This window comes from Eulemur rufifrons, chromosome 2 (genome assembly GCF_041146395.1).
Source record: "Eulemur rufifrons isolate Redbay chromosome 2, OSU_ERuf_1, whole genome shotgun sequence".
Classification (NCBI taxonomy): domain Eukaryota; kingdom Metazoa; phylum Chordata; class Mammalia; order Primates; family Lemuridae; genus Eulemur; species Eulemur rufifrons.
The window spans coordinates 38,354,368-38,628,580 of NC_090984.1; the positions used below are offsets into that span (position 1 = coordinate 38,354,368).

At 37.6% G+C, this 274,213-nt stretch overlaps 3 protein-coding genes across 4 annotated transcripts; all 3 read left to right on the top strand.

The window, feature by feature from the left end:
* The first annotated feature begins 42,411 nt into the window (after nt 1-42,411).
* On the top strand, nt 42,412-165,115 carry PRTG (protogenin). Its single transcript, XM_069492034.1, has 20 exons — nt 42,412-42,505; nt 44,661-44,963; nt 100,320-100,464; nt 101,429-101,562; nt 103,728-103,865; nt 104,120-104,278; nt 104,858-105,017; nt 106,377-106,624; nt 108,767-108,931; nt 112,667-112,972; nt 114,172-114,360; nt 144,882-144,977; nt 146,195-146,381; nt 147,522-147,649; nt 148,868-149,038; nt 155,664-155,846; nt 157,282-157,402; nt 161,829-161,994; nt 164,193-164,297; nt 164,720-165,115. Exons 1-20 carry the CDS (start codon nt 42,412-42,414, stop codon nt 165,113-165,115), a joined length of 3,594 nt encoding a protein of 1,197 aa, XP_069348135.1.
* A 24,165-nt stretch (nt 165,116-189,280) lies between these two features.
* Nucleotides 189,281-215,855, top strand: PYGO1 (pygopus family PHD finger 1). The gene is made up of 3 exons (XM_069459577.1): nt 189,281-189,548; nt 213,478-213,563; nt 214,652-215,855. Exons 1-3 carry the CDS (start codon nt 189,500-189,502, stop codon nt 215,774-215,776), a joined length of 1,260 nt encoding a protein of 419 aa, XP_069315678.1. The 5' UTR covers nt 189,281-189,499; the 3' UTR covers nt 215,777-215,855.
* A 19,034-nt stretch (nt 215,856-234,889) lies between these two features.
* On the top strand, nt 234,890-271,652 carry DNAAF4 (dynein axonemal assembly factor 4). 2 transcript variants are annotated; one of them, XM_069483570.1, is made up of 9 exons: nt 234,890-235,012; nt 235,364-235,511; nt 240,034-240,167; nt 255,189-255,417; nt 258,456-258,601; nt 259,968-260,077; nt 269,213-269,366; nt 270,348-270,453; nt 271,543-271,652. In XM_069483570.1, the coding sequence occupies exons 1-9, from the start codon at nt 234,890-234,892 to the stop codon at nt 271,650-271,652; spliced, it is 1,260 nt and encodes a 419-aa protein (XP_069339671.1). The 2 variants fall into 2 exon arrangements, with proteins under 2 accessions (XP_069339671.1, XP_069339672.1); XM_069483571.1 differs by lacking the exon at nt 270,348-270,453 and having other exon boundaries at nt 271,543-271,626.
* Nucleotides 271,653-274,213: the final 2,561 nt, after the last annotated feature.

A 274,213-nucleotide genomic window follows, 5' to 3' on the forward strand; every position in this document is an offset into this window, starting at 1 on the left:
TAGTGTAGGCACTGGAAGTAAAGTTCTACCTTTTGTGCATCTGTCTGTTTTTCCTGGAATTTCTCATTACCTTTCTTCTCTGTTTATTTCCCCAATTGCCTTTATCATATTTCCAAACTCTTCATAACGTAAATATTCTGTTAAGTCTCCATTTTCTGTCGATACCTTTTTCCTGGGTTTCCTTGACTACTTCCCTAGATCGGATCCAGTATTTCTTAGATCCTATTGTTGCCTCACTTGCTTTCTTACTTTTCTAGAGCATATCTTTCAGTAAGTTACAAAGAGAGAGTTTGCTCTCCTCCATGTTCTCTCCTCCATGTTCTCTCCATTTTTCTCTCCTCCATGTTCATGGTTCTTCCTTTCTGAAACTCAGGAAACTGAATCTGGACTTCCTTGCTGGGTCTTCTATATCTCTTCTTTCCCATGTCTTCGTCTTTTTGTTTTACTTTCCAGGAGATTTCCTTGTCTCTATCTACTAACATCTCTGTTGAATTTCTATTTCAATGATCATATTTAATTTTCCAATACTTCTTTCTTGTTTTTTTTTTTTTTTTTATAGCATCCTGTTCTTGTTTTATGGACATGATACCTTTTGAGGGTACTATTTACAGACTGGAGTTTCTATTCTCTGAATTATCTTTGTTTCCTCTGGAGTCAATTTTTCTATTTGATTTTTTGTTCATTTTAACCAACTGTCTGATGCTCCCTGGATTCCTGTTCATGTTTAAGAATGAGGGATTAAGCAGCATGAAGGGAGAGGGCTGTCAGCCAGCAGGCGATTGAGCAGAAAAGCAGCTCTACACCAGACAGTCCCTAAATGCTAGAATCTGGACAACTCTAGAGCTGCTCAACTTTGCTAGGCGAGAACTTCTAATTCAAAAACATTTTTAAGTATTTTATTTTTCCAAGGGAATAGATCTGCCTTCCAAGTTTGTGAATGAGAGAGGGTTAAAGACGGTGGGATCAAGTGGTCTGCTCACCTTCCTCCCTGCATAGCCCAACACAGTGGAAGGCTCTGGCCTGGACTCAAGCCCCGGTCCCCTTCCTGGGACACCTGGAGTAGGTGACTGCAGGTGACCACAGGGCCGAGGTTTTCCCCAGCTGCAGGGGCCTCCACCCCAATCAGAGCAGCCGAAGCTGTATGGAGCTCGTGGTAAAGGCACAGCCATGAGCCTGCGGAGCTGGGTGAGCTCTGTGAGCAGCAGCGGTGATTACAGAGTAGCACTCTCTTTAGATGCTTGCACTTTATAGCTTTCCATTCAAAACAGTCCCGGCCCAGTGTTTAGTCTCTCTGGGGGGCAGCTGTAAAGGCCACCTTGTTTCACAGCTAAGGAGAGGTTACAAGGCAATTAAAATATTTTTGTCTCTTCTTTCTTTTGATGATGATTCCCCTGCGGTGGCGGCCACTGGAGCAGTTGCTGCCTCCCATTACCCACAGGGGAACCCAAGAACACACAGTGGCAGCCTCAAGCCCTGAAGCGTGGCTAGAATGAGAGTTTCAGCCCTAATCTTCCTTTGTTTTTCAGAGATTTAGAAGTAAAAGTCTGAAATAATGGTGTCTTGAATAGCCACATCCAGGCAACTGTCATTTACTTAAAGGGGTACTTTTCCCCTTTAGGAAGATGGTAAATGCTTCTTGTTCCAGAATAATTATATGCTGTAAATTCTGTGTATTCTCCAACACGACAAATGCAGTGATTGCACAAATGTTATGTTCTAACCACATGGAAATATGTATTTTAAATAGGCAAAGACAATGTTCCACATCTTCTAGCTCTGAATTGTAATAAATAATTATAATCTTGGTCCTAAAAATTATCATTATATAGAAAGAGTAGCTATCCTAATCTTTTTTTTTTTTTTTTTTTTTTTGAGACAGAGTCTTGCTCTGTCGCCTGGGGTAGAGTGCAGTGATGTCATCATAGCTCACTGCAACCTCCAACTCCTGGGCTCAAGCAATCCTCCTGCCTCAGCCACCCAAGTAGTGGGACTACAGGCACATGCCATGACACCTGGCTAATTTTTCTATTTTTAGTAGAGATGGAGTCTCGCTCTTGCTCAGGCTGGTCTCAAACTCCTGAGCTCAAGCAATCCTCCCACCTTGGCCTCCTAGAGTGCTAGGACTATAGGTATGAGCCACTGTGCCCAGCCACTATCATAATCTTAAAATTGATTCTGATGTGTATGGCCCCTTCACAGTGTCCAACCTCAGAACAGTCTTGCAGGGCAGGCCAGGCAGGCATCTTCACCTCCACTGTAAGGGGAAGACACGGAGGCCGGGAGAAGTCCTGACCCTGGTTAGCAGCTTGGCTGCATCAGGTTCATGAGCACTCTCCCTTGCCCACCTCCCAGTTCTCTGGGCAGCCTGGTGATGGAAGCTGGTGTCTGGGGGCACTTGTTCCTTCACTAACTGGCCTGAGCAATGGCTGACAAGTGGGAGGAGGAGGAAAAGAGAGATGATCTAGAACATTGAGGATTCTCTAACTAAGCTGGAATAGATTCTACAAACTCCTCTCTCTCCTGCAAAAAAAAAAAAAAAAAAAAAAAAAATCTGTAGCGATTATGAAAACTATTTTCAGGATGGAAAATATTAAAATGCAAATTAAGTACAGTTGTGGCTGTAAGTCACTGAAGAAAAATCCCATCACAGAGTCCAGTGTAGGCGCTCAGGACAATTGCGGTGATGCCAGTAGGGCTTACATCAGAGACCTGAAAGGACCACAGAGGTAATTGGGCCCAGATCCCTCATCTTACAGATAGGAGCCCTTAGGTGGGGGCAGTTAGGTCATTGCCCCGTGGTTAGAGATGGTCTTAGTGAAGCCATCAGCACAGAGCCAGGTACAAAGGAAGTACTTGTACCAGTTAGGAAAGTGTTCAGCTGCAAGCAAAAGAAAGCTGGCAGATTGACTTCCGGGAACCACTTGCCTTCCTGGGATTCCATTCCATGGCACCCTGGGGAGCCCCCACTCCGCAGAGCCAGAGTGGGGCCTGTTTCCATTCATGTTCTCAGGACCGGTGAACGGAGCAACACGACAGCATTTTTTCAAACACACTGGAGCCTGGGTTTGATCTGTTACTTGTGGCATCCATGTGTCTGGAAGGCGGCTGGGCACTAGCAGAGAGGTAAGGGAGCTCTGTCGCTTATTAGCCATCACTCGAGCCCCCTCTGGCCCTCACTTTTCTTACCTGGAAAATGGGAAAAAACATATCTGCCCCACAGAGTGGTTGAGAGGACATAATTGCACTTTGCACAGAGCTCAGACTTTAGTAAAGACTAAAGTAAATAAATTAGTAAGGACTCACTAGATGTTGGTTCATTCAGTTCCTGGGTTGCAGCTCTGCCACTCATTTTGTCATGACACTTTTCCAGGCCTCAATTTCCTCTCCTGTAAAATGAAGAGGCTGGACTGGAAGAAGCCCTGTGATTTCTCCCAGCTCTGGACCTTCCTTGCCCCCAACAAAATGGCGGCCCCGATTCCGCAGCCTCCGCCTGCCGGGCGCTCCTGCCAGCAGGTGGCGCCACTCATGCGCGTTTCCAGCGGGGAGGTGGGCTAACCATTTGTTAATCTCCCCTCCGCTTTGAAACGGAGCCTGAAAACTCACCTGCTTAGCAGCCGCCTCTAAACTGACTTTTAAAATCTTGGTGTTGATGTTTCCCGAGTGTAGCTGGGTTTTCCACTCTTCTACTGGCTCAGCATATGAAAATCATCTTCCTGAGTATTTAGGGGAGGGGTAAGGAGGGAACATGGGGGAGGGGGGCAACTTCCCCGTGTGGTCTTTCCCTTTGCTCAGAAGCAAAACTGCAGCTACCAAAGAGCATGTGCTGCCAGACTGCGCCCACAATCGACCATTTGCATGCGACTCAGGAGGCACAAATGGCCACTGGGCTGGCAATTGCCTAATTGCCACATAGGGGATCACAGATACAATTTTGCAACCTCAGATCTCTGGCAGCAGTTAGGGTGAAGAGGCCCAGAAAGTGTGGTTTTCCAGTCTTCTCGGATTACTATGAGCAGGGCAGGAAAAGGACTTAAGGCCAAGAGGGCCAAATTCTTCATTTTACCCAAGGCCAGTCCTGGATATGGAAAGTGAATTTAAAATGAAAATTCCCTAACTCTACCCCACCCTTTGACTTTTCTCAAAGTTAAAGAAACAGATGAGGAGGAATGAAAGGGAGGAAAGAAGGGGAAGGGAGGAGGAGAGGGAGAGAAAAAGAGGGTCTTGTCAGAAATATTAACAGTTAAGATTCAAATAAATTATTCTGCCTTTCCTCTCAAAAGAAGTAAATAATTTTAAGATTTAGTAGAAAATATAAATGTGTTATTTGCTCTTTGCTTCTAGCTTTCTCTATCTCCTTTGCCCATGTAAGCACTAAACATTTATTAGTTGTCAGGCTGAAAAATTAAAAAGCTAAATCAAATTATCCTGTGGACTGATGATTTTGACCTTTTGAATGTTAGGTTGTCAAAACTTTCTTCTCTGGTACCAGTGTCAATAGAATGTTTAAGATGTCTCCATTTGAAAGGGGAAAATATACTCCAGACCCCACATGAGATGTTTTTATTGTTGAAAAAAGCCACGACGTGGCTTGCTTATGGTGCAGGAAGCAGAGCAGGCAGAATGGAGTTTCTTCTCTGGTCCCTTCTATTCAGACTAACCTGATCATTTCAGATTGCTGGAGAAATCACGCCACACACCGTCAAGTCTCATTGATGGCAGTGTAGATCTTGTTAAGTGAAATCATTTTTCTTCATTATTAACTAACCAAGTGCTTTGTGCATAGCTTTGAAATTGACATTAAAAACCCCATGTCTTTTCGCTCTTTCAAGGTTCAAGAGGTGGAGCAGGACCAGGGCTTTGTCAGCATGAAGGTTCTGCAGTGTCATTTGTGCAGACTCACTGGAGGCTGCTTGTCTTCTCTCTGGGGAGGGCGGGCAGGGGTCGCTACCTCCCAGAACATTCCCTCCTACGCTTGCCCCCACCTCATCTGCAGAATGGGAGCAGATGGTGTGTGGGCAAGAGCGTTATCATGGTTTCATCTGTTGTTGTTTGTGGAAAAGGGGACACCCCTGTGGAGGTTTTGGCTTTCTCCTGGTCCAATGACTAAGTCCTACTCTAAAGTCAGCCAGGCATCTACGGACACCACCAACAATGAACTCTATTAGGGGATTCTGCAGTAGCATTTTAAAAAATTGTTTCAGTACCATGCACAGTCCTTGCACAAGGCAGTTCCTTCCTCTTGCTTACTTTAAAATCACCCTTCTGGTGTGCAGATGCCTTTTGTGACAGCATATGAAAGGGAGAGGTTTTTCTGTTTTGAGAAACAAACCCAGTTGGATTTCTGAGAAACTGGAAGATGCTTTAGGTCTCATGTTCTTCTTTGATACTTTCCCCACGGAGTCCGATGAGGATTAGGAGACCAATCCTGCAGGCTCTTGTGGAGGGTAGTGCTTTATTAAAATGCATTTGAGGGGGAGAAGAAACCAACGTTTATTGGAAATGTACTGTGAAGGCGATATGTAACACATGACATCAATTATCTCATTTAATCCTCACTACAGTGTATGAAGTAGGTTTTCTTACCCCATCTCTTAGAAGAGGACACAGGTTCGGAGGGAACGAGTAACTTATCCTGAGTCACACTGCTTCAGGGTCATGGAAAAAGAATTGAAATTTGGATCTGCCTGATCCAAAGCCTGTGCTTTGTTGATACGCCTGTGGGTTGAGTGCTTTAGAAATGCAAAATGTCGCCCATCCTTTCTACAACACTAACACTTGCTATGTGCTAGGCACTGTTTTAAGTCAGGGGGCAGGGGGCGCGGGGGGGGGGGGGCACTGAACTGAGGAGGTGAGAGAGAGTGACTGCCCCCACCTAGAAGTGCTGGGGATTTGCCAAGGGAAGCAACAACGGCACCCAAGGATGATTTGATGGGGGGCCTGAGGTGGGGAAGGAGCAGGCAGCGTGGTACCGGGGTTGGATCTGCGCCAGAACTTTATTACAGATGGACTCAGAGCAGCCTGAAGTGGGGGAAGATAATTCCCTTCACACATGCTACGCTGCTCAAAACTTTGTGAAAAGTTCAGGTAAACATTGGCCCAGAAGACTGCAAAACATTGCGACGTAGCCCAGCTGGAGCGAGTTTTACACCCAATTGATTATTTTCTTGGCCTCGTTCCCCTGGTGCAGTGGAGTTCTCAAGAGTGTGTCGTTTGCAGTGGACCTGGCTTCACGTCTCTGTTTCCACCTACTTGCTATGTGACCTTGCACCCCGGCTTCCTCATCTCTAATAGTAACTGCCTTATACGGTTATGGTAAGGACAGAATGGGCTCATTTACAAGACGTGTCAAGTACAATGCTGGCATGATATAAGCCTTCTATACAAATCTGCTCCCCCTGGCGTTTCCAAACGCTCCATCTCTAACTCCCTCCCCTCAGCCAGAAAACATGCCCTGGTCTTTCTTATATATATATATATATATATATGAAAATAATAATAAAATTTAAAAAAACCAACAAAACCAAACAAACCCTCCCTCAACCTATTTGTGGAGCTACCTCCCTGTTCTCCTCATGGCACCTCCCATCTTCTTGAAACAAGTCTCAGGCTGCTAGTTCCAAAGAGTAAGGACCATGTCTGTTTTGTATATTTCTGCACCTCCAGTGTCTACCCTGGCACGTATGCAGTTGGCACTCATATGCTCATTTGCTGAATAAATGAGTGAATGTCTGCATTTCCTCATTGTATTGCCCCAACTTAAATCCTTGGAGTCCAGCTTCTGCTCTTACCACTCTTCTAAAACTTTTTGTTCCAAAATGACCTCTGACTTGATCACCAAAGCTGGAGCTTGTCTTCATCCTCTTCTCTCAGAACTCTATATAGTCAACACAATTCTTTAAAACAGGATTCCACTTGGCAGCATAAAGTAAGTGCAAACGTACTCCCGGGGACATAGACGAGGCTTGGTTCTCCAATTGCTTAGGTATCTACTTGGTTAGCAGTATCCTTTGAAGTCCTTCGGGGTCACCCCTCTTTGATGGGGGTGAGTGGCATAAGACAGTGAACATCCCAGGAGGCAGCTTCCCTGATCTCAACAGCTGGAAACAATCTCCCCTTCCTCGGACGTGCTTTGCCAAGCTTTGCCTGCGCCTCTCTAATGCAACTGTTTCTTCCTATTTTGAGTGATGGTTATTTATTAATATAGTCACGTCCATGTCACCTACCATGTGTACACCCTCTGAGGGCAGGAAGCAGGCTTTTCCCCAGCCTCTCCTCCTAGCTCAGCCTCTAGCACAGGGCCATACAAAGAGACCAACTGGAAGAAATAATAGTGGAAAGAAAAGAAGACTTTGGGTAGCAATGAAGTCACCGCCCATGGAGAATTGTAGAACAGGCTTTTTCACTCATGTCAGACTTAGTAAAGCTCTGCCATGTGCCAGCCCTGCCCTGAATACACCAGGAAGGATAAAATAGAGAGTAACCCTGAGAGCAGAGACCTAACTTACAGTCTGACTGGAACAACCAGATACACACACAAAGAAGTCAAATGGGAATTCAAAAATACAAGAAATAAAACAGCAATTCAAAAATTGAAGAAAAAATTTCAAGAAATACCATGAGCCAACACATAAGGAAAAAGCACTTATTCAAATAATATTTATTAGGTAGTAAATATGAGCCAGCTGTGTGTTACAGGACGGAAAGGGACTAAGAGGAACATTCCTGAGGTTGCAGGGATGAGGGTGGTTTTAAGAAAGGGCTAGGTATTATGCTGAACTCTTGATGATGCTATTTAATTTGCCAGAGTGCCAGGCAGGTATGTCCTAGCATTAATTCCAGCCTGTAAACTGCAGGCACTGGGCACTGCCCTCTTTAAAGCCCAGAGGGTTCCAATACAGTAGTGCTTAAGAGTGAGAGTTCCAGGCCAGCAAGACTTGAGTTTGAGTCCTGACTCTCACTCCCTGTGGCTTTGGCAGGTCACCTGAAATCTAAATTCTAGCACTGTGAAAGAGAAATCATAATGCCTACTTCTCAGGAATTATGCAACTATTTATTAAGCACCTATCATGTGCAAGAAACTGCGCCTGTATGTTAGGGACACATGACTGTGAACAAAACAGTCATGGTAATTGCCCTGGTGGAACACGAAGAATGAGATACACGCAAACTGCAAGGCATGGTGCTTGGCACATAGCGATCACTCCATGGTCATCATGGTTATCCCAAGCATCTGATGAGGCTGAGTTCTCGCTTAACCAGGCCCAGTTTAACTGCCATCTACTTTGGGAAGCCTTCTCTGCCCCTGTTGCAGTCACTGCATCGTGTGATTTTATTGCCTCTCGGCCTGATCAGCTGTGTGAGCCTGGGGAAGAGGAGCCCTTATGAAGGGGGAGGAGGAAGGTGGTCTAGCACAGCACTGCCTGGGACAGTGACCAGGAAGAGGGCCAGATCCCCTTTGGCTCCAGACCAGAGGGCACATCGGGACTGCTTTCTAAATAAACTGAAACTCCAGGCTCGACTTGGCCTGGACTTGCACCCAACAGCCACAGTAGCAGCTGGTCCCATGCCAGGCTTCGGGACGGGGGTGAGAGACCCCAGCAAGTGTCTGGCTGGCCGGCGGCCCGTGAACAAGTGGTCTCTGATCTGGCAGCTGCCGTCCCAGAGTAAGATGAGTTCAGTCCACTTTCCAGTAGTTTCTAAATGTCATGGTGCTACTTTACCACAGAGAATATTTCCAAAATGTAATCAGAACAAATGCTAATTGTAATGAAGTTAAAGCCTCTCCGAGCAACGTGATTCCACAGCTGGGCTCAGAAGGCGACAAGGATGCCCAGCACACCTGCCGCTTCCCGGGCTGCTCTTGGCTGACTTGAAGCACTCATCACCCATGGAGGGTGGGATTTATGCTGCTGGTGCTCTCCGGGAGGCTCATCCCACGGACTCCACTCCCTCGGCCTCCTGTACAGTGGGGCTGGACGATCAGGGAAACAAGCCAGGATTGCTGTACTCCTTTGTAATCCAATGTGGTGAGGTCTACTCCAGGCTTAGCTGAGGCAAAATTCTCATAGGTTCCAACAATAGGTGATCTGACCTCTTGTCCTGTCATTTTCAAGTTAACAGTGCTTCATTGTACGCTCCATCACTTGACCCATTCAGCCCAAATCTTAGTCTGTTTTTCACAATAGGCTAGCACAGTTGCAGCCAAATAGGTCTGCTTTGGTCTGAATGTGTCTCCCAAAATCCACGTGTTGGAACTTAATGGTCAAAGTGATAGTATTAAAAGGTAGAGGCTTTAGGAGGTGATTAAGTCATGAGGGAGGAGACTTCCTGAGTGAGAGTTTTTTGTTTTGCTTTGTTTTTTGACACAGACTCTTCCTCTCTTGCCCTGGGTAGAGTGCAGTGGCGTCATCATAGTTCCCTGCAACCTCAAACTCCTGTGCTCAATTGATCCTCCTGCCTCAGCCTCCCGAGTAGCTAGGACTACAGGTGCACACCACCACACCCAGTTAATTTTTTTATTTTTAGTAGAGACGGGGTCTTGCTCTTGCTCAGGTTGGTCACAAACTCCTGAGCTCAAGCAATCCTCCTGCCTTGGCCTCCCAGGGTGCTAGGATTGCAGGCGCGAGCCACCACGTCTGGCCCTGAATGGGATTATTGCCCTTATCAAAGGGCTTGAGGGAGTGGACTCATTCGCTTTCATCTCTTCTGCCATGTGAGGACACAGCAACACGGTGTTGCTTGGAAGCAGGATACAGGCCCTCACCAGACACTGAACCTGCAGGAACCTTGATCTTGGACTTCCCAGCCTCCAGAACTATGTAGCCCACCTACCCATCTAGCCTTCCTTCCCTCTGCTGCCCAGCATGCATCATCCCCTCCCACCAGTATCCCAAGGATGGTGCATGATTACATCTGGGGCCATCCATTTGTGAGCACAACTCTCTGAAAGGAAAGCATGCTCTTTTATATTTTTTTTCAATCACAGGGTCATTGGTGAGGATCTCACAGAATAATAAAGGTAAATACATTCCAGAAAGTATAAAATATCAGACCTTGTTAGGGAATCCCATTTGGAAGGGGGATTTAGGGACTGGGTCCTTTTTGTGACAGACTGCAAGATCCCCTGAGGATCCTGGGAGAGAAACCCTCCGCCACCCCGACACTCCGGTTCTCCCTATAACTGAGTCTCCAGATGTCATTCCTGCAGCCCCAGGCATCTGTCTGTGGTCCCAGCAAGAGATCCCACAACCTGCTGAAATTCTTCAGAGATAATTTGGCATCCACAAGCTTCTTTCCAAAAGTTGGAAGGGTAAATTCAGCTATTTGCCATTTACACCCTAATGTGAGTTATCATAAATGTTGTCTTTCAATATTAAAGTTTCAGCAAAGGAGATTTTTGAAGGGTGCTACTCAAGCTATTTGCCATTCGGACTTACAACAGCCTACCCAAAAGAGGCGGGAACCAGTCCTTCCAAGCAAATGGATACGTGTATTTTTACCTAAAATTTCCAGGATGGGCTTGCAGTGCATCCAGTGGAATCCTTCTGGAGCCTCTGAACACATCTTTTATAGAGGACACCACCATTTGCTGCTATAGAATGATTAGCCAGATACTTGGGCTGTGGTATGGGTGTGGGCTTTGCCACTTTTTACTAGCTGTGTGATCTCAGGCAAGCCGCATAAACCCAGTTTCCTTATCTATAAAATGGGGATTTAAAAAAATCATGCTACTTTACAGAGTCGTGAGGTCAAGAAGAGTAAATGTTCACGCAAAGTGCTTGGCATAGTGCCTGACACGTATGAGCATGATGTGTATCAGCCTTTGTCCTCGTTGTCCCCCACGAGAATGCCAGACACCCTTCAGGTTTCTACCGTCTAATGCAAACTGAAGAGGATAAAGACATTTTGGAACAGTGGAGAAGGACGCTTTGGAGAGACGACACAGGAGTGATCCATTTATTCAGGTCTCCATAACTCAGCATTCACCAAGAGAGACGCTGCTCTGTACCAACGGAGCCAGCCAGATAGACATCATCCTGACCTCAATAGCCCTATGGTCTGGAGGGAGACAAGTATACAAACAAACCACAAATCCCCAGCTCATGAAGTCAAGGGATCAGAAAAGAAAATGGGAGAGGGAGGGGAGTGACTTCATGTAGGTGCCTCAGAAAGGAGGGGAATTCAAGCCGAGACCAGAGGAATGAATATTAATTCAAGCAGGGGTGCCGGGTGCCAAAGGGCTGGTGGGAAGAAGAGGAGACACAACAAGGGGTGCCAGAGCTGAACTTTCACACCTCCAACTTTGCCCAGGGTTGTGGCCCTCTCTGCTCCTCTCTTGCCTGAGACAGAAAACAGCTGTCTTCTTAGGGGGCCCAAGGAAAAGGGCTCCCAACCCCCCAAAGCCCACTTTCCTGCCTGTCCCAGTGAGCTGAAGAGGGGGCACTAAAATATCTCTGTCTTCTTTGGGGCCGTCAGGTTTCCCACTGCTGAGGGACCCAGCTCTAACACCTTCCCCAGCTCCCCCTCCCTCCTCCCTGCAGAAGGGTCTTCCTGCTGCCCAGGAAGAAGGATGCCCTTCCTCTCTCTGACTCCCTCCCTCCCTCCCTCCCCTCACCTGCCTGGGGAGCTGGCGCCAGAAGGGAACCCACAGAGCCCGGAGAGGTTTTTCTCGGACAAAAGCATGAAGACACCAGGGAATGTACTTCTGGCCATTAGGGGCCTCTGGCAGGGAGCCCTGTCTGCAACTCATCAAGCAGCCTTTTGTTACCTGCTGCTGGGGGATTATTGACCCAATTGGCTCTTCTGAAAAGGTTATCGGTTTAAAATTCCTACCTGGCCTGGGGGCTGTGCTCTTCTGTGCCTCAGCTCTTCCACCAGATGCGAGATTTGCATTCGTGAATCCATTAGCGGATGGAGTTTATGCCTTCGATTTTTGTGGGGACTTCACTTTGAAAAGCTAAATCCAGGCTTGCAGATCATTCCAGTAGGAAACTGTCATTGCGCTAACAACAAAGCCGATTGCTTTTGCCATAAAAAGGAAGAATTTTAAGAGCAGGCCCAGGCTAATAACCAAACTGCTCCCACCCCGTTCTCACCTTCCACTGTCATTCAGGGATGGAAATACAAGTCGGATTTTCACTGAACTGTTATAGCAATACAGCTGCATGACAATTTGAGTCCTTTCCAGGTAATCACTCTCCACTTCAATTCCCACTCCTACCCGCCACTGAATCACAGACAGCAAATAAACGAAGACGATGCTCTCTGGTGCTTCAGAGATGCTCCTCTCCTGGTGGAGGAGGGGAGGAGGTAGCCACCATGAAGAACTGGGTGCCCCATGGAGTGCACCTGCAGTCCCAGCTACTCAGGAGGCTCAGGCAGGAGGATCGCTTGAGCCCAGGAGTCTGAGGCTGCAGTGAGCTATGATGACGCCACTGCACTCTATCCTGGACAACACAGCGAGACTATCTCAAAAACAAAAAAACCTAGGTGCCCAGTGCAGGATAACAGGACAACAGAGAGAGGAGTTCCCAGAGAGATTTGGACAAAATCCACATAGGTCCCCAGAAAGAAATTTGAACAACTGTGGCAATTATAACATCAAAGAAACACTGTGTTAATCTCCCTCTCTTCCCTGTTTTGCTACTTGTTTTGCTATTTGCTATTTTTGAACCAGTTTGTGTTAGCATTGCCTCCTCCTAAAAGCCTGAGCTGTGCTAAACCCTGCCCTGCCCAGGGATCCTGGGATGACAATTATGTGGTGCTGTAGGAAGAGTCTGAGGCAGAGCTGTCATATCTGGGGGTGTTTTTTAAAGCAGAGGATGGCCAGAAGGGTCTTTCCAGAGCAGGGGTGGGTAGGTGGTGCTGGGAACAAGCTTTGCAGACAGAGAAATCTGTTTATCTTCACACTCCAGAGAGGCAATCACTCTTGCTGTGACAGCGGAGAGTACTGTAGGGAGCACATTCCAGGAGCAGAGCTGTGTGGGCTTCTTGGCCAAGTGGCCTTCTCCTAATCAGCAGAGGGTTGCAATGAGATAAAATGGGGCAAGAGCAGCAGGAAGCCTGCTCCATCTTTCCCCCAGGTCTTCAGAAGAAACTTTGATCAAAGGGGAAGTGGTATTTGTGAAGAGCTGAGAAAACTTGAAAGAAAATCACAGTGGGCATGGATATTTGTTGATATTTGCCTGGGTTTCTGGGGCAGTCTGGCCTCCAGCTACTCAGCAGCTCTGCCCTTGCCCCACCCCCATCTCTTCCCTGCAACGGATAGCTTTTCTAACTGTGAAAATTGTTCTTATAATTCTGCAGCATTTCCAAGTACCTACCCTATGAATGAGTTTATAGGCTAAGAAGGAACGGTGATGGGTTCAGTCAGATTTTGCAATTTTTAATATCTATAAAAGTTGAAACTCTGCAATGTTCTTATCTTTGTCTCTGAGGCCTCAGAAAGGAAGGTTCATGGATACAGATTGGATAGAGAGAAACCAAATGTGTGTGTGTGTGTGTGTGTGTGTGTGTATGTGTTGAGGGGGGCATTTTTTTTTTTTTTAGATCAAAGAGTTTCATTTGGTGTACTTCCTCCCCTCCCCTCACCCCATCCCAGATCTGTTTGAAAAGAACTTAGATCTCTTTTCCCACACACAGACTGACCTGGTAGTGGAGGAATGAGTGGGGGAGGGGTCTGTTCTGGGGTGAGGTGTCGCCAGTTCGGCACCCTTAGTCTCTGATCTCAAGAAAATCCCGGTAAAAGGAGACAGCGATTGCTGTACAATATGGAGGTATGAAAAGCAAAAACAATGCCCCATCTTCATTTTAAAGACAAGACAGTAGTAGCATTGCTTTGACTGCTTGACCCGAGACCACAACTACTAATAGTTGCCGTGTATCTAGTGTTTAGTATATTCCAGGCATTGAGTTAAGCGCTCTATATTGTTTAGCTCATTTTAATCCCACCAACAAGACTCTGTGATAGATACGATCCCTGATTTTCAGATCAGGAAACTGAGGTTGAGGGATGCTAACTGGCCCAAGTCCGCGTTGGCCATTAGAGCCAGCGTTCACACCAGGTCTGTCTGACTGCAAAAACTGAGCTCTTAGTCACTACACAGTAAGTGTTGCTGCATGGTAATATAGATATGTATCTAGCACAGGGATTCTTTGACAAGTGTTGGGCAATATACTGTCTACAATAATGCAAACAAAATTAATAAAATATGCCAATAAACGTGGAAGTCTTTGTGAGAGAAGGACTATGGCTTGGCGGACAGATGCAGACGTTATTGTTTTCATCACTGATGACTGCACATCTGGAAACAGAGGCTAGCCTTGAAATCAGATGTATTCCAGACATGCACAGGTTCCCCTCCTCCCCCTTGGAAAAACCTTTGCTGGGTCCTGCTGTGCCCTCCAGCTACGATCTTGTTCTCTCTTCCTTTTCCCTGCCAAACTTGCTGAATGAAAAATGGAGCCACTCATCAACCCATTTCCTCAACCCCACCCCCTGCACTCCAGTTTCCTCCCACTGTTCTCTTGAAACCTTGGAGAGGTCACCAGTGAACTACACATTCCCAAACCCAGTGACATTTTCTCCCTCTTCATGCTCCTGGCCCTTCCCCGAGCATCTGATGCTGTTTAGCCCTGCCTCTTTCTCCCTCACTTCTGTGATTCTGCCCTGGGTGAGTCCACTTGTTCCTTTCATTGTCTCCACCACGACTTTCCAAACCACAACTTCTGAGGACCAGGCTTTGCCCTCTTCTCTCCTTCCTCTATGCTGTGCTCTTTCTCTTAGTGATGCCTCGCAGTCCTGGCTGCTTCAGCTGTCACCTCTGCGAAGAACACACCTAACTAGATTCAGCAGAAAGAGAATAGGATTAGAACCCTGGCCTCTCCACACCAGCTGGATGGGGCCTGGGTAAGTCACTTACTTTTCTAAGCTTTACTTTCCTGTCTGTAAATGAAGGATGACAATGGGTACTGCCCAGGGTTGATGGAACTCTCGAGTAATATAATGAGAGTGAACATCCTATAGAAACTATAAAGTACCATAGAAACATCAGTTATTGCTATTGCCGTTATCTTTATTTTTTGAACCTCTGTTCTAAAAATAGTACTCATCAGACTTCCCCTGAAGTTTGGAGGAGTCCCCAAATCCCAATACTGCCATTTCCATCCTAAGGTGCAGAAATATTGAGTTATTATTAAAATATATTAATTGGCATCCAATTGAGCAGACCTGGCATAAGCTCAGTGGAGCCCTGGCCACTTGCCAAGTAGTCTTCCTGCTACTTCTCAAGGTCAATGCCCACATTGACTGCTGCTAACCTTCTCTTTCTGTAACTTTCCATTTGTTCTTCACCAACCCTCAGTTCGCAGAGATGATAAGAGTCCTGGAGTTACAGAGACATAGGTTCAAATCCTAGCCCTGACCCTATACATTCCCTTTCTTGGTGTAATCTAGACAGTATTGGCTTATGTTGCTCTACCCTAATGATACAGCATATTCATTTATATACCCTTTCACATGTTCAACAATTATCAAGTGCCCATTAAATTAAAGGTTGCATACTGGTCTCTGTGAGAAATATGAAAACATAGGATTCTTATTTCCCTGGGGCTCACAACCTAATGGAAGCAGATTTACAAAAATAACTATAAATACAAGTTTGATTATGATCTTCTGCCATAACAGAGGCACCAGGAAGTGCTAGGATAAATTAAGTCTATAGTTAGTTGGGAAAGCTTTATAAAGCCATGACATTTGAGCAGCCAGGAGACAGAGTATGAGCCCAAGTGTGGAGCAAGAGAGCAAGGGCATGTTGGAAGAGAAGCTGGTCATTTGGTTTCCCTGTAGGAAATGAGAATACAAATAACTGGGGACCAGAACGTGAAAGATAAAGAATCCGAAGGGATTAAAGGCTGGTGGCCCTGGAGTTGTAGAATCAGAGCTGTGACTGAAATAAATCTGACAGCTTGATATAAGATGAACAGGAAAGATGAGAGACTGTTAGGGAGGTTACTGCAGCAAACCAAAGGAATACTTAAAACCCAAACTAGATAGAGGTGGTAGAAAGAAGGGGAGAGAGGCACAAGTTCTCAGAGGGTTACAGTGGATGGTATGCATTCACCGACTGGATGTGTGGGCACAAGGGGAACAAAAGGACACAGAGATGGAGTCAGCACCTCCAATTATCCACTCTTCATCCCACACCCTGCTTAGCTCTGATGATCTGCTGTCCTTTGCCATCTCAGAGGGTTCTCTCTCCATCCTAATACCTACTGCTTCTCTGAGCCTCTGTGACTAGTTGACCTGGGTTGTGCCCCAGAAGTTGCGGGCGTGAGACCATCTCAGGGGATGCACCCTGGGCAGACCTTATTGTGCCACATGCCTCCCCAGCATTGTTCCACAGGGAGCATCAAGTAGCACAGCCTTAAAAAAAAGAAACTACAGGCCGGGTGCAGTGACTCACACCTGTAATCCTAGCACTCTGGGAGGCTGAGGCGGGCGGATTGTTTGAGCTCAGGAGTTTGAGACCAGCCGGAGCAAGAGCGAGACCCCGCCTCTACTAAAAATGGAAAGAAATTAGCCAAACAACTAAAAATAGAAAAAATTAGCTGGGCATGGTGGTGCATGCCTGTAGTCCCAGCTACTTGGGAGGCTAAGGTAGGAGGATGGCTTGAGCCCAGGCGTTTGAGGTTGTTGTGAGCTGGGCTGACGCCACGGCACTCTAGCCTGGGCAACAGAGTGAGACTCTGTCTCAAAAAAAAAAAAAAAAAAAAAAGAGAGAGGAACTACATAGTACCATTTGAAGGAATCGTGCAGAAGCCATGTAGAAGGAGGGGAGAGAAGTCCCTTCCTCTGTAGAAGGGAGTGGCACAGGCTGATTCTCTGAAAGGATATGAGCCTTTCACTTCAGCTCCTGCTTTCAGAACATATCTTTCTCCACCCTTCAAGCTCTACTCTTGTCATTGCTGTCCACCCTTTGCATACATTAGATTTTAGTCACATCCCTGACTAGTGAGTCAGATATTTTCTGAACTGAAAATGATGTTATAAATCACAGTGTCCAATCCACTCACTTCAAGTACAGGGAAACTTGAAGAGTCTAGAGAAATTAACAAACCAGTCCAAAGCTAAGCAACTGTTCTTTGATTGTTACTAAATTAAAGTAACAGGGTCAATTACGAAATTAAGGTGGAAATCAAAAGATTCTTCCAACTAAATGACAAGGATGACATGAGCTTTCAAAATCTATGGGATACAGCAAAGGCAGTACTAAGGGGGAAATTCATGGCCTTAAATGCTTACATCAAAAAGACAGAAAGATCATAAATTATCAATCTGATGTCACATCTCAAGAAACTAGAAGGAAAAACCAAACCCAAAGCCAGCGGAAGGAAAGAAATAACAAAGCTCAGAGCAGAACTAAATGAAATGGAAACCAAAAAACAACACAAAGGATCAATGAAACAAAAAGTTGGTTCTTTGAAAAGATAAACAAAATGGATAGACCAAAAGCAGGATTAACAGAAATACACAAGAAAAGATTCAAATAACCTCGATCAATAATGAAAAAGGAGACATTACAACTGGTACCACAGAAATACAAAATATCATCCACGAGTACTATAAAAATCTCTGTGCATACAAACTAAAAAACCTAGAGGAAATGGATCAATTCCTGGAAATGCACAACCTCCCAAGCCTGACTCAGGAAGAAATAGAAATCCTCAACAAACGAATCACTAGGAGTGACATTGAGAAGTAATAAAAAGTCTCCCAACACCAACAAAAAATTCACATTCACAGCCAAATTTTACCAGACCTATGAAAAAAACTGGCACCTATCCTACAGAAATTATTCCTTAACATCGAGAAGGAGAGAATCCTCCCTAACTCATTCTACAAAGCCAGTATCGTTTTGATACCAAAGCCAGGAAAGGCCACCACAGAAAAAGGAAAACTACAGACAAATATCCCTTATGGACATTGATGTAAAAATCCTCAACAAGATACTAGCAAGCCACATTCAGCAGCACATCAAAAAGATAATTCACCATGCTCAAGTGGATTTCATCCCAGAGATGCAAGAATGATTCAACATAAGGCAAATCAATAAATGTGATTCACCACATAAACAGAAGCAAAAACAAAGACCACACGATCATCTCAATAGATGCAGAAAAGCATTTGATAAAATCCAGCACACTTCCATGATGAAAACTCTCAATAAACTAAGCATAGAAAGAACATACCTCAAAATTATAGAAGCCATATGCCACAAGCCCATAGCCCAATACTAGATGGGCAGAAGTTGAAAGCATTCCCCCTAAGAACTGGAACAAGACAAGGAGGCCCACTGTCACCACTTCTATTCACCATAGTGCTGGAAGTCTTAGCCAGGGCAATCAGGCAAGAGAAAGAAAGAAACGGCATCCAGATCAGGAAAGAAGAGGTCAAACTATCCCTGTTTGATGATGACATGATCCTGTATCTAGAAAACCCTAAAAACTCCACCAAAAGACTCGTAGAACTGATTAACAAGTTCAGCAAAGTCTCAGGTTACAGAATCAACGTCCATAAATTGGTAGCTTTTCTATATACTAATAACAGTCAAGTTGAGAGCCAAATCAAGGACTCACTACCATTCATGATAGCTATGAAGAAAATAAAATACTTAGGAATATATTTAACCAGGGAAGTGAAAGATATCTACAAGGAACACTACAAAACACTGATGAAAGAAATAATAGATGACACAAACAAATGGAAAAACATCCCATGCTCATGTGTTGATAGAATCAACATCATTAAAATGTCCATTATGCCCAAAGCAATTTACAGATTCAACACAATTCCCATCAAAATACTAACATCTTATTTCACAGATCTAGAAAAAATAATCCTAAGCTTCATTTGGAAGAAAAAAAGAGCCCAAACAGCCAAAGCAATCTTAAGCAAAAAGAAAAAATCTGGAGGCATCACATTACCTGACTTCAAATTATACTACAAGGCTATAGTAAAACAGCATGGCATTGGTATAAAAATAGAGACATAGGTTAATGGAACAGAATAGAGAACCCAGAAATAAAATCATAACCTACAACCAACTGATCTTCAACAAAGCAGACAAAAACTGGGGAAAGGATGCCCTATCCAATAAATGGTTTTGGGAAAATTGGATAGCCACATGCAGAAGAATGAAACAGGACCCATATCTCTTGCCATACACAAACGTTAACTCAAGATGGATTAAAGACTTAAATGTAAGGCATGAAATCATAAAAATTCCAGAAGAAAATGTAGGAATAACTCTTCAAGACATAGGCTTAGGCAAAGAATTTTTGACTAAGACTCCAAAGGCAAATAGAACAGCAACAAAAATAAATAAAAGGGACTTGATTAAATTAAAAAGCATCTGCACAGCAAAGGAAATAATTAACAGAGTTAACAGGCAACCTACAGAATGGGACAAAATATTTGCAAATTATACATCCAACAAAGGACTAATTTCCTGAATCTGCAAAGAACTCGAACAAAACACCAAGAAAGAAACCAAACAATCCCATTAAAAAGTGGGCTAAAGACATGAACAGAATTTTTTCAAAAGAAAACAAGTGGCCAACAGACATATGAAAAATGTTCAGTATCACTAATTATCAGGGAAATACAAATTAAAACCACAATGAGATACCATCTTACCCCTGTCAGAATGGCTATAATTAAAAAGTCAAAAAACAACAGGTGCTGGTGTGGATGCAGACAAAAGTTACGCTTTTATACTGTTGGTGGGACTGCATATTACTACAACCCCTATGGAAAACAGTATGGAGATTCCTCAAAGAGCTATAAGTAGACCTACCATTTGACCCAGAAATCCAAATACTGGGTATCTACTCAAAGGAAAAAAAAATCATTTTATCAAAAAGACACCTGTTCTTGAATATCTATTGCAGCATAATTCACAATTGCAAAGGTATGGAAGCAACCTAAGTGCCCATCAATACATGAGTAGGTAAAGAAAATGTGGTGTGTGTGTGTATGTATATACACTATATACACTGTGTGTGTGTGTATATATACACACACACACACACATTTATATATACACTATTGAGTACTACTCAGTCATAAAAAGGAATGAAATAATGTCATTCACAGCAATTTGGATGAAACTGGAGACCATTATCCTAAGGGAAGGAATGGAAAAACAAATACCATATGTTCTCACTAATAAGTGGGAACTAAGTAATGAGTGCAAATGGGCAAAAAAAGACGTAAAGGACATTGGAAACTAAGAACGGGAGAGGGTGGGGCAATAAAACCTTACCTGTTGGGTACAGTGAACATTGTCCTGGTGGCGTGCACACTGAAAGCCCTGACTTCAGCATTGTCAAGTGTATCCATGTAACAAAAACTTTTGTACGCCTTCATATTTTGAAATTTAAAAAAGAAAAAAATAAAGTAACACTGTAATTAAATTACTGTAATAAATGGTTACATAAGTCAGTAACTCTAAGCAGGTAACTTGACCTCTGTAGCCCTCAGCATCTTTATCTGTAAATTGAAATAAAAATTGTGGTTATTTCATAGAGTTGTGGCCAGGATTAAATAAGACAATGAAGGTAAAGTGCTAAAACAGTATCTAGAACATACTACAAATGTTTATTATTACTATTCCTAGCACTGACTGCTCAGATATCATTGTTGTTTTGTCACTTATAGCTTCGAATGTGTATATTATTCCCTCACTCAGTCAACAAATATTTACTGAGTATCCACCATGCACCAAGCACGACACTAGGTGCAGGGGATAGACTCAGTCCCTGCCCTCAGATTTTTCACAGGTCAGTGGTCACTGGTATAATGCCAGCGGAGAGACAACTACAATACCGCTGCAGGCATCAGGAAACCTTTCAGGAAAAGACATTTGATCTTCTTTAAGGATGAGTTTGCTGGCTGGGGGCGGAGGGGGGAGAAGGGAGAGAGCCTCATAGGCATTCCAGCCTGGGGGAGCAGCCTGGCTCAGGCAGAGCTGAGAAGAGTGTGGTCCAGGAAGGCAGTGATGAGAAAAGAGGCTACAGAGGGAGCCTGAGGCCAGATTGCACAAGGTTCTTCTAACTAAATTGCAAGCTTCCTGTCTGTCCCCCAGGGGTAATTAGCACAGTACTTAATTCAAAAAATTACTTGATTGATTTCTTTATCCCCTTTGATGTGCATGGAGAAAATGGATTCACTTTCAGCTTTTGTTATGGCCACTATATGTTTTTGATTCCCAAATCTATGTTTCCAGTTTTCTTTTCTCTACCACAAGCCCCCCATCACCAAATGCCTGTGTAGTTGAAATAGTAAAGATTCTGCCACCTCAGTCCTTCCCACTATCCCTCCACTCTTCCCTTAGTAGGGCAGCTAGAGGATGTTCAATGCCTTAATAAGTGGGAAAAGGGCTTTTGACATTTAAAAGTCCAGACCTTGGAGGGACCCAAGGACACAGGAAAAAACTTGTGTGCATCAGAGCAAGTTTTCCCATTCTTGGGCCAAGATGAAGCCTATCTGCTTTGGAAGGAGAAGGAAAGTCCAGACTGGGGAGGGAGTCGATGATAAAAATCATTAGCAGGTGGCTCCCTGGGAAGGGACAGCCTGCGCCCTGCCTGCCTCTTTTGACTTGGCTTGGGGGTGGCTTGGGGGGAAATGACAACAGAAATTGCTGATGGCTTTGGGGAAGCTGAGGGCAGAGGGCCCTCGTGCCCCAGTCCTCTTATAGACCCCAGAAGCAACACAGCCCAAAGTGGGTACGTCTGTGTGAGCTTCTGAGCAGCTGGGTCCGCACAGCACCGAGGCAGTAGAATGAGTTCCCTTGAGCCTTAGAGGCACAGGGAAGTTTCAAGGAACAAGGGACAACTCAGCCCTGAGCTGTGTAGACTGAAGACAGAACAAAATGGCTCTATGTAAGCCCTCTGGAACTTATATGCAGCCGTAAGGGAAAGTAGGAGATACCCTTAACTACTACTAATTTAATTTTCTGTCACCCTGAAAGAGATAAATAAGACTTACAGAAAGTAAACTTACTTTTTTTTACACATCTGGGGCTTGGGGCTACCCCTGATACTTACATAAAAAATTTAAGTGCAGGCCAGACGTGGTGGCTTACACCTGTAATCCTAGCATTCTGGGAGGCCGAGGCGGGAGGATCATTTGAGTTCAGGAGTTCGAGGCCAGCTTGAGCAAGATCGAGACCCCATCTCTACTAAAAATAGAAAGAAATTATATGGACAGCTAAAAATATGTATAGAAAAATTAGCCGGGCATGGTGGTGCATGCCTGTAGTGCCAGCTACTCGAGAGGCTGAGGCAGAAGGATTGCTTAAGCCCAGGAGTTTGAAGTTGCTGGGGGCTAGGCTGATGCCACGGCACTCTAGCCCAGGCAAAGAGAAGACTCTGTCTCAAAAAAAAAAAAAAAAAAAAAAAAAAATTTAAGTGCAGTAAACTTTAAACTTACTATTTACCACATTTATCTCATTAAATGCTTCCTGGGCATCCACTAAGTGCAAGGCACCCAAAAGAATCCAGTGGGAGAGAGAGACACACAAATATATGCACAGTCTAAGTAAAGGAACATGTTTTGAGTGCACACAGGAAACGCACGTGCATTCTGATGGATGGAAGGGAAAAGGCTTTTTAGCAACGGGGTGGCATTTGGTCTGGGCTTGGAGAAATGAGTAGGAAATTGCCAGGGAAACAGAAGTGGTTTCTGGTTGTCGAAGAAGTTGGCTGAGCTTAGAACACAAGGCTGGAGGGAAGAGTCCACAGGGGACTAAAGTGTCCCAGATCCCAGCCTCACTCGTTATGCAATGGCACCTCCATTCTCCAGAACTTAGGGTCATGTTTTGCCCCCTCCTCTCACATTCAAGCACTTTTCAATTCTTACATTTTTGGATTTAAGTTGCCTATAATGGTAGCAATAAAACATCATAAACAATTTAATAGTAATAACAATAGCAACTACCATTTAGGGAGCTGGTATTAAGTTTTTTCATAAATTGTCTTCCATATCCTTATAGTAATCCTAAATATAAGAATTGTATCCCATACGGGAGTATCATTATTCCATTTTTCAAATTCTACCCTAATCCTAACAGTGTATCCAAGATGTTCTATGTCATCTAAAGTGCTTTTCTTTGGCCATGTTTTCTTAACAAAAATCATTTAAAACTAAATCTCCAAAGTGATCTTGTCTTTCTGTTTTTTTTCCTGTGTTCTATGCAGCTATTATAATTTCACATTTCTCTTCCTCGATATGATTTTTAAACTAAAATTTAAGTAAGAGCTTACTCACTGACTCCTCCCTGTCTCTCACCATTTGCTGCCTCCTCTAGGATTTTTTTCAAACTGTTTTCTCTTCCCTTTCCTGGGAATATCCTATTTGACCTCCGCCCCCAGCCCCTGCATAATCTGTTGGTGAAATCATACCTGTTCTTCGAGACTGGGCTAAAATGCTGCCTCCTACATGAAGCCTTCTAAGAGTCTTCCCATCATAATAACTCATTTCCTCTTCTCCTTTCCCACAGAGCATTGTTTCTATGTCTTTTATATGGTTGTATTTAAGTTCTATCTGTATTTTTCTTCCTCTCCAACTAATTGTGGATCTGCATCTTACACCTTTCGTGTGTGTTATGCATCTCCATTGCTCACATTACAGAAATTTACTCATACAAACATTTGTTGAATTGAATCTGATGGAAAGAAATCCAGATTTCTCAATCAGGGGCCCAGAGTCATCCCTTCCCACACTCTGTTCCTCCAGCACATACGCTAGATTTTTGTGGGGCCATGATCATTAACACAATCATTTCCTCTTCTTCCCCCCGGTTATTTTCTCCTAAAATGGAGGCGGAAGGGACTAGATGAGCATCTGGCAGCCAGAACTGCCCTCATGCCTGCCCGAGTCCTCAACAGGCAAACGCCACAGAGTGGGCGGACGGGGGCGGGCAGGGAGGAGGCCCTGGACTTGCAGCCATCAGAGCGGCCGCCTGTGGGAGCCCTGAAGCTGTGGGCAACCGTGGTTTCGGGGAGCTGCTATCACTGTGTCTGGAAGCCGGGAAGATAGTCAACAGGCAGATCCAGGTTCCAGCAGAGTTCCCAAAGCGAGGAAAAGAGGAAATACAGATGTAAAAAGGATTCGTGGTGAGATATTGCTGATTTCCTTTTCAAATTGATGGAGAGAGGTTAATGAGGAGGAAATGTCCCTGAGTCAATTAAGATATATGTGAGCAAATCACTAAATTGTTTAAAAGATGCAAGTCCAAATGTGCTTTAAATGTTCAGAAGGGGGAAAGACTAAGTCTTTTTAATAAAAAATCATTGTTCAAAGTACTGTTGGAAAGTGGTGAAGCTTACATAAGTAATGGACAAGTTACATGGCAGGGAAACCAGACACAACCATATGCTGAGCATGTCCCGTGTGCTCGTGCTTAGAAGCATTAACTATAATAAATTTCATAAGTAGTTTGGGGCTCAAAGCACTTGGGCAAGTGCCTCAAATGTCTTATTCCACCTTCTACAATGCCAGTAACTATATATAGGGAATAGTTTGCAAGAACAAGAATAATCCAGCATCTTCATTCCTAGAGAGAGATAGATATTTAATTTTTACTAATCAGGAACAAAGAAAGAATAGACATTTTAGCTATCCAAACTAACAAGAAGCAAGAATAATACAGCACGACTTTCTCATTTTGATGTTGAGAAAAATATTGGTTCCAAAAAGGTTGAATGACTTGCTCAAGGTCATCAAAGACACTGATTCAAACATTCATAAACACAGGGAAGCCAAAGGGAAATCACATTAAGAACTAAAGGCAAAGCCAGGCACATCTGTAATCCCAGCTACTCAGGAGGCTGAGGTGGGAGGATCACTTGAGCCCAGGAGTCAGAGGCTGTAGTGCACTACGATCAGGTCACTGCACTCCAGCCAGGGCAACTGGCTGGATAGTGAGATCTTGTCCCTAAAAAAACAGAAAAACAAAAAAAGGAAGGCCATGTCTTCATTAAACAATTCTTACAGATTGCAAGAAGGATAAGAAGATTCTCCATCTCCAGTCTTACTGGCTCCTGCCACCCTGCTAAGTGGAAATAGGTTTAAACCACAGCATCTCGTTGTCCATGTGCCCTTACGCTGGGGAGGTCAGCCCATGAGTCAGTTTTCAAATCATGATGGCTTTTAGAAAACAGCCAGGCAGGGTGGAACCAGAGAGAAGAGAGGGAGGGACGGAAAGTCGAAGACTTTTTAAAGCTCTCCACAAAAGGCGAAGAGTTCTCCTCCACCAATCCTGACCCTTGCTGACCTCATGACCTTGTTACCTAAGGTCAACTTAACACTTTAGAAATGGTCCTGGCTGGGTCTGTAACCTCTGTCACTCACAACTAACAAATATGTCTTTTCAAGGGTCACCTTTTGGCCAGAAATTGGCAGATTCTTTCCTTTCAATTCACATATTACCCCAAAGTCTCTTTGGTTTCTATTAAGACATTCAAGCTAATTTGAAACCATTTTCACTAACACAAGATGCTACAATAATTTTCATGTACACAGACTTCTCTAGAGAGTCTAGGTTAATACTCAGTTGGGGAAACTGAGTACATTTCGTTTGGTCACTCCCAGAGCATACATATTGAATGACCCTGGAATCTTCATGCGGCTATCCAAGAAGGAGCGAACACAGGATAGCTGGAGACTTAGATTTTAGGGGTCCAAATAAATTCTGTCATTGGAGGAATTGTCAACAGTCTCTCTAGTGTATGGAAAGATACTTAGAGAGGAAGAGTAGGGGCCTAAATAAGGCAAATAGTCATCCTCACTTATTTAGTGGTCATCACCTGGTCAAATGTTGAAAGATCAAGAACGACTTGTTTAGAGTGAGGAATCTCCACATGAAAATAGACAATTGAAAAGAGTGCAGGCACTCAGCAGGGTTATCAAGTTTCAGTTTTATTCAAAGCAGGAATGTAATCAAAAGAAGTATCATACATAGTCCTCAGCCCTCAAGTTCCTTACATTTACTGTGAAGATATTTTATTTCTCAAGGGATTTACCAGATCAAGACTCTTTCTGGCCAGTCTTCAAATTCAAATAAAGCACCATCCACATTCAGCAACACATAAGAATGGGGTTTGCTTCCAAGTTCTGGTCGTCAGACTTCCTTCCTTAATTCAATTCAATTCAGGCACACTGTGCTGGATGTTAGGAATTCAGAACTAAATAAAGCATAACCCCTAACCCCAATGAGCTCAGAATGAGGGAAAGGGAAACTGACTTGTAAACAAATAAGTGAAATGAAGGGTAGTGTGAGTCAGTAGAGGGCAGAGAGGAAGCACCCAGGAGTGTGGTGGGGGCAGGGAAGTGGTTGGAAAAGATTTCACAGGAAGAGTGTGGCGGTGTGGTAGCCTGCCTCCAACATGGCCCCAAGTAGCCTCATCTTCAGGTACCCACACCCTGTACGGACCCCTCCTGCATTGTATCAGAGTTAGTCTTTGTGACCTATAGACTACAGCAGAAACATTGGTATGTGACTTCAGAGGTTAGATTAGGAAAGATATTGCTGCTTCTGCTTTGCTCTCTTGGATCACTTGTACTGGAGGAAGCCAATGGCCATGTCTTACGGACATGCAAGCAGCAAAAGAGAGCCCCAAGCGGGAAGGAACTGATGTTTGCCACCAACAACCAGCATTGGCTTGATGAGTCACCTGGGAAGTGCATCCTCCAGGCCTAGTCAGGCCTTCAGATGACTGCAGGCCCAGCTGACAGCTTGACAGCAACCTCATGAGAAACCCTGAGTCAACATGCTCTTGATTGTCTAACCCACTGTGACAGGTAGAACGGCATCCCCTCCCTGAGGGATGTATAATCCCCAAACCTGTGAACACGTTACACTACATGGCAAAGGGGAATCAAGGTAATAGGTGAAATTAACATTGCTAATCAGCTGACCTTCAAATAGGGAGAGTAGCCTGGTCACCCAGGTGGGCCCAATTTAATCACAAGTATCCCTGAATGTGGAGAAGGGAAGCAGAAGAGGAAGTCGGAGTAAAGTGATGTGAGAACTTGAGAGGCTGTTGCCGGCTTTGAAGATGGAGGAAGGGGCGGGACGCAAAGTATGTGGGTGGCCTCTCAAAGCTGGAACATGAAAAAAAGTAGATTGTCCCTAGAGCCTCCCGAAAGGAACGCAGCCCTGCTGACACCTTGATTTGAGCCCGGTGAGACCCTTGTCGGTCTGCTGAACTACGGAGCTGTAAGATGATAAATCTGTGCTGTTTAAGCCATTATATTTGTGTTAATTTGTTACAGCAGCAGTAGAAAACTAATACACCCACAGAAACTGTAAGGATAAAAAGTGTTTATTGTTATTTTAAGACATGGATGAGAGGGCAATTTGTTATGCATCAGTGGATAACCAATTCAGATTTTGATGCCCACAAGTGGGCTGCTGGCAAAATAAAAACTTAAAATTTAAGAGAAATTTGGAACCAGACAGTGAGAAGAGACCAGAAGGACTTTAAGGAGAGTATTAGTAAAAGCCTAAAGGAATATGAAGAGACTGAGAGTTGAAGCCTGGGGGCCTTTGAGAAAGCTGTCAGTGAGATCTTAAAGGAAAATTAGGAATATTTTATTAGAAACTGGAGGGAAAGTGATCTTGGTTATATGGTGGCTGAAATTTTAAGCAACACTGTTGCCTGTGGTAACAGGAAAGTAATAAATCTATGTAATGGAGAATGAACAATATTTGATAGTGCAGCAAAGTGACTATAGTCAACAATAGGTTATGGTATACTTTAAAATAAATAAAAGAGTGGAATTATAATGTTCCTAACACAAAGAAATGAAAAATGTTTGAGGTGATAGATACTCCAATTACCCTGATTTGATTAATACACATGAATGCCACGTACAATGCCAAAACATCACACGTACCTGATAAAGATATACAGCCAGTAGGTACCCATAATAATTAAAAATTAAAAAATAAATAAATGTATCTAATGAGCTAAACTAAATGATGAACTGGCTAAGGAGATTTCCAGGCAGAGTAGTGAAGGTGACAACTAGTTTCTCCTGGCTACTTATAGGGAAATGTGAGAGGACAGAGATAAGCAAAAGAAAAGACTATTAAACAAAAAATCTCAGGAATTACTGGGTTTGAAGATTCCCAGCCTCTCCAGATGACAGACAAGCTAAAATTAAGAAGTGGCTTCTGGGAAAAGATAAAGTCCAAGACATTCACAGGAGAACATGCTGCACATAAAGGTAAAGCTCACTGGAGAATCCTTTAAGATCTCATAAAGATTCAAGGTAGTGCATCAGAGAACATTTCAGTTAAAAAAGAAGGCTTCTTTGGAAGCCTTGGGATGGGGTAAATATATTTTGCTTGTGGGAGGGACATGCAACATTGGGGACTAGGAGGCAGACTATGGGTAGCCAGCTTCCAAGATGATCTCCCAATGATTCCTTCTTTGTGTTCACATCTTTGTGTAGCACCCACTCAGCATATCGAGGTTGGTCTATATGACAAATAGAAGACGGCAGTAGTAATGGTGCATGACTTCTTTAGCTAGGTCATTAAAGACATTGCCACTTTGCCTTGTTCTCTTGGATCATTCTGTTGTTAAATCAAAAAGTAAATAAAACCCATCAGCATGAGGCAATTGTTATTCAGCTAAGCAGGAGGGAAGAGGATGGATGGGCACTAGGAGAGTGGTTACAAAAGGAGCAAATGCTGTAAAAGAAAAGTGTGTTTTAACTATGAAGCAATTTTTTCCTTGGACTTAAAAATATCTTAATACAGTAGTCCTCCCTTATCTGTGGTTTCACTCTACACAGTTTCAGTAACGGGGGAGGGGGGGTGTTCTCACCCTTGGTCTGAAAATATCATTTGGAAAATTCCAGAAATAATTTATAACTTTTAAATCATGCACTGTGCTCAGTATGGTAATGAAATCTCGGGTCACGCTGCTCCATTCCACCTCCCCACCATGTGAATCATCCCTTTGTCCAGCTTATCCACTGCTATAGATGTTACCTGCCTGTTAGTCACTTAGCAGCCAACTCAGTTAGCAGATTGTGCTTGTGTTCAAGTAATCCTTATTTTACTTAATAATGGATGTAAAGTGCCAGATGGCAGGCAATTTGGATATGTCAAAGAGAAGCAGTCAAGTGCTTCCTTTATAAGTGAAAAGGTGAAAGTTCTTGACTTCATAAAGAAAAAAAAAATGTATGCTGAGGTTGCTAAGATCTATGGTAAGAACGCATCTTCAGTGAAATTGTGAAGAAGGAAAAAGAAATTCATGCTCATTTTGCTGTGACACCTCAAGTTGCAAAAGTTCCAGCCACAGTGCATGATAAGCGCTTAGTTAGGATGGAAAAGGCATTACATTAGTGAGTGGAAAACATGAACTGAAAATGTGTTCTGATTGATGGCAATATGTTGCTCCAGAAAGCATTGAGCCTACAGGAACACTTTGGTGAGGGATCCCTTGAAACGAGTGACACCAAGCCACTTACTGCCAGTAAGGGATAATTACACCAATTCAGGAATAGGTTTGTACTGAAAAATATTTTAAAACATAGCGTATATGGGGTTCAGTGCTATCCATAATTCCAAGCATCGACTAGGGGTCCTGGACCTATTCTAGGATAATGGAGGACTACTGTAATGAAAACAGTCATGATAGCTAACATCTAAGTGTTTATTGTGTTCCAGGGACTTTATATACATGTTAATCTTTATATCCCTAAGAGATAGATAGTATTACTGTCCCTATTTCACTGAGCAGGACAGCTCAGGTTCAGAAAGGGTAAGAAACTTAGCTATGTCACTCAGCTGGTAAGCATACTGCTCCTGAAAACCATTCTTTCTGTGTCACTTTGCCATTGATACTAAAGCGTTTTCTCTGACCAGACTGTGAAGGCTTGTTGACTTCACACTCTCTAACAGCTTCTAAGAGTATTTGTTGGCTTTCTTTCTGAACTGGGATATGGCAGAGACTACACATTCACTAAAACCCATTTCTTTTACTCCTAGAGCCCATTTACAATACATTTCCCAGCTCCTAGGCAGTAAGATTTGGTCATGTGTTCTGGTCATGATTGTGTTCTGGTCAATAGAAGATGGGCTAAAATAATGTACTGTATTTCCACAACTGGCCCATGAAAACCTCCTGTGTGGTCCTCTACTCTCTGGGTCCCTGAATGACCACATGGATCTTCATTCACTGATCACAAATATTTACATTGGACATAGCACAAGCATGAAATAAATTTCTATTGCATAAATCCATGGAATTTTACAGAAATTATTATTTATCATAAGTAATACATATGCCTAATGAAATAGCATGCAGAAACAAAACTTGATAAATTCATTTCATAAATTGCTTAACACCTTATATCAAACACAGTGGCTTCAAATACCTAAAGAATTATTTTAGAGTCAAATCAGTAAATTATTATGATCTAAGGTGACCATTATATGCAACATAGCTATCTGGAAAAGGTGTATATGAGTATACTCTATGAGTAGGTTTGTAATCCTATTTGGTAGTGCAGGTTGGTTTAAAGTTTCTTGGTCATTATAGACATGGAATTGGATAGCTGTGCATTGATTGTGATATTTCACAAAGAGGAAAGGATGCATCAGATATTTTTCTGACCTTTTGTAAGCCAAGAATCCCCATTATATTCACTGAAAACAGAATCTGAGCTCTTATGGAATATTAAATGCTTACTTGAACATGGAACTCAGCTGCACATTATATAAGCAGATGCAATGTGCTTCCCATTTGTTGAGTATTCACCATGTGACAGGTACCCTGCCAGGCTGTTTATATCTGTTATTTAATTTTTATAACAACTCTATGATATAGGTACTCTTATTGTCCATATATTTTAGGTGGGAAAAAGAAATTCAGGTGATTAAGTGACTTGCTCAAAATTATAAAACTAAGTACATGATGGAAATAAGGTTTGAACCCAAGTGGTCAGAATTGAGATTAGCTCATAATAGCTGCAGTGACTACAAAAATGGAAATTTGGAAAGAGGCCTTTATGTACTATATATACTCAGTTGCAAATCAAGTTTAGTACTTAAAATGAGCACTATTCTTTTACATTTTTTTTGCCAGGGTAGTTTAAGACTTGAACTTTTGTTGGACTGAAAAAAAAATGAAGCAAAAACAACTTAGTGAATGAGACATGGATTTAACACAAATTTGAATTTTTGTTTTACTCTTGGGAACATTCACATAACATAGAAACCATGGAAGCTAATCTTAAACCTAAAACCAAGGCAAGAGACATATTCCTGTTCTCAGATTGAATGGGAACCCAAAAGATTTATTTGGTGGTGAAACCAAAGACTGAAGAAAAAATTATGACAGAACCCCTCCCCATGTTCAGGCAGCAAAAGCAGAGCATTCATTGCTGAGTCCTCTCTCAGGCAAGTTGGACCCTTACAGATCCATGAAGTTAGACTTCATTTTTGCCTCAATGCATAAAGTACAACATTTTGTTTTAATTTCTATGTCTTCTAAGACATTGGCCTGCTCACAGATTATGAGTTATTTGTATTTGGGGTTTTTTGTTTTTTTTTCTGTCTTCAGAGTTTCCATTTCCACCTCCAAATTACCCATTTCACTTTTTACATTTTTCACGAGACCTCCCTTTTTTGTTTCCTTGTTCTTTTCATTTATTTAGAGCAAAGAAAATGCTAGGAAATGCAAGGAAAACTTTAAGAACTGAGCTTTTACATAAAAATCTCTAATTCTTAAAAAATACATAATCAAAGAGGACTAATTTTTGTCAGCACCTGTGATACCACCCCCAAAATATATAGTCATGCGTTTTCACCTTGGAGAATGAAAACATGTCAAACTACATAAGAAAGTTGTTTTATGTTATAAAAGGAGTATTTTTAAAAATGAGTACTTACTGGTACACAGTATGTTTAATAAATACAGGGCAATTGCTAACCATTTAAATCATCAGTCTTTATTTTAATGAAAAATGTAAATTTAAGAATCAGTTTTCTGAAAAATGCTAGCCAGAGCCATGGGATTATAATCTATTTGTACAGTTATATACATCCCTACATATGTACGTCTCTAACTTGTATAGCCAAGAGATCTGGAAAACATTTTGCAGTGATATAAAAAATTTTGGAAATCTTATACAAGCTTTAAAAAATTATGTTTCTAATTTAATGATTAAAACTATTCTCTCCAAATCTGCTTCACATGAAAGCCAATGAAAGCCATCTATTTACAAACTAGAGAAATATATGTACATGTTAGATTGGAAGCATATGTCCTTAGTGTCAGGAATCTACAGGTTTATGAGCTCCTAAATGGAGAAGAGTGTGGAGATAGCCACCCAGCAGGCAGTAAACAGCAACTACGAAATACCACTACTGCTATATTCATGGTAGATAGGAGCAGGAGTAATAGCAAACCAACATACAGTGACAAACTTGAAATTTTCCACTAGTGTAAGATGCATTTTCAATGAGACATTAAATACTTAACTCTTCAAGGAGTTGATCAGGAAAATAATTGGTTCACAAAACCTCAGTAAGTTATGGGCTGGAAGTTGCCAAGATATCTCTCTCTCTCTGTGTCATCAACATTTCCCACGGTTGGGAGTGGGGAGAGCGTGGTGTTCCTTGAAGCTTGGGGGCTTGAAAAGCTGGCCAGGTGAGTTGGGTTTAGAGAGGACACAGTCCAGAGGCTTCTGTTGTGAACTGCCTGCCACATCATCCCTACCACACACACACACCCGAAACATAGACTACAGACTATCAGCACCACTCCATTCATCAGAAAACAAAATGAACAGCATTTATTCCTTCCCTCAAAATTCTGGGGACCCCCCCACCCCCGTGTGCAAAGCACTTTGCTAGGTGCTACGTAAAGGTGTTGAGGCATGGCGCACAATTTGAGGACAGTCATAAAAGATTTATGAAAGTACTAAATAAAAGCTTAGCATGGGTGTGTCTAGAAATGGAGTGCTGAAGTCCCTTTAGACCCCCGGAGTGCCTCTAATGAAGCATGAAGGTGTTGGGACCAATATCTTAGCACACAGCATTCCCTCCTTTCTCCACCATTCCTTTCTTTCCCCATCCACTAAACGGAGCACAAGTAGGAACATGCACCTCTTCAGCAGTCAGGAGCTCCGCAGCAGGATGGGTGGCAGAAGGAGACTTTCTAAGACCCACAGTTACCTTGCTGTTGTTGTGAATTTTTTCCACAACTTTTACTTTTTTAGTCTAAACATTTTCCCCCCTTGTCCCATTAGTCTTGCTTTAAAGGTGGTAATTACACTTCTCTTTGGCCTCCTCAAGTTTTCCATTTCCTAATTTTTTTCGTTCTTCCACTTAAGTTATGTCAAACAGCTGGAAATAGAGCTCTTACAGGGAGCGAAGACCATTGCTGAAGAGGAAGGAATGATTAACTTTCAGACCTAGAAGTTGTACTTAGGCGTGCCATTGCCATATTTTCATGCATGTGTGTATTTTGCTTGCAATTTCTTAAATCCATCACAGTTGAACCCCTGAAATGAAAGTTCACGCTGATATTAAATCTTGTCTGCTATGGACCTATGAACACCATCAAAGACAAATAGGGGGCTGGATGCAGTGGCTCACACCTTTAATCCCAGAACTTTGAGAGGCTGAGGCAGGAGGATCACCTGAGGCCAGGAGTTAAGACCAGCCTGGGCAACATAGCAAGACCCCTGTCTCTACAAAAAAATGTTCAAAAAATTAGCTGGGTGTGTTGGTGCACACCTGTAGTCCCACCTACTTGGGAGGCTAAGGTGGAGGATCACTTGAGCCCAGTAGTTGGAGGCTATGGTGAGCTGTGATCATGTCACTGCACTCCAGCCTGGGAAGACACAGCAAGACCCTGTCTCCCGTTCTCCCTGTTGCTCTCCATCTACTTAATCAGCACTTTGGTATAGTAATTCCTTCAGTCAACAAATATCTACTCAGTTCCTCTTAACTGCAAGGCAGTATTTTACATTGTGAGGAACACAAAGGTGAACCAGATTGATTTGTACCCGCAAGGTGTTTACTGGCTAATGAAAAAATACATACAAGTTATGTGTCACAAAAGTACTGTAGGATTTCAGACAATATCACACCCGCACTGTCCTTGACTATATAGTTAAGATTTGGAAAAGTCTCAGTTACAGCGTGGGCGTGAAGGGGAAGGAGAATATGTAAGTTTAGGGAAAAAACCCTGAAAAGGCTCAGATCAGGACAATTCAAGTGCTGTTGGGCAAACATCAGATCGTTCACTCTGGCCTGAGAGTTGAATACATACACAAAAAAACTGACTGTAAATTTACAATGGTAGGTTGGGGCCAGATCAGAGGGCCATTAGAATTAAGGAGTTTGTAAGGAACACTTTGGTATTTTCTAGGCAGTGAGGACATTCTATAAGCAATGAGAAGGCAGTGAAAGTTTTATGATCAGAAAAAAAACTTGATCACAGGAAAATTCACCTGGTAGTAACTATAAACATGGGTTGGAATATGAAAAGATTGTAAGGTGTTTTGGAAATCTGTTGAGAGTCCATTTTAATGTAATGGCTCAGGTGAGATGCATTGAACATGGGCAGTGGCAGGAGAAACTGAGTGGAGAATAGATTTTAAAAAGGTTTCAGAGAGAAACAGGAAACCCTTGAGCGGGAGTGAATGGAAGCTTCAACCAAATGTTACCTTGCATAATCCCTTTAACATCCAATCAACATTTCTTCATCTAGTCCATAAGAATATCAAGATGTGGGTGGTCAAATGTCTTGTTGAAATCAAGATGTGTTTTGCATTTCTATCTTTTCTGACCCACACTGATGCACATGTTAGCAAACACGGGCTTCTGTCTCATCATCACCACTGCCTTTCCTATGCATTTACATGTAATTTTTTTATTGTGGTAAAAAACACATAACATAAACTTACTCTCAATAATGTTATTTTATTTATTTATTTTTAGAGACGAGGTCTTGCTATGTTGCCCACGCTGGCCTCCAAATACTAGATTCAAGCCATCCTCCCACCTCAGCCTCCTGAATAGCTGTGACTACAGGTGTCTACCACCGTGCCTGGTCTCTCTTAATAATTTTAAAGTGTACAATATTGTTAACCATATGCACACTGTTGTACAACAAATCTCTAGAACTTTCTTCATCTTGCATGACAAAACTCCATATCCATTGAATAACTTCCTGTTTCCCAATTCCCCTAACCCCTGGTAACCATCATTCTACTTTCTGTTTCTATGTGTTTGGTTACTTTAGATACTGCACATAAGCAGAATCATGCCGTACTTGTCTTTTGGTGATTGGCTTATTTCACTTAGCATAATGTCCCTCAGGTTCATCCATGTTGTAGCATATGACAAGATTTCCTTCTTTTTAAAGACTGAATAGCATTCCATAATAAAATATTTTCATATTTTAATATTCCATATGATTCTTTAAGGCTAAATAATATTCCATAATTTCCAATGATTCCTTGATGGACATTTAGGTTACCTTCACATCTTGGCTATTATGAATAATGTTGCAATGAAAATGGGTATGCAAATATCTCTTTAAGATTGTGTTTTCAATTCTTTTGAATATACAATCATGCACTGCATATTGACATTTTGGTCAAGGACAGACATACGACATACACGACAGTGGTCCCATAAGATTATAATGATATATTTTTACTGTAACTTTTCTATGTTTAGATATACAAATACTTACCACAGTGTTACAATTGCCTACAGTACTCAGTACAGTAACATGCTGTATAGGTTTGTAGCCTAGGAACAATAGGCTATACCACATAGTCCAGCTTTGTAGCACGATATGCCATCTAGGTTTGTGTAAGTAAACTCTATGATGTTTCCACAATGACACTGTTCAACATATGCAAATCAATCAATGTGATGCATCATATAAATAGAAAAATGGACAAAAACCATATGATCATTTTGATTAATGCTGAAAAAACATTCAGTAAAACTCAACATTCCTTCATGATAAAAACTCCCAAAAAACCAGATATAGAAAGAACTTACTTCAACACTATAAAAGTCACATATAACAAACCCACAGCAAGTAACATACTGAATGGGGAAAAACTGAAAGCCTGGAACAAGACAAGGATGGCCACTTTCACCACTATTATTCAATATAGTACTGGAAGTTCTAGCTAGAGCAATCAGACAGGAGAAAGAAATAAAGGGCATCCGAATTGGAAAGGAAGAAGTCAAATTATCCTTGTTTGCAGATGATATGGCTTGTAACTAGAGAAATCTACAGACTCTACCAAAAAACTATTAGAACTGATAAATTTAGTAAAATGGCAGGATACAAAATCAACATACAAAAATCAGTAGCATTTCTATTTGCCAATAGTAAAGAATCTGAAAAAGAAACCAAGAAAGTAATCCCATTTACAATAGCTACAAATAAAATAAAATACTTAGGAATAAACTTAACTGAAGAAGTAAAAGATCTCTGTGATGAAAACTATAAAGCACTGATGAAAGAAATTGAAGAAGACACACAAAAAATGGGAAGATAGTCCACGCTCATGGACTGGAAGAATCAATACTGTTAAAATGTCCATGCTACCCAAAGCAAACTACAGATTCAATGCAATCCCGTTAAAATACCAACGACATTCTTCACAGAAATAGAGAAAATAACCCTAAAGTTTATATGGAACCACAAAGACCCAGAATAGCCAAAGCCATTCTGAGCAAAAAGAACAAAACTGGAGGAATCACAATACTTGACTTCAAATTATACTACAGAGCTATAGTAACCAAAACAGCATGGTATTGTAATAAAAACAGGCACACAGACCAATAGAATGCAATAAAAAAGCCAGAAATAAATCCACATATCTATAGTGAACTTATCTTTGACAAAGGTGCCAAGAACATACATTGGGGAAAGGACAGTCACTTCAATAAATGGCGCTGGGAAAACCGCATACCCACATGCAGAAGAAGGAAACTAGACCCATATCCATCACCATATACAAAATTCAAATCCAAATGGATTAAATACTTAAAATCTAAGACCCGAAACCAAGAAACTACTAAAGAAAACACTGGAGGCTGGGTGCGGTGGCTCACGCCTGTAACCCTAGCACTTTGGGAGGCCGAGGCAGGCGGATTGTTTGAGCTCAGGAGTTTGAGACCAGCCTAAGCAAGAGCGAGACCCCATCTCTACTAAAAAAATACAAAGAAATTAGCTTGACAACTAAAAACATATAGAAAAAAAATTAGCCGGGCATGGTGGTGCATGCCTGTAGTCCCAGCTACTTGGGAGGCTGAGGCAGGAGGATTGCTTGAGCCCAGGAGTTTGAGGTTGCTGTGAGCTAGGCTGACGCCACAGCACTCTAGCCCGGGCAACAGAGCGAGACTCTGTCTCAAAAACAAACAAACAAAAACCCACATTGGTTTGGGCAATGATTTCTCAAATAACTCTCAAAGCACGGGCAACCCAAGCAAAATTGGACAAATGGGATCACATCAAGCTAAAAAGCTTCTGCACAGCAAAGGTAATAATAACAAAATGAAGAGATAACCCACAGAATGGAAGAAAATATTTGCAAACTGCCCATCTGGCAAGGAATTAATAATGACTAGACTATATAAGGAGCTCAACTACTCAATAGGAAAAAAAATCAAATAATCCAATTAAAAATGGTCAAAGTATCTGAATGGACATTTCTCAAAAGAAGATATACAAATTGCTAACAAGTATATACAAAATGTTCCACATCATTAGTCATCAAAGAAATGCAAATCAAAACTACATTGAAATATCATCTCACCCCAGATAAAATGGCTTTTATCAGACAGACCAGCAATAACAAATGCTGGTGAGGATGTGGAGAAAGCGGAACCCTTGCACAGTGTTAGTGGGAATGTAAATTATTGCAACCACTATGGAGAATAGTATGCAGATTCCTCAAAAAATTAAAAAGAGAACTACCATATGACCCAGCAATCCCACTGCTGGATATATATCCAAAGGAGGAGAAATCAGTATATCGAAAAGATATCTGCACTCCCATGTTTATTGCAGCACTATTCACAATAGCCAAGATTTGGAATCAATGGATGAATGGATAAAGAAATTATGGCAATATACACAATGGAATATTATATAGCCACAAAAAGAATGAAATCTTGCCATGTGCAACAACATGGACAGAACTACAGAACAGTATGTTGAATGAAATAAGCCAAGCACAGAAAGACAAATATTGCATGTTCTCATTCCTATGTGGGAGCTAAATATTAAAAACAATTGATCTCATGGAGACAGAGAGTAGAATGATGGTTACAAGAGGCTGGGAAGGGTAGCAGGAAGGGTGGGATAAAGTGGGGGTGGTTAATGGGTACAAAAATATAGTTAGTTAGAATGAACAATATTTGATAATGCAATGAAGTGGCCATAACCAACAATAAGTTAGGGTATATTTTAAAATAACTAAAACAATGAAACTGGAATGTTCCAGACATAAAGAAATGATATGGATACCCCAATTACCTTGATTTGATTAATACACATTGTATGCTGCATCAAAACATCACATGTATCTTATAAAAATATACAACTATTATGTACCCATAATTTAAAATATAAAAATATTTTATTATAAAAAGCAAAACAATCCATTTCAGAATGTTTCTGATGGAAAATATTAAGCTCATTAGGAGTGATTACTGACATGTGAAGATCATGGCATGTGATCCTCACCCAGGCCTGGTCTTCTAACCAACATAGTAGGAGCTCAGTAAGTATTTGTTAAGGGAAAAACTGAACAACTCTCCAGACTTTCACTGCCTTTTGGCATTCTCCATGATTCATAAACTTCTAAAATGGCCCTAAGATGCCATAGAACCAGGTAATGGTTTGAGGTCAGAGGCCTTAAAGACATTTGGTACAGCTCCTGAATTTGATGGGTGAAGTTATGTGACTTTTCCCCCCCAAAGTTGGAACAAGAGACTAGAATTTATTAAAAAAAAAAACCTGACTGTTTTTTTTTTTTAACCTATTTTCAGATTTCAGTTCTCTTTTAACTACATAGGCCCAACTCTTCTCAGTCTGAAAACAATTGTCCTCGTTTTAGAATATGAAAGCAAAATAGGGTTTGGGTAGTTGTTTAATCTCAATGAGATTTATCCTCCAAGGCGGTAGTTTTGGGAGGTTAGACACCCAGGACCCAAGTCCTTCTTATGTCTTTCAGGACCAGTTTTGGAACTATTGAAAGAAGTCATTAGAGTCACCATCAGCATAATCACCAAATGAATCAGATTTGACTTTTAAAAACTTGAACTTTTCAAAGTCAAGCCCACCTTGAAAGGACAAAGATTTGCCCCTATTGGGAATACTGACTTATTAATAACAATAATAATGGTATTTATTTATAGAACTATGCACCAGGTTAGCCAGGCATGGTGGCACATGCCTGTAGTCCCAGCTACTCTGGAGGCTGAGGCAGGAAGGAAGAGTGCTTGAGCCTGAGAATTCAAAGTTGCAGTGAGCTATGATTTCACCACTGCACTGTAGCCTGGGCAACAGAGTGAGACCCTGTCTTTAGCAAAAGGAAAAAAAAGAAAAAGAAAAAGAACTAAGCACCGGGTGTTTTCTATGCATTGTAGCACATCACAGCAGCCCATTGGTATTATACTTATTCCTAGTAAATAGATTAGATTTGAGAGCATGAGTAACTTGTCCGTATAACACCAAAATTTGAACTCTAGTCTGTTAGATATCCAAAAGCAGGCTATTAGACACTGCAGTGTTATCTGCTGTATGCAAGGTACTGTGTTGGATGGAAATTGTGGGGCATTCCAGAACTGGGTAACAAGCTCTTAAATAGCTTATGTAGCCTAGTACATGATATATGACACGTGTTACACATGAGAGAACATGTAAGTGTCTGAGAAGACATGTACTGTGTTCTCTAAAGATGTGCACTATAAGTTCTGAAGGCAACAAGAATAGATATTAAAAAAAAAAAGTTTAAATTAAACCCAGGAAGGGTTGTATAGTAGAAAGAGCAACAAATTTGAAATCAGCAGAGTGGGTGAGTGAAAAAAAAGAAAAGAATTTGAAATCAGAAGACATGGATTCTGCTTCCCAGTTACCACTTACTAACGAGCGACCTTGGGTAAGTCTCAGTTTCTTGAACTTAAAATGGAGATAATAATAATATCTCTCCCTCCCTCCCTCATTGGGTTATCATGAGAATCAAATGAGTGAGTATACATTAAAATATGAAAGCTTTGGGTAGACTGCAATTGTATACAATATAGTATTAATATAATTACATCATCAGAGTAGTCTCCTGCCCAACATGGAACAGTAAATATATATCAGACAATTTCTGTAGGGTTGTTTAATCTCACTATATTATCTTACTTCACATTAATGCAATGCTATATTCTTTCTCAACACAACTCAAGATTCAAAGCCATAAGAATTGAAATGTTAAAGGCAAGTGTCAGTTTAAAAAAAAGTTCTTCCCTTGCCTTTTAGCATCTCTCCCCTCCCCCAGCCTTTATTCTTCTGATTTATTCAAGAAAGCCGGCATAAAAGCATCTTATTAGCAGTTCTTACCCAGGAAATATGAGCACTTAGGGTCAATTGACAGGGAACTGAGAGAAGGGGAAGTCAAGAGGGAAAAGAATGTCATACAATCAAAAAAAAAAAAACCTAGTTTAACTGCAAATAAGAACATCATTTTGTGTAAAGTTGAATTATCAGATATTTAAAACTTCCTTACAAATGTTTCATTTTATTACCTCGAAATGTTTTCCTTTTCCATGCATCTTCATTTTGATGCTTAGAAATAGTTTAAATTCATCTAAGTTACAAGCAAGATTTTGGAAGCAATATAGTAAGGGTATTACTGTTTTACATGCAGTTAAGTTGAAATTCCTAAATAGACTGATCCTTATTGCAATGAGCTTTGGGGGGAGGTAGTGCAGTCCTAATGTTCTAAACTGTTGCTGCTTTTTCCCTTCTTCAACAGGAGGATTTCCAGAACATGCTAAAGGCAGTTAGTGTGTTGATGACTTACTGACAAAAGCTAGATTTCTGTCAGCAGCTTTCATAAGGCTAGCTTTTAGCCTGTGCCCTCATCATGTGCCACAGATTTAGTTTGGGATTAACAAATGTTAATCCACATGCAAACGCTCTCTATGAGCCACACTTGTTTAGCAAGCTCATTACAAGCTTTAAATGTATATTTCAACGCCTCTTATTAGCCTTAATTTTAGGAGATGTGAACAAACTCACAACATTTATGTCTTTTCCTAGTCTAACTTACAATCAGGTAGTAGCAAAGCCTGGATTCCCACAGCAAGCTCGGAGAATCTAGGAAACCCCTGATCTCGCCTCTCCTCTCAAGACAGGGCCTTTTGTGTGCAGGGTTCTCACAAATTAAAGAACTTGACTAACTTGAAGAAGAGATAATAAAACGTCTCTCCCAAAGGTAACTGTTTATTTCAGGGCACTCTTCTGAGATGTTTTTAACCAGTGCTGCATCTGAGGGGGGCAGGGAGGATAAGAACAGTGCCCAAATGTGGGGCTTATCACCCGGAGATGCCTCCAGTCGGGCTGACAAATCTCTGAAGTGGGAAATAGATTTCCCTCCACAGGGCCTCGGCGTGTGAGGGAGGGTGGGGGTGGGCAGGGGGCCATCCAGGGAGAAGTCTCCGGCTTTTCCCCGTCTCTCAACACCATCCCTCCCCCACCCCGCCACCTCCTCTCCCAGTCCTAAACTAGCCGGCGGGAGAGGGGCCCAGGGGGCTGGCTGGGCCGGGAAGCTTGGCCTTTGTGGCTCTGTCCTGGCCGGTGGCGCGGAGGCAGAGGGGGCGGAGACCCTCAGCCAGGGCTTGACCCCCAGGTGCATTGTCCGGCGGGGCCCGTCCCCTCCCCCCGGGGCCGCGACCCGGCGTCCACTGGGTCCCCCTCCCAGCGTCTCCCTCCGCCAGGCGCGCCGACCTCCCGGTCCCCAGACCAGGGGCCAGATGTAGAAAGTAGTCCCAGGCCGGCAGCCGCGGCGCTGTCCACTCCGCCACCCCCGCCCTCTCCAGCCGCCGCCTCACTCCGCCCCCAGCCGGACTCTCAGGCCCCCAGCCTCGCGCGAGCGGGTGTCCGAGCACCGGCCTCGCCGCCAGCAGAGACCAGCCGCCGGCCGTGCTGCGCCGCCCCACGCCGGTGCTGGAGCGGGAAGCCCAGGCTGCGCCCGTCCAGCCGCCGCAGAGGGAGCGCCCGGAGGCGGGGGCCGGCAGGCGGACAGCGGCTGCGGGGCGGCCGGGGAGCATGCCCGCGCAGCGCCGCTGAATGGCGCCTTCTCTGCGACCCCTCGCCCGGTGGCGGCCGCTAGGGATGCTGCTCGGCGCGCTCCTGCTCCTGCTGCTCCTCGGCCCGGTTCCAGGTGGGCGCGCTTTCTTCTGCGCGAGTGGGATGGGGAAAGATGAAACGGCGTGTGTGTGGGGGGGGGGTGGCGGCGGGGTTCTGCGTGGTGGCACTGACCACCGGTCCCTGCTCTCTCCCTGCGGCCCGTCCGGAGCCGCTCGCTGGCTGAAAGCACAAGTTGCCCGCAGGCTCTGCGGGCGCTCTAGCTCGGCTGGGGGGAGTCTCTCCCAGCGCACGCCCCTCTCCGCCGCGCGCCTCGGGCTGTAAGGTTCTGGTGGCCGGTGTCCACTCTCATCCTTCCCTTCTCGCGCCATTGTCCCGGCTCCGGCCGCGTCCCCTCCTCCGTGTCCAGCCGGGGTTCTGCGCAGCCCGCCCGCCGGGGCCGCTGCGGCCGCACGTGGCTTTATTTATATTGTTTCCTTAGTGGCTGCCTCGCCGCGCAGGGGGCGCCGCGGTTCCGCGCGGCTTCCTGTGTTTGGAGTGGGGGTTCCCCCACTTTTTAGGGCTGCGGGAGGGAATGGCGAACTCATCGCCCAGATCAGCACCGCTAATGCCCCCAGTTCCCCGGATCCAGATAGAGCGAGGGGGAGATGGGAGGGTGCAACTGGAAACAGAAATGGGTTGGAATTTGCGTGGCCAATTTGTGCCCCAGAGGAGGAGGAAGAAAAGTGCCCAAAGCTAGGAAGGAAGGTGTCTAAATAGGATTTATTTCCTGCAGCTAGGTATTTTGGGGCAGGGCTTGAGGTGTGTACGGATCTGAAGGTTCCTCCAAACTCCAGATTAGCCTTGCACAAACTTGGATGAACTCATTTTTTCTCCCTTGCATCCGTGTTGGTTTCCTCAGATAAAAGTGTAAAATGAACGGGGGTGGGGGAAGGCGGGTAGGAGAGGTGATTGGTAGGATAGGTTATTTTATTGGCTTACAGGTTACAAACGCCTGACTTTCGTTTTTCTTGGAGGGGTTAGTTCTGTTAGCATGAGAAAAGGATCAAAGTCAGATGTGGCTCAGAAACACAATGGGCGCCTTCCGGAGCGTTCGGCGCAGCGCGGGGCTGTTAGGGTGGCTCGCGTCGCCCTGGGCATATATTAGGGGACGTCGAGAGCCCGGAAGCGTGAGGATTCCTAGGACCTGCCTTGATGAGAAACTGAGAAATTATCTCTAGGTATTTGTAATCATGGATTCAAAATGATCAGAAGATGAAACCCTCCCCTCCCCCGTCCGCCATTCTCCATTCTGCCCCAATCAATATGCAAGACTTAGCCAGCCTTGGCGCTAAATGCAGGAGGTGACCGACTACTAGCTAGTCATCGGATGCTTTATACTTGCGAGGCCAGAGGCAATGTGTAAGCTTAGGATAAAGCCTTTCCTCTGCTCTGATAAAAATGTGTATTGGTTGATTAAGCAATCTCCTATCCCTATTAGACAGTAAGGACCAATTAGTTACGCATTTTTTTTTTCCCAACAGTTGGTAATTCTAAAAAAGCGAAACAAAAGTTTCCTAATCCGATCACCCACTGAGTACAAGCAGCAAGAGTTACCAACTTTTCAAAGTCTATTGTTTGTCCTTTAAATACCTAGCTTGCTCTGCAGAAATTAAGTAAATGGATTTCTTTCAAGAAGAGAAGACTGAGTTTCTGCTGTAAAAGGGCAGATAGAAAAATGCAAACTTGTTATTTGTCACAAAAGATAAATGCACTTCCCAAAGGAGTAGGTGCCAAGGGTTCCAAAAACACTTCAAGGGACAAGGAAATAAACTTGCTTGTTCACAGAGTTGGAGTTTGGCTAATGATTTCTTGTAAAATTAGACTTTTACGACTTACTCTGTTCAAGATCTTTTTGACAAGCTTGTAAAAGTAGCAGACAGCTTGTGCTCATGAGTTTTCCTGATGATTTTGAAACTTTGGCAAGGAACTTCAGAACAGATTTCTTACAAGGTATAGAAGTTATTGAAATCTTCCCCATTCTTTTAGTGTAGATGTCATAAAAGGTGATTTCTCTGACTTGTTGAAAAGGTTTGCTGAAATTTAGGTTGGTTTATTGAGGTATTTGTAAGTTAACTAATATGATTTGTTAAACTTTGCTTTATTATACCCTGAATATGTGTTTTAAATGGTTTTAAGAAATGATTTTGTACCTGTAATTCTGGATATGCCTTTCTCCTTTTTCCTTATAGGAGTGTGGTGCTTTAGCGAACTGTTTTTTATAAAAGAACCACAGGATGTAACTGTCACAAGAAAGGACCCAGTCGTTTTAGATTGCCAGGCTCACGGAGAAGTTCCTATTAAGGTCACATGGTTGAAAAATGGAGCAAAAGTATCTGAAAATAAACGGATCCAGGTTCTTTTTAATGGCTCTTTATACATCAGTGAGATGGAAGGCAGGCGAGGAGAGCAATCCGATGAAGGATTTTATCAGTGCTTGGCAATGAACAAATATGGAGCCATTCTTAGTCAAAAAGCTCATCTTACCTTATCAAGTAAGTGTTTAAGTTCTTGGTTGTTGACATTTTTCATTGCTACGTTTTGATGATTTCTTGATTCATTAATGTAATAACTCTAAAAATCATACATACGTTAAGAATTTTACTGGAGAAAATAGTTGATGCTAACTAAGGCATGCAGGGAAAACTGAGAAAAATACATATATAAATTCAAATGAGTGATCAAGAACAGAAGTCAAATTAGGTTTAGAATGCCAAGTAAAATAAAACCTGTAGAGGTGGCTTTATGTAAATTCCAAGTGTCTGACACTATAAGAATTGTATGTAGAGGTTTTACCAACACAACAAAAGTTATTCTAAAATCTTATCTTTTGGAAATTAGTAATTGAGTGAGAACAATCAGAAGCAAATCTTTCTGCTTTAGCCTGTGAGTGCTAAATCTTTCTTATAGTTCAACTTCCATTTCTCTGACTGCTTTTAGATCACCCATGTTGCCTTTTAATTGTAAGAGAGGGCATTGGTCAGTAACTTTCAAGCCTTTGAAGTATTCCTAGTCTTTTCCTGCTGGGAGGGAAAGAGATTAAGGTCATTTCCATATCATGCTTAATGGACTTAAATCAGATCTGCTTATTTTCCGCCCAGTTATCATAAAGTTTGCTATCTAATGATTTCTTTTGTATTAACAACCCCATCAGTTCAACTGTTTGTCCAAGTGATCCATTGCTTGGTGGTTGATAACTTTTGAGTGTAAAGATAGGCCTAGGACAGGCAGAGAACTCCTTGTTTCCACTGCGACTTTCCACTGCTTCAGGTGATCAAACAGGCAGCACTGAGGAGGACAATAGACTATTTAAATCTTGAAAAAAAAACTTTATCTTAAAAATAGTTTTACAGGCATTCTAGCCACATGCTTTTGTTAATCCAGGAAAGATAGATTTTGCGCTATATTTGCAAATTGATCATTTACAAAGTGAACAATAAGGAGGAGGAGTTCTTGAGATAAAGGCTTAATCTTGGGGAAATAGCTTCCTCAAGGTCTGCACAATTGAAATTTGGGAAGCTATTGGCAGGAATTTCCTAGAAAATTTAGATTTCCTAGATTTTAACTATTGTTAACAGTTCATTGCCATATTTATATCAGCCTTATATTAGTAATTTATTTCATTACTCTAAAATAAGATTAACTGTAGAAAACAAATTGCGAATAAAGATATTTTTGTATTGACATGTCAGAAAATTAGAAAAGTTTCCAGTTCTAGCCCTCCTCCCACCCCTGACAAAGACGAGAATAAACCTGAGAGGAGTTCTGATAAACTTTTTTTCTTGCTGCTATAATCATTGGATAATAATCATTTTTTTCATGGAGTAACAGTTTTCTCTACAATACTGTCTTCAAAATAACGTGCTTTTATGCTTAGGTTCTATTCATTTAACTTTTTTCTAACGTAAAATTGTTCTATGGAGTTGTAATTTTTCCACCTTTTCAGGTTTATAGACTCTTGTGTTTTGTTTTCATACTCAGAACTGTAACATATATTATTTCTCAGGGGTAGAGTAGGGAGTGGAACGGGCTGGATAGCCTATGAAAAGATGAAGCATTTGTTATGACCACACGTTGTTTCCAGGACCTCCTGAGAAGCCTGACAGAATTCTAGGGCTCCCAGAAACACTTTTGAAAACACCCAGAGCTTTCTAACTTCATAAATAAAATCTGAACGGTGTGATAGGTGTAACAAACAAATGTTAGTACTGGCTTTCTAAATATCTTTAGATTTTTGTATCTTTATAAATATTATCCTTCATAATAAATTATTTAATTGTGAATCATTTTGAAGGCTACTGTGGTGAAGTGGTTTTCATGTTTTTTTAAGTAGCAAAACTTTCCAGTGGAACTATGTAGAACATTGCTATTAAATACCAACTGTAATCAGTTTGGGGGACCACATCCTTCATATGTACACATTTTATTTAACCCTAAAGAGTTATTTTGCTAGGAAAATCTGTTCATATTACGGATTTAAAAAAAGAAATACATAGTGGGCTTAGATTTTGCTTGAGAAATATGGAATTTCTTAGAGATTTTTGAATTACATAATTAGTTATGATATGTAAGAAACAATGTCCCATGGTGGAGGCTCATACCACTTTATCCTGTGTTCAGGGTAAAGATGTTATACATATTAAAGAGGAAGAGAATAGGCATTAAGTGGACATTCTGTTTTTTTTTTTCTTTACAGCTAGTTCTCTTCTATTTATAACAGCAGGGTGCAAGTATGTTCTTTTTCTTAGTCAAAGATTTTGTCAGCAAGCATATCTTTTCGTTCAGAAGTGTAATAATACAGCACCTGGAAATCTAAAACTTTAACATGTGCAAGTTTTAGATTTTTAACACACAGGCAATCAAGTCTTGGTTTCTAAACATAGGAACTAGAAGCTGAAAGTTGCACTCTAGGCAAGAATTCCATTATTCATGTGTAAATTAGGAATTCACAGGGTTAAAAGGTTAGAAACTGGCCAGGATGAGGTTTACCCTTGTGATAAAGAGCAGATGACCCTCATTCATTGGCCAAAGCTTTCATGTAGCTCTTCTGCAAAGTTAGTTATTGCCATGAATTGTTCTTGAGGAATGCAGAAATTCAAATGTGAACAGGCCTTTCCTTAAGTGTCACTATGGAGCCTTATCTCCCAAGCACATCAGAGCAGGGCTGCAGGGACTAGGTTCCTCCCCAAAGGCCTGGAGGCTTTGCTTTCCTGTTGTTCATCCAAGCACAAAAGAATTCATCTAACTTGGTTTTGCTAAGGCATCCCATTTTTAAAAGTAAGTATAGGGTTAAAGTAATATTTAGCTTTAAGAAAAGGTAATCCTTTTTATTGATAGCCATTTTAGGTGTTTTATAATTTCATGTCATTAGAATAGAAAGGGGAGTGATGTGGGAGGCCCTCTTCCCAGTTGTATACAAGAGAAGATTAAACTGTTTCCTATACATTTCAATATTTTTAAATTTCGGCAAATCAAATTTTCACTTTCATGGGCACTAAATCTTTGTTATGTAAACAATTTAATAAAATTGTAGGGATAAGAAATAATCTATGGACGTCTTGATATCTCTTGCATTCTTAAATGTTGAAATAAGTAAATTTCATAGGAAAGCATTAGTGTGGTAAAACGGTCTCATATTTCAACAAGTTTAAATTAAGATAAGAGACATTTGAGAGAAGTGAAGGAGGAGGCGGGTTGTGTTCTGTGATGTGTAAAAGACTGGCTGTAAGCTAGTGATTGAACAGGAAGCTAGTTGTTTATTTCCTTTCCATAAAAGGTGGAAATTGAAGTCTTAGGAGAGAGGGAAAAAGAACATAAAGCTGGCTTACATTTCTTAGGTTTTTCGGGCCTGTTCACTGTGAAAAATAATTTCTTATATGAGCATTTGTAGCTGGAAGGGCATGGGAATTATTGTAACTTTAGGATTTTTTCCCTAAAAATTTGAGGTTAAGTTTTACATCAGTAAAGTTGTTTAGAGGGTGTATTTCTATAACTTTAATTAGCAATAGTCATGTCCTTTACAAGGTTGTAGGTTTTTCATGAATAAAATGTTTATTACGTCAGTTTAAATTAAGATGAAGTTTGAGGGTTTTTTGTGGGGTTAATGAAAACTGTTCTGTGGGTGTGGTTTGTATCTTAAAGAGTAATGCATAAATTGTAATCTGAAATTGATCTTGAAATGTGAAGTTAAAATATATTAAAAACATTTAAAGAGTGATTTTTTTTTTTTTTAAAGGGGAGAGTGGTATATTGAAAAGAGAACAATAAGAACTATGAGACTATAGCCTAGGTTTTGGATTTTATTAATGATCCTGGACCCAAAATAGGCAAGATTTTGCTACATTGTTTTATTGAGAGTTGTAGATGCTGGAAAGGACAGAGTTTCTTACCTGTGTGCGTGTTCACTTTGAGTTAGCAGTTACCTGTCCTAATTCAAGAGAGCCAACACATAAGTAAAAGTAATTTGATCTTGGAAAAAATAAGCCTGACAGAACTGAGGTATTTAGAGAGATCAATCTGCCAGCACTGTAGATAAGGCTCAATTGATGCTTTCTAGGATCCAAGAAAAATCACCTTTAAAAAGAGGAGGTGTGGTTCAAAAGTATATGTTTCACTTAAAATTGATCATCTTAAAGTTGCATAAGTAAAGTCAAGGAAGTAAAAGTTTCATATATAATTCTACATTACAATTCTACGTTACAAGGCTTATTTACAATGATACTTGGTTCTTAAAGTCTGTCTAAAGTCTGTTTATCAGGTGCCTGATAATCTCTGGGCAATGGAACCAGTTTTTCTCACTTTGCACTTGACTAGTGAGGATCATTTCTCATTTTCAGAAACCTGTAACACTATCTTACTCTTTTAAAAAGTTTTTGGATTTTTGTTTTTTTAGCAAAATACGGTCCAGGGAGGGGTAGAATTATAATTTCCTTTGAGATGTATATATTTAATAAATGTATGTATTTATTTCTGTCCAGCTTCTTAATGGAATTTTGAAAGGCTATTAGGTATGACTCCCTTTGGTCAACTATCTCTGATTATTCCAAAAAAAGAGTCTCACTCACAGCAATTGTTTGCCCAGGGATTTGTTGTCATTGCTCCCAAATTTAACAGCTGGGCCTATTGATGAAGTCCAGAGTAATTTAAAAGAATAGCAAAAACCAAATCTTTAAAGCAGGGTTTTAGATTAAAGGAATATTTTAGTTAAAAAGTAAAATGCATTAGAGGTTACTTTTTTGAAAACCATGAAATACTTGACAAAACTACAGTTTTGAGAGATGATTTTTATCTCTCGTGAACAGGGTTGCTCAATTGGGATTGATCACTTAAAGCTTTTAAACTGATCGTTACCGTTTATGTGAAAAATAATAATGTTTCAGGCATTTTGTTGAGGATCCTTCTTGAATTTTAAAAACAGCTATGATTATTGGGATGTTTTTTAAAAAATCATAAAAATTGCCCTCCAAATTCAGTTTTCATTGTCAGTCAAAACCATTTTAATATTTTTGAGAGTTTACAGTGTCCAGACTCTATGAACTCATTTTTTACTCATCATTTAAATCTTGGTAAATAAGAAAGGAAGAGGAAGATACAGTTGGAATCATTGAAGTAATATTTGCAGTTGCCCTAACTTGGTACTTTGCACAGAGTGAGCTCACAGTAAGCAGTTGACAATGGCAATGTACAAAAAAGGTAAAAATGTATCAAATGACCTTCAGCAGCAATAATTCTGAAGCCAAGTGAACTGCTGTAGGAATATGTATGCAGAGGATAAATGCATCATCCTCACAAAGGTCTCTGACACTAATCTGACAAATATTTTCCTGACTTTTACATTCCTTGTGTTTTTTTTTTTTACCCTCGGATTCTCAGAAACTGCTTTTGATGAGCATTTAAAAGCCAAATTCTTATGGACTGAGTAGAAGGCATGAATTAAAAATGTTTTCTCAGTTTCTTGAGGGTTTGCCCTTGCCTTGTGTGTGTTTTTTTTATAAATACACACACGCACATAAATATATATGTATTTTATAGCTTTAGCATTAGTGGTAGCTAGATTAATCAAGTGGCTGGTGACTGTTGGAGAACGCAGTAGTTGTTCAGGGCTCTGGTTTCAAACTTGTATCCACAGAGTTTAGTCCTTAAAACTTACGGAAAGAAATTTTTCTTTGTAAATTAACTTTATGAAACTGTAGTAAATCCTTGTTTATCCAGAACAGTGTGACAGTTTTTTTTCTTTAATGGTGCTGCTTTATACAGACTACTTCAGATAAATCATATTCTTTTGGAATAATCCTCCAAAATAGCCCTTTTATAGTTTTGTAGTCTTTTAGTACCTCTTAGAATGTGATTCACTCAGTGGATTATCTTCCACTCTACCAATATTAAAAAAAAAAAAAACACCTCACGATATTTCTAGCTATGGATTACATTTCTTAGGGTTTCTCAGCCTTGGTGCAATTGACATTTTGGGCCAGATAATTCCTTGTAGTGGGGCTGTCGTATGCATCGTATGAAATGTAGCAGCATCCCTGGCCTCTACCCACTGAATGTCAATAGCACCCTCTCCCAGTTGTGACAGCCAAAAAATGTCTACCAGGAGGTAACATCACCCCTGATTGAGAACCACTAATTTTTCCGAAAGTAGTAGAAAACTTCTTTCCAAGTGATAGTGGGTCATTACTTTAACTGTTTCTGTCTTATCCTTGACATTCTACTTTTTTTGGTGATAGCAATGCTAAATTTATTGATTCGAGAACTATTTACTATTTTTAAATATTGTGAAGGAAACTTCATGAAAAAAAAAATTATGTTCAGCCTGGGCTCAGTGGCTCATGCCTGTAATCCTAGCACCCTGGGAGGCCTAGGCAGGAAGATCGCTTGAGCTCAGGAGTTTGAGACCAGCCTGAACAAGAGTGAGACCCCATCTCTACAAAACATAGAAAAATTGGATGGGTGTAGTGGCTCATGCCTGTAGTCCCAGCTACTTGGGAGGCTGAGGTAGGAGGATCGCTTAAGGCCAGGAGTTTGAGGTTGTAGAGTGCTGATGCCACTGCACTCTAGCCTGGGGGACAGAGCGAGACCCTATCTCAAAAAAAAAAAAAAAAATGTGTTCAGGTCATTGTCTAAGTTGAAGTGATAGTGCTTCTCCATTCCTTTTTCGCACACACAGTACATTGGAAACTGCTATTAGGAGTTAACCCTTTGTAGGTCCATTCATCCTGATTTTGATACTTTAGATTTTAGGGATAACTAGTTAGAGAATAAATGTACATTTCATTAACCTTGTTTACTCAGCACCTTTTACTTTCTTAATGCGATGGATACCATAGTTGATAGGAGAACTCTCCATGTGTGGCAAATATTAAACAGAATCTTTCGTGGTATTTTGCATGGAGAGGAGGAAAACTACGTGGCTTTAATAGACCACAGAATAGCATTTACTGTGTAGTAGGTGGCTTGTTAGGTGAATAGATAAGAGGAATCTTTTCAGCTAATTCAGCAGTACCATCACTGCTTGTTTGGGGTAGAAGCACTTTAACTTCCTGCAGATTATGATGTAAGGATGGTAGAGTCTTGAGAGGGCATCAAGGGGTGAGTAAAGGAAAAAGATTTAGATGCTACAGTATGTTAACCAGCACATAAGAAGGTGCAGGCAAAATTTTGAGTGGTTATTTTATTTTATTTTATTTTTGAGGCAGAGTCTCACTCTTTTCCAGGCTAGAGTGCCGTGGCGTCAGCTTAGCTCACAGCAACCTCAAACTCCTGGGCTTAAGCCATCCTCCTACCTCAGCCTCCCGAGTAGCTGGGACTATAGGCATGCGCCACCATGCCTGGCTAATTTTTTCTATATATATTTTTAGCTGTCCATATAATTTCTTTCTATTTTTTAGTAGAGACGGGGTCTCGCATTTGCTCAGGCTGGTCTCAAACTCCTGAGCTCAAACAATCCACCTGCCTAGGCCTCCCAGAGTGCTAGGATTATAGGCGTGAGCCACCACGCCCAGTGTGAGTGGTTATTTTTGAAATACTTGTTTTACATTATTTATTAGTGGTGGGTAGGGATTTTACAGTATGCATTTTTCCCCAAGCTACCACTTTTTGTGCGTGCTTCAGTCTTGGTTAGCTATATATGCCAGTAAAAGTTATTGCTCTTGCTTCATGTAGTTGGTTACCTGTAGAGGCCAGTAGTCACTGGTGGCCCAAGTGGCAAGTTGGGATGGATGAAAGAAGAAATAGAGTCTTCTCATGAGGGGCTCTAGTCCTGAGCAAGGCTGCTTGAATATTTGGCACCATGTGTTCTACTCCAAAAGGTACTTGGAGTAGAACAAATGATCAGTTAGTTTAAAATCCACTTTTTTCTTGCAGCTAAGGAACATTCTGCTATATAAAAATAGTATTTATGTTAAGATAGAGTTTTAATGTTCTTGACATATTTTCTTTATGAAAGCTGACAAGCTTCAATATCTGGTAAATATTTTTAGTGCTGCCATATTGTCTATTAAGTTGCTGGAAACTCTACTGGAAAAGTGGAAAGAATGACAAAGAGGCAAGAGAACCAAGCATTGGTGCATTCTCCCTTCCTGATGACTTGTATGGCTTTAGAGAAATTGCTCAATAATTCTAACCCTTAGTTATCATATGTTATGTAAGTAGCTGGAGGAAAAAGGGTGGGTAGATGTTGAGCAGCATATTACCCTGATTTTTCGTAATTCTGTTATTGTAGTTCTAAGTAAGTGGTTAATAAATACTTTATAAGATTGAGTCCAATTACATTGCAAGAGAACCATTAAAGTTACTGAGAAAAAATTAAAATAGCATGGATATTATTTAACTTACCTTTTAGGACTTCATACAGAGGAGATCTGAAACCAATACTGATAATTAGGACTACTACTACTATTTTTTTTTTTTTTTTTTGAGACAGGGTCTCCCTCTGTCACCTGGGCTAGAGTGCACTGGCGTCCTCATAGCTCACTGCAGCCTCAAACTCCTGGGCTCAAGCTGTCCTCCTGCCTTGGCCTCCCAAGTAGCTGGGACGACAGGCACACGCCACCACGCTCGGCTAATTTTTCTATTTTTTGTAGAGACAAAGTCTTGCTCTTGCTCAGGCTGGTCTCCAACTCTAGGCCTCAAGCAATCCTCCCACCTCGGCCTCCCAGAGTGCTAGTATTAAAAACGAGAGTCACTGGGCCTGACCAGAACTAGTACTATTTTTAAGAGTATAGAAAAATAAATTTGTCTGGGATCGAATAGTTCAGAATGGTTATGCTGCTTTGGTGGTTGACACAGTGTCTGAGAAGTATAACTTTAAAAATATAATCATGCGTTGCATAACATTTCAGTCAATGACTGACCACATATATGACAGTGGTCACATAAGATTATACTGTATTTTTACTGTAACTTTTCTCTGTTTAGATAAACAAATACTTACTATTGTGCTACAGTTGCCTGCAGTATTCAGTACAGTAATGTGCTATACAGGTTTGTAGCCTAGAAGCAATAGGTTATATAGCCTCGGTGTGCAGTTCGCTCTATCATCTAGGTTTGTATGTATACTCTGTGATGTTCACATAAAGATGAAATCGCCTAATGATGCATTTCTCAGACCATATCCTCATGAAGTGATGCATGACTGTATGTGTCTGGTTCTGTTAATAATTAATAGTGTATTCTGATGTTTATTGACTCAGTATTTTAAAAAATATAGTTCTGACTTCATTGTGGGAGTTTTGCTATGTATTAGTGTTTTAAGAGAAGTAGATTATGCTGGCTCCCCACCCCCACCAGTTGCTATTAAGAATAAGGTTTAATTTCTCTCTCAGCTTTCAAACCGAATTAGCTTGAGTCCCTGTGATTGGATTTAAAGTACCTCAGATTAAAATATTGACCTCAAGTGGATATATAATGGGAAAAAAAATGCTTTGATGTTGGTATTACCACTTTTTGAAAGAACGGATCACAGCTTTTCTGAAGTAGTTTTACCAGTTAAATGTTTACTCTTTTCTCAATAAAAAGAATTAACTTTTTATGTGTTTAAGAAGCTACACTCATGCTCTAACTTAGTAATGCTTTTAACATAATTTAAATTGCAGAACCAATTTCATTAAACCAATAGGATTACCAGAAGTTACCAAAAGGATTATTAAGAGCTATGTCACTGAGGGAATATGATTTCTTCAAAGCCTGCAAATGTTCTTACCTCGATGATTTGCCAGATTTTAAAAAATCTGTGATAATACATGCAAGGAAATATACAGATAGAAGATGCTTTGTGAAATTTAAGTTTAATTTTCATTAATTTAAAGTCCATCAGATGTGGAGAAAATATTACTGCTTAGCAAACAGCAAAAATTATAAGTGTGTCCACAGTCAGTCAATAAAGATGTGACCAGTTTCTTAACATACTAGAATTGATTCTACCATTTTTTATCAGGACAGAAAGAAGCTGACAATCAGTTTTTCTCTGTTAAGCAACTTTCAGAAGGGGATGAAATTGGGGAAGAAAATGAAATAAGAGAGACAAAGAAAATATATTATTTTCCACTAATCTCCAAATATTTAGACTTGTTAAGATACTGGCAACTAGCATTTTGAAGAGAGAGACTTGAGATTCTCTAAAACTTATCCTGTAGTCAGAAGAGGATCCTTGTTGCCAACTTTAACTTGCGGTGTCGTCTTTACCTCCTGTACCATGAGTAAAGATCACAACATTTGTAGTCTTCAAAATTTCTATTTTGCAAATAAGGAATATGAAGATGAGAAGGAGATTAAGTACCTTTCTCAAGGACACAACTACTAGATCTAGAACCAGAACTTAGGTTTTCTGATTATAGTCATGAATTTGCAGTGCGTAAATAAGCTTTTCCTCTCTGTGTTGTGTGGAAATGTGTCTTTCTGTATTCAAATTATATCATCAAATCCAGAATATGGAAAAGAGAATGGTAACAGAACTGACATTGAAATTAAAGACATTTCTTAACTTCTTAATCTTTTAAAAAAATATGACTATTTCATTTTTATGCAACTCATCCTTTACTGCTGTACTTGTCTAAGGTTTTTTGTTGATGTAGTAAATAGGTGATTTTTGAATAAATTGCTAATGTGTTTCTATTTTTGTCCTTTAACACTTCATGGAATTTCTTGTGTATATCCTCCATGTGTGGAGATTGAGCACCAGTCCTTTTAGAGGTTCAGCATTTGTTGATATATCTGTCCAAATTGAAGTTTGATCTAAAGCAGTGATTTACAATGTGGTTTTGAAGAATCACCAATGGAGTGGGGCTTTTTTGTAGTTAAAGGTTGAATAATAAAATAAATTTCATTATTATTATTGCATGGGAAAAGAGCATAGTGACTGCCTATGTCCAGTGTGGAAATGTTTCTTGGAAAAATAACAGTTTTATTGAGAGATAATTCACTTACCACAAAGTTAACCTTTTTAAAGTTTACAATTCAGTGGGTTTTGTGCATCTAACATGGCTAATTCCAGAACATTTTCATCATTCCAAAAAGAAACCTTGTGTCTATTAACAGTCATTCCCCCTTTTCCTCTCCCTATAGCAACCACTGGTCTACTTTCTGTCTCAATAGATTTGCTTGTTTTGAATATTCAGTATAAACAAAATTATATAATATGTGGTCTTTGTGTGAAATTGGCACAGCATCTTTATGCTAAGCTAGTCTCACCGTTTATGTGATCACTTATGCACATATGCCTTTCATCTTAACTTGTTTGTTTGATTTTGTGAGTCTGTGTTTACCCTTATGACCATGCCTCCAAAGTGAAAGTCCACTGCAAGTCCAGGTGAGCCTGCAGCAAAGAGAAAGGTGATTACAATGGAAACAAAAGTAGAAATAATGAAGTGTTCGGAGACAGGCCAGATACCATCATTCCTTGGGAAAGCATTAGACTTCAGTCACTCAACTATTGAAACAATTATAAAGGATAAAGTGAGAATAATGGAACTTGTGAAAGGCAGTGCTCCAATGAAAGCGTTAGTTCTTACAAAGCAGTGTAGTGGGTTAATTATTTAAATGGAAAGGTTATTATTGATTTGGTTAGAAGAGTAGAATAAGCGTAACACTCCTATTAGCTTAGCATTGATATAACATTAGTTGAGTGTTAACCTTTAATATTCTTTTTTGGAATTTCTCCTGTCTCCTATCTAAACTTTCTGTATGAGTTTGTTTTTATGTTCTGTTTGTTTGAGGTAAAAGAAAGTACACAGTAGTCTCTGTAACTTATTACAGTACAGGGGCATTACTATTATTGCAGTATTACACTGTATTATTATTACCACATGAGCAATTATTATTATTAATATTATTACCCTATATGTGCTGTTCATCAGGGATCTGAGTTACATACGAATCTGACCTGAAGACATTCTCAGGAATGTATCTCGTAATCAGGACCATCTATACTTCTTTCCTTTTTGTGGCTAAATAAGATTCCGTTGTATGGATATATCATGTTTTGTTTATCCATTCAGCTGTTGGTGGACACTTGAATTGTTTCCATCTGCAGTGAACATTGACGTACAAATATCTGTTTGAGTCCCTTTTTTTATTTTTTTGGGTAATAAAGAAATTAAAAAAGGAGTAGAATTGCTGGGTCATAAGATAATTCTACATTTAACTTTTTGAAGAGCCACCAAACTATTTTCCATGGTGACTGTACTACTAGCAATGGGAGAGGGTTCTCGTATTTTGACTTCCCCAGCAATACTAGTTGTTTTCCTTTTATAAAAAATTATATCAACCTAGTAGGTGTAAAGTGGTATTTCACTGTAGTTTTGGTTTTCATTTCCATAAAAGCTGGTGACGTTGACACCTTTTCATGTGCTTTTTGGCCATTTGTATATCTTCTTTGGAGAAATGGCAATTCTGCTCCTTTGCCCATTTTTTAATTGGTTTTTTGGTCTTCTTGTTGAGTTGTAGGTGTTCTTTATATATTCTGGATATTAAACCCTTATCAGATCTATGATTTGCAAATATTTTTCCCATTCTGTATTTTGTCTTTTCTTTATAATGTTCTTCGATGCATAAACATTTTTAGTTTTGATGAAGTCCAATTTATTTTTTTGATGCTTGTGCTTTTGGTGTCATATCTAAAAATCCATTGCCAAATCCAGTGGTAGGGGTTCAACTTCATACTTTTGTATGTGGAAATCCAGTTATCCCTGCACCATTTTTCCCCCACCGAATAGTCTTGGCACCCTTGTTGAATTCAATTGTCCATAGATATATGGGGTTTATTTCTGGACTGTCAGTTCTATTCCATTGGTTTATATGCCTATCTTTATGCCAATACCTTACTATTTTGGCTATTACCACACTATTGTAGCTTCTTAGTAAGTTTTTAAATCAAAAAATGTGAGTCTTCTTTGTTCTTCTTTCGTAAGACTGTTTTGCCTACTCTCAGGGCCCCTTGCAATTCCGTATGACTTTGAGGATTTGGCTTTTCCATTTCTGCAGAAAAGAATATTGGAATTTAGACAGGGATTGCATTGAATCTGTAGATCTCTTTAGGTAGTATTGACATCTTAACAATATAAGTTTTCCAGTCTAGTAATGGCATGCCTTTCCATTTATTTAGATCTTTGTTTTCTTTCGGTAATGTTTTATCGTTTTCAGTGTGTAAGTCACAGGTCTTTCTTTCACCTTTCTGATGAAGTGTATTTCTAGGTGTTTTATTCTTTTAGGTGCTATTGTAAATGAAATTGTTTTCTTTTCTTTTTTTTTTTTTTTGAGACAGAGTCTCACTTTGTTGCCTGGGCTAGAGTGAGTGCCATGGCGTCAACCTAGCTCACAGCAACCTCAAACTCCTGGGCTCAAGCGATCCTTCTGCCTCAGCCTCCCCAGTAGCTGGGACTACAGGCATGCACCACCATGCCTGGCTCATTTTTCTATATATATTTTTAGCTGTCCATATGATTTCTTTCTATTTTTAGTAGAGACGGGGTCTCGCTCTTGCTCAGGCTGGTCTTGAACTCCTGAGCTCAAACAATCCACCCACCTCGGCCTCCAAGAGTGCTAGGATTACAGGCGTGAGCCACAGCGCCCGGCCGGAATACCTCTTTCTATCCTTTCACTTTTAGCCTATTTGTATCTTTAGATCTAAAGTTAGTCTTTTGTGCACAGCATTTAGTTAGATCCTGTGTTTTTTATAAATCCATTTTGCCAGCCTTTGCTTTTTTTTTTGGAGACGGTGTCGCCCTCTGTCACCCTGGCTGGAGTGCAATGGCATCATTATAGCTCCTGAGTTTGAGCAATCTTCCTGCCTAGGCCTCCCAGAGTGCTAGGATTACAGGTGTGAACCACCATGCCTGTCCTAACCTTTGCTTTTTGATGGAGAGTTTAACTCATTTATATTTATTGTTGTTATTGAAAATGAATGACTTCTGTCATTTTATTATTTGTTTTCTGTATGTCTCACACCTTTTTTGTCCCTCATTTCTACTATTACCATCTTATTTTGTGTTTAGTTGATTTTTGTAGTCAACCATTTGACTCCCTTCTCGTTTCCTTTTGTGTATATTTTTCAGATATTTTCTTTGTGGTTACCATAGGAATTAAACTTAACATCCTCAATTTATAACAATCTAGTCTGAATTGATAACAACTTAACTCCAATAGCTGCAAAATTTGCATCTATACAGCTCAATTTCCCTTTTATATTATTGTCACATATTATACCTTTATACATATATAAATCATGATAGATTTATGATATTTTTATGTATTTGTCTTTTATATTATATAGGACATAAAAAGTGGAGGTACAAACCAAAACTACAATATGAATGGCTTTTATATTTGCCTACTACTGACATTTACGAGTGATCTTTATTTCTTCATATGGTTTTGAATATCTGTCCAGTGTCCTTTCTTTTTTTAAAAATTTTTAATTATTATGGGTACATAATAGTTGTGTATCTTTATAGGGTACATGTGAAGTTTTCATACAGGCACAATGTGAATTAGTCAGATGTAATTGGGGTATCCATCACCTCGGGCATTTATCATTTCTTTGTGTTAGGAACATTCTAATTTCACTTTTAGTTATTTTAAAGTGTACCCTAACTTATTGTTGGTTCTAGTCACTTTGTTGTGCTATCAGATACTGTTCATTCTATCTAGCTATCTAACTACATTTTTGTACCCATTAACCACCCCCTATTTTATTCCCCTCTCCCCGCTATCCTTCCCACCCTCTGGTAACCATCATTCTATCTTCTGTCTCCATGAGATCAGTTGTTTTTAATATTTAGCTCACATGCAGGAGTGAGACCATACAAGATTTGTCTTTCTGTGCTTGGCTTATTTCACTTAATGTTCTCCAGTCCCATCCATGTTGTTGCAAATGGCAAGATTTCATTCCTTTTTGTGGCTATATAATATTCCATTGTGTATATATGCCACAGTTTCTTTCTCCACTCATCCATTGATGGACACTTAGGTTGATTCTAAATCTTGGCTATTGTGAATAGTACTACAGTAAATATGGGATTGCAGATATCTTTTTCATATACTGATATCCCCTCCTTTAGATATATACCCAGAAGTGGGATTGCTGGGTCATATGGTAGTTCTCTTTAGTTTTTTTGAGGAATCTCCATACTGTTGTCCATAGTGGTTGCAATAATTTACATTCCCACCAACAGTGTACGAGTGTTCCCCTTTCTTCACACCTCACCAGCATTCGTTATTGCCTGTCTGTTTGATTAAAGCCATTTTAACTGAGGTGAGATGATACCTCATTGTAGTTTTGATTTGTATTTCTCTGATAACTAATGATGTTGAACATTTTTTTATATACCCGTTGGCCATTTGTATGTCTTAATATATGTATGACATTTTGAGAAATGTCTATTCGGATCCTTTGACCATTTTTAATTAGATTATTTGATTTTTCACTATTGAAGAGCTGGAGCTCCTTATGTAGTCTAGTCATTAATTCCTTGTCAGATGGGTAGTTTGCAAATATTTTCTCCTATTCTGTGGTTTGTCTCTATACTTTATTATTTCCTTTGCTGTGTAGAAGCTTTTTAGCTTGATGTGATCCCATTTGTCCAATTTTGCTTTGGTTGCCTGGGCTTTGCGGGTATTACTCAAGAAAGCATTGTCCAGACCAATGTCCTGAAGCATTTCCCCAATGTTTTCTTTAGTAGTTTCCTGCTTTCAGGTCTTAGATTTTAAGTCTTTAATCTATTTTGATTTGATTTCTGTATATGGTGAGGGATAAGGGTCTAGTTTCATTGTTACCCACATGGTTATTCAGTTTTCCCAGCACCATTTATTGAAGAGACTGTCCTTTCTCCACTGTATGTTCTTGACAACTTTGTTGAAGATACATTCACTATAGATGTGTGGATTTATTTCTGGATTCTCTTTTGTGTTCCATTGATCTGTGAGGATGTTTTTTTTGCCAGTACCATGCTGTTTTGGTTACTGTAGCTCTGTAGTATAATTTGAAGTCAGGTAATGTGATTCCTCCAGTTTTGTTCTTTTTGCTCAGGATGTCTTTGGCTATTCTGGGTCTTTTGTGGTTCTATATAAATTTTAGGGTTTTTTTATTTTCTATTTATAGCTGTGAAGAATGTCATTAGTATTTTGATGGGATTGCATTGAATCTGTAGATTGCTTTGGGTAGCATGGACATTTTAACAATGTTGATTCTTCCAATCCATGAGCATGGACTATCTTCCCATTTTTTTGTGTCTTCTTCAGTTTCTTTCATCAATGCTTTAGAGTTTTCACATAGTGATTTTTCACTTCTGCAGTTAAGGTTATTCCTAAGTATTTTATTTTATTTGTAGCTATTGTAAATGGGATTACTTTTTTGGTTCTTTTTCAGATTGTTTATTGTTGGCATATAGAAATGCTATTGATTTTTGTATGTTGCTTTTTTATCCTGTAACTTTACTGAATTTGTTTATTAGTTCTAATAGTTTTTTTGTGGCGTCTTTAGATTTCTCTAGATACAAGACATGTCATCTGCAAACAAGGATAATTTGACTTCTTCCTTTCCAATTTGGATGCCCTTTCTTTCTTCTCTTATCTGATTGCTCTAGCTAGAACTTCTAGTACTATGTTGAATAACAGTGGTGAAAGTGGGCATCCTTGTCTTATTCCAGATCTTAGGGGAAAGGCTTTCAGCTTTTCCCCATTTAGTATGATGCTCACTGTGGGCCTGTCATATATGGCTTTTATTGTGTTGAGGTAAGTTCTTTCTATACCACATTTTTGGAGAGTTTTTATTATGAAGAGGTGTTGAATTTTATTGAATACTTTTTTAGCATCAATTGAAATGATCTTATGGTTTTTGTACTTCGTTCTGTTGATATAATGTATCACATTGATAGATTAGCACATGTTGCATCCCTGGGATGAATCCCACTTGATCGTGATGACTAATCTTTTTAATGTGTTGTTGGATTTGGTTTGCTAGTATTTTGTTGAGGATTTTTGCATCTGTGTTTATCAGAGATATTGGCCGATAGTTTTCTTTTTCTGTTGTATCTTTGGTTTCTGTATCAGGGTGATACAGGCCTCATATAATGAGTTTGGGAGTATTCCTTCCTCCTTGATTTTTTGGAATAGTTTAAGTAGACTTGGTATTAGTTCTTCTTTGAATGCTTGGTATAATTCAGAAGTGAAGCTATCAGGTCCTGGGTTTTTCTTTGATGGGAGACTTTTTATTATTGCTTCTATCTTGTTACTTGTTACTGGTATATTCAGGTTTTGGATCTCCTCCTCCTTCAATTGGTAGGTTTTTTGTGTCTAGAATTTATCCATTTCTTGTAGGTTTTCCAGTTTATTGGCATATGGTTGCTCATAGTAGTCTCTAATGATGCTTTGGATTTCTGCAGTATCAATTGTAATGTCTCCTTTCCCGTCTCTGATTTTATTGCTTTGGGTATTCTCTCTTTTTTTCTTAGTCTGGCTAGAGGTGTGTCAATTTTGTTTGTCTTTTCAAAAAACCAACTTTTTATTTTGTTGATCTTTTATAGTTTTGTTTTTAAATTTCATTTATTTCTGCTCTGATCTTTATTCTTTTTTTTTTTTTCTTGAGACATAGTCTTGCTCTGTCACCCCGGCCACAGCACAGTGGTGTCATCATAGCTCACTGCAACCTCAAAGTCCTGGGCTCAAGCAATCCTCCTGCCTCAGCCTCCTGAGTAGTTGGTATTAGAGGCACCAGCCACCACGCCTAGCCAATTTTTCTATAGATACAGGGTCTCACTCTTGCTCAGACTGGTCTTGAACTCCTCACCTCAAGCAGTCCTCCTGTCATGGCCTCCCTGAGTGCTAGGATTATAGGCAAGAGCCACCATGGCTGGCTGATTATTATTTCTTCTACTAAATTTGGGCTTGGTTTGCTCTTGTATTTCTACTTCTTTGTGATGCATTGTTAGTTGTTCATTTGAAGTTTTTCTTTTCTTTTTTTTTTTGATGTAGGCACCTATTGCTATAAATCTTCCTCTTATTACTGCTTTTTCTGTATGCCATAGGTTTTGATATGTTGTGTTTTCATTTTCACTTGTTTCAAGAAATTTTTTAATTTCCTTCTTAATCTCTTCATTGCCTCATTGGTCATTCAGGAGCATATTATTTAATTTCCATGTGTTTGTATAGTTTCCAGTGTTCCTCGTTTGTTAATGATTTCTAGTTTTATTCCATTGTGGTCAGGGAAAATACTTGGTATGATTTCTATTTTTGTAAATTTTTTAAGGCTTGTTTTGTGCTCTAACATATGGTCTATCCTTGAGAATGATCCATGAGCTGAGGATAAATGTGTATTCTACAACTGTTGGATGAAATGTTCTGTAAATATCTATTAGGTCCATTTGGTCCATGGTGCAGATTAAGTCCAACATTTCTTTGTTGATTTTCTGTCTGGATTATCCATCCAACACTGAAAGTATAGTGTTGAGGTTTCCAATGATTATTGTATTGACATCTATCTCTCTCTTTAGCTCTGATAATATTTGCTTTGTATATCTGTGTGCTCCAATGTTGATTGCATATATATGTAGAATTGTTATATCCTTTTGCTGAATTGACCACTTTATTATTATATAATGACTTTCTTTGTCTCTCTTTATAGTTTTTGTCTTGAAATCTATTTTATCTGATAAAACCATAGCTACTCTTCCTCTTTTTTGGTTTCCATTTGCATGGAATATCTTTCTCCATACCTTTATTTTCAGTCTGTGTATGCCTTTATAGGTGAACTGTGTTTCTTACAGACAATATATAGTTGGCTTTTTTTTTTTAAATCCATTCAGCCACTCTTTGTCTTTTGTTTAGAGAGTTTAGTCCATTCACATTCAGTGTTGTTATTGATAGGTAAGGACTTAGGACTGCCATGTTATTATTTGATTTCTGGTTGTTTTGTAGTCTTCTCTTTCTTCCTTCTTTCCTGTCTTCCTTTGTTAAAAAGTGATTTTCTCTGGTAGTGTAATTTCTTGCTTTTTATTTTTTTGTGTGTCTGTTGTAGGTTTTTTGATTTGAGGTTACCATGAGGCTTGTAAAAAAAAACACAGTGTCCTTTCATTTCAACCTGAAGGACTCCCTTTAGTATTTTGTAGAGCAGGTCAGTGGTAATGAGCTGCCTCACCTTCTCTTTATCTAGGAATGTCTTAATTTTCACCTCATTTCTGAACGACTATTTTGTAAGATATAGAATTACTGCTTTACAGTTTTTTTTCTTTTCATACTTTAAATACATCATCCCGCTGTCTTTTGGCTTCCATTTCTGATGAGAAACGGCTGTTAATCTTATTTAGGCATAATAAGCATTTGAATCTTTTGTGTGTTGCTGTTTTCAAGCTTCTCTTTTTTGTCTCTGTCTTTCAGCAGTTTCATTATAAATGTATTTTAGTGTGGGTCTCTCTTCGTTTATCCTACTTGGAATTCATTGAGTTCTTGAGTGTGTAGACTCATTTCTTTTATCAAATTTGCAAAATTTTCAGCCAGTATTTCTTGAAATATTCTTTCTGCGCTTTTCTGTTTGTTCTTTCCTTCTGGAGTTTCCATGATCCATATGTTGGTCTGCTTGATGGTGCCTCACCCGTCTCTTAGAATCTCTTCATTCATTTTTTTTTTTTTCTTTTGAGAGGTCATTATGTTCTTCCCTTATGGTTTATTCTTTTGTCTTTTTTTTTTCGTGTTTGAAAATATTTTAAATTCTTTTTTTTAACTTTTATATTTATTTATTTATTTTTGTTTTTTATTTATTTCAGGATATTATGGGGGTACAAACATTTTGGTTACATGTTGTGATTTTGCCACACCCAAACCATGATTTGGGGTGTGCCTTCCCCCCTACAACGCTCACCACATCCATTAGTTGTGAGTTATCTTACAATCTCCTTCAACTCTAGTATTATCTTAGGTTCTTGAGGTACCAATCTCCCCCTTTTCTATGTCTTGCGGCAGATTGTTTCCATATGTGATTTGTAATTTTTTTTTATTATGAACTCATCTGTGGCAAGATGTAATACAATCTTATATTGTGGATGTTTTGCTTTTGTGGTGTGCCCCAAGGTTTCAGTGGTCATAGACCAACTTTTGGGTTAATTCTTGGCTGCACTACATTGGTTATATAAATTTAGCATCCATACAAGTGTGTGGTACAGGACAGGGGTTTTTTGTTTGTCATGGGAAATATTTTTTCCCATCCAAAATAGTTTACTGATGTTAATCTTGCTGGTGGACTGAGTTTTTCTACTGACCCTTTCTCAAGTACTTCTAGGATCCCAGCTTCAGGTCTCAGTTAAGTATACTGTGATGGAATAATGGAACAAAACCACTTCCTCTTCCTAGAGGCCTCTAGTGCCTATAGCCACCTCTGAACCACTTCTAGACCACCATGGTCCAGGCCCAAATTTGCTGCCCAGACCTTGTCCTTAAAATTTTGTTGTTGTTGGTGGTGTTTTGAATATATTCTATGTGGCATTTCTATGTGGTGTTAGTGGGAAAGAACATCTGTGTTTACTCAGTCTACCAATTTGCAGGAATTGGAATAAGGATGGAGTCTTTAAAAAATCTCTTCTGGAAATGACATGCCTAATCTTTGAGAACTTGTTTCCCAACTTCACTTCTCTATTCCCGGCTGTCTTCATTTTAGTTTCCGGTATCCCTCCCTACTATATTTCTGTCTTTCCTCCTTATCTCAGCCCAGTTCCAGTCAGTGAGATTTTTCGGGGCCATTGGCTGATTCTCCCTTCTACTGCCAGAACACCCAAGAACATGCTTGGCACATTGTAGACACCAAAAGACTAAATGGCTGATTAAGAATTCTTGTTTTTTTAAGTTTGGGCTTATTTTTTTTCTTAGCACAATCATTCATTTCTCCAGCAAATACTTATTGAAAGCCTACTCTGCTAGGTCCTGAGAATGGTGTAGTTAATAGAGTTCTTGACCTCTATGATAGGTTAAGTGGGAGGGGAGTACATAAATAATAATTATTAAAACAGTATAGTTGTGCAACAGTAGAGCATACTCCTGGTAGAGTTGCATACTTTTTATTCTGAAAAATTTCAGGTCTACAGAAAAGTGGAAGGAGTAGTATAATGAGCACTTGAATACCTTTCACCTAGATTCACAGCTGTTAATTAACATTTTGCCACACTGACTTCATTCCTCTCTTTTTCTCTAAAGGAGGAGGTTGTAGACATCATGACACTTCACCTCTACATACTTCCCATGCATCTCCAAGTCTGGGGGTGGGAGACAGGTAGGGAGAGATCCTGGTGGAGATGATATCTAAGCTAAATTTTAAAGGAAAACTAGATTGTAGTAGGATGAGGGAGGTGGGTAGCCTAGTAAGGTATAGTAGTGAGAAACAACATGATATATGTGAAATAATAAACTGTTTGATGTTGCCAGAGGGTAAATTTCAAGGAAGTGGCAGCCAGAAATGGAGTTGGAAATGTAGGCAGGATCCACTCAAGGAAAGACTCATTACCCACCATGTGCCATGTTAAGGAACCTGGAATTTAACCTGTGAGTGATGAGGAGCTGCAAGGGATTGGCTTGGTAAGATTTGTATTTTAGGTTGATCCCACTGGAGTCTGTGAGAGAACAGAAGTCAGGTGAACAGGGCTGGAGGCAGGGTGGAGGCTGGGGCAGCAGCATGGCAAGAGCTTGTCAGGGCCTGGACTGGAGCACTGGTGAGGGCATGCATGGAAGGCAGATTTTAGGTTATAATTAGGATTTTAAATGGGCAATACTTGTTAAACTTGGGGAGTCAGGGAAGGGAAAAGTCCAGGATGATGCTAGTATTTCTTTTGGGTGACTTGGTGAATGGTGGTGCCACCAAATGAGACAGAAAATTCAGGAGGAGGAGCTAATACAGGGAACAAGGTTTGGCTTGGAAAACGTTAGTTTTAGGTGTTGGACAGGGATGTCTAGGTGGAGCCATTTAACAGGTAGTTCAAGAAAGCAGTTGGGAGTCAGGAGAGGCATGGCCTGGAGATACTGAGCTGAGCATGACCTTAGATGGAGTTGGATGGAGTAGGGTGAGCATGTGGGGCTAGGAGCTTGGGGGCTGAGAATCAACTCCCAGGGCAACCAGCAGAGGCACAAACAATTGTCAGGAAGGTGGATGGAAAGTCATGTGAGTACAAAATCACAAAAGCCAAGAGAGAAATTTCAAAGAGTATATAAAGCAAAGAGTTCCAGTAAGGTAAGATGTGAAAAATACCCTTTGAACCAGGTCATTGGAGTCTCAGAACAGTTTCCTTGCGAAGAAAACAAATACAGGTTTAAAGGACACTGAATTTTGCTTGAAACCTAACAGTGGGATAATATTTTAATATGTTTGGGATAATGTTTTAATATTATCCAATATTATTTTTAAATTAGAAATAATACTACTATGATTTAGTAAAATAGTACACTTCTACATTTTCCAGAAACTTTTATCAATGTCATGGTTATTATTAGAAAATTTAGTTATTTAAACTAATGTAAAGAGTTAAACTACTATTATATTTTTTCTGAAATAACTGTTACACATAAACAATTCTGCCTTGGGGAACGTGCTCTTTGAAAATATAACATTCATTGAGTTTATGAAGCCATTGACAGGCATTCCTTGTTTGTTCTTTAAAGTCTTCTGTGTCATGAATTAATTAAACTGATGTTTCTTCAAAATATACACTTCTAGAATTTTAACCTATCAGATTGTCAACTTGAGAAGGAAAGCATAATTTAAAACAAACACATTCCTCTGTTCTTTATTTTATCTTCTAATCAGCTTTGCATATATATTGATGTGATATACCAAATGTAAAAACTTCTCATTAACCTGTAAATATTAGAGATTATTACAATAAAGTCAAGACAGTGAAAACAATCAATTTCCCAACTCCTATTTTTGGTACCATGACTTTTCTAAACAATTCAATTATTCAATTTTGGTAAGAAGTTCAACTAAGATGATGGCCTAAAAGTATATATATTTGCAAAACCAGTTGCATATGTATGTGAAATTCTTTATGAAAAGCAATTTGAGTCTTAAGAGGCCTATCATTATAGGCATATCCATAATATTTGAGAAGGTCAAATAAAAATCTTGCATTAAAAACTTGCATGATTTTTTACAAAGTGTCTTTTAAGAAAGGAAAAAAATGTTCATGTTAACTTTAAAATGCTGGACACGTTTCATATATGATAACGAAATTATGATTTTAAAAAATATGAAACAGAGAAAACAAAACTTTTATCTTAACGAAACAGCAACATAGGTGTTATCAGTAATAGAAGGACATTTGGTTCTTCAAATGTATTGTGTCCCACTACATCATAGCTCACTAGATTAAGTGAAATTATTGATTTTTGCTTCATTACTGACATACATTTATGAGCAGTTTTTTCGGCACGATAGCACAATGTCAAAGGTCATAACTTTCTTTCTTTGGAAGAATAAAAGCTTTCAGATGGCAAATCCCAGAAACCTTCACTGTGGCCTTTTGCATTTTCTCTCTTGCATGGAAAGAGGCATGGTTGAAAGAAGCATCTCATAAATCAGCAAGAGAGAGCCTTTTCCTTCCAAGGCTGCTTGAAATCACTGATGACTAGCAGAATTCCACTATAGGATAATATTGGTTTACCCAGATTTTCAAAATTTTCAGAAGGAAATGGTTCATTGTAGCAGCCTCCTTGTGTCTACTATTTCATGTGAAATGTCATTTATATTTTTAGTTAAAGCATTGTTTGAAATAAGTGAGAATATTTAACCTGTGTTAAATATGTACATTTTTCTGTTCTCCGATGAAGGGTGGGTGGGTGTCTATGACATCAGGATGGAACGATAAAGAGTTAGGGATTTGGATGTTTCCGTCATTCAGCTGTGTCATTTAACTAAAGCCCTTGCATCAGTGGCTGGATTTTCCACTTTTCAAAATGTTTTGGTATTGAGCAGTTAAAGCCACAGCTTTTAACGTAGCTGCTACACTACTTTGCACCTGATAATGTTACTAGACACGAATTCCCTTTGAGAAAGGAAAACTCTTTTAATTTCATAATGGCATCTTGAGTTTGGGGCATTATCAAGGGTTTTTTTTTTGTTTGTTTGTTTTGAGACAGAGTCTCACGCTGTTGCCCAGGCTAGAGTGCCATGGCGTCAGCCTAGCTCACAGCAACCCTAAACTCCTGGGCTCAAGCAATCCTGCTGCCTCAGCCTCCTGAGTAGCTGGGACTACAGGCATGTGCCACCATGCCTAGCTAATTTTTTCTATATATTTTTAGTTGTCCAGCTAATTTCTTTTTATCTTTTTTTTTTTTTTTAGTAGAGATAGGGTCTCCCTCTTGTTCAGGCTGGTCTCGAACTCCTGAGCTCAAATGATCCGCCTGCCTCGGCCTCCCAGAGTGCTAGGATTACAGGTGTGAGCCACCGCGCCAGGCCCATTATCAAGTTTTTTGAAGATATGTGTGTATGTGTGTATTGGATACAATGTGTTCTTTTTTGGGGGGAGACAGGGATGGAGGAGTCTTGTTATTTTGCCCAGCCTGGGCTCAAATTTCTCCTATCTCAGCTTCCTGAGTAGCTGAGACTACAGTCCAGTGCCACTGTGCCCAGTATATACTCCATTCTTGAGGGTTGGGTCCTCTCAGCACTTGACTTTAAGATAGTTTCTATATTATAGAGATATTGCAGCATCCTGTTGAAATCCTCTGGATATTCCAAAACCTCTCCAGAGACTCCTGGACTCCCATATAACTAAGGGCACAAGTTCAGTTACATGGATTAGGGAGGTAGGGAAATGGTTCTGTAGTTGGCAGAGGAACTGCCTCATCGGTCTTCAGCCCATAGATTGTTTATTCTGAATGAAAGCTCGGTCTTGGTTAACAACAAACTGAGATACTGTGATTGATTTAAATTTTACTCAGAGAATCAGTTGTCAGTCCAAATTCATTTATAAATTGGTGGCAAATAATTTTTCTTTTCAAGGAGAATGCTGTATTCTGTCTATATGATAGCTTTTAGATGGTGTCTGAAAAAATGAGTTAATGTGAACAAGTATTGGGTGTTTTAATTAGCCATAAGTATATTGAATAATATACCTCTGCCGCCTTCTCCAAGTGGTCCCAATTCAGAAAGAAATGAATTGTTCATCTAAATGTTTTTATTACAGAAGTTCTCTCTTGGGTTTCTCTCACTTGGAGTTGGTGTTTATTGATAGATCAAGAGTAATTATATTCCTTTTGAGTTTCTTTCACTGCCTTTTTGGCCTAACAATTAGCTCTTTTGGATTGTAAAACTGATATTATTTTTCCTACAGACTTTTAGTTTGGACCTCTAATACTCAGGGTTTGTTTTTTTGTTTTGTTTTGTTTTTTGGATATATAATTCCAGAGAACCCTGGATGTTGTGATCCCAAATCAAAGACATTTATCTCTTCTTTTAAGGAAAAAGGGATTAGGAGCTTCCTGCTGCTTTTGCAAACACTGAAGTATCTGTTAGGGCTTGGAGCTGCCTTGAAGTCACTTTTAGAAATGCTTCAAATACTCCGCCCCACGTCAGCTCAGGACTCCATGCTCTTGCTTTTAGGAATAAGGGTTAGTGGTTCTCCATTAAGAGAATTCCTAATAGGCTAATACCTCTGTTTATAGAATCAATGGATCAATCAAGTTAAAAACATAGTTGGGATTACCTAAAGAAAGTATTTTATCCCTGAAGGCAAGTGGAAAATATGATTAGCTTGAAAATTCAGATTTACCTTTTTAGGGTTTTGTCATAGACATGGTGTAAACTAATTCATTAGGCAGGAAACAAATGTGAAAGCCTTGGCACTGAGGTCTTGGATGATAATATTTTGTTTCAGGGTATAGCCTGACATTGTAGCCTTAATTAAACAATAGATTACTGAACAGTTCCTTTTAAAATAGTATGAACGTATCAAGATGGCTGATATTTTATTAAATATTTTTGGTGTTAGAGAATATGAAAAATATTTTATTGTTTGAATAAAAAAAGAAATAAATTATTAGAATTTCTGGTTGTATTCAGTATGATTATTAGAGTAGCTTATCTGTATATAATAAAGCTCTGCTCCTGAGAAATGAAATAACTTTCGAAGTCCCTCTTGTGGGGAGACTTCATTAAACACAGAGATTTTTAAGGATTGTTCTCAAATTTGAACTTTAGCAACATCAAAAGATGTTTATATATTTCTTTAAGAAGCTGGTCAATTTTGATGCAAAAAAAATTTATGTAGAAAAAAATAATGTGTATCATCTCATAGGTATTTTGTATATGTTTATTTTTTTAAGTGAAAGTGGTAAAGAGATTTGAGTAGTCACAGTCTGGACTAGATCAAGACACCTGAACTAATTAACAGTCTTTTAGAGCTTATTTGATGCATAAGTAGGGGAAATAGTCTTTGTTTAGAAACTTAACCTGACCAAAAGCTTTTTCTCCACCAAAAAAGAAAAGCGGGGGTGGGGGCGTGGGGGAGTGGATGACATCTTCTCAAAATGGTATAGTGAGTTCATGCTGCTTTGGTATAGTCTCTCTGCTCCTAATACATAGCAATGATGGGTAAAATATAGAAAGCTAAAAAGACATACATAGCCTAGCTTGAAAACAACAGAAACACCTACGGGGACCATAGCAGGAGAGAATTGTAGAGGATTAAGTGCCTGAAGTTTTAGACCTGGCCCTACTTCTGTTTGGGGAAGGATTTTAAAATATTTTACAGAAAACTTAAACCATAAAGAAAAAAATTATTAAATTTTGTTAAAACAAAGATTTAAACTTCTGAATTTCAAAAAGACAGTATAAATCAGGAATGAAATAAGCCTCAGCTTCAGTAAGATACAGGGAATGAATCTAAATGACCAAAGATTAGTAACCAAAAGATAAAAGAACTACAAATCAACAAAAAAGAGGCAAACATACTAGTAGAAATGAATATAAATAGGAGGCACTTCAGAAAAGAAAACCTAAAGAGCTAATAAACTTATAAAACTATGCTTAGCTCACTTATAATCAGGGAAATGAAAACAATTTTACATTTATTATTTTACATTCACTAGATTGACAAAAACAAAGCACCTCATATTTCCAAATGATGGCAAAGAAAGCTGATGGGAATCTAAATTGGTAGAACTATTTTAGAGAATAATTTGGTAATATCTGGAAAAATCAGAAATATATATACACTTTGACCCATCCATTTCATTTCTAGGCATATATCATAGAAAAATTCTTGCCTGTGTACATAAGCAGACACATGTAAGAATACATCTTGAAGCATCTTTTGCAATAAAAGGAAGTTGGAAACAACTTATGTCCATCAATAAGCAATGGCTAATAAATTGTGGTATACTGTATATAGTTAAATGAACTAATTAAAATAACTAAAGTTATATATATTAATGTGGATAAATGGCAAAAAGTGTTGAGCATAAAAATAAATAGTAGAACAAATGGAATATGATACCATTTGCATACAGATTAAAAGTATGCAGAACAGTGCATATTTTGTTTATGAATACATAGATACTTAGTAAAAGTATAAAATATATATGTAATTATGGTATGATAATTTATGCATGGTATAAACACCAAATACAGCATAGTGATTGCTTCTGGGGAGAGAAAGAAGATGATCACATTAGAGAGAGGTATATAAGGGCCTTCAACCAAATCTGTAATGTCTTATATTTTTTAAAAAAAAATTCTGAAGCCAGAATCAGTGGCTCACGCCTGTAATCCCAGTGCTTTGGGAGGCTGAGGCAGGAGGATCACTTTAGGCCAGAAGTTTGAGACCAGCCTGGCAGCCTAGAGAGACCCTATCTCTACAAAAAATTAAAAAATTAGGTAGGCGTGGTGGTACATGCCTAGAGCCCCAGCTATTCAGGAGGTTGAGGTGGGAAGATCACTTTAGCCTAGGAGTTCCAGGCTGCAGTGAACTACGATCACGCCACTGAACTTCAGCCTGGACAACAGAGCGAGATCCTGTCTCTTAAAAACAAAACAAAACAAAACACACAAATATTGCAAAGTGCTAATATTTTATAAAGTTGCATGGAATATACAGAAATTTTTTTTATATTACTCTTCTGTGTGTTTTAAATAATTGGTTAAACAATTTTTAGATGAGTGGTTTAAAATACATTTCATTATTTTGTCTGACATAAAGTGTCCCATTAATGGCCTTCTGAAATTAAATTATCTCATATTGTTAAAGGTTTTTGTTTGCTTGAAATATTTGATAGCTTTTTTTTTTTTTTGAGACAGAGTCTCGCTTTGTTGCCCGGGCTAGAGTGAGTGCCGTGGCGTCAGTCTAGCTCACAGCAACCTCAAACTCCTGGGCTTAAGTGATCCTACTGCCTCAGCCTCCCGAGTAGCTGGGACTACAGGCATGCGCCACCATGCCCGGCTAATTTTTTGTATATATATATTTTAGTTGTCCATATAATTTCTTTCTATTTTTAGTAGAGACGGGGTCTCGCTCTTGCTCAGGCTGGTCTCGAACTCCTGACCTCGAGCGATCCACCCGCCTCGGCCTCCCAGAGTGCTAGGATTACAGGCGTGAGCCACCGCGCCCGGCCAATAGCTTATTTTTAACTGTCTTTTTTACTAGTTTTCTCTCAAGTCTTGAAAATAACTTGAATTTGCATAAAGTTTTTGATAAAAAAAATACTAATAATCTGAAAGAACACTTTCCCTGACATATGTTGAAAAATTAAAGCCATATTTGTGCTTGGCACCAAACTGTTTTAAGTTGATTCAGTATGGCCTTTGAGTTATCAATCAGATTGCCACATGGTTAATTCAATTTGGGAGGTAGCACAATTATAATAACCAGATCATGCACCATTCTGTTTGTCTTGATCAAATTGGATGAACAATTAGGGATTGAATTAGCTGTTTTTCAATTAGCTATTAGAGTACCCAAAGAAAGCAAATCCACCTGAGATTTGTGAGTTTGGTTGAAACATATATAGGCAAAGCAGCATTCTGAAAAATCTTTGCCGGTGCAGAAAACAAGCCCTTCTCTGCACAGACTAAAGCTATTATTTGAGACAGGGGTCTTTGTCTGTCTTTGACCAGTGGTCAGTGAACTCTGACCAGCATTTTATTTCACCATCTCGACCATAGTGTGAGTTGCTAGTGATTGATTCGTTAACCCTCTAGAGTTCACATTCTTATGTCAAAGACTTATCAGTATAGAAAAAAGATTCTATGTGAGCTTATTCATTTTATTTAAAAGGTTAGGATGCCGTTGTGTGATTGAAGAGGTTACTTTGAGGCCTGGGAATGCCTGCATTGCTCCATTTTAATTTGACCCAATTCAAGCACTATACCCAGAATCATCTGCCCTTTCCTTAACCATTTCAGTTCACTGTGATCTCTCCCTACTCTGAGCCTCACTCTGTGTAACATTGATCTGAGAGTTGTCATCTACTTGTTTAACTCACTTTCTTCTTATTTACACCCACATTCATTGAGCAAATGTTTTCTTGAATTGGGGCAGTAGCCATGAGAACAGAAAAGAAATTTTATCAGTGAGCTATTACTACGTAACAAATTACTCCTAAACATGGTGGCTTAAAACTGTCATCATATATTATTGCCTACAAGTCTATGGATCAGATGGATGGTTCTGCTCACAGGAGACGGAGACTTGATTGACTGATCTCAGCTCTCAGCCGTGTTCACTTGTATGTCTGCAATCAGCTGATAGGCCTGCTGGGGGGTGGCTGATGGCTAGTCTAGGATGATCTCACTTATACGATTGGCTGCTGGTTGGGGTGATAGGAGAGGTTGGACCACTTGTCTTTCATCATCCAGCAGACTATCCTGAGTTTGTTCACATGTCTGTGGCAAGTTCCAAGAGAGTGGGTGGAATCACACAAGGCTTCTCAGGGCCCTGGCATGAAATTAGCATGCGCTTTCATCCTATTCTGTTGACTTAAGCAAGTTTCAAGATCAGCTCGGATTCGAGAGGTGGGAGGAGCTGCAAAGTTACATTGGAAAAAGCATGGATATGGAAGAATGAAGAATTCCAGCCATGTTTGCAGTCAGTATACTACAGATGGAAAGGATGTGAGAGAAAGTGTGGGAGTGAAGATTTGAGGAGCTCTGCCCTTGAAGAGAACTTGAAGATTTATGGTTATGTTTTTGGATAGCAATGCCATTAAATCATATTGGAAAGAAAGATGGTGTAGGTAGGCAGAAAGAAAGAGGAGGGTGGGGAGAGGAAGATGGGGGAAATGTAGGAAAGGATATGAATGAATATCTAGCATAGCTCTGTGATGTGGCTAAAAAAAAAAAAAGAAGAAAAGAAAAAGAATATGAATGAATGAGGAGAATGAGTTTAGTCCTATTATGCCAAACCTGGGGTATCTTTAGGACATCTAGATCAAGACATTTAGAGATACTGTTGTAGAATTGGAGATTTTCCGAGAGAAAAGGTAAAATCTAAAAATATACAGATTTAGCAGTCATTAATGTAAGTATTGGAAGTTGATGGAGTGAGTGTAGTATACAAAGAGGAAAGAGAGTGTAGTGTACAAAGGAAAGAGGGCTGAAGGCACAGCCAGCCTTACATTAAAGGAGTGGGTAGAAGAAGGGGAGTCATCAACATGGGTCAAAGAAGTAGTGGGGAAAAAAGGACATGGGAATCAGAAGAGGAAGATGTCTCAAGGAGAAGGAATTCCACTGTAGATGCTGCAGAGTCCAAATTAGCAGAGAATTGGGGAGATGCCGTTGGATCCATCACTGACAGTTATGACTGGGTTGAGAAGTGAATAGGAAATGTATTGATGAAAGAGTGAGGTGGGGAACAGGGTAAAAGGACAGTGGCATGAGATGGAGGCAAGCTCAAGGAACCAGCTACGTAGGATGGAACACATGAGTATATAAGCTGTGGTACCTAGTGATGAGGAAGAGTTGGAAGACAGAGGTTATAATTAATGAATCAAGATCACAGAGGAATAGGAAAGGTTGGATAGAATTAAATCATTTATATGGTATAGTTCATTTAATCCTTCCTCACAACTTTATGAAGACGTTTTTCACTCTTTTATAGATTAGGAAACTAAGAGACATTAAATAACTTAAAAAGTCGTACAGCTAATAATTGGTGGACATGAATTCACTGTTTCTTCCTAAGTCTCACTATGAATTGGGGGGGGGGGGCGGGGTTTGTTTGTTTTTTGGAGGTTTTTTTTTTTGCTACTTTATTTTTAAACACATGTGCTACAAAGCCTTTTAGAGGGAAAGAGGCAAATCCTCTCAAAACAGGTACAAAGTCACTTTTTCTTTTATCTCTCACTGTTTCTTGGATAAAATTTGGGGGGTTAGTATACTTTTGATTGATAATTTTGATTAGATTAGATAATCTATATATTTGCATTGATCAGGATCAAGTGAATGCATTAAAAGAAGTATAACCGTTTAGCTTGTAGAGAAGACCTTTAGATCTGTTAAAAATAGAAGAATGATTTAAGGACAAATTAAAAGTATTTAAATATTCCTGTAGTAAATATCCTAGACAAACAAAGCATTAGATTTTGGGATATTATTAACATAATATAATCATAGTCTAAAATTTCAGAAAGTGAGACTTTTAAAAACAGTTCCACATCTTTCAGGCCTTTGAGTGTAAAAGAAAGCCACAAACTGAATGTGAGTAAATCAGTGGTTTGGGGTTAAGAGAACACTTTTCCTTGTGGGAAAAAAAGTGGTGCAAATAAGTTAGTTTGCAAATAGGCCTATTTTAACATTTGAAGATGAACTGATGTAAATATTTGTCATTTTGAATAGGGCTTTCTGGAATTTTTAAAGGCTTCAGGGATAACTGATTTTTGTTTTTGAAACTATGGAAGTAATACATGTTTACCATAAATATTGAAATGCTGGAGAAAATATTAAGTGCTTAGTTCCTCTGAAAGTAGTTGTTGTTAAAGGTTGTATATAGTCTTCCAGGGCTTTTTTCTATGCATTTATAAACATGTATATGCCCACATGTACAGGTTTGTTTTTTCAGTTTTTAAAAACTTTATTATAGTATGATTGAAGTGCAGTAAACTGCACATATTTAAAGTGCACAATTTGGTGAATTTGACATGTGTGTACCAATGAAACCATCACCACAATGAAGATAGTGGACATACTTATCACTCCCAAAAGTTCCTTCATGTTATTTGAAATCTATCCCACCTCCCCCATCCCCAGGCAACCACTGATCTGCATTCTGTCACTATGGATTAGTTTGCCTTTTCTAGAATGTTATATAAATAGAATCAAATCAAATAATATGTACTCTTTTGTTTGTGTGGATTCTCTCATTCAGCATAAATATTTTGAGGTTCATTCATGTTGTATGTATACCAGTTCATTTTTTGGTTGTTGAGTAGTATTCCATTGAATGGATATACCACAGTTTGTTTATACATTCACTTGTTAATGAACATTTGGGCTGTTTCCTGACAGTTTGGGGCTGCTACAAATAATGCTATTATGAATGTTCATATAGAAGTCTTTGTGTGAACTATGAGCTAATTTCTCTTGGGTAGATACCTATAAGTGAAATGTCTGGGTTGTATAGTAGTTAAACACTTGAAAAGTGTTTAACTTTTCAAGAAACTCCCAAGCTATCTTCCAAAGTAGTTGTAAAACCATTTGAATGGATCGCACTCTTTCTCTATATTGTTCTATAACTTGGTTTTTTTTTTCATTTACTATACCAGCACTTTCTTTATGTCGTTGGCCTCCTTAATACTATTGAATCATTATCATGTCCTTTCATCCATAATTACAGTCATAAAGAAATTTAACTAAACTATCTGGAAGGTCCCTTAGGGCTTAAAAAAAGTGTATAATTCTGCTAAATACTCATTTTTTCCAAGATAAATAAGGATTTTTTAAAAAAATCATATTATAGCCCCCACAGGAATCAATTTGGAATAACCCTGGCTAGGCATATTCATCGGTCTAGTCAGCTTCAAAAACTCTATCACCAAATTAAAATGTACTAAAAGCTAGTTGTCCTAATTAGTTAGCAGTGATTAGTAGAGCATGATTTGTTCCTTTATTTTTCAGGTTTCCCTTTATTTGTCCCATTCATTTCTGATCTGCTCCCTCTTTGTCTTTTCACTTCTCATTTCTTCTCATGTAATATTTTTCCCTTCATTTTTTCCATTCTGTTCTTTCTCCTTCCCCCCTTTATCACTAATTCTTTTGCCTCTATTTTCTTTACCAGCTTATTCCACCTTTCCGTGGGCACGCAGACTGTCTGTCTGCAAGTTCGTGGTTGTGGGAAATGAGGCTTTCCAGCCCTCTAAGGGAGGGCCCATCACAGAATAGAGGGGGTTGAAAAACACTGCCTTCATGGCCTCGGAGCATTGATGCATTTCCAAAACTCTTCCACATTACCCACTGATGATCATTTCCTTAAATGAAACTCAGGGTCTTATTAAGCTGTGTGGAAAATTTGCATAAGGCCATGAATAGTACTCTGCACAAACTTGGGGAACCCAACTTTACAATGGGTTCTGAATGCAGTTTTATTCATACAAAGTTAGGATCTTTTGGGGATATCGGTCTTAGGTCAGAGGGCTGTGAGAACTGAACTTTGGTAGCAGTATCATAATTTCTGGGTCACTGTAAAAGGTGCATCATGTGTCTAAACAGCATAACTACATTTTTGCTGTTATTAAGAAACACAGTTTTATTACCTTTTTCAGCAGGGCCATGTTTCTTTAAGTACAAAATCTTTTCTATGACATACATTATAAACCACCAAAGGAAAAGGTTGTTTGACTCTCTCCACTGCCAAGAGCAGGCATTTAAAAAGCAGATTCTATCAGTTAACCTTCCTGTGCTTGAATGAATGTGACACTCGACAGCAGATGAAATATGAGCTGCAAGTTTCTTTTACCCTGCTCCCATAAACTATGCATTGTTTTGATTTGGCTTATTGAACGCATTATGGGGGATTTCTGTGTGGCTGTGGTCCAGAATTCTGTGCTTTTATTCTTCTGAGCTAAAAGTTGCATATAATTTGACAAAAATTTCTAAAAGGATATATGTTTTCCTCATTTAAAAGATGGTTTGTGAGTAGCAAATATAGCCTATTTCTCCCCTACCCAAGTAATTCAAAGGCCATTAGCAGGCATAGAGTAAGTCATGGAGGCAAGCCGTTTATGCAGTAGCTTTGAGTTGATGAAACTCTTTAGGGAACATGATTGGATAAATTTTATTTGAATCACTAGTTGGATATGGTTTAGACATGCTTATGTCCTATAGAGGGTGCATTTTTGGTATTTGAGATAACCTTAAATGTTGCTGTTATCATTAGGAGCTTCTGTATAAGCAGGAAAGCATTTTTATAAAACACAACCATTTCTCAAACAGAAGAGTCCAATAGCAAGTAAACCCACATTTGCATTTGTACCTATTTATAATTAATGTTCCAGGTTGGTCTCAAATCTGGTTATGTATATTCTTTGCTTAAAATACTTCAGTGGCTTCCCAATGCCTTCAGAATATAGCCCAAATGCTTAGAATAGTGCTTCTCAGATTTTAAAGTGCATTCAAGTCACTTGGGCTTCATTTAAAAATGCCGACTGGCATTTGGTAGGTCTGGGGTGGGGCCCGATATTGTGCATTTCAAACAAGTTCTAATTATAAGACTGATCCCAGGACCGCACTTAGAGTGGCAAAGCATTAAACATAAACAGGCAAGACTTCATCATCTCTGCTCAGCAGTTGCATCCTTGACCACTTTGTCTCTCTCCATGTCTCCACCTACCTCACCCCAAATTCCCACCACATGGGGGTTCAGTTCTCTGAATGTGTTGTGTACTCGCCTTTACCCTTGCTCTATCATCTGCTTGGACCACTCTTGATCTTCCCTGCTGTCTTTCAACCTTCAACCACACATGCCACCTTCTCTGCCAGCCCTTCCCTGACTTTGTTTTGTTTTGATGTCTGGGGCCTATTACAGCATCCTGTGGGTTGTACTTTTATGGAGGGACTTAACAGTGTAATATGCTTTGATTTGGAGTGTTTTTTTAAAAGAATGACAGATAGATTTACTTGGGCCAGACAGGAAGTCCATATTGGAGAGTAACATGGAATGTTGGATAAATAATTGTACAATTAAATTGATGTTGGTCAAGAAGAGGTAGAAAGGGAAAGGAAAAAAATTGTTGCCAGATGATCTTAAAGCCTTCACTGTTGACTGAGAGTGATGTAATATTCAGTCAAGTGGGAAGGATGGGGAAATATATTTTTGCTGTTATTTCTAGGAAAGTTTAAAGGAGAGAAAATTGGAGAAAAGGAAACTATGTGCCCTTTGTGCATGACTTTGTTTCTTACCAGGAGAGTAGACTCAAAAGGCTAGATTAGTGTTACTGCTATAAAGTGCTTTGATGGCCTCCTTGTGTAGATATTCCATCACTGGGGCTATAGCTTGGGGGTAATATTTTTGAAAAAGCCCATTTTCACTTCTGGCTCCACTATTTACTAAATTCTGTACTCCTGAGCAAGTGGCTTAACCCCTTGAAACATAGTTCCCTAACTATAAGTGAAAGTAATAGTATTTACCTATTAAGACTTTTGTGAGCATTAAATGAGTTAATGTATATAAGATATGTCGTAGTTAATTCCCTCTTCTCCCCTTTAAGGCTATATGGCCAAGTGACCTACAGTATTATTAAAAAGACTTCATTATGTTGTAGACAGGTAGTTCAGAAGTCAATGTCTACTTTATGAATTCACTTAAATAGGTCATTCTATATATATATATATATATTTTTTTTCTGTTATCAATTAAATTGGCTCAGTCTTTAATTTAACAGCTGGTAGAAGATGAAAAAGATACTCAGACAGTTCATAGTGATTGATTCCCAATTTGAGAATTAAATGTCGTATGTAGACTAATTGATGTAATAAATTATGATTGTATAAACTTTAATGAATTGTATTGCATAACAGGTATTTTCCAAATATCCACTGAGTGTCTGATTATTATGTGGAAGAGAAAGGAAAACCAGGCATTTTATAACCTGAGAAAGCAATATTATATATATAGAACAAGGAGAACAGTGCTATAAAGTTTATCAAAACAAATAATTTAATATACTACAGCTTTTGAACTGGTTTTAAAGGTCCTTGAGATAAACTTTTGAAAAAGCGTAAGTAATCCTAGTAGAAATATTTCTGCTATGATTTTGATGGATTTTGTGATTTTTCTCATTATAAATTTCTACACGGATGAAGTTGCTAAGTGACATGAATTTTGTTACAAAACCTCACTCTTCTTAATGCTTTCTTGATCCTCTGTTTCTGTGACTGATGCAAAGTGTAAAATTGCATGGAATGTTCTTCCTGCACAGTTGAGCTATTAAGCAGAACTAATTCTTTATGGAATGACAACAAGGCAGAAGAAAGGCATCTCTTGGATTAGGCAATATAAGGCAATCACTTGGCAAATGGCTGAAGGGAAAGTGGGTCCTGGTAAAGACAAAGCAATGACACTTTTTCTTTTCCCCTTGAATTCATAGGAGCCACACAAGTTGAACAGCTTTGAAGCTGGTTAATGTGGCTTACTATGCATGTTTTTTCTGTACCGTTTCCTGCTTGTTTTTGCCAGCGGAGGGGCCAAGAATAATCACTTGATAAATGCATTAGCATGTCTCATACACTTCTGTGGCCACACACTGTTGCTGGGAAGACAGATAATTTGAGAAGAGGAAAATCCCAGTTGGGGATGTCTTTCAAAGTGAGATGAGATTTTACTCCCAAACTAACAGGATTCTGTCTAGATTATGAGAGGACCATATGGAGACTGATTATTTTTTAAAAATTTAAACTCAAGAAACAGGGGGGAAAGATGTAAGGCAAAGTAAATAGTGGTTTATTTTCATTTTAAAGAGAAAGAATGTTGGTGTTAATTGTATGACAGTTTAATGATTATCAAAAACTTATTTTCCTGGATTTTTCTCATTGACAACCTGCTCATATTTATTTTGCTTAGGTGTGTGATTTTCATCATTTCAAGCATCTTCCTTAAATTCCTACCAAGGCAGACTCTTCTTGTAGCATCTATTTCTAGTGTTCTTCATGATCTGGTCCTGAGAAGCTGCCCTAGTTGTCTGTCAATCTCTAGTTACTGCCCATCTCTTTAGGGTACGTAAGCCAAGGTGTAGCTGAAGAGAACTGTACTTCAACTACAGAGGAAGATGTTAGGAGAAGTGGTTGTGAGTTCAACATTATAAATCTTAATTCACTATAATTTCTGCTCTGCTTTAGGAGAGTGGAAATATCTGTGTGGCACAGATGCATGAGCAAAACAGTGCACTTTCATTTTAGCACTCAGGAGTGCAGTTTAATTCTGAAGGAGCTCTCAGAGGCTCGACAATCTTGGTCAAACAGCCACTCTGGAAAATCTTTTTCTCACTTGAGATTCCTTGGAACAACCAGTTGGTTCTAAGACTACATTCTAAATAATTTCAAGTCTGGCCTGGTGGAATCTGTGTCAGGTTGAACATTATGAGACTCCTCAAGATGGGCTTGGAAAGTAAGGGGGCCTAGGAACTGACATGTTTCTGCAGGATGTGCTGGGTCAGCAGCCTGCAAAAAGGTCTGTGCCCAAATTGCAATCCTACACGTGCTGGTGGCATCAAGAGGCAGAGGGTTACGCGGGGCCACTCAAGAAGGGCTGGTTTTTCAGGTATGTGTGTTTGCACATGTGCGTGTAATGCCTACTGACTCCCAGCTCTTCTAGCTTCTCAGCAGAGGTGTGACTACTCTTGCATCATTTCCATAGGTAGAAGAATAGGAGGCTCTAAGTTTCTGACTCTTCCTGTTTCTCTAATAACTAGAAATGAAACATAGATACATTTCTCATTATTAGGATAAATATTTTTATGTATGCTTCATGTATGGTATTATAAAGATAATTTAAATTTAGTTGACATATCTTGTAGCCCTGCAGATTATCATTATGTATACAATATACTATTAGTATATACTCTAGATAAGTGGAGACTGAACTGAATGTATATGTACCATAGGGCAAATTTTATTTGTGTGTTTATCAGATATCTGTTGAGTGTCTTTTGTATCTGTGATGCTATACCAGAAATGCAAAGATGGAGAGATATAGGCCCCATCTTGTGGGTGGGAGCAGAAAGTAGAGCTGATGAAACAAACAAGGAAGCAAACAGGGTATTCTAAGGTCCTGGGAGTACGAAAAAGTTCTCTAGTTCTACTTGGGAAAATCAGCGTAGACTTCACAGATGGGGTGAAGAGAGTCTCCAGGATTCAGCTTTCAAAATCCGTGTGTGCTGTCATACTGCTTAATTTATAATTTTTATTCCTTAAGAGTGGTTAGAAAATTAAACAAAAAACCTTTTCTGTTTTTTAAAGAACATAGTCTTTTGAAATTTATTTTTTAATTTACATACAGTAAAACTCATTTTTTGTGATCTACAGTTGTTCAAGCTTTGATATGTGTATAGTCATATAACCATCACCACAATTAGGGTCGAGTAGTTTCTCCACTCCCAAAACATTCTCTCATGTTGCATTGTGTATTCATACCCCCTCCCTCCCCTTACTACTGGCAGCCCCTATATTTTGCATTTTCCTGAATGGCATATAAATGGAATTATATATTATATAGCCTTGTGGATCTTGCTTCTTTTAGTCAGCATAATGCATTTGAGATTTATCTGTGTTGTCATATCAATAGTTTGTTCCTTTTTACTGTTGAGTATATTTCATTATATGGATTTAACAGTTTATTCATTTACCACTTGAAGGGCATTTAGATTATTTACAGTTTTTGGGCAATTATGAATAAAGCTTTTCTAAACATTCCTCTGCAGGCTTTTGTGTGAATGCAAGCTTTCATTTCTATTGAGTAAATATTTAGAGATGAGAATACAGGGTCATATGGTACGTATATGTTTCACTTTATGAGAAACTACCAAATTATTTTCCAAAGTGACTGTACCACTTTGCATTCCCACCAACAATGTATGAGAATTCCAGGTACTCCACATCCTCACTAGCACGTAGTATTGTCAGTGTTTTTAATTTGAGCCCTTCTAACAGGTGTATAGTGGATTTAATGTGCATTTCCCTATGACTGTGACTAATGAGGTGGAATATCTTTTTATGTGTTTGGTTGCCACCCATGTATCTTCTTTGGTAAAGTGTCTGTTTAAATCTTTTGCCCATTTTTTACTGAGTTATTTGTTTTCTAATTATTGAGTTTTGAGAGTTAATTACACATTTCGGATACAGATCTTTTGTCAGATATGTGATTTGCAGATTTTTTTCTCCCAGTCTATGGCTTGTCTTTTCATTCTCTTAATAGTATTTTTTGAAGAGCAGAAGCTTTTTTATTTTGGTGAAGTTCAATTTATCAATTTTTTCTTTTATGGATTATGTGTTTTTTGTGTCATATCTAAGACCTCTTTGCCTAACCCAAGGGCACAAATACTTTTCTGTTTTCTTTTGAATGTTTTATTGTTTTACATTTCATATTTAGGTCTTTGGCCTATTTTGAGTTACTTTTTGCATAAGATATAAAGTATAGTTCAAGATTCATTTTTTTAGAGATTAATTTTTTGTAGATGGATGTTCAGTTCTTCAAGCATGATTTGTTGAAAAGATTATCCTTTCTCTATTGAATTGTTTCTATAACTTTGTAAAAACCAGTTGACATACTTGTATTGATTAATTCCTGCACTCTCTTTACTGTTTAATGGCTCTATGTGTTTGTCCTTTTGCTAATACCATGGCTTTATCATAATAAATTACTGTAGCTTAATCATAATTTTTAAAATTATTGTAAGTCTCAAAATCAGACAGTGTGAGCCCTTCAGTTTTGTTCTCCTTTTTCAAAATTGTTTTGGCTATTCCAGTTCCTTTGCCTTTTCATATAAATTTTATAATAGGATGTAGCTTTTTATTCTACATATAAGGACAGGGCTGGCCTGGGCAAAACTTCCTGTCTTTATGGTCGTCTACCACTTCTCTTTTCTGTATATTTGGTGCCCATCCTTTTTACATTCACTGAATTCCTAATGTATTCATGCTAGTTCCTGGAGGAAGCATTCCCTGCTCTACTGATTTGTCTACAGCCCTTTAGACCAACGAAAATATAACTGTCCTCATCCTTTTTCACAGGCGTGTGTCTGCTGGCTAATCTAGTCTCTAAGTACATTTCTGTGATTTATGATACATGTATTTCCATACATATATAAACAGGTCATTGCCTCCTTATGGGCTCGAATTCAAACATACAAAGTAGTAATGATGTTGAAAAGATTTATAAGAAAGTTTGGGCTGATTTTAAGTCATTTGTAGTCTCATTCTAGATCTTGTTTCCCACTAAGCACTTAATAGTTTCCCACACTGCCATCATAACTAATTGTGAGTTAATTTCATTTTGGTAGACATTTAATGATAGGCAGTTATATTAATACATAAAGCACTATGACTTGTAGGCCTACGGAAATCACTGCTAATTCCTTGCTCTTGGGCTCCTTGAACATTTTAGGAGGCAGATGTCAAGTTAATGACACTTGTTCTTTTGTTGAGTGTGCATTGGAAGGAGTGTCAGAAGGTGAAAAGGTATAGGAAAACACCAAAAACAGCCCTCAGTTTAATGGTTAAGCCCAGGCCTCAGTAAGCTTGCCATTGAAAATTATCTTATGTATAGTTTGAAGCATACCATTGAGGATAAGTATCATTTGAGGAGGGTCTTTTTTTATTGCTGCAATGGCTTTAGCTACAGCAGTAATTTCTGTTAGCTCTATAAATCCTGTAATATCAAGTTATTAGGTAATTAAATATGAAATGTCTGATTTTGAATCGATAGTTCATTATATCTCAAACAAGAAGCAGTACAATTAATCAAAGTATGCATCTAAACTGTTAACACAGTTTTGCCATCTTAACAGTAGCTTGTTTATGCCAGCAGCCAAGAAGCCTGGAGAGCAAGTGGTGATGAAATCACCAAAGGCGTTTTCCACAGCTTGTTGAGAATTGAATATGTTTCCTTGCAAGAAGTGGTCCAAAGCCTAGAAGAAGTGGTAGTCAGCTGGTGCAAGGTCTGGTGAATACGGTGGATGACAGTTTCCAAGTCTAGCCTCTGTAGTTTGTGCAGCGTTGTTTGTGCAATATGTGGTCTTGGGTTTTCTTGCAAGAGAATTGGCCTGTCTCTATTGACCAGTCTCTGCTGCTTAATCATAAGCATCCTCATCATTTTGTCTAATTGGTTGCAGCAGACATCTGCTGTAATTTGTTGACCAGGTTTCATGAAGCTGTAGTGGATAATAACAGCGCTGGACCACCAGAGAGACACCGTTAGCTTTTTTGGTGTATATTCACTTTTGGACTGCTTTCAGCACTTCATCTTTATCCAGCCATTGTGTCAAACACTTGTGATTGTCAAAAAGAATACATTTTTCATCACACATAACAATACAGTGTAGAAATAGTTTGCCTTTATGTCGTGACAGCAAAGAAAGGCAAGCTTCGAGAATTCAGGCAGAACCCATCTATCCAGCTTCTTTATCTTGCTGATTTGTTTCAAATGGTCCAATATTGTTGGAATAGCAACTTCAAACCTTGCTGCTAATTCATGCATAAATTGACATGGATTCACTTCCACTACAGCTTTCAGCTCATCATTATCTACCTTGGTCTCAGGTCGCCCATGTGGCTCATTTTCAGGATTAAAATTACCAGAATGGAACTTCAGGAACCACTGATGTACTGTGCATTCATTAGCCATATCCTTCCAAAACATTTTGCTAATAATTTGAACTATCTGTGCAGCATTGGTTCCACAATGGAACTCATATTCAAGAGTAACACAAATTTTTTACTTATCCGTGGTTGCACAAAAATTGCTCTAAAAAAAATCTGAAAGATAATCACAAGCCAAAAACCATGCGTTTGAAAGAATGAGGATGTACCTTCACAATATAAATATAACAAGAAGTGTCAAAGTGAAAATGTCAGAGATGTCAACCGTCAAACTTAGTATTTAAGGAATTTGGACATTTCGTACTTAATTACCTAATAGAAGGTGGATGGGGCACACTGAACCGTGGCTCTGGGAAGACTCTTTAAAACTGGAAGACATGGCAGCAGTTGCTGAGAAGAGCACTACCATTTTGTTTTTATTCTGCTTTATTTTCTGTATAGTCAAGTGCAGCAGTGAGAAGAGAGGAAAGAGCAGAGCTATATTTTTTTGTGCTCTATTCCAGCTTTTACTACTGTATGCCCAAATGGTGGGCATAGCTGTGTTCTCTGCCCCTGTTTCTCCCACTGGAAGTGGTCTTGTTATAGCTTTCAGAAGTTTTAGCCAACACCCCAAATGAGTCTCTCTCCCCTACCACTCTCTCCCTCACTCCCTATCCCCCATCCCCTCTCTTCCTCCATATAGGCATGATTCATGAGTCCTGATGACTGGCCTAATGTGAGAGTCAGACAGCCACAAATTCTGACACAATACTCCATCTAAACTGGCACATTGTTTTTGAACCAAACTCATAAGCATTGTTTCTTCTCTTAAGGTAAAATCCTTTCCCGGGAAGCTGGTGAATCCTACATGTAAATACACCTGTGGCCCTTCCCTCTCCCTCCTCTCCATTCTGCCCTACCCCAGTGGAAGAAAAGAATAGGGTGGGTGGAGTCATTCAAGAAGAACTAAAGTGAAAGAAGAGAGGTTGACTGGATGTTAACTTGGCCTGAGATCTAGGTGCTATGTTTTAGTACATGGAAGATAGGTGTACATTTATAGGCACAGAGGAAGAAACTAGTAAAGAGAGAGTGATGCAAAAGAATGGGAATAATAAATGGAATAAGGGCCCAGAGCAGGTAGGCAGGGATGGGATTAAGAGCAGCAGGAGAAGGTTAACCTTGGTGCAAGTTGGAATTTGCTTCTTACTCAGAACCAGGAGAGAAGCTAGGTGGAGAGGCAGAGATTTAGAGGTGGTAAGGAAAAAAAATTGGTGGTGTTAATGTCTAATAAGATAATATAAATGGCTAAAATTTATTGAGTGCTTTTAGTCTTACAGGCAATATGTTAAGCACTTTACATGTATTTCCTTATGTAATCCATAATAACCCTTTTAAGAACTCTATAGAACAAAACATGTTTAGGATGAATAAGAAATTTGCTCAGAGTTACAGAGTGGAGGGAGAGTGATATAGCTAAAATTCTGTTACTTTTCTCAGGGAGATAAGAGGAAGAGTTTTCTATTGTGAGTAGAAGGAAGATGGTGATGTGGTTTGTTGAGGTCATTTAGTAAACCTTTATTGAATGCCTGTTGTATGCAGGGCACTGTTCTTGGCTCCTAGCAACACACAGACAAGTAAGAAATATTCTCTGAACTCAGTGAATTTACAATCTAGGGTAAAAGTGGCTGCGGACCTGCATAAATTGGAAAGTTAGGGAATTCTTGAAACTGGTTATTCATGAGATTAATAAGACAGTTACTGAACAGCAACAAGTGGCCCAGCTGCCAGGAGGGGACTTGAAGAGCCTTGTGTCACACTATTTTCAGCCAAGTAAACTGAGCATAGGCAGTCCGAAGTCTGGCATTTGGCAGAGAAAAGTTGAAATATTAAAGATGCAAAGAATTCTGAGGTGTTATTAAAGGTGTCTTTTCATATGACTACAGTAGAAATATAATGGAAAATAATCTAGTTTATGGAAACTTTGCATATAGGGCACATTTCTGAAAGTCCCTGGTTCCCAACTTTGTTATAAAGTTTCTAGGCCCTCATTTTATTTATGTTTATTTGGTCACATATTTTGATTTAAACATTTGCTTTGAAAGGCAAACATATTTCATAGCACGTGGTTGTCAGAGTTGCCACAGATTCCAGCAGGATAACGTGTTCACTAGAAGTCTGGTAATAAACCACTTATAGAATAGCTATTGTATTCTTAATGGAACCGTACAAAGCAGTTGGCATCCAAGACATAGTGATTGCATCTGTTTTGTTACATTATTTTTATTAAACAGATGAAACTTTTTCTGTTAAATGACTTAGGCAAAAGTGTGAGTAGCTTCTTGCCTAGTCTTAAGGATATAATAAGTTTTCAACTTCTGTTTGAAACTTGTTCATTGGTTGGTTTTCATCTACTGATACCTTGATGCTGTGACTAAACGATGGGGCCAGATCTCTCAGTTTCACTTCATGTTCAGTTGCACGTCAGTCTTCACGTTGGAAGACTCAAAGTGAATCAGACCTGATGAGGAAAGGAGTTGCAACTGTGTTTTCATTAGTAAAGCCTGAAGTATACCAAAATGTGTGGTTGGTTTGAAAAACCAGTGCCACAGAAACAAACTTTAGGTTAATACATATAAAACTCAACGATGAACTCTGAAATTGTGGACAGTTGAGAGTTGGTGTTAGGAATCTCTCTGTATTCTTGATGAGCTACTTACAGATTTTCCCAAAGCTACCGATTGGTGACTGAGAGACAGTGGGGACAGCACAGAGGCACTGGAACGTGATGCTGCCCACGTTCCCTGCCATTTAGGATTCCTCAAGGAGCGGGTGTGGCAGTAGCAGCTGGTGTGGTCCTTTAGCAGCTGAGGCCTTGGGATCCCCCGGTTGAACTGCAGTGTTAGGACCACTGGTTTAAACGCTGCATTAAGATTCTAACTTCAGTATTTTCTGTTTAGTTAAAGAATATTTTAGATGCAATTTAAAAAAGAAACTGATTTTTTTTTAACATTAGCTTATAGTCTGTGAACTTAATTTTAAATTGTTGGATGGCATGTAATTTCAGACTGTGTATTCATAATTTTTAATTAGTTTTAAAATCATATGTTAAGCATTCATTACAACTTTCTAGAAGCATGAATGGCATATTAGTTTAATAGTTATTAAATGAGTTTAGTATGCAAACTAATATTGGCATTTTAGTTTAATTAGCCATCCATTTCCAGCGTAGAATGATATGTATGTTGCTTTCTGATCAAATAAAACTTTGGGGAACATATTCATCTTGGCATCTTTAATCTGTTTTTTTTTCTAACTATAAATCATAGAGACAAACGATTAAGTAGACAGGTGAAGAGGAGGAAGTCGCAAATAAAATAGGCACTTACATTTATTGTGTTTGCAAGGTTGTTTTTGAGGACAGCGCATGTTTCTCAAGACCTTGTTTCTTGCCTGTTTTATAGAGCTCTGGCCTCTTAACAGCACTGCTTTAATGACTTCTTGTGGGGCTCTTAGTTTATGTTAGCACTGACTGTGGAGGAAAAAAAGAGGTCAGATTTCACAAGGAGGCTGTAGACTTGTAAAGTCATACCTCACTGGCAGAAACAAAGTCTATATTAGGCAGTAAGCTGAGATTTGCATAAGGACATGAGGTGTTTTGCCATTGAAATAAGTGAAAGATATTTTGATAATGCTGAAAATAGTTTTCAAACTAAAGTTTTAGAGGGCTCTAATGTTTATTATAAAGGACATACTCATTTACTCACTTTAATGCCCCATTTAGAAAGAATCAAACAGAAAAACAAGTACTTGCTGGGAAACAAAGTTTAGGGACTACCATGAGATGGGTATTTCATATTTGCATGCTTTTCTAAAATTTCTAAGTTTTGATAGAAAATTTCATGTAATTTATTCTTTTAATTGAAAAGTGGTTTTTTTTCAGATGCTCTTTTTCTTGTGATTTTCATTCAGGTTTAGGGCACTGGTTAGGGAGAGACTCAAGCATCCATTGATCATAGGTGTTGTCTACCCAAAGAAAGAGAAGGTAAGAGAACTAAAAAGGCAGATGTAAATTAAAGGTGAGGGATTTTATCAGGAAGTGGGGTAACAGTAGAAAATTCATGCATACAAACTCTGCCTTCAATCCATGCCCCATATAGGAATATATAATTTTTTAAAATATCACTCATTTTTCTTAATTAAATATTTTGTAGGTAGAAAAAAACATAAGTAAAAAATAAAAATAACCATAATGCATAATCCTGCCACTAGAGATCTGACCTTAATTACTTATCTCTTTGTAATCCATCTCCCATTATTTCATCATTGAAGTAGTAGATTTTATCTTCTTCAAATAATTTATCTATGCACATTCAAAATCGGAAAATTACTCATGTTTCTCTGCATTTTAATGTACCTTTATGTAAAAGTTATGTAAATCTGGCTTAGTAAAAAAGAACAAGAAAATTTTATGTGTTAGAATACTTCTGCCTTTTTTGCTCAGGCTTTAAAGTTTGTTTTTATTGTATAAGAGTCACTTTGTTTGACTTTGAGTCATTGTTCTGAAAGCAAAACCAGTGTTTTCACAGCAAGACGTTCTATTACTATTACCACCTTTTGCCGAGCTGCTAGGAGTGTACTAGGTGCCAAGCAGTGTCTGCTTACGTGCTCACCTTCTTGCACTCTGTGTGTACACATGTGCATATGTATATATGATTTAATGTGCTTACAGTATGCTTAGGAAGTAGTATTAGACTCATTTTACTGAGGGATACTAAGCCTTGAGGTTGAGTAACTTCTTGAGGACACACAGCTCATTAGTGCAAAGCTGTGATTCTAACCCAGATCTATGGGTTTTAATATTCAATATCTCTTACCCACGAGCTGTGCTGCTGTACCGCCTCCCCGTATACACCTAAATTATGCTGGATTGTACTGGATTTGATTCCTGATTTTCTTTACACAGCTAAGGCCAAGATGTCTTTTCAGAAACATCCTGTACCTCAGTTTTCTAGTGCCTTTATTTCTGTCATGAAGAAATGAGAATAAATTAAACTTGGAAAAACAGTAAATACTTTTTCCCAAGCTCAGTCTAGCACAGCCTTAAAAGTAAGAAACCCTTTTCTCTGCTAATCATACATGTTATACATTGCTATTATTTTAGCTTGCTATACTATAGAAAGTCAAGGATGTCTTTCTGTAAATCTTAAGGACAGCTTTAAGTCTGAGCCATTCGTTAATTTCTGTAAATCTTAAGGACAGCTTTAAGTCTGAGCCATTCGTTAAAAAATCAAGATGAATAGATATTTGAAGTTGTTTCTGTTATTAATCCCTGGCCTAATTTTACAGTTTCCCAGTCTTTCTTAACATGTCCAGTTTCTTCTCATTCTGATCAAATGAGAATTTGGAATGGTTATGCACCAGCCTGTCGGTCTCTCCTCCTGTGTTGTCAGGCACCATTGTATCCCCCCATGTTCCACGTATACAGGCCAGAAACCTCAGAACTGTATGACATTAGCTGGATGTGGTGGTGCGTGCCTGTAGTCCCAGCTGCTAGGGATACTGAGGTGGGAGGATCACTTGAGCCCAGCAGGTCAAAGCTGCAGTGAACTGTGATGATGCCACTGCACTTTAGCCCAGGCAACAGAGTGAGCCCCTGTCTCTCAAAAAAAACAAAGTATGTGGGGTTAGAACTAGGAGATTAACAATAAAGGAAAAGTTAATACTCTCATTAGGTAAACTGTTTTTAAAAATTAGATTTGTTTTTAAAAATAATTGACTCCCAAATAAATTTTAGACTGAGATAGTTTAACTCAGTTTACACACTTTCCTATCTTTAACAGGTTCCTAGAAGTAGATATACTCTTGTTTGAGATGAGAGCCATAGTTTCTAAATCCTTCTAAGCAGGAGTTTTAAAGGTGATGTTCTGTTTTGGAAATTTAGGAATTTAACATATATTCTTACCCAGCTAGAAAGTCAATGCACTTGAGCTTCTACTGAGCAGCAGAATTGCTTGGAAGTAGAACCCATAATTTTTATCTTTCACAAAAAGTTTGGGGATCTCAAAATTTTCTCATAATTCACATAGGGTGTTTGGAAATTGATTGCCTCGATTCAGATCTCAGCCTCACCACTTACTATTAATAGCTGTAAAACTTTGAGCAAGTTACATCATCTCCTTGTGTCTCAGCTTCCTTAACTGAAAACTGGGGCAATAATAGTTGTGAGGATTAAATAAACTGGAATATGTAGCATATTTAACAGAGTACCTGGCAATAAAATGTATATTAAGATATTGTTATTTCTGTCTTTATTTAATTGCTTGAAACCTCTGTTATACGTTTTTTTGTTTTTCTTTTTTTTTGTTTGTTTTTTTGAGACAGAGTCTCGCTCTGTTGCCTGTGCTAGAGTGCTGTGGCGTTAGCCTCACAGTAACTTCAAACTCCTGGGATCAAGCAATCCTCCTGCCTCAGCCTACCGAGTAGCTGGGACTACAGGCATGCACCACTATGCCAGGCTAATTTTTTTTTCTATATATATTTTTAGCTGTCCAAATCATTTCTTTCTATTTTTAGTAGAGATGGGGTCTCACTCTTGCTCAGGCTGATCTCGAACTCCTAACCTCAAGTGATCCTCCTACCTCAGCCTCCCAGAGTGCTAGGATTACAGGCGTGAGCCACCGCGCCCGGCCTATACGCTTTCATAATACAAATTGAGTATCCCTCATGTCAAATGCTTGGGACCAGAAGTGTTTCAGATGTTTAAATTTTTTTGGATTTTGGAATATTTGCATTACACTCATTAAGCATCTCAAATCCAAAAATTTGAAATCTGAAATTTCTTAATGAGCATTTCCTGTGAAGTTATGTCAGTACTCAAAAAGTTTCAGATTTTGGAGAATTTTGGATTTTGGATTTTTGGATTTGGGATTCTCAACCTGTACTTTTCCTTCATAGCATTTATCACAGTTTGAAATTATATACTTGCGTAGTGATTTAGTTAAATGCTTTTCTTCACCATTAGTCAAAGATCCCCGAGAATAGAACCTCTGTTAGTTTGTTCCTCATCGGATCCTTGCCACCTAGTATGACGAGGCACTAAATGAATTAATGAATTTAGAAAAGATTAGGTTAGTCTAAAATCTTCCTAAAAGTGATTAAAATACTTTTCTAGATTGGGGAGGCACTTAATCTGGCACATTATTTTATGAAGAATTGCATGATTCAGAGCCTATCAGCATGATTAACTACAAACTAAATGAATTGTGTAAATGTGAAGACAATGAGATTGATATTAATATGTGATTCATGGAAATTACTTCCTTTGTGTTATGGTTGTACTATCTTTAATAGCAGAGACATTAATTGTTTTTATATGATTAATTAAGATTGTTTAAATACTATTGTATGCTTGCTATATAAACAGTTTGGTTTTGAAGTAATTGGTGCCAAACTACTTTTTTCCTGCAAAAACTAGGCAACAAATTTGTTTGTCAGGACTATACCTGGTCAAAAAGAGTTAAAATATATATATATTTGGCATAAAGAAAGATATTTGTTCTTTTTGTTGTAGCAAAGATATATGCATTCAGTTTTTCTAGTAACTAGGCTAAGCAGTTTAAACCAAATATAAATTACTCTTTAAGGATTTAGAAGGAGGGTTTCTAAAACACAGTGCTTTTTGACAGTGTTTACAGTTGGAATCACATGTTTTTGTGAGATTATTCCTTTATTGGGTTTAGAAGTAATGGATTAACCTACAGAAGCCTTAGAATTAATTAGGTGAAAGCTGCTTGTGAGTCAAATGCACCCGTATCAAACACTGGAGTGTTCTGGAGCATGTTTCGGAAGGGGAAAGGGGAGAATGAAAGCAGAGAGCGCAGGTAAGGCGCCACTGATGGTTCTGGTAAGAGATGTGGGCACAGGAACACAAGAGAAGAGATTCGACATACATTGAGGAGTTAAAATCAGTGGGAACATGTGATTGAATGAAGAGAATACAGGAGGAGTCAGTAGTGTCTAGCTCAGGTGAGTAACTGGATAGTGGTGCGACAAAACTGGGCTAGAGATACACTCTGGGAGGAGAGATGACGATTTCATTTTGGACATGATGAGTGTGAAGTGCCTTTTATAAATTCCAGGTGAAGATTTCCAGTAGGCAGTTGGAGCCATGAGTATGAAGCTCTGAGGTTGGTGACCTAAGCTGGGGAGGTATTTGGCAGTTAGCGGCAACAGCTGGATGTGGTTGAAAACTGAAAGTGGATGTGATCACCAGAGGAGACTGTGGAGAGAGAAAAGAGCAGAGCATCTCTGGGAGGAAGGGCACAGAAGAGGAGGGAGAGACCCTGCAAGGGAGACAGGAAGGAGGAGTCAGAAATATGAGGAGAACAAGGAGTGTGTAATGTCATAGACACTGTTTCAACAAGATAATGGGAAAAGAAGGCAGAGTAGATGTTTGAGTCAGAACAGAAGGGGAAATAGACAGTATAAACTTTAGAGAAGTTTTGATCCAGTGGGGAGGAGAGAGAGTGGATAGCTGCTGGATAGATACATAATGAGACATAAGGGGTGGGAGGTGAGAGACAGAAGAGGCAGATATATCAAGTTCCCAGAGGTAAAGAGAGAGGATGGAGTTGCTATCCAAATGGAGGGATTGCAAACAGAAAGAAGGAAACTTACTTTCATTCTTGGCCTCTTTTTCTTCAGTCTCAGGGATACTGATGAGAGTCCTAAGCAGTATGTGGCTTGGTATTTTCTGGGCAAAATTATTTTGCCAGTGGGTTAAATTATCCAAAAGATACCCCAAAGTTAAACAATTTAAATAATATTTTTAAGGATTTTAAAAAATGTATCTTTATACTTGCTTTCATACCTTACTGAAAACCAGAGTGGGATTAAGAAATACCCATTTATCTTTCAGTCCTCAGAATTTTGTGACTCCAAAGTTCTAGCCCATTTGGCCTAAAGTACAAAGTTAGTTCAATTTTTACAATCAAAAATCTTAGGGATTTCCTAGATTTATCCATCTGAGAAAAAAGGGGGACTGCTTAAAGAAAAGGTAGTGGTTCAGAGGCATATTGTTTGATTGATTAAATGAGATTCAAAGCAAAAAACAAAACTCAATTGCCTCAATGGTTGGAAGAAAATTACAGCAACAGAACGATTATTTTTATTCTTAATAATCATAATATTTATAAAAAGTTTTATAATATATAAAGGGCCCTCAATATATTGGTTTGTTTAATCTTTATAAAAATCTTTTGATATAGAAGGGACAGATTTTTGTCTATAGAAATAATGCCAGTAAAATATTGGGCATCATTTGGAATTATAGCCAAACAAAAATAACAAAAAATAATAAAAAGCATTATTTTCTTTTCATCCCAAGTCTTGGTATTTGTACCTGGAGAACTTCCTTCAATTCTAGTTACTGTGTTAAAGACCTAATATTAATAGAATTGGAGAAAGAACAAAAACTTTCAGTTCAACAAGTATTTTTTTAGTGCTAAGTCTGTGCTATTTACTGTCTTAAGGGATCGTGCAAAGAACGTGACCCACTGTTGCCTCTTAATGAACTCATAGTGTAGAAGGGACAAAGACTTGTGAATACGTGGTTATAATACTATAAGATAAAAGCAGTGGTGAAGGTCTGCAGTGTACAGAGGTTACAGAGAAAAGGGTCAGGAACAACTTCCCAAAGGATAGGATAAATGAACTAGGCTTTAAAGAATGATAGGCTTTTATCAGGTGGACAGAGGGACCTAGGATATTTGAGAGAGAAGGAAATGCTCATATAAAGCTCAGAGGTGGGCTGGGTGCAATGGCTCACATCTATAATCCTGGCATTCTAGGAGGCCAAGACAGGAGGATCCCTTGAGGTCAGGAGTTTGAGAACAGCCTGAGCAAGAGTGAGACCCCGTCCCTCCTAACATAAATAGAAAAAAAAAAAAATTAGCTGGGCATGGTGGTGTGTGCCTGTGGTCCCAGCTACTCCAAAGGCTGAGGTGGGAAGATCGCTTGAGCCCAGGAGTTTGAGGTTGCTGTGAGCTAGGCTGACACCACGGCACTCTAGCCCAGGCAACAGAGCGAGACTCTGTCTCAATAAATAAATAAATAAATAAAATAAAATATATAAAGCTCAGACATGTGAAATAGCATGGTGTATTCAGAGAATTATAAGTAGTTCAGTGTTAGTGAAACGTAATTGTATGAGGCTAGAGAGTTTTACAGGGACTAATTAATTCATCAGCAACACAAATCAAATCCATGTTTTTGATGATCACTCTGGGGGGGGGGGTAATTGCTGGCAGGGGACGTATCAGCTAAGAGGCACCTGAAAGATTTCTGGGCAGGGTATAATGATCAGGGTCTGAATTGAACAGAGGACTGTTAGGGATGCAGAGACGGCGGATGTGAGACAGATATATATGAGATAAAACATTTTGAATTGGATGCTTGATTCATTGTTAGGTAATGGAAAAAGAGACTGTTCAAATAGTCCTGGAGGAGCTTCTGCTTCATGAAGAAAAGTTAAAGTAAATTAGGTGTTTCAATCTGGAGAGGTAAAGGCTGGGAAAGAATAGGCAAAATTCCCATTTTGAAATCTGTAAATTGAATACAGACTGGATTATTAGTAACAACTGGAACTAATGGTCACCCCTCACACATGGAAAAGGTAAATATGGGATCAATAATAAGAGTACATAATACTTCATAAGGCAAACATTAAACTTAAGGAAATTTACATCCTAATTCTCTCCAAAATGAATGTATTCGACGTAAGTTTAGTTCATTATAAAAAGACAGGCTTACATTGTTATTGAAAAATCAGGTTGTTCTGAATGTGAAGATGATATTTTGAAGGTGAATAAAACCATCTATTTCCTAATTCTTTAGTAAATGAACAGCAGTTCATAGGTTTGGCCCAGAATTAAAATGTTTGTAGATAATCATCCTAGAAAGTGATTACAGAAGCAATTAAAAGAAAAACTATTGATTTTTAAAGTTTGATGTTCTATTTTTTTTTATTTATTTTTATTATTTTTATTTTTTTTATTTTTTTATCATTAATAACAATTTAATTTTACAGAATCAAAGAGTCTAACAGTATATCTTGTTAGATACAGTATGTCCTCATAATGTATACATTATTTCTTGTACAATGATATGAAATAATATGGGAAATATTCATGATAAATTATTAAGTGAACAGTGCAAGTTAAAAACAACAGTTTCATATTTTTTTCCCCCACCCCCCCTTTCCCGAGTCAGCACCTTCAAGTGTTACCACTCCCCAGACGGTGCGCAATGCACTCATTGTGTAGGCATACCTGATGTTCTTGAATAGTGGTTCTCCAACATTTCAGTCTCACTCTTCATACTCTTACCTCTTGTATTATCCTGGATAGAGCTGGAGCCCATTCTAGTAAGTGAAGTATCACAAAAATGGAAAAACAAGCACCACATGTACTCACCATCAAATTGGTATTAACTGATCAGCATTTACGGGCACATATAGTAGCAACATTCATCGGGTGTCGGGCAGGTCAGGGGGAGGAGGGAATGGGTATATTCACACTTAATGGGTGCAGTGCGCACAATCTGGGTGTACTTGAAGCTCTGACTTGGGTGGGACAAAGGCAACCTAAACATATGTACCCCCATAGTTTGCTGAAATTAAAAAAAAAACTTATTGAGGACCCCAAAAAACTTTTATTTATGTAGCTTGTATCTATTGATACTGTTAGAAATTTAAATTGAGAAAAATATTCATTAATTTATTTTCAAGTGAAAACAATACATCCCATATTAATATGACTTTTTTAAAGGAAAAAATTATTGAGAGGAATGGTATTGTTTTACTTTGTGCAAATCTCTTTGGCTACCTTAATAGAAGATAGCTGGACTGTCACACGTATCTGCTTCTGCATTGTCTGTTGCGATAGCACCCATTAGGTAGCTTCTGAAAACCACTGTACACTCCAGAGAAAAGAGAGTGAAAAAGGCTGGTGATTATGAAAATGGTTTTGACTTTGAGAATCCACTGACATAGCAGTTTGAGGACTGCTGTTCTCAAAGAAACAGAAATTTGTGTTACATACACAAATCAAGTATTACTTTAACCCCACTCCACCCTTTTTGAAAGTAGATCCTCCTAAGTATAATTTCACCATTGTTCACTGGCCTTGTCCTATACCTCTAAAGCCCTGTGATCTATCTACAGATATATGAAGTCAAGTCCAAGGAAGAATTTGTTAGTCTTCTATGACCTTTTACCTTTTCCATTCTAGTGATGCATAAGTTCATCTAGCTCTATTCTCTCCATTTTTCTTCATAATTTGTTATTATTGATAAACTATAGAGGCATATTTTTTGAACTGGAGTCTGAGGAGGGAGAGTAAGACTATAATTGGGGCCCCTTCTTTGTATCTTGGAAGACTTATTTGTAGAGGGAAGGGAAACCACAGTATTACCTGGAGTCCGGACTCCTTCAAAATGCAAAACTATGGACACTGAAGACCACTTCCTGGAGGCCTGCCTAGAGTGGTAAAGAAGAATTCTCTCTAGAAAATATCAACACTTCAAGATTTATCTCTACTTTGAAAATCCATGAGCCTAAAAATAGTCTCTTGAGTTTCTCTACCTTTTATTCATCAGATACACTATTTGTCTTCTGTCTCTCCTTTCTCATTCTGCTCCATCAATACCAGCTTCATCCAATTCCAAACACAGAGTGATGTGTCTGTGTCCAATGAGAACCAAGTCTTTGTGTTCTTTAAGATATCTCCACAATCTCTCCATTTTCACTGCCACCACCCAGTTCTGTCATTCCTATTTAAACAAGCTTAGGATTTTTTACTTGGGACTGCTTTTATCAATCCATCCTGTGTAATACTGCCTGATTAGTTTTTCCAAGACAATATGTTATCATAACACTCGTTTGCTACGAAGTCTTCAGTGATGCTTAATTTGTACCATGGTACAAATCTGCTTTACCTCTACCTCTTCCTTCTGCTTTCCCATGAATCCTTCATCTGAAATATTCTGTAATACTTCTGGCTGTTTCCCCACAATTCTGTGAACACAGCTGCACATTTCTTAGCTTTGTGCTGTCTTCATGTTATCCTTTTCATCTGGAATGTCCTGGTTTTCCCCTGTCATCTAAATCTAATGGATTCTTCAAAAGACAATTCAAAACCAACTCCTGTAAGTGGTGTTTACCTGGCTAGTTTGTCTTTATTTATTTCTCTCTCCTCTGATATATAGTAGTATTAGAAGTTTGTACCACACAGTTTTGTATGTAATTATTAATATATGCCATTATTGTTTATTTTTATTTCAGTTATGTTAATTTTTTCTCTCCAAATCATAGTTTCTTGAAAACCTATTTATAATTTAATTCTGGGAAATACCAGACTTCTTAAGTTAGGCCACACTGCCCATTGGTTTTTCCAAAAATTTTCACTAAAGTTATCTTTGTGCTAGTTAAGTTAGGTTGGTCTTATATCTGAGCAGGAGTTCAAGTCTAATACATAATATCCAGCACAATGTTATTTCTAAGTGTGGTTGTCATGTACTCATTCTGAATTTGTCAAACTTTATCTTATAGCTATTTCTGCATTTGAAGTTCAGCCAGTTTCCACTGAAGTCCAAGAAGGTGGAGTTGCTAGATTTGCATGCAAGATTTTATCAAACCCTCCTGCAGTCATAACATGGGAATTCAATCGGACCACTCTGCCTATAACTATGGACAGGTAAATGTAGATTTTTGTCTTTGGAGGTGATACAAAGATAATGAAGACTTCATGGTGAGACTGTATAGGAAGAAAAACCAATCTCTTAAGACATTTCAAACTTAGCCAAAGAATTAGATTGTCAGTCTCTGTGCTGTGGAGCATGGTTCCTGGTTCACATCAGAATTTAAATAAATTATCTTACTGCTTTGTCCCTTTCCTCAGCCATCTGTTCTGACTATGGGGCCATCTGAGTATCTAGATGGCAGCCCAAGGTTTTTGGAAACCAAATTATACCTTCACTGCTGGGAAGAGCAGTACAGATGTAAGGGTCTCCTGTGTAGGCCCTGGTAGCTGCCCACTCGATCTGTGTCTACTTCGCAGCCACCTCTTCGCGCGCGCACGCGCGCGCGCACACACACACACACACACACACACACGAACATACCTGATGCTCTGACAGTGGTTGATATAGGGATCAAGAACTTGGTAGCAGCAAATCCAAAAAGTTTGATTCCCGCCCTGCTCCTGAGTAGGCAAAAATCATTTGCTAAAATGATGGAGCACTAAGATGGAAGAAGTTATTCAAGGAAGTGCATTACTAAAAAAAAAAAAAAAAAAAAAAAAATCTAGGTATATCTTGGAGAATACATAGATAGTAATAGATAAAAAATCAGGGATTTGAAAAAAATCATAGTAAGCTCTGGAACACCAGTTAGCTAAATGTAAGCTAGAATGTCTGATGAGGCTCTCTGTGTAAAATTAGATTGATAGATTTCACAAACCATATCATGCAGAATTACTTATGTTTTAGAGAGCTTTAGTGACCCAAATGAAAACAATCGAATCGAACTAATATTTTAAGAGGGTGGTATTGCTCCTAGCACTGTAAAAAGGTTGAGTGTATTAATTCCTGTCATAGAATATGTTAAATAAAATATAAATTCTACTACAAAAAGTTTAATTACCTTTATTTGTATAACAGGATAACTGCCCTACCAACGGGAGTGTTGCAGATCTATGATGTTGGCCAGAGGGATGCTGGGAATTACCGTTGTGTTGCTGCTACGGTAGCCCACCGACGTAAAAGTATGGAGGCCTCTCTAACTGTGATTCCAGGTACCACACAGCATGGCTTTACATTTCTACGACTTTTTTATTGGCCCAGTTATTACTTTTTCTCCTCTTGCTGTAGTCATGTGTCATAAATAGAAGTTAAATTTCATTTAAATTATTGTAATCTATTTGTAAAATGGTCATTTTTATTTAGTAGGCAACTCTTCTTTCAGAGGCTAACTTATTTTCTGTTATGTTATGTCATTGCCTTTAAGAAAGATTGAATATTTATGTTATAAATACCATCATCTCTTAGTATCCCTGGGGGATTGGTTCCAGGACCCCCTTGGATACCAAACACCACAGACCTCAAGTCCTTTATATAAAATGGTGTAGTATTTGTATATAACCTACGTACATCCTCTCATATGCTTTAAATCATTTAGATTATTTTTAATGCCTAATACAATGTAAATGCTGTGTAAATAGTTGTTATACTGTATTTTGTCTAAAATTTGTATTTTTATTGTTTTATTTTTTTTCCAAATATTTTTGATCTGCAATTGGTTGAATCCACAGATTTGGAACCCATGGATACTGAGGGCTGACTGTATTTCAGTTTTGTTTTTAAAAGTATAAAATACAGTCCTCATGTGGTGGCTCACGCCTGTAATCCTAGCACTCTGGGAGACCGAGATGGACAGATGGCTTGAAGTTAGGAGTCTGAGACCAGCCTGGGCAAGGACGAGATTCCATCTCTACTAAAAATAGAAAAATTAGCCAGGCGTGGTGGTGTATGCCTGTAGTCCCAGTTATTTGGGAGGCTGAGGCAGGAAGATCACTTCAGCCCAGGAGTTTGAGGTTGTGGTGAGCTATGGTCATGCCACTGCACTCTAGCTGGGGGGTGACAGAGCAAGACTGTGTTTCCAAAAAAAAAAAAAAAAAGTTATAAAATACAGAAAGTACAAAAAAGATTATGACAATCATCTCTTTCCACCAGAATTGTCTACTGTCAATAAAGATATATTTATTTCCAGTCTTGTATTCTTTTGTTTGTTGTTTAAAGAAATGTCATAATTTGCATTTGTAAAGATGACGCGTGCTTGTTATAAAAAGTAATGTTTATGAAAATAAAAACAAAATTTTTATGTCAAATAATATGAAAAAGTATAAAAAATGTTTTAAAAATATCATTCCCAATTCTAATATGCAGAAATTATCATTGTTAACATTCAGTGAACATAACTGTATATATTTTACCATACATCAAATATAGCTGGAAGGGAAACTAGAGAGATAAATATGAAAAAAACAAATACATATTTTATTAAAATGGAATTATACATAGATGCTATTTTTTATTTGATATCGATTAAATTTAAATTTACTTGACTGTAGTAGAAAAAAACCTGAACTAAAGACTAAAGAATGCTTAATTTTCACAAGAGACATTACTTCCTGAAAGATCCTTTAACGTTTAAAAAAAAAAGAAATTTTGAAAAACATTCAGAGTCTGAAGTTTTATGTTTAATGCTATGCTTTAATTTTAGGTAGTATCTGTTAGCTTTGTGGTATGAAAGATAGGGACAAAAGCATTCTCACACTTCTCTTTTTTCTTAACAAGATTAGAGGAAGTATTAAATGAATGTTTTGAACCTCAATTAAAAGTGAATAATATGAAAATAACCCAAATGTTTATCAGCTGACGGATGGATAAATGTGTCTTATCTATACAATTCAATATTATTCAATTCTTATTGTTCAATAAAAATGAAGAACTGATACATGCTACAACACATATGAACATTGAAAACATTATCCTAAGTGAAAAGAAGCCAGTCACAAAAGACCATATAATATATGGTTCTATTTACATGAAATGTCTAGAATAGGCAAATCTAGAGAGATAGAAAGTAGATTAGTGGTTACCAGGCTATGAAGAGAAGAGATTGGAGATTGACTGCTAATAGGTATGGGGTTTCTTTAGAGGGTGATGAAAATATTCTAAGATTAATTTGGTAATAGTTGCACAATTCTGAAAATTCTAAAAACCACTGGATTATATGCCTCAGTTGAGTGAATTGCATGGCATGTGAGTTATATCTCAATAAAGTTGTTTAAAAAAAGAAAAATGTACATTATAACTTCAGAATAGATCGTTTAATTCATTTCATTTATTATATCTTATTTATAATTTATTTTTATATTCTGTCCTTTCCTCCCCAAAGCTAAGGAGTCTAAATCCTTCCACAGTCCAACCATAATAGCAGGTCCACAGAATATAACGACGTCTATTCATCAAACAGTTGTTTTGGAATGCATGGCCACAGGAAATCCCAAACCAATCATTTCTTGGAGCCGTCTTGGTAAGTCTTCTCAGGAAAAAAGTCTTTTCTTGTTCTAATTCTAATGAACTGATAATTCTTACTCTAATTCTAATGAAACTGATAACACATTGGACAATTGAATAACTTTTAATTCTGGCATTTCAATGTGTAGAGAAAGTTTTAATGTGGAGAATTTTATATTTTTCATGATTGATTGCTTGGATAGTAGTCTTTTGACATAATTACAGATTATACGTTATACTGTTTTAACTAAAGTATTTTCTTTGAAATAGATCACAAATCCATTGATGTCTTTAATACTCGGGTACTTGGAAATGGTAATCTCATGGTATCTGATGTCAGACTGCAACATGCTGGAGTATATGTTTGTCGGGCCACTACTCCTGGCACACGCAACTTTACAGTTGCCATGGCAACTTTAACTGTATTAGGTATGTTTCCTTTCTTCCTGCAATCAGGAGAATCTTACATTTTAAGATTTGCAGTTTTGTCTCATTCATAGCTTATCTTTCTTAAGCTTTGTAGCATTGATATGAAGGTTGATATGAAATATTGTAGTCCAATGATGCATTTTAAGAGAAAATTAAATACATATGTTAAAATATAACCATAGGGTCATTCTTCCACAGTTACCATCCTGTTTGCGTGCATACCGTTGTTTCTTCTTTTTTAAGCTTCTGTTTTTTATTCCATACCCACCTAAAAAACCATATACCCATTTGCCAGTCTAAAATTTTAATCTATTGTCTGTATGTATTCGCAAGTGGCCTTATATTGGGCTTGGTTAAGATGATCTCGTCTTAATAGGGAAAACATATAGGTGTAGTGGACACTAACTGAGCAGTGCAGAAAAGTTATCTGGATAGATACATGGGGACTTAGATAGGAAGCTCAGAATGTCAAAACATCTTCAGGAATGGGAGTTCTTTCATTTGCTGTACTCTTCCTTGACTCTTTATGTCATGCCTGTTGGTACCACTGAAATGTTTTCTTTTTTTCTTTAAAAATAGCTCCTCCTTCCTTTGTTGAATGGCCAGAAAGTTTAACGAGGCCTCGAGCTGGCACTGCTCGATTTGTGTGTCAGGCAGAAGGAATCCCTTCACCCAAAATGTCATGGTTGAAAAATGGAAGGAAGATACATTCAAATGGTAGAATTAAAATGTACAACAGGTAGGCTATATCACTTTGCTACTATTTTTTATAAGATATGATGGCTTTAGTAATTTTTATGTTAAATGGTTATAATATCAAATATCTTGACAGTTTAAACTAAAATAAATAAGAAATTAACTTAAGATTTATAATATTAGCATGCCAAAGATCCTCTTGTATTTTATACATGGTAATGGTAGATTATAATAAAATGAATGTTGGACAGTTCCGCAGACCTGGGTTCTAGTCCTGTTAAGCCACTAGTTAAGTTATAACAAGCAAGTGTATTAATTATTTGGGGTCTCAGTTCCTTCTTCCATGAAATGGGGAACATAGAAGAAAATAATTAATTTTCTGAGAATTCCTTCACAGTTCAAACTTAATGATTTTAAGAATTCATTTTTATTGGCCCATTCCGGTAATCCCAGCACCTTAAGAGCTAAGGCAGGAGGATTACTTGAGGCCAGGAGTTCAAGACCAGCCTGGGCAACACAGTGAGACCCTGTCTTTACAAAAAAATAAAGTATAGGCGAGACATGGTGGTGTGCACCTGTACTTGTAGCTACTCAAGAGGCTGAGGCAGGAGCGTTGTTTGAGCCCAGGAGTTCAAGGCTACAATGAGCTATGATCATGCTACTGGATTCTGGCCTGGTGACAGACCATGTCTCAAAAAAAAAATTGTTTTTAAAGTGAAGTTTTTGGCCGGGCGCGGTGGCTCACGCCTGTAATCCTAGCACTCTGGGAGGCCGAGGTGGGCGGATCGTTTGAGCTCAGGAGTTCGAGACCAGCCTGAGCAAGAACAAGACCCCATCTCTACTAAAAATAGAAAGAAATTATATGGACAGCTAAAAATATATATAGAAAAAATTAGCCGGGCATGGTGGTGCATGCCTGTAGTCCCACCTACTCGGGAGGCTGAGACAGGAGGATCCCTTGAGCTCAGGAGTTTGAGGTTGCTGTGAGCTAGGCTGACGCCACGGCACTCACTCTAGCCTGGGCAACAGAGTGAGACTCTGTCTCAAAAATAAATAAATAAATAAAGTGAAGTTTTTTATTTTTATTATTGGTATAAATATGAATTCTTGTAACATTTTCATTGATGTTAAACAAAACTTTAAAATTTTTTGTTGACCTGAATTTTATGTATTGATTGTAATATTATGTAAATTAGATGCTATTACAGAGTAATATAATTTCTTAATAAAAGCTCAATTTTTAAAAAGAAATCAATATAGAATATTTTTCAATAGAACAGATTAGTTTTTTGTTTTAAGTAACTTTTGTCATTTAAAATGAGAGTGCATTTAGCAATAGCTAAACATTATTTTTATATCATTCTTAGAATTTTTCATAGAAATAATTTTTGTCTTTCCTCAGTAAATTGGTAATTAACCAGATTATTCCTGAAGATGATGCTATTTATCAGTGCATGGCTGAGAATAGCCAAGGATCCATTTTATCGAGAGCCAGACTGACCGTAGTAATGTCAGAAGACAGACCCAGTGCTCCCTATAATGTACATGCTGAAACCATGTCAAGTTCAGCCATCCTTTTAGCTTGGGAGAGGCCACTGTATAATTCAGACAAAGTCATCGCTTATTCTGTGCACTACATGAAAGCAGAAGGTAAGCAATTTGAGGAATGTGTGTTTTTAAGTGCTGCTTGTTATTAAGGATTTGTTTTCAGTATGAATGATGTCTTAACATAATCCACACAATATTTTAAAAATTCTATGGTATTATCTCCTTAATAAAATTTTGTACACCAGTATATCTGTTTTTTTCCTAAATTTCATATTGCTATATACTTGCTGTATGTAAGTATAGTTTTAAGATTTTTTCTGTTTAGAAACAAGTACCAGCTAATGCAAAGCATCTCTGCCTGCTAAAAATTACAAAGTGGTGTACTTAGGAATTTCATTCTAGCCAAGATATAAATTCCTTAACTGAGACTTAATATACCAATTTAAGTATGCAGTTACATAGGAACAGCAGTGTGACTGCTTAGTAAAATAATAAACTATGGACACTATAGTATGTTATTTTTAAGGGGGAAAGTAAACATGACCAAATCCCCCATATATTTGATTTTGTATATTTTGAATATTTTCTGAAGTCATGTAAGGCTCTCTGAAAATTACACAGGACACTCTTTATTAGTATTTCCCTTATTATATAAAAGTAGAAATCAAATCTGTCTTAAAATTTTATTCAGAATTATTGGTTCCATATTTGGGATCTTTTTTATCCCTATATTTTACTTTTGGCAAAAATCTTAGAGGAAAAAGAAAAACAACTTATAAATCCTAGAGATTTCTTTATTCATTTTTCATAGAAACCACAGTAGAGGTTTACAAATTTTAAGTCTATACACAAACAGCCTAGCCTTTATGTAATATACATTAATTTAAAATATATGTACACAAATTTAAAACAAAGAATAGTGATATAATAAAATTATCTGTAGAAACAGGTGGTTTGTTGTTGCTGTTGTTTGTTTTTTGTACTTTGTAGTAGTGTTTTGTACTTTTTGTAGTGTTTTGAAAAGGAATATTTTGAATGTAAATCAGGGGTCATGGTAGCAAGAAGAATGAAAGTCTGATAACTGAGCATGTTGGAGTATGTTAATTCCCTTTTTAGTGATTTATGAAAGTAAAAGGAATGCTTGTTTTGGTGGAGACCACTCTTGTTCGCTATTATGGTTGTTTCATTAGAACCTCCGCATGCAGCTCAGTGGTCTATTCAGGGACAGAACAAGGCTTTTTAATTCGAACTCAAGGACCTTGTTTGGTAGGTCAGAAATCGTACTATGCAGCTCCTAATTAACAAGCCATTAGCCAGTCTGTTGTGAAATGCCTGTAATCTTGTCTAATTAAAATGCTATCAAGTTAATTCAGAAATGTGGGAAAACTTAATACTGGAATTTGCCTTCTGTTTTGTTTATAAATCCAGCGTGGGGAGAAGAGATTCCGTCCTTAGAGAGTTTTGATTAAGTTGATGTGCGTTTGCTGTGAATTGTTAGCAACGCTCAGTAGCCGCCAATGCTCTTGTTCTACTTTACAGGTTTGCTCTGTAGGAATTAAATGCCACAAAGACAAATCCCCTTCTATACCTTGCCATGCATATTTTATTAAGAATTGCTGAGAATTTTTTTTTCTCTTTAAAAAAAATTAAAACTGACTCTGGGACAAAGCATTTTGAGGCACATTCTGTGCCTCCCAGGTCTTTTGCTTTCAGTGTAAATAAAAGAACAACTTGTGTCAGTCAAACTTAATAGAATCTCTAGGGGCAAAATGAGATCTTTTGCACAACAACTTTTGGTCCAGTTTGTTTTTGTAAAGAGAAGAGCCGTTACATTCCCTACTATCTCTCCATTTGTGTTTAAAAGAAAGAAAGAAACTGTGGAGTTTAAAGAAGTAAAATTTACATGGTTATGAATTACAATATTCTGTTGTATTAAGCTTTGTTATGTTACTGCTGTACATTGTCCTTGCTGTGGGTTTTGACTAGATGGTAAGTGAAACTTAGAGGAGATTAATTCTTTTCAGTTTGATTTATTCAGGAAAGATGTAGACTAGTAATTTGTAGCAAGATGTGGCTTCTCTTAGAAAATAAAGACCTTCCTGTTCACATTTGTGAGGGGGACACAAAAGATAACAGATTGAGATTAGACCCAAGGACCAGTGTTTCACAGTGAGGGAAAATGGCCTTGTTAATTTTATTTGGAATACTGTGTTTGTGATTTTTAAACGCGGATTCTTAATCTAGGTTTAAATAATGAAGAATATCAAGTGGTCATCGGAAATGACACAACTCATTATATTATTGACGACTTGGAACCTGCCAGCAATTACACTTTCTACATTGTGGCATATATGCCAATGGGAGCCAGCCAGATGTCCGACCATGTGACACAGAACACTCTTGAGGATGGTGAGAAAACACGATTCTAGATATCTCAGTATGAATGTTCATATATTTAATCGATTTCAATAAATCAATGTGTTTTAAATTAGAGAAAATATCCTCTTTTTGGTTAAAAACAGGTATGTTAAACAGCAGGCCAATTTGCCATTTCAGATCTGACTCTCTTTGCAAGTATTATAGTGTGAGAAGGATAAAGAGCACTTTCATTCATAGTTCATAATATAAAGTTTAATAACAAAATTCTTATATTGTCCTTTTATTCTTCAGAGATATCTACTTTAAATTGTAAATACATTGCAATATTTTTTTTTAATGGAAAGAACAAAATGTGAGTTTTTCTACGCATGAATACATATAATGACGTACATATTGCGTATATGTAATGACTGAGGGTCAGAGATGTTAGAATTCTGAAACCAGGAGTTTATAAAATTTAGTACCTGTCAGTTAAAAAAATTCTTAGCACTTAGTATCTGTCAGTTAAAAAAAATCAGTACTTTGTTTATTATTAGGTACAATATGCTTAAGGAGGAAAACCTTCCTTATTCAGTTTGTTACCTGATCATGGTTTGGAAGTTAAGTTGTGGTGCTTTTGAGGGAGGGCAAGCCTACATATATTCTTATAATTGTGGGGAATTCCATCCATTAAGATAGTCCTAGAAAACTGATTATCTTCCTCTGATTCTTCATATCAGGTTGTAGAAGAAAGGATTTCTCTCTCTCTTTCTCTCTCCAGGGGCTCTAGAAGGCCCATTTTTATACCCCTCAATGTGAAAGGGAATTATTTAACATATGCTTTATTATATTATTCTCCCTTTACAAATGTTTTCTCCTCCTCCGAAAATGTGATCCACTCTTATTAGTTTTCAAACATTTTTTTATAAATAATCCCCAAATCTCCTTTTTTGTTCATTTGGTCCCAGATAGCTTACTTATATCTTTATAATACCACTTATTTAGGTGTTTATAGATTCAGAGTTTGACTAAATGAAAAAAATTCTCACTTACCTGGATGCTGAATTTCAAATTTTAGTTTTCATTTAAGACTCTGTTCCACTTTGGAGTGAGCTACAGTATATATGACATCTCTAGTTATCACATTACATTTAACAACCTCTGTTATGTACGTCTAAGGTGAAACACAGGCCTACATATATATGTATGTATGAGATACATATTTTTATATATATTATATATATTTTTGGCCAGCCACAGTGGCTCACACTTGTAATCCTAGCACTTTGGGAGGCCAGGGTGGGAAGATCACTTGAGTCCAGGAGTTCAAGACCAGCCTGGGCAACAACGAGGCCTTATCTCTACCAAAAAAAAAATTTTTTTTTTAAATTAGCTGGGCATGGTGGCGCACACCTGTAGTCCCAGCTATTCAGGGGGCTGAGGTTGGAGGATTGCTTGATCCCAGCAATTTGTGGTTATAGTGAGCTATGATGATGCCACTGCACTGTAGCCCTGGAAACAGAGACCCTATTTCAAAAAATCTATATGTATGTTTTAACATATATATTTTATATAAATATATGTTTTTATATATGATCTGTATTATAGGTCATATATTTTAATATATATTATGTGTGTGTATATATATATTTTAGGGTGTGTGTGTGAGGTATATTTCCCTCTGTATCCTTGAAGAAAATGAGTCTCAGCATAGCAAGCCACCTGTTAAAGTTTGCCGTTTCAATTCAGTTATGGTCTCAGAGTTTTTCTCTTTTAAACCTTTCATTACTCTGGAACTTTTTTATTTAATGAAGCTCGTTTTATTTTTTGGATAGCATACAGACCTTCTGACACTGCTTTTCAAATTTCTGCAAGTTTCTCCCCATTTCCTGAGGGTGCATAGCAGTGTGCCACAGATACAGCTAACACTTAATGGAGCACTACCCACCTGCCTATTCTAAAAACCTCATGTCCATTATCTCATTTAATTCCTACATAATCCTATGATAGAGGAACTATTATTGTATAAGAGGCAGCGAAGTATAGGGGGTAAGAGTATGTGCTCTTTCTGGTCTGCCTGGGTCTGCTCCTTCACTTACGACCTGTGTGAGCTTGGGCAAGTGATTTAACCTCTTTGTATCTCAGTTTTCTCAGTTATAAAGTAGAAATGATAATGATATTTTCTTCATCGGATTTCTTTGAGAATTACATGAGTTCATATATGTAAAGGACTCAGAAGTGCTTAATAAATGGATTTCTTGTTTTCCCCCTATTCATTCATTCAACAAATATTTATTGACTACTTGCTACAGGTTATTCAATATTTAGTAGTGAACAAAACACAAAGAAATCATCTCTGACCTCATGGATCTTACTTTCTAGCGGGAAGGGGCAAAGGAACAACGAACAAGATAAACAGCAAACGATACACTATGTTAGATAGGGATAGGTGTTGAGAAGTGGGGCAAAGCAGGGAAGGGGTACATGAAATGTTGGTGGTATTTGAGATTTCAGAGTCACCACCAGAGAAGGGCTCACTGGAGTAGGTGACATTCCAGTGAAGACCTGAAGGAAATGAGAGTGCGGGAGCTGGCCAGGCATCCAGCCGGGAGACGTGCATCCTAGGCAGAGGCGGCGGAAGCGCAGAGGGTCTGCAGTGCAGGCATGGCTGGAATGGAGGTACCTGAGGAGAGAGCAATGGGAGATGAGGCAAAAAGCGTAACAGAGAGCCCACCCCACAGGCAGCTAGAGCTTTGTAGGAAGCCATAACAAGGACTTTGGCTTTCACATTGAGTGAAATGGGAACTGCTTAGAGCAAAAGAATGGTCTGACTTGCATCTTAGCAGGCTAATGTGCCGACAGTATAGATGGGAGGGCCAAGGGCAGAAGTAGGGACCCCTCTTGGGAGGCTCTTGCTGCAGTCCAGGCTAAAGGTGACGGTGGCGTGGGCCAAGGGTGAGATGGAAGTGTAGAGCCACAGGACTGGCTGCTGAGTGTGTGTAGAGGAGTTGTGTGGCACCGAGGTTGGGTCTGAGCGATTAGACAGATGATTGCCGTTAACTAAGATGGGAAAGACTGTAAAAGGAGCTATGATTATTATCCTGTTTTGTGTATGAAGAAATCTAGACATGGAGAAGTTAATTTGGCCAAGATCATGCAGAGTTGTACGTGGTAGGAGACGGATTCAAACACAGAGAGGCTAACTCTAGAACCCAAGCCTTAGCTGTCAGTATAAGACTGCCTGCCACTCTACTTGACTCAGTTTCCTGGAATTCCAGTTTTATTCAAATTATTGGAGGAATAACTGTTTTCATATTAAACACCATGTGTCATAATTGGGAATATAAAATTCATATTAATTTTTAAGATGAAACTCTTACACTTAAAAAAAAAATTATTTGCCAGGTTATAACCCTGGAGTCCTAGGCTCCCCCACCCTTGTGTAATTCACTCCCCTTTATTTCAGAGACACTCTGGTGGAATTATTTGAGAAGTATTCTCATATTTTATATGAATATTGTCTTATATTCATGTCAAACAACAAAACAATCACAACAATGAAGAAAACCTTCCTTTCTTTGGTTCTATACACTTATCCTCCCTCATTATTTTTCTTTCTTTTTTCTGATCCATGCCCTGCCTCACTGAAAACCTCTGCTAGGGCTGAAAGTATCTCTTCTTTATTATGTTATGTGTTGTCATTAAGAGAATTCAATAACTACTGGTGTGCTAAGTGGCAATTTGGTTTTAAATATTTATAACCAACCTGTTTTCTTATGTGACTAGTTCCTCTGAGACCTCCTGAAATTAGTTTGACAAGTCGAAGTCCCACCGATATTCTCATCTCCTGGCTGCCAATCCCAGCCAAATACCGGCGGGGCCAAGTGGTGCTGTATCGCCTGTCCTTCCGCCTGAGCACTGAGAATTCCGTCCAAGTTCTGGAGCTCCCGGGGACCACGCATGAGCACCTTTTGGAAGGCCTGAAACCTGATAGTGTCTACCTGGTCCGGATCACTGCTGCCACCAGAGTGGGGCTGGGAGAGTCCTCAGTATGGACTTCACATAGGACACCCAAAGCTACAAGCGTGAAAGGTGAATTTCTGAAGATTGTTGAGGAAGAATAATACAGTATTTTTACTTTTGAAGAAAATGTTGCTTCTCTGTGTTTAAATTTTAACATTTTGTTTTATGAATACAAACATTCCATAGATCATGGACTTAATTGAAAAGATTAAATTTTTAATTCGGTAATCCCTTTTTGTACAGAGCTCATTACTGTATAAAACTTTTGTTCACACCATTAGTTTACTTAGCAAATCCTTCATGGACAGATCAGTCCAAATCAAACAGAATTGCTAAAAGAAATATATTAGTAGAGGCCTAATTAATATTATTGCCATTTTTTGTTTCCTGAGACAGGGCCTTACCCTGTTGCCCAGGCTACAGTGCAGTGGCACCATCATAGCTCACTGCAACTTCAAAGTTCTGGGCTTAAGCAATCCTCTCACCTCAGCCTCCTGAGTAGCTGGAACTATAGGCATGCACCACCATGCCTGTCTAATTTACCTATTTTTGTAAAGATGAGATCTCACTGTGTTGCCCAGGCTGATCTTGAACTTCTGGCCTCAAGGGACCTCCCTGCCTCAGCCTCCCAAATTACTGGAATTATAGGCATGAGCTACCACACCCGGCCTATTGCCATGTGTTTTTTAAATCATCAGTTCAGTAGGAAGGCTATAAGAGGAGGAAATTCTAGACCCTTCTCTTTTACTAACATGGAATATAACATGACCAGTTTTCTTGTTGTTGTTAATTGACTAATAATAATGCCTGTTCCTTTTATCACAGAGGAGTATTGGATGGTCAGAATTAGGAAGTATTCATTGTCTCTGTAAAAAAAATTAAATGCACAAATATAGGTATTATTTTAGTATTTATATGTCTTAGTCTTTTTAAGGTAGTGTTGTATTTTATTTTTTGAGTTTCAAAGGATTTACCCAATTTCTCCACATGGTCATAGTCTTGGTTTTACATCAGTAGAGTCTGTTACTACTCACAAACAGAACACAGATTAAAACAAGCACTCCTTTCCTTCCAAAGAGTATTTTGTATTTTTAATCCTATCTCAAAGTTTAATATCATTGTGAAATTTTGAAAGTTAGGTTAAAGTATAATTGTTGGATTAAACTTTTCGGTGACCATTGGCTTAAAACTGAGAGATCTGTGCTATTTTGTGTTTTCGTGTGGATTATGAGTTGTTTATACATACATTTTCTGATGAATTTTCCTAGCTCCTAAGTCTCCAGAGTTACATTTGGAGCCCCTGAACTGTACCACCATCTCTGTGAAATGGCAGCGAGATGCTGAGGACATAGCAGCCATTCAGGGCTACAAACTATACTACAAAGAAGAAGGGCAGCAGGAGCATGGACCCATTTTCTTGGATACCAGTGACCTTGTCTATACTCTCAGTGGTTTAGGTGAGTGAGTCTATCACTGTGCTTTTCCTTCTTTCCCTTCCTCTCTGACCTATTGTGAAAAAAGCTGTTGGATGTGAGGCAGGAGAACTGACTTGATGGTACCAAGAAAAGACTTGCTTTACTGTTTACTGTGTTATGCTCTGCTGCTTAAGCCAGTGACCATTGTGAGTCAACAGGCGAAATGTGAGGTAGCGGTGGTATGTCTCTGTCTTTCCTCTAGCTCTGGGAATCTGCTTTTCTTTCTAGAATTCACTTCTGGTAGAGTGAAATCTTGAGCAGTTATTGTGAGTGTGTGGGGATGTAGAATAGAAAGTAGAATAATGATATCAGCAAATGATTAAATAATACAATAGTTAAGTTTAACGTATAATTTACCTGAGAGTGCTATATAATTTATATATAATTATAAGTTATGTATAAAATAATGCCCTTACATATGACTCATGTAACAGTAAATATTTACTTTATGTAGCTCTAGCCCAGGAAAACTGGAGACAAAGGACTGAACTTTGCATTTGGATCAGTCAGTGTTCTGAAAGACACTGTTTTATTCCTTATTCTTCCTAACTTTGTAGGGTGAAAGGAATTTCATCATGTAAACATGTTTCATAGAAAGTAAAGAAATTTGTATCTAAAATGAATATTTGAGTATAAACAGACATATACTCCTCAATGTGTAAAATGCATACTTAGCTATTTGTTGCTCACGAGTAGTAGATTTTCACCCTCGAGTGCAAAGCAGTCACTTTAGTTATGATTACCAACCAAACAGGTGTGGAATTATTGTAGCACCTTCTGCACATGTCAGAATTTTACAAAGCACTCTGGCTTTTCCTTTCACAGACTGCCCTTTGGAGGTGAGGGTAGGTCAGAGGCACAGTGGTCCCCACTGTGGGCTTCTCCATTTCCTTCCCTGGCCTAACAGTAGCACAGACTGAGAGAGCAGCATTAGATTTGAGTCCCTGCACAGTAGCAAGCAGTGGTGGAAATCTGTTTTCAGATGCAGGGACATAGAACTACATCCTGCAGTTCTTTGCCGTAGCTTTCCAGATGGTATTTTGCTTATAATCTTATTATGTCAGTTTTTAATTTAATCTGTATTTGGTTAAATAAGTTTCACTATTGATCTCTGTCACACAGCTTTATAAACGATGAGAAGAAGTTGCATATGTTCTGGGTTGACATTACTCAAACCACTAATACTGAGATGATGCTAGAACAGCCTACTGTCACCAAAGTCGGCAATGTTTATTTCTAGCCATGGCTTCTCAGTGTACCCTTTCCGCATACATATCATCGATTCAGGAAAATTTTACTCAGTATGAAGTAAGAAACAGGATTTGGGACAATTGTTGAAGAATCATAGATCAAACTTAGTACTTCCAATTTTCTCATTATTAAGGAAATATAAATAATGTAAAAAACACACACAAAAACACATTCCTAGAATGCTCTTCTTAAATATACATTACAGGGAGCTCATTCTGAACAGATGAATAATTTACTAGAAAAAACAAAATAATGCTCTACTTGTGAAAAACATTGTAAAATGTTTATAGAAACATTTTATTAAAACTTTGGCAATGAAAAGCAATTCTTTAAAATTTTCTACACGTGCACATACTAAAGAGGAAGACACACTGATCTTTGTGGAACATTTTTATAATCTCTGAATAATAGCTTTCTAAACTGTAAACCTTTATTTTCCCCATATATTTGAAAAATAAATGATATAGATTTCTGCCTTTGATTTTATGTTGTAAAATCTATTGTGTATACTGTTTGAGGGATAACTCCATTTGTAATCACTTTTTTATGCATAAACTAGGTAATTATTTTGTTATAGTCAGTATACCATGTCTATTACAATAGCTCCATGTTTCCTGACTGTGGAGTTAGACTGAGCGGTTGGACTAATTGCAGTTTGGGGTGATGGAGGCCTCTGCCGCAGCCAGAGGGGCTTTCTTGTTAGACAGCAGGTTCCACACCCCTGGAGCCGCCGAGTCCCAGCTCGAACGGCTGACTAGCAGGGATGCATTTGTGTGGATGCAGGTATTGTACAGCTGTTGACTGGATCACCTGTAAGGTGCCTTTTAATCTTGAGACCCCTAGGGTCTGGTCTTCCTCTTCTAGAAAGTCAGTGTTGGGGCCTAGCCAACCCTATGGCCGGCTAATACGTTTAACCCACTAAGCAGGCAAGTGTTAACGGCTCTCATTCCTTCTTACTTTTGGATATCGGGAGAGCAATATGTCCTGTTAACTGGACAACTGACCATCTGTGACCATTTTTAGCGAGAGCATCTGGCGGTAGCTGCCTGTTTAACAGAGAGTGATGTGTCTAGAGGGCAGCAGGTTAAGAGAATCCTATCTGTGTCTCGCATGGTGAATACTTGCTTTCACTGAGCTTTTGCACATTAAAGATACTCTGACTGGAACTAGATTTACTAAGTGGGCTTGGAAATGAAATTTAAATGCTTCTATTTGCTGATTCAATGTCAATTTGAGTAACAAACTGATGTCCCAAAATTTCATTTTCATACTAATCCCCTTTCTGATACCCTTATATTCATCCTTTTGTTTGCACTTCTGGTAATTAAGTTTTCAGTTTAAAAAGTATGTTATTGGGACACATTCTCTTTGGTAATACACATAGTTCTTTGTTTCTGAAAGAAAGAAAAAGACAAATGAATTTATATATTGCAATTCATTTAACAAGCGATTTTTGAATATTTTTCTAAGTAAGGCATTATAGTACTACATAAAAAGATGTAACAGATGTAACCTCTGCTTAAAGCAAGAAGGGTTAAACCAAAAGATATTTAATTGACTGACTTTTCCAATTTCTCCCCACATTTCTGATAAACTAAATCTAATTGTATTTAGTAATGAAAGTTATTTTACAGCCTTTTACTCTAAAACCTCAAAGCTCAGTTCCCTCAGATGTACAATTTTATTTTTTGAAGTAGCTAAAAAGATTCTTGTGTCTTTAATAGTATAATATATTGGCAGAACAATATAAGTATTTTGATGTTGCTAGTTTGATTTTAATGACTTTTTTAAAATATAGTTTGATTTTAATTAGAACTAGTTTACTTTTGGAAGGGTTGGAGAAAACAGTAAGCTTGTGATTTAACATGTTTGTGTGATTTGTTCTAAATTGTTGTTTGAGGTTTGCTTTAAGACTTTGCATCCTTATTGTGATTAATTTCATTTAGATTTTTTTTCTTGGCACTTTTCAATGTTTAGCTCAGTTATAAATAGGATATTAAACTGTTTGTTACATTTGTTATATAATAAACAAGCAAAATTAATAACACACTTGTGTTCCCTGATAATAGTGATTTAAATAATTTCTTCCTCTTTTTTTTTATCTATTTAGAAATTGGCTTTTAATTCTGAAGTTAGAGTTTCTAATTGCAAAGGGAATCTTTTCTTAAGGTGTCAAAAACTGTTCTGAATGGTTCAGTCTTTATATAATAGAATGAAAAAGGAGAGATTATTTAGATAGTACTGTTGTTTGTTTAACATTTAGGACACTGATATTTAGGACATCGATATTATATCATCTTTAGCTTTTACTTTGGCAAAGAACTTATACTATTTTAAGTTCACAGCAAGCATGATTAGTGAACATGAGGTTTAGCACCAATTATTAATATAAGGATATAAAATATTATAAATCATTAGTAATGTATGTGGATCACTTCCACCTTCAAAACTCACAGATTTTTAGTTTTAGTTTTTAGAAATCCAAAGTTGGAATCTCCAATTACTGCCAGGGGTAGGAATCAAAAGAAACAGGTCCCTGGTTAATAATATAAATTTAGAGTCTCTTAGTTTGTATAGATGCATGCTAAAATTGAGTCAGATTTCTGGGTGTTGTTTTTTTACCATAATAGGGAAAGGTTTAGTTGGGTGGTATCTCGAGAGAAAAAAATCAAAAACTACTACTGGTGACCAGGTGTGGTGGCTCATGCCTGTAATCCTAGCACTCTGGGAGGCCAAGCCAGGAGGATCGCTTGAGGTCAGGAGTTGGAGATCAGCTTGAGCAAGAGAGAGACCCCATCTCTACTAAAAATAGAAAAAAATTAGCAGGGCATGGTGACATATGCCTGTAGTCCAGCTACTTAGGAGGCTGAGGCAGGCGGATTGTTTGAGCCCAGGAGTTTGAGGTTGCAGTGAGCTATCATGACACCACTACACTCTAGCCAGGGTGACAGAGTGAGACTCTGTCTCAAAAATAAAAACAAACAAACAAAAAAACTACTACCAGTGAAGCAAATTGATATAGCTGGAGGGAGTTGTAATTTTTTCCTTTAGCTGAGGCAGGAGAAGATTTTGTGGCACAACAGAGACCACTTTTATGGGAGAGAGTACATCGTGCACCTTACTATAATAGTGACTTTGTTTTGAAGAAAATTAGAATCACTCAGTTTATGAACTATGGAAATCATGTTTTAAGATGAGCCAAAGTCTTTCCAGAGACTGTTTTCTCCCACAAGGAAGCCTTAGATAATACTCAGAAAATTTTTGGAAACATCCTACTGGTGAAAATCCTTATAACGTAGTTGCTTTACAACTTTCTGATTGCACCACTTAAGATAGAGTCCAAGATACACTATATAATTTAATAACAAAATTCTCCTAATCATGAAATAGTTTCAAGTATGTTTTTCCACATTGACTTACAGCCTATAAATTCATTTCACATAATCTGGTGTCTTGAGATTAAATAACATTTTAAATATCATTATAGATATTAGGATTCTTCATTATAAGGTAACATATATAGTAATATAAACATTCTGTCCAGATTAGCTTTGACTTCATAAAGCAGCATTGGTTTCTATGAGATCACTTTGCATTTATTTCTTTTTTCTTTTCTTTTTCTTTCTTTTTTTTTTTTTTTTGAGACAGAGTCTCTCTTTATTGCCCGGGCTAGAGTGAGTGCCGTGGCATCAGCCTAGCTCACAGCAACCTCAAACTCCTGGGCTTAAAGCAATCCTCCTGCCTCAGCCTCCCGAGTAGCTGGGACTACAGGCATGCACCACCATGCCCGGCTAATTTTTTCTATATATATTTTTAGTTGGCCAGATAATTTCTTTCTATTTTTAGTAGAAACGGGGTCTCGTTCTTGCTCAGGCTGGTCTCGAACTCCTGACCTCGGTGCCCAGCCGCATTTATTTCTTAATAGCCCATTTTTAGGATCAGTTTGAAAATTCCGTTAACATTTTTGCTTTTATTTACCACAGCCAAGAACTTTGGGGACATATCTCACATTTTTTGCCTCTCTTCAATTCTTCCTGTGCTTTTCCACAGTTAATTTCCACTTTTAGTAAAAATAGTTCTTATGAAAATATCTGATTCATTCTTTCCTGTTAAAGAGTCACAAAATAAATTCGTTTAGCTTAAGTCAGTAAATTTCTTAAAGGAATGATTTTGGAAACCACCTGCTATGTAGGCTGGAAAACTGACGAAGTGTGAGTACAAATTATAACAAAACAAAGAGAACATTTAAAAACTATTGTATTTTTCTTCATTATTAAACATCTTTTAGGTTACCCTTTCTTATGATGTGTTTAATTGATTATGAAGCTAAAACATGTTGAAACTTTAACACAGACTTTAGGGAATGCTCAACTGTTTTTTTCTTAATTTGCCAACAGAGCAAAAATTTTTGAATGCTTCATTCTCTGCAGTACCTGAAAATGGCAAATATGCCCGACATTCAGCTCAAACTTTAGAATTTGAAAATTTAGTAACCAATACTTCAAAAAAAGTGGAGCACTTACCTCTAAAAAAGTCCTATGACTAAAAAAATACTGTTTAGAGAGTAAAAAAGAAAAGGTTTTTCATCTGCCAGCTGCAACTACCTCTATTTAAAGACAAAATGTTTGAAGACTGTTGAAACTCTAAGAGCTGTACAAAAGTTACAATGCATTATCTGGTTATTCTTTCTTAAATTTTGTGCCTTGAATAAAAGGCCATTTGCCATTCTAAAATATTCTTGGTATTCTCTGGATGAATTAGAGGTATATCTCATCTTTCCATTTGAAAAAAATCTTGCCCAGCTTTTAAGTCTCAGTGTTCTGGGAATGCTCTTGTGACTCTAGGTGGAGTCAGTCATTCCCATGCTACATCATGTACAATGCTCTTTCATAGGAATCACGTGGCACTGTCAGTTAAAAGAAAAATATCAATTAAGTAAGTTTCATGTCTGCTGTCTGGGTTTGACTTCAAATCCCACAACTTATTAACAAATTAAATCCTGGCTGTTTGCCTAATCTTTAAACAGGGGTAACAATAATAATGCCTGTTTTAGAATGCCAGGGGGATTAAATGAAATAATGTACATGAAAGTTTAGCAAGGTGCCTAGAAAACTGCATCAGAAGTCCTCAATAAATGTTAGCTGTTACTGTTGTTTTGAAAAGTATTCTTCTCCCAGAGTAGAACCTATATTTTTAAAAATTTGTGTCTGTATTAAAAAGATGTTTTTCCAGGTGGTTTACTATGATAACTAGATTTGAAAAGCAATGCGTCTTGAAGTTTAATATGTATATGAATTACTCACAGATCTTTTAACAATGCAGATTCTAATATCCAGTAGGACTGGGTAGGGTCTGAATTTTTTGCATTTCTGCCCACTCTGAGAAACAAAGTGTTAGATCGGGGGTAGGCAAACTTTTTCTGTAATGAGCCAAATGGTAAATAGTTCAGGCTTTGTGGGTGTTATGACCAAATATTTGTGTCATCCCCAAATTTTTATGTTGAAGTCCTTTTCAATGTGACTATACTTGGAAACAGAGCCTGTGAAAAGATGATAAAGGTTAAATGAGGCTGGGCACAGTGGCTCATGACTATAATCCTAGCACTCTGGGAGGCCCAGGCAGGAGGATTGCTTGAGCTCAGGAGTTCAAGACCAGCCTGAGCAAAAGCGATAACCCCCTCTCTACTAAAAATAGAAAAATTAGCCGGGTGTGATGGCATGCACCTGTAGTCCTGGCTACTTGGGAGGCTGAGGTAGGAGGATTGCTTGAGCCCAGGAGTTTGAGGTTGCTGTGAGCTAGGCTTATGCCATGGCATTCTAGCCCGGGCGACAGAGTGAGACCCTGTCTCAAAAAAAAAAAAAAAAGAAGAAGGTTAAATGAGATCATAAGAATGAGGTTCTGATCCAGTAAGACTGATGCCCTTATAAGAAGGCGAAGGGACACCAGACCTCACTTTCCACCATGTGAGAACATAGAAAAAAGGTGATCATCTACAAGCCATCTAAAGCCTTCACCATAAACCAAATCTTGCCAAATCTTGATCTTGGAGTTCCCAGCATCTAGAACCATGAGAAAACAAATTTATGTTGCTTAAGCCACTGAGGCGATAGTATTTTCTTATGGCAGCCCAAGCGGACTAATGCAGCGGGCCATAAATTTTCTGTCACAAGTATTCAATTCTGCTCCTGCAGCCCAAGAAAATACAGAAATGGATTGGGCAAAGTGGCTCACTCCTATAATGCCCACACTTTGGAAGGCCGAGGTGGGAAAATCACTTGAGGCTAGGAGTTCTAGACCAGCCTGGGCAACATGGCAAGACCCCGTCTCTATAAAAAATTTTAAAAATTAGCTGAGTGTGATGGCACATCCCTGTAGTCCTAACTACTTGGGAGGCTGAGGTGGGAGGATCCCTGGAGCCCAGGAGTTCAAGGTTTCAGTGAGCTATGATCACCCTTCTGTACTGGAGCCTGGGTGACAGAGTGAGACCCTGTCTCTTAATAAAAAAAAATATATATATGCAAATGAATGGGTGTGGTTATGTTCCAGTAAAACTATTTATGGACACTGAACAATGAATTTCATATAATTTGACATGTCACAAAATAGTATTCTTTTTTTTTTTTTTCTTTTTCTTCGAGTCAGAGTCTCGCTCTGTTGCCCAGGCTAGAGTGCCATGGCGTCAGCCTAGCTCACAGCAACCTCAAACTCCTGGGCTCAAGTGATCCTACTGCCACAGCCTCCCGAGTAGCTGGGACTACAGGCATGCGCCATCATGCCCGGCTAATTTTTTTCTATTTTTAGTTGTTTGGCTAATTTCTTTCTATTTTTAGTAGAGGTGGGGTCTCGCTCTTGCTCAGGCTGGTCTTGAACTCCTGAGCTCAAACAATCCGTCCGCCTCAGCCTCCCAGAGTGCTAGGATTACAGACGTGAGCCACCGCACCCGGCCACAAAATAGTATTTTTAGAATTTTTTTTCGAACCATTTAAAATTATAAAAACCATTTTTAGCTGACAGGCTATATCAAGGCACCAGGCCATGTTACTATAGTTTGGCAATTCCAGGTATGGACTCTCTATAGTTCTTGATTTTCAAAGTGCTGTCCCAGGATCAGCAGCATAATGTGGAAGTTTATTGAAATGCTGAGTTTCAGGTACCCCCCTCCACCTACCATTTTAACACATAAGGGGAACGTATTTGGACATTTGGTTTATGCCTGTCTTTTTAAGCTAGTTCTGTAACTATGTTAAAGTGTTTTATCTTTCCCTTTGTGTGAGTTAGCTCTCAGGAGGCATCCAGTTACAAATCTAACAGCATATTCTGTTCCTGGAGAAAGCCTAATTATTCTTGATTTGGTGTATCTCATTTTAGGCATCTGTGATACTGCCAAATTAATTAGGTTTTATGCTTTTAAATGAATAAGAAAATAAAGGAAATGTAACATCGATTCCATAAATCCATAACATGAAATGTTTTTTGAATCCACAGAATAGAGCCTGGAGTGTTTAGGGGTCATTCACAAAGAGAATATTTCTTAGCCTGCTCAGCTGCTGTCATTGAGCCTTATGATGTGCTCTTAGTGCCACACTACTGTTTACAAAGCCCTCAGTAGCACTGTGTGAATACAGTGAGCACAGTGTTTTGCAGAACTCAATAGGCATGGGTTAAAGAGCTCCTCTGCTTTCTTGGTTGTTCTCTTGGGGCCCTGCTAGGAGGCTTAGGACACACAGTATTTCCTTGGTCTTGCAAATCAGAAGATGAACTAAATTTAGAAATTTCTGATAATGCACTGCAGTTACCACTGTAAATTAATCGTAAAATGGAAACCATCCCCACAACATGCAATTTTAACTTCTATGATTCTTCACTTGAGTGCTCATGAATACAGTGCCCAAGAGATAGTATCAATTAGAAAAGCAAAATTTTTGATTTTAGGATAGATACAATATATATTTTTCTTAGAACTTTATATATATAAAAAGCCATATATATATATATATATATATATATATATAGCGCTACTTAGTTTAATAACACAATGTTACAGTCTATACCAATTTAATTGCCATATCTTGTTTCATAAAATTTTTATATTACAGTGTATCTATCCCTGGTTTTCTAGTGGTTAAATAAAGTGTATCCATCCTAATTATGGATTTTAACTTGTTTATTTTCCATTATGTTTAAAATTTAAAAAGTTGTGTATATTCATTGAATGCGCTTACTCTGTACCAGCACTGTATTGGGCACAAGGAACATGAACATAGATGACTCACCTGCCTTCAAAGCATTTAAGTTCCGCGTGGAGGACTTGTTAGTGTTCATAGGAAAATGTGCTAATAGATGGAATTGAGGTATAGGATGAGTGTTCTGGAAGCACAGAGGGTAAATGACTAATTTTACTGTATGATGAAGACTAGTTTGCCTGGTAAAGGAAAGGAAGAAGGTCATTCAGTCAGAGGGACTCAAAATATTAAAAAAAAAAACCAAAAAATCCCAAAGATTGAAGAGGTAGCCTCATTTATTTGCTAGAGCAAAACATGAGTTATTTGGGTAAGAGTTGTAGAAACTAAAACCTAAAAACTAAAATAGAGTTCAATAGGGCCTGTGTTTTAAGGGCCCTGTGTGTACCCTGCTAAAAGTTTTCAAGTGGGAAAATGACAAGGCTTGTTTTAGAAAGATAACTGGTAATGATATTGCAGAGGGTAGATTTAGGGAGGGCAGTGAGTGTGGGCCAGGGAGGGGGCCACTGAAAACAGGAGATCAATAAGATAGTTAATGAAATAATCTAAGATGGTAAGAGTGTAAACTAAGACAGTAGTTCATTGGTGAGAAGGCAGATGGAAAGTTGTTTTAGGCTTAGATGAGTAGAACTTGACTGATTACATGTGGACCTAATTGGTGGCCTTGGAATGCAGGGGTTATAGCTGAGAGGCCTCTGAAGGATGCTCAACATCATTAACCATTAAGGAAATACAAATTTAAAAATTTAAATTACAATTATTGATAGATACCACTACATACCTATTATAATGACTAAATTTTTTAAAAATACCAACAACAAGTGCTGACATGGATACAGAACACCTGAGACTCTTATGCATTACTGTAAGAAGGCAAAATGATACAGTCACTCTAGAAAACAGTTTAGTGCTTTTTTTTTTTTTTTTTTGAGACAGAGTCTTTCTCTGTTGCCCAGGTAGAGTGCAGGGACGTTGTAGCTCACTGCAACTTCAAACTCCTGGGCTTAAGCGATCCTTCTGCCTCAGCCTCCCGAATAGCTGGGAGTGCAGGCAAATGCCAAGACATCTGGCTAATTTTTCTATTTTTAGTAGAGAGGAAGTCTTGCTCTTGCTCAGGTTGGTCTCGAACTCCTGAGCTCAAGCAACCCCCCCGCCTCAGCCTCCCAGAGTGCTGGGCTTACAGGCGTGAGGCACTGTGCCTGGCCTTGTTAAGTGCTTTCTTACAAAGTTAAACATGCCACTCCCATATGACCCAGCAATCCCATCCTAAATATTTATCCTAGAAAAATAAGCACTTAGGGTCAAACAAAAAACTGTACACAAATGTATAGCTCTATTCAAAATTGCCCCAAACTGAAAACAACCTAAATGTCCTTCAGTGGGTGAACAGACAAACTTCAGTACATCCATCCAGTCAGAATACCCGTCAGCAATAAAAAGCAGTCAACGGTATTGCTACTTGTAACAATTCAGGGATGAATCCCAATTGCATTATGCTGAGTGAAAGAGGCCAGTCTCAAAGGTTACACTCTGTATGATTCCATTCATATGACATTCTCAAAAAATCAACACTATGGATGGAAAACAGATCAATGATTGCCACATATTAGGGGTGGGAACAGGACTTGACTATTTGACCACAGAGGGGCAGCACTGGGAGCTTCCATGTGATGGACTTGTTCTAACTCCTGACTCTGGTGGGGGTTGCACAAGTCTGTACAGAAAACTGAGGGTTTTGAGATCATATGGCCAGGGTTTGAATCCTAGTTCTCCAACCTGCTAAGTATAATCTTGGTTGAGACACTTCACCTTGAAGAGCCTCAGTTTCCTCTAAACATCTAGTTTGAGGATTAAATGTGGAACCCTCAGCACAGGGGATTGGTCTGTAGTAAGTGTTCAATAACTGTTAGCTGTTTGTAAATATGACTAGGAAGTGGAAGAAATTTGAATGATACTCAAAGAGTTCTGGGAGATGGTACTTTAATTGGAGTAGGGCTTTCAGGACTAAGACCAGGTTTGGGGAAATGGGAGGTAATTGAGTTTAGTTGATCATGTTGAGTTGGAGAGGTTAGAGTCCCAGTGGAGATACGTATAGCAGCCTAATACGTGGGTTTAGATTTCAGAAGCTCTGAGATGGTGAATCATTGTTGTACAGTTGGAAGTTAGGGCTGCACACTCTGCTGTGAGGGACCCAGTGTCTCCCTGGCTTAGCTACGCTGAAGGAAACTGGCAAAGACTTAAGCAGAAGAAACTAGTCAGCATAATTGCAAAACAAAGGAAGTTAGATCATTTTGGCGACAGAGGGGCACATCCAGCAAATCTCATTGAAAGTTCTCTTACTATATGAAACTTTGAATATTTTCATTTTCTGAGATACAACTTTTAGTGAAGCCTCTTCCCCCTTTTTTAATCGTCTTCAAAGACCTCCAGAAACTGAAATTTTTTCCCATATAGATACGGTCATATTTATTTTTGTTCTTAGTTTGCTGCAATTCTTAGCACTTACCAGTCGCTCTTACTTGCCACAAAAGATAGAGGAATTTTGAATAAGAAAGAAGCAAAGGGAATTAGGCTACTGCATTATGGGAGAAATATAGATGGCATTTCAAATGGAATTTCCTAACAAGTCACAAAAGATATTTTGCGCTTGTCAATATTTGAAGGCCTTCTTGTAACTATTTTGTAATCAAATTGAATGTATAGCTATCACAGTTTGCAATTCTGCTTCTTAAATTTAGAGGATAGCGAACAGCATTAAAATGACAGTACCCTGAAAGAAGAAATTCTTTTTACTTTTGTGCTATATATTGTACTGTATCAGAATTATATTTATGGAAACTTGTGGAACATTATCAATAACAATTTTATTTTATATTTAAAACAACCATTTTGGAGAGAGAGAAGAAAGATACCAATATATCCCTGTATTTCTTAAATATTTTTTCACCATCTTTAAAAAATAAGATTCAACTTCCCCAAAAATATCAAACCCCCCAAAAATTGGGAAAATAATTTTAATGTTTTTTCCTGGACCTTTATGTCCTTAGTATCGAATAATCATCACATTTCGAAACACTTTAAAACGTGGAAAGCTCTGAAAAACATCTGTCTTGTTATTAAGTGAGGTGTAATATGTGAACAAAAACAATACACAGCTACTCCTTTTTTATTTTTAAGGATTAAGCAAAGTTTTTCTTCCCCCAAGAACAAAATTGATGCATTTGCCTAGATGGTCAACACGTTCATAGGTTTGAAGTTTTACTGCTTTAGCAGCTGTGTGGCAAGTTTTCTAGCAGACAATGGTGGGGGGGCAGGGGCGGTCAGTTGCATCTGGTTTCTCTTTGTAGAATGATTGAAAAGTTGATATTTACTGGTTTTCTTGAGAAAGCAGTTTATCTGTAGAAGAGTAACTTTTTTTAGTACCTAAATTAGCTTGCTGTGATTCATATGCATACATTTTGTCTTCTTGCTTAAAAAAAAAAAAATTTTTTTTAAAGAAATTCATCTACCCTGAAACTACATAGCACAGATAACCCTATGACCTTTGGCGCTGGGTAAAGATTTACAGCACTTGTGGAGCCTCACTTCACATGCCTGACTGAAAAGATCCCTAAATAAAGTAAGGCCCCTGTGGAGATGGAGAAAATAAACAGGGTAGAGAAATTCCATTATTTCCAGTGGCTCTGTTTTGTTTTGTTTTTAATCAGTCTATCAAGCGAAATACCAATTGTGATGTGTTTCCAGTTTGGGGGTCTGATGTCGGTTAACTTTGAGGTCTGATATCAGAGTAGAGTAGTTAGAGTCCAGGATGCCGGAGACATGGTGTCCTTCTCTGTCTCTCCTGCCCTTGGCAAGTATCCCCTCCTGCTGGCTCCCTCAATTAAATTCCCATTTGAAATATCTGGATAGTTGTTTGTTATTGTTTTTTACAGGAAAACAAAAGAACAGAAAACTTTTGTAGAAATGGGCACAATCAAAAGATGGGCAGAGTGGAAATCACGAATCGCATATCTCTTTATATATTAAGATATTAAATTTTCTTCAGATACAAAACATAGAAAGAACAAATGTGAGAACAAAATGAGTCCTCGTATTTGTCTCCAGAAACATGTTTTAACTTGATTCTAAATGACACACCAAATTAAGAGATTTGAAGAAACTTTCACAATGTACTGTCCAAGTGATGCTCAGATCTATTTAATAACTATTTAACAAATAGCTTTATACTGAATCTTTAACTTGTTTATGTATTGCTTTTAAAATATCCCAATATTTTTTACAGTCCTTTGTATTTATAACTTGAAGTTTATTTACTAAATTGATTTTAACTGTTTTATTTTTTGCTTCCTTTTTATATGTGCTAATAAAACCAAAACAAAAGTTGTCTTGGTCTTAGGAAGCTGCACATAGTTATTGATAGGCTCTTGATTGTTTTATAGGCCAACACTTTCAAGTGGTATTTTTATGAAAGAAGGAAAAACGTCAGTAAACTTTTCATTGTCCTATATTTAAGGGTCTGTAAGCATGGTAAAATGCTTGCTATGAATTGCAAACAGCATCTCCACAGAGGTGGAAGAACTCTTGTAGAAAATTAAATCAATACTATTCATTAATCAAACTGCACGTCAACTCTCACACCACTCTGGAAGTTTCTGGTGAATGTAAAGAATCTTTAGATATGTGAGGTCCTTAAAGATCTAAGTTAAAGGAGAGGAGGTTTTAAAAGTGAAGCCACTATGAGATGAAAGAAACTTCAGTGTGGATAGGAAAATAGCGTTGTATAGCAGTAATTACACTTGTGGTTTTCGTTTTGGTTTTGGTTTAAACTTTGTTCTTAAAAAAAATCTTAATGGAGATGAAATTTTAAGCTTTGTACTAATTGCACACTGTGTGGACTGGAGGGAAGCTGCAAGGCAGGCTATGACTGAAGGAAAACATTTTTTATCTTAGCCTTTTAAAATATGTTTGTATGTTTATTTTATAATGTACATAATATATTAGGACAGTCACACATATATATGTGATAATTAGACAAAGGTATATAATAAGTATACATGCTAGAAAAAAATAGTGGAGGGTGAAATAAAACAATACTGGAGACCACTGTTCTAAAATATTGAATCAGTTATTTCTAAGTGACTACACAGTTATGAAACTGTACAGTCTAGAAAAGGAAATAGGCATTAATCAAATCACCACATAATCTATAATTACAAATTTTGGTAAGTACTGTGATATAAAAGCATAGGGAGTGAAGGGGCTGTGTAATAGTGGACACAGTATTTTTAGGGTGGAGGTCCAGGTAAGTTTCCCTGAGAAGCTGATAATGAATTGAGTTCTAAAGGATAATACAAGTTAACTAGGTGAAGGACCCTGATGGGATAATGAAATAAGGCATGGTATAAATCATAGTCCTAGCATAATCATCAAAACAGGCTACATAATGGTACCTCTTCCTAGCTAAACAACCTGATTTATCAATTGGTTTGGATAAGGTAGTGTGATCTCACAAGGTTTCTCTAACATAATCTGAAATTCTGCATATTTGAAATTTTGAAATTCTGAAATTTTGAAATTTTTGAAATTCTGCATATTTTTTTTTTCCATTTTGAGACATTTAAAGTCCTGAAAGACTTTGCATAACATCCCAGAAAATGTGGGCTGCCGTAAGTAGAGCCAAGATAACTGACTCCATTGACATTTATCTTGGTTTATCATAGGAACTAGAACAGTTGCCTCAGCTGAGTGTCACAGTGGCATCCTAGCTTTCTCAGCATGCCAGGATGTTAATAACCTATGAAACCTGTGCAGACAGAAGGCAGCACATTTTGCCTGATTATCACAGTTGATACATCTTCCTTGGTAGGTTGTGTAAATATATCTAACTGGGGTCATTATTTCAAATTTATATATCTCCTATGTCATTCTAAGGAAGATTTGAAATGACTTAGTACAGAAACATACAATTCGACAAAATACAAAAAAAAGTAGGTAAACCCTAAGCGTTTAGGGTTAAACACACTCATACTAAAAGTGGAAATGTAAATGGATATACAACTTTTCTAGGGATAATTGGTCAATACCAAAAAATACATACTTTTTACCCAGAAATTCCATTCATAGAGACTTATTTTAAAATAATAATGAACATGCGTAAACATTTCATCATGAACATTCACTGTAGTGTATAGGGTCATTTATAATTGGAAATGCTGAGAAAACCTAAACATTTAGCTGCTGAGGTTTTAATAAAATAAACTATGGTACATCCATACAATTTGAATAAATGTGGACATTGAAAGGAATGTTTTAGAGGAATATTTCAGGACAAATAGTTCACAGTATATTAAGCAAAAAAAAGCAGGCTATAAAATTTAAAAATATTGAATATGTATCCATATGGATAGTAAAGGAAATGAAAAAATGTAACAGCCTAATGTTCACAGTGTTTATCTCTGGGTGCTGGTATTAAGGACTTTTTATTTTTATTTCTTTTCTACTTTTGCTTGTCTGAATTTTTATGAATTTTCTATAATAAACATGTATTTGATCATAATAAAAAAAACAGCATTTTTAAATTGAATATACCTAGATGAAGAAATTGGGACAAAGATAAATAAAGGTTGGGAGATCAATGACACTAAGATTATATTTTTTATTGCATGCCATAAGGTTCTATACAGTTGCTAGAAGTGGCCTGTAAATTTAGCTATGAGCTTCCTTGCAGTCAAAGGAAACTACACTGTTTACTATGGGACACAGGATATTTTAATTATTGGGAGGTTATAATATACAAATTAAATTCCCAAGATATAATACCTCCAGAAAAGCTCTATATGCTGAAATTGTTGGAGAGTCTCTGTGAATCTGTGTATTGAAATCATTTTAGCTTATACTTGACAATGACTTAATAAGGAAAAGAGATTCCTATGGTTTCTAGGATCATTTAACAAGTTATAGGGTTTTAGGTGACCTAGAGATATAAGTGGAGGAAACAATTAAAATTTTTTTGAACTTTCACCTTTCTCCATCTGGATAGCCAAGTGTGATGATTTTTAGTGTGTTCCCCTTTCTTGAATAGTTATACTTCTACCCTTTTCATAAAATGACTTTTTGTCTCAGAGGGAAAGTCATGGCAGATGGGCCTCAATTCTGACCCCTCAAAACAATAGGAACTACATTGAAAGCCTCTGAAAACCTCAAGAAGTAAGGAGACACTCTTTTAAAAGGCCTATTTTTCTGTGCACATCTCCATTCAGAGAAATTACAGTGATTGTTTTAATTGTGTTAATTCTCTGTCCCGTGTTGACTCAATTGCGTACTTGTATGGCCCTGATTCTTAGTATACTCCATTCCCCTGCTTTGTGCATTTTACAAATTAACATTCCAGTGTGACTCATTGGGAATTAAAAAAAGAAAAGAAATCTTCATTTGTATTGTTTATGTACAAAGTCCCAGATATTTCTAAAAATCTTAAAAGAAGTGTAAAAACATGTTGGTGTTCTCTTCTTTTTACTGTCCTAAGTATCAAGCAAATGATCAATACAAACATTTGTTTAGATAGATATATATAAATTGATAGAGATAGAGATAAAATGGGCTACTGAGAAAATTATGCTATTCTGGGTTAGGAAAGCTCTGGAAACCATAATGTCGTTCTTCAGCAAGCAACCTAACAAACATACGCTCATAAAAAGCATGGATTTAAGTTTTATTTTCCTTCATAAAATACCCTAAAGTCATAATTTAACCTGCATAGTATTCTTGCCAAAAATGTTTAGCCTGAATATAATAATGAGGAAACAATCAGGTAAATCTAGATCGTGAAACAGTCTACAAAACAACTAGACTACAACTCAAGTATGCTGTCATTGTGGAAGATAGGAAAAGCTCAAGGGACAGTTTCATATGAAGGAAACATGGCCTGGAGTGAGTGATCCTCAGATGGATTCTCGGTGGGGGAAAAACAGTCATAGAGAACATTACTGGGACAGTTTGGGAAATTTAAATACACAGTATATGACAGATACAGTTTCTCATTGTTAAATTTATTGGGTATAATAATGATGTTGTGGTTATGTCAGAGAACATCATCCCTGTTTTCAGGGGAAACTTGTCCAAGTATTGATATTTATGTGTGATATAAAGTGTCATGATTCAACAAAAGAAAAGGGGTATGTGTGTGTGTACATTTGTACACACACAAAAATAAGAGAACAAAAAATAAACGTGTTTGAAAATAATTTTAAAAGGTTATGATTGCCCTGTACTGTGTTTTTGATCTTTAATCAGTACCTCCAAATTAGAGAATGGTTGTACAATTATTAGGCACATAGTTAAAGCAGTAGCACTTCTGAAATAATTGCTTATATAAAACAATTCTCTAGGAATGTGGAGATATTTAAAAATTATATCAGTCAGCAGACACTAATATAAATGTGCCTATTAAAAATAAAGACACAGTGCCAAGAAGAGGAAGCCTGGAGAATGAATGAATGAATGAATGAATAAAATAAATAAATAAATAAATAAATATAAAGGCACAGAAAATGGGTTTCTCATTAATACTGTCCAGTAGCTCTTCAATTAAAGCCCACTTGAGAGACTAAAAACTGTAGGTGGTTGGATAATACAAAAATACTCTGGGCTGAAATTATTTCCTTAAACAACTAAGTATCTCTTTTATCCATGAAATGTTTATAAACTAATATCTATAATATATTTCAGACTGACTATAAGAAACCTTAGATCTTTAAAAATTTTTTTAACAGAAAAATCCTTTTGGTTTACCTCTGTATACTCAAATATTCTTGAGATTCTCTATAATTATGTGCTGAAAACCATTTTAAGATCTACTGAATACCTTTCAATACCCCAGAGATCTTCAGTGTCTTTTAATACCTGAAAGATTTAAGGTTTATATAGAACGGGAGTAGAATGTTTATAGTCAATTAACACATTAATGACCTGCATCTGGTTGTATCAAAGAACTCCCATAAATCTCTTATCTGTTTAACATTAAAATCAATTTCAGAGTGATGCATTTAGTGAAGTTATAAATAAGTTGTAGTAACATAGTGTTTCTCGTGAGTTTTAAAGGAGGCATAAATAAATAAACAATCATGGTTTTATCATTATGATTGATGAAGTTGATACTTCACCAGCTTGCATTTCCCACTTGAGAAGAAATTTAAGATTGGTTTCAAGCTGTCTACCTGCATCTTTCCCATCTTGTAAACAGGCTTTTAACTGCTGACGGTTGAGATTTGGAGGGATAGTTATCAAACTACAGATGTTTTTGCAATGAAACTATGCACCTCCGACCAAGTCGCTGTGGTTCAGGAGATGATAGATGGTATTTTCATGTTGCTTCACAAAAGGGTCAAAATGGCATGGCGAGCCCATGACAGTGAAACGGAGAAATGTTAGTCCTGGAAGGAAATTTATTTCATAGCTGCAGGGGAAGTTTGTTTGTCATGAATGGGCTCTCTCTGTCAGTCTATAAAAATATTGTTTGTAAGGCAATGATGTATGTGAGACAGACCGTGTATGTGTGTTGGCAGACAGAGCAGCTACTTAAACAAATGCTAAGCCAAATACAGTAGCATGAGTCAAGTATTATACTTGGGATGCTTTTAGGGTAAGGATTGTTCTTGATAGAAATATCAACATAATCAAAGGAATTTATTTCACTTTCTTACATAACAACTTAAGTAAGCTTTGTAAATTGTATACTTTCTTAATTGTCCTAGGATACTGCACACACATGCCCATTCTCTATTCTAATACACTTTTTATGTTAAAATTATACATTCTTATAATCAGTAATCACTCCATTTTATTCACTTTTAAATTATTCAGGAATATAAATGTAGACATAGCCTTATTGGTATGGTTCACATATAACTGGTATAAACTTTGAGACAGTTAAGCCACTGTTCTTTTGGAGTCTTTTCTTTTTCTCCTCCCTACCCAGAGAAAATACCAACCTTCAGTGCATCTCCATTAATTGATGGTGCAGTAGGAGAGACTCATAAAATTGGGCCAGTGAGGTACCTTTAATCCACAGTGATTCACAAAAGGAAAGGCCTCTGATTAGAAAAGAACATAAAAGATCAGGAACCATGTTTGTGGGGGCCTCCAATATCACTTTCAAATTAGTTTTTCAGTGTTTGGGTGTAAATCAGATTGACTTACGGCAAAGTTCAAGTAGAAATCTTCAACCTCTAAATATTTCTTATCCAGATAGCCTAAAGTAATGCATTTGTCAAAAATGAAAAATATTTTAAAAAGAAGTCTTGAAAGGCTGATGGATGTATAAAAGTGAAATTACATAATCAAAAAAGAGGTAACATCAAAACATTAGTGAACACAATATAATTGGGAAAGCCTTATACTTCTGGATTTTACAAAACAATCTCAGTCATTTAGGGGAGGTTTTAAAACTAGAGATTATCCATAGGATACACTTACTTGAATAGGAAACTGATTCTCAAATGTCATGTACAAAGAACTTTCTTCTAAATTATCCTAAACTCAGTAGGAGAGGGGATGTTTTTACTAGGAGTGAAAGGTGTTATTTGTCTTAAGGCCCTCCAGGGGGGAAGAACAAAAGAGACCAAGTCATTTTAGGTTTAGACAAATACTCTACCATCAGCTTCCATGAGAGCTGCATACAGAACACACAGGCAGAGTTGGAGGAGTGGAGGATTGCCTGCTCCAGCTGCCATTCCGTCTATTTTACACTCAAATAAATATTCTGTATTATCACGTAGCAAGTTTATGACATTCTGGCATAATCATCATTAAAGAAAACTCCTTTGAATTTTTAATGCAGACAAAGTGAAAAATGTTGATGAATAACAATCCCATACAGAAATTTAGTTTATAAATAAAAGGAGAGTTAATTTTTCATCTAGGCTTACAGTTTATGTCCTTTTAGCCAAAAACCTGGTTTTAAATCAGCATACTAGCACATTCATCTAAGACATTATTTTAACCATCATGAAGTCACTTTTTCCATTCTAACATAAATTTGATGATACGAGACAAAGAATTCCCTCTTAGATGAGATCTGCTCCGCTACTCTCAGTATGGTTTAGAGCAGAGAAACAGACAGTCTTACGATATTTGGAAAACTCGAAGGCCGATCACATTGTTCAAAATCGTGTTTTCGTTACTGTGCTTAAACATAGCATTTTAAAGTGTAGTATTTCCCTCTGCTTTCCTTTCCCACCCATCCCCCTTAGCATTTTTGCTGCTCCTCTGCTGCTGAACCAGACTTGGGCTGGCCCCAGATTCTATGTCAGAGGCCATGACCCAGGTGTCACAGCAGTCCATACTGCTGGCCTCTTCTCTGAATAATTATATGGGGGGTATTGTGTTGAAGGTACAGGCTTGGGGGCAGTGCAGTCAGTCTGGCCAGCCAGACCGGGGAGCTCTCCAGTTGGACTGCAGGGGAACAATGGGCCTGAAAAGGCTTACACAAACCCTTGTAACACAAAAGATTAAATTAAAAATGAACATTTGGCCAGACATTAGGTTTCATTCTTCAGAATTTCACCTTTCTAACTTATTCTGATCATTTCCTACTCGAACATCTTCAGACTTAACATATGCTGACCTTATAATCAGGAGATTTTCTGATTGCTACTTACCTTTGCATATATATTCCAATTTGACTATTTTTAATGCTTTGAAGCTATATTAATCATGATAGTTTGTTGCTAATATAAGCAGAGCTTTTCTATAGCAGCATTTTAAGTACACAATTTAAAATAATATCATATGTAGTGGTTTTTAAAATAATGCTTTTTATTTTCTTAAGGCATTTTATTAGGCCTTTCCAGCATGCTCATGTCTGTAGATTGAACAAGTGGCAGGGGACAGTCCTAAAGTAGATGTGATTGCTTTGTCTTTCTTTGGTCCTAGGAAGATTTTTTCCCCCCTACCACCTGAGAATTTTCCATAGAAGAATGGGAAATAAAACTCTGTAAGTCTTCAACCAGGGTTGAATTTTGGAAATGGTGTCAGAAGTGGACTCATTCCTGTGAGAGAAAAGTTTTTTCGTGGTCCTAACCTCAGGCTTTCTCTTAATTTTATCTGGCCCTGACCTGTTGGCTCTGGCCTGACTCTTTTCAAGGAGTCTGGAGCCTCACGAATAAACAGCAGCTGAAAGAAACAAAGGCCTGGTTTTCATGACCCCAATATTATCTCTTCTTGTTGGTCCATAGCCCAATACTTTGTAAATAATTGTTTTCTATTATGCATTTTCCAGGAAACAAACCAATCTGTTAGTATTACAACAAAGAGTCTGTAAAGTTTGAATTTGATTTCCATCAATTTTACTATCTGGGTTTGTCTCCAATCAGAGAGCACTTAGTCTTCCTGGCATTTGAGGGAAATTATGGTGCGGATGCTTACTAGTAAGTGACCTTATTAGTTTTCGCCTTGTGTCTTTTTTTTTTTTTTGAGACAGAGTCTCACTCTGTTGCCCAGGCTAGAGTGAGTGCCGTGGCGTCAGCCTAGCTCACAGCAACCTCAAACTCCTGAGCTCAAGCGATCCTCCTGTCTCAGCCTCCCGAGTAGCTGGGACTACAGGCATGCACCACCATGCCCGGCTAATTTTTTTTCTATATATATTTTTAGCTGTCCATATAATTTCTTTCTATTTTTAATAGAGATGGGGTCTCGCTCTTGCTCAGGCTGGTCTCGAACTTCTGAGCTCAAACGATCCGCCCACCTCGGCCTCCCAGAGTGCTAGGATTACAGGCGTGAGCCACCGCGCCCGGCCCTCGCCTTGTGTCTTAAATAAAGAAGTATGAGGACAGAACAGTAACCAAAATCCATTGGGATTGGAATTCTTGAATGTTTTCTCCTTAAAGTAAAATTATCTTAGTACTTAATGTTTCTATTTCTGATTATTCTGCTTTTGTTCTATTTGATTACCTTGAATGTACATTTTTATTTATTTATTTATTTATTTTTTTTATGTTAAGAACAAAATCTAGAGTATATTTTATTTTATGTTTTTATGAGATAGGGTCTCTCTCCATTGCCCAGGCTGGAGTGCAGTGGCCCCATCATAGCTCACTATAACCTTGAACTCCTGGCCTCAAGTGATCCTCCCACCTCAGACTTCTATGTAGCTAGGACTACAGGTGTACACCACCACACCTGGCTAATTTAAAAAATCTTTTTATAGAGACAGGGTCTTGCCATGTTGCACAGGCTAGTCTGGAACTCCTGGCCTCAAGCAACCCTCCCACCTTGGCCTCCCAAAGTGCTGGGATTGCAGACCTGAGCCACTGCGCTGGGCCTTGACTATACATAATAATATCTCCCACTTGTTCAGGCCTTGTAACCCTGGCCTCTTTCAGAGATAACCTAAAACCAAGAAGTGGGGAAAAAAAGCGGGGGGGACTTTAGTCACAAAGCCACTCAGTAAGAGAGGATGCCATTCTTCATAATGTACTCTCTTAATTTACACGTGTTACCACTAATTTTCTATCGGATTGCTCGAACATTAGTGATCTAGAGCTCCTGGCTTTATACAGTAGGCCCAGAAGCATTGACTTAGAACTGAAGGACAGCCTTCTGCCAGGTATACCCTCTTCCACTTCTGTTGTTTGACCTGTGCTGGAGATTTTGCATTTTCTTACTCCTCCTTTTTAATTCCTTCTCTCAACAATTCCATTTTGTTAGCTGTCTTCTGTGTGTATGTAATAAAATCTACCATGCCTGGCCTGGCTCTCAAAGCTGTCATCTGCCCCCAGCCTAAGGTTCTGTGTGACCCTCGCTCATTTGCCGTTTAGTGCTGCAAATCTGAACTCTTCCCTGTTACTTGGCTTCAATCCATGTGTTCCTATCTCCAAGCCTTTGCTGACACTCTTCCCTTGGCCTAGATCTCTTCTTCCCCATGCATATTATAGGGTCAGATTCTACTCACATGTCACCTCCTCTATGAAGCCCTCCCCACTCTCCGAATTAGTAGTAATCATTCTCTCTTGTGAATGTCTTAGAATTTTAACAAATCTCTTTTGCAGCAGTTATTCCTATCGTGCATGGTACTTATGTCTACTTTTGTCTTAGGTCCCTAATATACTGTTATCTAAACAAATTTGAAAACAACTGATATATGTCAACTTTCTAATCTTACAGATGAGGAAACTGAGTTCCAGGATATGGAGTGACTTTCGCAGCCCCACAGCTAGTTAATCCAAGATTTAAATCCAAATCCCCCAATCCCCAAATCAGTTTTCTCTCCTACATTTATTTATTTAGCACCAAAAAGCTCCTACCAAGTGCCTGACATTTTTCTAAACATTCTACACTTATAAACTCATTTAATCCCCATTTTACAGATGAGGAAACCTGCTTCAAACCCAAGTAATCTGGTTCTTTCATTATTGTTACCACCCTACTCTTCTACATGAGAGAGCAGGGATTAGGAGTTATGGGATGCCACTAGTAATTGTTTTATATTATTATTATTGATATTTTTATCAGTGTGTTATTATTGATGTTAATATTATACTCAAGTACTCTTTTAAGCATTATGTGAATTAAATTATTTTCCTTCCCCGACAGCTTCATGAGGTAGATGCTATTATCATCATCACACCTATTTTATAGGTGATTGTAATCAAGGTACAAAGAGAGAAAATAACTTCCTAAGTTATACAGTAATGACCAAGCTAGTACTAGAATCCAGTCAATCTAGGTTTAAACATCTCAGCCTCCAACTGCTATGCTAGACTGAACCTTAGCTTCTTAGTAGTGCTGAGTCATTGGGAAAGTTGTCTTCTATTTGGCTCAGCTTCCTTTGTAGAGAACATGTAGCAAAAATAGTCCCTAGCTCACAGAGTTGTTTGAAGTTCATGTGAAATATTTATGACAAACACTGATCCAAGGCAGCCCTTCTTCCTGCTTTGCATTTCATCAAACTTTTCATTTGGTGAAACTTAAGCAATAGCTATATTTCATGCATACCTGTTTTGATTTGCTCATTCATCAGTTTCATCTGATATGTGAGTATCTCCTACTTTTTTTTTTTTTTTTTGAGATGGGATCTTGCTGTGTTGCCCAGACTGGAGTGCAGTGGCCATTTCACCGGTGTGATTATAGTATACTATAGCCCTGAACTCCTGGGCTTGAGGGATCCTCCTGCCTTAGCCTCCCTAATAGCCTGTGTTAGGATGACAGGCCCTTGCCACCAGCCACCATGCGAGCTCTCCCACCTTCTTGATAGCTGGATGAGTGGGGTCATTACTCTCCTTACAGGCACACCGATGCCATCTAGTGATGGACAAGAGAAATGCAAGTTTTTCAAGTAAAATGCTGGAAGAAGGCATGGGGTTTTTGTTGTGTGGTCTTTAGGAAAATGTTGCAGTGAAAAATACGTATATCATATCAAAGTTTTTAGTAGGTTTCTTAAGATGTTGAATAAAGATATATTAATAGTTAATTTACTATTTTTGTTAAATCATATGCAGTGAGAATGGAATTAAGGCAAGTTCTTGATGCATACAACTTTAAAATATTTTGGCATTAAAGAGTCTCATTTTATTGGCCTTTATTTTTCTTGTTCTTATTCTAGTCACTGAGGGTAATAAAAACCTAATTGTAAAAACAGGACATAATTAACACATTGAATTTTTGTGTCCATCTGCTTGCTGTTTCTAATACTAGTCCTCAAACTCTTCCAGATTTCCCTTTAATGAAATGATTTACTATTCTTCTATTAGGGAAGAAATTTATTAAGTTGTTTTCCAAAGCATTTATCATCATTAGGGCTGTCTCTTTGTTAGCAGATGAGAGATTATTAGATTAACATGGAAGACGTGGGTGAAGGTAGATTTGCCACTGAGAGGATTATACACCATGTGACGTAGTTGCCAAAACAGCAAGCATTCTTAGTGGTCATAAGCACAAAACACAGCTCTTTCAATCGTATATACAAGTCAGACGCACACTTGGGAACCTTTGCCTACTTGATACACCAGGGAACATTAATGAGGACAAAGCGTGCTTAGAGCTCAGCTTTAGTATTTGCTAATTGCTATTTGCTAATTTGCTAATATTCTGGACACTATAGTATTTTGTATTTACTAATTATGGCAACTGTACAAAATATTTAGTAGACATGGTTTCATTTAATATTCTTAAAATCCCTATAAGGGAGGTCCTATTATATCTCTTTTATATCTCTGTCTTCCAAATAAAAATAAATGATGTTTAGAAAAGAAAGAAACTTGATCAAGTCTATACAATTAATAAATAATACTTACATACAGAATATTCATTTGTCAGTCTGTCTGCTTTGGTAGATTGAAATTAAAGGCAAGATTTGTACCTTTCTAATTTTTAAGTCTTTCATACAGTGCCCAACTTTTGGTAGGCACTTGATAAACATATTTGATACCTGTGAACTTTGTTTTGTTTTGTTTTTTGGCCAGCCACACATATTGTTCTGACTCTTTCTTATGGGACTAATAATCAAGTAGAAGAGCCAGTGATGAGAATGAATCAGAAGGGAAGGAGGGTGAGACAAGTCCTAGAGCTAGTGGAGAAAATATACAGGGTATGGCCATAGCAATGTGTCAGGAAGGAGATCATTTTTTGGCTGAAGGTTGACTCCCTCATAAAGAAATGACAAGTTCATTTGGCTTAGGGACCGTGGTCATTTTAATGTAAACTGACACTCCGGAGCTGAATGGTTAGGAATCAAAATGTTTAGGGTCAATTTGTGTTAAATTGATTTGAGCTTTCTTTTCTGACCCTTCATCTTTATGTGTATTGCTAAATCTTTAAGCAAGTTTAACTCTAAATCCAAATATTACCTATTTGAGCCATCACCCCAAGGACCATTAAGAATTGAGGAGTGATTTTTATGCCCTGTGTGTGGAGTTTTGAAGGAAATGGAACCAACTCTCTCCAGCACTCTCCGTTTCCCCTCCTTCCCTCAGTGGGTTTTGAGAGGCCTGAACTATTCCTTGTGGCTGCTCTTCCTGACTCTGCTGTTTTCCCCTCAAACCACATAGCCTAAGTCTGCTGAGTCTCGTGTAACCAAGCACCACATACGTGGCAATGCTTGACTCCAGAAGGACTGTAACAGGCCCTGGGAACTGGTTCCCTGTGGCATTTCAGTGTTGATCCTCTCTGCTTTGTCCCTCAGGCACCAGAGGATCTTTGTAGAACTGGCAAGTTTTAGGACATGCTACTTATGCTGAGGCTCATTCTTCGTGCATTTACCTGCATTTAATATACTGGTTCTAAATTTTTTGATTTTTACTGTTTATCCTTAATTCTCTTAATTATATAGCTGTTCCTCTGTTTTTTCTTTTGTCTGATCACTCTTACTGACTGATAATCTTCATCTTAACATTATTTGAGGTCTCTAGTCCTTGGTTCCTCTTTAAGTTTACAAACAGTATGTGAAGTCAAATTTCTAACAAATTGATGAACAGGAATGAGCCAGGTTGTTCCAGGGTCTCCGGATTAACAAACCGAAATAATATAAAGATTAGATTTTCAAGATTGGAGTCAAATTTTTTAAAGCTAAAGAGGAGCATATGGCAAATCCACCTGGGTCATCGCTCAGCTTTGCCCCTAGCCTGGCACTTCTAGGGCATAAAGAGCAAATCACATAAGAACAAATTCAAGTGTGTTTTCTCTCACCTTTATTTTTTCCATGTAATATGTCCTGTAATTTTATTTTTTCTACTAAAATAATTTCCAAAATTGTTCTGGTTCTTGTTTTATCTTTTCTGTTTGGGTAGAAAAGATCTTGTACAGCCAATGTACTTGATTTTTGCTGCTTGGTGGTTTGCCTTTTTGTGACCTTGGGTAAACTAGCATGGGAAGGAACCTGGTACTTGAGATGGTCACTCCCTGATAACTTGGATGATTTCCAAATGGGCCCCAGAAGAGCTGCTCCTCCTCACGTGGGGCTTGTTTGACCCTGCCCTGAGTGGGCAATAGCCAGGTGCCATGGGCGTTAAAGGAACAACTGTGTTCTCTCATTGGGACACATAAGCTGTTCCCGTCTGATCAACAACAACAACAAAAACCCCTTAATTCTGGGTTTAAAATTAGTACAAGAGTTCATTTTCTAAGGAAGAAGAAGGTCAAACTTGGAGAACCCATTTTATGGCTAACAAAAGGTAACTATTCCAGGCCGGGCGCGGTGGCTCACGCCTGTAATCCTAGCACTCTGGGAGGCCGAGGTGGGCGGATTGTTTGAGCTCAGGAGTTCGAGACCAGCCTGAGCAAGAGCGAGACCCCATCTCTACTAAAAATAGAAAGAAATTATATGGACAGCTAAAATATGTATATAGAAAAAATTAGCCGGGCATGGTGGTGCATGCCTGTAGTCCCAGCTACTCAGGAGGCTGAGGCAGTAGGATTGCTTGAGCCTAGGAGTTTGAGGTTGCTGTGAGCTAGGCTGACACCACGGCACTCACTCTAGCCTGGGCAACAGAGTGAGACTCAAAAAAAAAAAAAAAAAAGTAACTATTCCAACAGCACAATTCACAGTTGCAAAGATGTGGAAACAACCCAAATGTCCATCATTACATGAGTGGATTAATAAAATGTGGTATCTGTATACCATGGAGTTCTACTCAGCCACAAAAAACAATGGTGATCTAGCACCCCTTGTATTATCCTGGATAGAGCTAGAGCCCATTCTACTAAGTGAAATATCCCAAAAATGGAAAAACAAGCACCACATGTACTCACCATCAAATGGTAATAACTGATCAATACTTAAGAGCACATATAGTAATAGCATTCATCGGGTGTTGGGAAGATGGGAGGGGAGGGGAAGGGGATGGGTATATACACACCTAATGGGTGCGGTGTGCACCATCTGGGGGATAGACATGCTTGAAGCTCTGACTCGGGTGGGGCAAAGGCAATATATGTATGTAACCTAAACATTGGTACCCCCATAATATGCTGAAATAAAAAAAAATTTTTTAAAAAGCAACTATTCCAAAGACATCTTCATGCAGTGTTGATTGAGGTTGTTTGCACAATAGAAAAAAGATTAATCTACTGCCTATACTAAAAACCCTCATCAAAATCAGTTTTCTATGAGAAATAGCTATATCCATGTCTGGCTCCCTGAGGAGAACGTTAGCTACTTTGAGAGTAAATCTCTGTCCTATCCTTCCTTTTCTGTATCTGCTGTATTCCTAGCACAGTAAGTTACGTTCAAGAGGCTTTCCTAAAGAGACTCTTCTAATTGAGTAGAGACAGAATAAAGAAACAATTTTCCAAGTTGCACTATGAATTTATGAAGAACTAGAATGCAAAGAGCCAATTGAATTCCATTTGTACCCATCCCAAGGGAGTATTTGTTAATACTCAATTCAATTGACTAATGTGTTTAGCAATGTTAGGAGTAAAGAAAGAAAAAAATATTCAAATTAAATAGCCATTAACATGAACCAAAACCTTTTGAATCCTAGAATTTCAGTGTTAGAAATCATTTGAGTATGAAATCCAAATGTGTGTCTCTTTTTTGATAATTCTTTTATAAAATGTTTGAAAATATCACTATTTTAAAATTTATCATAAGGAAACAAACTTAACTTGTGGTACAGGCACATGTGTTTGTGTAAATTTAGAGGCCCTGTACTTTGTCATGGAAATACCCTTTAGTTCTTGGTCCAGCTTTGTGTGGCACTGATGTTCTCCTTAACACCTTTGTACCATGGCTTATGAAATGGGAATAACATATGCCTTACAGAGTTTTTTAATAGTCAGAGATAATGTATCTAAAAGACATTGTCTGTAGGATAGTAAAATGTTATTTCAGTCTTCCTATCATTCTATCTAGAAAGCACAGGAATTTTCTAAGGTGTAGAAAATTTTCTTCTTGCAGTTTTAATTTTGTCAGAACTAATGGAAATGAAAATTCAATATCTTAGGACATCTTTTATTGCCTTTGAATATTAAATATTAGAATATATTTATCAGTTTCTAAAATATTTATATAAACTCTTAAATAACTTTTGGAGAGTTTCATAAATTTCACATTTTATTTTTGGATTTTTTAAATGTTGGAATTCACTCTAGGATTATTTTTACTCTTTAATTTCATGTCTTTTTCCATATCAGGTATATCTGTAAAGGATGATTGTTTTCCCTTATAAAATACTGAAATTTTTTGTGTTTGTTTTATTATTATTTAGAGAAGTATAATAGAGAATTATATTATTTTTGAGTAGTAGTTTTTTTGCCCTAAGCAAGTATTCTGTAGTTAAATGTCATCATAAACAGTTAACTTTAAACGTGTTTATACTATTAAATTTCTTGGACGTTTTTCAAAGGATATCGGTTAAAATTTATAACCATGTATTTCCTCAGAGCCCTGAGAAAATTGTAATGTGCCTGTTTATGGACATTAGTTTTAGTATTGTGATAGTTAATGAGCACCAGTAGAGGGAGCTCCAACTCATCTTTCTTAGTGAATTTAACTCTGAACTTCAAATGCAGATTTGTAGAAAGGACACACTTAAACCACACATGATTATATATATTTTCAAAGGTACTAAAGAATGACAATTGTAATTTTCCTTAACTTTGATGGAGAAAACAATCTCGCTTTAATTTCCACGCTTTTAAGTAAACTACCCTCAAGTATAACTGCCTAAACAAAAAACTTCTCATAAATGATCCATCAAGCAACCTAAGGCTTTTAAAACCAAGAATCTATCTCGTCATTTAAGGAGGAAGAGGAGTGGTTGTGGTAGTGTTATTGTTTGAAATTAGGTTAAGTAAAGTGAAATTGTAAATAATTAGTAGATAGTCACAATAGCAGTGTCATAATGTAAGGTAAATTGCTGAGTCATTGTTCAGTATAGAGAAAGAAAAATTTAATTTTACTTAGAACTTGTATGCATTCAGAAGGTTGTTAAACCATAATCTAGAAAGGCTCCATCCAGAACCTTTGCCCAGATCTAGAGGCCTGGTCCTAATTATCACCTGTTGGTTTCTTTATAGATCCCAGAAGAAAGTATCACGTGAGGCTGCTGGCTTACAACAACATAGAAGATGGCTATCAGGCAGATCAGACTGTCAGCACACCGGGATGCGTGTGTGAGTGAGAGTCACGGGAGTTTATGTTTCTGTGCCTCACTCTCCTTTTTCTCCTCTTCTTCCTTTAAATTTCAGTCTCATTAATACTTGGAAGTCTTGTGGTTTAATTACTTTATATCCTCCATGCTGCCTAGCAGAGTATCTTAAACATGTAGGTGCTCAGTAAATATTTAAGTGAGATGTATTAAATTATGGGTATCTATTTTAATTTTGCATACAAAAGACCATTAGAAATTTAACTGGGGAAAATAACCACTGAATACCTAGATATAATACTATAACATATTTTCTTTTATCTGTTTTCATCTTGAGGCTAATTGTCTCCAGTCACTCTTCAGTTTTACTACTACTGAAGAGGACATTGTTCTAGTCTTAAGTCTACTGCTGATTTGCTGGTTTTCTGAATGTCTTTGGCTAATCATTTGATTTCTCTGTGCTTCTGTTTTCCAATGTGTTAAATGTTAATAGTACAGTCATGTCCTGCATAACAATGTTTTGGTCAACAACAGACCACATATATAATGGTGGCCCCATAAAATTATAATGGGCCTAAAAAATTCCTATTAGTGATGTTGCTGTCATAACCTCATAGAGCAACACATTACCTTTTCTGTGTTTAGATACACCAGTACTTACCATTGTGTTACAGTTGCTCATAGACAGTATTTGGTATAGTAACATGCTGTCCAGGTTTGTAGCCTAGGAGCGATAGGCTGTGCTGTATCACCTAGGTGTGTAGTAAGTAAGCTATCCCATCTAGGTTTGTGTAATTATACTCTAACTGCGGTCCCCAGCCCCCAGGCCATGGCCTATTAGGAAACAGGCTGCACATCACCACCTGAGCTCCGTACCACCACCCACCCACCAATGACACCCCACCCCTCAACCCCCAGTCCATGGAAAAATTGTCTTCCATGAAACTAGTCTGTGGTGCCAAAAAGACTGGGGACTGCTATGATGTTCACACAATGACAAAATTGCCTAATGATGCATTTCGTAGAATATATCCCTGTTGTTAAGTGACACATGACTATATTTGACTCCTTATCTAACTCATGGTGAGTTGTTTAGGCTTGGATGATATATTTCTAGATAAATGTGAGTCTTTGGTGGAAGAAAAACTTAAAATCTACTTGTAGGGTGCGGTATGATGATTTTACCACTTTCTACATTAAATGTTATGCTGTGTAGTAAATTAACACTGTCTTTTTCAATAGCTGTTCGTGATCGCATGGTCCCCCCTCCACCGCCACCCCACCATCTCTATGCGAAGGCTAACACCTCATCTTCCATCTTCCTGCACTGGAGGAGGCCTGCATTCACCACTGCACAAATCATTAACTACACCATCCGCTGTAACCCTGTCGGCCTGCAGAATGCTTCTTTGGTTCTGTACCTTCAAACGTATGTAGCCTCTGTTAATGGTTGTTTTCTTTGCTTTCCCCCCTGCTCATACTTACTTCTTACCATCGAGGGCCCAGCTTTAATAGTAAGCATTTGTTTCAAGATTTATCTTACTTACAAAATGGATGGGAGGTTTACATCGTTACTATATTCAGTTCTGAAAGCTGCACTTTTTGACATTTAATTTACATAAGTGATTTTTTAAATTTTTCCCAGCCTCATGCAGCAAGATTAGGCAAGAAGTTATTATTGTTTTCAAGTGGCTAAACCTAGCTAGCAAAAGACCATTTTCATGCTGGCATCAAAAAGTAGGGCTAGTTGTCATTCTGTTTTCTAAATTAGAGTTAGAAAGATGCCGATGACTATGCTTTAAAACAATGATTTGACTTCCAATATTTCAAAGAAAATCCCTTTGTTTTGGGACATTTCCATACTGTTAATTTTCTAGTTTCCTCTCAGAGGCAGCTTACATGGTTATTTCTATAGTATAATATTAACAGATTTACTGCCACACTAGAAAAAAAAATTTTTCCTTGGGGCCACGTGTTTTATTATGAAAATAGAACAAAAACTTCAAAAACAAAACAATCCTTTCTAATTTAATGAAAAATTTGTTATTTTTTTATTGTTTTCTGTGCGTGAGTTATATGCAACTTGAAAAATAGTTCATGCAGCTCCCGAAGTGAAGAGACGTATGAGTTATATACGTTTCACGAGGCCCCGGGCTCATAACTAGCATGAGTTAAATACAACTCACATGGCAGTTAATGTGTTAAATGTATTTTAATAATCAGATTAGATTGCTCTTTTTTATTTCAAAATGTTTAAGGGGGTACAAATGTTTTTGTTACATAGATTGCTCTTTCAGTCTAAAAAATTTGTTTAAAGAAAATGAGGAGCTAGGGGATGGACATGTTTGAAGCTCTGACTCGGGGTGGGGGTGGGGAAGGAAGGGCAATATACGTAACCTAAACTTTTGTACCCCGACAATATGCTGAAATAAGAATTGAAAAAAAAAAAAAAAAGAAAGAAAATGAGCTAGTGAGTAATATTATGCCCTACCTTTTGGTTGGAAATACTGACAGTCATTTAGAAACAATATACTACCAGCATTAACAATTTTATTACTCACTATTATAGATCAGAAACTCACATGTTGGTTCAAGGTCTAGAACCCAACACCAAATACGAATTTGCTGTTCGATTACATGTGGATCAGCTTTCCAGTCCCTGGAGCCCTGTAGTCTACCATTCTACACTCCCAGAAGGTAAAGAATGCAGCACCTATATGGGTTTTATCTTTAAAAAAAAAAAAACTGGAAATATGTCACTTTGAGGAGGACCTTGGTTGCCATCTGTTGATGTGTATTTATTTGTTTTGTTTCTTACTTTTTGGAATTTCTTTCCCTTTAATATGTCTGTTTATTTTTTTTTATCTGAACATATATATTACACAAGCAAGCAGGCTTAAATTTAGCGTCCCTTTAGAGAAGACTTATTTTCCAATCAGGTGTGCTGCACTGAAATAATTTAAAATGGAAATAAGTGAGTAATGTATTTGTTAATGATCTTATGAGGCCACGTTAGAACTCATTTCTATACACAGCACAATGTATATATCTGATTGAGCACCAATTCAGTAGCTTACCTATGGCTAAAGTATTTTTGGTCTCTAGACCTGCATTTTCTTATCTCCAAAATGAGAGTAAAGGACTAGAAAATCTATAAGGTTCATTCCTGCTCTATTTTAATTATACTGAGAGAAAGCAAGAGGCATTTATGTCAGTGAACACAGAGCTGCTTTGCTATGGTTTTGGCAATACTCTGTATGAGCTGTGGTGCCAAAAACCAGCTCTTCAGACTTTTAGCTCTTATGAAACATGGAGTCAACTAAAATGCCAAGATGTCACTACTTTTCACAGATATTTAATATAAATTATTAGGCTTAAGTCTGCCATATAAACTCATTGATTCACAACTTTTCAGAGAATAACTAAATGTTTCGGTCTCAGAAGCATTTTCTTCAGTGGCCTCCTAGATCAGATTAAGTGAGTGTTCTATACATTTTAGTAAGAGCTGTAATTTAGATTCAGTACTTATGAGGTAAAACTCAGTATCTAAAGGACAGATACTACTGGTGAAACTGTAAACCTTTCTAGTTAGCAACTTAGCAAAATGTTTCAAGAGCCCTTCATTTTTAAACGCTATCCCTTTGATTTAGTAATTCCCAGCCTAGGAATCTACCATCTTCTTTATGGTTTTTAATGTTTTAAATATTACAAAAGTGAAATTAACTTTCAGAAAAAGAATAAAAAAATAGTACTTTACTGTTATTACTAATGATCTTTGAAAGCTGTGATTTTGAGATTTTTATCATAGTGGTTTCTAATTTTTCGGACTCTTTGCTAAGCCTGTCAGTGAGGTATTTGAGTGTTCATGAACCATTTTATTTTAGTAATACAGTATTTTTTCACATGTGTGTACAGCACCAGCAGGCCCACCAGTTGGAGTAAAAGTGACATTGATAGAAGACGACACTGCTCTGGTTTCTTGGAAACCCCCCGACGGCCCAGAGACAGTTGTGACACGCTACACCATCCTGTATGCGTCCAGGAAGGCCTGGATCGCGGGGGAGTGGCAGGTCCTACACCGAGAAGGTAAATGTGATCATAAATTACCAAGGAGGATGGAAAGTTAAGATTATTAGTGTCACAGAAACAAAAGGAAAGAGGAATCTAGAGTTTGTTTTGAATTTATATTCTTATGTATGAAGTAATAAATAATTAAAGATTTTGGTTTAATTCAAAGAGCATTGGGAAGCCATCAGCCAGTTTTAAGAATGATTCATGTTTCTGAAAGATCACTCTTACTTTTGGGAAAGAAGAGGTTTTGTTGAGGACAAGTGGAAGTAAGAGTAACGTAAAGGGACTAGTTAGGAAGTAATTGTAGTGGTCCAGGAAAGAGATGATAAGCCTGAACTAGGATGGTGAGGATTAAGATGGGAAGGAAAGGATATTTGAAAGATACTCAGGAGATAGAATCAACAGGACTTGATAGCTTGGATGATAGGAGGGAGGAATAAGGGAGGGAGAATTGTTATAGATGATTATTAGGTTTCTGGTGGTGGTGTGTCTTGCATGGCAGTAGGAAACATTGGAAGCAGATCTAGCTTAAAAGAGAAGACCTATGTACTGCTACTAAAATGATCCACATGAAATAAATTGACCCATATGAGTATTAGGATCCTCTTAAATACAGGGAAAAGCTGATTAGGGCTTAAGAACACTGAATTTTTTTCCTTTCCTTTCCTTTCCTTTCCTTTCCTTTTCTTTTCTTTTCTTTTTCTTTTTCTTTCTTTCTTTTTTTTTTTTTTTTTTTGTGACAGCGTCTCACTCTGTCACCTGGGCTAGAGTACAGTGGTATGATCATAGCTCACGGCAGCCTCAAACTCCTGGGCTCAAGTGATCCTCCTGTCTCAGCCTTCCAAGTACGTGGAACTATAGGTGAACACCACCATGCCCAGCTAATTTTTAAATTTTTTGTAGAGATGGGGTCTTGCTGTTGCCCAGGCTGGTCTCAAACTCCTGGGCTCAAGCAGTCCTCCCACCTCAGCCTCCCAAAGTCCTAGGATTACAGGCATAAGCCACAGTACCCAGCTCCCCCATACCCCCAAATTTAATTATTTTAACAGTAATTTTTTTTTAGCTGAGAAAAACTGAATTATAAAATTCTTAACATTCTTATTGCATGCTTTAATCATTACATCCTTTTCTAGATCTTGAATCTTTCATTTGGACAAGTCCCATATGCCAGTTTTTAGATGAGCCATCACATAAATAGTGTAAAACTTCATTATCTTGGCACTTCCTTGATTCAGACATACATGATGGGAAAAGAATAGTTTGCCAAGCAATAAAAAGCTTTAAGAAGGGTTTCAAGAAGGAAACTGTCTGTCACTGTATAGTACTAGCTACTTCCATACACATTTTCATATACATTTTACCTTTCAAGAGGAATATTTACCCAATTAAGAAGATAAACTTTAAAGGATATTTATGTGCATGTAATCTAAAACTCTATGCAGTTGTAAAAAAAAGCAAATGGGAACTTCAGCTGGAGTTTCAATAATTGTATATTCATATTTTTCATTAAGCAGAAGCCCCACTAAGAAATGATTTTTTTGATCACTGAAGAGATTTGATAGTGATAAATACTTGACAGCAATATGATTTTCTATTTATATCAATTATCTGTTGCTGCCTAACAAACTACTCTAAAACTTAGCCATTTTTTTATTTTTTTTTTAATCATTCCTTGAGTGAGCAGTTTGGACTGAGATCAGTTTGGCAGTTCTTCTGTTGGTCTCTCATGAGGCTGTGGCCATCTTACAGGTTTGATAGGGTCTGAGTAGTCTAAAAACAGCAGGACAGGGTTCCAGAATCAGGAAGAGGGGGGAGAAGCCCCATGTACAAAGCTTTACAAGCCTCTGCTTGCATCACGCGTGCTAGTGTCTGATCAGGCAGAGCAAGTCACGTGGCCAAGCCCAGGGCCAGTGTGGAATGGGCCACCCAAGGACGTGAATAGATGGAGGTGTAATTCACTGGGGGCTCTTAGTGTTACAGTCTACCACAGTATTCTTAAAATGTGTAATTCAATTTCAGTTATTCAGTTCCAGAATGATTTATTGACACACTGCTTAACCACATGACTAACCTGACTTAATGAGGTGTTATAAGCATTAATAAAGACTTTTGATAGCATGAGCACATACTTCTTTTAGTTCTTTATTTATACCTGCCTGAAAAGAAGCAATATATATTTGTTTTGACTCCTTTTAAATGTATTCATTTGTCATTTTGAGACAGAGCTCAGAAAATAATATCTTGCCTTATTGACAGCTCAGTTGCGACATGAATTACAATTGCAGATTTTTACATCTACATAAGCTTTCCTAACTATACAATAATGCACAGGGAAAAAAATCTGTATGTTTCTTGGTGCAATTTTAAGAAACATTCTTAGTGAAAAGCTTTTGTCATTTGTTAAATTTAGAGAACTTTTTTCATGGCTAATGCCAGTGATTCATAGAAAACAGTGTAAGTAAAAAGCAATTAAGTTTACTTTTTTGAGAGAGAAAAATATAGAGTTAGACATACATTTAAACAAAAAGAAGGAATATAACATGGCATCTAAAGGAAAACTAAAATGTAAAATTGTCTTTTACGTCTAATTATGGCAACTTTTGGAAAGGTAATGATGTAGAAAAAGATGAAGGAAAAAGGAGAGGAAATGTCAGTTTCTCCTTCCCGTATACCTATTAGTGTTCTATACATATTAGGTTTATACATATTTACATATATGTATTTAATTCACAAATTTAATCCCAAATTGAACAAGATTTTTTTCATGAATTCAAAACATTTAAAAATGCTTTTGGTAAGCATATGGTATTTATGGCTAAAATGGTCCATGGTAAAATGGTTGAGCAAAAATGTAATATGAAATTATACTTGTATGTAATTTAAAGTGGATCAGAAATTATAGTCTTTACCTTTCTGGTATGTGGTAAATCAGCACAAGCTACTCAATTATTCTAAAATCTAAAAGGCACTAGAGGAAATTATGCTCTACCATAGCAATTCCTAAACTCTGTTCTTTATGAGTTTCCTGAGATCATAAAGATGCCCCTCCTTCAAAAAAATTTTTCTATGATGAAATAATTTTGAGTAATGCCATATACCATTCTTCCTGTTAAGAGATTCACATTGAAAATTAGAAGTCCTACAATAAAGAAATCCGGCTAACTCATTTGCCAAATGAGTTGGACTACCAATAGTAGAAACATATTCATTTATTAAACTAATTCTTATTGAGTGATTACTATGTGTCAGGCTCTGTATGAGGCACTGCAGTACCGCAGTGAACAAAACAAAGCCCTTGCCCCACTGAAGTTTGCATTCCAGGTAACAAACTGATAAATATATAAATTTTCAGATAGTGTCATAAATGCTTTAAAGAAAACTACAATAGAGGAAAGAAACAAAGTGAGGGAGGTTATGAAATAAGTTCTCCTGGAAGAAATAACACTCAGTATAGCCCTATGGATATCTGGGAGAAGTGCAAAGGCCCTGTGGCAGAAGTGTGTTTGGCATGTTAAAAGAACAACAAGAAGGCAAGGGAGGCTAGAGTGAGGGGAAGAGGAAGCAGTAAGAAATGTGGTAGAGAGGTAACAAAAGGGCAGATCTTGTAGACTAGACTTTGTGAGCTGTAGATGTTATTCTGACATAGAAGATACTGAAGACTTTTGACCAGATTTACATTTAAAAAGGATTGCTCTGCCAACCCCAAAAAATGAATTATAAGAAGATAAGAGTGGAAGTTTGGAGACCATTTCATAGACAAGTGTCCATGTGAGAGTTGATGAGGGTTTGGATCAGGGTGCTAGTGGTGAAGATAGTAAGTTACTGGAACATAATTTAGAAGAGCCTATCAGATTTGCTTGTAAATTGATGTGTAGTATAAGAAAAAAGAGAAGCTAAATCAGTAGGGGAAATAAGTGGTTTGGTTTTGAACATGTTAAATTGGAGGTGTCTTTTAGGTGTCCAAGTAAAGAGACTGATTGAGCAGTGGGAGGGTTAAGTTCATGAGAGAGGTATGGACTAGAGATATAACTTAGTTGTCAGTGTGTAAATGATACTTAAGGCTGTAGAACTGGGGGAAAAAGCCATTTAAAGCGTGTGGACAGAAGAGAGAAAGGTCTGAGACTGCACCGTGGGGTACTTCTCCAACCCCAAAATCTGTCACAAATGGCTTATGTTTTTAACAAGTTCTATGGACATTTACTAAGAATTATCTTGTTCAAAGTATTCTGCTAGCCACCTTAAGGTGTTCAAATATGAAAAAAAAGTTTTCTTCTTCCCCAGAAGGGGAAGAAGAGAAGACAGAGATGAGAAAGAAACCTTACTTTTATTGAGTATATACACTTGTGTCACACACTTGCCAGTGATAATTTATTTAATCCTTATAATAATAATGTGAAGTGGGAACTATTGCCCCCATGCAAAAGTAGAGTTCAGTAACATGCCCCAAGTCACAGATTACTTAGTTGGTACTATGTCAGGATTTGATCAACATTGATCCAACACTATTATGAAATCGCTTATGAAATTCCTAGTCTAGCTAAAAATTCAGACATGTTAAAGGCAGGACACTGACATAATCACACTAATTGAGACTGAGATAGTCTACTCGGAGAATATAGACAGATCGCTTTAACATTGGGAAATGCTTTGAATGTGCTCATATGGGAAACAGAATATTACAGTTTCTTTTTTTCCCCTAAATTAAGACGCTTTTTGTGGGGGGACAGGGAGTGCATGCACATACACACTGCTGATCCACTTACAAAACTTAAATTAAGTGAAAAGACTTTCAGTTTCTGGTAGTGATTGGATTTTGCCAAGTATGTTTTATAATTAAATGTATTCTGTGATATGGAAACTCAATTTATTTATATCTCTGTATGTGAAGAAATTGAAATATTCTTCCTTCTAGATAATTGTAACACATCATGATACATCTTTGTTTTTTAATTCTTCTGCGTAAGAACATGGTAACAGTGGAAGGACTCTTCCTGATTCTAAATAGGGGTTACTTTGTTTATTGAACAGTTGTGTACTCAAGTAGCTCACACCTTCTTCAGGCCAAGTTGAAACCAGAGAACACGAAAACAAGCTGTGTTCTGGCTCCTGGCATTGCTGCTGGAGGTTTGGCTGCCTCATACCATGTGACCTGCAGAGGTAGCCTCTGTGTCATGACCTCAGCTCTAAAATCACCCCACATTTCACTTGCACAATGAAGTACACTCTAGTACGTGCCCTGGAGTAGCCAGCTCTGGCTGGGAGGTGATTGCTATAAACTATTGTAAACTCTCTGAAGCTAATGTAAGGTTGCTCTGAGTCAGAAAAAAGTGAGATGAAATCAGTGCAGGAAAGCTAGGATTCCCTGTGTATGTCCACCCACAAATGCAGTGCTGGAACAACTTTCTGATTATATTTCTATTTCTATTACAGGAACACTCTGAGGTTCCTATATAACTTTGCATTTTCTTTCCTGTTTACCTTAAAGAAATCTGAAATAATAATTAGGCCAGTGAAAAGTATACGCATGCTTTCAAAAGTAATTGTGTTGTTTCTGATTTAAGAAGGAAGAATAAGATTACCTACCACAGCTGTTACCATGAGTGGTTTAAATATGTCTAATAAAGAAAAGTCTCTCACATTGCATTTTTAAAAATCCAGTTATAATTATTGAATCTAGATTCATTGTACCCTTCTTTTTGTGTGTTTGAAATGTTCTATAATAAATGTTTTTAATGCCATTTGTATTCATATCTATGTAAAGGGTAAAAACGTGTTTATATATATATATATATATAAATAAATATATATTTTAAATATATGCATTTTAAATTATGTATATATATAAACCCAAACAAAAATGTGTGCTTTTATGAACTACTGCCAAAATAAAATGACAGAGAAGAGTTATATGGGGGAAATGTGCATGGTACAATGTTAAGTGAGAGATGTAAAAAATACATGTTTCTTCATGTGTATAGTTGTAAGTAAAAAAGAAAATACATGCAGTAAATATGTATTCACACATATTCATGTGCATACCCACAAATACACTAAAATGCTGATAATGGGAGATTGTAATTTTATTTATATTTATCTTTATTTTCTTTTTTTTTTTTTTTTTTTTTTTGAGACAGAGTCTCACTCTGTTGCCCAGGCTAGAGTGAGTGCCGTGGCGTCAGCCTAGCTCACAGCAACCTCAAACTCCTGAGCTCAAGCGATCCTCCTGTCTCAGCCTCCTGAGTAGCTGGGACTACAGGCATGCGCCACCATGCCCGGCTAATTTTTTCTATATATATTTTTAGCTGTCCATATAATTTCTTTCTATTTTTAGTAGAGGTGGGGTCTCGCTCTTGCTCAGGCTGGTCTCGAACTCCTGAGCTCAAACGATCCGCCCACCTCGGCCTCCCAGAGTGCTAGGATTACAGGCGTGAGCCACAGCGCCCGGCCTATCTTTATTTTCTAAATGTTCTACAATGAACATGTGTCACCTTTATAATCAGAAAAATATTTTAAAAGTAACTACAATGAACATGTCACTGTTATAATCAGAAAAATAACTTTTTTTTAAAAGGACCATGTTTGTAGGATTGAAAGAATAAATGATAAATGTTTACTTAATTTGTAATTGATGTATTTATAGGGGCAATAACCATGGCTTTGCTAGAAAATCTGGTAGCAGGAAATGTGTACATTGTCAAGATATCTGCATCCAATGAGGTGGGAGAAGGACCCTTTTCAAATTCTGTGGAGCTGGCAGTACTTCCAAAGGAAACGTCTGAATCAAATCAGAGGCCCAAGCGATTAGATTCTGCTGATGCCAAAGGTCTGTATACTGCCACCGTCACTGTGATTTTTCTTAAAGGAAATATATGTGTGTGTGTGTGTCTGTATACTTAGCTCCCTTACACTTTATTTCAGCTCCTACACTTGCCATATCCTAAAACCTACACTCAGTTCCTTAAATTGTTGCTGGTGAGGTTCTGATTTTATGGAGCCACATGGCTCTTCTCCGTACTTCTAGAAGTAGGCAAAGTGCAAAATTAAGTGCAGTTTTCAGACCACTGTGTTCCCAATTACTTCTTTTCCCAGCTGTGCAACCACCGAGACAGACAAGCTGCACTGCCCGTGTACTGATGGGAGTGAGCTTCCTGGGAGGTTTCATGGAAATAAACAGCAGTGGTGATTGTGGTGTTTAAGTTAAGAAGAGCATGGTTTTCATTAAGGGTTTTCACCACAGAAAAAACAGCCTTTCTGGAGAGTGTTTTTTTTTTTTTTCCTCTCTCCAGAAAAGCAATCGGAAAAGATATTTTTAAAGAGCCATCTTCACTCCATTTAGTGCAACTGTCAGTCTGTTCTTAAGAAAGCTGGTGCCCCCTGGGGTACAGGACTAGCCACCCCCTTTTCCTCCTCTTTGGGGGAGTGGGCCTGTGGGAGAAGGAGGGTAGTTTTAAATGGAGGAAATGTCAGCTGAACTCAGGACAGAATTAAGGGCTCCTAGCTCCACAGAGAACAGTCATTCCATGCCAGGGGGTGTGCGCGTGTGTGTGTGTGTGTGTGTGTGTGTGTGTGTGTGTGTTAGAAAGAGAATGGGGGAGAGAGGAAGGGCAGTAGATTTAGAACAGGAAGGAATTAGCCACAGTGTCATCAGGTAAGGCTCATATTTGATTCTCAAATACCTTGCTACTTAAAATGGCCTAGGGACCAGCATGGACATCACCTGAGAACTTGTCAGACATGCAGAATCATGGGCCCCACTCCAGACTTAGTGAATCAGAATTTGCATTTTTTAATATCCCCTGGTGATTCATATGCACATTAAGTTTGAGAAGCCCTGCTTTACTGTATGTAAGTGGAAAACTAATCTTCAAAGTACAGATCTGCTTTTAAGGCAACATGGTATGAAAGCTGTTCTTTGGTCCATCAAGGAATAATTACATTTTGTGCCTGTTATCTGTAACTTATGAACTGTGTGTGTTAGAAAGAGAATGGAGGAGAGGGGGAGTGCAGTAGAACTGATATTCATGTTTGATATAATCATGATATCTAAAACTGATATTTAGGAACCTTAATAATAGAAGATAAACCAATCTCTGAAATCACCAATAAAAGATTATGTTTCTTTTCTGCTTAGATATTCTTGTCAAAACTTCTCCTATGAGATGAGCAAAAATTATGGAAAAGCAAATATCTGTCTGAGAATTATGATAAATGTTATTTATTTTTCTGATTGATTCTGAGTAAATGTGTTTCCCCTCTAGTTTATTCAAGCTATTACCATCTGGACCAAAAATCAATGACTGGCATTGCTGTAGGCGTTGGCATAGCTTTGACCTGCATTCTCATCTGTGTTCTCATCTTGATATACCGAAGTAAAGCCAGGTGTGTTTCCATTACTGGAGATGTTGAGGTAGTTAAAAACAATTACAGTAACCACAGGAAACAAACTGAAATCAAGCGCCTTTAGAGTAACTGGGATTTTCCACTTTAAAATAAATGTTCAATATTGTTACTTAAGTTCTTACAGCTGTAGAAATGTGCTCGTTTTAGAGGGAGGTTATTTTCTTGCTATTTGAAAAAATTACTATGCCATTAAAATATTCTTAAATGAGGACCTAGTGTCCTCATTTCCTTAGTATTTTGAGAAACACAAAATATATCATTGGGATTTTTTTTAATGGCACACTTAGTCTGATGCATCTGCTTATTGAGAAGATTCTTTGCTGTCTAGAATATTTCATATTTAAGTTGCAGTCCTTAAAATGCCTGAGTCACTGAGAACACCATTGGACATATGGTTGGTATTCTCCAGACGAGGATGAAGACAAATACAATAACTAGAGATCGAGTTACCTGTAAATTCTATCAGGCAATCTCGTCTATGGATTGACTTTGGGAAAATTTTCGGCTGTATCATGCATTCGGTGAACTTGTCTTTTAACCTTTTATATTTTGGTTTTTGCCTTCATTTATTCTTAAGATTCTTTTTTGAATGAAAAGAAATCAAAGTGAAATACACATCATTCTTAGGTAATCTCCATCACTAGTCTCCCTCCATTACCATAGATTTTTCAGAGTCTATATATATTCTACATATGCTTGTGCACAGAAACATACTCAAAAAACATTAATGAAAAAGTTCTAACATCTTGTCGGTATTGAACTGGCTTAGTTTTGATGTCCACATTTTTCACTTTAATAATTTTTAATAAAATCTTCATGCATATCGTTTTAGTAATGCCTAAACCTTGCAGAAGTGCTACTCTAAATTTACCATCATTAATTGGCAAATTAATTGTTATGTTAGTGTAACCATCTGTGGGCCTGAAGGGGAAAATATAAATTAAAAAATTATAATTTCTGCACAAATTAGGAATAAGGAACAATAATTGTTTATAGAAAGTAATTTTATTTAAGCAGATATTGAGGCAAAAAAATGCTTGTTTTTTCAAATTTCAAAATATTAAGGGGGTACAAGTGTTTTTGTTACATAGATGAATTGAATAATTCTGATGTCAGAGCTTTTAGTGTGCTTATCAGCAGAGTAGTGTACATTGTACCCAATAGGTATGCTTTTATCCCTTTCCCCACTCCCATCCTCCCCCTTCTTAGTTTCCAGTGTCCTTTATACCACTCACTATATGATTGTGTATACCTATCATTTAGCACCCACTTATTAGTGAGAACATGTGATGTTTGTTTTTCCATTCCTGAGATACTTTGCTTAAGATAATGTTCTCCAGTTCCATCCAAGTTGTTGCAAAAGGCATTATTTCATTCCTTTTGATGGCTGAGTAGTACTCCGTGCTGTGTGGGGTCTGTGTGTGTGGGGGGGGGTAAACACACACACACTACATTTTCTTTATCCACTCATCAATTGATGGGCATTTATGTTGGTTCTATATCTTTGCAATTGTGAATTGTGCTATGGTAAACATTCAGGTACAGATGTCTTTTTGATATCACTTCTTTTCCTTTGGGTAGATACCCAGTAGTGAGATTGCTGGATTGAATGGTAGGTCTACATTTAGTTCTTTGAGGAATCTCCATACTATTTTCCATAGAGGTTGTACTAATTTACAGTCCTACTACCAGTGTCTAAGCATTTTTTTCTACCGCATCCATGCCAGCATCTATTGTTTTCTTATTTTTTTAATGGCCATTCTGATGGTTGGGGTAAAGGTGGTGTCTCATTGTGGTTTTAATTTGCGTTTCCCTCATGATTAGTGATGTTGAGCATTTTTTCATATGTCTGTTGGCTGTTTGTCTTTTTTTGAAAAGACTCTTGTTCATTACTTTTAGCCACTTTTTATAAGGGGGTTATTTGTTTTTTTCTTGGTAATTTGTTTGAGTTCTTTGTATTATAGATTCTGGATATTAGCCTTTTGTGGGATGTATATTTTACAGATATTCTGTAGGTCATCTGTTTACTCTGTTGATTACTTCCCTTGCTGTGCAGAAACTTTTTAATTTAATTAAGTCCCGTTTATTTATTTTTGTTGCTGTATTTGCCATTTGGGTCTTAGTCATAAATTCTTTGTCTAGAATGATGTCTGATGATGTCTAGAACATTTTGTTCTAGAATTTGTATGGTTTCAGGGCTTACATTTAAGTCTTTAATCCATCTTGAGTTAATTTTTGTATATTGCAAGAGATAGGGATCCTGTTTCATTCTTCTGCATGTGGCTATACAGTTTTCCCAGTACCATTTATTAAAGAGGGTGTCCATTCTTTAGCATATGTTTTTGTCTGCTTTGTCAAAAATCAGTTGGTCATAGCTATATGGTTTTATTTCTGGGTTCTTCATTCTGTTCCATTGGTCTGTGTGTTTACCTTTATACCAGTACCATGTTGTTTTGGTTACTATAGCCTTGTAGCATAATTTGAAGTCAGGTAACGTGATGCCTTCACATTTGTTCTTTTTGCATAGGATTGCTTTGATTATTCATGCTCTTTTTTGGTTTCATATGAAGTTTAGGATTAATTTATCTAGATCTGTGAAAAATGATGTTAGGATTTTGATGGAATTGCATTGAATCTGTAAATCACTTTGGGAAGTGTAGATATTTTAACAATGTTGGATCTTCCAGTCCTGGAATATGGAATGTTTTTCTATTTGTTTGTGTCATCTATGATTTCTTTCATCAGTGTTTTGTAGTTCTCCTTATAGAGATTCCTAGGAAGATACCTAGGAATATACCTTCCTGGTTAGGTAGATTCGTAGGTATTTTATTTTCTTTGCAGCTATTGTAAATGGTATTGAGTTCTTGATTTGACTCTCAGCTTGACTGTTATTAGTATATAAAAATGTTACTGATTTGTGTACATTGATTTTGTAACCTTAGACTTTGCTGAATTCACTTATCAATTCTAGGAGTCTTTTGGTAGAGTCTAGGATTTTCTAGATACAAGATTATAGCATCAGCAAACAGGGGTAGTTTGACCTCCTCTTTCCCACTTTGGATGCTCTTTATTTGTTTCTCCTGCATGAGTATGCTGACGAGGGACTTCCGGCACTATGTTGAATAGAAGTAGTGACAGTGGGCACCCTTGTCTTGTTCCAATTCTTAGGGGAAACACTTTGAACTTTTCCCCATTCAATATGATGTTGTCTGGGGTTTGTCCTATATGATTTTTATTTATTTTGAGGCATGTTCCTTCTATGCCTAATTTGTCGAGGGTTTTTATCATAAAGGGGATGCTGAATTTTATCAAATACTTTTTCTGCACCTATTGAGATGATAATAGGGGTCTTTGTTTTTACTTCTGTTTATGTGGTGAATCACATTTACTGATTTGTGTATGTTGAACCATCCTTTCATCCCTGGGATGAAAACCATTTGATCATGATGAACTATCTTTTTGATGTGCTGTTGAATTCAGTTTGCTAGTATTTTGTTGAGGATTTTTACATCTATGTTCATAAGGGATATTGGTTTATAGTTTTCTTTTTTTGTTGTGTCCTTTCCTGGCTTTGATATCAAGGTGATACTGGCTTTGTAGTATGAGTTAGAGACTGTTCCCTCCTTGGTGTTATGGAACAACTTCAGTAGAGTGGTTGCCAGTTCTTCTTTGTAGGTCTGATAAAATTAGGCTATGAATCCATCTGGTCTGGGGCTTTTATTTTGTTGGGAGATTTTTTATTACTGTTTCAGTCTTACTGCTAGTTATTGGTCTGTTCAGGCTTTCTATTTCTTCCTGACTCAGGCTTGAGAGGTTGTATATTTCCAAAAATTTATCCATTTCCCCTAGGTTTTCTAGTTTGTGTGTGTAGAGGTTTTCATAGTAGTTATGTGTGACATTTAAGATTTCTGTGGTATCAGTTGTTATGTCTCCTTTTTCATTTCTGATTGAGCTTATGTGAATCTCTTTCTAGTTGGTCTATCAATTCTGTTTATCTTTTCAAAGAACAAATTTTTTGTTTCGTTGATTCTTTATATTTTTTTGTTTCCTGTTTCATTTAGTTCTGCTCTGAGCCTTCTTATTTCTTTTCTTCTGCTAGCTTTGGCTTTAGTTTGTTCTTTTTTCTAGTTCCTTGAAGTGTGACATCAGACTGTTAGTTCATGATCTTTCTGCCTTTTTGATGTAAGAATTTAAGGCTACAGCCTTCCCCCAAGATGATTTTTCAAATCATAAAAGTTTGCAGCAGCGATTTGGAGCTAAAATCCAATACACAATTTCCAAAACTACTTGAGAAACGAGTATTCAAGAACTTCGCTGTTTGCAGAGTTGTGATCATAGGCTAAATTTGGTACATTTGCCTATATCTTATATGAAATTAGATTTCCTCTTCTTGCCAATATTTCAGGAAATCATCTGCTTCCAAGACAGCACAGAATGGAACTCAACAGTCATCTCGTACCAGTGCTTCGTTAGCTAGTGGAAATGAGGTAGGAAAGAACCTAGAAGGAGCTGCAGAAAATGAAGAATCCTTAATGCCAATGATAATGCCAAACAGCTTCATTGATGCAAAGGTACTGAGCTGAGGGACTGGTTTGCTGCATAATCCTTCCTTCCATTCATCTTCCCTTCATGTGTGAAACTTACTGAAAATTATATGTTAAATGTATTATATCTCTGGCCGGGCATGCTGGTTCACGCCTGTAATCCTAGCACTCTGGGAGGCTGAGGCAGGCGGATCGTTTGAGCTCAGGAGTTCAAGACCAGCCTGAGCAAGAGCGAGACTCTGTCTCTACTAAAAATAGAGAGAAATTATATGGGCAACTAAAAAAAAAAAAAAATATATATATATATATAAATTAGCCGGGCATGGTGGCGCATGCCTGTAGTCTCAGCTACTCGGGAGGCTGAGGCAGAAGGATCGCTTGAGCCCAGGAGTTTGAGGTTGCTGTGAGCTAGGCTGATGCCATGGCACTCACTCTAGCCCAGGCAACAGAGTGAGACTCTGTCTCAAAAAAAAAAAAAAAGGTATTACATCTCTGTTCTTCTTAATGAAATATACATATTTTACCCAGGTCTTTCCTTACATAAAATATTTAGGGAGAAGAAGGTGAAGATAGAGAATGAAAAAGCTATAGAAAAAAGTGAGCATAAAATCAATTGGATGGGATTATATGAAGCAAAGTTGCCTGAAATAAGGATAGCATAGTCATTCGTCTGTATTCACTATAATTAGGCTGCCCTATATTTACAGGTTAAACAATTTTTTATTAATCCCTTTGTACTTAGTTTGGTTGACTGTCGTACTTAATTGGTTATGAGACTATCCCAGGTATGAATGACTTTTTTTGAAACAGGGAACATCTAAATAGATGCCTCAAGATCCTTCCCTTTATTATCCAAGGAAGTTGGATATTGTAAAGAAATGTCATTGGAGGATGTTACTTTATGTCCTTTCTAGTATATGTAATAATAGTACAGTAGTAAGCATTATGAACACCAACGTAAAGTTATTTTTAGTCACATTGCAACAGTATGTATTGTGCATTATTGCAGTAGCTCCCATAACCAGTGTGCTATAAACCAGGTAGTCAGCAAACTACAGCCTAGCCCAGGCTAGCCTGTAGCCCGTTTTTATATGGCCACCCCTGAGCTAAGAATGTTTTTTACATTTCTAAAGGGTTTTTAAAAAAAGAGCATGTAACATAGGACATACATAGCCTGCAAAGCCTGAAATATTTACTATCTGGCCCTTTACAGAAAAAGTTTGCCAAACCCTGCTACAAATTATTTTCTTCCAACCCTTTCCTAAGACTTAGAATAACAAAAATATAACAAAATGTCAGGTACTTTTGCGATTAAATTTTATTTAACAGATGCCATCTACTTATATCTAACACAGTGCTATATATAATGGGTATATAATGCTATATATTATGGGTAAACAATAATTAATTGATATTTGCTACTTCTCTTGTCTTTTTTGTTTGCAGCCTAATTTAGCTTTTACTTTCTAACACAAATGAAGCTATTCAGTGTTTTTGAAATTAATCTAAAGCATTAGAAGCTAAAACTTTTAAATAAGCATGAAAAGTACTAAAATATCCTGTGGTTCTATTAATACTAGTTTGAAAGCAGGCATGAGAAAGGCTAGGGGAGAGGAAAAGTGGAGAGGAAGACATGGGAAAAAAAAAAAAGGAAAACTAAAATTAAAGGAGGCAGAGAGGAGTAGAGGCCTGTAGTGATGGAGAAAAATAAGTTTAGAGGATGTCTTTCTCAAGTCCCTTGGGTTAGCCTAAGGGTTGATACTCTACATAATGCCAATTTGTTGAGCACATGTGGGCCCACTACATTTTTTTTCTCCCCAACTGCTTTTTAAAATTATCAAACATGCAGAAATGTTGAGAGAATAATGTAATGAATATATAAATAAATAATTGTTAATATCGTGTCATAATTTTGCATATCTGTGTATATAATTTTTGTGTGCTATACCATTTGAAAATAAGTTTTGGAATCATTACACTTCCCCGAATACTTCAGAGAGAGTGTGTGTGTGTGTGTGTGTGTGTGTCTTAAGAATAACCCTACTCTATCATTTTGATCACTAACAAATACCCTGAATGTGTTGTCTGCTGCCTATGTAAAAGAAGAAATAGTGATGTCTGTGATCATTTTTTTCTTTTAACATTTAAAAATTTTATGTACTATATGTGATAAACTAAAATGTATGATACCAAAATATTTACATTTCCCTTCTTTATTTCCCTAGGGAGGAACTGACCTGATAATTAATAGCTATGGTCCTATAATTAAAAGCACCTCTAAGAAAAAATGGCTTTTTTTCCAAGACTCAAAGAAGATAAAAGTTGAGCAGGTAACCCACCTAAATGCGAAAAAGCTTTGGCAACCCATGGTATATGAAGTGATAATTAAAAAGAGAGGAAAATGCAAATTAATGCTTTAATTTCTGTGTCCTTTATGGATATGATTTTATTAATTTGGGGCGTGACTTTGTGGAGAGCCATGGTGGAAGGACTTTGTGGAGAGCCGTAACTGAAAGCACAATTGGAATGGTAATCAGAGCTGTGGTTTTCAGAGGCGAGCAGGGGCAGTGGGGAAAGTGACAGGGGCAGTAGTGTGCATCGAAATTGCTGAAGAAGCTTTTGATACCTCACTTGCTGCAGGTAATTCTGATATTTTCCTGTTCCTCTGTGGGGAAACACTATCTAGTTGACCTTCTGCCCGTGTACTTGATCAGTTTGCGATCTCATCGCTATCTTATCTGTTTTTGCCTAGCCTCAGAGAAGATTTACTCAAGCCGTCTGCTTTTACCAGCCAGGCACTACTGTATTAATCAGTGACGAAGACTCTCCCAGCTCCCCAGGCCATACAACCAGCTTCCCAAGACCATTTGGTGTTGCAGCTGATACTGAGCATTCGGCAAATAGTGAAGGCAGCCATGAGACTGGGGATTCTGGAAGGTTCTCCCATGAGTCCAACGACGAGATACACTTGTCCTCAGTTATCAGTACCACACCCCCAACATCTGATTCTTTCACTGGCTGTGATTCAGGTGGGGATCCCAAGATGAGGAAGTGTGAAGACCCATCAGTTGCTGAGCAGACTTCCTCTTCAGTTCTGCACCCACCGTCTGCCATGCGATGCTTTGATAAAAATGCCCTTCCAATCTAGACAGCTGTGCTCGGGTATTCTTACCTGTAAGTCTGTTCGGAGGACAATGAACAGGGAGCCAAAGCCTTTTGTGAAAATCTTGATGTCTTATTGGGTATTTCAGCTTTTTTTGAATGTGTTTTGTTTTTTATTTTTAAACTCACGTAATTTGAATGTTTCATTGTCAGCAATGTGAAAGGACAGTCAAGATATTTGACTGGGATATAAAATATATCACTGGAGCAAAGGGAAGACTTTTGAAAGCCCCTTTGCTGACTATCTACCTCAGTTTGCCACATGGCAAACTCTGAAGACAACTTTGTTACCTCGTTTGTTATTATAGTTTATCTCAGCTACATAACCAATGATACTTACTAGTAGCATTTTGTTTTCATTGCTGTGTGTGTAATGTGTGTGATCAAAGGAGTCATATAGGTAGATGAGTAAGAATGTTTACCTGAAGCTCTGATTTTTAAAAAAGTATGACATCTGCATGGTCTGGAGAATTTAACACTTCTGGCTGTGAGGACTGTTAAATCACTAAGAAGAGGAAAAGTGGGACTATTTCTTTTAATGAATGACCAAAACAAAAAAAATACATCTCTTTTGAGAACAGAACTATTCAGTAACATACAGGGAATAATATTGCTTAAAAGACCTTTATGTTTTGGGCATTAGAGTCTGAGTGTTTTATCTGCTATATCCCAAACCTCAACCTGCCTAGAGCCGTGCCTTTTCTACCTTCCCCTTTGCCTGGCAGTCGGCCAAAGGCCGCACTGTCTAATTTGCAAAGCATCCTAGTCTTTTCCAGTATGAGTTGCAAAACCCCATGCAGAGAGTGGATTTTTAAAGAGAATGGGTTAAGATTTTTTTTTTCTTTTTCTTTTTTTTTTTTTAAATCCCAGTTTGGCTTAAAGGGGTGAAGAAATTTCATGAAATATTAAGAATGAAGATAAGTGCAACAGTAGACAGTGAAATGAACTTGAGGTTATCGTGATAACAGTGCCTTCCAGTATATATTATGAAATTCTTTGCCTTATACCTTTTTAATATTCATGAAGTTGTTTAGGACAGAAGTACAAAAAGTTGCCTTAAGAGTTTCTTGGATTTTATCAACAACTATTTTGATGTGCAGTATTTTACCAAAGTTTTTTTTTTAAGTGCAGGTTTTGTTTAGGGATAAATATTCAGAGCTCTACCACCCTACTTGTTGTGTTTTCTTGAATTCTTAAAGAGAATTTGGTATTCTTTGTTTAATCTTCCTTCAGTGTCAATGCTGTGAATGAGGAATGCTAACTCCAGGAGTGAGTTAATCCTCTCGCTGGTTTGAAATCAGCAAATTGTTTACTCAGCCACACAAAATAGGCATTCTCTCAGTCATGAGACAATTTCCAAGGTGCCAAGCAGTGGGAGAGGATAAAGAACCAAACACATACAGAGAGAGGGAACCCATATCCTTTTAAAAGTATTTTTTCAAATTTTCTGGAAATGACTTTTGAATCTTATTTTAAAAGGAGTCTTAATGGGTTTCCCTTTGAAACATTTTATTTATAAAGGGGCCAGAGTCATGTTAAATGTTGTTCTCAAATCAAAAGAATATTACTGGATAGTAGTCCCAGTATCATCTGCTATCCCCAATGACTGATGATAGAACATGTTTTAAATTGTTAATTTTTTTTTTTTTAATCTGTGGTTTTGTGCCAAACTGGATGTTTTCAGAAGCAGATTAACATTAAGTGCCAGCAACCACTATCTGAACTAAATTAAAAATCCCCCAGTTAATTCTCTAAGTATGAGCTTCATGGTGAAACAAAACAAGCAGAGCTTTAGGTGAACAATCTACGGCAAGGAACAACGCTGCTCCTGCCTTTATAGCTCCTGTTTTATACTACCTCCTTTTAAAGTTATTCTAGTGTTATTTTTTTTCCTGTACTCAGGGAACATTTTGTTACTTTTGAGCTGCCTCATGGAAGCATGGGCAAATTGACAGGGTATGGCGTTTTGTGGTTTGTAAGTAGAAGTATGTAGGGCCAACTTTTATCAGTATCTAAAATTAAGGAGTACAATAAGATCATTTTATTTTTTAAACTTCCATTAAAACACAAAATCTAAAGCTAAAACATTATCCATCATGGCTATGGAAGATGTATTTAGGACCATATGAATTTGAATAGTTTTAAATGACTAAAAAAGGTGATCTGAAGTCTTTGAGGCAAGTATTTTGTTTGGTTTTTGATGAATAGGCCCATAGTTAATATAGATCTTTAGGCTATAACTGTTTGCTAACTATTTACCAGTACATTTTTACCTTTTCATTTTGTTCTTATATAGACTTTTTTCCCATAATAATCCTGTTACCAAAGAATTTTCAGTAGAAAGTGAAATTTTGATTATAATTCCCTCCAAATTGAATTAACTAGGAACATCTATAGATATGAAGCTTATACAAGTAGTTACTAACCCAAAACAATAGGGTTTATATTGGTTATTGTAGTTAAATAGACTAGTAATGTTAACTACCTTGTTACCAGAGCATTTATAATAAATTGTAACACTTTCTTTACCAGCAGATAGTTCCAAAGAATTTCAAGTGTAATTTTTTTCTTCAGCAAGTAAATCTTCAACTATACAGTGTTAGAGAAAAGTATTTTTAAATTGTTGAAACTACTTGTTGGAGAGAAGAAAATTTTTTCACCAAAAATAGCTATTTTGATCTCATTGAATAAGATATTTAGTGTATAGCAAAGACTTCTTTTTACTTGACCAAAGCAAGCTTCTTTGAAGTCTTAAGTATGAAATTGTAACTAAAATGTGAAGGTTTTTCACTCATCTCTTGGTATTTCACTCCAAATGGGCTAATATGCAATGGTAACTATTTTCTTTTCCAAAGATTCATTTGCTGTAAGTACTAATACATGCATGTCATTTTTATGCCAAATATTACAAGATACTGCTCATCAGTATTTTCATACCAAAGACCATTAAAATATATAGGTTAGCCTGTACGTAAGTAAAGATGAGCAGATTTGAAATAAATTTATTTAGAGGCTGATAGGGGATCTAGCGTTAGTAACAAAAGATATGGAAGGGCTAAGTTTACATAATTAAAAGCAATACAATTATATTGGTATTTATCAGTGTTTTTATTCAAGTACTTTTTATCAGCAAATTAAAAAGAAAAAAACCAAAGATATTTAAGGTTACCTCCACAGATAGGCAAATTTAGTTGTACATTAAACTGTCGTTTCTTGTTTTTATGTTAAGCAAACATGTCTCCCCAGAGCCCAGTCTGTATACAAATAGCGTACATAGGGACTTTCCATTAAATCTGCTGATTCAGCCACAGGATGTTTTTGCCAAACAATGTGATACTTTCCTAAGCACCTTGAGTGTGAGAAGTCAACAGAAATATCAGCAGGCGTTTCCATTGCAGAGTATTATGGTAACCTCTGAATTAGCCTGTATATTTCTCTTTCTGTTTAAAGCATTACCTGGTTAACTCAGATGGCTTGAGGCAATCCCTGAATAATAGGGATGTTCTCATCTCTGAGGATGTAAAAGGCAAACAAATCATTTCACTGTTTAAGTGGGCTATGCTTTGATACTGTGCTGTTTAAAGCTGTTGAATTGAAATCTAAAGTTGTTAAATGGAAATATTTTTATTGCATCAAAGGAGCCCAGTTTTCAAACTTTAGTGGAATCTTGGGTAAAGGAAAAATCTTTGTCATGAAATCTAGGGTTTTAGATTTTGATTAGCCTAAAAATAAAAACACCGTTTTATCCACTAAATGACTTTAAAAAGTCAGCTTTGCCATACCAAGGAAATTAGATCCTCAGTGAGAAATACTGTACTTTTATTTGCTTTTGCTTCAAACAATAGCAACACCAGCATCGGGACCAACGACAGTGATTTGCATCAGTTTGTCTTGGCTTTGTTAAGGACTTTTACCTGAAATTTACTCACAGTTGACAACCCAGGATCATTGTTCAGGTCCATAGGAAGTCACTTTTAGAATCAATTCAGACTGTCACAAAAAGATGGAATTGAAGGTATCATTTTTTTGTTTAATGCAAGAATACCCAAATGTGGTTCCACTTCAGCAGTGGCTACAGCGATTCCTTCATATACATTTATATTTCATTGAATGTAAATTTTGGATACTGAATGTAAAAAAAAAAAAAGGTTCCAATTATATTGAAAGGGTCATGATCTTTCTAAGACTAAATGTGTGTTGTGCAGGCTTTATTCCTGACAATTTGTCACACAAGTCTCTGATAAAATTGCTTTGGTTTAATAGTCAAAATAATTTTTGTGGTCTGTGAGCACAGAGTAGCGGGTTCTGGAGCCACCATACATAGCTATTTGTCTAATTGTGAATCTCATTCATGTTTAGAAGAATGTAACTACAGAATTCTGTGTTAAGTTGATTTACTCTCAGGACATAAGATCACAGGCTAATGCAATGTGTATGTGTGCAGGCTTTAATCTTCTCAGTTTCCCTATTAAAGCCTTTGAAGGTTTCCAGATTAACATGACAGTCTTGAATTTTTACCAGACAGATACTGTATTATTTTCCTATTGCTACTGTAACAAATTACCACAAATTTAATGGCTTAAAGCAACACAAGTTTATTATCTTAGACTTCTGTAGATCAGAAGTCCAACAGCAGGTCTCACTGGGATAAAAATCAGGGCTTATAGGGCTGTGTTACTTAGGCTTTAGGGGGAAATTGATTTTCTTGTCTTTTCCAGCTTTTAAAGACTGTGAACCCCTCCCTCCGTCTTCAAAGCCCACAATGCAGCTTCCCTCTGATGCTGCTTCCGTTAACATTTCTCTTTCTCTAACCAGACTGATAAAGGTTCTCCAGTCTTAAGGACTCATGTGATTACATTGGGCCCACCTAGATAATCCAGGATAATCTCGCTATCTCAGGTTCCTTAATGTAATCACATCTACGAAGTACCTTTTGCCATGTGTGGTAACATAGTCACAGGTTCCCGGGATCTGTGCATGGACTTCTGTTGGTGGCTGTTATTGTGCCTACCACAGATAGATTATTTTTATGGAATTCTGATCCCTATAAAATGTCTATAGCATTAAAGAGATTGGAAATCTGAGGTTACATGCCCCTTGGGGATCTTTAAAATTTCAAAGCCGTGCAAACTTTGACTTGTAGCCTAGCAAAACAACTATACATTAAACTTTCTCTCTAAAACACTTGCAAAAACAATTCATCTTTAAACTTTTTGAATGTGTGCTTCATAGAATAACATCTCAGTTCTCAGTTTAACAAAGTTTCCTAAATATTTGCCTCTCACTTTATGGAATTTCATCAGAAATTTTTGAAAACTGTTCTTGTAGTTAATCTCTCTCCCTTTCTCTCTAGTGATTATGTTGCTGAGGAAGGGTTGGGGAAGACCTCAAAACGTAGGGACTCAGAGTAGATAAACAGGACCATGCTCAGGTTTATGTTTTGTTTTCTTTTAAAACAGATTTGCAACAGGTAACCTTCCCACTTTTAAATCTGATTTATCTCTTCAGTTTCACCAAGCCACTGAATGTTTGGTTTTCAGTTTTGGTAACTGAACGATTTTCCATCATCCTCAGCAGGAGCCTCTACTTATCTCATCAGCACATACAACTCCTAGGAAATTTTATCTTGTGATTTTTCTTCTTCTTTGATTTCAATTGTCCTTTTCCTAGAAAGCTTTAGATCCCAAAGCTGTAGTTTGTTCTAATTTCTGGATCATTGAAAGTCTAGCCGTCTTTAAGTTTTGAAGGACAATTTCTAATTCTGCCCTAATTTTCAGCATTTCTTTCTGTTTTATTTTCTGAGACAGTCTCGCTTGGTTGCCCTGAGTAGAGTTCAGTGGTATCATCATAGCTCACTGCAACCTCAAACTCCTGGGCTCAAGCAATCCTCTTGCCTCAGCCTCCCAAGTAGCTGGGACTACAAGTGTGTGCCATGATTGCCTGGCTAATTCTTCTATTTTAAGTAGAGACAGGGTCTGGCTCTTGCTTAGGATAGTCTCGAACTCCTGAGCTCAAGCAATCCTCCCACTTCGGCAGTTTCTTTAAAGAGATAAAGCTATCTCCATCATGGAGTGAAGGCCAGGATGATATCCCAAGTAAGGATAAGAAGCCTGATCATTTTACTTCTCCTGACTCTAGTCTCTAGAAAGGAATTATGCCATTTACTGGATGTCTGTAATATACCAAGCACATGCTTCATCTCTGCAATCTGGTTTACGTTCTGCAAAGCGAGTATTATCCCCATTTTAGAGATCAGGAAACGAAGGTTGCTGATCTCTTGCCAAAGATCACAGCCAGGAAGTGCTTAGCCAAGATATAAACCCAAGTTGGTCTAACTCCAATTTGGGTTTATAGGATTTCCACTGTGATACATTGTCTCAGCTAAGAAAATGAAATCACCCAGGCTCACAGTGCCTTCCACAGTGGGATCAGGTATAATTTTTGTTTTTTTGTACTCAGACCAAATTGTGTCAAACACAATCTGTCTACAGAGTAATAGCCAGCCAACAGGGAGAAGTCTATCTTAGTTGTTTCCATTTATTCACAGGAAGAATTTAGGAGGTGCTGAGTTGTAACCCATTCCTCGTCATCTCGACTCTCTTTCGTCCTTCAAAACCTTCCATTTATTTCAGCTAAAATTGTGTCTGAAGACCAAAGTTTGTGCCTAGAGTTGTGTTAGATATAAGGTAGGCCTGGTTTTTGGAGTCCTTATCTAGTTAAGGATTTCCTTATTAGACTAAATCTTCAGAATTGGATTTTATCTTTTGTAATTTTTTGTAGTTGCCATATATAAATAGGAATTTATTAAGTGTAAAAAGCAAAGTGTGTAACCAGTAATCATTTCTTGCTAGATCTAAAGAGTCAATAGTTTTTATAGGAATGTTAACTAATTGATCATTTATGCTAATTTAGGAGAGAGCATAGTTGAGGGTGAATCATATAATAGAACAAGTATAAGGTTAGGCTGTGGAGCACCTAAGTTCAAGTCTTCACAATTTTGAGAATTGTTTGGCAGGAAAGTTATTAACCTATTTCTGCTCCTCCTCTACCCATGAAATGAGAATAATTTGTTGTACAGAATGAAACAATAGTACTTTGAAAACTTAAAAGAAAATTCACATGTAAATAATTATAAAATCCAAAAGTCATTGCTATGAGGCAATGAAACATCTTGCAGATTTTTCTTTACCAATCAGCCTTTCCAATTATATTTTGCCTGTGCTTCAGTGAAAAATGTTTGCGTCTCCTATACATGCACAAAAACCAACTCCACAAAAAAAGTAATAGAAGAAATTGGTTGGTAAAAGATACAGCTGGAATTTAAGCACTCATCTGTGAGGTGGGTAAATCCATACGAGGAAATGGGAATTGACTGTACTTTTGAAAGTACTAAATTTGCAATCATCTTACCCCAATTTAAACAATTATTTTTTTTTATATCTTGGCTTTTAAAGAGTTAAAGAGACAGATATCTCTAGAAGGGTAGATGAGTGAAGAAAAAAGTACATGTTTAGTATTCTCTATATGGAGCAGTTTACCATTTCTGCAAATTATTCAGAATGAATGAATTTTATGTAGGGCAACACATACTGGCACCTAATTCTGTTTTATTCAAGTCCACATTTAAGGCTTATTGGGAAGAATTATATGATTATCATCCTTTTTTAGAGAACGGAAATATTTTTCGTAACTTTTTCTTGCATCATCCACATAAGATTTTGAACAGCTTTGCAGATTTACTTAACTTTATATCTTACAAGAAGTTCATGGTATATAGACACAGTCTTGACTTATAAACTTTATTTTTTAAAATTTATGTTACAGAAGTTTATTTTTCTGTGGAACTGTTTTTAAAAGCCACAACAGAAGTATTATAAATCTTTACCTTAAAATATTCTGCTTCCTTTTACCACATTCTGGGTACCTATTTTGTTTGCAAATTAAAGTTATTCTGATAATTAGCAACTTGAGCCTGTTAATAGAAAATTGCAAAGCCTGAATACACACACATTGCCTTAGCCTATCAGTAGAATAGAGAACATATATTAAGAAAATGTGTTTTTTGCTGTTGTTGGGCAAAATTTGATGTCTGTGTGTATGATTTTTTTTTCTATTTTCTTCAAAGATGTGAATTAAATGAAAGTGTGGGAGCCAGTTAAATTATTTTATATATGGGTGTTCTGGATCCTTTCACTCCATATACCATTTTCTTGTAAGGGCAGCATTTGCAGACTGGCTAATGGACGATAGAGCTGAGCTATGTTAATTTTTATACTTGACTCAGGGGATCAGCTCTGTTGTCTCCATTGCATAAAGAAAGCAAATGTTTGCCTTGATTTTGAATGTACCTTTTTAATGTTTTCTTAAAACATATTTTGTTTAATAATGTGGGTTTGTTTTCTTTTTCTAGCATCATAGTAAATATTGCTTAGTATTTCCCCCCTCCCCAGGGTAGTTTATGTACTACCCTACAGGTCATGCCAAAAATGAATAAAAGTTTAAATGCCAAAATGTTTATGAAACTGCTGTCTAAATACTGATTGCACAGTTTAAATAAAAGTTTTCCTTAGTTAAAAAAGAAAAACCCATGTTTTCTTTTACTCTTCAGTTTTCTTTTGGGAGATGGAGAATGAAAACTTTATAGAATGATGGCTTTCATATCCTGGGATGGGAGGATTATAGAGTCTACTCCAAACAGTGGGAATAGGGCCTATTTAAGGTATGTAAGAATTGTTTTCATCTGGTATTTACTGAATAACAGCAAGGAAATAACAGTTTTCCCATTCTAGGAGATGGTTGCTTACCTCAGGAACTAAATAGTAGGTAGCCTAAAAGCTATGGGCATGCCCACATAGACACAGTCCTAATTCAGGATAAAATCTTGGGGTTTTAGTATTAAAATTTTTGAAAATGATAAGAGAATCCTGAAAAACCTTCCAGCTAAAACATCTAGATAACAGATAAAAGTATAAGCAAAACAAGTTTTTTTTTTTTAACACAAGTTGAATGCTTACTTTAAAAAAAAAAAATCTCTAGGCTTAGCAGTGAAACAGGGAAGTAACATTTTGAAATGACATTGTGCTGACTATGGAAAACATAAAAGAACGAAGGGAAACGTAAGAGAATAATCTACATTTTAAAAACCAAATAAGTTAGGAAAAGGAATGAATATATACAGTCATTGATTTTTGAAAATCTGTTAAATAATTTATCAAACACAGTGAAAGAATTTTCTAAAAGTGGAAGATAGATAGGAGGAAATTAGCCAGACTGCAGTACAGAGAGATAAACATTTAGAGAATATAAAACAGAGGTAAATGGAGAAGATTTAACATACATCTGACAGCTGTTCTAAAATGAAGACTAAAGAGAATGAAGGATAAGTAAGATTCAGAGAGAAAATGACTAAATGATGAATGCTATAAATCTTCTGATTCAGGAAGCACAAAACTCAATCTAGGAATATAAAAATAAGTCTATACCAAGACACATTATAGTGAAAGTGTAGAACAACAAAGACAAAGAAGAACTTAAAGGCAGCTAGAGGAAAAAAAAAAATATATAAATTGCACTAAAAAAAATTTTCTTACTAGCAGTAAAAGCAGCAAGAAGATGGTGGGATATTATCTTCAAAACACCACAAGGGAAAATAGCAGCAATATGGAATTTTATGTCAACATGAACTATCATTTTAATGTTGGGGTTAAATAAACATAATTCTAGACAAAGATCGAGATAATTTACCACTCATACTCCCTTGCTAAATGACAACAAAAGATGTACTTAAGGAAGAAGGAAACAGAATCCACAGGAAGATACGAAATGGCAGCTCTTCCGTGCAAGCTCCCTTGCCTCTCTCTTTCACTTGAGGTCAGATCTGCGTCGCTCTCTGATGGCTCACCCAGCCTTCCCTGATTCCGCCCTGTCCCATTTTCTCTCACAGGTGTTTGTCCTAATACAATCTTTATACTTTAAATCCCATCTTGGTAATTGCATCCTTCAAAGGAACAGAAAGGAAAATAGTAGAAACTAATAAAATTGAATAGGGAGGATTAACAATACTAATAAAATTTTAAAATATCTGACCAAATTAAGCAAAAGAAATAGAGAAGGTACAGATAACCAATATTAAGGATCAAAAAGAGGACAAAAACACAGATATTGTAGATATTTCTAAATAAGAATGAAATACCATAACCAACATAATATCCATAAATTTGAAATAATCCATTTAATGGACAATTTTCCTTCCTTCCTTCCTTCCTTCCTTCCTTCCTTCCTTCCTTCCTTCCTTCCTTCCTTTCTCTTCCCCCCCCTCCCCTCCCCTCCCTCCCTTCCTTCCTTCCCTGCCTTCCTTTTCTTTATTTCTTTTCTTTCTTTTTTGAGACAAGAGTCTCACTTTGTCACCCTGGGTAGAGTGCAGTGGTGTCATCATAGTTCATTGCAACCTCAGACTTCTGGACTTGAGTGACCATCCTGCCTCAGCTTCCTGAGTAGCTGGGACTACACACGTGCACTACCACGCCTAGCTAATTTTTCTATTTTTGGTAGCAACGGGTCTCACTCTTTCTCAGGTTGGTCTCGAACTTCGGAACTCAAGAGATCTTCCTGCCCTGGCCTCCCAGAGTGCTAGGATTACAGGCGTGAGCCACTGCACCTGGTCTAATGGACAATTTTCTAAGGAAAACAGAAAAATCCTTAACCCTGGCTGCTCATTATTGAAGAGATGTTAAAATGCTTATTCCTGGGCACCACCACCAGATAAGTCTAATTTAATTTATCTGAAGTAAAATCCAGGCATTGATTGGGGGGGTGAAGTGAGGGAGCACCGCAGGTGATCCTAGCAGTGCAGTCGGAGTTGAGAAATACTGCTCGAGGAAAAAAATGAAATCTGAATAGCCTTATACATCGTAAAGAAATTGTATCATTAAAAAATTGACACCTACATATGCATGTATACACACATACACACACACACTGTGCTCCAGATGATTTCACAAGCAATTTCTAACAAATCACAAAGCTTCAAAATACGGATAATCCCTATTTTATATAAGCTGTCCTATAAAATAGAAAAAGAAAAAAAGCACTACAAATTATTTTAAGGTGGTATTAATACCAACACTGAACAAAGAAGGAACAGTAAGGGTAAATTGTAGATTAATTTCACTTATGAGCATAGATGCAAAAATTTTAAATATGGTATTAGCATATAGAAATAAAGTATTACTAAGTATGGTTTATCCCAGGAATAAAAAAGAGTGTTTCAACATCAAAAAATCTGTTAATGTAATCCAAAACAGTAACAAAGAAGAAAAGCAATATGAGTGTTTAAAAAGAGGCAGAAAAAAAATTTGATAAAATTCTACTTTTATCCATTATTTAAATAAAGAAATATCTTTGGGCAAACTATAAGCAAATACCTTAACTTGATAAAATATATCCACGAAATAACTATAGCAAACATCATACTTAAGTTTGGGACAAGTCTAAGATGCTTGCTATTCCCACTCCTATTCAACAACATACTGGATGAGTCAGACAGCATCACGTGGGTCTGTAAGTAGAATTGCAAAAGAAGAAACAAAATTGTCTTTATGTGCATATGTTGTGATTGTCTACGCAGGAAATCCAAGAAAATCTATAGATAAACTATCATTCCGAGTAGAAGAGTTAAGTAAAATAGTTGGGTATCAGATCAGAATACAAAGTACAACAGAGTTCCTATATACCAGCAAGAAACTACTAGAACATGTAAATTTTAAAAAGGTATAACTTACCATACCAAAACAATTAAGAATATATCATACCAAATGTGTAAGACTTTAATGGAGAAAATTATAAAACTCTATCAAAGGGAATATTTGAGGAACTAAAGAGGGAGATAACCCATGTTTACACATATATTCATACAGGTTGAGTATCCCCTATCCAAAATGCTTGTGACCAGTAGTGTTTCGAATTTTGGATTTTTTTCAGATTTTGGAATATTTGTGTATACATAATGAGATATCTGGGGGATGGGACCCAAGTCTAAACATGAAATTTATTTATGTTTTGTGTATACCTTAGAGATACAGACTGAATGTAATTTTATACAGTATTTTAAACACATTCTCTACAGAAATAAATTGTGTGTTGTGCACCTGTGTTTTGACTACGCCGTGAGGTGAGGTGTGAAATTTTCTACTTGTGGTGTCATGTCAGCGCTCAAAAATTTCCAGATTTTGGAGCATTTCGGATTTTCAGATTAGGCATGTTCAACCTGTATTCAAATCAATATATACATAAAAGAAAATTGACAATTAGGAAAAGTTCACCTTTTGTACTATTCAACCCTCCCTAACTTCCTTTTCTCCTCACCTGTGTCTGTCTCAGCCTTCTTCACCTTCAGTTCCCTCCAGCTCAGCTTCACAAGAGCTATCTACTAATTCCTGTCAAGATATTAACTTATTATTAAGCTGTTAGAGCTAGGTAATTTACATTTTAATAAGTAACTCTTAAAAACCAAAGCAGTTTTAGAATCCAAAAGAATGAAGACACAATAGTGGAATGACAGGGGATGAGGTTGATATTTTTATATAAGAGACTAAATGACTAATGACTAAAATTCACTTGAATAACCATATACTCTCAAATTGTGCATGAATACTGAGTACATGTGCTTGTAGTTTGTATGTAATGTTAATATAATCTTGAAGTAAGAAATGAACCTGTGGCCTTCACATTTTGTTTTTAACAAAAGCCATAATAAAAATGGGAACTCTCACAACCAGAGTTCTCACTGTGAGAGAAGATACAAACATGGAAGGGTGAAAGGCAAGGAATAACTATGTGAAATTGGTTTGGAATTAGAGATACTCGTATGTATTGTGAACTATATATATGTAAATATGTATTCATAAACATATGCATAAATACACACACACACATATATATAGTTAAACCATATGAAATTGCCATTTTCCCCAGAAAGAGCCTATAATCAGTGACACTCCAGTGGCAATGAGCACATCAAGCACCCAGAGTTTGTTTTCTAATACAATGTCCCAGGGCTGCTTGGGAGAAATTGCTAATTCAAGGGCTGAGGCAGAGAAAGTTAGTATTGGAACCTGGAACATTCATTGTGTCAGAAAGTGAGAAAGTACTCAAAGGGCCATGGAACATATTGAAAAGATCATCAAAGTCAGCTGAAGGGGATCCTACTAGCCAAATCTGGGACAAATTGATTATCAGAATGAATAATGAGTAATAAATTATAACCCATTGAATAAAATAAGAATACATATGTCCATTCTGATAAAGAGAGACAGAAAAAAAAAAAGGAGAAAGGCAAGCTCTTATGTAGTAGAATGCCAAGTGAGAAATGTAGAAGGAATGATAAGAGTTAGAAACGCCTGTTTTGCAGCTATGATATTTGTAACTGATTCAGGTAGGAATCATCAAAGGATGTAAAAACTAATGGATGAAAGGTTAACAAGAAATGAGGTATGTATGTAGACTCAAAGTATTTTCCCGAAATGTACTTATTGACTCTACAGTGATGATAACCTTATAATAAACCTGGGGGACACCACATTAACCAAGTGATCAAAGTTAACATCACCAATAATGAAACGAACTGATGCCAGGAGCTTCCTGACGTGGTGCACCACGTAGGACACAGCCTCTATTCCTGCCAAGGATGCTTCAGCCTTCATCTAATCCTGTGAAAACATCAGAGAAACCCGAACTGTCACTCCATAATAAAAACTGGCCTGTATTCTAAAAAAATTAATATCATGAAAAACAAGGGAAGACTGAGGGACTGTTTCATATTAAAGAGAAAACATGACAGTTAAATACAATGTGAACCTTTGATCGGGGGGGAAAAACTGGTTAAAGGACATTGTTGGAACTATTGGCAAAATTTAAATATGGTCAGTATATTAGATAATATTTTACTACTGTTAAATTTGCTTAATCTGATCATTGTTGTGTGATTATGTAAGACACTATCTTGTTCTTAGGAAATACATACTGAATTGTAAGGAGTGGAGAGGCATGAGTTTCAGAAAATAATAACTATGACAACAATAATAATGTGTGAATGTGTAGACAGAGAGAGAAAAAGAGGGAAAGCAAATAAGCAATTGAAGCAAAATGTTAGTTTATTTATCCAAGTGAAAGATAGTTCTTCTTATGTTTCTTTTATCTCTTCCAAGCTTGAAAATAATTCAAAATTTAAAAATTTACAAAGTTAATGCACTAGTATATCTACACAATGAAATATTCAACCATAAAAGGAATGGAGTAGAATGAAGTACTGATATGTATACAACATGCATGAATCTTGAAAACATTCTAAGTGAAAGGAGTCAGTCGCAAAAGGCCATATATTATATAATTTCATTTATATGAAATGAAATCCCCAGAATAGGCAAATTCATAGAGACAGAGAATAGGTTAGTAGTTGCCAGGAGATATGGAGGTTGGGGGAGAGGCAGTGACTGCTGACCAGTACAGGGTTTCTTTTTGGAGTGGTGAAGATGTCCTGGAATTAGCTAGTGGTAATGGGTACATAACTCTGAATATACTAGAATATACTAAAAAGTATACTATACACTAAATTACACAAAATGGTAAATTTTGTGGTATGAAAATTATTTCTCTGTAAAAACATGAGTGTACAAAAAATGGGGGGACTCGAAGGAATATTACTGCCCAAAGTTGTCATTATCTTGCCTTCCCATTCCCACTCTTTCCCTCCAAAAATATATACAAACCAAAAAGGCTTAAGATTGGCATATTTTCTGTCTCTTAAAAGAGAATTCATAAAATGCCAATTGTTCCATATTTACAGTTTGTTGTTTTAGCACCAAGACTTGTCATGTTTCTTAGGTAGTCCTGCCTTGCTGTGTTTCATTCACAAATATGCACACATCTTGCTCGTTCCCACATGTTCTTAAAAAATTTCTCAGGCACCCACAGTGTTGCAGTCTGCCTATGTTGGCAGTATTCATATCCTGAAAAAAAATCTGCCTCTTTTCCAAGTGCTGTAAAAAAACAGAGCAAAACAAGGCAAAAATCCCACAATACTTTGCCATATTGGTTTCATTAGCTGTCATATAAGAAGTATGTGACTCACCATGCCTTTAGGATCAGAGACCAAAGACAGATGCCTCACTGGAGGTATGTCACTTAAAATATGATGCTGCAACCACGAATGTCTTAAACCATGCTGCCCAGGAAAAATACTATGGACCTTCTTATGATGGGTGTATTAAACTCACGTCTTTGGTTATTGGTTGCAGAGATTATGTCAAGTTCATATGATCAACAGTGATCAAGATGGAAAGCTACATAGACATTTGTCCCTTTATTGATGTATAATGCTCCTTAATATTTTAGAAGAATTATAAACATCCTATTAATCATTTATTTTATTTCTTAATATTTACCCAGTAGAAATATTTAGAAAGTCTTTGTCTCATATAATATATATTTCACAATGTATTAATGTAAACTATGTGTGAATCTGAAATTTAGCTATACAAATCTATTGCTTAGTAGACTACCTTGACCATGATTCGTAGTTAATATATATTATATTAAATGAATAGTGGATAAGTAAAATTGTAAAATGTGAAGGCTTTGGCACTGAATTCTTTGCAAGTACCATTCATTCATTTTAAAACTATTTATTAAGCACCTGCTATATGCCAGACAATAATGAGCAAAAATTAACACAATTCTTACACACATGGATTTTAATCTGGAGGTGAAAACAGAATTTAATCACATATCAACAGAAATTACTATGTAATTCCAAACTGAGAGAAGTGATGAAGGAAAAGGACATGAAAAAAAGAACCTGACTTGAGAGAGACTTCCCTGAGGAGATAATACTTGAGTTAAGAATGAAAGGTGAAGTTTGAGTTAATTAGACTAAGAGCAGGGAGAAGAGCACCCCAGGAAGATGAAACAGCATTTGAAAAGCCACTGTGGCAGGAAAATAATGGTGAATTGAGGAAAAATGTAAAAGGCCAGTGAGCATAAAGAGCAAGGTAAGTGGTATAGAATGAGGCTGGAGAAATCAGTGGAAATTGTATTATATATGCTTTGCAGTGCATGTTTAAAAATCTAGCCTTAACAATAACAGTAATGGGAAGTCATTGAAGAGTTTTATGTAAAGTGATGACATGATGAGCTTTGTGTATTGAAATGAGTACTCTGGAAAACAGTTTTGCAATTCCTTCTGAATCTAAAAATGGACTTACCATATGACCCAACAATTCTATTATTGGACATTTATCCTAGAAAAATGAAAACTTATTTTTATGTAGGAAATTGTACGTGAATGTTCATGACTCTATTCATAACAGTCAAAAAGTAGAAACTACCCAAATGTCCTTCAATGAGCTAACAAACTGAGCTACAGCCATAAATGGAAGATTACTAAGTAGTAAAAAAGGAATAAGATATTGACACATGCAACAACCTAGATGAAACTCAAGGAAATTATGCTGTGTGAAAAAAAGCAAATCTCAAAAGGATATATACTGCTGATTTTATTTGTGTAAAATTCATGAAATAACATAATTATAAAAATGCAGAATGGATTAGTGGTTGCCAGGGGTTAGGGTTTGGAGGAGTGGATGAGTGTGACTATAAAGGAGTAACAAGGGAGTCTTGTCATCAGAGTCTTGTGGTGGTTGTACAGTTAAGTATCTTGACAGTGGTGGTGGTTACATAAGGCTACACGTGATAAAATTGCATAGACCACACATGCACACATGTGTGCACACACATGCATGTATAACTAGTGAAATCTGAATAAGGTCTATGGATCGTACCAATGTCAATTTCTTGGCTTTGATACTTTAGTATAGTTGTGTATGACATTAAATTGGGGGAGACTGGGGAAAAGATGCACAGGACTTCCCTGTACATTTCTTTGCAACCTCCTGTGAAGCTATAATTATTTTAAAATAAAAAGTTTTTTGTTTTTTTAAAAAACATCTGGATACCAAGTCGAAAATGGATTGAATAGAGCTCAAGGTGATATGGATAAAACTATTAGGTGATTATTACATAAATCCAGAAAAGAAATAAATGATCGTGGCTGGACTTGGGTGATAACAGTGGGGATAGAGAAGAATAGACACATCGGACAATATTTAGGAGATAAAATTTATGGAATCTGGTGATGGATGAGATATAAGAGGTGAAAGAGAATGAGGTCAAAAGTATTTTGAAGTAAAAATTTCCCCCATATTTTATTGTATAGAAAATATATTTTTAAGACAAGACAACAAATATTTAGAAGGCACCTTTTTATAACAGAGCATATTCCCAAAGCAAAGGTGCTTATTGATATAAAGTTACTTAAGGAGCTTTGATCAGCTAAAGTACACACTATCATGTGTCAATAATTAATTTATTGCTCCTCAACTCCAAATCTACCCTTCATTGCCTGCTCTGCAAAAGTGGAGATGGACCCTTTAAATATTTTGTCTTTGCCAGCTGGCACAGTGTTCAACTTTGTCTGTAGAGGGTGCTGGAAAAGACATTGTAGGAAGTGGCTTTCCTTCCTGTTTTCAGCTGCTCCTCTGAGTAAGCTCCTGCAGCGCACTTGGTTTCTCCAGTGTCCAACTCCTGCAGTGCTGGCAAATTACCAGTGCCAGGCTCCTGCAATGCCAGCGGCACCCAGGGGCATCTTCCTCTGGCATCCCCTCAGAAGGTAGCACCATAGCAACTTCTCTGACATTCAGTGAGCCACAGCTGTGCGCTATCCAATAAGGTCAAGATCTCAGCCTGAAGAGGGAGGGGGTCTCTTCTTTGGGTGCTTGATCTCAGCTTTAAGGGTAATTGCTGTTCCTTACATCTGCTTTTCTCATATTCTTTAATATTCTCTTTACTTCTTAAGATCTAATCTCTCACTACTGCAAAGGTAATAAACTTTCCCTATTCAAATTACTGTGTGGTCTTCGTGTCCTGATTGAATCCTGACTCATACATACCATCCCCCAAAGTTTGTTGTGATTGCCCTCAACTTTGAGCTTTTGATAGCCTATCTATATTTGTCAACAAAAGGTTCCTGGATGTGGTTGACCAATATATAGAGGTTGATAACCTTGCACAGTTTCAATTATATCATAAAAGTATTCAACCAATGTTGCAAAACCTCCAAATACCTAGATTGGTTTGATCTTTATTTCTATTCAGTTTTAAACAAATCTTGGTTTGATCTTTATTTCTATTCAGTTTTAAACAAATCTGTGCAAATGTTTTAAAATAGAACTTATAGGAATATTTTCCTTTTTTTCTAGGAAAAAAGTCGACACATTTAACCATTACATTAAAGGCTTAAAGGCTGAGTGCTTAAATACTCCACCATACTACCTTCCACAATACAACTAGGCAAAATTTGAGATATAAATATTAAAAGCAAAGACTATAAAATCAATATTTCAAAATATAAGAAAACAAGAAAGTTAAGTAGATTCCAGGCCAAGAATGACTTATGAAAGAAATGAGTACTTCTTTCTGTAGCATGTGATACAGTTGATTCTTTTACCCTTTTTTGATGGCCCCAACACTCCTGTTTTTTGATTTTTCATTCTTTTATTTCCTTGACAGGCTCTTCTATCTCTGCCCACTCTTTAAAATGTCAGTGTTGACACCAATCGGATATCAGACTGAGGTGGGGGGTGGGGGAGGGGATGGGTGTATGCCTACACAATGAGTGCATTGCGCACCGTTTGGGGAATGGTAACGCTTGAAGGTGCTGACTCGGGATGGGGGGTTGGGGAAGGGAGGGATATATACCTACATGATGGGTGCAACGCGCACTATCTGGGGATCAGACACGCCTGGAGCTCTGACTTGGGGGGAAAGGCGGTACATGGACAACGTAGGTAACCTGCAATTCTGTATCCCCCATAACAATAAGATGAAATAAAAAAAACAAATCAAAAAAAAAATAAAAAATAAAAAAAATAAAATGTCAGTGTTTCTCTGCATTCTATTCTTGGCTCTTAATTCTTATTGGTCCTGGGTGAGTTTATCCATTCTTAAGTAATGTCTCAATTTGTATCTGCAACCTAGGCCTATCTCCTGAGCTCCAGGGTGTTTTATGTGCTCCAAGCTCTAGCCTATGGGTCAGCAAACTACAGCCTGCAGGGCCAATTCCAGGCACTGCCTGCTTTTATAAATAAAGTTTTATTGGAATACAACCACACCCACATATTTTCATATTGCTTTTTATCCTACAATGGCAGAGTTGACTAGTTGTGACAGAACATATGGCCTGCAAAGTTTGTTTATTATCTGGCTCTTTGCAGAAAATGTATGCTGACCTTGCTCTAGCCTGAACTGTACCTTCTACTGAGTTTAAGGCATGACTGAGCATATATTTCCAAATGATGGGGTAGGCCCACCAAGAATAGGCTTACCTGCATCTTTCTGTATTGGAGATGAAATAAAGATCAACTCTGGAACTCATAATCAAGTCCCATAGATAAGACTAAAACAAGAAGGAGGAATAGTTTTGGTAGGAATTCTGACATATTTGGGACATAAGGAGTGTAATGAAGTTGAGTGGAATATTCTCCCCAGTTCTGCATGAACTGTAGCCAGGCTTCCACACAATGAGGACCTCACAGGATGCACCTTTGCTTTGACACTTAAAGGTTTATAGCTGGGCATGTTGTATCCATAGCATTGGATATCAATAGTAGTGGTGAGGCATATTGATGGGTCTTCATGGGAATCTGACATTTCCAAGATGAGCAAGAGTGAAAGAACATGATAGATGCCATGATGGAGTGAGGAGCATTTGTTTGAGAGCACGATGTGTTCCTGTCTCCCTCTCCCATCGCCCCATCCCCAGGACTCTCAAGGACACATGTGATAGATAGTTGCAGTAATGACCCCAATTTGCTCTGCCTTCTTTGTATCCAAATCCTTGGGTAATCTGCTCCCACAGTGATGCTAGGCGTGGCCATATACATTGCTTTAGCCAATGAGACACAGCAAAGTCTGGAAAGGGCTTGCATGTTAGGGCTCGTCCTCTCTTGGTGTCCTTAGAAATCCTATAACCACTACCATATGGAAGAGGTCAAACTAGCCTGCTGGAGGCTAACACGTGGTCCAGTTACCTTCATTGCTCTTGCTGACAATCAGCCAACCACCAGACATGTAAGTGAGGCCATTGGTCACCAGCTGACCACAAATGCTTGAGTATGTCCAGCCATCACTGTGTGGTGCTGAGGAAAATCGTTCTGAGCTTGGCCCAAATTGCCATCCACAGAATCATAAGCAAGTAAATGGTTGTTTTTTTTTAAACCATCAAGTTTTGTGGTTGATTGTTACACAGCAAAAGTAGATTATAACTGAAATAAATGATACTGATACAAGCTAATTCACAATTGCTAATGTGACTCCACATGCTGGTATGTGTATGACCTGGGGAATTACGGATTGTATCAGTACATCTGTCCGCTAGACCTCCCCACCTCAGAGTCAGGTGTCCTAAACTGAGTTCATCTTCATCTCACTTCATCATCTCCTACCACCAAATCTCTCCCTGTACTCTAGGTCACCTAAAAAAGTCTGGGAGCAAATTCCTGATTTCTCCTTCACCCTCCACATCCAAACACCGCATTGTCAGTTTTTACCATTATTCCCTGTACTCTCTTTCCACTACCCCACTTCAATGTATAAGGCCCTTGCTGTTCTCTTGCCTCATTTTCTATATTATTTTCTAATTGATGAGTCATTTAAAAACTTCCAATTCATTTCTCTTGGTTTACATATTCTTTCTGAGTGTCTAGCTTTAGAGACTTACAATAAAGAATTCAAAATCCCTGAATGTGTCCCCTCTAGGTGTTGCCACTGTGATAGTATTAGCAGGTAGGGCCTTTAAGAGGTGGTTAGGCCATGAAGATTCCTCCCTCATGAATGGGATTAGGTGCCTTTATGAAGGGGCTTGACAAAGGGAGTTTGTCCCCTTTTTGCCTTTCCATCTTCTGCCTTGTAAGGACACAGTGTTCCTTCCTTCTGGAGGATGCAGCATTCAAAGCACCATCTTGAAAGCAGAGAACAGCCCTCACCTGAAGCCAGCACCTTCATCTTGGAGTTCCCAGCCTCCAGAATTGTGAGAAATATATTTCTGTTCTTTATAAATTACCCAATCTGTGGTATTCTGTTATATCAGCACAAAGAGACTAATATACTAATGTTCTGCGCCTCTCCAAACCATCTTTCACCTGGTAGCCAGAATAATCTTTCTAAAATGCAGACCTAAACATATCACTCACCTGCTTAAACTCTTCAGCGTTTCCCTGTTGCTTTGTGGATAAAATCCAAAATTCTTGGGATGGCCTTCAGAGGTCTGGCTCTGTCTTCCTCCTCAAAATTAGTTTCTGATACTTCTCAAAAGTTTCCTTATGCCCCAGCCACTTCTAACTACTTAAAGTCTCCAAAACATGTATACTTTTTTCACCCCTCTTGTCCTTTGGAAATTCTGTTCCCTCTGATTAGAAGACTTGATTTGCCCTTACAATCCATTTAATTTCTACATGTTCTTTTTTCCTCCTTTTTTTGTGGTAAAATACATATAACATAAAATTTACCATGTAACCAATTTCAAGTGTACAATTCAGTGGCATTAATTACATTCATGTTGTTGTGCAACCATCAGCACAGTCCACCTCCAAAAATTTTCATTATCCCAAAATGAAACTATGTACTCATTAAACAATAACTTCCCATTACCCACTCTCTCCCCCAAGGCCCTGGTAACAATTCCTACCATGTTATTCTTAGGGCTCTCCTCAAACATCATCAGCTACCTAAGGGTTTCTCTCTTGTGCTTACATGATAGTCCAATGTAGTGTCTGGCACTCCGCATTGTCAATGTTAGTTTAAACCTCTACTTTGTCCCCTGAACTGTGAACTCCTTAAGGACAAGAACCATTGTCTCATTAATCTCTTTATATCTTCGGCTGACAATGTTATGTACCAAATGGTTCATAAATGTGTCACCAAATCTGCTTTTGCATTGCTTTTGAATCATCTAGAGAGCATTTAAGACAGATTTCCAGACCTCGATCCCAGAGATTCTGATTCAGTAAATCTGGGGAAGGGTTTGGGAATCTGAAATTTGAGAATGCTCTCTAGGTAATATATATGCAACTAAGCAGTCAAGATTTGGAAGTCAGATTGATCCGAAAACCACGTCTAAGTAAGATGGTCTTTTAATTCTTGATGAGTCATTAAAAAGATGCCAATTCATTTCTCTTGATTTACATATTCTGAGTGTCTAGCTTTATAGAATTACAATGAAGAATTCAAAATCCCTTAGCAATGATTTTTTTTAACCATTCTCCTTACTCTAAGGGTTATAAAAGAAAGACCACTTTGTTTCCATGTTGACTGGTATTTTCAAAGTGCTTCCTCATCTTCTCTCAACAATCCCCTGAGGGAGAGGATTAGATCCAATTTGCTTTACCATAGTTACCATTGACCATCACTTACCAAAGCCCTGACAATCCTGTCATTCCAGGGCTACTTCCAGTCTGCTTATTCATACATTCACTCAACAAATATTTCTTTAAACACTTACTATGTGTTAGTCACTGTTAGGTACCAGAGAATGAACTGTACAAAATTCCTGTCCTAGTCTGAATCTTCTAATAGGGACTTCCAAACCCCCCCCCCCCACTCCACCCTTATTAAAGGGTAACATTTGCCCCCTGGCCATGCCACATTCTTTCTTTTAAACCCAATTCTGCTGCTGGGGTGCTTGTCTGTTATGTAGCTGTTAGGACTGTACATTGGCTTCATGTTTACATCTGTTCTCTCTGTGCAGTTGAATGAGTTCTGTGTGTCTTGCCTCCGGAAGGACGAAACTCCTGTTTGTGGTTAGTTCTAAGTCCTCACACGCTTAATGAGTGCTTCCCATGCTTCTCAGTGGTTCTCGCATAGAAATAAGTTCACGTTTTACCCAACTGAAGATGACAGTCTGCACCTACACATTCTCTTTAGTAAGATAACTACAAAACCTAACAAAAATTAAACAATTTCGTTAAAGTTCGCCAAAGAATGTCAGAGCTAGAAGAGACCTTAGAGATGTAGTAGCGCCACTGACTTTCATAGATCAGAAAACTGAGACTCAGAGAAGTTACCTAGGTTGCCTCAGGTCACACAGCCCAAGTGATGACGGTGGACCGGTGATCAGACTGCTTTACAGTCAATCACATCGGGGGTCTGCCTCCTAAAATTTAACGTCAAATGAGGTCCAGCCGTCGCACTGCTTCTACCCCTCTGTCCTTTCTTGCATTAATTCCATATCGCTCTTTCTTGAAGAGTCGTTAAAATACCAAGTTGGGGCATTTCACGAACAGGTGTCCAGACCATGGACTCAAAGTCGGGGAATCTGGGTCTCCACATGCCCGCCGAGAACTCTCCAGCTCCCGCTTACAAAGTTTTCTCGCATCGTACGTTTCTCTTTCAGATCCCGGGCGGCGAGGCCAAGATGCCTGCTGTCACCTCCGACAAAGTTCGGAGATGCCCTTTCCGCACAGAAGCCGGGCCGGGCGTCCTCGGGCCTGGCGAGCGGTGAGGGAGCGCCGGGCGCGGGGCGGGGCGGCCCCTCGGCGCGCGCTGCCCGCCCCGGCTGCGAGAGCCGCGGGCCCGCGAGCCCCGGCGCGGAGCGAGAGGCGCGCGCGGGCCGTGGGGGCTGGGCCGAGGCGGAGCGCGAGGCGGCGGCCGCGGCGGCTGGAGGCGCCGCGGGACTAGGCAGCGGCCCCCGCCCCCTGAAGCCCGTCCCCGCGCGGGGCTGGGGAGCTCAGGGCGGGGAAGCCGCGGGGCCGCGCCACGTCCCTCACCCGCCCCGGAGCGGGTTTTGCAGGCGGCTCCAGGCTGGGGGCTTTTGTGTCTGCGACTCGGGAGCGGCGAGAGCGCAGACCTCCTCCTCAGAGGGCGCTGTGAGTGCGCCGCCAGGGCCGGGCCGCCCGCCTCCTGCCTCCCCTGTCAGCGGCTCCTGAGGCGGCGGCGGCGAAGAAGAAGGAGTGGGAGGAGGCGGCGGCGGCGCACTCGTCCTCCGCACATGCCGGCCCCGGGCGGGGGGCCGCCCCCAGGCCGCACTCCCGGCCGCCACCGCTGAGCCCGGCCAGCCCCCGCACGCCGCCCCGCCGCCCCGAGGCCTCGTTCTCTTCCCAAACTTTGCAAAGTCGGCCCGCGTCCTTGCCGCCCTCGGCCGTGCCTCGCCTCCGAGGCTCGCCTCGCAGCCGCAGCGGCCCCGCGAGGAGGAGGAGCCGCCGCCGCTGCATCAAAGAGACCGAATTCCCGCGGCCTGGGGGGGAGTCATGCTTTGCGGTCTGTAATGTCAGCAGAACAGGAGAAGGATCCCATTTCGCTGAAGAGAGTTCGAGGTAACCGAGAAGGGCGCCGGATTGGGGGGACCGGGGTGAGTGGGGTGCGCGGGGCCCCGTGCCCGGCCGTCTGGAGGCCACGGGGCTCCGTCCGGGCCTAACTCAGCGCAGTCCTCGTCCCGCCCGCGCCCCGGGGCCGAGGCTGCGATCCGAGCGCGCGGCCCCGGCGCCCGCTCGCCCGCAGACACCCGCGCGGAGCCCTTCTCTCCCGACTTGTGTTAGGAGGCAGTTGGAGCCGCACTCAGCATCCCTTCATACCCCTCTCCTCTCCCACCTCGCCTCGTTCTTAAGACGCAGCACAATAGACACCTCAAAGGGTGAAAAAGAGACACCCCCCTGGTAGAGACCTCGAACGAGGCCTACCCGCCCCCCAGAAAACTAAGTTGGACTGCATGAGAGTTGACGCTCTTGAAGGAGGTCTACGGGGCTTTCACGTCTCTCTCCCAGCCCCCGACACACACCCCCAGAAGCAACAAATACTCCGTTTATTTTCGTTAGGTTTAAGAGGAGAAACTAAAAATTCAGAGGCATTTTCGCTATTTGTTTCTGGATAAGAATCGAATCATCTAAAATCACTCCTATCCGTGATTCGTTTTCTTCTTCCTTGCAAACTAGTTAGGAATTTTGCTGCCGCTTTACTATCTAAGAAAAATCAGAGGCAACGATGTACCAGACAAAAGATGCTGCACGTAAGTTCACAAACGCCAAGTGCCATCTGGATATTTGGGGATATCCTCCAACTCTTATTTCCAGCTCTTAGTAGGGTTGACACTGAAAGTCCCAAAGTTGGAGTAATAGTCTTTGTTCACTAAATAAATATTTATTGAACATTTACTATGTGCTTGGCACTGGGATACAGCAGTGAACAAAGCAAATAGACGATCTTCACCCAGAAGCCATGTGCATTCTTGTGGGGTAAACAAATGATGAACAAAAGGTATAGAATGTCGGATGGTGAGTGCTATGGCGGAAAAACAAAGCTGGGAAAGAGGATAGGAAATATGTACGGGCGTGGGGAGGTAGCGATTATATGTAGGTGATCATAAAAGGGCTCACCTGGAACATGATGTCTGAGCAAAGATCTAAAGAAGTGCGAACACAGCAGAGCCATATGGATTTGCATGGGAAGAGCAGTCTTGGCAAATGGAACAGCAAATGCAAAGGCCCTGGGTCTCAAATATGCCTAGTGTCTTCAAGCAACAGCAAAGAAGCTATTGTAAGTGGAGCAAAGTAAACAAGGGAATGAGATGGGCTGAGAGGTGGGTTGATTGTGTATTGGAGGGCCTTGTGTGTCATTTGAAAAACTTCAGCTTTTACTCTGAAATAGACCCTGGACAGTTTTGAGCCAAAGAGTATTTGATCTGACGTTTTTAGCAGGGCTTCTTCAGCTGCTGTGTGAAGAATAGCCTGTAGAGAACAAGGGCTTGAAGCAGGGAGACTAGTTGAGAGGCTACTGCAATAATCCTTTCATCCAAACGGGGTAAAGTGCTTTGTAAATCAGTAAGTAGTAAGAGAAATTTCCAGTCGACTTAAGTACTTCAGAGATGAAGGACCACAGTTGTTCATTTATGTTTTTGTTTAATGTGACTAGAGATTAAACATATATAGAGCTGGCTTGTGACACTGACAGTGTGGTATCCACTCAAGAGTATTTAGGTAGAAATTGATTTTCTTAGCCATTTAAGCAAAAACATGATGTAGAGCAGAATATTGTTTTTAAAGGCTTAATATCAGCACAACCTTTCATTTAGTGACATATTTTAACCTTCTTTTCTGTTTGTGGATATGAGTTGCCAAAGCCATTAAGGAATAGACCTTTCCTGAGATACATTTATTCCCCTGATGTTTTTGCTGTATTATTTTGCCTGTTATTATAAATTGCTTTGGGATTGAAGGAAAAGAAAGAGCTATCAAGTTTATACCTTTGAACTCAATTATTGGTCTTAATCAAATGTAATTCTGAACAAAATGGATGAGTGTTTTATTATGGGTCAAGAGCACAGATCTATCTTGTTTTGTTTCAACTGCTGCTTTTAAATTCGATGCCTGAGCTGTTGGGGGTTGACTCAGGTGTTAGCTCAAGAATATTCTGAGAGTTTACCAGAATAAAGACAAAACACTTTTAAAAATAAAAGTCAATTTTTTTAATTTTATAAGTCATTTTGTAATAATGAGAACATTATTTTAAAAAACATTCTTTTGATTGTTTTATAATCTATAAAAGGCACCATAATATCTACATGAGCTCTTCTGAAGCACAATTCTGCTGAACTTCACTGCCCTGGAACTTTTTGTTATAATTTATATCATTAGACTATGTGCAGGATGTGGTGTTTGCAGGGCATAAACTCTTGAGTAGTACTTCTGGAACCTCGATCCACTGATGTGTGCAGACAGACCTTTTTAATGGTTATGTATTTCATGTGCATTACCAAAAAAAGTCATCAAACCCCTTGCTTAGGATAAGGAAAATATATACAATCTATATGTGTATAAACATTTTAATGAATTTTTAGGAAAGTGGTATTATAGGTGGAACTCAGATACAGCAGAATTATGACACGAATGAGTGAGGACTGTACAGTAGTATGCTCTGTATGCCAAAAGCATCATAATCACCTATGATCCTTATTAAAATGTAGATTCCTAGATCCACAGAATCAGGACTTCTGAGAAATTTCTCTGCAACTTTAACAAAATCCCCAGGTGTTCCTTATGCACATTAAAGTTTGAAAACTGCTACTGATAGAGCTAGACCACACAGATGAGTAGATCAGAAGCAGCTGGTTTGTGGTCTTCCAAATGTGTCCTGATATTTTAACATTAGATTTAGAATTACTATTTAGTGGCATTGTATCTTACTCCTATTTTCTGCCACTTCTTACCACCCCCAATCCTTTAGCTCTTGATTATAAGACAGATTTATGAGGACAGGTTCTATGTCTTGATGATCTTATTTGCCTTGCCCATAGTAGTAAATGTCAAATGAGTGAATGACTACATGAATTGTGCTCCTTTCTGATTGTCCATAGCACCTCATACTACTTTTACTTGCCCCTTTCCCTTAGAATGTCACTTGTCATCTTATTTTAACCAACACTTCTATTCTCCAGTATTCTTAGAACTCTTTTACACCTTAATCTGAGGGCAGTATTCATTAATTTATTCAACAGTTTATTGAGCAGCCATAGCACCAGATAGTTGCAATACATTGATTAAGAAGATATCATACCTGTCTTCAAGAAATTGTTCGTCTAGGCTGGACGTGGTTGCTCATGCCTGTAATCCTAGCACTTTGGGAAGCTGTGGTGGAAGGATCGCTTGAGGCCAGGAGTTGAGGCCAGCCAAGGCAATATAGTCAAGACCCTGTGTCTACAAAAAAAAAAAAAGAAACTTAACCAGGCGTAGTAGTGTACGCCTGTTGTCCCAGCTACTGGGGAAACTGAGGTGGGAAGATTGCTTGAGCCCAGGAGTTTGAGTTTGCAGTGAGTTAGCATGATACCACTCCACTCTAGCCCAGGCCAAAAAAAAAAATTGTTAGTCCAGTACAAGACACTGACAAGTAAATAGTTATAGAAAACATGATAAGGGCTGTGATTATTTTTAAGAAATAAAGGAACACATAGCCTATCTTTAAGAGAATCAAGGAAAGCCTCATGGAGAAGAGTTCTAAGGAGCAGTGAGTGTTCTTTTGTGTTAAGTGATAAAGAAAGCAGGGAGGATAAGAGATGAGAAAGGTAGGTCCATGGTGATTTTGAGAAGGCAGTTTTGGGAGGAAACCACATTTCAAAACGTTGAATAATATAGTACAGATAAAGTGGTGAATATGTGGCTTAAAAGAAGCTTGGTGGTAGACAGACAGCAAATAGCTTGAAAAGAGAGTCAAGAGAAAGTTTCTATGAGTGTCTTGTTGTTATTCCTCCATTGAAAAAAGATTTAAACATATCTGTGGATTTACAGAAGAACCCAATATAGAAGGAAAGGGAGAAAAATTGAAAAGGCAACAGAAAGAGAGTATAACTCATTAATTAAAAGCAATCAATACATGTTTTTTAATATGTGCTGAGCACTCCCTGTTTCAGTAGCTGGGGATGAGGCAGACAAGGCTCCTATTCTCATAAATGAGGTCTTTGCAGATGAGGGAAGGGGGTTAGCATCAAAGATACACATGGAGGATTAGTCTTGGAGGAAAAAAGAGAATGGAAGAAGAAAGAAAAATTTAGAGTGGAAGAAGAAGGAAGTTGAGGGCATTCATTTCACATGGAATGTTTTTTACCAGAGTTAGGAATGACAGGAGAGATAAGAATATATTTTAGAATGGGATAATAACACAGAAATATCATAAAAGTACTGGAAGTAGACTTTGCAAGAAAATATAGACTGTCTTGATGGGTTGAATGTATGGAGGATTTAGATTAAAGTTGGAGAAGGAGCATAATTTATGTAGTCACAGATTGAGGGTAAAAGGGAAGAGCCTGTGAGGGAAAACCTGAAGGAAAGGTTTCTTTGTTTTTGTTTTTAAAATTGGTCCATTTGTAAGGGCTAAGTGAGGAAAGTGAGTTTGGTTTTAGACCCATTGAATGAATATCCTCCTGGGATATTCCACTGTAGGCAATGGATATATGTGGTTTGGAACTGAGTCGAGTAGCCTGAGCCAGAAATAGAGATCTGGAAGTCATCAGTAAACAGGTGAATACTAATTAATGCCTTGGGAGTAGATGAGCTAGCTTGAGAGAGAGAGAAGTAACAAAGCATTGAGAACACCAACTTTGGAAACACTAGCAGTTGGGAGACAGGAGAAAAAAAAAAAGACCCTGAAAAGCAGAATGTGAAGGAGTAGCTAGAGAGGTAGGAGAGCAACCTCAAGAGAATGGTGTCACAGATACATAGAGGGAAGAATGGATTTATAAATTAATTTTGTTTTTAATATGTTGAATAAAAGGTGTCTCTCTGTGAGGTGTCCAATATGCTTTTTCTCCCATATTCCCTGTCTTGGTTAATCTGACCATCATTTATCCAGTGGCCCAGACTCATACCCCATTCCCACCCAATGCTGTTCCAAAGTCCTAGAATATGTCTCTTTAATGTTTTGAACCCATTGCCTTCTTGACCATTCCACAGCCACTTCGTTAAAGTTTTTCGTCTCTCTTTGATTATTACAATAACCCTCTCACTGGTTTCCTGGTTTCTCCTTTAGTCCCTCTTAATCCATTTCCATATTGCTACTGCTAATGATAAATAACTACCGTCTACTGAGTACTTACCAAGTACTTTGCTAAGTGGTTTAAATGGATCATCTTGCTTAATCTTCTCAGTAATCCTATGAATTAGATGTTATTATTGTTGATTTACAGCTGAGGAATTGATGCTCAGCGAGGTTAAGTAATATGTACTTAAATATTATATTTAAGTTTACCCAGCTAGTAAGTGGCAAAGCCAGAACTCAAACTCTGGGGCTTAGCTACTATGTTCTGTTGCCATAGTGCTCCCAAAAGACAATTGAGTCATATTAGTCTCATTTGTAGAATTATTCAGTGGTTCCTCATTACCTTTAGAATACAAACCCAACCTTCTTATATCAGCCTTTCTTGATTTGGCCCGGGCCTACCACTTCGTTCTCTATTTTTCACATTCCATGAAATGCTTTTCCTTGCCTCCTATGCTCCAGTCCTGAAATATTCACACTTCTTCTCTAAATGTTGTCATGGTCTCCCCTGCCTTTAAAACTTTCTTTGCACATTCTATTACTTCTGCTAGCCATGCCCTTTTCCCCTCCACCTTTGGTAAGATACTTATGCTCAAAGCTCAGTTGAAACCTCACAGGATGTCTTCCCCCAAACTCCTCCCTCAGTCAAGATTAGGTGGGAGTTCCCTTTGTTCCCTCAACATCCTGTGTTCATCTCTTCATAGTATTTATCATATTACGTTTAGGAGTTTCAAAAGAAAAAGAAAAAAATTGTTTCCTATAGGTTATAAGATCCTTACAAGTAGGAGTTAATACTTCTATTTCTTTTATATTTCCAGAAGCTTGACAGATGTTTCAGAAATCTAATTTGATGAATGTTAACAAAGAGGTTTCAGTAACTTCAGATAATAGTCTTCCTGGTTTGCTTTTCCCGAGAGGGTAGAGAAGTTACCTCTTGGGAAGATTGATTATACACTTCTCTCTTCTGACATTCTTATTCCAGGCAACCCAAGAGATCTGAGTCATCTGTACCATCAAGGTTAGCTGTAAAGTATGGTCAAGAATGATTTCAGGTCTCCTTTTTATTCCCAATCTCTCCTAATGGCAATAATGAGAAACAGTACAATAGTGTAACTCTGAGCCGGACTGCCGATGATCTTATCCCAGCTCTACCATTCAATAGTGTGTGGTCCTTGGCAAGTTACTTAAGCTCTCTGCGTGTCAGTTTCCTCTGCTGCAAAATAAGAATAATAATTGTACTAATCTCATGGAGCTATTTGAAGGAGTTAATATGGGTTAATATATATAAAGCACTTAATATATATAAAGTTTAAATGAGTTAATATATAAAGCATTTAGAACGTTGTCTGGGACATTGTAACTTGTCTGTTTGCTATTAAAATCAGAAATAGGTCTAAAATACACATTCCGGTTAAGTATGTGATCAACATTCACTTTTAGGTATGTTTAATCAATCAATTAGTATAAATGACCTACAGCAGATTCTTTCTTATTTTGACTAGGAGTGGGTGTGAAGAGAACAGAAATGCTCTAGGAAGAAAACACTGAACAAAAATTATATTTTAGAAGCAGAAATCTCTGAAGTGCCACAATTTTGTAGAAAAAGACAAATAGAAGCTATTTATTGATAATATTTGTGAATATCTGTAGCTTTGTTCCTCATGATTTCTGAAGTTTCTTTTGTCTAAAAATTTGGCTGACTGTCCAATAAAACAAGTTTGTTATCATAGATACTGTTGTATAGTCACCTTCACACGTGAATACCATCCACTCACCCTTCTGAGCTTTACCTTTGTAAGCAACCTTAAACCTCATGGACCTTAATAATACGAAGGTCATCACTTTGGGGGGAACAGATAGCACAGGAACCACAAACATGTGAAACCTGACATCACTGATGTTGAGGGTTTCTGAATTTAGTATTTATTATATGCCCAGATTGATATAGGTTCTGGGCATCTTATAATGGACACTTTCTGCTTTGGATTTTAAAAGGAAATAATAGCACTTTTATTTCAGTCATATAAGGCCATTTTACCAAATGCTTGCTGAAATTTGTGCAATACTATATCTACATATTAATTCATAATATTTTCATTCCATGATAGAAACCAGTATCAGAAAAGTGTGTGTTTTAGATGAAGATAAAGCTAATTAGCTAAGATGTTTATGTCCATATAAATGACTGATAGAGTAAACAGACATTAGATCTTGGACTTCTGTACTGTAATGAAAAACTGGCATTTGAGTGTCCACCTAGTATGTTGACATTGCTAGATATTAGATATTTTGATGGGATTTTAAATACTATAGAAACTAAAATGAGGTGAGTTTAGGGTATAGTTTAGTCTAGAAAAAGCAAACTGAGGACTAGTATTTGAGTGCCCACTGTGTGCCACCCATTATGTTAGGCACTTTACATTGTTTGTATTATTTAATCAACTTAAAATACATAGTTAAACCAAACTGATTTGGAATAGCGATGAAGCAAGTATGTTTAAAGGAAAATATTAAGTATTTCTAAAATAATGCAGTCACGTTGCTTATGAAAGCAGTCAGTGTCTTAGTCAGCTTGGGCTGCTATAACAAAATACTGTAGACTGTGTGGCTTAAACAACAGGTATTTATTTTTCATAGTTCTGATGCCTGGTGAGTCCAAGATCAAGGTACTGGCAACTTCAGTTCCTGGTGAAGATCTGTTTCCTGGCTTGTAGAGCCGCCTTCTCCCTGTATGCTCACATGGATTTTCCTCTGTGTGTGTGTGTGTGTGTATGTGTAGAGAGAGAGAACTCTTTCTTCTTCTTCTTATAAAGCCACTCATCCCCTCATGAAGGTGCAACCCTTGTGACCTAATGTAACCTTAAGTACCTCCCAAAGACACCACCTCTAAATACTTGGGGTTAAGGCTTCAACATACGAATTTTGAGAGGACATAAACATGGAGCCCATATAGGCAATATGATAAACCAAACCATTAGTATAAATAAAATGAGGTTAAAAGATGAATATTTAAAATACATAAAAGGCCTAAAGCAGTATTCCACACTATACAAAAATAAAAGCTTACAAATAGAAAAAATATGTAAATTCATATCAAAGAAATCTTTAATTTGTAGAATCTTTGGATAGGAAAAAAATTGCTTGATTTAATAGCTTGAACTCTCCTGTAATACTATAAAGAGAGACATCTTCAACTTCTAGCTCAGGATAAAGGTTAAAGGGTGAAAGGATAGGTAAGAATATTATTTTGCTTAATTGAAATTGATTTGCATAATGTAATGTGATAATATTGATAGATAAAATTCCTTAAGATGAAAGTGGCTTCTTCATTCTTGACAGCACCCTTTCCTACTTCTGTTTCCCTTGTGCATTCAGAGGGCACTGGCAGGTGGAGTGAAGAAATTCAAGTATTAACAAAAAAAGGAGGCCAGTGAGGTGGCTCAAGCCTGTAATCCTGGCACTCTCGGAGGCTGGGACAGGAAGATTGCTTGACCCCAGGAGTTTGAGGTTGCAGTGAGCTATGATGATGCCACTGCACGCTAGCCTGGGTAACAGAATGACCATTGCTGATTCTTTGTCCATACTAGACTCATGAGAATTTCTAGATATTCAGATTCAAGGACAGCACATTTCTCTGTTCAGTATGTGAGTATATGCTATTATGGAAAGCTATATACTAATTATTAATCTGTAACCATCAGTTCATTTTATATGGGCTACTGAATAAGTTATATAGTTATATGTAACTTATAAGTTAGTAATAGGTTTAATAAATCTAAACCATCAGATTTGAATAATTGACCTTGAGTAGTGGACTAGTATTTTAGAGGTAGACAAACCTAGTTCTACCTGAGCAACAAAAGAAATAGATAAATTGGATTTGATCAAAATTAAAAACTTGTGTGTCAAAAAAAAAAAAAAAAAAAACTTGTGTGTCAAAGGGCACTGTCTACTTTCAAAGACAACCCATACAATGGGAGAAAATATTTGCAAATAATATACCTGATAAGAGTTTAGTATCCATAATATATAAAGAATTTTTATAGTCCAGCAATAAAATACAACCTAACTAAAAAATGGCCAAAGGGTTTAAATAGACATTTCTCCAAAGAAGACACATAAATGGTCCATAAGCACATAAAAAGATGCTCGACATTCTTAGTCATTATGGAAACGCAAATCAAAACCACAGTGAGGTACCACCCCATGCTCACTAGAGTGGCTATATTAAAAAACAAAAAAGGGCCGGGCATGGTGGCTCATTCCTGTAGTACTAGCACTTTGAGAGGCAGAGGCAAGAGGATTGCTTGAGACCAGGAGTTTGAGAACAGCCTGAGCAAGAGTGATACCCCGTCTCTACAAAAAATAAAAAAATTAGCTGGGCATAATGATGCATACCTGTAGTCCCAGCTACTTGGGAAGCTGAGGCAGCAGGATTGCTTGAGCCTAAGAGTTCAAGGTTGCAGTGAGCTATGATTAGGCCACTGTACACTGTACTCTAGCATGGGTGACAGAGTGAGACTGTCTCAAAAAAAAAAAAAAAAAAAAAAAAACAGGCCGGGCGCGGTGGCTCACGCCTGTAATCCTAGCACTCTGGGAGGCCGAAGTGGGCGGATCGTTTGAGCTCAGGAGTTCGAGACCAGCCTGAGCAAGAGCAAGACTCCGTCTCTACTAAAAATAGAAAGAAATTATATGGACAGCTAAAAATATATATAGAAAAAATTAGCCGGGCATGGTGGTGCATGCCTGTAGTCCCAACTACTCGGGAGGCTGAGACAGGAGGATCGCTTGAGCTCAGGAGTTTGAGGTTGCTGTGAGCTAGGCTGACGCCACGGCACTCATTCTAGCCTGGGCAACAAAGTGAGACTCTATCTCAAAAAAAAAAAAAAAAGAAAGAAAGAAAGAAAAAGAAAAGAAGTGTTGAGGAGGATGTGGAGAAATTGTAACTCTTATACTTTGCAGGTGAAAATGTAAAATGGTGCAACCACTGTGAAAAACTGTTTTTTGTTTTTGGCTATTAAACGTAAAGTTACTGTATGACCCAACAATTCCACTCCTATATGTAAATACTCAAGCGAATTGAAAACATATGTTCACATGGCTGAATGGAGCGAGGAAAAAAAAAAAAAACATATGTTCACACAAAAACTTGTACAAGAATGTTCATACAAGAATGTTTTGGCTATTCATAATAGCCAAAAGAGTGGAAACCACCAAAATGTTCATCAACTAGTGAATAGATAAACAAAATATTCCATACAGTGGAATATTATTCAGCCATAAAAAGGAATGAAGTTCTGATACATGCTAAACATGGACGAACCTTGAAAATGTTATGCTAAATGAAGAAGCCAGACGTAAAAAGCCATACTGTATGATTCCATTTATATGAAATGTCCTGAATGGTCAAATTCATATAGACAGTACATGAGTGATTGCCAGGGCTGCAGAAATGGGGAATAACTAATGGGTATAGGGTTTCTTTCTGAGGTGATGATAATGTTTCAGAATTAGATAGTGATGATAGTTTCACAACCTTGTAAATATACTAAAAATCACCAAACTGTACACTAAAAAAACAAAAACCTAGTTTTAGATTCCAGTGCTGCTTTTGACCAATGGTATGACTCCTTTACATTTCTTTTTCTTTCTCTTTTCAAAATGGGGATGGCTCATCTACCTTATAGATTTGTTAGATCATTTTCATCATCTCAAAAATAAACCCTGCATACTTTAGCTGTTACCCCTCTATCCTTCAGTGTATCCCCTACCCCTCAGCTATAAGAAACCACTAAGCTACTTTCTTTCTGTGTAGAGTCTCTTATTCTGGACTTTTATATAAATGGAATCCTATAGTATGTGGGGGGGGGGGTGTGTGTGGGTGTGTGTGTGCACACACGTGCGCTTTTTTCAGACAGAGCCTCGCTCTGTTGCCCGGGCTAGAGTGCTGTGGTGTCAGCCTAGCTCATGGCAACCTCAAACTCCTGGGCTCAAGCGATCCTCCTGCCTCCTGAGTAGCTGGGACTACAGGCATGCACCACCATGCCTGGCTAATTTTTTCTATTTTTAGTAGAGATGCAAGACAGGGACTTGCTCTTCTCAGGCTGGTCTTGAACTCCTGAACTCAAGTGATCCTCCCACCTCAGCCTCCCAGAGTACTAGGATTATAGGCATGAGCCACTGCGCCCAGTCCAGTATGTGGTTTTTTTGTATCTGGTTTCCTTCACTTACCACAATCTTTTCAAGGTTTATCCATGTTATAGCATGTTATCAGTAACTTCATTCCTTTTTTATGGCTGAATAGTATTATAGAATCTTTTTTTTTTTAAATTCCAAGTGAAATGGACCAAAATAACAGTAGAAAACAAACAGTAAAAACAGCCCAAATACCAAAAAGTCTGTAAAAGGATGAAATGCACAACATACACTTCTAAGACAACTTCTGCCCCTTGGAAGCTGAATGGGGAGAGAAGAAAATTAAAGAGTATTCTTCTCTCGCCTTTGAGTAGGAAAAAATGAGTGAAACAGGAAGTTTTAAGAAAAAGGACTGACTCTATCTGACAGAAGAGAAGGCTCCAGGGATACAAGCTGAATCCAGGGGCACAAGGAAATCCTCCCATAGGAATGGGTTACTGCAACTCCCACCTGGGTAGAAGGGCATTTGACAAAACTTCAGAAGTCAAAGCCTGCATCTTCCAAAGAGACATAAAAGGCTAATCTCACTGACTAATATAATATAGGCAAGCATTGTAAACAGAATATTAGAAAATCTAACCATAAAAAATTATAACATTCAGATAAAAATGAGTAAGTTGGGTTTATTCCAGCAGTATCAGGCTGGGTTCACCATTAAAATAATTTGAAGGGAAAAAATCATAATGATGCAGCGTACTACCTAAGCCAAGCAAATAATCTGAGATGTGAAGAAAAGGGATAATAAAGTCACCCATACTAAATCAGAGCAAAGAAAAGGTCTGTGCAAAACTTCCCAAGCACCAGCAAGATAAAAATAAAAGCAAAACTATGCAAACATACTTTGGCAAATTAATATACTAAAAAAAAAAAACAAGGAAAATAGCATACAAAATGCAAAGAACCCCCAACCTACTCATGCGTGCCTCAAGAGACAGAACTTAATAAGGACATATATTTAATAATAAAACGACTCAAAGACAAGATGATAATACAACAGATGAAATGAAAGGTAAATTGTAAACCTAAGGAAACAAATTGAGGACTTATATGATTATAGAACAAATAAATAAATTAGAAATAAGGAACAGAGGCTAGACATGATGGCTCCTGCCTGTAATCCCAGCACTTTGGGAGACCAAGGCAGGAGGATCGCTTGAGCCCAGGAGTTTGAGACCAACCTGGGCAACATAGTGAGACCCTGTCTCTAGAAAAAATAAAAAGATTAGGCAGGCATGGTGGCATACACCTGTAGTTGTAGCTACTCAGCAAGCTGAGGTGGGAGGATCCCTTGAGCCCAGGAGTTTGAGGTTACAGTGAGCTATGATTGGGCCACTGAAGTGTCTAGCCTGGGCACCAGAGTGAGACCTTGTTTCAAAGAAAAAAAATAAAAAAGGAACAGAATAGAGTTGACAAATTACATAGTGAAAAAGTTTCAGATAATCAGAATAAGTGCAAATGAAAAAGACAGTAGGTAAAGTCAAAGAGGCTAACTAATAGACATGGAGCTAAAAATCTCTCTAACATAATGATAATTAGTTCCCCTGAAATAGAGCCCTCAACAAATTGAGCAGAAAAAGTATTTAAAGATATAAAAAAAGAAAATTTACCTAAAATAACTGAGTTTAGAGGTAGAAAATACCCTCCTATACGGGAGAAAAGGTAGAAAAAGATGTGAGAATATATTGTATTATCCTCAACTTTCAAAGCAGGGAGCCATTAAATGCTATCTACAAAAAGAAAAGAACCCATAATTTCTCCAATTTAATGTTTTTATTATCTTTTCTTAGCCTTAGAGTTGTTTTAGAAAATTTTACTTTTGGTAAAGAATCATTTAGCAAATTCTTCAGTTTAATTTCTTTTTCTTTTATTAAATTCTAATAAAGTTAAAACTTAATGCTATTTTTTAAATCGTATACTATTTTTGTAAAAGTATTACTATCAATCTCTGTACACAGAAGGGAAAGGAAATAGGCAGATAGCAAGCTAGATGTCTGGAATGATGTTAACTTAATAGTAATGATAATTTCTGTCTGGTGGGACTTGACATGTATATTAGGATCTGGTCAGGAAGGAGAAACCACACCAGTTATTTTCAACAAAGAATTTAATATAACATAATTTTAACAAATACTGAACTGAGTGGCAAAAACAGGATACTAGAGTCATGGGAAATAACAACTGTGGGAAACAGGTATCATCCCTAAGGCTGTGAAACAAAGAAAAGAGATTGTCATTATTAAATTATACAAACTCAGAGAAGGGTCCTTGTGGAGTTTAAACTCGTATCTTTGAGAAAAGGATGTTGCTTAGGCTGGTATTAATGCCTTTGGGCTTGGAGGAGAGACCGTGTGGGCCTGGTACTCAGACACCTGGTGCTCGTGTCTCTGAGGAGCACACAAGGCTGTTTCTGCAAGTGTTGGAAATACTGCATATTGGATTTAACTACTGGAACTGCTGTGACTGGAACAAACTGCCACTGCAGGGAATTTAGAACTAAGGCCAGCATGCCACTGAAAGGAACAGGAGGAGCATACTCCATTTTTCTCGGCCAGCCTTCCAGTCTCCCTCTGGCACCCTGTATCAGCATAGGGATCCAGCCTAATAAAGAACGGTGTGTTTGAACTGGCACAGGGTGATTTTCTTTGTATTTATATGCATCACTTATACTTCTTTTTAATGACAGTGTCTGTTTTATACAAAAAACATAATTTTTTTAAAACTACCTACTATAGTGTTTGTTGGGTAGCTCAAGAAAGGAAGGTATTGTTAGCCTAGTGGAGAGACTATGATGCATTGCTTCTCAATGTGTTGTTGATGAACCAGTAGCATCTCTGTTACCTGGGAGATTGCTAGAAATCCAGATTCATGGGCTTTATCCCAGAAGTACTGAATCAGAATTTCAGGGAGTGAGGCTTAGGAATCTATGTTCAGAATTTGGTGGGAAATTCTTATGCCCACTAAAGTTTGAGAACTACTGATAGGTAATATTGCTTAAAACTTCATACCTAGGCTTTTGAGTGAGAAAGACGTAACTGTGTGACCTTGAGCAAGTTAAATTAGAGCCTCTGTTTTCTCATGTGTAAAATGGGTATAACCACAGGATTCTTTGAGGATCAAATGAAATAATGTATATAAAGTCCTTATCACGGTATCCAACATAGAGTAAACATTCACTGTTAAATTAATATTAATCCTTTTCCCTTCAATTTTTTAACAACCTGGTGTTGCAGAAATTGCCTTGGTTTTTATCTTTTAATTGTTATATCAATTAGAAATCTTACAGTTTGGACTTAATTCATTTATTGAGTACCTATGAATAAGGCTGTATACTATGGGTAGTTATAGAAGAAATGACATATTTTCTGTCCTACAAAGATTTATATGTCATATACACACACACACACACGTATGTGTGTAGTCTACCCTTGCAAACATGGATTTGAACTACTTATATACATGGATTTTTTTCAATAAGTATATTGGAAAATATTTTGGAGATTTGTGACAATTTGAAAAAACTCACAGATGAACTGAGTAGCCTAGAGATATCAAAAATAAGAAAAAGTTAAGTATGTCATGAATGCATAAAATATATGTAGATACTAGTCTATTTTATTGTTTACTATCTTAAAATATACACAAATGCATTATAAAAAGTTAAAATTTATCAAAACTTACAGACTGTACATGGCGCTATTTGTAGTTGAGAGAAATGTAAACAAATGTAAAGATGCTGTATTAAATCATAACTACATAGGCTGATGACTTGCGCCTGTAATCCTAGCACTCTGGGAAGTCAAGAGGAAGTGGGAAGATCACTTGAGCTCAGGAATTGGGAGACCAGACTGAGCAAGAGTGAGACCCCGTCTCTATTAAAAGTAGAAAAAATTAGGAGGGCATGGTAATGTATGCTTGTAGTCCCAGCCATTCAGGAGGCTGAGTCAGGAGGATTGCTTGAGCCCAGGATTTGGAGGTTGCAATAAGCTATGATGATACCATTGCACTTTACGCAGGGCCCCAGAGCAAGACTCTGTTTCCAAAAAAAATTATAACTGCGTAAAATTTACTGTGGTAGATACTGTAATAATACTATAATAATTTTGTAGCCTCCTCCTGTTGGTTTTGAGGTGAGCTCAAGTGTTGGGAGTATCTGCTTAAAATTCAGTGTGACACTAATCATTTCCATGTGAGAGCAGTTCATCTCTCCAGTAAATTGCATATTGCAGTAAAAAGTGATCTCTCGTGGTTCTTGCATATTTTCCGTTATGTTTAGTATAATATTGTAAACTTTGACTAACACCATGGGACCCATATGAAGTGCTACTATTGATGCTGGAAGTGCTCCCAAGAAACAGAAAAAAGTTATGACATTGCAAGAAAAAGTTGAATTGCTTGATAGGTACCTTAAATTGAGGTTTACAACTGCGGTTGCCCACCGTGTCAGACAAATGATTCATCTTGTAAACAGACAACATAAGCTTATGGCATTGATAAATGTAGTACTATAAATGTATTTTGTCTTCCTTATGATTGTCTTAATAACATTTTTCTTTTATCTAGCTTACTTTATTGTAATAATACAATATATAATACATATACAAAATGTGTGTTAATTAACTGTTTATGTTGTCAGTAGGTTTCTGGTCATCAGTAGGCTATTTTAGTGTTTAAGTTTGTGGGGAGTCAAAAGTACGTGGATTTTTGACTGCACAGGAAGGTTGGTTTCCCTAACCCCCACATCGTTCCAGGGTCATCTGTATCACAATTTCTTTGTCCATCCGTTGACAGACACTTACGTTATTTCCATGTCTAAGGTGTTGTGACTAATATCGCAATGAACATGAGAGTGCAGACAGCTCTTTGAGATACTGATTTCATTGCCTTTGGCTATATATCCAGAGTTGGATTGCTGGGTCATATGGTAGTTCTATTTTTAATTTATTCAGGAACCTTCAGACTGTTTTTCATTATGTCTGTACCAATTTACATTCCCACCAACAGTACACGAGGGTTTCCTTTTCTCCACATCCTTGCCAACACTTACTATCTCTTGTCTTTTTGATAGTAGCCATCCTAGCAGGTGTGAGGTGATTTTTCATTGTGGTTTTGATTTACATTTCTCTAGTGAGTAGTGATGTTGGACATTTCATGTACCTATTGGCCATTTTTATGTCTTCTTTTGAGAAATGTCTATTCAGGTCTTTTGCCCATTTTAAAATCACATTATTTGTGGTTTTTTTTTTTTGTTTTGTTTCCTATTGAGTTATATGAGTACCTGCATATTTTGGATATTATCCCCTTATGAGATATATGGTTTGAAAATGTTTTCTCCCATTCTGTAGCTTGCCATTTCATTTTGTTGTTTCCTTTTCTGTGCAGAAGCTTATTTTGGTGTACTCCAACTTATTATTTTTGCTTTTGTTGTTCATGCTTTTGTTGTCATGTCCCAAAAATCATTGCCAAGACCATTGTCAAGGGACTTTTTCCCTCTGTTTTCTTCTGGGAGTTTTATAGTTTGTGGTGTTACATTTAGGTCTGTAATCCATGTTGAGTTAATTTTTGCGAGTGGTGTAAGATAGGATCCAATTTCATTCTTTTGCATGTGGATATCCAGTTTTCGCAGCACCATTTGTTGAAGAGACTATTCTTTCCCAATTATATATTTTCAGTGCCCTAGTCAAATATTATTTAACATTGTATTTGTGGGTTTATTTCTGGGCTCTTGCTTTTGTTCCATTGGTCTGTGTGTCTATTTTTAATGAGACTATTGTACTGTTTTGATGACTACAGCTTTAAAATACAGTTTGAAGTCAGGAAGTATGGTGCCTTCAGCTTTGTTCTCTTTCAGGATTGCTTTGGCTATTCAGTGTCTTTTGTGGTTCTATACAAATTTTAGGGTTGCTTTTTTTGTTTTTAGGTTTTTGTTTGTTTTGTTTAGTTTTTTAATAGTCCTAACAGGTACTTTTTTTCTTGTGAAAAATGCCATTGGAATTTTGACAGATTGCATTAAATCTATATGTAAAACTTTTTAAAAACCCTATTGAGGGACACAGAGGAAGACTGCTAATAAATGAAAAAGTATTCCCTGTATGGCTGGCTATCTAGAACAAAATAACATTTTTTAAACCTCATTTGTTATCCCAAAATAAATCCCAGATGGAGCAAAGATACAACATAAAAATGAAGCCATATTATGGAAAATAGCATTGTGGTTCCTCAAAAAATTAAATATAGAACTACCACATGATCCACCAATTCCACTTCTGTATACATAGCCAAAAGAACTGAAAGTAGAATCTCGAAGAGATGTGTTTATACATTCATGTTCATGACAGCATTATTCACAAAAGCCCAGAAGTGGAAGCAATTAAGGTATTCATCGAGAGATAATTGAATAAACAAAATGTAGTATACCCATACAATAGAATATTATTCAGCCTTATAAAGGAAGAAAATTCTGATACATGCTACAACATGGATGAACCTTGAGGATCTTATGCTAAGTGAAATAAGCTAGTGGCAGAAAGACAAATATTGTATGATTCCACTCATGTAAGGTATCTAGAGTAGTCAAATTCATAAAAACTGAAAGAAGAAAGGTGGTTACCAGGGCCTGGGGAAGGGGAAAATGGGAGTTGTTTCATGGGTATAGAGTTTTAGTTTTACATGATGAAAAAGTTCTGGAGACTCCTTGTATGATAATGTAAATGTACTTAATACTACTGAACTGTACACTTAAAAATGATTAAGATGGTAAATTTTATGTGTTTTACCACAATTAAAACTAAAATTAAAAAATGAAGTCATAGACCGAGCACAGTAGCTCATGCCTGTAATCCTAGCACTTTGGGAGGCCAAGGTGGGAGGATTACTCAAGCCCAGGAGTTCAAGATTGCAGTCGGCTATGACGAGCACCGCACTCCTGCCTTGTTGACAGAGACCTTGTCTCTAAAAAAAGCAAAACCAGACCAAAAAAATGAAGTCATAAAAATATTAGGAGAAAACCTGAGAGAATTAGTTTTTATTTTCTCAAATGGGGGTAGTTCTTCTAAGTACAGGACAAAGCCCAGAATTGAACAATAAAATATTAATGCATTTTATTACATAAAATTATTTTTTAAAATTCTGGATAGCATAATAGGGGAAACTGGGTATGGGATATACCAAAGTCCTCTGTACTGTCTTCATAACATTTTTTAAAATTTAAAATACTAAAATTTTTTCCAGAAGGGATTCTTCTGAAAATAAAAAAATAAAATAAAATAAAATACTAAAATTTTAAAATATATTAAAAATTAAACAAAAGACATAATCTGACAAAACTATTTACAGTTCAAATAGATTGAGCTGTTTAGTATATGAAGAGCTACAAATCACTAAGAAAAGGATCAAACACTGAGTAGAAAAGTGGCAAAGGACATAAATAGGAAAGGAAATACAGATGGTTTTTAAATATTCATTATAAGAGAAATGGAAGTTTAAATACACCCAAATATCACCATTTTGTATCCTCTTAATGAATCAGTGATCTAGGCTTTGATTATCAGTAGCTATTGAGGTAGACAGAATTCTAAGGTGACCACCAAGATCATTTCAATAGTGTACCTAATCCTTTATAATCCCCAAGGACTGTGTGATGGATTTTTATCCCTTAATTAGGTTATATCAGGTGGCACAGTTGACCTTAAGAAAGAGAGATTGGGTGGACCGGACCTAATCATATGAGCCCTCTAAGAACAGAGAGTTCTCCAGCCAATTGAGGAAGATGAAGTCAGAGACTTGAAGCACAAGGATTTGACACAGTATTGTTAGCTTAAAAGTGGGGAGAGTCATGAGTCAAGTAATGTGGGAGGCCTTTAGGAGCTAAGAGCTAACAGCCAGAAGAGGAAGTAGGATCTATTCCTACAACCACAAGGAACTGAATTTGGCCACAAACAAGAATGAGCTGGGAGAGAGATTTTCTCTAGAGCCTCCAGAGAAGAATTCAGCATAGTGACACCATGATTTTTATCTTGATGTACTGAGCAGAGAACCAGTCTGATTTTATGACTTCTGAACTACAGACTGGGAAAAATAAATAGTTTTATGATTTATTTTTAATTCAGATAAAATTCACATAATGTAAAATCATCATTTTAACCATTTTGGAGTGTAGAATTCAGTAGTTTTTAGTGTATTTGTAATGTTGTGCCATCATCGTTATCTAATTGTAGAATATTTTTGTTGGAAAAACTCTTATAGACATCAGCTTAGGCAAAGAATTTATGAAGAAGACCCCAAAAGCAATCATAGTATCAACAAAAATAAATAAATGGAACCTGATCAAATTAAAAAGCTTCTGCACAGCCAAAGAAACTATCACTAGAGTGAATAGACAGCCTACAGAATGGGAGAAAATATTTGCATGCTATACATCCAATAAAGGGCTGATAACTAGAATCATAGAGAACTCAGGAAAATCAGCAAGAAAAAAATCAAACAACCCCTTAAAAAGTGGGCAAAGGACATGAACAGAAACTTTTCAAGAGAAGATAGAATAATGGCAAAGATACATATGAAAAAATATTCAACATCTCTAATCATCAGGGAAATGCAAATCAAAACCACAATGAGATATCACTTAACTCCAGTGAGAATGGCTTTGTTTTTTTTCTTTTCTTTCTTTTTTTTTTTTTTTTGTTTTTTTTTGAGACAGAGTCTCACTCTGTTGCCCAGGCTAGAGTGCTGTGGCATCAGCCTATCTCACAGCAACCTCAAACTCCGGGGCTCAAACGATCCTTCTGCTTCAGCCTGCCAAGTTGCTGGGACTACAGGCATATGCCACCATGCCCAGCTAATTTTTTCTATATATTTTTACCTGTCCAGCTAATTTATTTCTATTTTTAGTAGAGGTGGGGTCTCGCTCTTGCTTAGGCTGGTCACGAACTCCTGAGCTCAAACGATCCACCCGCCTCGGCCTCCCAGAGTGCTGGGATTACTGTGCCTGGCCTTGAGAATGGCTTTTATCAAAAAGTCACAAAACAATAAATGTTGGCATGGGGAGAGATAGGAACACTTACACACTGCTGGTGGGACTGCAACCTAGTACAACCTATATGGAAAGTAATGTGGAGATACGTCAAAGAGCTAAAAGTAGAACTACCATTTGATCCAGCAATCCCACTACTGGGCATCTACCCTAAGGAAAAAAGAGATTGTATAATAAAAAAAGAAAATCTGCACTTGAATGTTTATAGCAGCACAATTCATAATTGCAAAGATGTAGAAACAGCCCAAGTGCCCATCAATACATGAGTGGATTAATAAGATATGGTATATGTATACCATGGCGTACTACTCAGACATAAAAAACAATGGTGAACTAACACCTCTTGTATTATCCTGGATGGAGCTGGAGCCCATTCTCTGAAGGGAAGTATCACAAAATGGAAAAACAAGCACCACATATACTCACCATCAAATTGGTACTAATTGATCAACGCTTACGTGAAGGTATGGAAGCAACATTCATTAGGTGTCGGGCAGGTGGGAGGGGAGAGGAGGAAGTAAAATTATCTCTGTTAACAGATGACATGATCTAATATAGAGAGGACACAGAGATAATTTTACTTCTTCCTTTCCGATCTGGATGCCTTTTATTTCTTTTTCTTGCCTAATTGTTCTGTCTAGAACTTAGAGTACATACACTGTTGAATAGGAGACATCCTTATCTTTTTCCTGATCTTAGGGAGCAGCTTGCAGTCTTGACCCTTAGGCATGCTGTTAGTTGTGGGTTTTTCATAGATGTCCTTTATTAGGATGAGGAAGTTCCCCCTCTCTTCATTGTTTGTTGAGTGATTTTTATTATGAAAAGGTATTGGATTTTGTGAAATGCTTTTTTGCATCTATTGAGGTGATCATGTGCTTTTATTAGTATAGCATATTAATTTGATTGATTTTCATATATTGAATCAGTCTTGCATTTCTGGGAAGATCCCACTTGGTCACTTTTAATATTCTTCTGAATTCAGTTTGCTAGTATTTTACTGAGAATTTTTGCATCAGTAGTCCTAAGAGATGTTGGTCTGTAGTTTTTTTGCTTTAGTTGTTTTTATTTTTTTTGTCTTGTGATATCTTTGTCTGGCTTTGGTATCAAGGTGATGCTGGCCTAATAGAAGAAGTTAGGTAGTATAGGTAGTATTTCCTTCTATTTAAATCGATATTGTTTCAAGCAGCCAAATGTATGGTAATTTATTATACAATAATAGAAAACTAATAAAAACAATCAGAAATTATGTGCTTTCTGATGGAAGAACAGACCATCACCTGTGTAACTGTCTTGCAAAAACAGAAACCTGAATCTGATCAAGCCTCTGGTCTAGATCCAACATCAATTTACAGGAAATAAGGAACATGTTCAACTATGCCAAGGGGATACAAGTAGCAAAATCCATATATATCACACATTCCAGGCTGAAAAACATAAACCACACCCATAATTTAATTTTAATTTATAATATAATTTTGTATAAGGAATTGGTTAAACAGAATTGAAGAAAAAGCAAAAAGTGAGGTAACATGGAGAAGTAAGTACAGAAAGCAACTTCCACATCTAGGGCTTAGTGAATAAGGACAAGAAGTTGAGGTTATTAGAACCTAAAAGGTTAGAGGAGAGGCCTTGTAGAGCTTGAACTCAGACTCTGAGATTGAGGTGCACCCATCTGGTACTAATACTTCTGAGGGGATATGTTGAAGCTGGTTTGGGGAGGGAGGAAATAAAAGCTCAAAACTGGCATGAACTGCCAGTGCCAGAAAAAAGGCCTATTGTTTAGGTGACAGAGACAAGAAGAGCAAGCAGACAGTAGGAGTAGAAAGTCCCTTCTCACTTCCCCTAGCCTTCTAGTATCCTTCTAGAGCTCCTTTTGGAAGAGTGTGGCAAAAGAAAAATGTAGTTGGCAAAATCCCAGTCCCAGCATCACTAAGAATGGATTCAGAGCTGAAAGAGTGTAGTTCAATAATTGGGACAATAATCAACCCAGTTCTTTCAGTTAATACATTGCAAGGAAAAACGTCATGGAGGGAAATATATCAAAAGACATATCAACCAATTATAATGTATGGATCATAGTTGGATCCCAGTCTAAACAAAGCATAACAAATACGAGATATTTGTATTGGGTATTAAATGTTATGAAGGGATTATTGTTAATTTTTGTAGGGGTGAGAATTGCATTGTAGTGTGTTTTTTTAAAGTTCTTAGCTTTTAGAGATACATTCTGAAATATTTATAGATAAAATACAATGTGTGAAATTTGCTTCAAAATAGTACTGGAGGAAGAGAAGTGGAGGCAGAGTTGAAGAGACAAGATTGACCATATATTGATGGTTTTTAGGGCTGGATAGTGGACATATGGAGTTAATTTTACTCTTCTTTCTACTTTTTTATATGTTCAGAATTCTCCATAATAAAAGGTGTTTTTTGGTTTTTTTGACACTGAGTCTCGCTCTGTTGCCCAGGCTAGAGTGCTGTGGTGTCAGCCTAGCTTACAGCAACCTCAAACTCCTGGGCTCAAGTGATCCTCCTGCCTCAGCCTCCCAAGTAGCTGGGACTACAGGCACGTGCCATCATGCCCAGCTAATTTTTTCTATTTTTAGTAGAGACAGGGTCTCACTATTGTTCAGGCTGGTCTTGAACTCCTGAGCTCAAGCAATCCTCCCGCCTTGGCCTCCCAGAGTGCTAGGATTACGGGCATGAGCCACCACACCCAGCCCATAATAAACATTTTTTTAAAAATGTAAAAAATTCCATTGATAAACTTTTTTTAACCTCTTAGATTTACAGTCAAACTTTTGCTTTGCTTGATCATATACTGTTAAGAAAATAATACTTGGAAACATTGTTGCATTTTAATAATATCTTTAAGAATTAAAAGGCACATACCTTTGATGCCATAATTCCAGTTCTAGGAATTACTTGTACATGTACATAAAGAAGGTAATACATGGATTTTCATTGCAGCAACAGCAAAAGTTTGGAAACAACCTAAATATCCATCAATACAAAGGGGTTTAATTAATTATGGCACAGTCATACTTTGGGATACTACTCAGTTATTAGAGAATAAAGTGGTAGTGATATGAAATGAGCTCCAAGTAAGCAAGGTACAGACCAGTGAATGTCTATCATTTGTGTCTTCACCCCAAAAAGATATACTTGAATATATTTTGATTATTGTTGGAAAGATAGAGCAGAAACTAGTAATAGTGGTGGTCTCAGAGATAGGGAACCTAGATGACTAAAGATTTGAGGGTGGGAGGGAAACTTCCTTTTTCACTAAAAGAATAATAATAAATATGGGAGCAGAGATGAATGACTGTTTCTGGCTAAAACTATTGGAAAGACTTTTGAAAAACAAAAATAATAAAAGCTTAATATTGCTTTTATCTAACAAAAACAGAAAACATATTAAGTAAATATAATAGATATTGCTATGAGAGTTATACAGTTACTTTACTTACAAGTGGAAATATTATCTGGATTTTTTTTAGGTGGTGATAGTGGACTGGATGGGTTAGGAGGACCAGGTGTACAACTAGGAAGCCCAGATAAGAAAAAACGCAAGGCAAATACACAGGTAAATTGCCATTTTCTTTAATAACAAGTTTTCTTTGCTGGTATGATCAGGTTGATGAAGTAAATTTGAATTTGATCATGGGTTTTGTTTCCTGTCCTCACTCACAACCTAATAGTGAATTTTGCAGTGATTGTATTTATTTTTCAGTCTGGAACCAGTGGCTATTGTTGGACTGTAGCCCTACAGTAGATATTGCAAGAAGAAAGTATACACAGAAAAATTAAAATGCTTGTTCTTAAATCTAATGTAAAGGTTTTTAAGAAGCATAAATGCCTATCATTCTATTAAAAGATTTAAAAATGTATAGAAATAATTTTAACCTGAAGTAATGTCCAACTATTATATTAATTCAATATTATGTATGGATCATAAAGCAATCATGACGGAGGCATCTTTTGTTATAACTTGTGATTATAATAAGCAGTTATACATACAGGTTTTCATTGTTTTATTCTCTATAAATTTGAAGCACTCTTTCTGTGATAAAGGCTATGGATAAGTAAGATGTATGTACAGATTACTTTTTTTTTCCATTTTGGCCACCATCTGTTAAACTTGCAGTGTGATTAAAATTGGCAGTTTATTTTTCCAGTGTGAGGCCTAGAGCTTAGTGTTTTGGGAATACTTTAATAGTGTCTCCCTGAAGTTAAGCTAGGGGAGAAAAATTTAGATCCTGTTTATTGTTATTTAATTTTACTCTTTGGTGCTGTAAAAGTTATTTGTGGTTAGAATGCTCTAGTATTTTAACTGAAAGTTTCTAGAGTTATAGGTAAGCATATTCAATTAAAATTATGATAATGAAGCTTTTGAAAATTAAATATTTTGGAGTTTGAAGTAATGATGAATTTGAGCTCAGAAAATCATACTTTATTTTCTTTCCTAAATGAAAGAAACCTACATATTTTATCATTAAGTGTAATTAAATATAAACATTAATCATAATTGAAAGGTCAAGTGAAGAAATTAAATTTTTGTAAGACTGCAAGAGAAATTTGATTAAAACCCTCTTCATAGGTATTAAGATAAAAAGGATAATTTTAATGACTTTTTTGATCAAAAACATAAATTACTTTACATTCTCATTTCAGGGACCTTCTTTTCCTCCATTGTCTGAGTATGCTCCACCACCGAATCCAAACTCTGACCATCTAGTGGCTGCTAATCCATTTGATGACAACTATAACACTATTTCCTATAAACCACTACCTTCGTCAAATCCATATCTTGGCCCTGGTTATCCTGGCTTTGGAGGCTATAGCACATTCAGAATGCCGCCTCACGTTCCCCCAAGAATGTCTTCCCCATACTGTGGTCCTTACTCACTCAGGAATCAGCCACACCCATTTCCTCAGAATCCTTTGGGCATGGGTTTTAATCGACCTCATGCTTTTAATTTTGGGCCACATGATAATTCAAGTTTTGGAAATCCATCTTACAATAATGCACTAAGTCAGAATGTTAACATTCCTAATCAACATTTTAGACAAAATCCTGCTGAAAACTTCAGTCAGATTCCTCCACAGAATGCTAGCCAAGTTTCTAACCCTGATTTGGCATCTAATTTTGTTCCTGGAAATAATTCAAATTTTACTTCTCCATTAGAATCTAATCATTCTTTTATTCCTCCTCCAAACACTTTTGGTCAAGCAAAAGCACCAGCCCCAAAACAAGACTTTAGTCAAGGAGCAACCAAAAACACTAATCAAAATTCCTCTGCTCATCCACCTCACTTAAATATGGATGACACAGTGAATCAGAGTAATATTGAATTAAAAAATGTTAATCGAAACAATGCAGTAAATCAAGAGAACAGTCGGTCAAGTAGCACTGAAGCAACAAACAACAGCCATGCAAATGGGACGCAGAATAAACCGCGACAACCAAGAAGCGCAGCAGATACGTGCACCACTGAAAAAAGCAATAAATCCTCCCTCCACCCAAGCCGTCATGGCCATTCGTCTTCTGACCCAGTGTATCCTTGTGGTATTTGTACAAATGAAGTGAATGATGATCAGGATGCCATCTTATGTGAGGCCTCTTGTCAGAAATGGTTTCATCGGATCTGTACTGGAATGACTGAAACAGCTTATGGCCTCCTAACTGCAGAAGCGTCAGCAGTATGGGGCTGTGATACCTGTATGGCTGACAAAGATGTCCAATTAATGCGCACTAGAGAAACTTTTGGTCCACCTACAGTGGGTAGTGATGCTTAATCACAGGCATTAACTAAAGTGGGTTTCTTTTCCTGTGTATTACAGAGGTTCAGTGACACAGGATTTTAATGTTTTACATTATTTTTTTAAAAGCACACACAAAAACATTATTTACCTTTTGGTTTTTATTAATATTTCACTTCATTACTAGAACAAATTTTGTATTGTTTTTGTCTGCTATCTTAAATGAGAATAATGTATATAGAGGTGCTTTAGAAACATTTATAAGTAAATGTTAGTTGTTATTTATCCTAAACATAAAAGCCTCTTGAAGCTTCAAAATAATATATAATGTAGGCAAGTTTAAACTTTTAAAAGTTAGAATCATTGAAAAATGTATATTTTAGTGCTGAACTTTGGCCATACCACATTAAACATTTAGTTCAAAAAGTTTTTTTAAGGATCCGTTTAACATGTTTTCACAACATAATATATGTAGTTATAACATGGGGGAAAACATACATTTTAATGGATTTTAAATAATAGAATATGACATCAGATTTCACCACCACTAGGATCTTTGGGTTAGTGAATTTCATATTTTCAAGTGAATGTTTCCAGGATATCTGTACAGCTATGAGACAGATCTTAGCATATAGTAAATCTTCAGTAAGTATTCGTTGATTAACTTGTAGATTGTACCACATGAAATTGCTAATATTGGATCAGTTGAAAATTGACTGCAATTAGTAAAGTTGGCATAAAGTATGTTTCCAGTTGTGCTATTTAGAATTATGATAGAATTATGCTCTTAATTTTGATACTGAGTTGTTTTGTAATTGTTTATTGTTTTCCAGAGAAATAAATACTATAGTATCCTCAAAAGAATTGTGAATACTTTTTTTAAAATATGATTTTAAACTGGGACTTATTGCACACAAAGAAGGTAGAAACATCAGTTTGTCCTTAGAGGGCTCTGCTAGCAAAAGAACTATTCAGTGATGGTTTGAAAAATCTTATTCTGGGGATCTGAATTTCAAAAATGAACCTCAGGGGAGATCAAAATCCATTTTAAAGAAAGATAATTAAGAGCCAAGGTGAAACCTAACTCACAAACAGCAGTTCAAGGCCTTGCAGCAGTCTTCAGGAGTTTCTGCTATGACTGGGGAAAGTGTAAAAATGGACCTGAGAGTACCCTCTTGAGAGATGATCGAGAATGGAAACAGTTGGAGGTGTGCTCATTAAAATTCAAAACAGCAGAAACCTATTTTTGGAGCAGGTTATCTGTGGCTAAAAAAAGCAAATACTGTTTGACAATTGATAGCAATTTGTACAATGGTTGGATGCTGGTGAAGTTCCCTAATACGTTGACACCATTATCTTTGTGACCAAAATTCTGAAGACTGTATTGTGATCTGTGAGAGGGATAATTAATTACTATTATTTAATCCCACATGAAACAATGACAGCAGAAGCATATTGTCAAGAAATTTAAATCATGAAATTTTTGATTTAAAAACAATGTCCTTTGGTTAATAAACATGAAACTATACTTTTACATGACAGGACTCGACCTCACGTGTCACAAGCCACTAAAGCAAAATTAATTGACTTGGGCTATGAAGTTTTGTCACATCCGTTGTAGTCACTGGACCTTTAATGTACTACCATTTTCTTTATCATTTGGAGCTTTTTCTAAGAAACAACACATTGCTCAATTGAGATACAGTAACTGGAGAATTTGAACAATTTATACAGTCTAACAAATGATGAATTTTATAAAAATTAAATACTATTCTGTTGGAAGAAAACTTAATGCTCCTGATGCATATTTTGATTGAATAAAACTTATTTTTTTAAATACAGTGTTTTTAATTTTGACCTATAAAAACAGCAATTTCATATGGTACAAGGTAATGTAAGGTTTTCTCCATTTACCCTTGACTAGTTAGAGGTGGGTACAAAATATTTTCAATAGTTGTGAAATATATATCTTTAAAAGTTTAGGAAACAAAATGATATGAACTATAATACTAGGTTCTCCTGTGTGTGACAACTTCACCAGTTGAAGCAGGTAAAAATGCAGTATTTTTGGCTGAGTCAGACATTTGATGGTGTTCAGTAGCATACTTGAAAATCCCATTTTACTTATATTGTAATTTTTGTTAGATATATGTAATTTTCTCAACATTTAAGGATCTAGTTATGTTTTTCTTGCAATTCTAGTGAGTGCTGATTTTTAATAAATGATGTACTGCATGCTATGTGCTCTCTCCAAGCATCAGATCATTTCTTATGACTGAATAGACCTAGAAATATATTGTGAGTAGAAACTTACAGTCTTTTCAGGAGTTAACACTTTACACGGTAGTACTTGAGTTGTGCTCATTACTAAAATTGATTATGCAGTTTTTTAAACCTTTTATTGCTTGCAGTTTCAGTAGTTAGCTATTTTTGTGAAAATGAAATAACATCTTCCAAGTTAGTCTAAAGATACTTGGTTTGTCATGTGATTCTTTCTATTTCCAAGTAGTTGTTTTTAAAAACTTACAAGCAAGTGAATTTGTATTCAAGTGTTTAGGTAGGTCTTCAACGCACCTTAGTTAAAAAAGAATCTGTAAATATTCCAAAGAAAAACCCATGGTTGATTCTGACAGTGAATCACAGTTAAACTAAAATCATAGCTGATGACTGTTTTCGTGGTTTGAATTAATTTTCTTCTATATTTGTCTCCATAAAACTAAGTCAAAAGTTATATAGATGATTTTGGGTAGGAAAAGTGATGAACTGTAAGAATGGCCAGATAATAATTTGTCCAGTTCGGCCCGAAGAAGGTTATTATACAAATTGACTTTTTTAGGACAAATGATAAAGTGCCGTCAACTTTAGAAATATTCAGTGATGGAAAGAAATACAGGTATAATTGTATCTTTTTGGTTATAAACCTTTTCCTTCACTGAAAGGCCTCATATGTGCAAATACATACAAAGACACACAGACACTCACTGCACAGGAAATCTTGGAGTTTCTCCTGCATTCTCAAGTTCAACCTGGCTAACTGTCAGCATCTAGGCTCACTCACCAAGTCCGGGTTACTGATGAAAAGTTTTAAAGCATCAGATCCTTTCTCAGAATTTGATTTGCTCATTCACTAGAGAATTCCTGATCCACATGCCTCTAGATGTTACTAGACTCGCTAATACTGAACAGCTTAGCTTGTAAAAGAAAATTGTTCTTCAGATAGAGTGCTTAGAATTAGTTTTGTGATCGGTGTTCTCCTTTTGTGTGAAATACTTTAGAGTACTGCTATTATGATTCTTGTTATCCAAATTAGAGAGTTATATACATAAAACTGAAGATTTTCTTATACTAGTGCTATTCTTCATAGATAAATGTAATATAAAGAAATCCAGTGTTTTGGTGTTTAAGACTCCCAGCTCTGCCTAGTGGCGGGAAAAAACTCAATTATGAGTATGGATCACCATGAAATCTGCTGACTTTAATCATCCAAATAACTGTTAAGAGTCTTCATCTAATATCTTTCAAACTTGTTTGTCTTGAACTAATTAGGTGCGGGGTACTTACTCCCCAATGTACTTAGTAATTGTATTCAATAGTGAGAAAATATGTAAGCAATGATTTTTTTAAAGGGAGTTCTTAAAAGTTTTGGATTTCTTTTTGCAATGTACAGAGGTTTCATATGCATGAACATTTGTGCTATTTTAAAAAATTTTAAATTAAAAATGTTTAAAAGCATCTAGGCTCCCAAAATTCATTTGTAAATAGTGGCTTGGAACTCTATATAATAGGGAGGCTCATAAAGGTTTATTTAAACCATGATGTAGTTAACTGTTAATATCATAGTGAGCTCTCAGTTTTCTTTAGGGAACCAATCAATGTAGGAGAGAGAAAGAAACAGTTTCCTTTTTCCTGATGTGATTAGGAAGGTTAAGTTCTTTGGAGTGGGTTATTTCCCAGTTCTTACCGTCCTAAGCTCTGGTGGAATGCTATATAAGCAGGCTTGTCTTTTCCCCTCCTGAAAGCTCTTTGCTTCAATATTTCTTATCTTTCCTCTGGTCAGAAATCCTGTTTCTTCGTGTGGCAATGGTTGGCTAGACTTTAAGAGAAAAGCATTTTCTGCTAAGATAAGAATGAAGATGGTGGAGAAAGTGGCATTAAATTTCTTTTTTTAAAAGGATGTTTATTAGTTCAGAATGCCTCTTTAATATCTAACATTTCAGACAATATGACTACATTTCAGACACCATCGGAAGCAGTATTTTTAGTGAATTAGCTGGTACTATCTTGAGAGTACTTCCAATTTCATTCAGATCATTTTGACTTTTCACAGCTTCCTGTCCTTTAATTCTGAACTCAGAGGTTTTCTTCTCATTTCCAAATTTTAGTATTATAACTTCCCTCTCTCTTCCACTTATCCAAAAGAGCAGTATAAAACATCTGCATTTTCCAATTCATGGTAGTACAGTGATGGGAATTTGGAGGCACCCGTGGAGCACGGAGGCTAGCATTAACATCTCCCGTCATGTGCTCTAGCAGAAATAAAGAGAAGAAAATAGTTGGGCCAGGTGGCTCATGCCTATAATCCTAGCACTCTGGGAGGCCAAGGCAGGAGTTCAAGACTAGCCTGAGCAAGAACGAGACCCAGCTCTACTAAAAATAGAAAAATTAGCTGGGTGTGGTGATACGTGCCTATAGTCCCAGCTACTGTAGTCCAAGCTACTTGCGAGTCTGAGGTAGGAGGATTGCTTGAGCCCAGGAGTTTGAGATTGCAGTGAACTACAATGACGATGACCCCTCTGCACTCTACCTGGGGTGACAACAAGTCTATGCCTCAAAAAAAAAAGGGGGTGGAGGGAGGAAGTGGCCATGCTTATGGCAGGCATTACCACATTATAGGCTGCCTGTATTTAATTCAAAACTTTTAATGAAACCCAATGGATAAGCTTCATCTTTGTTATATTTTATCAATGATACATTACTTGCAATTGTATTAAAATTTTAAATACCTGTACCTTTCTTGTTCTGTAGATGTGTAGAAGATGTTGCTTGTTAGTTAAAATATTATCTTTTATAAAAGAAAGTCCTGCTTCTTATCATGATGTATGTGACTTAAATAATTGTTTCATATTAAAACTATTTCTTCCTTATGTACTGTTTACATATACCTCTTTTTGGGATATTAGTTCAGTACTTTTATACAAATCTGAGTGTGTTCCACATTGGTGACATGTATTTTTGCAGTAATTTTTGTTTTGTTCTTAGAGCATGTCTAAAGTAACACATGCACTAGTGCTGTGGTCTGTGGCAAAATTACTGTAATTCAAATTGGAAAATAAAATGTTTCCAGACTTTGTCCAACATTTATTCCTATGGCAAAGGAAATTACTATGTAATACTAATTATTTCTTATGCTGGTATGTTTTAAGCTACTCTATGAAGTATGTGAAACATCAATATTTATGCATTAGTAGATGGCTTGATGTCTTTAAAATGGGAGAGAGGGGTAAATTTGGTGTTAACAATTCATGACACTTGTAATACAATCAATACTTATTAAAATTTGATATTCCACTTACAGTTATAATTTGCTAAGGAATTATCTTAGGGTAATTATCTTAGGACATATTAGGATTTTTTTTAGTTTATATTATTAAAATTACATAGTAGACTTTGAACTTATGCTGATATCTCCCAACCAAAAAGACATCATTCACCCCATCATAACCAAAACAAGTAGTACTGTAATACTTCATTTATTAAGAAATGATTAAGATACAGTAAAACTCCTCTAACTTACCTACATGTGTAACCATTGATACAAGGACTTGAATGCTGTTTACTATGTATTATCTGATGAAAAGGATTTATTAACAAAAGTCATAATCAAGATCTTAAAGAAAAATGTTTAATATTGAAGGCGAATTGTTAAGCTTTTCATTTTAGAGGGATTTATTTAAGAATACTAGTTTAAAAGCATTCTTATTTTGTCATTAAAACAAGTACCCAAAAGAATTGTAATAGGTAATACTTGGCCAATGCAAAGTTGTATATTTAAAATTACATGCTTGAAAGAAAAAAATGAATGCTTGTGAGTGCTTAAACTGCATATCTTTTTAAAATATTCAAATTTTTAGACTTATCAATTCAAACTGTCAAACTGTCCTGAATTAATAAGGTTTTACTATATCAGTGATGTATATTACAAAATAAATGTCTACCTATGTTAATGATGTCTCTGTACTGCATCATATTTGGCATGGTTGGTATGGTATATTTTGTACTTTTGTCAACTGTCGATAGGATTGATATAGCAATAAATCTGATTCAGTCTTAATATTTTTTAAAATGCCAGATACCATACTGTGTCATAATCCTATTATATTTGACTTGAATGCTCGATATTTTCATAGGTCTATTTTTTATGTTAAAAATTTAGTATTACATGTTAGGGGGTTATTTTTGTCTGATATTTTCACATACAATCTTTTAGAACTGGATCTGTTTCTATTTAAGTCATAGAGGTTTAAAGAAGTATTAGTATTAAATGACTCATGAATTACTTTGTGGAAAAATATAAATAAAGTATGAAATGATTAGATCACCCCAAATTGTTTATTTTCTTTATGTGGTTAATGTACAGGTTACAATTTTCAGAGAAATAAAATTGGCTTGATAACTGATTGAATATAGTACTAATAGATAATAGATTGTTTAAGGGCTCTCTCAAGTGCTAAACCAATTACATTCTCAATTCTGAATTACTTTATAGTAATTACTGTAAATAGTGGTAAGCCAATTTTCCTTGTTCTTTTTGAGATATTTAACTCTTACAAGTTTCCTCTTCTGATCCTATTCCCTTCTTCCTTAAACACCATGCTAGAATTTAAAATTGGAGGAGTTTAATTTGTCATCCACATTTTAGTTTTTTATTCTATAGATAAGTAATAAGACAAGTAGAGGTTCTGGTGTCAAGACAGTCCATGTTATTGTTGGCCATTCTTTTCAGGGATGATACTAAATGTCATTTGTGCATTGTACAAGGAATGTTGTTTATCAGTATATAGACCTACTATTAGTGGAAATGATGTATGGCAGGCTTTCTTGAATACTATGTATTGTCAGTTTGTTTTCTATAGTGTATTATGCTTCAGATTCTTTTAAATAAAGCTAGTTTTTAAAGAGAAAAAGAAATGTTTTTTAAGTGTTTGACTTTTATCAGGACAAGTAGGTGTGAGAGCCTCGGCTTGGGTAGGAGATGTCCAACAAAACATTAAGCAGGGCAATAGCCTACACTTTACCAACAATAATTTTATACTGAGGAGAGAACCAGTATTTTTGATCAGGTCTTGCTATATACTTATTATTTTTCCTGTGAAGTTTATACATAATACTAAGACTGAGGTTTCCTTAAGAAATTGTGAGAATGACGTAAGTCTATTTTGATTTTAACAAATTAAGACTTCAGTTCTGTTAATAGAAAGTTATTGGGAGAAGAGTTTTACAACTTTAGTAGCTTAACGATCTCTGGGGCAGAGACACCATTGTAACAATGTTAAGTACAGATTTGCTTGAATGATAGGATTAGGTTTACAAAAGATCTTGGGAAAGTTTGTTAGAAATAACTTTCAGACACCTTGAACCTTACATGAGAAGAGGCTTAATAAAATGTGAATGTGGTATGAGCACGGTGGCTGAGGCCTATAATCCTAGCACTTTGGAAGGCTGAGGAGGAAGGATCACTTGAGGCCAGGAGTTTGAGACCAGCCTGGGCAACATAGCAAGACCCTGTTTCAACAAAAAATTTAAAAATTAGCTGGATATGGTGTTGTGTACCTGTAGTTACAGCTACCTGGGAATCTGACCCAGAAGGATCATTTGAACCTAGGAGTTTGAGGTTGCCGTGAGCTATGATGACACCACTGCACTCTACCCGGGTGACAGAGTAAGACCATGTCTCAAAAAAAAAAAAAAAAAGTGTCAGTTGATGTAAGCTTAGTGTTATAAATAAATAGAGGTGACAATAAGATAAAATTAGGTAAAGATAAAATTTGAATGCATGAAAGTTCTATTTAAACTAATGGAAAAAATCAGTAAAAGTGTTTGTAGCTTACTGTACTATCAAAGAGTGAGGAAAAATGTATAGAGACTTCTGATCAAATACCATTATGAATTGATTCTCTAAGTCACTCCCTCTGTTTGAAACATATAGCAGTGATAAATATGAAAAGATAAAATTGGGCTCAAAACCAAGCTAAGTATATCCAAAGACAAGAAATATCATACAGAAAGCATGAGCATGGTGGAGCAGCAGCCTGCCCGACTCTGGGTCCACAAGCAGAAATTTGCAGTCAGAAAGTCTAATTTGGTGGGGTAATGAGGTCTAAGCATTTCAAAACTGATGACATGCAATAACACAGTGCTGAAAGGGAAATATATAGCTTTAGGTTATTTTTAAGCCCTGAATATCATGAGCTAAGTATTGATCTCAAGAGAATAAAAGAACAAAAAATCAGAAAGAAAGTAGAAGGAAGGAAATAAGAAAAAAAAAAGAAAATAAAATAGAAAACAAACACTAGAGAGGAACAATAAAGCCACAAGTAGGCTACTTAAACAATAAAATTGATGAGCCTCTGGTGAGACTAATTTTAAAAAGTGGCAGGCAGAAATATCAGGAATGGAACAAGGGGCAAATAACATAGCAGTGTTTTAAACCAGTGGCTGGGCTGGGGTTCGTCTCCACTACTGTACCACTTGTGAAACGATGCTAAAGCTGGCCAGGCACGGTCGTTTATGCCTGTAATCCCAGCATTTGGGGAGACTGAGGCAGAAGGCTTGCTTGAGCCCAGAAATTTGAGAACAGGCTGGGCAACATAGCATGCAGGATCACTTAAACCCAGGAGTTCACGGCCATGGTGAGCTACGATTCTGTCACTGAATTCCAGCCTGTGTGGAAAAAAAGACCTAAAACTATAAAACTTCTGGAAGAAAGAAGAAAACAGAAAAACTGTTGTTACTGAAAGTTCGGTACTTGTCCCCTTGGCTGAATGAAAAACGAGGACAGGCAGATTGAAGAGAAGGAAAGAGAAGTTTAATTTGCCAGCAAATGAGGAGGATGATAGACTCACATTGTAGAGTACCGTCGTCCTATCTACAAGCCGAAATACAGAGCTTTTAAAGGGAGTTTTCAGCTTTGGGCTATTGCCGTTTAGTTACAGCATCTCTGGTGAGGACAATCTCCTGACTTCTGCCTGGACAATTCTGTTGAGCCATTTCCTGTGGTACAAAGAACAAAGGATGCTCCCTGCCGCTCTGATCACTGGCCTCTGGCAGGGTAGGAGTGTGGGTTTTAATTCCCAAGAGTGTTGGGGGGGGGCAGATTAGAGACAACTTGTAATACGTTTTGCCTTTTTTGAAGCCCTTACTTCTGTTACATTGTGATGTTAGGTTAAGGAGCTATTTCTTAGCTAAGACTCAAAAAGAAAAAATATTTTAAAAGTTGTTAAATTAAGCTCTATCAAAATCAAAAACTTCTGTTCTTTAATAGACATTGTGAAGAATGAAAAGACAAGCCACAGAGTTAGAGAAAATATTTGAAAACCACATCTGATATATATTATTGTATCCAGAATATATAAAATATTTTCACAATTCAATAGTAAAAAAATAAACAAATTTTTAAAAATTGTAACCAGCCCCATGAACAAATACAGCCTTTCTTATTTTGCTTTGGATTCCCAGGCCAGTAGGAACCAGAACCCTGTAACATTTAGCTAACTGCTAACATTTTGAGTTGTTTCCCAAAAAGGGCAGAATTTCTTCAAGATAAAAGAGTTAAGACTTTGGAGGATTATTGGGAAACAGTGTGAGAGGGACATGAGATCTGATCCTCAATGTTGGAGGTGGGGCCTGGTGGGAAATGTTTGGGTCATGGCAGAACCCTCATGACCAGCTTGGTGCTGTCCTTGGAGTAATGAGTGAGTTCTCACTTTGAGTTACGGCCAGATCTGATTGTCTCAAAGAGCCTTGCATCTGCTCCTCCGGGCTCGTGTCTTTGCTCACCATGTGTCTTTGCTCACACGTGCTCCTCCTTCACCTTCTGCCTTCACTGGGGGCTCCTTGAAGCCCTTACCAGAAGCAGATGCTGGCGCTAAGCTCCTTGTACAGTCTGCAGAACCGTGAGCCACATAAACCTTTCCGTATAACGATACTTGAAAATGTGGAAGCAGCTTTGGAACTGGGTAATGGGCAGAGGCTGGAAGAGTTTGGAGGGCTCAGAGGAAGACAATGTGAATTAAAATAAAATTTTAAGGCCCCCAGCTGACTGAATGGACCCCCTCTTGGTCAAGGGCACCCCAGAAATCCTCTAAAGCTGAGTTGCTGGCCATGGTCAGACATGCCTCCCCATGCCCTGCTTCCTTCTTGGAGATATCCTTCTTGGAGATAACTCATTAACAGGCCTAAGGCTATTCAAGACAAAGAGAAGACCTCCTGTATATATGTGGCATCAGTGATTGGGAATCTGCTTTTATAGTCTGACCATTTTGTGATCTCTGCTAGATGGATAAGGGCATCTATTCTCTCTGGTTAGAAACAACACAGAATCTGGTTTGTAAGTCTTTTTTGTTTAATTCTCTTCACAAACTTGTTTTGGGTCTACTGAAAAGGAGAACAGACCTTTGAGATCTAGACTGGTGAGTTTTTGTGTTCTTTGTTTGCTTTTGACCCACTGCTATAAGAATTTGCTAAGGTGAGGCTGCAAGATCTTTGTTTTTGTGCATCTACAAGTGCATAAATCTTTATCTCTGATTTTTTTTGGTGTTTCTCTCTTTTATTTAAAAACAGTGCTTCATTACCATTTGCAAAGGCTGAGGCTGTGCTCCTGCTTCGCTCAGAGTTTATAAAAGCCAGCAACGTGATCAATAATTTATATACATGGAGAGTAATACCAAAAAAAGATATATTCCTACTTCTGAAGCATATTAGTAAATTAAATTAAAAAGATTCTTTAAAATAAAAGGGCACTATTATGATTGGTTTAGAGTAAGTTTCCCGTCTCCGCTCACAGACATTTGGCAACATCTGGAGACATTTTTGGCTGTCACAACTTGAGAGTGCTTCTGGCCTCTGCTGGGTAGAGGACTGGTATGCTGCTAACCTATGCAATGCTCAGGGCAGCCCTGCACAACCAAGAATTTTCTGGCCTAAAATACCAATTAGTTTACAGAAACTAAAAGGCACTTATATAAGTCTAATATTCTTAACATTTCCTCAAAATAAAGAAACTAAACATCTAATACTTTAAACGTGGTAAGCTTTTAAAGGAAAAAAAAGTCCTCACAGAAGCTAAGAAATCAAGTTCATACAATCAAATCAGACTTATTTGATAATTTGGGCTTAAAAAACAATTATATCTTTTTGTGATTATATCAGTGTGGAGTAAAATATAGAGGTGCATTTCACTTTTTAAAAATGTGGGTTTGTTTTCTCATGAAAAGAATTGTTAGGCTGGGTGAGGTAGCTCATGCCTGTAATCTCAGCAATTTGGGAGGCCAAGGCAGAAGGATAGCTTGAAGCTAGGAGTTCAAGACCAGCCTAGGCAACCCCAAATCAGAAATTCTCTGCTCCCCAGCACCAGACCATTTCCTAGGAGTCTTTTTTTCCGGCTACTTTTCATGAGGGTGGCCTGTGGGAGGGAAAAAAATAGAAAAAAAATTGAAGGTGGGCCTGAATCATCTTGCTGCCAGAATGAGGGATGTTAAAAATGCTTTTTAAAGTTCTGAAGTGGTATTAAAAGGACATAGAGGCTGGGCACGGTGGCTCACACCTGTAATCCTAGCACTTTGGGAGGCCAAGGTGGGAGGACCACTTGAGATCAGGAGTTTGAGACCAGCCTGAACAAAAGCGAGACCCCATCTCTGCAAAAAACAGAAAAATGAGCTGGGCGTGGTGGTGCCAGCCTGTAGTCCCAGGTACTTGGGAGGCTGAGGCCGGAGGATCTCTTGAGCCCAGGAGTTTGAGGTTGCAGTGAGTTGTGATGATGCCACTGTACTCTGTCCTGGGCAACAGAGCAAGACCCTGTATCAAAAAAAAAAAAAAAAAAAAAAAAAGGACACAGAAAGTAACATTTTCCAATAGCAAAATTTTAAAATTTGATAATCAAGCCAACCCATGGAGCAGCAAATAAGAAAGAAGAAGAAAAAAAGAAAGAAAAAATTTTTTAAAGTATATTAAATAAATAATAAAAAATAAATAAAATAAAATAAAATTTTATAATAAAAAATATAATTCTAGTTAATTAGTTTTAGGTTAGGAACAGTAAATTGTATTTATTTTTTGCTTCCTAATGTACATTTTCATTCCTTAAGAACTTCAGGATATGCAACAAGAAAATAAGTATGTGCATCTACTATAGAGTTTGTTTTAAAAAATGCTACTTTAATCTTATCATATTTGTTACATACAAAATCATATTTGTATTTGTAAGTTATAAATATACAATGAATAAGTATAAATCTCAAAATTAGAAAGAGAGAAGAAAAAAACAACCTGGCAATCGCTTTGATACTCTCTGATTGCATGTTTTAATGCAATGAACAGAATCAAACTAAAATGACATTGGGTGTTCTCTCTGGATTTTCCTAGGCAACCACCCCATGGGACCTGGACCTTCGGGCTCACAGTGGGAGGGGCTGCACCTGAATTCAGCTTCCCCTGGGACTGGTAGTTTCTTCTAACTATAATTTTCCATGTGATATAAAGTCTCCAGATACTGGGTAGCTTGCTTTCTCAGACAACTATAAATAAACTGAGACTGCCTGGTGCCCTAGTAGTTTCCCTACAGACAAGGTTCCTTTCACATTTGTTCTGTAAGAAAGGAGAACAACGGGGGACGAGATTCCTCTCCTGTTATGCAAACCCACACTGCAGAGCCAGCAGAGTGCCCTGGCCTCAGTGTCGTCCTCCTTGGGATGATGGGAGAATGAGGGAACCTGTGTTTTTTCTTGGCTTTATAAGTTTCCCTTTCCCTAATAAAACCTATCCCTTACCTTAGTGGTTCTCAAACTTTGGTGGGTATCAGCATTACTTGATGGGCTTGATAAAACACAGATTGCTGAGCCCTACATCTGGAATTTCTGGCTCAGTTGGAAAAGGGTGTGGGAATTTGCATTTCTTTCTTTCTTTTTTTTTTTTTTTTTAATTTTTATGCATGCCAAACAAGAATAGGTCAGTCTCCGTGAGTGGAGAAAGACTGGAATTTGCATTTCTAGCAAGTCTCCAGATGATGGTGACATTTCTGGTGGAGAGGACCACGTTCTGAGACCTCTGTATTAATTCATACGGTGTGACCGTGTCGTAATCAGCACTGTTGGCTGTCACAAAGGGTCCTACTCATACAACCCTCACATAAGAGTTGACCACTATCCTTTCTGGTGTCTTGCTTTCCTTTACAGACAATTCCAAACTTACCATGGTTCAACTTATCATTTCTAGACTTTACGAAGGTGCCAAAGCTACAGGCATTCAGTAGAAACTGTGCTTTGAGTACCCATACAACCATTCTGTTTTTTTTTTTTGTACAGTATTCAATAAATTACATGAGATATTCAACACATTATTATAAAATAGGCTTTGTGTTAGATTATTTTGCCCAACTGTAGGCTAATGTTAGTGTTCTGAGCACATTTAAGGTAGGCTAGGCTACGCTATGATGTTCAGTAGGTTAGGTGTACTCGATACATTTTTGACTTATGATACTTTCAACTTAAGATAGGTTTATAGGGATATAACCTCATTGGAAGTTGAGGGATAAGTAATCCTTATCCCACAGGTTTAATTTCCTTTGTTTTAAAATTTTATAAAAATGGCATTCCTTAAGGATCTTATTTGACCTGATTTTTTCACTCATCCATCCAATGTATAGCTATAATTCACTAATTTTTATTGTTGTCTGATATTCTGTGTATGTATATACCTGTTGAGAGACATTTGCTATGCAGCTGCTATGAATACCTATAATGTCTCCTAGTGTATATATGACCAAGACTTTTTCTAGGGCATTAATTGTCAGATGGGGTGATTTTTTTACTCCCACCCAACCAATCCAGGAGACATTTGACAATGTCTGGAGACATTTTTATTATTATATCTGGAGAGTGCTACTGGCATTAAGTGGGTGGATGCTGCTAAACATCCTACAATGCTCAGGATAGCATAAATTATCCAAAATTATCCACCCTAAAATGTTAATAGTGCATCCTGTAGAAAGATGGGCTAAAAAAAGAGAAAAAAATGTTAGCAGTGTGAAGGTTCAGAAACCCTGTTCTAAGACAGTGGTTCACAAAGCACCAGCATCCCCTAGAAACTTGTTAGAAATCTCTAAGGTACATACATATATAGGAGTGGAATTCCTAGTTATAAAATAGGCACGTAGTCACATGAATAAGATTATGCCAATTTGCCCATTTTACTGTGGGGTTGTGTCTCTTTTCCTTTATATATTTTGTTTATATGTTCTTTTTTTTGTTGATTATTGAAAAAGAGGAAAAAGAGCAGCCCCTGACATTCAGAAGCTGACCTGGAAATCACAGCTTGGCCATGATATTATTCTGTTAGATATAAACAATCTCACAGAATACCAACCCGAGACAAGACTACTCTGAGACCACAATAAACTGAGATAAAACAAAGCATTCAGTAGAAACTGTACTTTGAGTACCCATACAACCCAGACAATAATATTGTCTAAGCACAAAATCAAGGTCAGTGTCCTACCCATTAAATAACAGACATTCCCTTTTCTGAATAAAATGAGCAACAGCCATTTCTTTACCAAAGCATCATGTAGGGGAAGATGAAATATCTTTTCCTTCTACCCTTTTAAGTTCTTGTCTGGGGCCCCTGTAACATAAGACAGATTAATGAGAGAAAAGCTTACAAATTTATTTAATATAAGTTTTACATGACATGGGAGCCTTCATAAAGAATGAAGAACTAAAGAAATGGCTAAAACTGAGCATTTTTTTGCTAGGTTTGGTAAAGAGCAGAAAGTCACGGAAAATGTGATAGATCAAAGGGTATGACCTACGCGTGCGGTAATTGGGGAGAACTTAGCAAACTTTGTTCGTTCAGATTCCTCTCCTTACTTGGAAATAAGTCTGCTCCTTTCCTTGGGGTATAAGCAGGGCACTTCTCACATGAGGGTCTCATGACCTGCTTCAGAGAAGAAGGGGCGGGGCAGGGGGAGGTCAGAGAGTCCTTCTCCAATTCCTTCAGCTTAAAATATTCAATATGCCAAGGTGCCATATTTTGGAGTATCATGTCCTGAACTCCGTCAATAGAATTACCCTTGCTTTCTAAAAGCACTCAATCTAGAGGGAATCAAAACAAACCTTCCCCCAAATTCTCACACCCTCTTACTGAGAAACCCCATGGTGTGTGTTCTCTCTTGCTCAGTGAGTAATGAACTTAACTTGTTCACGTATAGGAGTCCCTGTGGCCTTTGGCTGAAGGGCATTGACATTTTATACATACATACACACACCCATACATAGACACACGTATACGTATGTCTCACATATCTTAACACATCTCACATATCTTAACATTCTTTATTGTGTCTTTTGGTAAGCACCAGTTCTTAATTTTAGTTCAAGTTTTCAATCTTTTTGGTTAGTGATTTTTTTCCCCTTTTTTAAGGGACTATAGAAAAGGTAAATTTAAAAAATTTATTTTTATTTTTTTCAGAGACAGAGTTCTGCTGTGTTGCTCAGGCTGGTCTCTAACTCTTGGCCTCAAGCAATCTTCCCACCTCAGCCTCCAAAAGTGCTGGCATTACAGGTGTGAGCCACCAATTAGTGGTTTTTATGTCATATTTAAGAAATCCTTTCTTACTCCAAGATCATACAAATATTATTTTTTTAAGTTTCAAATTTTTATGTCTTTGGTTCAGCTGAAATTCATTTTTATGTGTGACACCATACATGTGTAGAGATCCAATCTCATTTTTTCCATACGGTAACCATTTGTCCCAGCACTATGTATTCAATAGTCTTTCCATTCTTTGCATTTCCCCACTTCTGTGCAGAACCACTTTTGCCATATATCAAATTTCTATCTATCCATGGGTGAGACTAGAGCTGTTTGTTTTTTTACAATCTAATAAGAAATATAGTTTAAGATTTTAAGATTGAGCCTATTTTCAAGGCTTGTGAAACACTGTTTAGGTAAGTATCTAAGTCATAAAAAATATATAAAAATTAATGACGCTTTAAATTGGTATCAGTTGATGTAATGATTCAGTAATAAAACTTGTCAAGTTTTTGTTAAGGTATAATTCATTCAGAGAGTATAAAAGTTTAGTAAGATCATGGTAGTCAGGAGAATAATTTCACTGCAGAAGTGTGTTTGTGTTTAGCAATGTGATTGCTAACAGATTTTCCAAAAACATCCAAACAGCATCAAGTATTCTTTTATTATCTTCCATACGTACATAATCTCACTTATATTTGTATATAGTGGGAAAAACTAGACTTTAAAATTTTATATGAAAGGAATGCATAAACCCAGTCTTTTGAAGACACATGATAGTTTGAAATGATATGGTAAAAGGTGGAAGAGAACAAAAGGGGAAAAATGCCAAAGGCAATATAAAATTTAAAAAAGAATGAATCTGTAGGATTCATAGGTTTCTTAGCTTAGACAAGGGCTAAAATGACTTGCAGTATTCAAAGTTACCAGATGCTTGAGATGATGAACTTCTAAGGCAGTGAGGGTGCTCTGTTTGGGGGAAAAGCTGATTTTCCCCCCAAGTCTGCCACTCCTAAACTTTCCTCAAAGAATTTCTCAGGAGCTTTGAAATTTGTATGAATGGCCTCTAAAAGTAAAAAGTTTAAAACCCAAATCCCTAGATGGTAAGTAACTTGTAGGTACTTACATATCTTTTTCTTTTTTTTATTCCCCTTCCTCTTTTTCTTTTTTCTTTTACTTATATATCATATACATTCACTGTGCTAGCATCATATTCCAGTAATTTATAAACTAGCTGTACAGAAAGCAGCCCAGGGCAAAAACATTAGAATGGGAGTTAAGAAATCAGTATTTATCATGGTTCTACCACTAATCTGTGTGAAAATGAGTTTAAGTGTATGGGTCTCAGATTCCTTAAATATGTAGGATTAGGCTACTTGATCAAGTTTCTTTGCAGTGCTAAAGTTCAGAGTCTACTTAAGCAATCGTGAAATGTATCAGTGTAAATCCAATTTATCCTACTATTGATTTGTAGCAAAGCATTTGTCAGGTGAAATTATAAATTTCAAAAGGAGAGCTTTGTTTCTTATAAAGGGTTTCAGCCTGCAAGATGGCCATTCTGACTGGGTGGGAAGCAAGCCTCTGGCAGAGCCTGGAAACAGGCACTTTGATGGAGGGAAGCAGGGATTTATGCTGAATGGGTTGGTTAGTATGCATATTCAACAGGTTATAAGATGAGCTATGAATATTCATAGTGGTAGTCCTAATGAATGTATATTGAACAAACATGCATGATACATACTACCCATGTTCACCTTGGGCTGGAAACTTAACATTTAAAAGTATTGCAATTAGACCCTATATGTTCAAATGCTTTTTCAGGACATAAGGCACTCCAGTGCACAGCCTCTGTAAACCGGCCAGAACCAGTCATGGTCAGTGGTCTCGTATTAGGAGAAAGTTGTTGATACCAGTCTCTTGTCCTGTTAGAGTTCTAGTATGGCTTGTGGAACAGGGGGTCAGTTAGTCAGTCTGATGATGCATTGCAATTGTTTTAATATTGCTTATCTCAAAGCCAGTGCTTGTTTAGCTGCTAGAGAAAAAGAAAAACCTTGTGGCAGTTAGAACATAGTTTATTCTTTAAGCGTAGAGGTGCATGACTTAACCTTTACCGGGCATGGCCTTAGGTCCTACTTATAATTTGGTATCTTATTGCCACAGAGTCTGTTCTGTCAGTCTTAAGATCTCTATTTTAACATTAACGCTCGTCAGTTGTGTCTAAACTGCAAAAGGAAGAAGGTATAAGGAGGTGTATTCGACCTCCCATCCTGTCACGGACAGGAACTCAGTTTTTAAGGATTCTTTGGGGTCCCCTTGGGCCAAGAGGAGGTCCGTTCAGTTGGTTGAGGAGGGTTAGGATTTTATTTTTGGTTTACAGGGTTTCTCCCCAGTCCTCAAACCCCGGAGCGAAACCCACCTCGGTGTTTTTGGCAACCTAACAGCTGATAGGATTTGGAGGACTACAGTAGCGTAGACAAGCTCCCAGTATGCCTTGTGAACAAAAGTTCTATGAACAGGAATTTAGGGGCAGGAGGCTTTTTATTCCACTGAACAGTTTCCAAACCAAGGAGACCCAGACAAGGGTGTAAAACAAAGGTATGTTCCAGAGAACAAAGAGTGAGTTCAGGTTTTATAGCAAAAGCTCCTGCCCAGGTGATGATTGAAACTCACTTAGTTATGACTGGTTGAGGCAGGTGAGCTCTGGAAGACTCAAAGTTGAACGGAAGTGTGGGTTTTGGGGGAACTCAGAGTACACGTGTGACCTCTAGTCAGCAAATGGCCCCTTGGCTTTATTTTAAATTTAGGCCCACTTAGCCAACCAGGATCCATCTTGAAGGGCTGGCTTTCAGGCTCACATTTGTGCACAGTCTGTACCAGGGAGAAATTTCTAAAACGGGACCATCAAATGTTGCTAACTCCTAATAGCTTCCCTCAGAACCAACTAACTCAAGCCCAGTGCTCCAGTGGCACCTGGGAATTGCACCTGCTGCTTGTGGGTTACGCTTTCTTGTGCCTTAAGCCCACATCCCTTCTTCCCATCTCGGGCATGAAGCACTTTTCTTCCTTAAATGGAAGATATGGGGCTACTTCTCTGGACATTCGCTCACACTGTGAGGACGAAAGTAACCCCCAAGAAGTGCCATCACAACCTTGCACCGGCGCCTAGATAGTCGTGAACCGAGGTTGCTAGGTGGTGACACGGGCGCGCCCGGAGCACGCTGGGAACGCGGGGTTCCGCGGCCTGCCCTGACCCGGAAGGGCTGGCGCTGGTAACCCCAGCTTCCCTAGCAACCAAGCCGGCGCGAGCAGCAACCAGCCGCGCTGCCAGCTTGTGCAACTCCAGGGATGCCCCTGCAGGTTAGCGATTACAGCTGGCAGCAGACGAAGAGTGCGGTCTTCCTCTCTTTGCCCCTCAAAGGGGTGTGCGTCAGAGACGCGGACGTGTTCTGCACGGAAAACTATCTGAAGGTAGGGACGCGAGTCTTGCCTTGCCGGGTCGGGGGGTGTGGTCCGAAACTTCTGGGCGAGCGCGGCTGGGCACGCGCAACACGTGCGTCCTTGCAGATAAGCGCCCTAAATTTTTAATCCTGTTTTCAAAAAAAACGAATCCCATGCGGTTGACATCTCATCTGCAGACAGATCTGCAGATCAGAGATTACTTTTATCCAGAGCTTCCTCATATGCCTTTCTAATCTTTCGCTACATGGAATAAATGTAGTGAGCCTTTTAGAAAATTATTTTGGCCTTTATCACACATTCTTAATACGTGTCTTTAATTTACGTATCTAACTTAGCTTCCGTTTTCACCCTTCTGAATAGGTCAACTTTCCTCCATTTTTATTTGAGGCATTTCTCTACGCTCCCATAGACGATGCAAGCAGCAAAGCAAAGATTGGGAATGACACTGTTATCTTCACCTTGTATAAAAAAGAAGCAGCCATGTGGGAGACTCTTTCTTTGACAGGTGGTAAGTTCTTTATTGAAAGATGTTCATCTGGTTGTGCTTTTTGTGTTTCAGACCTTTTAAAAAAATTATCTTTTGAAACAACTGTATTGTGTAGGGAAAGATAGACTTTCCCTTTACTCTCCTAGGTTCAATATTTAGGTCTATGAAATAAACTAACAACAGGTAGATTAGCAGGAAAAATGTATGCAAATTTATTAATTTTTAATATTAGTGCTTGGAGGCTTCACAAGAAAAAAAAAGTGAATATCCTAAAAAGCAGTGCAATTTGAGAGCTTATAAATGCTCTTAATAGTAGAAGGGGTGTGAGTGTAGGCCATTTAGGATACTAAATGATTTTTAGGAAAGATCAGTGGATCCTTAGAAGAATAGATAGGAGATACGATAGTTTGTAACAAAGTTTTTCAGAGTGTGGTGTCAACCTCTGTTCCCCTCTCTTGTGATTAGAGTCAATGTTCCCTAGTTAGTGAAACTCCAGGGGAAGGGATTTATGACAATTGAGTTCCGTTTAGAAAATCTGTGTTTAGGCAGATAAGAGGAGTTCAGAGAAAGCCTCCATCTGCATTTGCTGTTTTCAAATGCCTTCAGCTCAAGATAATCAATATATCAAAGCAGCATATTTGGGGGTGGCGTGTCCTGAACTCCTTCAGTTGCTTTTCTAGGAAAAAAAATAGGCACATGAACTTAATTTAAATGAGATAGTGCTTCAGCTGTCACTTAAATAAGCCTAAAGATTGAATTATTCAAAGTTAGAGCACATTAAGCAAAAGATGTGAGCTTGTATCTTAGACGATGAGCTCTCCTTATGTAGCCTTTACTGAGAACTTAACTTTGTATTAGGCATTAACATATCTGTTAATCCTTTAAAACAACCTATTAGGTATTAGTAACCCCCTGCTCCCCCCCTTTTTTTTTACAGGTGGAATAGTTGGCAAAGGTCACACAGCTAGTAACTGGCAGACTGGAACTGAAGTCTTAGCAGTTTCATTCTAGAGCAGTGTTTCTTAACTCTGGCTACATATTTGAATCACCTATGGAATTTTAAAATAATACAGATGCCTGAAACCCGCCCTAGACCAATCAAATCAGTTTCTCGGGGTAGGACCCAGGTGCTGGTAGTTTTTAAAAAACTTTCCAGGGCTTATAATATGCTGCCAAAGTTAAGATTCCCTGTTTTGAAGCTAGTTCTCCATACTCTGAATCAGTACTCTGTTCTGCTACCAAGATCAATTTTGTGGGTCAGTAATTGTCCTCTACTGCTTTATCTCTATTTTCCCTCTTCCTTTTCTAGTTGTCATGTTTTCTAATACTTTATATTTACTGCCTGGAATTTCTCGTAGGCCTCTGGCATTAAGCCATGAATACGGACTATTGAGAATGGAAGAGATTGCAACCATTCTTCATAGTAAGGCTTTTTTTTTTTTGTTTGTTTTGTTTTTTTGTTTTTTTCAGCTCATTATGAGGGTACAAAAGATCAGGCTATATGCATTGCCCATGCCTCCCCATCCCCCCCGAGTCTGAGCTTCAATTGTGTCCATTCCCTAGACAGTGCACATCGCACTCATCGTGTAGGTGTGCACCCATCCCTTCCCCCTACCCCCATCCCCCCCAGTCAGAACCTCAAGCGTGTCCATTCCCCAGGCAGTGCGCATCGCACTCATCAAGTAGGTATACACCCATCCCTTCCACCCAGCCCCGACCTCTGTCCGATACCCAATTGGTGTTATTCCCAAATGTGCACTCAGGGAAACCAGTTTGCTGGTGAGTACATGTGGTGCTTATTTTTCCATTCTTGGGATACTTCACTTAATAGAATGGGTTCCAGCTCTCTCCAGGAGAACCAAAGAGATGCCATATTGCCATTATTTCTATTAGCTGAGTAATATTCCATGGTATACATATACCACATTTTGCTAATCCATTCATGAATTGATGGGCATTTGGGTTGTTTCCACATCTTTGCGATTGTGAATTGTGCTGCTATAAACATTCGGGTGCAGGTGTTTTTTTTATAGAATGACTTTTGTTCTTCTGGGTAGATGCATAGTAAGGCTTTTTTGATATGTTGCAGTGGAATTTAATTTTTAATCCCCAGGACCAGGGCTAAGGTAGAATTTCTTTTTCTAAGTTCTGGTATTCAGCTGGGAGAATACTGGTTAAGGTAGGCTAACATAGCCAGGTTACTTTATTTCTTTAGTGAGTCCCAGACTAACTAAGGAGTTTTTAAGAATCAAATTCCTGCTCTCCCACCCCTGCCTTCCTTTTTGACTCAGTGAGTGTGTGATGGGACCTGAGAATATCATAAAACACACCCAGACTGTTCTGACTTCTTACCTAAGATTAAATGTAAACACTTTCATTTTACTTTCTGTAAAGGACCAGATAGTATTTTATACTTTGCAAGCCATATGGTCTCAGTCGCATCTACTCAGCTTTGCCATTGTAGCACAAAAGCAACTGTAAATTCTTGGTATTTATGGACAGTGAAATTTGAATTTTATCTGATTTTTATATGTCACAGCAAGATATTCTGTTGATTTTTTTTCTCAGCCACTTAAAAATATAAAAATTATTCATAGCTTATGGGCTGTGGGAAAACAGGCAGCAGATAGGATTTGGCCCATGGGCCATAGTTTGCCAACCTCTGATTTAGACTAATCAAAACAGTCTTAAAACTATTAATAACTTAAATAACTAACAAACATTGATTTTACTTAAGAAACCAAGTTTGAGATTCCTTTAGAAATCAAACTCAGGTTTACTTGCAATTCACTGCAATTATTTATTTATTTAACATTCTTTTATCCACATAAAGTATTGTGGAACTCCAGTCTTTACTGCAGAAGCTTGTCTGCCTCATTATTCAAAACATATTTGCTCCATTTTTTCCTGAAGTTCCTTCTTGATACACTCTTTATTAGGTGTGGAGCATTTCCTTTACAAAGCTGATGTTCTTGTTATTATTTCTGCCCGTGAAACTGATCCAACTATCTGCCTTCCTTTTTCTAAACAGGAAGAGGGTGGGGGAGAGACTTCAGACCTATTTCAGTCCTAATTCTTCGCCAAGGTCTTGGATGAACAATACTTACCTCTAACTGCAATTTAACATTCTCCTCAATTATGAGTGTAGGCAACAAACAATAGTAGTATCTTAGTCTGTTTGGACTGCTATAACAAAATACCATAAACTGGAGAAATTATAAACAAATTTATTTCTCCCAGTTCTGTAGGCTGGGAAGTCCAAGATCAAGGTGCTGGAAGATTTGGTGTCTGGTGAGGTCCAAATTTCTCATAAATGGCACCTTCTTTCTGTGTCTCTTACATGGTGGAAGGGGCAAGTCAGCTGTCTGGGACCTCCTTTATAAGGACACCTACCTCCCGAAAGGCCTCACCTCCAAATGCCATCACATTAGTGGTTAGTATTTTAACATATGAATTTTGGGGGGGATACAAATATTCAGACCATAGTAAGTAGTATCAGCAAAAATCACAAATATGTTCATGTCATAGATAGGTCCTTTTTATTCAGTACTACTTTGAAATTACAGTATTTATTAGACTTATAGCTATATATTTAATTCATTAATGAAGAAGCACATAGTACATTACAATTTTAATTTTTAATATTTCATACGTATTTTAAAATAACTGAGTTTCTTTGTAATCCTGTATATTTTATTTTATACATTTTAAAACATTATGCTGGGGTCCATAAGGCTTTACACACTGCAAGGGGTCTGCTATTCAAAAAAGGTTAACAGCCCAGGTCCAGCGCATGATTCATTCCTCCACCCAAGCCCCCAATCTGTTCTCTGCCACTTCACCCACTGACCCAAGTTTTCTTCTCTCCTGTTATGTTTTTCCTGCTTAAAGGCTAGCTCCCTTCTCTCAGGGCCTGATCCCTCCTTCTCTGAGATAATGCACCCACTAATGGATCACAGCCTGCAGTCTGTAGAACACTAAGCCACATTGAATATAAAAATAATTGTGAATGGTAAAGTTCTATGTATATAGCATGTCATTTTTCTTTACAATTTTTCCTAGGACTGACCCTATACCCCTCCATATGTATAAATTACCACTTTATGTTTGTGAAGATGACTGAGCATTTCAGGTGATTTCAACCCATCTTCTCTTCTAGGAGACTCCACAGTGATTATTTATTATGATCAGGTTTATAAGAAAATAGCCCTAGTTTCTCAACAGAGAGGGAAGAAGATAAATGTGTTCTCACCCCCCATCCTCCCCCTCTCATTCCCCTCTTCCATCTCATTTCCTCCCCTTCTTGTGTCCCTCCCCATCCCTTTGTCTTCCTCCTCCCCCTCCCCCATTCTGCAGTAATTCATTGTTATTACACTTAATTGCTTACCTTTGAATGTTAGCTTCTTGGCCAGTTTAATATTGAAAAATGTTTTCACTTCTTGTGGTCAAAAGAATCTCATTCTTGATCAGTTTGTTAAGTAGTTTTCTCATAAGTAAAGCAAATTTATCATAATCCTAATTGAGAATATTCCTTACATTTTAGTTGACAAAGAGATGCTGCAAAAAATAAGAGAGAAATCTATTTTACAAGCACAAGAGAGAGCAAAAGAAGCCAGAGAAGCAAAAGCTGCAGCAAGGCGGGAAGATCAAAAATACGCACTGGATGCCATGATGAAGGTAAGTTGTAGGTTAATAGGCAAGTCCTCTAAAGAGATAATAGTAAACTATTAGTTACAACCACTGTACTTCCTCAGCATTTTGTTCATACTTCATTATAGGACTTACTATGTTATATAGGCTATGTGTTACTTACATGTGCTTTTGAAAATCTGTGAAAGTTGAGGGTATAAAAGTTAGACAGTTGTTTCAGGGAGAGGGTTCTATTTCTAGGAAAGTAAAAATCATAAAGTTTCTATGGTACAAATGTTTTACTTTTTTAATCTTGCAATAATGGACATGATTGTTTAAAATAAGAAAAGCATAGGTTCAACACTAAATAGTAACAAATTAATTTCTTTTTAACTGTTGGGGCTTTCAAGTGAAAGCTTTAATTAGCAATACATTTTTTTTATTTTTTTATTTTTTTTTTTTTGAGACAGAGTCTCACTCTGTTGCCCAGGCTAGAGTGAGTGCCGTGGCGTCAGCCTAGCTCACAGCAACCTCAAACTCCTGAGCTCAAGCGATCCTCCTGTCTCAGCCTCCCAAGTGGCTGGGACTACAGGCATGCGCCACCATGCCCGGCTAATTTTTTCTATATATATTTTTAGCTGTCCATATAATTTCTTTCTATTTTTAGTAGAGGTGGGGTCTCGCTCTTGCTCAGGCTGGTCTCGAACTCCTGAGCTCAAACGATCCGCCCACCTTGGCCTCCCAGAGTGCTAGGATTACAGGCGTGAGCCACCGCGCCCGGCCAGCAATACATTTTTTGAGATATGATTCACATACCATACAATTTATCCATTTAAAGTGTACACTTCCATGGTTTTTAGTATATTCCAAGTTGTGTAACCATCACCAGAGTCAATTTTAGGACATTTTCATCACCCCAAAAAGAAACCCTAACCGATTAACCCACTCCCCATTTCCCCCTCACCCCTAACTCTAGGCAACTATTAATCTACTTTCTGTCTCAATAGATTTAACTGTTCTAATTTATTTTTACAAGTAATCTCTTATCTCAAATTCTCATTTTGATATCTTGAAAGGATTAGAGTCTATAATAATTCATTATCTTATCAGGAGTTCTATGGACCCATGACTCTTCTTTCGCATTTGTATCATCAGTATTTTTACAATGAATAGTTCATGGATTTCAAAGATTTCTCCACTTCTTTTATCACTTCTGCTTGACTTTTAAATATAGTTTATGTCTTTAACTTAGTAATTGAACACATCATCAGCTAGCCCAAGATTCCTGCCTTTAGTATACTTGATGATTTCCATCTTTTCTTGATTATATTAGCATAGCTACCAACGTTTTGATTTTATTATTTTCCTGAGTTTATAAAAATAATATAAGATTTGTGACAACACATAAGTATTTACTGAATAAATAATAAAATATAATAAAATAAATAATAAAATAATTAAATAATAGCACATATACTGCTCTATTGGTAAATATAACAAAGTAGAACAATTGACTGACAGGAAGCACCACCATGCTATATCTTGGACTTACTAATCTACTGATGTATGAAAGCTTAATTTTGGTATTTGGAAAGGTGTTTTAAGGGAATTAATGTATAAAATATAAAGATGTGGTTTATATTAAGGGGACAGAACCCATGAAAGCCTGTAGCCTGTTTCACAAACTGGTTGTTTTGTCTCTACCTGAGTAGTGTTGAGAGTTGGGACTGTTTTCTTTCATCCTTTTTATAGTCATTGTCAAGTAAATTTGTGCTAAAATATTTGAATGAATTAATATGAATACATTGCTCTAGTACCATGTACCCATAGCAAAAGTCTACTTTGATGGCTAACTGAAGCTATTTTTACTCTGGTCAATCTTAGACACCTTTCAGAAAAGAATTGTAATGATCCAGTAGGAGCAGATGAAGAGATATGACAACAAAAGCCAACCTATTATTAGCTTAAACCATAAATTAGCTTAAAACTTGAATGACATCTACCAAAAATTAGTAGTTTTTAAGTAGTAATCTTTTAAAAATAGTTAGTAGGGCTAGTGCTAAGACTTACTGTGTCAATTAGCTATGCTGTGTGTACATTATTAGTCTGCTTGGGCTCCTGTAACAGAATGCTACAGACTGCATGGCTTAAACAACAGAAATTGATTTTCTTGCAGTTCTGGAGACTAGGAAAATAGATCAAGGTCTGGTAGGGTCACTTTCTGGTGAGGGCTCTCTTCCTGTTTTGCAGACCTTCTTTCTGTGTTCTCACGTGGCAGAAAGAGAGAGCATGCAAGGGAGCTCTCCTGTGTTTCTTCTTATAAGAACACTAAACCTATCAGATCAGATCCCCATCCTACTGACTTGATTTAATTTAATTACTTCCTTAGAGGCCCATCTCCAAATACAGCCATACTGAGGGTTAGAGCTTAAACATATGAATTTTGTAGGGACATAGTCAGTCAGTCCATAGCACTGTGTAACAAACTATCCAAAAGTTAGTGGCTTAAAACAACAAACGTATATTTCTCAAGATTCTGTGTATTGGTTAGACAGTTCTTGTGGTCTGAGGCTGGCTCAGTTGTGACTGGATGTTCTAGGTTGGCCTGACTCACCGATCTAGACCCTTGACTGGGAGAGGTGGAACTTCTCCCCATGTGGTATCTCATCCTTCGGGAGACCAGCCCAGGCTTCTTTACTTGGGATTCAAGGCTCTCAGTAGCAAGAGAGCGCTTTTAAAGTTTCTGCTATGTCATATTTGCTAATGTTTCTTTTTTTTTTTGCAAGCCTTTGCTAATGTTTCATTATCCAAAGCAAGTCACATAGCCAAGCCCAGATTCAAGGATTGAAGAAATAGACTATACTTCTTTTTGGAAAGAGGGATTAAGTCACATTGCAAAGGGGTGTGCATATAGGGATGAAAAAAATTTGTGGGCATTTTATAAGTTATCTGTTTGTTTGAATTAAAAAGATTAGAGTTTAATAAAGGGAATATGACTCATCTAGCAGGAAAAGTTCAGAGACAGAACAGTGATCAGAAGTTGTTAAATCAAGATTATGACTCTTCTCTCTCTGCAGCATCCCTAGAACTGCCTTTTCTTTGTGTCTGCTTCATCCTTGGGCTGATAGTGAGATGATCCATGTCTGCACTTTATAGGGCCCAGAAGAAGATAAGCCATCAATTCTTTTGGCTTCCTTTTAAGTCCCATAAAACAATTGCTTCAGATATTATAGACTGTATTAACAATGATAATCAGTTTTATGCATGGTCATATGAATCTTTACTTCAAGTCATTATTGCTTCGTACTTGGATTACTATATCAATTTCTCCATATCCTTGCTGCAGATCTATCATTTGTTCCTTAATATACATTTATTAAACACTGTGGAAGGTGCTGAAACAAGACTGAGCAAACCAGTCTTCACTTACAATTAACTCATAGTCTAGAGAAGGTAACAGACAAGGAAAATCAAAGATTACACCAGCACTGGGGGTAGTGACTCATGCTTATAATCCCAGTAACTGAGGAGGCTGGGGTGGGATGATCACTTGAGGCCAGGAGGTCAAGACCAGCTTGGGCAACATAATGAGACTTGTCTCTAAAAAAATGAAAAAAAATTAGCCAGATGTAGTGGTGTGTGCCTATAGTCCCAACTACTCCAGAGGCTGAAGCAGGAGGATCGTTAGAGCCCAGGAGTTCAAGGTTGCAGTGAGCTGTGATCATGCCATTGCACCAAGTATGCATAAGGAGTCATTGGATAGAGAAAACACTTGCAAAAGATTGGTATCTCAGCCTGAGAATATGGTCAGGGAATCTGAAGCAGTGTTTGTGCTGAATCCTGGAGAATAAGTCACAGTTAAGTTGGGAATAAATGGGAAAATGACATTACAGATAGTTTGGATAAGTGTATGACAGAATAGGGCATGAGGGAACATTTATTTGTCAGAAATAAAATCTTAAGATTTTTGGGCCAGGCACGGTGGCTCACGCCTATAATCCTGGCACTCTGGGAAGCCGAGGTGGGAGGATCGCTTGAGCTCAGGAGTTCGAGACCAGCCTAAGCAAGAGCGAGACCCTGTCTCTACTAAAAATAGAAAAATTAGCCAGGCGTGGTGGCACTGTGGGCCTGTAGTCCCAGCTACTCGGGAGGCTGAGGCAGGAGGATCTCTTGAGCCCAGGAATTTGAGGTTGCTGTGAGCTGGGCTGACGCCACAACACTCTAACCCAGGCAACAGAGTGAGACTCTGTCTCAAAAAAAAAAAAAATAATAATAATAATAATTAAAAAAAAATCCTAAGATTTTGAAAAATGTCCTGAAGGTAATAGGGAACTCTTTCAAAGGATTTCCATCAAGAATATAAAATTAACTGGGTTTGTGTTTAATATTTTAGAAAGCTCATTCTGGCTTATGAGTTTGAAGAGGGTGCAGGTTAGAGGCAGAGTTTTGTGTTTTTAAAATGGAAGAATTTTGAGCATATTTATATGTGGAAGGAGGTTAAGAAAAAGGGAGAGATTGATAATACAGTCTAGAGAGGGGACTGTGATGGTGGGGCAGTTCTCTTCTGGTGAGATAAAGCTTGGGACAGGCGAAAAAATTAGTCTTAGGTAATGGGGAATATTTTATTTTTTGACACTAGAGGGCAGGAACAAAGAATAAATAGCTAAGGATTTGGAAAATTCTTAGGCACTCAGATAGTTAAAGGAATTTTTTGTTTTCTTGGTAAGGAGGCAAGGTCATTGACAGAGAGGGAAAGAGATAGAGGTGGAGGTGAAGGGTTTCAAGTGATGAGTAAAGTTGGAATACTGATGCCAGACTAATCTTGTGAAACATGCCTTTTTTCCTCTTTGGTATTCTTGACTGCTGTTACCTACTTTTCTTGTCTTATTCACTATTTTGTTTTGTAGGTTACTCTCTTCTATTTTGAATTTTTCTCTATGTTTGTTTTGTTCTGTTTTCTACTTCAGGGCACCATTTTCTCCCACTGATATTTTAACCTGGATAGGTCAAATTTGAAGTGCATTTTTCTGCTGTGATTTCTTAAAGTTGAAACCCAGAAACCTTAATCTATGAAAGCACTTTGTCTGATCATGCAGGTGAGGTATGAGTTGATTTCTGAACTTGTATAGGTTGTACTATAGAGCCTTGAAAAGATCCTTATCAGTGAACACACACATGCCGTGTTTATTGGAGGCATATATAACTACTGCACAAAATGACCACAAGGAATTGCTTGGCCATTCATTATATATTCCATTTTTTAATAATTTATATGTTCCTAGCATTTTTTAAAATTCTCTTACCTTTTTTTTTTTTTTGCATCTTCTTCCCCTTCACTGTGTGTCAGACTTTTTCAGAAATGTATTGACGTATTTTGTATTTTCCCTGTAAACCTATTCTTAGGGCTCTGTACTTTTGGTATCTCCTGTTTGAACATCTTTGGCCTACTCTTTATAGGTGGGAAATTTTCATTCTCATATGTTACTTGTTATTAACAGTTATTGCCATCATATGACATTTAATTCTGCTGTTAGTATACTCAGTCTTTGTATCACTATTCCTTTCTGAATTTTATTTTTAACCTTTTTTTGCATTTATGTATCTTATGAGAAGATCTACAGACCAAATACACTTTATGCCACCTTGTTCATTCCCCTGGTCACTTTAAAAACGCTTATTATTTATTATATATTTTCCGTATAAATTTTTGTAGCTTTTATGTTCATGTACCTTAAAAATATTTTCTTCATCTAAAGATCATAGCTATACCCTAGACATGTAGAAAATGTCCTGATATGAAAGGGCACAGACTTTGGAATAAATGAACTCTACCACTTTATGATCAAGAACAATTACTTAAACTTGCTAAGCCTCAGTTATCTCATCTATAAAAATAGAAACAAAAATACCAAATTTACAGAAGTATGAGATATTTGTGTTTCTTTATACCCAGCCTTAGTCTAGGAAGGAAAGAAAAGAAAATTGAAACAGAGTTGTAGCGCTCAAATGAAATGATATATTCAGAAGTTTCTAGACTAGTACCTGACTCATAGAGGGCTTGACATATTTGCAGTTTCGGTGATTGTTGGTTGCTATAGTCGAGCCCTGTATTTTTAGTTTACCCTATCTTTTATATATACTGCTTTCAGTTTTTCTAGTCTTCACAGCAATATTTAATATTTAGTATTTAATAAGTTAATGATCTTCAACATTTTCTGTCATTTTAAAGATACAATTCTTATTTATTTTACTGATCTTTCTTCCTTACGCTATTTCATATCAGTTTGAAATTTGAGTTCCATAATCTTATCCATCCTGATACTGAGGCCAACTGACACAAAAATTTCCATATTTTAACAGATTGAGTTTTTAGTCCTTTGATTTGTGTTTACATTATTTTTTTTCTTAATGTACTTTTTATTGCTTTTGAAACAGCTTCATAAAGCACTCTTCTTTTGTCTTACTCCTCCTCAATGCTATTTTTAAAATTGTATTTTGAAATTATGGTGAAATACACATAACATAAAATTTACCATCTTAACCATTTTTAAGTGTACAGTTCAGTGGCATTGAGTACATTCACATTATTGTGCAACCATCACCACCATCCTTCTACAGAACTCCTTTCATCTTGCAAAACTGAAATTCTTTGTCCATTAAATAACAACTGTCCATTCCCCTTCCTCTCCAGTTCCTGGTAACCACCATTCTATTCTCTGTCTCCATGAATTTGACTACCCTAGGTACCTCATGTCAGTGGAATCATACAGTATTTGTCTTCTTGTGACTGGCTTATTTCAGTTAGCATAATGTTCTCAGAGTTCAGCTATGTTGTAGCATGTGTCAGAATTTCCATCCTTTTTAAGGCTGAGTAATATTCTATTGTGTGTGTGTACAGGAATATATATATATACACGCACAGAACCCCACATTTTGTTTATTCATTCATCTGTTGATAGACACTTGGGTTGCTTCCACCCTTTGGCTATGGTGAATAATGCTGCTGTGAACATGGGTTGTACACACATCTCTTTGAGACCTTGCTTTCAATTCTTTTGAGTATGTACATAGAAGTGGAGTTACCAGATCATATGGTAATGGGAATTCTGTTTTTAATTTTTTGAGGAACTGCCATATTGTTTTCCATAGCAGTTGTGCCATTTTATATTTCTACCAACAATGCACAAGCGTTGCAGTTTCTCCACATTCTCACCAACACTTATTTTCTGTTTTGTTGAGAGGAGCCATCCTAATGGATGTGATGCAGTATCTCATTGTGGTTTTGATTTGCTCCTCAATGCCATTTTAATTTGAAATGTATCTCTGAAACCATCCTGTTGCACTTTTTCTTGGATTCTTTGACATATTGGTAAGTAGAACCTTTATTTTTGCTTGATCTTTTCCTCTCTTCTCCCATTATTTGGAGAATAATCTTTTTTTCTTTTTTTTTTTTTTTTTTTTTTTTTTGAGACAGAGTCTTACTCTGTCACCCTGGGTGGAATGCAGTGGTATTGTAGTTCTCTGCAACCTCAAACTCCTGGGTTCAAGGGATCCTCCTGCCTCAACTTCCCAAGTAGCTGGGACTACATAGACGTGTGCCACGATGCCTGGCTAATTTTTCTATTTTTAGTAGAGACGGGGTCTCATTCTTGCTCAGGCTAGTCTCAAACTCCTGAGCTCAAGCAATCTGCCTACCCTGACCTCCCAGAGTGCTAGGATTGCAGGCATGAGCCACTGCGCCTGGCCTATTTTAGGTTTTTAAAATTTATTTTTCAGTGTTTGTTCTGTGCACCTTTAACTGATCACAGTCTACTTCAAGTTAACATAGACTCAATTCCAGTAAAATATAGCAACTTAGCTGTAATACAACTCCATTTTCTCCCTTTACTGTTGGGCTATTATTGCCATTCATGTAGATGTGTATATGTTTGTTGTAAACCCAGTAATACATGTTATAATTTAACTTTTTAAAAATTATTGTTTTTAAATAAAAAAGTCTTAGATTTTAAAGAAATAAATTAAAGAGTAGAAAGTAGCCCAGGTGTGGTGGCTCACAACTGTAGTCCCAGGACTTTGGGATACCAAAGTGGAAGGAATGCTTGAGGCCAGCAGGAGTTTGAGACCAGCCTGGGCAACATGGCAAGACCCTGTCTCTACAAAACATAAAAGAAAAAATTAGCTGGGCTTGGTAGCGTGTGCCTGTTGTCCTAGTTATTTGGGAAGCTGAAGCAGGAGTATGGCTTGAGCCAGGAATTGGAAGTTGCAGTGAGCTGTGATTGCACCACTGCACTCCAGCCTGGGCGACAGAGTCTCTTAAAAAAAAAAAGAGTAGAAAGAAAAAAAAAAAATATATATATATATATACATATATATATTGTCTTTTTTATTTTCTTATTGTGGTAAAATATACGTAACATAAAACTTACCATTTCAGCCATTTTTAAGTGTACAATTCAGTAGCATTAAGTACATTCACATTGTTGATAGCCATCACCAACACCCATCTCCAGAACTCTTTTAATATTGCAAAATTGAAACCCTGTACTCATTAAACAAAAACTCTTCATTCTTTCTCCTCCTAGCTCCTGGCAAACACCATTCTACTTTGTGTTTCTATAAATTTGACTATTCTAGGTACTTCATGTAAGTGAAAACATGCAGTAGTTATCTTCTGTGACTTGTTTATATCCCTTAGCATACTGTCTTCAAGGTTCCTCTTTGTTTTAGCATGTGTCAGAATCTCCTTCCTTTTTTTATTTTAAAAAGACAGAGTCTTGCTCTGTTGCCCAGGCTGGCAGGCTGGAGTGCAGTTGGCGAGATCATCGTTCACTACAGCCTCCAACTCCTGGACTCAAGTGAGCCTCCCACCTAGACCTCCCAAAATGCTGGGCACCTGGTGGATTTTCCTTCCTTTTTAAGACTCAGTATTGTTCTACTATTATGTATATACCACATTAAAAAATCTATTTGTAATGTCTTTACAATTACCCACATATTTACCAATCCTGTTACTCTTCATTCCATCTTATGCATCTGAGCTAGTGCCTGGTATCGTTTCCTTTTAGCCTGAATAACTTTCTTTAGTATATCTTATGGGCAGGTCTACTAGCAATAGATTCTCACAGTTTTCATTTGTCTTGGAATGTGTTTATTTTGCCTTCACTTGTTAAGAATAGTTTTGCTAGGTATAGAATTTGTTGTTTATAGTTTTTTTCTGTCAGTACTTTGAACATGTCATTTCACTGCCTTCTGTCCGTTTCATGAGAGAGCCTTAGAAGATTGTGATAAGTTTACCATAAATCCTTGGCTTCCTCATTTACATGATATTTTCATTAAATTTCTGAATACTGTGCACTTACCCTAAGTAGGACCTCAACCTCAGATCAACTGCAAATTTTCCCTGTTCATTCCCAACCAAGTCTACTACTTTTACCCACCAAAGCCACAGGTTTTCACTGTCCCACCCAGAAAACAATTCACCCTTTTTACCAACAAAATTTTGGGTTCTTTTTGCTAGTTTGGTGTTGGTACAGGTTAAGCATCTTTAATGTGAAAATCTTCAGTCTGAATGCTCTAAAATCTGAAACTTTCTGAGCACTGGCATGACACTCAAAGGAATTGGAGCATTTTGAATTTTGGATTTTCAAAATAGGGATGCTCAACCAGTATGTATTCTGCAAATATTCTAAAATCTAAAAAAAAAAGTCCTCAAAAGTCTGAAACACTTGTGGTCCTAAGCATTTTGGCCAAGGAATATTCAACCTGTAAAACTACCAGGCTCATCATCCTAGGGGGAAGTGGATGGTTGGGAGCAATCTTAGTGTACAGCCTCCCACTGTTCTTACCTGTAGCTTTAGCAGTTTTTCTAGAATAAACACTTCTCAATTCACAGTCTTCCTTTGGTTAATTTCCAGTGCTCTTAAATGGTTAAATGAATGTTTTTGATAATTTTATCTAGTTTTACACTTTATATTTATAGAGAATGGCCAACCTCTTCATTTCTCCATAAAACCAGCACATTGTCTTTTGCAATGAATTTTATATTTACTTATCAAGCTCCCTAAGAAGTACTCTTGGTATTTCGATTGGATTTACATTGACTTTATAAATTAATTTGCAGAGCATCAGCATGTTTATAATATTGAGATTTCCCTCCAGGAACATGTCATTTATCTCCATTTATTTGGATTTACTTTATGTTGCTAAGAAAAATTATTTAGCATACTTATTTGTTCATATTTTGTTAACCTTATTCTTAGCATTTTAAAGGTTTTTCTGGGAATTGTTAATTAAATTATTTTTCCGTTATAGTTTCTAATTATTTATTGCCGGTTTGCAGAAAAGTTAGGTTGTTTTTGTAAGTTGGTATAAGTTGATCTTACATGTGACTGCCTTGCTGAGAACTTACTTTTTGGTTCTAATGGTTTGTCAGTTTATTATTCTGGTTCTTTTAGGTAATGCACTATTATATGCAAATGGTGGCAATTCTACCTTCTTGTAATCTCTATTTATATTTCTTCCTTTTTTTTTTTTTTTTTTTTGAGACACAGTCTCACTCTGTTGCCCTGGCTAGAGTGCCTTGGTGTCAGCTCACAGCGACCTCAAACTCCTGGGCTCAAGCAATCCTCCTCCCTCAGCCTCCCAAGTAGCTGGGACTCGCAGGCACTCGCTACCACAGCCTGCTAATTTTTAGTTGCCAGGCTAATTTTTTCTATTTCTAGTAGAGCCAGGGTCTCGCTCTTGCCGAAACTGGTCTCGAACTCCTGAGTTCAAGCGATCCTCCTGCCTCAGCCTCCCAGAGTGCTAGGATTACAGGTGTGAGTCACTTCTCCTGGCCTTCTATTTATATTTCTTATTTTAAAAATTATATTGTATAGGTTGTGACCTCTAGGAAAATAGTAAAACAGTAGGGATACTTGCCTTAGTGACTTTGTTGGAAATATTTCTAATATTTCACGCTGAAGTATGACATTGTCTAGGTCCTTTCATCAAGCTAAGAAACTTTTATTTCTTATTTTTATTCCAGTATTAACTGATGTTTTGGCATGTACTGAGATCATATTTTTCTCTTTTGATTGCCTAAAATCATAAGTAAGAAAGGCCCTATTTGATCAAGATGTATTATAATTTTGATATTTTTCTGAGTTAAATTTGCTAATATTTTATTTATAATTTTTATTATGTAATTGATAAGTGAGATTGACTTATAAAGAACAATGCCTTGTTAAACCAGACATTCATTCCAGATTAAAAAAAACCATAGATTTCCTCTTCAGAAATTTGTCTTAGGAACTCTTCATTATTCTCGTATTACTTATATTTACTGCCTGTATTAAACTAATATCCCATAGTATATGGCATCCTTTTCTTGAGCAGTACAAAGCACGTAAAATCCAATTCCTTCATGTACAATGATTATTCCTCTCGCCTTCTGAGTTTTTCTATTACTATACATTCCTCCTTTAAGTTGTATCTTCCCTGTATTAGATGATTTTTCTTTAAAAGGCCTTCAAGGATTGTTGAACATTTGTCTGCCTGTGTATCATAATAAAAAATACATATTTGGTCTCTCCCTCCCCCTCCTCTTCTTGGCACAGAGTTCCTAAAATCATTGTAATTTCCTGAGTGTTAGGTGTGCTAGGTTCATCTTTTGTCCTATTATTTGGACTTTGACCCAGGTTCCTGACACAGCTTCTGATCCCTTGGAATTTCCTGGGTGATAGGAATGTCTTTTGTCCAAAATGAGGCAACTCTTGGTGGGTTCCTGGATGAGGGCTGGTCACCAGAAAGATTAGAAGCTTGGCACTTTCAGCCCCACCCCCATCCTTTGGGAATAGGAAAGGGGCTGGATATTGAGTTAATAATCAATCATACCTACATGATGAAACCTCTATAAAAATCCCGGAACTATGGGATTTGGAGAACTTCTGGGCTGCTAAACACACAGAGGGTGGCACACTTGGAGAAGGCACAGAAACTCTGCTCCTTCCCCTATACCTTGCTCTATGCATCTTTTCCATTTTGTTCCTTTTATAAAGGGAGTTGTATCCTTTTGTTAAAAAATGGTAAACATAAGTATTTTTTCTGAGTCCTGTGAGCCATTCTAGCAAATGATCAAACCTGAGGAGGGGGTTTTGGGTAACCCCCAATTTATAGCCAGTTGGTCAGAAGTACCAGAGGCCTGGGCTGATGATTGGCATCTAAGTGGGTATAGTCTTCTGGAACTGAGCTCTTAACCTGCGAGATCTGATGATAACTCCAGGTAGGTAGTGTGAGAAGTGAATTATAGGACACAGCTAGTGTTGGAGAATTGGTCAATGTAAAAAAACCCCACACATTTTGGTTACCAGAAGTGAAGTATGGAATGTTGCAAGAGTATGAAAGGAGCAAACAGTTTTTTTCCTATACACTCTGTTTCTCTTTGATATATGTAGTTTCTCTTTTCCCTTTATCATAAGCTTTGTATTATTTCCTTCTTCACGTTTTTCTCTTGATCGTAGTTCCATCTGTCACCTACTCTTTGAAGCCTTTCTTGATCTCGCCTCTTCACTACTCCCTGAAGAGTTAGACTATTTCTGTGTCTTTAAATATAGCTTATTATAAATTAAAATTATATAGTTCCCTTAACTACATCTTGGCTATAATACTAGAACTTTCCTATTATATTTGGTTATAAGAACAGTCTCATTTTTGGTAATTAAGACTGTCTTATGCATTTTTAAAAACTTTATGTAAAATTCATTCTTCTTGAGAGGTAAGAGTGTCTGACTCTTCACAGACTTTTCCCTTCTTTCATGTGTTGGGGCAGAGAGGCAAAAAGGCAGACATATTATTAAGCTGGATGAAATTGTCGTGTTCTCTTTTTAGATTGTGGCTTTCTCTCTGGCTAACACTGACTGTTCATCATGCCTTATTATCAGGCATTTAAATGGTTCATTGCCATGTGTAGATTCTTCCTGGCCCAGTCTATTGGCAGCTCACTGACAGCTGTCTGAACTTAGAATATGTAGTAATTAGCATCTTCTGTGCTTAGTTTAAGCCTTGGTAGAATTCTAGGACTATAGGAAACTTCCATTCAATATCCCATGAAATTAAAGTCAGTGTCTCACAGTTCAGTAGGAGAATAGTCAGTCTTTCCAGAGAGGATATTTATGTCAAGTGGACATTATAGAGCACTTATCAGTGCAAAGTTTTCATACCTATAATGTTAGATCTGTATTTTAAAATAATACAACCTCTAGGAATCTTCATCCCAGCATATCCATATTCTAGAACCATGCCAGATATGCTTTTTAAATGTAAATTAATTTAAATTTACATTAATGAAACTTAAGTAAAATAAAAAATTCAGTTTCGTAGTCACAGTAACCACATTTGATGTGCTTAATGAGCCACATCTGGCTAGTGGCTACTGTACTGGATAGCACTGAACATTTTGATCATTGAAGAAAGTGCTTCTCTTAGAGGATAAGGGTGAGAAAGTCAGATCCATAGACTCCATCATTTATACTGAGGACTAAACTCCAATCTTTTTCTTTTGCCCAAATTCCTTCTGAGGGGGCCTGGTGAGTCATGCCTACAAATGATAAAATCTCACTAAACAGGTTCTGTTAACCCACTATAATGTGATTTACTTCCCAACCTGATTCTGTATAGCATCACATGAAAGATAGAAGACCTTTATCTTAACTCAAGCATTTCTTTCCATTGACTCCTATCTTTTAGCCAAAGCATTACTCTTTCAGCCAATTGTTAACTAAAGAATCCCTAAGTCCACCTATGACTTATAAGCCCCCACTTTGAGATGTCCTACCTTTTTGGGCCAAATCAATGTATGCCTTCCACATATTGATTTATGACTTTACCTGTACTTCCTGTCTCCCTGAAATGTATAAAACCAAACTGTAACCGAGCCACTGCAAAGTCCCCTTGCTCAAGGCTTCTTGGGTGTGGCTACATGTCATGGTCCTTAAATTTCGCTCAGAATAAACCTATTTAAATTATTTTACAGAGTTTGGCTTCTTTTTCATTGATAAGATAAGCCAGTTGCTCTGTTTGACAGTTTTTTTCCTTGCCCATGTGAAGGAAGTTTGTGAAAGGGAGAAAAGTTGCCACACTCGTGTACAATATGATGATTTCAAATTCATCTGGTATTTAGCTTTCATGTGAAAGTGTCAAACAACTACTAGTGCAAACATAGTTTTGGCAGCAGGATTAAGAGTTCGATTATTTGCACCCACCAGAGACAAATTCTCTAGTTCATCCTTCTTATTTCCTTTTACTCACTCATTTCTCAGATAAGGGTTGGCACACCATCAGTCCTAAGACAAGGTAAGACTAAGTAGAAAGGCAAATGTTTGTATATATGTGTTAGTGTGTGTGTATGTTTTGGGAGAAGTGACTTAACTTCTAGAATAATAAATTCTTATTATTTTTTCACCAAGCCCTTAGGTATCATCTAATGGAATGCCTGCTCACATTTTACATTTAAGTAGACTGAGGCAAGAGAAAGTGATTGCCTAAGATCATATCAATAGTCAATGGTAGCTGGGCGAGGTGGCTCATGCCTGTAATCCTAGCACTCTGAGAGGCTGAGGTGGGAGGATTGCTTGAGCTCAGGAGTTTGAGACCAGCCTGAGCAAGAGTGAGACCCTGTCTCTACGAAAAATACAAAAATTAGCTGGGTGTCATGGTGTGTGCCTGTAGTCCCAGCTACTTGGGAGGCTGAGGCAAGAGGATCTCTTGAGCCCAGGAGTTTGAGGCTGCTGTGAGATAGGCTGACGTCATGGCACTCTACTCAGGGCAACAGTGTCAGACTTTGTCTCAAAAAACAAAAAAAATAGTTAATGGTAGATCTGGGACTAAAAGCTGTGTTCCATGACCCCCAAATCGATGGTAATTACTAAATTATTTATCTTTCCCTTTTTAATTCATAATTCACTACTATTGCTATAGATCCAATGGCAAGAGTTTAGAGGAATGAATAATTAATTATTACAATGACTTTCTTATTTAAAGAAATGTTGCTTTTATGCGTTTTAAAGAAGTTGGTAATTATAATTATTACAGATTGAAGAAGAAGAGAGGAAAAAAATAGAAGATATGAAAGAAAGTGAACGGATAAAAGCCACTAAAGAGTTGGAAGCTTGGAAAGAATGTCAAAGAAAAGCTGAAGAACAAAAAAGAATTCAGAGAGAGGAGAAATTACATCAAAAAGAAAAGCAAATGGAAGAAGAAAGAAAAAATTTAAAACATAAAAGTCTTCCTAGAAATTCATCTAGATATCTTGCCACAAAAGGTATAATGATTACTTTGATATTTTCTGGAAAAGTGAGTCCTTTGGTGAAGTATATATGACACTTTTTTAGAAATAAATCTGTTTACAATATTAGGTCATTACTATATTGAGAAGAAGCAAGACCAGGTGCAGTGAGTCACCTATAATCCCAGCACTTTGGGAGGCCGGGGTGGGAGGAATGGCTTGAGACTAGGAGTTCAAGACCAGTGTGGGCAACATAACAGGACTCTGTCTCTACAAAAATAAAAATAATTAGCTGGGCATAGTGGCGCATACCTACAGCTACCTGGGAGGGTGAGGCAGGAGGATTGTTTTAGCCCAGGAGTTTGAGGTTACTGTAAGCTATGATCATGCCACTATCAGGGCAACAGAGTGAGATCCTATCTTTTAAACAAACAAAAAAAGAATAAGCAATATAATACAAATACTAAGGTAAAAGACTGGTTTCTTCTTTTAGGGGGTAGTGAAATTTTCTAATAAATTAATCAATTCAGGATTCAGAGAAGAGTGTCTTCTTTGCTTGTGTGCTTCCTTTTAAATATATGCAGGTGCTGTTGAGTATGTGCTTAACCCAGGTCCAAAAAGATTTGGAGTGAACTAGCAGTGTCAAGATCATTCACGTATTCCTTTAGAGATAAGAAACTAGGAATTTAATTAAAAGACCTTTTTGTCACATTACTCAAGAAAATGAGTACTACAAGTAAACTTAGTCTTAAGCAAACAAGGGTTGTTTCTGGCTTTTAATCCTGATGTGTTAAAAAATAGATTAATGAATATAATTCTTTTTTGAAAACTAAGAGTTGTATTTTATCTGACTTTAGATTATTAAACTTTGGGGTATATTAGTATTTCCTTGTGTAAGTCATTATTGAATTCCTACAATTGGAATATTTTAAAGTAAAATCACTTATGTAATAATAATTAGTATTTATTAGGTTATCATTGTATATGAGGTGATTTTATTGCATGTATCACTCAGTTGTCATACTACTTTGAGATAAATGCTGATGTTCTGTTTTTTTTTGTTGTTGTTGTTTGTTTGTTTTTGAGACAGAGTCTCGCTCTGTTGCCTTGGCTAGAATGCAGTGGCATCATCATCATAGCTCCATGTTGAAAGTTTGTAGTAAAAGCTTTAACCTATGTTACCACAAATAACAAATTTCTTTTTATTTTATATTTTGCTATTTGCCTTACTTTACTGTAAGAATTCAGAAGTTAGATATCCTATTTTTATGATAACTAGTGGTCACTTTAATGTTTTTCATAAACATTTAAAAATGCTTATTTATTTGCTTTTCTTCAGCAAAATTAAGAGCAAAGTAATTCTTTATTTCTCTTTATGGCACAATAGTGCATATTTCCTCCATTTTGTATATCATAGTAATCATTAGTAATCTGAAATTATATACTTCATTTTTACTTCTGTTTTTTCTTTTGTATACCATTTAAAAATATTATTTACAACATTTTTAGTTGTGTTCTCCACTGTTTTAGAAAACCCATCCTTTTTCTTATTTGCTCTCAAGTTCCCCACTCCTGGGTTCTTAATTTTGTTTCTCCACATTCTGAAACATTTCTTTGAGTGATTTATTCAGAAAGGATGACTAGGTAGCATTAGCTAAATAACTACATACCGATGAATGTCTTTAGCCTTTACAAGTGAGCAACAGTTTACTTGGATATAAAATTATGGGGACTTTGTATTAGGTGGATTCAAGCTAACCGTTGTAAAAAAGAGATCCAAAATTACAGATCAAATGGAAAGAAATTTAGTTCTCTGTAATGTAAGACTTTACATCACTTTGTGATATAGCAGTGGTCAACTTTGTTCCACAAATCCAGCTAGGCTTGTGGGATCACCTCTATCGTCACCTCATTTGGTTTCTTTCCATCTCTGGGTCCATGAGACCTTTTATCCCCCTCCTTTGAAATATCTATTCAGGCCCTTTTTTAGGTTTTTGTTTTTTTGAGTGTGGGTTTTTTTTTTGTTTTGTTTGTTTTGTTTTTGATACTGGATCTTACTCTGTTGCCCAGGCTGGAGTACAATGGCTGTAGCTCACTGTAACCTCAAATTTCCTGGGCTCAAGGTATCTCCAGCATCAGGCTCCAGAGTAACTAGGACCACAAGCATGGACCACCATGCCTGGCTAATTTTTTTTATTTTTTATTGTAGTGACAGGGTCTCATTGTGTTGCCCAGGCTGATATGGAACTCCTGGCCTGAAGTGATCCTTCCACCTTGGTCTCCCAAAGTGCTGGGATTACAGGTGTAAGCCACCATGCACAACCCTCCTTTTCTAGTTTTTTAAACTGGAAGTTTTGGGGTTTTTTTTTTTCTTATTTGCATGTATTCATTTTCTATCAAGGATATTACTATCTGTCCTATTTGTTGCAAATATTTTTTTCACCAGTTTTTATATTTCCATTTAAATCTTTTTGTCATATTTTTGGTACTTTTCGTGTTTTTTTTTTTTAAAGTACCTTTCCTTCCCTTTCTTTATATATGTTATATTCAACACATAGGTTAATATTTCCTGTTATATTGGCTTAACAATCTTTACATCTAATTACCTTTATAAAAATGTATAGCTTTTCATTACTATCCTTTGCCTGTTTTCATTAGTCCTCTTCAATGGCTATAAAAACTTACACAGTACACCACAAGGAAGTGCATAGGAGATACTTCTGTAGGAGTTTAAGGAAATAGATATAGTATTGGCAGTGGTGGCTTTGCCTAGGTGCCCTCTTCTAGAGTTGATGTAGAGTTGCCTGGAGTACCCTCCCCTAGAGTTGATGTGAATTAGACCTGTGGTTTAATGAAGAGAACCCCAGAAGAGTAGCTGGAGCCATTGATTAAAGAACAGATAATTAGCTGCCATATTATCAATGATAAATTTTCTATTCCTTCTTGTAGAAAATACCTTTGGTTTATTTATTTAGGATTTTAGAAATAGCTTTGAAGTGTAATTACTTTAAAAGTCAGTTTGATTATTAACTAAACAATAAGAAATAAATGACTTACTACCATTATTTTTGAAGGGAGAAATTTAGAAAATATATTTTCTGAGAAGTTAAAGGAAGATAGCATTCCTGCTCCTCGCTCTGTTGGCAGTATTAAAATCAACTTCACCCCTCGAGTATTCCCAACTGCTCTCCGTGAATCACAAGTAGCAGAAGAGGAAGAGGTAGATATACTTGCTTTACTTACAATTACCACAAATGAAGATGGTTTGTTTTTTATTTCATCTACTGAAACTAGTAATGGTTCTGAATGTCTTAAGTATTCATTACACTAAAGATATTACTTGAATATATTTTAGCATTTCCTTATGAGAAAATATATTTTGCAGATTTTGTTGGCTCCTAAATACTGACAGGAGAACACTGATTTTAATATATGTACAGTATTGTTGCTTATTCCAAGAGATAAACTGTTGTACTTGCCATTTATTTTATCAAATATATAATTTTCTATACTAGATTATAAACTTGGGATCAGTATGTGTTTTAGAAAGAAGAGATTTGGAAACTATTAATATATTATAATTAATTATTACTAACAACAGGTATTTCTAATGTGACATTTTAGATTTAATATCTTTCATTCATTTATAAAGTCTTGAGCCTTGGAGTTCAAGTATTATATCTTTAGTTATATAAGAACTAAGAATTGTATTTTTTTAATGCAAAGTGTGGATGATGCCTCTTTCAATTGAAAAGTTATAGAAATAACTGAAGATCTTTAAGATATAATGACAATTTATAGATATCAACTTTTTTCTTATTAAATAATACATTATTTCTATTTTTATGTGTAAAATTATTTCTATAATTATACAATTATAATTACTTGAAAATCATATGCATATTTTTCAATGTAGAAAAATAAAAAATATTATAAGTAAGAAGAGTAAAATAATAATCACATGATCTTCCAGAAGGGATGAAATTTGGACTAGAAACTTTTATCTCTTTGCTCTCAAACAGATAGTGAGGTTTTAAAAAAAGTTTAAAAATGTATAAATATTAGAAGTTTTAAATCACCATTATCAAATACTGTATTAATCTGCTAGGGCTGCTATAAACAAAATACCACAGACTGAGTGGCTTAAGCAAAAAACATTCATTTGTCACAGTTCTGGAAGCTGGAAAGTCCAAGATCACTGTGCCAACATGGTTGGGTTTTTGGTTGTGGCCCTCATCCTAACTTTCAGAGGACTGCCTTCTCACTGTGTCTCCTTGGGTGAGGAAGCCCTAATCTCTTCCTCTTTTTATAAGTATATTAATCCTATCACAGGGGCTCCACCCTCATGACCTCATCTAAACCTAATTACCTCTCAAAGGTACTTCTCTTCCCCCTCCCACCTGCAAATACTGTGATATTTATTGATGGTTAGGCCTTCATCATATGAATTTGCAGGGCTGGGACACAAACTTTGAGTACATAACAAATAATAATTCCATCCACTGGAGGAAGGTGGAGACTGTTAGAGCAACTGTCAGTAAAAATAAAACATTTGTGTCCATTGTAAGACTTCATTCTCATTTCAGTGGCTACACAAACAAGCTGAGGCGAGAAGAGCAATGAATACTGATATTCCTGAACTTTGTGATTTAAAAGAAGAAGAAAAGAACCCAGAATGGTTAAAGGACAAAGGAAAGTAAGTGGTCTGAATTCTGGTCATGAGATTTATAATGTATGTAGACATTAGTAGTTATCACATTCTTTGGATGTTTTGACCCATGTTTGTGTGTGAGTGTGTTAGTGTGAGAGTGTGTGTGTTGTTGGGGAAAGATAATTCAAATAAGCAAATAAAGTAGGCAGGGGTGTCAGGCAGGTGGGAGAGAAAGGAGGGGGTGGGTAAATTCACACCTAACTGGTGCTGTGCATGCTGTCTGGGGGATGGGCACACTTGTAGCTCTGACTCAGTGGTGCAAAGGCAATTTATGTAACCAAAGCCTTTGTACCCCTGTAATATTCTGAAATAAAAAAAATAGTCAGATATTATAACATTTAAATAAGGCTCTTATTACTTTTATTTAAATGTTATAAAAATTTAAAAAATCAACCTTTTGGAATGTTTATTAAAACCTCTTTTAAAATCACTTTAACATTTTTAATTTTTAACTTTTTGGGTTTTTTTTTTTTTTTTTTGTAGAGACGGGGTCTTGCTCTTGCTCAGGCTGGTCTAGAACTCCTGACTTCAAGGGATCCTTCTTCCTCAGCCTTCTAGAGTGCTAGGATTACAGGCATGAGCCACTGTGCCCAGCCCTAAAATCACTTTAACATTTAACCTAAGTCATTGGGGATGTCTCCCTTAAAAAAGCGCTTTTCAGGCCAGGGTTGGTGGCTCACGCCTATAATCCTAGCACTGTGGGAGACCAAGGTGGGAGGATCAATTGAGGTCAGGAGACCATCTTGAGCAAGAGTGAGACCCATTTTTACAAAAAAATAGAAAAAAAGAAAAATTAGCCAGGTGTGGTGTTGCATGCCTGTGGTCCTAGCTACTTGGGAGGCTGTAGCAGTAGGATCATTTGAGCCTTGGAGTTTGAGGTTGCAGTAAACTGTGATGACACTACTGCACAGTTAGCCAGGGTGACAGAATAAGACTCTGTCTCAAAAAAAATAGGCTTTTTAAAAACTGGAGCTTTTTTGATTATTCATATCTATTTTTAAAAGTTACCATATCGTCTTATAAATTATCTTATATCCAGGCAATCATTTTATTTATTTATATATGACTGTGTGTGTGAATGTTTCAATACAATTATTAAAAATAGCAAATACTGGTATAATTCTGAGTGACAATTTGAGTTAATATTTTGAGGCAGCTAGATATTATTTATTATATTTCATCATATATACTTCTGTGTTATTTTCCTATTGCTTCTGTAACAAACTGCCACTAATTTAGTGACTTAAAACAACACTCATTTATTATCTTATTGTTCTGGAGGTCTGTAGTCCAAAATGAGTTTCACTGGGCTAAAATTAGGTGTCAGTTGTGTTCCTTCTGAAGGCTCTAGGGCAAAATCTGTTTCCTTGCATTTTCAGCTTCTAAACTGCTTGCATTCCTTGGCTTGTGTTCTCTAACCACCTATTGCATCACTCTGACCTGTGTTTCCATAGTTACTTCTTTTCCGACTCTCCTGCCTCCCTCTTTCTTTTATAAGGACCTTTGTGTTTACATTAGTCCCACTTGTATAATCCAGAATAATCTCTGTGTCTCAAAATCTTTAGTTTAGTTACATCTGCAAAGCCCTTTTTGCCATGTTAGGTAACATATTCATAGGTTTTGGGATTAGGATGTGGACATCTTTGTGGGGGCATTATCTGTCTACCACAATGTCTATATTTTTCTTTTCTTATTTTCTTTTCCCTCTTTCTTGGTCTTTTTTCCTGTCTCTTGTAATACCAGGGATTGATTTGTGGTATTTAGCTGTAGTTGGCAATTTTTCTGAAGGTCAGAAGCCTGGGACTGACCGGTTGGTTCTTCTTACTCCCAACAGTACATACATGCTTTCCTCCTCTTTTGCGCCTTTCTTTCTTGCTCTTCATTTATTCAACCTTAAATAAACACCTATTGATTGCTAGCTATTTGCCAGACTATAGGATAGGCACTGAGCTACAGAGATCAGGAGGAGTGAGACTTACAACCTTACACAAATACAACACCGTGTGGGAAGTACAATAACATAGATAAGAACAAGGTAATACAGAGTATGAAAGAGGGGCACCTAACTTTCGAGGGGGGAAGGTAAGCCCAGGAAAAGCTTTAAGTAGCATTTGAACTCCTCTTAATGGTAAGTAGGAGTTTTGAGAGGAATGGAAAGAAAGGCACTCATTTAAGGCAGAAGTGACAGTATGAGCAAAAGCTCAAAGACAAGAAATATTATAGTATAGGTCAGAAGCTATGGGTAGTTTACTCTTTGCTAAACATTAAATTGAAAGTTAGGAGTCATAACAAATAAACCTAGAAAAATAGACATAGGCCTCCAGTGATTGGTTAAGATTCTTAGATTTTATCCCATAAGGTGGGGGAAAAAATTTGTTGCAGAAACCCAGGCAAAGACCTTGAACTATGACATTATTATAGAGAAGGGGTAATTTGAGAAATATGTGAAAGATAAAATAGGCAGAACTTTTTGATTGATTGTTGGAGAGTAAGAGAGAAGGAGTAGTTATGGGTAACTTTCAGGTTTTTAGTTTGAATGACTGATTGTGTGATGTCACCAAATGAATTAGAGAGTCCTAGAAGAGGGGCTAGTTAGGAGGGAATGCAAGTAAGATTAGTTTTGAATATGTTGAGTTTGAGATATCTCTGAGAGTTTCAGTCTGGGTGACAATATGCAGCAAGTTTGAAACGTGGGAGAGGTCAGCACTGTAGATAAATATTTGGAGTTTATCATTTATATAATAGTTGAATTTATAAGAATGGGTGAGATACCCTAAAAGAACGTGTAGACTCAGGAGAGTAGTGAACTGAGGATAAAACCCTTTGAGCTATCAACTTTTAAAGGATTGACAAAAGAAAGGAGCATTAAAAATGCTCCCAGAGGCCAATGAGTAGAAACTTTAAAGGAAGAGTCTTTGTTTTGTTTTATTCTACCTTAAAAATAGAAAAGATTTTAATAGGTTTGGAGACAGGAGAAAGAAGAGGTGATTGATACATCTCCAAGAAGAGTAGAGAAAATTGGGTCAGGGCTAAGTTAGATGTACTGTTTTGATTTTGTTTTTGTTTTTCTTTTTATTTTAGTTTATTTTTTAGAGACAGGATCTCTCTATGACATCTAGGCTGGTCTCGAACTCCTGGCCTCAAGCAATCCTCCTGCCTCAGCTTCCCAAAGTGCTGGGATTGCAGGCATGAGCCACCTCACCTGGCCTGTTTTTCCTCTTTTTAAAAGTTGCATTAATTTTATAATACAAAAAATATTCCTTTTGAAAAAAATTCACACAGTGCATATTAAATGAAAGCCCCCCCCCCCCCCCTTGGTTTTGGGTCTCCTGCCTGTGTATTAAATGAAAGTCCCTCTTGGTTTTGGGTGTCCTGCCTACCCTGCCCCTAGCTGTAACCAAATCATTTTTTAAAAATTGTATTTGTTTATCTTTAAGCTGCCACTGTCATAATCACAGTGTATATATATATATATATATATATATATATATATACACTTTTATTTATTTTTTGAGACAGAGTGAGACTCTGTTGCCTGGGCTAGAGTGCCATGGCGTCAGCCTAGCTCATAGCAACCTAAAACTCCTGGGCTCAAGCAATCCTACTGCCTCAGCCTCCCAAGTAGCTGAGACTACAGGCATGCGCCACCATGCCCGGCTAATTTTATATATATATATGTATTTTTTTTTTTTTTTTTTTGTCCAGCTAATTTCTTTCTGTGTTTCAGTAGAGATGGGGTCTCGCTCTTGCTCAGGCTGGTCTCGAACTCCTGAACTCAAACGATCCACCCACCTCGGCCTCCCAGAGAGCTAGGATTACAGGCATGAGCCACCCTGCCTGGCCCACAGTTAATATATTAATAGCTCATTATAGTTCACAAGAGCTTTCACATATACTAGCTCATTAAATCCTCACAACTGTAGTTGGGTAGGACCCACTGCATTTGCACTCATTTAACAAATGCCTATTGAGAAATAGCAACTTTGCACAAATAGCTCACTTAATTTCCGTGATAACCTGACTAGTTGGATATTATTGTCTTTGTCCCCATTTTTATAAACATGGAAATAGGGCTAGGGAGGTTAGGAAACTTGGCTAAGATGGTAGCTAATAATTAGAACCAGGATTCAATCTTAGGTCAATATGACTTTGAAGCTTGTGTTCTAACCAGTGGTATATACCTTTCACAGATAAATAAAATATACTTCCTGCTCTTTTGTTCCATTCGGTTAGCCCTAGTGAAGGCAGCCCAAGTGGTTTGGCCATGAATTGCTCCTCCTTGCAGCCTGAGAGTGCCTAAGTGTGCATAGCTGAGTGTGCCAACCTGTTGGATTGATTACTTTGCTCTAGAAAATGTTGACATTATTAACTTGGGATAGGCAGAGATACTTCACTTTCTGAGATTGGAGGAAAGAAAGTAAAGAAAAATATGGATCTAGGTAAGTAAGTTTCTAACAACGAGGGACATTGATTAGTGGGTACTGTTGAGGGCCCTGCTAGGTTTGAGAACGAGAATTAATAGAGATGCCAGTCAATGTAGCTATGTGACTGTCTCCTACAGTGGCAAACCAGTCAGTCATCATAAAAATGATAATAGTGTTTGCATTTGTCCATGTCTCCTTTTTTCTCATTTTATGCTCAGTACCATAAGCACTTAACATGTGTTGAATGAATGAGTACTTTTGTGTAATTCCTTCACTCACTTTGCTTTATTTAGAGCATCATGGAGACTTAATGGTTATTAGATTTTCTGCTTAAATTTTGTGTTCAAAGGCTGCTCCCCTTTAGACAGAGGTTTAATTTTTTTTCCTTTTGTTTTGAACTTTATTTCTGAGTTCAGAACTATTCTGAAAGCCATAAGCAAAATTTTGGATGCTTCTAGTGGTATTGAATTTTAAGGTGTATGATGTTTATTTAGATTTATGTTTTAATATGTATGTAAACATTTAAAATTTTTAAGTGCTTTATATTTTCTGCCATTATGGCTTGTATAATGGTTCTTTTAATACTGATCATTGTAAACTCTTTTTCCCTTAGAACCTGGGAGAGTTTTCCCAACAAAACTGTTACATTATATGACTGTAAATCTATATTGAAGATGAAAAATGGAAACGTTCTTAAATATTAATATAACTTTTGTACAGACATACAGACCAATAGAATAGATAGCCCAGAAACAAACCCTCACATATATGGCCAAATGATTTTCCACAAGGATGCCAAAACTATCAATAGGGAAAGGACAGGCATTTCAACAAATGGTGTTGTGAAACCAGATACTCACATGAAAAAAGAATGAAGTTGGGGATAACTGTGGTGGCTTACACGTGTAATCCTAGCATTTTGGGAGGCTGAGGCAAGAAGATCACTTGAAGCCAGCCTGAATTTGAGACCAGCCTCAGCACCATAGCCAGATCCCATCTCTACAAAAAATTTGAAAAGAATTATCTGGGCATGGTGGTGTGTACCTGTAGTCCCAGCTACTAGGGAGGCTGAGGCCAGAGGATTGCTTGAGCTCAGGAGTTTCAGGTTGCAGTGAACTATGATAACACCTCTCTAGCCCAGGCAATAAAGCAAGACCCTGTCTCAAAAAAAAAAAAAAAAAAAGAAGAAAGAAAGTTGAACCCTTATCTAACACCGTATTCAAAAATTAAATGGCTCAAATACTAACTGTAAGAGCTAAACTATAAAACTCATAGAAGAAAACACCAGGTGTTTCATGACATTAAATTTGGCAGTATTTCTTGGATATGACACCCAAACCACAGGCAACAGAAGAAAAAAATAGATAAGTGGGATCAAATCAAAATTAAAATCTTTTGTACATGGAGGACACTATCAACAGAGTGAAAAGGCAACCTACATAATAGAAAAAATACTTGCAAAGCCTGAATGTATATAAAGAACACCTACAACTCAACAACAGCAAAACCCAAACAAACTAATTTAATAATGGACAGAAAACTTAAATAGATATTTCTCCAAAGAAGGTACACAAATGGCCAGTAAACATGAAAAGACAGTATCACTAATCATTCAGGAGTACAAATCAAAACCATAATAAGATACCACTTCATCCCCATTAGGATAACTATTATCAAAAAACAAAATATTTCAAGATGGATTTTGGGGAAAAATAATAAACTACAAACATAAGAAACCCCCCAAAGTAGCAAGTGTGGTGAGGATGTGGAGAAATTGGAATCCTTGTGCACAAGCAAGACTATGTATGTACATATATGTATGTATAAATAAATAGTAAGTAAAGTTGGTTAGAGACATTATAGGTTACCTAGCCAATATTTATTCTCTCCTATTTTTATTTTTATTTTTTCTTTTTTAGAGACAGAGTCTCTCTCTATTACCCAGGCTAGAGTGTAGTGGCCTCATCATAGCTCACTACAACCTCAAACTCCTGGGCTCAAGCAATCCTCTGGCCTCAGTCTCCCAAATAGTTAGGACTACAGGCACGCACCACCACGCCCGGCTTATTTTTGTATTTTTTGTAGAAATGGGGTCTCACTATGTTGCTTAGGCTGCTCTTAAACTCCTGGCCTCAAGCCATCCTCCCACTCAGGCCTTCCAAAGTGCTGGGATTACCAACATGAGCCATGGCACCCAGCCTAGCCTTTCCCTTCATCCTTATTGGCTGAGCCCACATTTTGTTCAGGTGTGCAGAACTTGTCCATGTGACTCAGCATGGTGACCCTATCCAAAGTCCAGGGATAAATTCTGATTGACTTGAACAGATCAAGGTTGTTTTAATTACATTGCTGGTTTCTTTTTTTAAAGTATATGTGCAAAACGTTGTTGTTTCTAAAAGCAAAGTATTGAAAAACAAAACCCCTAAGTGTACCTCAGTAGGAGGAAATTGACTTCAGAATCCTGGCACAGGTGAGAAAATACTTTAACGATAATCTGTATGTTATATATATTCTGTAAAAATGTATCTGTGTTTACTAACATGGACATGATCACATTTTGAATTTTTAAAAACATTCCAAAGCAGTGATATATAGTACTGAGGGGTAAAATTGGGGAGAGGAAGGGGAGAGAGAGAGAAAAAAAGAGAAAGAGGGAGGAGGAGAGAGAAAAAAAAAGCAAGAGGGGGAGAGAGTTTGAGAGAGAGAGAGAGACTGGTGGTTTTTGATTTGTTTTTTTTTAAAGGTAGGTACTTTTGGTTGAGACCTGAAAGAAGGTAAAATGAGAGGTTTCTGGGAAAGGTTTCCTTGCTTTTAGGGAACATATACAAGAAGATAGTGTTGCATTTTCTTCTAATGGATATTTTGCCTGAATGTGGCACCTTGAATTAATATATCTATGAGGAAAACCAGCCCTAGGATAAAGTTTGTGTTGAGCAAAATAGAATGGAGAGATGGAAGGAACCTGAAGTCTTTGTAACATCTTTGAACTGCTGAGTATATTGGACATGGAGCCTCTTCCTTCTGGACTTTTTAAAAGTGAAATAATTTATTTCCTTACTTGTTTAAGCTGATTTGAATTGGAGTTCTGTTACTTGCAGTCAGAAACATCCTAGCTGATATGGGGAATTTCAGAAATGTAAATTGTTCCCATACAATTAGCTTTTCTAGTTTATACAAATTATTTTAAGCTTAAGTTAGATGTTACAATGGTGTCATCTTAATCTTTTACTCATAATTTACTGGCTGCTTTTATAGGTCCACTTTTTTTTTTTTTTTTTTTTTTTTGAGACAGAGTCTCTCTCTGTTGCCCAGGCTAGAGTGAGTGCCGTGGCGTCAGCCTAGCTCACAGCAACCTCAAACTCCTGAGCTCAAGGGATCCTCCTGCCTCAGCCTCCCTAGTAGCTGGGACTACAGACATGCACCACCATGCCCAGCTAATTTTTTTTCTATATATATTTTTAGCTGTCCATATAATTTCTTTCTATTTTTAGTAGAGATGGGGTCTCGCTCTTGCTCAGGCTGGTCTCGAACTCCTGAGCTCAAACGATCCACCTACCTCGGCCTCCCAGAGTGCTAGGATTACAGGTGTGAGCCACCGCGCCCGGCCTATAGGTCCACTTTTGATATCATTGTGTTTAATATTCTACAGTAGCAAAGTATGCAGTATAATCAAATGGAAATGACACAAAAGTGTTATTTATATGGCATTTTTATATTTGGCAAAGTATTTTCTATTTTCCTGTTTATGCATTTTATTCAAAAAATTTTAAGTGCAAGTTACACATGAAAAACAAAAAAGAAACCTTATATTTTAAATAAAACCTTTAGGCTGGCTATAGTGGCATGTGCCTGTAGTCCTATTTGGGAGGCTGAGGTAGGAGGATTGCTTGAGGCCAGGAGTTTGAGGCTGCAGTGAGCTATGATAGTAACACTGTGCTCCAGCCTAGGCAACAGTGCAAGACCTTATCTCTAAAATAAATAAGTAAATAATAAATAAATAAATCCTGTAATCATATATAGTTATTTGAAGAGAATTTTGGAACATTTGAACTAAAATGGTATATCCATTGCAAGTAACCAAAAACCCAATTCAAACTGGCTTTATATTAAAAAGAATTTGTTTTCTTATGTGACTAAAAATATAAAGGTATTTTGCATTTCAGGTAAAGCTTGACCTAGCAGCTTAAGTGTATCATGAAAGACTCTGCTTCTTTCTGCCTTTTTATTCCTTTCACACTTCCACAGTATCAGCTTTATTTTAATACTACTTCTGAGGTGTTAAAAATGGTCAGCAACAATTTGGGTTATTTGCTTTCTTCATTCATATCCAGCAGGGGGAGAAGTTTTCCTAACTTTTCATTCTCCAACTTTGAAACCAAAGTCACAGGTTTCATTCTAAATAGACCAACATAGGTCACAGGCCCATTCCCAAATCAGTCATTGTAGCAAGGATGGAAATATGCTTACTGGCCTAAATACTGATGCCTACCCTTGGAGGTGGGGTTTAGGTCCATCCCATTCACATTACAGGCTGGTGTATGTGAAAGAGACTTGGAGTCAGCGCAGCCAGTAATGTCTACCCTGTAGGGAATACAAAAAGAGGTTAAGTCATCCCCTCTGCCAAATATTGTTAGATATTATTTCTGTGTTTGTTTCAATGTTATAATTTTTTTCTTTTCTGTTTTTGTTTCTTTAGCAAGTTATTTGCAACAGAAAACTATTTGGCAGCTATTAATGCATACAACTTAGCCATAAGACTAAATAATAAGATTCCACTATTGTATTTGAATCGGGCCGCTTGCCACCTAAAACTAAAAAACTTACACAAGGCTATCGAAGATTCTTCTAAGGTATTCATATCTTTTTACGTATGGTGTTTTAAAATTATCCTTCTTTTTATTGGTTTAAATGATGTTGTTTTTCTGTTAAATAATTGAGATGCAAGGATTTTAAGAATCATCTTCCTTATTACATCTTTTTACTGATTTTTTGTTTTAAATAGACAAGGAACTGGGTTTTTTTTTTTTGAGACTTCAAGTTAAATTAGAAATCAACTGTTACTGTGTTGCCTTGGTATATCAGTTGAAGTTCACAAGGAGATTAGGAAATGGCTGTCAGTTATGCTCACCCTTTTTCTTTATAAAGTTTTGCCGAGTTAGTACAAGGTGGAAGGGAGAATACTTGGTATTCCCTTGTTATTTCTAACACTTGTACAGTAAAAGTTTATCTCTGTAATCATTTTCAGGGTAATTTATATGTTCTAATTTCCACTAATATTTCATGTGAATGTATTAAACTTCTATAGCTTCTTCTTTTTTCAATGTCAAGGTAACTTGTTTTAAGGGAGCATCATGTACAAAATGTCTTATATGGCTCCTTGAGATTGAGGATATGGAGGACACAACCAAATCCTTATACTTTGATCTCATAATATTTTTATGATCCAGTTTTTCTTTTACTAGCACAATACAAACAAATATTTACTGAATGAATGAATAAACTGAATCACCCAATTTGAATACAAAAGCCCACAAATGCTATGTAATCATTCTTGCTAGTAAAGGTAAAGCTGTAGAGATTTCAAATGATAAACCAGATCGTAAGTTTGTGAAGGTATGAATCCCATAGAGAAAGAATCGAAAAGTTCCTTAAATTGTTCAACATAAATATATGTATTTGATAAATTTCTGTACCAGGTAAGCCAAAACTTTAGGTATGTGAGGGCTTGAGGCTTGTTTTAAAATTAGAATTTTTGCCATGTTTTTGCTCAAATTTAAATTAGGATGTTATGTCTTTCTCTTATTAATTTTATATACATATATGTTTTTAAGGCACTGGAATTATTGACACCACCTGTTACAGACAATGCTAATGCAAGAATGAAGGCACATGTACGACGTGGAACAGCATTCTGTCAACTAGAATTGTATGTAGAAGGTAAGAAATTGATAGAAATATTTTAAGTTCCAAGTTATACTCTGAAAATAATGTTATTGGGATTACTTATGATCATGACTTCTTAGGACTCCATGTTTTATATTTTTAGCATTTAATTTATTATTTGCAGCTGGGCACTGTGGCTCACACCTGTAATCCCAGCAGTTTGGAAGGCTGAGCCAGGAGGATTGCTTGAGGGTAGGAGTTTGAGACCATTCTGGGCAACAGAGCAGTCTCTGTCTCTACAAATAAGGAAAATTAGCTGGGCATGGTGGTGCACACCTGTAGTCCCAGCTATCCGGGAGGCTGAGACAGGAGGATTGCTTGAGCCCAGGAGTTTGAGCTATGATGACACCAATGCACTCCAGCCTGGGCAACAGAGTGAGATTCCATCTCATAAAGAAAAAAAATCCATTCTTTGCAATATCTGCAATGTATCTGACAAAATGAAAAATGATTTTGAATTTATATTTTAAGAATTAATTAGAAGGGAATTGGCTAGGTATGGTAGCTCACTCCTGTAATCCCAGCACTTTGGGAAGCTGAGGCAGGAGGATTGCTTGAGGCCAGGAGTTCGAGACCAGCGTAAGCAACATAGTGAGACCTTGACTTTACAAAAAAAAAAAAAAAACATTAGCCAGGCATGGTGGCATGTGCCTGTAGTCCCGCCTCAGGATTACAGGCATGAGCCACTGTGCCCAGCCAAAAATTATTTTTAAAATCTAGATTTCTAAATAAGATTCCATTTATTACTGTTTCACTGAAGCAATAAAAATGTTGTTTGTACATATGTTTTATTGAATCTGTTCCTGTTTTGATGAGTTTAAGATTTTAGCTTATTTGTGCTTGAATTTAAAATAACTGCTTCTTACTGAACCCTGAGAGAAATCATAATTATTGCTGAAATCACTGAAAAATTTCTGCAATCTTGTAGAGATACTACTATGTTTATAATGATGGGAATCTGATTTAAAACTTGGTATTTGTCCTGAACTGTGTTACTAGTTATTTTTATTTTTTAAAAATATTGTCTAGATAAGACAAGTACTTGCAAAATACTTATTGATCATCACTGCTATATAAATATAGGCCTACAGGATTATGAAGCTGCACTTAAGATTGATCCATCCAACAAAATTATACAAAATGATGCTGAGAAGATTCGGAATGTAATTCAAGGAACAGAACTAAAATCTTAGAGACTACTCGAAACAACTAGGTATTGTATTAGGTATTGTTTTAAGTTTTTCAAAAATAACTGGAGGCATTAGGAATCTTTGTCTATGTTATAGTCAGTTGTGCAGAATTGATTTATTTTTATTACTTGAGTTCTGTAGAGGGCAAAATATAAATCTATAGAAAATGAAATGTTTGACTCTAATTATTTCTGAATCAATAAATCAAAATAAGAATAATCTATTTTAATTCTATACTTCTTAATGCATAATTTAATTATACATTTTTTTTTGTTGTTACTGAATTATGCTTGCCCTTATAACAAAATATTTGTTGGTCTAGTTACCAGGAAGCTTACTGATTAATTTTTAACAAGCTAGAATTTTATTATTTTTTATTTATTTATTTTTTCCAAGCTAGAATTTTTTTTTTTTTTTTTTTTTTTTTTTTGAGACAGAGTCTCACTCTGTTGCCCGGGCTAGAGTGAGTGCCGTGGCGTCAGTCTAGCTCACAGCAACCTCAAACTCCTGGGCTTAAGCGATCCTACTGCCTCAGCCTCCCGAGTAGCTGGGACTACAGGCATGCGCCACCATGCCCGGCTAATTTTTTGTATATATATATTTTAGTTGTCCATATAATTTCTTTCTATTTTTAGTAGAGATGGGGTCTCACTCTTGCTCAGGCTGGTCTCGAACTCCTGAGCTCAAATGATCCGCCCACCTCGGCCTCCCAGAGTGCTAGGATTACAGGCGTGAGCCACCACGCCCGGCCTCCAAGCTAGAATTTTAAAATAAAAGATTATGTGTGTTCGCATTAAGTATACTATTTAATTATCTCAATGGTTGACTTTGGTATAATAAATACTGATAGGTTTTCAGTTAGTTTCTAAATGCACAGAACCTTATTTTTTCTTTAATACTTCACCATCTGTTGTTTGAGGTTAGACCAGTTCAGTCTAGTAAAACAACTGTTTGTTTAGTAAAACAACCTTATCTTCAACTTTAGTTATAGGCTGTGTCTCCTAAAACTGATCATATTTCATAACACTGTCTGGTGAAGATAAGTTTTTTAGTGAGATTGTTTTTTAGTACCATCAAGTAGACTGGGGAGGGGGTTGGGCAGCAAAGGGTGAGATGTTAATCTGGAATATTATGGTATTGGTATAGGATTGCAGCACCATTTGTGTTGTACAACTGTGATTATGCAAGCATTAAGCACAACAGTACAGCTTCCCTTTTGCATGTAGTTACCATAATTCTCCAATTAGGTTTAGAGGATTTTTTTGAAAACACAACTAAGATGGGGTTTTTATAGTATTTGATCATCTGATGCTGTCATTTGAGTGGATCAAAAAATAACTCTATTTTTTTTTAATGCAATACCTTTTTTCCCTTGGCTTAAAATGGCAGAAATTTATTCTCTCACAATTCTAAAGGCCAGAAATCTGAAGTCGAAGTGTTGGCAGCGTCACATTCCCTTAGAAGGATGTAGGGAAGAATCCTTCCTAACCTCTTCCAGCCTCTGGTAGCTCCGGGTTTCCTTGATTGTGGCAACATAACTGCAATCTTTGCTTTCATCTTCACATGACCTTCTCCCCTGTGTTTCTGTGGGTCCTTTGCAGTCTCTTGTAAGGAGATTCATTAGATTTTGGACTGTGAACTAAATGTAAAATCCTAAGCCCCCTGCTAACTGAATGGACCCTTCTGGGCAAAGGGGACCCCAGAAAAACTTTAAGTTCCCAGACATGACCAGATGGGAGGCGTAAAACATAATTACACAGGCACATGTTTTCTTTTCATAAATATTCATGACTCCTCCTATAGCTTGTTAAATATGTATATTTAGCCACTCCACTCAGTATAAAATCCTGTTCCTTTTGTCTCTCCCTTGAAACACGTGTACTTGGCTTGTAGCCGAACAGCTTTCCAGAATGGCCACCGCGAGCTGAAAACCCTTAATGAGAAATAAAGCCAAACTTTGTGGGGCTTTTTTGTTTGTTTGTATCAATGGAAAAGAAGCCAAACTCTGTAAAATAATTTAAAGAGGTTTATTCTGAGCCGAATTTGAGGACCATGGCCGGGAGCCATGCCCAAGAGGTCTTGAGTAAGTAGACTCGCTGTGGTTGGGTTACAGTTTGGTTTTATACATTTCAGGGAGACAGGCATTACAGGTAAAGTCATAAATCAATACATGGGGCAGGGCATGGTGGCTCACACCTGCAATCCTAGCACTCTAGGAGGAGGCTGAGGTGGGAGGATCACTTGAGCTCAGGAGTTCAAGACCAGCCTGAGCAAGAGCAACACCTCCTCTCTACTAAAAACAGGAAAAAAAAAAAAAAAATATTGGCTGAGCGTGGTGGCATGCGCCTGTAGTTCCAGCTTCTCAGGAGGCTGAGGCAGGAGGATGGCTTGAGCCCAGGAGTTTGAGGTTGCTGTGAGCTAGGCTGACGCCATGGCAACAGAGTGAGACTCTGTCTCAAGAATAAATACATACATAAACACATGGAAGGCATGCATTGGTTTGGCCCGAAAAGGTGGGACATCTCAAAGGGGGGCTTACAGGTTATAGGTGGGTTTAAAGACTG

Bases quoted from the DNA above. Each gene is read 5' to 3' on its own strand.
- PRTG (XM_069492034.1), top strand. From the start codon at position 42,412: ATGGCGCCTTCTCTGCGACCCCTCGCCCGGTGGCGGCCGCTAGGGATG. The intron at 101,563-103,727 runs GTACCACACAGC...TCCTCCCCAAAG, and splicing joins CTCTCTAACTGTGATTCCAG to CTAAGGAGTCTAAATCCTTC. The intron at 103,866-104,119 runs GTAAGTCTTCTC...TCTTTGAAATAG, and splicing joins CATTTCTTGGAGCCGTCTTG to ATCACAAATCCATTGATGTC.
- DNAAF4 (XM_069483570.1), top strand. From the start codon at position 234,890: ATGCCCCTGCAGGTTAGCGATTACAGCTGGCAGCAGACGAAGAGTGCG. The intron at 255,418-258,455 runs GTATAATGATTA...TTATTTTTGAAG, and splicing joins TAGATATCTTGCCACAAAAG to GGAGAAATTTAGAAAATATA. The intron at 269,367-270,347 runs GTATTCATATCT...TATGTTTTTAAG, and splicing joins CTATCGAAGATTCTTCTAAG to GCACTGGAATTATTGACACC.
- PYGO1 (XM_069459577.1), top strand. From the start codon at position 189,500: ATGTCAGCAGAACAGGAGAAGGATCCCATTTCGCTGAAGAGAGTTCGA. The intron at 189,549-213,477 runs GTAACCGAGAAG...GATTTTTTTTAG, and splicing joins TTCGCTGAAGAGAGTTCGAG to GTGGTGATAGTGGACTGGAT. The intron at 213,564-214,651 runs GTAAATTGCCAT...TTCTCATTTCAG, and splicing joins AACGCAAGGCAAATACACAG to GGACCTTCTTTTCCTCCATT.